This window comes from Corvus cornix, chromosome 4 (assembly GCF_000738735.6).
Source record: "Corvus cornix cornix isolate S_Up_H32 chromosome 4, ASM73873v5, whole genome shotgun sequence".
NCBI lineage: Eukaryota > Metazoa > Chordata > Aves > Passeriformes > Corvidae > Corvus > Corvus cornix.
In genome coordinates, this window is record NC_046334.1 from 8,735,003 (window position 1) to 9,023,360 (window position 288,358).

A 288,358-nucleotide genomic window follows, 5' to 3' on the forward strand; every position below is an offset into this window, starting at 1 on the left:
GTGCTGATGAAATCAGTTTTGTAGGTACCATTCTGCTTACAGAGGAAATAGATAGTAGGTGGAAGGCATTCAGTTTTGGGTTTCACATGTTGCCGTAGACATTTTGATCTACCAGGTACTCAAAATGACAACTTCTGGGAGGTTATTGTTCGAAGCTGTAGGAATGAGTATTTTATAGCATTTTAGAGCAAGCTACTCTTTTTCCAGTCAAAGGTCTGAAAATTTGGCTTTATTATGGGCATATGCAATTATTACCATTGTATTTACACAAAGCAGAGCAATTTGTGTATCAATATTTATTTTAAAAATGAAAATCAGAGAGAACGTCTTGATTTTTGATCCATGCATTTGACTTATGTGGATTAGTTGTTGCCTCAAGGAACACAGTTTAGAGTTAGCTGGGTGGCTAGATGAGGTTTCATCTGTTTCTTTTCTGTGCCTTATTATAGCAAAGCTGTGTCTGTGTGGAACTTAAGCACTGTAGATGATTTACCCTGTGCTGATTTTGTTTTATGGCCATATACCTCTTTCCCTTTTTTTGTTTTAGGAGATGATGCTTTGATAGGCAGCAAATGATTCTTCTAAGACCTTAAGATGCTGACATGGCATTGTTGGCAGCTGCTCAATGCTGCTTTCAATGCTATTTTAGAAAGTGTAGGTGGAGAGAGGCAAAGGGCAAACTGCCTGTTTCATGGTTAGGCAGGTACTGCTGATTAGGATATGATAAAATACCCCAGGTATTTTGATACAGCTCTACAAGGAATGAAGTTGGTTCTGAATTTATTTAGTAGTGGTTTCCCTGGCGACAATCTGTGTGAGCTGGGCAAATCCTCAAGAAGAAATGCTAATAAATAAATAAATAATTTCATAATTAATGGGGCTGACTGACATTGGCCTGGCTGCCACATGCACCCTTCCTCTGAAATGATGATTTACATTTCTCGCAGATGATGAGTATTTGTTTTGGGGGCTCTTCAAGCAACTGTAAATGATTTATGATGCTCTGGCTGTGATTATTTACTGAGAATCCTAATGCACTGAGTAGGGATTACGGAATGGTTGGTATTACACAGACAAAAACAAACTTTAAAATCAGGGATTGTTTTAGGATAAATACTACAAAGTTTGTTATTCATAGGTGCCTGGTAGCTGATGCTACTACACTAGCATTAGAATTATTGTGTTGTAATACAAATAGCAGAATGGTTTATAAACTAGTTCTCTTGTAGTCCACAGCTTGTGCTGATTTATACTGACAAATACCAAGAGATGGTGTGACTCTGATTCTTTTTCCATCTGTACTTTGTAAATCAGGGATCCACAGAGGAGAGCACAGATGTTAGTCCTTGCTAGTTTCCATTTTTTGCATTAAATAATTTAGGGACTAAACAAACAGAAGTATGTTTCAACCTGTAGCTTAGGCAGTCTGCCACTTTAGTTCCCTGGCCTTTAAGAGCTAGCATCCTCAACCTTTGTTTCCAGGGTTTAGATTGAAAGCATCTCCATGTTGAGGAAACCTGTGGCTTTACATGTGGTATAAACATACGGAAAATATTATAATGAGAGGTTTCTATTTCTTTTAGGTTGTCTTTTCCTGGGAATAACTATGCACACATTTACACATACAAAGGCTCAGCTCCATGTAGAGGATTTGCAGTGAGTGGTATTTTCAGTGATTAAGGCCCAACTTTAGTTACAATAGCCCGATCGCCCTAGGTATGTTAAGAAACAGCTGCAGGGGAAAAGACAGGACACCACAACCATTCAAATCTGACCTTAAACCCTAAGCATTTTAAATCACTATGAGGAAAGGCTATCTTTCTTGTGTCACTGACTATGAAGAGTAAAAAGGGGATACCAGCTTCATCAGTAACACTCCTGTGTGCCAATGTTCTACACGTGCAGATTGAAGGTGCTGAATCCATATCACAAATTAAAACACACTTAACAACTATTCTGTGTTTTGCTTGGATGACACGAATGAATGACCAGTGATATCCATTATATAAATTTAAACTATTGTGTTATGAAAGCAAGGAAGACTTGTTTTTTGATGATTTTGTTTGTACTGAAGAGTGTGCCTTAGGACACAATTACAGATTTCCATTCCACTCTGGTTTTATGAATTAAAGCAAAGCAGAAACAAAACAATCAGAAAATCTTGATAGAATGATAAAGCAAATGTGTGGAGTTGTAAATCACTGAGGACAGGATGAAAACTCTTTAAACTTGCTGTGCACAATCTGTTTACATTTAAGTGATTTTTTAACTCTCCATTTCTTTTCTATAATGCACATTTATCACAGTGTAGAAGAAAAAGCAATCAAGCTTTATTTTGTAGTGTTTGTTAGAAACGTATTAATTTATAGAGAAAGTAGAGATTCTATTCCATCTAGAATGGCTGCTTATTCATTAAATGTGTCGTTAGGCAGACACCTCAAACAAGTTTGTTCTTCAATTGGAAGTGAATCAATTTTTTTACATGATAGCAGGAAGAAAGGTTTCTATGATGGAGCACTTGTTGAGGCATTATAAATAATATTAACAGCATAGCAAGAAAATTGTTTAAAATGCACCTTTTGCAATACAGTCAATTTATAGGTCAGTAAATGAGTAATAAGACAGAATATATAATATTCTATATTTTTATATTATTTATATATATTATTTATATTATTTATTATTTATATTATTATTTATATATATTATTTATTTTATATTATTTTATTATATTATATATTATATATTTTTATATAAATATATAATATTATATATTATATATATATATTTTTCTGAACATAGCATATCCATTAACTATAATCAAGTCTGTGAATAACTATACACACAATAAGAAATCATATATGCAGTGTTTTTTTATTGTAGAGGTATAGCATCTAGCAATGTCTTTGGAGCTTGTTTTTCATGTTATAATGGTCATACACTTTTTTTTTTTTTAAGATGTTCTGATTTTAAACACCTTGAATTCTAATAATGTTGAAAAAAAATTTAAATCTTTTTCCTTGCATTTTATCTTGTGTCTCTGGTGATATACTGCCTCTCTGTCAATAGTTGTATTTATCTGATTAGCTTGTTGTTGCAGAGTTGTTCTGAAAATAAGCTCAAGAAATATTTTTTAAGATTAAAAAACCCACACATATTTTTCTAAATAGATATTATTCTTACAGATTATTCAAAAAATGATGGTCCTAATTTTCAGTGTTTGAAAAGTTTATTATGCAGGAATTTAACTACAGCTATGGGAAATCTGGTGGTTTTAAGCGGTAGGCTTGCTTTCAGATCCAGCAAGTATAAAATCTTAGTATTTACTGAGGCTTTATATTTGAACCATTTTAAAACAAAATGATGAGCTAGAAAGCATTCTTGTTTCTCTGCTTACTTTGTGCGAACCTGTGTAAAACCTTAGTACCTTCTTCCTTAAACAGAAAAATAATAAATCAGCCAAACAAAATTTACAGATGTGTCCAGGTTTGCTATAAAAGTTCACAATATATCTTTACTGGATCGTAAAAATCATGAACACAATAGAGACATCCTTTTTATGGCATGTGATAATTTCCCCTCTCCCTCCCAAACTATCATGTCATGTGCTGCCAGCAATAAATCTCATCCTTTACTGTAAGAGAAAACTATTTTATCACCTTTTCCCATTACATTTCCTCTGTTCCAATACTTCCAACCCCTTTTAGTCTTAGCTATTTCAAAATTAACATATCTATTTTATCTCAGACCTAGTGTTCTCTCCTTGCATCACCTTTGAAAATTTTTCTTTTTTCTTTTCAGCCTGGGAGAAGAACGCATATTGCTGAAAGATTGGCCATATGAGTTTGTCTAATAAAACATGTCATCTTTTTGAGGCAGTGTCATACCTCTAACAACCCTGTTAATAATAGCATTGCATTCCTACATAGTGCTTCAGTACTGCAAAAATTTCAATCAAATAATGTTTTGTTAAGTTCAGGGTTTCCTACTGGAAACAAATTTTCTGGTTGATAAATCAAAGATGGTTTGGAAACTCTTACATATACTGATATTAATTGGGAAAAGAAAAGGATATTTTTAAGAAGATGATCTAAACTAGGGTCCAGCCTCTGGATATTGTCCCCTGTAAACTGATTTGATACTATTTCCAATTCTCATCTTCTTTTGTGGCTGTTAAATTGCTTTAATCTAAAAATTTAATTCTATTTATCCAGGTAATTTATTTTATAATATAGACTTCATATTCACTTAGAAGAACATGTTATGCAAGTAGAAGGATAAGCTTTTTATTTAATTGTGAGGATGAGAAAGCATTTCTTGATACATTACCTCTGCTACACTAGGCTCTATGCAATGAAAATTTGGATCGTGTCTCATTTCAGATTAATTTCAAACTTACAGGCATGGTTAAGCTTATTCATATACTATGGCTAACAATATATAAGAGAATTGTAGGGTTCTACAAGTTCCTAGAAATCTCTGAGAAGGGTGTGATGGACATTGCCTGGGTAGGTAAGCACACAATGTTATTAGAATCTATTTCTACTTTCAAAAACTATTTGGCAATGTTCAACCTCAAATAATCTTTGAAAATAATTCCATAAATTTTCAAAGAGCTAAGGATAAAGATGATTACTTTGATGAAAGCTGGAGAGGGACTTTTACAAGGACATATAGTGATAGGACAAGGGGTAATGACTTTGAACCAAAAGAGGGCAGATTTGGATATCAGGAAGAAATATTCTTCCATGTGAGGGTGGTGAGACACTGTCACAGATTTCCCAGAGAAGGGAGGATGCCCCATCCCTGGAAGTGTTCAAGGCCAGGTTGGATGGAGCTTTGACCAGCCTGGTCTAGTGGAAGGTGTCCCTGCCCACAGAACTGGATGATCTTTAAGGCCTTTTCCCAGCCAAGCCATTCTATGATTTCATGCAACTGTGTGTTATAAGAAAAAAGGTGGTAGAAAATGACAAGTTATCAAGACAGGGAGGGGTTACTCTGGCACGGTATGAGAGCTGAGCTGCACATTGTGTGTAGAGAGGGTTACCAGCAAACATACAGATAAGGCTCTGCAGATTCTAGACACATTTTAGATTCTAAACACAAGATGTTGTTTTATTGTGAAGAGTCCCATTACTGAGTGATAGGACAATAAAATAGCAGATGAAATTCAAAATTGATAAATGCAAAGCAGTATTCTGGTGGAAAAGTAGTTTTAACTTTATAAACAGTGGTGAACTCTAAATTATCTATTCCTGTTGGAGAGAAAGTGGCAGTATGTTTGACAGCTCTGTGAAACCATCAGCTCAGAAGCAAACAGAATTTTAAGAACCTTATCTAGTTCTGAAGAAGAGCTAGAGAAACAAAGCCAATGGTTCCCCTATATATGCCCATAAAATAACACTGCTTGGATACTGGGCATCTCTCTGGAGCCTACATTTTGGAAAGTGAATTAAAAGTCTACAGAAAGAATTATAAGTGTTATCAAAGTGTAGCGTTGCTTTCCCGCAAGGAGAGCTTACTTAGACTCTTCATCATGGCAAAAAGAAAGTCAATCATGGAAGGGAAAGCTATATGTTTTCAAAACACGAGTGTTGAAGAAAGAGTGACAGTAAGGTGCTCACAATCCAAGTACAAAGCACATCAAATGGAACAACAGATTCAAAGCAAACAACTTGCTTATAAAGCAACTAATTAGCTTAAAGCAAATGAAGTACTTCTTCACACCAGAGTGGCATTAAATTACATATGTTTTGAATGCCAAAACTTTACATGGGTTCCAAAAAACCCTGAAAAATTCACAAAAGAAAGCATTACCACCATATGTGACATAAAAGAAATAAACATGGATTTTTGAAAGGTGGGCAGATTTTCTGAAATAAATATCACTAGTGTTTTTCTTTTTGTTTTACACCTTCTGTAGACATTGACTTTAGCCAGTCAGAGGTGGGACAGAGACAAGGCCACATGGACCTTTGTTCTAACACTGTTTTATTGTTTGCACCTCATGAAATGCAAATAAATATTTTTTGCCATTGAAAGCCTCTCTCAAAAAGTAGAGATAAATGGTAATCCTGGACATCAAGTATGAATAATGGGTAAGAAAATACATGAAGTTATTTGGCAATTTCCTGATAAATGCATCATATGAATCCCAATGTTTCTCAGTTTTTAAACTTTCTCAAAGTTTATTTTGTATATAAAATATCCTATATATGTATGAAGTATTCTATAGCATGTTTCTGAACATAAATATATTTTGCTATTATTGCTGTCTGAAGTAAAGCTTGTGTTGCAAAGGAATATATAATATACAGGTAATTAGAACAGGAAACACTGATCCTTGATACCTCTGATTTAGCATGTGCACTTTGTTCCATCTTTCCAGCACAATTGTTCATAATACGATTTCAGAAGGGACACAAAGCCGAGAGCCGTTATCTGCTGATAGATATGAGCAATGTTGCTTTCAGGATGGGAAATCAGCTAACTGGAAAACAGATCTGAAATATTTTCATTGACCATTAATTTACTCAGTATTGGCAGATGACTCATTTTTTTTCTTTTTCTATTTCATTTTCACAGACTTTTATAATTTTTTTTCTTAAAGATTACTGACTTCTGTCTTAATTCTCCATTATACTGTAGTTTCAGGAGTCAAAGAAGTCAATGACTGCAGGAGGTGTCCAGAGCTACTTAAAAGTTACTCAAAAAAAGCAAGATTAAATCTGCAGGGAGAAATAAAGATCATTTTTGCCATAAGATATTTTCTGAGCTTTCCCTGCTTCAGTACATAATTCATTTGGTTATCTTACGTGCTGAGATTTGTGAACTATGAATTTTTGAATCTTGCATGACAAAATAAGTTCTTATTCAATACTCAAATCTTGCTCAGACACGTTTCTTTGAACTGAGTGTCTGAATTAGGACTCAAACATCTTTTTTATTAGGTGAAAATGTCACTTCGATAGGAAGCACATTTGGTAGCAAATGTTAATAGGCATGAAGTAGGTCTTGGATATTGTAGTTACACTGCATTTCTTCATATCAAAAGGTTATGGAGTACACACAGATATACGCTTCCTGCCAAAACTCCTGGAGATAGTATTCTTCATTTGTCCTTTACTTTGATTGACATATGTTGGCAACTCTATAAATAAATAATTGAGGTTCTTTGCAAGGTTCATTTGCTGTTAAGACCAATCTATGCCTTGCCAGAGAGTTTGAGTGGAAGGCTGCTCTCCCTTTGAGTTACTCTGAGAGATTTAAATGAACTTTCTCTGCACTGCTGTCCTCAAGCATAGCACTTTTGATCTGCTTCTCAAAGAACAATAAAGGATGGGAAAGATGTCTCTTGTGCAAAACACTTAAACTATTCTTGACATATTATTTATATAGGCCAATCTTTCTAAATCAAAATATTGAAGCATTTAGTGGTGCACTTCAAAATTTTTATCAACTATTACCTTTGCTTAATGTTTTTAGCTTAAGAGCTAAAACCAGAGATTGCTGATGATGGAAAATTTGAGGTATTTATTCTTAAAGATGCGTGAATTGCTTACAAACCATGTTTTTGATTATGCTACTAAGGGTCAACCTTAGAAAGTTGTAAATATGATTTACACAGAAATGAGGAGTCATGTTAATTCACCCATTTAAAACTTGTTCAGCTAATAACAGTTTTCAGCAGGAAGATGAAACAGGAAAATTATAAACAATGAGGCCAATTGCCATCAGCTTCTTAACCCTTTCAGCTTAATACCTCATGGAAATGTGCTCTTGATTTTAGTGAATTTTGTTATCCAGGTTTTTTGGTAGAAATAATTAGTCAAGGAGATCAGTCTTTTTGGTTGGAAGAGCTAAAACCTGCCCCTTAATTTTCTATGATTAGTGGTTTGTGTGTCCCCTTTTGTGTGTCCCCTTTTGTCACTGGTTGTCTATCACATATTTTTACACTGTAGAAGCCTACATATCATTTAATAGAACTACAGAGCTAAGAGGAATGTATAAACACATAGGTGTATATACACACACATATTTTTTTACTTTTTATTTCATTATTTTATCTTTACTCTTTCAAGGACACAGTGAGCTTTATCACACAGACACAAGCTACACATATAAAATAATTCCCATTTTCTCTTAAAAATTTTGACAGAAGTCACACATTTTCCATTTGTTCTTAAAATAGTTATCATCAGTATATATATACACCCTCTCCATTACTGAAGCAAAAGCTGAAGTAAGTTTGGATTAGGATTTACTCTTTTAGGGTTATCAAGGATAGGTATTTGATTAAGTACTTAAATAAGCCCTTTATTTCCTGCCTTGTAGAACTTCTTCTCGGGTACAATTCTTAGTCTCTTTTTATATTGTAAAATTTGCACTTTAATTAAGATTTCTAAGAGAAATGCCACACTCTTGTGGATGAAAAAAGGGTTATTCATAGAAACAAATTCATTTCACAGCCCCTAAAGCTGAATAGCCCCTATATGTGTGTTCTGCCACTGTTTAAATATTACCCCTTTCTGACAAATTCCTTGATTGCAAGTGATTTAGAATGTGCCAAAGTTGTTAAAAGACATTTTCACTTGAGAATGGACATTCTAAGAATAATCACTTTTGCAGAAAGAAAACATGAGAAATGGAGACCATGAAAGAGTGAAAAATTATAGTAAATCTATCTGTCATTTCTTCATTTATGCCTTCACTTAGGTTCATTTTATGGTGCAAAAGGATTTGTTGTCACCTACTCTTGTCATTGTAACCTTAGCTGAGCAGACATCTGAACAGAGCAGAAAACAGGGTGATCCTTAGGCAGCCCCTCTTCAGCATCTCCCATGTAGGCGCTCCTGTTCCTGGATCATACTCATAACCAGAAGAGTGTTGTTTGGGTTGTGGTCTCCTCCAGCTTTTTGTTTTTCTGGGGACTCTGTTTATCTTCTGTATCTAGCAGTTATTTACTGTTATTTTTTGCCTGTTGCTGTTCCACTTCTTAGTAAACTGGGTTTTTTTCCACTTACATCTACTCATATTTGTTCCTTACTGGTCGAAAGAGATTGGTTGAATCTATAAGAGGTGACAACTCATTCCAGAGTGTTCTTCTTTGAATTGTCTCAAGCCAAGCCACTGCTCCTCTGTCAGTGCACATTGTTGTCCTGTAATTTCACGTGTTGAGTTTATCACTAAACTCTGAACCATCATTGTTAACATTCTCCATGAATAAAAGAGCAGCATTGATAAGTCTCTGTGCTCCTCTGAATTTTCACAGCAGCTTTCTTCAAACTGAAAACTCATCTGACTAGGCTGTGTGTTCCTGATAAGCATAGCAAAGTCTAACAGTGTGATATGTCATGAGCAATTATTCTGGAAATAAACAAATGATCAAACAAAACTCATTTAAGCAACTTTTCCCACCACCTCCCCTCCTTCACCTGAAAGCTTTCTACTGCAGGATCAATACTTTGAAAATGGTGAGTCAATAAGCACTTCAGCTTTCTCCCCAGAAGAAATAAGTACAAAATGATAAATCTGTATGTTTAGTGATGGTCTAAAGATTATTTTATTTTTGTATTAATACCAAGGTTAGTGTAAAAATGAGATTTTTGGTTGTTATTATTATTATTATTATTATTATTATTATTATTATTATTACTTCGGTGTAGTACTATGGAGGTGACTGCTCCTACTGACACATCTAAACATGGTGGAGAAAAGAACACCATGTGCTCACCAGGAAACGATAGTGAAACATATGATTCCTTTTCGTCCTTCATACACTCAGCCTGATGACTTGGGAAGTCTTTAATGAATATCACAAGAGACTCTGCCTTCGACTCAGAGCAGATACATTGTCTCATGGGGCTTCCGAGTGTCTACTTGGACACTGTAATTCTGTATTGCTCTCTGAGTTGGAATCTTGCATTCAACATTAAGAATTCCTTAAATTTTGACATAAATTACATGTTTATTAGTGACATTAACATGAAACCATATCATTTAGAACCTATTCTATCACTTTATTATCTGCTCAAAGCACAGAGTTACGTTTGATACTGTTGTTAGAGGTTTGTGCTATAAAGTATAAGAAAAGGATACAGAAGGAAGTGTGGGCTAAAGTGTGTGCTCTAGTAAATAAACAAACTGCCTGCTGAAATTTTGGAAACACTAGAACACTTAAAGTAATTGTTCTCCTTCCATTAGAAAAGATATCAATTTAGCTTTATATTGCATAAGATCTTCAATGTAAAGAAGAAAAGAACCCAAATCTACTTAACATTTTTGGTGGGGTTTTTTTTTCCCCATTATAGATGTGACTAAATATGAAAACAAAATGATTGATAAAAACCCAGTTATTTTAAAGTTTATAAAAAGCTCTGAACTAAAGCAGTCTACAGTTGCTTTGATCAATATTTTAAGGTGGGCTGTGATGAAATGAAAGTGAATGAATATTCAGTTTGATCTGTCCCTGCACATTTAAGTAATACTGTTACCAAACCCTATTCATTGTAAGAAGAAAGGAAAAAAAGCTGATTTATGTATTTCAGATTTCATCTACAGCAAAAAAGCTCCAATATTGAATATACATTAGATTAGATTTTTTTATACCAAATAATTTATTGCAGAAGGGTGTAAGTAAGTCAATAAATACACCATTTTTTCAGAGTCACTGATTTAAAGTAAGTGAAAGATGCCAGGGACACCTGTAAACATTATTCTATGTAAGTCACTCTAACGGAGCACAGTAAAATGGTTTCATACACATAATTCCTATGAAATTCAGAGCAGAAATTAATGGGAAAAGATTTTCTGACATGGTACGAAAGTTTTCTTTGTTCCACAATCCTGAGCAGAAGGAGAAACTCCCTTAAAAAGCCCAGAAAAGTTCTAATGCATTAGAAATGTTCATTTTCTCAGTTCAGTTTTTCTGATAATTTAATGCCTTTGGAAATCACACAGAAGTTTTGACTGATGATGTGGCATTAAACTGCATTTTAAGTGCCAAGAGAAGATGTGGCAACATCATTACCTTGAATTAAAGAGCAAGAAGAGCATTCTACTGGGAACATTATGGTACCTATAGGAAGGAAAAAATTCATGAGTGCTTTTCGTCAAATTAGCTTTTTACCTCAGTTCTAGAATAAATGATAAAATTGTCTACAGAATCTGTCTTAACTCAGTAGAAAGTTGCACCTCCTAAATCTCAATAACTGTCTGGGGTAATCTTCAAGAGCTTGGTGCTGTTAGAATTTGTACTAATGGTTATAATGTGAAATCCTCTAACCCAGAGCTTATTGCTACTTATCTAACATGTACTTGAAATGAGGTGACATAGTAATGAGTTGATATAAATTACCTTTATAACTTCCTAACTGCTTCTAGTCAGAGGCAAGCAATCTAAGGAAAGCTATTGTCTGCTTTTTTGAGATAATCTGGATGTGTTCCATTTGATTAAATAGGGCTGTTTGTTAAAATATTAGAGGAAAACATATCAGTGGTTTCTATTCTCTACCTCTCCTTACTTGCTCTGGTTACACGTAATTATTTACTTGGCTTTACCAAAACAATGACACTTATTTTTTGCTGATAACAACAAACCAGATTTTTGGATGGTGCATGAGCACTTGCTATTATAACACAGCCTAACTATTAGAATAATTTGCAGTTCTGTGTGCTAGCTAATGCCAACTGGAGTGACTTTGCTTATAGCACATCAAAATTCATAATTAAAGAGCATGCCTGCAGACACTTGATACTTCCTAACACAGCAAAGCACTGTCATAATCACAGCAATGCTATGTGCCTGGTGCCTTCCTCTTTTAAATCATTTGGAAAGAAGACTGGAATGGTGTAGAGAGCATTATCTGCAAGCAGATTCTGTACATGACAAGCCCTTTAGACTGTCATTTTTGCAGAAAGAATTTGACAGACAAGCAAGTTTTATGTTTGTAAGGAATCAATATGAAAGATAACTCAGTTTTGTGGACTTGCAAAATTTACTATTTGTGCTAGACTTGAGTGAATAATTTTCACGGGATTATTTATTTAGTGTATTCACTTTCTCTTCTAATAGATCAGACTGTAATTTCCCACTAAATTTTTATTATTTGATGTTTCTTTTCCTCTGAATGGGGTTGTTGGTTTTTTTCAACTTGTATGGGTTGATATTAAGGAGGCTTCTTCTGCTATTTGGTACTTTTCAGACTGTGCAAAGTAATGGATCAGAGAAAATATGGGAAGAGACCATTGAAGATGGGACTGATGGTGTTGCAAGAACTTCCAGTGAGAATTTTCTGAACATCAGGCAATAATTTCACATCTGTGAAGAATTACTCTTGTGTAGAATCATGACCATGCAATCTTTTTGCTGTTGTCATACAGGGCCATAGAGCATCCTGTGGATGAGCAATAACACCACTCTATGTAAAAATGTATCACTGAGAAGTAATTAGAATCTTAAATGCTTGAAAACATCTAAAAACTGATCAAGGAAAAAGTTTATTGTTAAGTTGGAAGAGGCAAAACACAACGTAAAAGAAGCTGCAGTTTGTAATGTGTTAGATCAGCGTTTAAATAATTAGTTCAGTCAGGTTTTATCCACACCCTATTTGGCTTTTCATTTGACTGTGAATGATATGGGCTCACTTTGGTGATTGTTCACTTCTGGTGGATTTCCCAGTTCCATGTGCTTTTGTCTGGCATTTAACCAAACTGAAGACAACTTCAGGATAAGCATGTACAGGATAGCAGGGTATTGGGCCCCTCTGCAGAGCACATGAGGTAACACAGAGGCTCATACAGCTGCAGCCTTCCTCCTGTCACTCTTTCTGGACACATTATCAAAATGTTAGGGTTAGGCTTAGGGTTAGGCTTAGGGTTAGGGTTAGTTTCGGAGTTGTGGGTCAACACATGCAAATTCCAAATCCTTCTTACCAAATAACATATTCCAGCCTTGAATTTATTGCTCAGTATTTCTGGGTATTCATTCAACACTGATGTCTTCAGTCATGTGGTTTAATAAATCTAACTCAACCTTGGGCAGTCTATTCTAATGCTTGATAACCCTTACAGTGAAGATATCTTTCCTCACATCCAATCTAAACTTCCCATGGGATAATTTGAGGCCACTCTTCCTGACCTATCACTTATTACCTGGGAGAAGAGGCTGACCCTCACCTGGTTACAACCTCCTTTCAGGGAGCTGTAGAGAGTGATAAGATTCCCCCTGAGCCTCATTTTCTCCAGGCTAAACACCCCCAGCTCCCTCAGCTGTTCCTCCAAGGACTTGTGCTCCAGACCCTTCTCCAGCTCCCTGTTTGGAAGGATGAATCCCACCCAGATGCAGCCACATGTAGACAAAGCCTTGGTCACATCTCTGTGACTTTAAATTGCTAAATAATCCAATAGAATCTAGAAAAACAAAGGAGTCACAGGTAAATTAAGTTATAGTGGAATGTAGCCTTCTCTGGGATTAGTGAAGGAGATGAGCTGCTGGTTTGGATGAGTTCCTTGTTCCCTGTGAGTGGTGCCAGTAGCCTTGATTTGTGAGAGTGTCAAGTGTCCAGGTGTCCTAGATCAGAGGTCTTGGAGCAGAGGCTGCCTTCCACACACTGTACCCATCCAGCTTTAGAAAGTGGCTTCTGAGTTTTAGCAACTGGTGAGAGCAGGACAAGCATGTATCAACACAGCTTTACAGCTGTGGCTAACTTACACTGACTTATGCCAGCTTTACATTTGCAGCTAATCTTAAGAACTAATAAGTGATACTGGGTTTACACTGACTCATTCCTTTGATGGTACAGATGATTGCAACTTAATAATAATAGCTTGAAATACCACGGCTAATTTTAGTTCAAAGACTTTCTTTTTTTTTTATTTTTTAAATGTGGTAGTTGATAGTCTTTTTCCTCTTCAAAGGAGGAGAAAATAAGCAACACTTTCTGTGAGAGTAAAATAATGAAACAAGAAAATGGCTTACAGGAAGAATTTTTAAGACACTTTTATCTGTACTGATACTGACTCTCGTAAATCTTTTGGCAAAACTGTCTTTCAGAAAACAAAGCAAAAAAACTTCAAACAAAAAAGAAATCTCAAAACATTTCTCACTCTTTATGCCTTTAATAGTTTGCAGGGAGATATAGAAGTATTTTCCTTGGTTCTTTTTTTGCTCTATGTGGCATATGTGCCTTTTAGCTCTTTAATTTTCTTCCACAGCATCTTTTTCCCTCTCTGCAATTTAATGACTCCCAACTTCCTTTGTCATTCCATCTGGTTCACTCCATGTCTGTGAAACATTATTCCTTTCAGACACATGGTAAGCAACAACACTATGCTTAATTTTTTAACCGTAGGTAGAATTTTACAGAATCAATTGTTCAACAGTTTTTTCAGTGGAAATTAGGGTGACTCTCCCTAAAAGAGGACAATAGCTAATGAATTAGAGAAATAGTGTAACTCAGCTATTGAAGCATTTTCCAAAGCTTGGTCTTTGTGTGTTGGTGTTAATAGCAAAACATTTAGGATCAGGTATGATCCTAATGAAGCAATTCTTATAGTTTATGTGTAAAAGACTCCCCAGATCTTATATTCCTGACTTAGGGAATATTCCTTGTTTATGACCTCCTGTGGCCATCATTCAGCTCAGAAATGAGAACTTAAAGCTTTTTTGCAGACATGCTACTATACCTGTTGAGACACCTTAGTGCTTGTTTACTATGTTTCATATTTCTGTTTGGTCCTCTAAAATAATTTAATAATTCCCTTCAAATGGTATTTAAGCTATTCATATCCTGGGACCTGGCTAGCTCCCAAAATTATGGTGTTAGGGAATGGGAAGGATGGTATCTTTTCTCAGAGTTGTCCAATAGTTCTTGCTTCAGTTACATAGTTGCATAAAAGAGCTTTTAATGGTTGTTTGCATCTGTTCTAAATGACAAGTGACTCTCAACACCCACCGCTGTCTGCAATTCATAACAATTTCCATACCTCTCCATAGCATTAAATATTTAGTCAGGGCTATAATAAACAAGTTATGCACACAAGTCAGTCACTCACACCTACACTGAGAAGTAAAGGGAACAAGTAGACTTTTGAGTAACTTGATGCTAAAGAGATAACTAGTAAAATTAGGAGTACAAAAGCAATCAAAAAGACCTGAAATACAGTCATAATGACACATAACAAGAGACTTCTTAATTTAAAATTAGGGGATTTTTTTTCACATTTTCATTACAAGTAAAAACAGCATTTCTTTTAGACCAGTATGTTTCTGCTTCAGACACCAGGCATTAGACAGTGCCAAATTACAGTTTCCAGACAGCATATTAATGATGGCTTGAAACCATTTGTTCATGTTCATCATATCATAAATACATTGTTTTTTATTCACTCCTGTTTTCTGGTGCTGAATCTGAAAAATATATTTCATTCCTTCCAGCCTGCAGACTTACAAAGTTTCAAAATGAGTATGACACTTGCAGAAACGCATTCAGAAGGGGTCTGTTTTTGTCAGCTTGTGCCTGAAATGAGTGTAGTGATAAGAATACAGAATCATGTCCATGGTTATAAAATGCATAGATTTTCAACTGGACTTTCAGCCCAAAGCTGGTTTGTTTCCATGGTGCAGGATGAGACTACTTGGATTTATCAGCCTGCCCTGCTTGTAAAAGTACTTCCTGTATTTAATCTTAGGTTTCCTTAGCACTGCTCCCTACCTAAAAATGATTGTCAGTGAAGAGCTGAGGATAATAGAGGTGGCCTCAAAGAAGGAAACGTTTATTTATAGTCAGTGTAGTCAATATGATATACCAGGTCTTTCTCGCAACCTGCAGTGGACACTACTCATTATTTCCATGACATTTCTCTCAACTAATCTGACAAATCACTTTCATTGATTATGCACCAAATGCACCTGAACGCTACCTCTTTTGTAGCATGTAACTTGTTTAACTCTTGCCTGTGTAATGCATAGCTACTGAGATGGCTGTCTAAGCACAGGTTGATCTTTGAGACTTAAAAAAAAATCCATATAACCTTAAAAGATATGGTGACCCAGGAGTCTTCCTTTAGTATATTTTTAAGTGATTTCAGAATTGGATAATACATACAGCAGCTGTGCAAGATGAGGGAATGAGGAGATTTCTAGTCTCTGGCTTTCACTGAGCAAATGCAGTCAGAAAGCATTTAAAGTTTCTGGATTTCATACCTACTTTACCTGGGACATAGATAACATTTCTGTAAAGAGGGCCCATGTGTGCTACTGTTCATCAGCACTGAATAGAAGATTCACCTGCCGAGTTCACTGTTCACCTTCAGTCTTATTTCTTCAATTATACAATTATTTTTCTTACTGATGCTGGTTACTGACAGAATGAAATGTCAGTATGTTATGTATTTACCAAACCTCCTCATGTAGTACTAAGTTAGTATATATATGTAGATAGATGTTTATTCCTAAAGTTTGGAGTTTTACATAACAAATGATGTTGCAATTATTTTTTATTGAAAATATTGATCACTACTTCCTTTTCAAGCATAGCTTGAGATTCTGACTTGAAAATGGGATCAACATCTCTGTTTCTTCTATTACTGAGTAACTGTAGCATTCATACTTGGCATAATTGTCTCTGCTGCTTATAGAAGACAATGTTTTCTGTTGCTTCCAAGAAAAAACATTAGCAGAAGATCAGTTGGGATTTTTTTTTCATTTCCCCATTCCTTTAACTACTGCCCACACATACTGCAAATCCCACTTAAGTCTTTATGGATCTGTTTTTGCAAGTAGGCCTTGGTGGTTTTTAAAATTTAAAGCAACGTGAGAAAGCAGGCAGTTATTCTGAAACTCTTTGATTCACCAGGTCAGCTTTAGTAAGTCTGCATCCAGGTGGGCAAACGTGGGTAAAACAACAGTGGTGTTAAGGCTTTGCAGGCAGCCATTCAGTTTAGTGATGATTGTAAGGAGTGTCTGGTGGCTGCAAGTGGGGGAAACCAAGGAGGAGGGAACAGAATTCACACCTGATCTCCTTCTAGACCTCTTGGGGCCAGCAGTCAGTATCAAGGAGTCCTCAAGGGCTGACTGGAATGTATAGCGAGGAACGGCTGAGGACTTTGGGTTTGTCTAGTTTGGATTAAAGGAGACTGAAGGGAGATCTCATTGCCCTCTGGAGCTTCCTGAGGAGGGGACATGGAGAGGGAAGTGCTGAGCTCTACTTCCTGTTATCCAGTGATAGGGCACATGGGAGCAGTTCCGAGCTGTGCCACAGGAGATTTACACCTTACATTTGGAAGCATTTCTTTATCAACAGGGTGGTCAGACACGGAAACAGTGTCCCTAGGGAGGTTATTGATGCCACAAGCCTATTGATGTTCAAGAGGGATTTGGGCAATGCCCTTAATAACATGCTTTAACTCTTGGTCAGCCCTGAATTGATCAGGCAGTTGGACTTGATCGTCCTCGTAGGTCCATTCCAACTGAAATGCTCTGTTCTATTCTTCTCTACTCTATTTTACTCTGTTCTAAAGTTGAAATGAGAGAAATTAATACAATAAGTTGTTTATTTAACAGGTTTGAAAGAAAGGTGCCTAAATAAGTACAAAAGTCCTGTCACCAAAACCTCATGAATTGAAACGGTGTTCCTCCTTGCTTGGAATGTATATTTAAGAGGAACTTTAAAGGCCACTATCAAGACAGTACCAATTTTAATTATTTTTAATATTCCATCGATAGATTTCTTTAGCTTCTTAATCTTTGAATAAATTTTTAAATTAACCTTTATCTTTAAAGTTTTTTTGGACTCTTTTCTAAGGGACTTAAAGAGAGACCCATTTTGACCTTATTTTACAGGAGCTAGAAGTCACCTCCTCAAAGGACTTGCTTTTTTGTCATTAAGTATTTAGAAGACAAAGAGATGATCTAAATCTCCCACACACTAATGTCACAGCTTTACTTACAGTCAGATTTCTACCATCAGTAGCATTAAAGGGTATTTGCAGATCCTTAGAGTTGTAGGTCTAATTAGCCAAGTTAAATGAAAATATAAATCTCTGTGGGATCATAGATTATTAGATTATCTCTTCAATATTGACAACTAGACTTACTCCTAGACAGATTTTTCCTTAAGCAACTCTCTTAACTCTTGTTATTCTGTAGCCTCTGGGTCTGAGAACAAAAGATGAGTTAGAGCCAATGAATCCTGATAATGAAAGAATACCAGGGGCTGTGAGTTTTCAATTAGATAAAAGATTTGTCTTAACTCAACTGCTTTAGGTTGTCCACATTCTAAGCAGGAAAAAGCGAGAAGAAAAAGCATGCATATGTTTTAACTCGGATGGAAAATTTTAGTCATTGCAAATGCCTGATGTTTTGCTAAAGAATAAAAGTAAGGACAGATAAAAATAAAAGAATAAAAGCAAGATGGAGAAGCACCGGAAAAAATGAGGTAAAACCAGAAGAAAGGTCAGTTTTCATGATCAAATAAAGCTTCTTGCTCAATAACAGGAAGAAGCAATTTCTGGGGTTTCTGTACCGTTGTATTTGTTGGATTTTTTTCCTTCTCTTTCTCACAGAAAGCAACAAACAAACAAACAAAAAAAACATTTTGAAAGGGCTAGTGTATCTTGAATGGAAGGTAGGAGACTCAAGATAATTTCCTTTATATAATTGGCAATATTTCATCCCTCTGTTGTGAAAATTATATGCCAGAGAAAGGAAGCTTAGAATTTAGGCACTCTCCTTTATGTGGCTTGATGGGCCTATAAACTTGTTCCATCTACTGTCAATTAGCATGTCCCTACACACTCAAAAATGTGTATGGCTGTTTTTTGGTTATCACATTGCTGTTGCTTATAATCAAGCTCTGGCTTCCATGAATTGCTTATAGAAATACTTTTTTGACATTAGAGTTTCTGCATCATCTTAATTCCTTTATATTGTCTTAAGCTTCTGAAAAAAACTCTGGCATGTGAGTTAAAACTTGTTTATATTTGTATTTTGTAAAAGCACCAGAAATACTTCAGGAACAGTTAGGGCTCCAAAAGCAAAAGTAATTGCGCTATTGGTGTATGATTAATATTTGTATTTATGTTAATAAAAATCAACAGGATAGAAAAAATTAGTCTTCATGAGAAAGAGCAGCACATTTGTCAACTTTAAAGATATTGAAGCAACTCTGAAGCCATTTAAATTTCATAGCTGCACATATGATGGTCTACTTTCAGAGTGTGCCTATATTTTTATTAACCTGGGTTCTTCTCTGACTCTTGTAGTAAGATTCCAGAAGGATTGCTTGTTATGGATTTATGCTTTTCTCAGGAGTGACATTATTTCTTGAATTTCTTTTGGGTATTGTAGAAAAAGGACCCATTCATCTTACATGAAAATATTTTGAACATTTATTTCCTTGTTTAGACCATTCAAAAGGAAGAAAATTAAATATTACAGTCTCCCTGTTATTATTTGTCAATCATTAATATCTTATTTCAGTTTTACAGGGATTCATGAGCAGGAAACAAAGATTAACCCAAAGATGAGTCTATTTCTGTTACCTAAGTTCCAAAATGAGATAGAAAAATCTTGTCTCCACCTATAAAATAGATACCCTTAAAATATGAATAGGCAGTTATAGGTGACTCAAACTTGATGTAAAGAATTAGTAATCTTTATTTAAACTTCTCTAGTGTTGAAATTAGTGTGATTTTTTCATTCATCTGTTTGCCATAATAAGTGAAATACCTCTTTTTAAATACACATAAATGCTTTGTCTTTATATATGCTAATCAGCTTTGCAATTGTCTGTGAACCTAAGAGAAATATGACTGTATTACAATTACCTTGAAAAGTTATAATTTCATATTAGAAATTTAAAACCAAATGCAGTTCCTTGTGTCCATGTAGTACTGAATTGAAAATAAAATATTTAGGGTAAAATAGTAGCAAATGTAATTCTCTAGTTCCCACAATACTCTGTGTATTCTGAGGGAGCTACACACAACTAGCACTATGCTCCTTTTCTTTGCTTGAATCCATTATCTTGTCCTATCCTGGATATTATATTTAGCATATATCAGGGTAGGGAGAAAACAGCAAGTATTGCACTTTGATGTGCTTTCTTCTGTGTGTTAAAAACGCTGTGAAGTTGAAAAAAAAAAAAGCAAGATTTAAGAAACACTGAAAGTGAGGTCTTTTTACTGTTTCACCAGAACTCTTTGCAAATTCTTTGTTGCCTGAGGGACATACTTAAAGGAGTGCTTTAAAAATAGGGCTAAAATGAATCAGACTTACTTTGTTTACTTTGACTTAATGGAGAGAATATTGTTTTTTCTGGGGGGAATTTACATTGAAAATTTGATTACTGCAATGCACAGTATTACTAATATAGACTATAGTTCAGGGGCCTCCTGCTACAATGACTGCTCATGTTTAAGGTAAGGTGTTAGGAATGTTGCTGTTGAAATCAGGAGCTGTTATAAGAGAACTTAAAAATATGTACATAAGATAGAACTTTGAAGAGCTCTGTTCAACTTCTGAACACTGTCATTTTTCTTAGTAGAAGTACCTTTAGACATGGAAAATTGAGCGAACCTCAGTATTGAATGAATAGGAAAAGAAGAGTATCTTCTAGGCACTGAAATATGATTTAGATCACAGATGTTCTAAAACAAATTCAAATTTCCATGGTATAGGGCACAGTGTGCCTCTGCTGGCAAGAAAGAGAACAAGATGTTTTTAAAGATAATCTTGTTTCGCCTCAAATATTTTAATGTTAGATTCTAAGACCTGATGGCCCATGAGAACATTTGAAGTTGTAAGGAAGACAAACTGATCTTAAACCAGATCTGCTCATGTCTGTTTTCTGTTTGTAAACAGATATTTCAGTGTGTGTACATTTAGCTTTTAATACCCTGGAATTAATTCATTGGCATCCTGTGCTTGAGACCAAATTTACTTTGATGTCTGAATAATGAAATCTGAGGCTCCATGTTTATTACATTGATCCATCTGGCTGACTTGAAAGTCTAGTGCTTCACAGGAGCTCTTAAGACATTATAAACTGGAATCAGTGGGAAAAGTAAATATTAGAAAAAAAAAAAAGATGAACAACATAAAATGAAATGAAATAAACTCAATGAGATATAAGAATGAGGGTGACAAGGAGTCAGTCACTCATTATGGGGACATTCAATGGGATAGCTTCTCTTACTGAGTCTGTCTAGGTTCCAGTATCACAATGTTCATGCTGACATTTGGGATTGAGGCATTACCTAAAGAGAACAGAATATTGCAGTGTCTAGAAAGGCTTACTATCAGCTGCCTTGCTGGTTTTAAGTGTATCTTGGCACACGAATTTACCCTAAAGGCCTCTAACTGGATGTATAAATCAGGTGGTGGCTTTGGCATAGGCTAAGTAATGTCTGTGCGTTGTTGCAGTACAGGATTCCTTGTCTCTTTCCATTATGAGCTACATTCACCGGGGAGAATTTATAGTCTGGGGAGACTGTAGTGTTAAAACAACCCACCTTCTGTAGTCCTGTTGCACTGTTTAGTGTCAGGGGTAGCAAATAAGAGGGTGTTTGCCCCCTTTTTTTCTTCTTTTTTGGTGTGAGGACATGAAGGTATTTCATTGGGGTTTGTTTTGACTTGGTTTTTTTTATTTTCCACAACACATGGTTTACATTGCTGTTTTAAGAGTGTCTTTCCTGAAGCTGGTGAATCCTTTCTTTCACTTTTATCCAGAGAGCTTTGCCCACAGAGCTGCTAGATATGGTCTTTATGCTGTTTTGCTGCTGCATGGCATTACATTTATCACTAAGAAGGCTGCATGAGGCCAGGTATCTAATTAACAATATTAGGAGGGCACAGGTTGAGGGAGAAAGGAAATACAGTTTCTGATGAGGTCAGGTTGGTAATTACATCTAAGTGTTCTTCAGTCAGCCTTGCACTAATCCATGGGAGCAAATCCCATATACCTATAGGAGAAAGGAAAGTAGAGTCTTGTAAGGGTACATATTCATGACGTTCACTAAAATAACACGTTTTTTCATACTGTCTAGAAGACTATGCCTGCCTACTAAACAAGCAGCAAAATGTGGGTCTTTTCATGTGGTATTATGGCTAGTACACTTTCTTTCTCTAAAATTCCAGTTCATGTTGTCAGCAGTGGGTTCAGACACCATTGTGTCATGCTGTGTTGTTCATTTCAGGCTTTTAAGGAAAAAAAAAGGGTAATGGTTTCCAGTAATTTGCATTTGTGGCTGGCTGCCTGTTTATGCTTTGGAAATTACTATTATATGCCTCGGTATAAATGAGAAATTATGTTCATAAGAGCCTTAGTGGAAAAACAACAAAAAAACCCTTCTAAAAGTTATGCTTACATTAAAAAAAAGCATTTCAAATATATGTACTGGTCATAAATAAATAAAAAAAGAAACCCCCACTAAACAATTTTTTGTTAGTTTTACAAAAAAATTTCACAGATTTTTACCTTTACAAAAATGGCATTTTAGCAATGCCATTGTGCACACCTTAAGTGTTTGTGAATTTTTCTTAATTCTCTTCCTTATCTTCATTTTGCTTGCCTTTTTATCATATCACCAAGTGCTCAAAATTTACAATGTTTTGTGTTTCTTTTTGTGTGCATGTGTGTGCCGTTTGTAGGGAGTAGGGGATGTGGCAAGACAGATAATGAAGGCAACACTGAGGTTAGCAAAAGTGACCTGACTTTCCCCTGTGAACAGTAACAGATTCCTACAATGCTTATGAAAAGTGTGTGTGTGAGGTGATGGTGGCAAAGGGGGATATTCAGGGGGCTTCATTTTAACCAGGAAAATGGTAGAGTGAAGAAGGCATCTATATTCAGAGCACTGGTTACAATTTTGAGCAACTGATAAGAGACTAACAAGGAGCTTGTGGAAATTGGAGTCAGAATAGAGTCAAGGTCATCATACCCACCCCTTATGAAACAGGCAGAGCTGGTCTGTAACTGCACATGTATGGCTGGACTTGCAGCATGAAAGCAAGCTAGCAATTATTTAGTATTCTGTGCCCTTGTGGCACTGGAAAACTTCCTGCTTTCTAGCAGTCAGTGGAGATGGAAGAGGGTTAAAGGAGTCTGAATGATTTATGTACTGCCTGAACAGATTTCCAGCAAACAAAAACGTTTCCGATGCCAGGTCTGTGCTTCAAAAAGAATCCTTAGTCTCAGTATTGGTATTTTTATCACTGCTGCCATGTTGACATGAAATGAAGTTGTATTCTGGCATCCTGTCTGGTTCTTTGTAGCTTGCGAGCTAAAGTCTGGTTAGACATGTCTTTTCTGTCTTAAAAGTATGGTCCTCCTCCTTTCACTCCTACTTCCAATTCCTTTATCTCAACTGCAGCTCTACAGCACTTGCATTTTGGCCCAGATTAGGCAGTGCCATATGTTCTTTTCTGTGGCTTATCTTACAAAGTTTGTAAACCTTTTTTTTTTTTTTTCCCTAGACTAAGAATGAGCTGTGTCTGTGTTTTGGAAGCACTGCAACATGCAGGTGGGAAGGATGTGTCCTCTTCCCTTCAGGTAAGACATTCAAGAAATGCTGTAGATCATTGCAGGGAGAAGCAGAGCAGACAAAAAACCAAGGGATAATGTCCCGCAGTATCTGGGAAGAAGAGAATGTGAAAGAATATGACTTACTGAAATAGGATGAGGAGCTCTAAAAATTGTCAGAGACCACCAAAGGATTTCAGTGTAGAAAGGTAGGCACAAGAACACAGCTGCAGTTTCATTTTCTCAAATGCAAAATGATTTATAGGCAAGAGAGGAGTAAAAGATCTGAATTTCTTCCCATTTAACCCAGTTGTGTTCACACAGATATTTTTACATTTATGGGACTGACTTTCTCCAGAATGAATTGCATGTGTAGATGGTCTTTGATCATTAGATGGGGCTGTGAACCACCTGCTCTAGTGGACGGTGTCCCTGTCATTGGCAGGGGGTTGCAACCACTTTACCATTCTATGACTATGATTTACACAGCCCTGTAGTCAGTCCTGGCAAAAATATGATTTGGAAAACGGTGCGAGTACCTGTGACAACCTCAAGTACATGAGCAGGCAGCTTATGTGGTTTTTGCTGTAGGGAACTCTATGTACAGGCCAGAAACCAAAGGCCATTCCACGTGGGAAGATTGTTTGTGTTCCATGTACTTTAAGTTGAAGCCTGCAGGAACTGGGAGTTTGCTACTTCCCCCTGTGTACTCCTGCTGCAGTACAGGCAAAGAAACTCTATAGCCAACTGGAGTGCAAAAAAACCTACCAAAACTATGGAGTAGCAATAAAATAGATGACGGGCATCAGTGCTGTCGTAGACTGATGGAGCAGCAAGAGGAATTTGTTGGACTAACCTGTCTTCTGTCAGGAGAACCTGTGAAGTACACAACTAACCCTTCAGACAATGAGAGAAAGCAAAAATATTTTTAAATTCCTGCAGCTCAGCCTGTGAGAGAATTCTCTCATAGTTCCAACCTGGAGAACCCTGAATGCATGAACAATCTTGGACACGGTTAGCTCTGCTTCCTACCTTACATGCTTTGTGTCCTCCACAACTGTATTTACATAGGAAAAAACAAACAGAAAAACCCAAACCTCACATTTTTCCATAAACAAAGGAAAGGCTATTATAATTAGGTCATTCTGTTGGGCAACCATATGACAGAAAAATTAGCTATTTAAGTGTCCTGTTTCCTTGTATTAATTTAAAAGATATCCTATGTATAAAATTGATAGTATTTTTGCATTATTTCTGTAAGTGAAAGAATTTTACAGACACTTATTCAAAATATATATTTTAGCTCTTTTTTATCAACTCATGTCTACTTTTCCAAGTTACAGAATATGTCTCTGAATCAAAACTGATCCAAGTATTGGCATAATCAGTGATACTGTTATAGCTTTCATGTATTAAAAATTGTTGAGCTGAAAACTTCCAGGTTTTTCACTTATATTTTTATGTTGTTCAGATTATGACAAGTCAAGAGGTAACTTAATACGGAAGGTGAGAGGTACTGATAAGGTAATAAGCTAAGCAAAATGACAAGGCTTTAACAATGGACAAGGAAAAATACTTGCTGTTTATTTGCAGTTTAATTGAGAAAAATATAGAGAAAAGGGAGAGGAAGAGTTTGCAGACACCAACGATGAATAAAAGTTGCTCTTTTCTAGGAGCAGAAGTGTAGAAAGCTAGACTAGGAAATAGGGAAGGTCGGGGTATTTCTTTTTAATGATTTCTCTTTGACAAGCTTTACTAGTCCAAGCTAGGACAATTTAAGAGGTTGTCACCTCCAGCTGTCCATCACATCCATTGAGTGGCACTTACAAGTCCCAAAACTGGCTGAAGAGCAGTGGGTCTGGTCCTAAAGTGCTGCAATTCAAAATTTAGCATATTAATGCAAACCACCATTGATTTTAGTCTGTGTTAATATATTGATCTATGAACTACCATGTCTAAGAGTTCTGATTCACGATGATCTTGGGATTTAGCAACCTTTAGGGGCAGAAGTCAATTCAGCCATCCTCGTTGAGAGCAAGGAGAGGCCATGAGACTAAAGAATGCCTCTAAGATGTAAAATACTCTGGCTGATCTGTGCAGCCAGAGTAACAACAATGATAGTCCCTGTGGGCATATAGAGGTGCTTTGCCTGGGCGTATGAGCGTGGTGTCACGTTTCAGTAGCTCACTCGCTTTGTTAGTCCTGAATACATTAATCCACTGAACACCTCCTTTTCCCTTTCCATCCTATCCAGTTGTGTTGAATTGTTTTCTGGATGTATTGGTGGCACCATCATGACTGTTGCAGTGGCTGGTTCATATTTTACTGTGAGCATACAATGTAGAAACTCTGTTTGGTTAATTAAACAATGTTCCTCGCATTACCAGTTGATAAATAGCTGGTTTCAGGCTCAGGCTGGCACAGCATTCCTGGGCATAAGCTACACTCTATAACAGGCAGTGTAAGGTCTCAAAATAATAACTTACCCACTTCGTTTCAGGCGTAGCTGCCCTGAACATGTTTCATACAGTATATACAGCTGGCATTTCTGTATTTACAGGCTTTGGGGGTTTGTGTGGGCTTGTGGGCTTTAATAAAACCCAGTGTTATGAAAGGTAATACATTAGAATAGTCACAAAGAAATTCAAAAGTTTACCTTTTAACCCTAATGATATAGTGCTGCCTCCACCATATAATAAATTCAAATGGTTGGAATATATATTTTTGTAAGGAATAATTTCAAGTAAAAAAGACACTTAGATATGTATTGTTGAAATCTCAGCAAAACATGTCACATTTTACTTGTCTGTTTGTTTTTGAAGACTAAAATTAAGTAGATAACTGTGAATTGGAAATAGTGATTGTTTACCTTCTGTACTACTGATACTGGAAAGTTTTTTTGTTATTTTGATACAAAGCTGCATCACGAGTGACATTGCAGTGGGGAGAGCAGTATCGCTTTGTAAATTTTTTAACACATAAAGATGGACTAAAAATACTATCAGTATATTACAATCTGTTTACAATATAAAGCTAAACACCTTTGTCACCCACCTGAACTATTTCAAAGAATATGAAGGGTTTTATTGCTGATAGATTCAGAAATATTTCATAAGTGAACATCAGAGCAGACAAACCCTCAGGTTGAAGTAGGTGAATAATTAGGTAAGAATGTTCTCATTACTCTCTGTAGGCCATGAGGCTCCGTCTTGAGGCTTGAACTCCCCTCTTGCATCATCATCATGAAGCACCCGCAACCTTCAATGGGAAACCATGAGAAAACCACATATAATCTAACAATGAACTTTGGCACATAGAAAGGGGGAAAATTGCTCAGAATTATAATTGCAACTTACAGGATGTACTGCTCTATTAATTGAAGATCATAAGTTTTATTTTTTTTATCCAAAGGGCAAAGGGAATTTTTCTTGGTTTTTTGTTTTTTCACCAGAAAACTCTTAATTTTGTAGAGAAGATATTCCTTGAAAGGCTTGCCTCTGATTTTCTGATCAGCTTTTGGTATATTATTGTTCTGTACGTTTTTTGTTCATCTTAGTAACCAAACTGCAGTGACAAAGAACAAGCTCCTTCACACCTTTGCTCTTATTGATTTTTCCACATGCACTTCTCTGTTGCTATCTATCACAGCAACTATGCCTTTGCAATAATAAAAAGAGAGAATTCTACTTAGAACATGGTAGATAGTTCCTAATGTGGAAAAACTGAAGAAACACTGGACTAATAGGATCATATTCAGTGAAAAAAGCACTCTCAGGTCACTGAGATTTCTTCTTGAGGATGTTCCTTGCATTGAAACATTCGCAGTTTTTCCCCTGCATGGTCTGGGACTTTTAATCAGAAGTAACACTACAGCTGCAATTAAATTTGAGCTATATGAGCCCATGCTTATTTCAGAATTCATACAGAGAAAATCTCTTCTCTTCCTTGATTATGAAAGGTGATCATGAAAAGCCCTGCAAGTCTCAGAACTCAGAGGGAAAAAATAAAAAGAAATTTAAAACATTAGCTTACAATTTTTGGTAATGCGATGTTAGGAAAGAGTGGGTTTTTCAAAGGGATTGTTTTACCTAATGAGAAGTTTCTCCTCCTGATTTTGAAATTAATATTCTGTACTTTTTTTTCTTTTTAATGTAAGAAAGAAAATATTAATAATCTCATAAGTAGGGCACCATCATTTGTTGCATAATACTTTACATTTATGTTTTCCAAATCAGTTACCTCAGAGAATGAGCATAAATATGTAGGCTTTGAACAGAATGGCCAAAATAGAGTAAAATTACCTTTCAATAATTCATTTGTATAATTACATCCTTAGGCTTCTTAAATTATGGCAGAGACTCATTCAGGAGCTGTTATTAGCTTAGAATAAAGAGAATTGCAGTTTTTTACTCCTCTGAGAAACTTTGATTTTTAGTCCAGAGGAAAGGGTAAAGAAATTTCTTGTGGAATTTGTAGGAGCAAGACAGAATTCACTAAATCTAAGAAACATGATCTGTGCTGGATATTTGCTTTTATAGGAATCCTTGACATTCTGGTAAGGAAGATGATTCCAGTGTACCAAAAATATATATATCTTCCATCTTCTGATGTAAAATTTGCTGTTGCTACTTCTGCTTTAATTCAGCTGAAGTACTTGTGCTAAATTAAAGTTTGTATACCATTTCTGAATATGAATACGTGTCTTTCTTCTGGGATGTAGAAATAGAAGACAGGGATTTCGAGAGAAAGTAGAGATTTCAGCAGATCTGCTCTGGAGCGTGCTGAAGCATAACTACAATGCTTTCTCCTGTCATCAGCCACTGTAAAGTAATTCAGTATAAAAGCTGTACACTTAGCTCCTGTTAGCATTTGCAGTGCAAATGTTCTCTTTTTGCTCTTATTCGTTACTTTGCTTTTTAATTTTTGTGTTGATCACTTAGTATAGTAATTCAATTTATGTAAGGAGAACTCAGAAGAACTAAGAAAGATTTTAAAAAGATAATGAAGGAATAGTGCACTTTAGCAGGTCAGGTATTTGGTTTGGATTTTTCCCTTAGGTAAACCCTTGTAATTCATGTTTTGGATGTTTATCTGTACCAAAACCTGGGCATTTTTTTGTTTACGTATAGATAATATGACAATGATAAAGTACATTACCCTGGCTCCAATGCAAAGTGCTTGTATGGTACTGAATGAGAGAGTCAGTGTGCCCTGTGACTAAACTTGGCTGGATGTCTCCAGAGAGCCATTTCTGGTCTGTGAAAGAGTTGAGCATTTATGCATCTATTCATACCCTTCTTTAGCAAAACACTTTTCTACCCCAACTATGAAGGGAATAGGCTATTTTGCTATTCTGTTTTCTTCCGAATTCATCTGGCAGAACAGTTTATTTTATTAACTATGAATTTATCAACCATGATTTTGTAACTTAAAAAGTAGGAAAAATGTAATGTTAAGTAACTTGTGATGAGAAGATTCAGGGCCTATCAAATCAAACATTATATAGTAAATTAACTTTCAAAAGGTAAAAGTTATTCAGATGGAAAGGGCAATGATGAATTGTTTTAAGTAAGAACATAACACCAGTATCTTCTAATAAAAAGTCCTGACCCATGAATGCTCAACAATCTGCTGATCTCAATTGAGTGGAAAGATTGCCAAATTTAAAATGCACTGGCCAGGTGATTGAATCTGATTTCCAGCACATACACATGGTGGAAATAACTCTATTAGCTTCCATATGCATCAAAACTTATGTGTTTTACAAGACTCTTCTTCAAGGATCTGGAGCAAAACTGTTACCATAACATGCTGTTAAGAAGCACATTAGCACAATTACAAAATGGCTGCTGCAAAAATATTGAAGTTCAATAGGGAGGAAAAGATACATTTATTTATGGTACAAAAAATGCCTACTACAGCATTTTGGCTGTAAAGGTGATGTTTAGTTGACTTGTTTTGCTAAAATGCAATAATTCTATTGCAATTTTTTTTTTTTTAAAGGAGGGGACTTATTATCATAGAATTGTTTAGGTTGGATAAGATCTGTAAGGTAATCAAGTCCAACCACTAACCCAACACTGCCAAGTCACCACTAAACAATGTCTCTGAGTGCCACACCTACGCTTTTTACCTTTAGGGGTGATGACTCAACCACTTCCCAGGGCAGCCTGTTCCAATACTTGACAACTCTTTTGGTGAGGAAATTTTTCTTTACATCCAATCTAAACTTCCCCTGTTGCAACTTGAGGTAGCTTCCTTTCATTCTCTAATTTGTTGCCTGGGAGAAGAGCCTTACTCCCACCAGGCTACATCCTCCTTTCAGGGAGTTGTAGAGAGTGATGAAGTCTTCCCTGATTCCTCTTTTTTCCAGGTTAAACAGACCCAGCTCCATCAGCCCCTCCTCATCAGACTTGTGCTCCAGACCCTTCACCAGCTCCGTTCCTCTTCTCTGCACATGTTCCTGCACCTCAATGTCCTTTTCTAGTGAGAAGCACAAAACTGGTGTGGCCTCCCCAGTGCTAAATACAGAAGGATGGTCACTACCCTGGTCCTGCTGGCCATACTCTTCCTGATATGGGCCCAGGATACCATTGGCCTTCTTGGCCACCTGGACATGTGCTGGCTCGTGTTCAGCCACTGTCAACCCGCAGTCCCAGATCCTTTTCCACTGGGCATTTTCAGCACTTCTTCCCCAAGATTGTAGTGCTACACAGACTGGCAAGTAGAGAAAACAATACAAAATCCAACTGACAGTTGATAAAATGAAAATATTTTTTTACATGTGAAAGTTAAATTTATATTTTTAGTTGCTTTGAGTGAAGTCTGATGAAATGAAATGAAGTGAAATGTAATGAAATGAGCCCAGACTCAGTGGGCTTTTTCCTAGCCTGAAGGTATTCTTAGCATTTATGTTGACATTTGGGATAGCTTTAGACTTTTGCAAGCCATGTAACAATAACCTGTAAAGATGCTGTACTAGCACATTTTCAGTTAACCGTGAAGTTATGCACCAAAGTGTTTATGAAGAGTGTTCTTCCAAAATCAAGGTCTGCTGAACATTTAGTTGTCCTTTTTTTTTTTAAACAAATAGTACCTGTCTGTGTTCATTTATACATGTGGGCAAAATGCAGTGTCATACACATCCTGTTTTGCCTCCTCAAAAGAACATTAAAGCTTATTTTACTTCTGCTTACTTAACAGTAACAGAACCAATATAGTATTACATAGAAACCAACTGTTGTTGAACTAGAACAGTGCCAATTGTCCATGGAGAAAGAAAGCTGCAGTCATATCTGGGTTATTTAATGTAAAATAGCATGTCTAGAAGAGTAGACTTGACACAACATGAAGAGTATTCTCCACATTTCTCTATTTTCAATACTCTCTGTATTCTACTGCATCTCACAGGGAAATCCACTAAAGAATTCCTCATTAAGTACAGAACACAAAATGGAAAATAAATGCTGAGTGCTGCTTAAACATCTATAAAGGATCAACAGCATACCAGCATGTAATATAATTGCTTTCCCTAGTGATCCAGAAAATCTATGAATATTTTAATTTCAAATATGAGGATATGCACATTATCTAAATGAAAACCTCCAATACAATATCTTAAATAGAATTAGAGTAGAAACAAAAATATTTTTCTGAAATCCTGAAAATTATGGCAGCAAGAGACCATAAATTTAGGTATTTCCATTAACATTGCGGCTTTTATAATGGTATCTCCTACCATTCATCTGATAGGATGTAATCTTCTTACTTTTGATGGAAGTAATAATGTCTGTAAGTTCACAGCAGCAAGTGGTTTGTTCTCATGATCCAAAGAGTAGCAGGACTACACACTGAACTTTTGACTCCCAGCTCCAAACTTCACATTTCCCGCAATGAGCTTTTTTGCATAAGTCTCTGTATGCTCATCTGGGTCAGAAAACCTATGGTGGTGAATTATAACTGTGTCCATTGCAATATACTTAGGTGCCCAAAGAATAAGGACTTCTGCCTTGAGCAGAAAAACAGGATTTAATCCTTAATGTAACAGTATTAAAAAGTACTGATGAGAGGGATTTGTTAATTTGATACCAGGTAAACAGTTACAGGAGGGAGGTTACCAATGCATTCAACCAGTGACGCCTCTGAGCCTCTGTGATCCTCAGCTGTTTCAAATCCCTTGAAGAGGAATTACCTGGTTAGATCCTGGGACACAATAAAATGCATTTCAGCTTTCAGCTTGACCTGTTAACCTACCACTTTGTTTTTTACAGCCTGAATCTTCTGACCTGCATGACCAATAGGACACGCTGCAAAACTAATTTGATATTTTTTATGTTTTTCAGCTTTGCAGGATTAGTGGGATTAAGTCTAAAGTTTGTTCTAGGTTTGAGAAGGGTTTTACAAAACCTATTCTGAATCTGAGTAAATGAATTGTCAAATATTTGTACCATTCAGCAAATTTAATGTTTTGATTGTATCTAATTCAAACAGCCACTGTATTTGATCATTCCTCAGAAGCTAATACGTTGTGTTTGTATTGGACACTGAATTAGGAGGTAGCAGTGTCTCTATAAAAGCCTGAATAAACCACGATACCTGAAACCACATTTTACCAAAAGCATAAAGATGACACCTTCAAAACCAGCTGACTAATCAAACCAAAAAATACAGTATGAGCATGTGTAAAGAAGAGCTGTGTGCTGCATTTTTTCCATATCCAAAATGAATAAGCAAATATTCATGTAGGTCCATGGGTTATCGGTTTAATACTTATCCTAAAATATGATCTGCACTGGAGATGTTTACAAGAATGGTGTAGCTAAGAGGAAAATAACTGAATTAAATAAAAGTTGGTTTATTTTTCCTCCCCCTGAAATAAGTGTTCTTCCAGAAAAAATTCAACAGGCACCTTGGAAAAAGTTGAAGGACACAGCTATAACTTTTTCATTTCCAATTATGCAACTTTTATTTTGGTAGAGCAAGTGTGTTTCACTGATAAGAATGTCTTCTAAAATATAATTGAATATTTTAACTTTTAGTATATGCATAAGTTGGTTTATTATTTCTTCTCAGCCATAATATATAACATTTTACATCAGTATTACCTTTTTTTCAGATGAGGTCTTTTATAATCAAACCTGTTTCACAGTTTAATCTTATCATATTACAGTCCAATACTCTTAACATTTTTATTGTTAATCAGAAGCTGGCAAGATTCCATATCATGTAGCTCTTCCTTGCTTCAAAAATACAATATCCTGTACCAAAAAATGAAAAAAACCCATCTCTCTGAGATTAACAATAATTGTAAGAGAAAAATGAGATCAGGTGAAAAGTAGTGCTCTGGTAATCTGACTCAAAGTTATCAAAGTTGATGATTTTGAGAAATATTATTTGTAGTTTGTTATTGGATAAGTAACAGTAGTTTGTTATTAATAAGTTGAGGTATTCAATTGGCCTGAAATTATATTAATTTTTCTGTCATATATGCGTTTTATTGCATTTGATGCTATGATTCATCATTGAAAGTGGTAATATTGAAAACTAAACTAACAAACACTTTTGAAAAAATATTCCTATTATGTGAACTTTCTTTTGATATTCTTCTTGCTTACATTCTCTGTTACTCTTTGTACAGTAGCATTTTACTGGGCTTAATATTTATAGACAAATTTGGAGGCAGAAATTATTAATTATTAATGGACTTCGGGGCTGACTTCTGTTAAATCAGTTCTTTCCCATATATTACTAATGTAGTTTTGATGGCTAAGAGCTTTTTTAATATATTTGAGCCTCTTTACTGCAGTTAAGTAGTTTTGTTAATACCTGAAAATAAGTACGAATTAGAATTATTAGCTTTTTTCTTAGTCTGTCCCAAGTTTCTTTTAAAAGGTCAAAATAAAATCAGTAGGGATGACAATACCTTTTTGGCCCTTAAATGGTTGTGACAACTGAAGTTACACCTGGGTTATGCAGTGCTGAAGTTTTTGGCTGAAAGATTAAAACTGTCAGATAAGAATTAAAGCTGTGTTGCAACTGAAAGGATGGCCCTGCCTAAGACACATAAAGAATCAGTATTATTGTACAAAATAAAAATTAGATCATTGCTTCAACCATTCTGAAATGGCTAACACTATATATCTCCTATGGGTAACACCTCCTCGATACGTGGGGTTTAAAACCAATAGTTAAAACCACACCAGTCTGCTATTATTTTCTACCTAAAGGCTATAAAAAGAAGTCTCTGATGCATCCTTGATAACATTCCTGTTTTAACGCCATCAGGTATACCAAAGATTAGTAGGTCATAATGATACTGTCTTAATTAACTGTTAGAGAGCTTATTACATGCTTTATGTTTGAGTTCAAATGCAGATACATTTACTATTATAATGCCATAGCTGTTACAGATTGTCCGCTTTATACGTAGGCTAAGCTCAAACATCAGTACTACCCTTCTGGTGCCTAAAATCATGAATGGTTTGGAATAGACTAAAATGTCATTTCTCACTTATCTATGACATTTTACAGACAAAAGTAGTCAAAATCTATAATTAAAATGTAAATTTTCTTTCTTGGAAAAGCAGTGTGTCACCTTCCTTGGTATGTTTCTGTACCATAAGATCCCATGTAAGATTTTGAAAGCTTCAAAGTGACAGAAAACATAGTTATTATTTGATTAAGAGGATGATTTGGGTAAAAAAAGGGTAACTTTTGACAAATATGTCTGCCCAGATCTTGTAAAAGTTTTATAGACTACTAAAGAAAAATATTCTGCTGCAAGAAACCTCACATCTGAAATATGATAGTCACAATCTGCATACCCATTGCATCTTTCCATATGAGAATATAGATTTGCATTTTTTACAAGTGTAAAATTTCAAGCTGTAAGTTAAAACAGAATTTAATATGTCATGCTACAACTGTGCCATCTAATTTCCTTTATTGTTTCCTTTGTCCACAGATGCAGTGTTTTTGAATCAGCCTGGCTTGTCATGTGTCAAAGTTTTGTACAGAAAATAAGAAAGAAAAATTGAGGGTAAACACACACACACTACATGAAAAACATCGCTTACCAATGGCAAAGAGATCAGACTTTTTTTCAGTTTCAATGGTGGTTTGAAGAGGCTCTCAATATCAATGATTCAGTCTGTAGGACTCTTCAAACTAGAGGTCTGCGGCAGCCTTAAGTTGGAAGAACTTTATTTCTAGCCAACCTTCTCAAATTAAAGTAGCTGTGACGATGCTTTTGCTGTTCATATATATAACATGCTTGGTATATTTCTTAGTTACCAGAGATTAATTACGAAAAATATCACCCAGAGATTATACTGGCCTAGAGGTAGTTGACTTCAGGCTTTGAAACCTGAATTTACCTGAAGCCTTCATTTCCTGTTCAGGTTTCAGAACCCTCGACACCCTTACTTAGTCTGACTAGTATTACTGCAACCCTAGGGTATATCACCGTGTTCCGCAGCCGTAGGGAGGAGGAGGAGAGAAGATCCAGCAGGCAGGAATTGTGCAGCAAGATTGATTCAATTAATTATTTTACAAACTCTTTTATAGACTTTTTTCTTCACAGTCTAATTGGACAAAGGATCAGCCACCCCTTGGGGGTGATTGGCTAAAATCCTAAAACATCCATTGTCAAAATATTTTTCTACTGTACTATAAACAAGACTTTTCAAGGCTGCAGGTGTTTGATTGTTTACAGAACTCTGCTACCTCTTCTGTGAGAGAGAAAAGTCTCTCAGGGGCTTAGAAAATAGCAAGAAAATCCTTGCTGGCAGCATTTTTGTATCTACAGACTAGGATGAAAACAGTGAGGTTTTTTCTCCTTTCTCATAACAGGCTGAGTTTTCCTGCATTTGTTTATATATGACTGTAATTAGTATATGTGAAAATATAATATAATATTAGTATTCATTAAAAAATGAGTGATAAAATATGTTAATAAAAATACGTATTTTGATATGGGAACTATTTATATATATTATATACCATTATAAGTGAATTGGTAAAATAAGATGTATTTATACCACTATAAAAATAATAGTGTGACATGTCAAACAAACACTTATTAGAATTAAGTGATGCTACTGAGTGATCTCATTATTTTCAAAAACCAATAGGATCAAATTTCTTTCATTTAGCAACTCAGAATCCAAAGGTTATATTTTGCTGATTAAATGTGGAGCTTGCTGGTATTTTATGAGTTACAAGAATGTACTAGTGGACCTCATTATTCACAAAATATCAATAAACCAAACATTTATGCAGTTCAGCAAACCATAAGGAAAACTGAAATGTGAATTTAAATGATATGAAAATAAAAGGATATCAAATGATATGTAAGTATCTGCACATAACCGAGAAGAATAATCTCAGCTTTATTCCTCTAAATATAAGATTACTTATTGTTATATTGAATTCCCATCGATTTATATATTACTCAAGTATATAAAGTTAACCATGCTCCAAGTTCAGCAGGGGTTCTTAACTCCTATTTACATTCCTAACGTCCTGCTGAAACCATGTGATTAGACATTTGCAGTATCACACTTTTTCACATGTTTTTCTATACACATCATTTATTTACCCTTCTGACTTCAGACGTAAAATTGGCTTACTATAAACTCCAGGTTTTCAGAAATGATGAGCCACAAGTCCTCTGCTGCAAGTTATAAAATACTGGTTCTTCTTATTTTTGTAAATCCTTTTTGTTACAACCACACAAACATGTAGAGGAAGAGGGCCCTTAAGAGAGAGATTTGTCTCAAAGGAACTGAAATAATTCTGTATCTTTTGTCTGACCAACCACTATGCAGTTTAAAACTTACTATATACAAACTTGCATAATAAATGCTGAAAAAGATTAACTTAAAAAAGAGTTACCATGAGAAGATTTACCCTCAAATAGTTAATTTCCTACTCCGTACTGCAATATGCTTTGGTAAAGAACACAGGTCGTTCACATATACTTCAAAAAATATTTGCACAGAACACTGGTGCCTATCAATTTCTTCTTCCCTCCTCTTGATTTGTGTGTTCAATACTGTAAAAGGGAAGAAGAACATAGATCTATGGAACCTGGTGAGATGCATTGCACAATCCTGAGGGAATCAGCAAATGTAGTTGCCAAGCCACTCTCTGTGATATTTGAAAAGTCATGGCAGTCCCAGGTGACTGGAAAAGGGGAAACATTGTACCCATACTTAAAAAGGGTGGAAAGGAGGACCCTGGGAGCTACTGACCTGTACTGGGAGAATGGTGAGGCACTTGCCCAGAGAAGTTGTGGTTGCCCCATCCATGAAAGTGTTTAAAGCCAGGTTGGATGGAGCTCTCAGCAAACTGTTCTGGTGGAAGGTGGGGAAGCTGGAACTAAATGGTCTTTAAGGTTCCTTCAAACCCAAACCTGTTGATTTCTCTATTTTCATTTTGCCTCTGATTCGAGAGTTCTTTTACTCAGAGTTCAGATTAAAACGCAGGAGACACAGGCTTCTTCTTCTAATTTGATGTTTATTATTTCTTATCTATGGCATAGCTGCACAGAGTGTGCCTCTAAGTTAACAAGGTGGAAAATGGTCCCCAAGTGCTCCCTTCCAAGGTCTTTTAAAGTCCAATCTATCCAATTATGGAATGCCAACTAATTTGTTTTTACTTATAATCCAATAACTAATTATTCATGTTCTGCACTGAGGGTTTTTTGAACCAGTATCAGGACACCCAAATTTGTGAAGAAGAAGGAGGAAAGAAGAAGAACTAATCCACACCCCAAATCCTCCATCTTGTTACTAAATCCCATAAACTTAATTTTTCTACATCTCCACATATTCTACCCAGTGACATAACAAATTTCTTTTTAATTACACAGCAAAAATCTCAGTGCTATCACATAAAAAGGGAAGCCTTTCCCAAGGCCTCGGGTCAAATGCAGTGTGCTTTTGAGATCACTGCCTGTCAGCACTGAAAGACTGGAATTCTCTGAACCCAGGGTTCCAACACAAACCCTTCTGTGATTCTATGATTCTATGTACTGCAAGGGTTCAGCCTGATTGCACAGTCTGGTGGGACTTCCGATCTTCCCGTCTCTCAGTGGTCCAGCCCCGTTTGCATTTCAGTGGGAAGCAATAATACTTTTATTTCCCACGATTGCTGGTTATGCCCTCTTCACCATCTCCATCCAAGTCCTATGCTCTTTAGTAATAACATTAATAAAGCTCTCCATATGTGACACTGTTGTTGGTATTACATGGCCAAAAACACAGTCTTCAAATGTATTTCTGTCTGGCGAGAAGTGGCTGCTGGCTTCAAAAAACAAAAGGTCCTTTAACTGAAAAAAAGGAGAGAAGTGGAAAACTACTTGGACAGATATTTCTTTTGCAACCTGTAAAATGGCCTTAATTAGATTTTGCTCTGGTTTTTTACCAATATTGCAAAACCTTATATATTTTATATTTTAGATATTTCTAAAATATTGATGTTTCCATCTAAGTATAGCAAGGCATTTTTTTATTACTATTTTGCAATTGTAGTATGACCTAGAATCACTAGAGCTTAGGAGAATAAGACCTGAGATCTCTAATATCCTTGAGACTATTATTTTTTTTTAATTTTCTTTATACTTATGCTGTGGATTGAGTCTCTTCTGTGTACTTAAGCTGTGTCTTCATCTATTCACACATAATTCAGTCCTATGACTCTGGTCAGATATTTCTATACAGTGATCCTTTAATGTATTTAGGATATGAATCATCATATTTAAGAAAACCCAGTAGAAGAAATCATTTAATAATAAAACAACAATAACCTCAGCAAAATAACATAAAATGACTTTGTAATGCTTCAGCAGCCCCATCTCTCCATTATCAATATAAGATAAAGGCATATTGGAGTAGTGAATTATTTTCTTTTTCAAATATATATGATGAAAAACTAACCGTGGAACCTGATTATAATTTAAAAAGAAAATAAATTAGATTGTAACACATTAATGTGTATTCCATTTTGCAGTTGGAGCAAGAGCAAGAAGGAGAAAACTGATTTTTATTTTTTGATACATCAAACATTCCTCTTAGATTTTTCATTGTATGCTTACTTGATAAATCCTTTCTACAGTTCTGCAGATAACTACAGATATGGAAAATAGAGAATATATGGAAAAAATAAATGTATTTATTTTTTTAGTTTACATTTAGATGAATGGGCACAAAGAAAATATAAAATCTGCAACCTCCATTTAAATAAGAAATATAAAGGCATACAGAAACTGCAGATTCCTAAAGATACCAGGATTAGCAGCAAGCACCCTCTATTGCTAGTAGAAGAAAGTGAAAGAAAATGTTGGTCCCGAAGTTGAGAATATTATCAGAAAGCAATGCCAAGGGAAGTTGATTATTTAGTTTTCAGTTCCCACTAAAAATGTACCAATTAGTGCAGTTAGCATAGATTATAGGGAGAAAAGTCTAAAGCTGTAATTAGAAACAAGTTACCTGAAATTTGAGTCAGGTGCTGGCAAACTCACTGAGCCTCATCAGTTTTACCCAGGGGTGCTCAGAGGTTTAGAGAATCTGAGTGGACACACAGTGTTATACAATCTTGATATAGTGCTTTAATAAGCAGATGGGACTGGAGACGTCCCAAGGTTCCTTCCAGCCCAAGGTGTCCTAGGTCCTGTCCAGCATCTATGATTTCACTGTGTTCCCCTTTGGAGAACTGGAATTATCCAAGTTAACTGAACAGAGCCTATAGAATAGTGGAAGAGAAAGAAATGACTCAAAGCATCTAAAAGATAAGATTGAGTAAATCAAGGATGCTAGGTCTAGTAAAAAGGGCACTCAACACCTGCTGCTTTTAACAATACGGAGATACCAAAATTTGCAACCAATTGACACTTTGTACAGAAAGACAATAGGAAAACTCATCCTCTTCTTCATATCCAGAAAGGTATTTCATGAAAAGAAATCCCCAAAACCAACAAGGCCAAAAACCCCAACAAAAACAACAACAAAACCCCTTTCTCATATAAATGATTATTCCATGTGTGTTCTAGAAGGAATTATGAAGGAATAATAATGTATGGAATAAAATACACAATGTCTTGTTTATCCACAAAACTCCTTTTCATTTCTTTTAGTGAGAGGCTGTATTTTATGTTAAAGGTCTCTTTGGGTTTTGAGGAGCAAGGCATCTAAGTTCTTGTTGAGGAAAGTGAAGTGGTTCAAATAGCAGCGCTTGATGGCCTTAAGGGCTCCTGAGCAGACAGCTCCACAGCCAGACTGTGAGGAAGAAAGCCAGTGATGGATTTAGAGAACACATGGAAAAGAACAGGGAAAGGAGCAACAAATGGAAAGCAGCATGTCTGGGTACACTTATCGTTACTTTCATTTCTTTCATCATCAGATGGTCACACAACCTTAAAGATGTTAAGACAAAGACATTTCTATATTCTTTTAAGCTAAAGACATTGAGGTGAAGGTATTTTTGTAATATATTAAACTAAGGAATATCTCATCCCAGGAAGTGTTCAAGGCCAGGTTGTTTGGGGCTTTGATCAAGCTGGTCTAGTGGAATGTGTCCCTGCCCACAGCAGTGGGGTTGGAATTGGGTGTTCTTTAAGGTCTCTTCCAACTCAGAATATTGTGATTCTATGGTAAAGGTCAGCAATCATTTCTAGCTGTTCTGTGGCCAGTGAAAGAGTGTCTGTAGCTCTTCCCATTTCAGTGCACTAAAAGGAGGAGGCTGATGGAGTCGCTCAGCTTCTACTCACAAGTTAAAACTGAAATACTGTGAGCCATCATTTGGATTAATTTGCCTTCATAACATAATCTTCTTGAACACAAGATATGTGAGTCTCTACATTTGCCTCTGAAGCCACGTAAAAATGATAATTCTCTGAGAAATGCTGTGTATTATCATTTTGGTGTGGAATTAGGCTTTTAACTGAGCCTGTAAAATTATGCTGCTGGGAAGAATTCTGAAGTGTTTCTGATTGAAAGCTAGAATTCAAAAGTGACAGGAACATAGCTGCAAATACGCTAGCATGACAAAATTAAAGTGATGTTTGACATCTTGAGTTTGCCAGTACTTAAGAGAATGACTAAGACAAGGGGGAGCTAACCAGCTGAAAAAATTGGGTGACAAGAAGAACAGGTGCTCCTTCCATGAAGAAACAAAATGTGCTCAGTAGGTTTTTTTCCTTTTTTTTTTTTTTTCCCATAGGTGTCTAGCATATGCTTAATAAGTCATAGAAAATAGTGTGAGGGGATTTTATATTCTCCCCATACAGTGATGGTCTGGACCCTGGCCAGCTCTCGGTGGAAGGCAAAGATTAAGTTAAATTTTTTCAAAACTCTTAGGATTTGACCAAAACCCCTTAATATGCTCAGCTGCTGTTAGAATTAATTGCTGGCAACCTTGAATCTCTTATGTACTGATTAGTCTTTTCTACTATACTGTCAGCTTTACTACAGCCTCCAAGTGGAGCATACTATTTCCTGTTGCTTTTCTCTTAATATGCTCTTGTGTTAAATAAAAGGCAGTGACTGCTGTTTGTATAAATCGCTGCCTCCACATTGGAAAAACAGTCCCTTAAAATGGGCAATGTTAGTCAATGTTACCCTGCAGAAGGTTTACTATTTAAAGAGGACAATTAGATTATATGCAAATTACCTCTTCAAAAAGTGGGATTCAGTGTCTGGCTCTTAAGAAATAAGAGAAATGAAGCTCTACTGACATAGGGCTGGTGCGGTAAAACGCACTCGTTTTGCCGACTTACAGCATCACATATGTAAGTGCTCATGAATAAGTGATGTCTCTGTGTGCAAGGCTTGTGTTCCACTTTAATCTTCAGTTAGAGTTCTCATCTTGTTCTGAGTCTCCACAGAGAGAGGCATTTAAATTCCAGAGGTTGGAAGGCCACCCTCAGGTTGCTTCTGTGCTGAAACCTGCATACTGAGGCTGGGTTTGTAGGTGTATGTATTCCCGTACATAAGCAATAATCAATCCCAATAAAAGGCAAATTTAGATATTTCTGAGAAGTGTTTTCTGAGGCTTTTTTGGTTCTGATCGAGTACAAGAAAAATGCTGCGCGATGAAATGGATTATACATACAAATGGCTTGAAAACATTTTACTTTTGTTTATAACTTACACAGATTATTTTTGCTTATATTTATATGCAATTGATTTTATTCTGTTGATTATGGCAAAAATGATGCATGATTGTATTCAGCTATATAAAGTGATTATTATTTGACAGGTTCTAGAGATCACTGCAGGATTATGTGTCAGTGTGTGTAAATTTAAATATTAAAATTTTTAAAATAGACTAGCCCTGCTCCTTGAGAGTTGTGGGTTCTGAATGCAATACAGTATATACAGTTATAACATTACAGTAATAAGTATTATATTGCTTGATACTGAACCTTCTCAAAGAAGAAAATCTGAGCAGCAGTCATCTGTTCTCAGATTCTCATTGTATTTTGAAGAGACAGTGAATAGACTATTATATGTGATACCAGAGGAACTCTACGCAGATCAAGAAGTAAAAATAACAGATAAATTCTCAAAGATTAAAAAGGATTTGGATAAAAATATAAAATTATTGGAGAAGATGGTGTAGATATCACAGAATCATAGGATGGCTTGGGTTGGAAGGGACCTTTAAGATCACCTTGTTCCAACTCCCTTGCTGTTAGTAGAGACCTTCCACCAGACCAGGTTGCTCAGAACCCCAGCCAGGCTGGCTTTGGGCACATCTATCATTGTCATTGGTATTTTTTTGGCAGTAAGTTTCAAATACTGTGTTTATAAATATGGAGAGGAAACTTCAGGAACTGGCCTCTCTTTCTACATAATTCCCCTATTCTTCTTTACACACATAAAGAACTTTTGTTTATTTTCTCTGTTTGCATTGAGATGGATAGTGTTGGATTTACTAAGGGGGAATGAAGATCATATAAAGGCCACATAAAAGAAATTACCTATAAACCTTGAAAAAGAAAATTAATTTTTTCCAAGATATTATCACCCAGAACAAAGATATGGAATTAAAGGATGGGAAATTTGGGTCGATGTCAGGAAGTCCTCAACAGCACGAGAAGACCCAGTGTCTAAATAATTGCTTTTGACAGGTGTGCTGCAAAGATCATATAGGCAAGAGATTCCAAACTGTTTGTCATTTTCTCTTGCAATTTTTGTACAAAAAAGAAGAAAAATACTAAGTGGAAAATTTATACGTGTTTTAAGATTATGCAGAAAGTTACCAGAGGCCCACATTTAAAGATTTCAGAGCTGTGAACAAGAAATGAAATGTTACAAGATTTATGAGGGGTTGGAGTTCAGTGAATGTGCGTTTTAAGAAATGACTTGCATTTTAATGAAGTGTATTACACTTGAGAGGCAATAGCTTGGTTATCCTTTCTGAACAATGACTTTGACTGTGTGCAGCTGTCAAAGAGAGCTCATTATACGAAAGAAGTTATAATTCAACTCTATAGATTGATATGATGGCCTCCAATATATGCTGTGCTTCTAGAGGCAATAGGACCAGCAGTGAGGGGCATCCAAAATGGTAATTACTTGTGGGAAATAGCTTCATGGTTTCAACTTGCAGTTCAAAGGGGTTTTTTTCAAGAACAGAACTTTTAATTCAGATCCTATCCTAAACCTCAAGGCTACCCTACAACTTCTCACATCAGCTAAAAAAAATTGAGTCTGTCCTATTGTACAGGTTGAGAGAAAGCATTTAACATGCTTGGGAGCAGCAGTTAGTAATTTCCATTATCTTTGTAAATACTGTGAGTTTGTTTCTTTACTTGTTTTTCCTGGCTTGTGAAATTTCTCACTACTTTGTTTTCCTGCTTGTTTCAGTGGTTAATGCTGATTTGCTAAACTTAGTCTTAAAATCAAGTTAAGACTTTTTCTTCTTTGTTTTTTTTTTTAATGAATTCCATAAAAAAATATTTTTGCCTCTGTTAATGCTGTTATCATCCAGGCAACTTAGCTTGCTTGAATTCTGATTGATTACCAACTATTTCAGTTTCCTGACTAGACATCTTCAGCTGGATGGGTATGAAAATATGAACATGGGTAAGAAGATCTTCCCATTGACACCTCTATTTCCAAAGAGCTGTTCTCCAAGCCTTAGGCGAGCACACAAATCTGTCACAGTGATATCCCCTGTAAAATAGCAGTGTAGCAAAACAGAATATGCAAGATTAAACAAAACACTACTTGAAATTCTAATATGTCTTCATAGTTCTGAGGTTTTGTTTATTCATTCAGACTTATTCTTTGTATAGCAAACTCCCGCTGGGGTTTTTTTACCTTCTACATCAAGGAATTAAAGGAAAATCCTACAACTACAGAACAAAACCAGGCTTAGTTCATATGTTAATGAGTCAGGATAATTGCAGCTTTCCCTGGGTAATCTTGGTGTCAATTATTCATGAATGGTTGACAGCAGACATGACATTTCCAACTGTCAGCTTTCAGTCATTTTGTTTACAGGTATGAAATCCTTAAGGATGAAACATTAGATAGGACTTAAAAAATTGGGAATTTTTTTTTTCAGGAAAGGTGGAAAAATAGGAAAAGAAAAGAAAAGGAGATACAGTGAATTTTCCTCACAAAGTGCAGAAAAAGAGCCTGTTCCTGCCAATAATGTTCACAGTATTGTTGGAATGAAGCTGTTGCTCAGGTATTAGGATCCTCAGGTATTAGCTCCAAAATCTGTGCTGAGCCCGAATAACAACACCATGTACCTTCATGGCACACAGAGGGTGCTACCCCATTTTAAGGGGGAAGAACCATGGTTTGCTTCCCATCAGTGCTTTGTTCCCAGCTAATAAAGTAGTTCGTATCACCTGTAGCACATCTGAGGAATACCACCAGGCTCCCTGCTTCAGCTTTGCCCTTTGCTTCATATCCCTTTATACTTTCAAAACAACAAAAATGATAAGGATATTCTTGACTTTTCCTTTTGTGAAACTTGGCCTCCCAGCTTTAAAAGCTGCATAGAAGTGAAATGCAAACTTTGCAACCTGCAATAGGTTCTCTCACTAAAAGTTAGATTTTACCCACTAAATTCCCATGTATCTTCAAGTATGTTTGAAACAGTTTTTTCACAGAATCATTGAATCATGGAGTACCAGGTTGGATGGAGCTCTCAAAGGTCATCTGCTCCCAACTTTCTTGTCAAAAGCAGAGTCTAGGCAAGATGGCCCAGCACCCTGTCCAGCAGAATCCTCTGCGTGCAGTATCCATGGCAGTGTCCACCCAGGCACAGGGTGTAGCCCTGCCTCTGTGAACCTTGTCGACTGAGAGGCTGTGCCTGAGACTGTTCTTATATCTGTGAAGAAGTTAGAATATTTCCAAATCTTAGCACCCTAATTGAAATCAATTGACAAGAGTACAATAGCAAAAGACATTTAAGTGCCTAAAGATGCATAGTTACTTAGTGAGGTTTTTCAAAAGATTCTATACACCTGATTCATATTATGAAAAAGTTTAAGGAGTCTCAGTCCATTAATAAGCTATTTTAGTTTTTCAGCCTTTGTACTAATTTTGAGATAATGACTGTTTAAGAAAATGCTCACCCAGGCTGAACATTTACATTTTTTTCTAACAGAGTTATTTCTCATTTGAATACACATATTTCTTAGCATAACATTACAGATATTTTAATTCCTTTTTTTTTTCTAAAAAAAGGGACTGGAAAGGCTTAATGGAAGAACTGGGTTTTAATAATTATTAGGGTTCCTTGAGTAATTAAAGTCATTGATTTTTAGAGTGCATCAAAATTCAATGTGTAGCACTGTTTTTCCGGAAATCCTCTCTCAACTAAAGTGCAGCACGTTAGACATGGACCCAATTCTCCATATTCCTGTAGCCCATCTCCCCATATTAACTATAATTTTGCAGTTTGCACTCATAATTCACTCAGCTACTGGGTCACAAAGTCTGGTAGCTTGTATTAACACTGGTCCCTCTGGACTCATGCTCCTTCTGCAATTTCAAGACATATTAATCCTCCATTTCATTATTTAATTGACAATTTTCAATCATTAGATTCAAAAGAGATACGTGGAATTTACCAAAAAGCAATGCTATTTTAATACTTTATTATTATCAACTTGTCTATGTTCATACAATCCAGTATGGTAGGAGTTTCATCAGTCCTTCAAAAATATGTCTTGACTTGGGTTTTTGGGGGTTTTTTTTGTTGGTTTTTTTTTTCAATTCAAAGATCCAGGCAGATTTGGGGATTTGTTTTATAGGGGAGTTTTCAGCATAATTACATGAAAACAAACTGGTTTATGGGGTTTTTTTACTAGACAATAAGTTGCAGATAGCAAAATTTTTTTTAAATTGTTTAAATTAAAATAATTCAGATGGCCTATACAATAAAATACTTTTAAAATATCTATTCCTAAGCCTCTGAACCTCAGACAGACTTCTTTCTTTTAACCACCTCTGGTTTTATGCAAAACCATTTGTTTATAGGAAATGTGCCTGGGTATCCGCATCCAACCTTAAAGTTGCTCTTGTGTTAATAGAACACACAGCATGAAAATTAAAACTGATCCAAGGTACATATGGGTTAAATTTATATCTCTCAGAACTCCATTACTGTTTTTACATGTGTATGGAGGTGTTTAGAGTCTCATATTTCATGATGATTTGCCTTTTGAAGACAGAAGAGGAAAGAGGAAGAGAAGGAGCCTCATGTGGGTCCATCAGATTTTTAAAACATATGTGTCTCAGGTGGCTGTTGCAGTGTACTGCAACTTAAACACCTTTGCCAGATACACTAAAACAGTGATTTTATGAAATCTCAATTAAAATGCAGAAGGAAACAGCATTCCATCTAAGAAAACTCAAAATATCTTCATGTTGATAAAACAAACTGCTTTCCTTGACTTCTGGTATTGATTGAGTGACTTCTAAACCACTTGATAGTCTAAAAGTATTTCAAATAAAGGGCAAACATGACCTCTTGCCATGATTATGTTCCCCAGACAGTTATTTCTGTTTGCATGCACAGACAAGCAGATACTGTACTGACTTTTAAAAATGTTTCATAGATGCTGAAAAAAAGGGTAAAGTTTCCTTTTCTAAATTAGACAGTAATATTAAAGGCATCCCAAAAGACACTAGAGCAACAACATTTTTACTTGCAAAATTTCATTTTTAAATACAAAGCAAAGGTAAGTAGTATGAAAAGTAGTCCAAGGAAAACTGTTTATTTCATTTCATAGTCTGAGCAAATGATCTGTGATGATGTCTCAGTTTTGAAAGACAGGTGTCTGCTAAGGAAGGCAGAAGCCCCCCCCTTGAAGTGGCAGATATAACCCCTTTTCCCTCCAAGTTATTATATTTTGAAATCAAGGGCCTTTAGGTGAAGATGTGGGAAATAGGAGTAACAGTTCTTTACTATATATATATATATATATATTTATATAACCAGTCAAACAAAACAACAACAACTATGGCAGTAACAGCAAACAATCACAAACCCAGTCCCAGCCTTCTCGGCTGTCGGGCCCTTTCCCCTCAGGTGCAGTTCCGCTCGCAGCCGGCAGGGGCGCTGGCGGCTCCCGGTGAGCAGGGCAGGTGCGATGGTTCCCCCGCGGCTGCAGGGGGCGCTCCGGAGCGAGCTCAGGAAACACGCGGCACCGGTGCCCTGGGATCCCGGGGAAGGATGGAACAAAGGCTTCACAAACCCCTGGGCAGCCGATCCCGGACTCTCAGGAACAGCAGGCTGGAACGGCAGGCTAGAACGGCAGGCTGGAGTGGCAGGGACGAACGCAAATCCCGGGTGGCAGGCGAGATGTATCCAGATGGGAGAACCCCACGGAGGCCCAGGCAGGCAGGGCGAGCAGGGCTACAGCGTAGCGAAAGCTCGAAGCAGCAGCGGGGCAGGGCAGCCACAGCCCGGTCTCCAGCAGGGCAGGGAAAGCGGCTTTTGGGGTCCCGGCGTTGCTTCCAGCAGAAAGAAAGAACGGCCAAAAAGAAAGAAGCAGCAGCTCCTTTCTCTGCAGCTTCTCTCTCCGGACGCTCAGAGCGAACTGACCCCACACCCAGGTGTAGACAAAGGAGTAGCCAGGCCCGCCCCACTCCCCTTTTTGTCTTTCTTAAGTACAGCTATTTGTCCCCTAGCAACATGCATATGGGAGAAAATTCCTTTAACAGGAAAAAACTAAGACTAAACTAAAACCCCAACAGATGATCTGTGATTAATCCTGCCATGTAAACACCTACCATCACCTTCTTCCAACTGGGAAAAAAAGTTGGCTTTCTTTCACAAGATCCCCCATTCTTTAAATCAGCTGCACAGTGAAATCACTAGTATCCAATAGCAAATGATGTAAACTTTTCAAGAACCACTCGTTTAAAAGGTTTTACAATTTCTATTTAACGATGTTGAAGTACTACTGCACAATACATAACTCCCTTTTGTTAGACTCCTGTACTGTCATGCATATGACGGGATATTTCTGATGACTGCCTATTCCTAAATTTTTACAGAATTGCAGTTCAAGGATAAGGTACCACCAAAAATTTCTAAAGCTGATTTCTGTTTCAGTCTCTACCTTTATTTTACAGAGTGTCCTATTAAGACACATTTCGACAAGAGCCTATGATCATTCCCTTGAATAAAACACTTCTGGTACACACTCGGTACTTCTCAAATTTGTTCACAGTTCAAACAAAGGTCTTTAAATAAATATATGGGGCATCTGAAAGTTTCTTTATTAACACATTTGTGGACACAATATTGCTGTTAGCAAAGAATTTTCCTGCTGCTTTCTAAGCCGTGAGATACTTTTCTCTCTCACGGAAGATAATAGCAGAAGTTCTGTAAACCATGAACACCTGCGACCTTGTAGAACTATGTTTATGGTACAGTAGAAAAATATTTTGACAATGGATGTTTAGGATTTCTAGCCAATCTACCCAGGGGGTGGCTGATCCTTTGTCCAATTAGACTATGAAGAAAAAAGTCTATAAAGAGTTTGTAAAATAAATAAATCAATCTTGCTGCACAATTCCTGCCTGCTGGATCTTCTCTCCTCTCCTCCCTACGGCTAAGGTAATATTTACTACAGTAATACACATTTTTCTCATGGTGTCCAAAAGAATGGTTGGGTTTTTATTTGTGACCAAGTAAATTATTGTACAGAAATTGAACACTATCAGGTTTTACAGTGTCCAGAAGAAGGGGTCAGTTTTATCTCCTAGGCTCTTAGATTAAAAGATAAAAATAAGTAAATCTAACATTATTTTAAAAAGAAAAAATTATTTTTGCAAATCAACATGCAAAATCCATGGAATTATGGATTTCCTGGTAGTTTTCCTGGATTTATTTACTATGCAATCTGAGCCGCATATTCTGACAAATTAGTTTTCCCCAGAAACTGGCAAAATAATCATTTCTTTCAACCACAGCTAGGGGAAGGTAGTGAGAATTGTTGTGGGCTTAACAAAGCAGGTTGCAGTCCAATACATATATATATATATATCGCAAATATACATATTAATATCGTATCATGTCATATACAATTAATATAACATAATACCATTAATAGAATATCATTAAGATATGGATTGTAAAAGAGAAAAAGCCATATTCCAGAATCTGGCACCCTTCAGCTCTGGGTACAAAAAGTCTGACTGCCAACAAGACCATGCAGGAAAGTGCTTCACTTTGGAAGAGGAGGCTGTAGGGACAGTCCCTATTTATCTTACACATAGGTCAGGTAAAACCCACCCTGAGGCTGTCAGTGCGCTTAGATTCATAATTCAGATTTTTATCTTTCATCTCTGTCAAAACTCCTATTTCAGTAAAACACTTTAGCATTCCGGTGTCTGTTGTTCCAATCCATTACTATTCTCCACTGTTTCTCCATGTTTTAATGCATACTTTTGTGACTTCTGTAGGAAATTCGGCTGTATTTATCTGGTAAGGCTTCTTTCTGAAGTGACGATGAAGTAAATGAGGAAGTGAACATGTTTGTTATTCCATATCAATCCCCTTCATGACCATATTCTCTCAAAAGGAAACGTCCCTTTGCCTTGGGTCTGCAAAGCACATCTAATCATGACCTTGGAATTTGAATAAATTCTCCCAGAATAGCATTTATGTTATAGTATGCAGCAATTTCGTATTTTATTGTATATTAATTATATGCTATGTTATGCTATTATAGATAAAATCTGTCAGAATCATAAAAATTTAGAAGTTAACAACAAGATAGCTATTAAAATACAAATTGGACTATAATTTCATTGGTTTAGTGCAAACATATTCTTACCTACTATTTCTTTTTGAAATTTCAGGGGTCTGTAAGATGTCAGACAAACAAGACCTAAAATTATATTTGTCCCCAGTATATAGTTATAAATAATAATGAACTCATTTACCAAAACTAACCAATTTCTTTTTATAATTCACAAAATATCAGATCCCTCTAATTAATATATGGCTCAAAGTTATTTAGTGAGTGTTGCATGCATGTACCTACCCTTGGGTAGCTTGGAAGTGGATGCCATCAGGCTTTGGCTGTTTGAAGTGACTGAGGTGCTTTGATTCCTTGCTTGAAAGTGGAAATGCTTTCTGCTAGTACCTGTTCCTAAAGGAATTTGATGTTCTCTGATTTTCTTTCACTGAATTCACCCATGTGTTTGTCTGAGGCAAAAGATGTGGAGAAACTTTGGCCATGGATCACCCTGTATTCCCAGTGCTTCGGAGAACAGAAATCCATGTAACTGTTGGCTTTACTGTCCCAGACCTAGATTTCCGATAGGATTGAGACTTTGGTTCATACAGTGTGCTGTCCAGAAGAACTATTAAAAAATGAAAAAGCAAAATGTCTTTACCGATTCTGTTAAATCAATGACAAAACTCCCATTCATTTCAGGAATAAATCACTAACCCTCAATGACCCCACTATAGCTGGAATTGTCTGCAAGTGTAAAGATTTTCTAACAGGCTACTTAAAGCCTACCACATCAGGTCCTAATGTGCCACTATACATTAAAACTCCATTTTAAAGCCCGTAATTATATGTTTATTCAGATTTCAGCAGTAGGTCAAGGAAATTTATCAGCATTGTATAAAGCCTCTGCATTATGTGCACTGTTAAATGTCAGAAAATTTAAGAAGCTCTTAGCTATTATCTCTATTTGTTGCTTTACATATACATGATAAGCATTTAAATAATATTTAAATATTATTACAAAAATCCCAAATAATTTTAAAAAAAAAGTAAAAAAAAAGTACAAAGGAAATAACATCTAATAAAACTAGGCCTAAGCAATCATTTGCATCTCAAATAGAAAGTAAATTTATGCATTGGTTTTAGTTGCAGTCTTTAAAAATTCCTTTTTCTCTCCATCTTTGTTCCATTACATGATACTACAGAGTTTCAACCCATCACCATTTTTTCCCTGCTTCTCAATGTGCCATTTTGCTTCCTACACTTTCTTTATTCTTTATTATTGACTTTCATACTCTCACATCTTCCTCCTTTTGCTTATCCTTCATGCAGTGTTGTTTTCTCTCTTTGCTTTAGCATGTAAGTATTTTATACCTGCAAAGTAGCTCTCCTGTGGTGAGTCTCAGCCATGGTAGAATGTTGTAAGCTCTTTCCAGTAGTTTTCAATGTTATGCTTGTTCTCTTTTGTGTGTAGGCTTTTTTGCAGCTCCCCTTCATGATCACTTAAGCCCACGCTATGTATTTTGCCAGGGAAATCAGTAAGGCCAAGGACAATTTCATATGTTAGTTGTCCTGTACTTTTGCTGTCAGGAGTTCACATTAAAGAACCATTTTGTTTTTAAGTGGTAGTTACTGAGTGGTGAGTGTAGAACAATGAAACAGTTGTTGTGAATTGCTTAGTTAATTATACTTTGAAATGAAATTCTAAGCTTTTTGCACTATAAACATTGTATTTCTTTGCCAGTGAAAAGCAGATAATTTTAGAGATAGTAGATCCACCTTTGGTGTCCTGGGCTGCAGCAGGATGATCATGGAAACTCTGACCGATGAATAACAGGGCTGTTTCTATTCCTTACATTGACTTTTTCATCCTTCTCTGCACCCAGAGCTGTGCTAGTGAAATTATGTGGGGAGGTGGATCATGGGCCTGGTTTGCATGTCTGCATGAGAAAAATAAATCAGTCTGAGCCTAAGATGAAGTAACTTGGCTGTTGGTTTTGGCAAATATTAGGGATGGACCAGTGACCTGAGGACAAGGGAGAGAAGGAGGCAGATACTCTTCTAAGCAGATACTCACCTTTATTTCAGTTTAAGATCACCATAAGACCTCAGTGTTAGGAATGACGGCATGTTACAGAGCCATAAAATTGCCGTATTGCAATGGCATAATTTATATTCACATATGAAATGTCTTAATTAACTTAATTAATGTCCTCAATATATCCATTAGTATTCAGAAAGTGATCAAACTGAGCAACCGAAGCAGAAATCCTGTTGTGCGGCTATGTACGCATCCTGTTGCTGCATAGCAGTGAAGGAATAAACCACCCTCACACAGCCAGTCACAGAAGCTCAGCTGTGGGACACCACTTCCTGAATCACCTGTCACTGGTTGTGGTTGACTTAGGAATTGCTCCTGTTTTATTTCACTGAGTGTTCAAATGGATTATTTGGTGTTTATACTGATGCATAAGCAAGCTGCTCCTTGGGCCTGGCTTCTTGAAGTTTGGACTATAAACAGTTCTTAATGACAAGCTGAGTAAAATGTATTGTTTAGAAGTTCCTCCAAAAAGTGAAAAGTATTATTTCACCATACCATGTAGTATTTTAAAAATATTTGTAAGGCTTTCACTTAAATTGAGTAAGTGCTTGTCCTTACATGGCATTTGGTTAAACACTTCCTTCAATACAAATCATCTGGAACAGATGCCGTATTTGACATTTGTGGTTACTATGTGACTTTTCACTCCATCAGTAAAATAGCTTATGTGCTCCAAAGTTTCCTGGCTCTGGAAATGGAATAATGGTATGTGCTGACTAGAACCATGCTCATGCATCACCAAAGCAAGCTTACTAGAAGACAAGTCCCTCTACTCTGACACCAGCTCTCGGGGGAGGTAAGCCAAATTAAGGCAGAATAATCTCCCAGATGAGCAGAGATCAGAAATGCTGAAGTGTCAGCAGTACTATCATTTAAATAGAAGTAATTGTTGATTCCTAATTGTTGTTCCATTGAGCATAATCTTGATTTATTCAACTGATATCTCATAATGGAAGAAATTTGAGTGGCTGGAGCACATCTAAAACAGCCCTTGGTATGCGCAATAGACCTGAAAGGTCTGTTCTATCATCGCTCACACTCCTCTGCCATTACTTGACAGGTGTTTTGATGAACAAGCACAATAGCTCATAAGACATTTGACCAGACTGAAACATCTGTCTTGTGTCTTGTGTGGATTGCAGTGCCCACAGAAAGCCTGAAGGGCCACTGTTCCACTCGAGGTTGTAACACTTGCTTTTCAGAGGTAGAAATGGCAGCAAACTTGAATGAGCTGGGAAATCACAGAAACTGTTCAGTTGACATCTTGTGAAATGATTTTAAAATTCCTCTTGGATCAGACACGAGTTATGCTAAACATATTTAGGGATTTCTACATTAGAGGGTTGCTAAAAAAATAGAATGTCTGTTAAGATGCTAATGATATAATGCTATTATCATATTTATTGAGTCTATGTGACAAATAGGCATAGTTCCAGAAAAGAGGATTGAGAATTAATGTGGGGTTTTTTTCCACCTAAAACCTCACCTTCTTTTCTAATAAATTTTAAATTAACCTGCAGTGAAATCATATTTTATACCAGCTACTCGCCTGTACAGTCTGAAAAGGAAGGGGGTCTGTATATATGAGACAATGAGGGATAATTCTGAACTGTGAACACAGCAAGATCAATTCTTTCAATTATGAGGACAAGCATATTATCCAAACTTGCAAATATTTACTATATCTGAGTATTTCTGTCTGGATTATTCTATTCTAATATGAAACTTGCAAGTAATAAAATATTTTGTTTTCTAACTTTGCATTCCTCCATCAGTAATGGATTAGTTTGTAACATAAAGTAAGTTAGCACTAGAATTTTTTTACAGTGACTGACACAAGAACAGCTAGAATCCAATGTTTGCTTCCTGCTATTGTCACATTGAGGCCTGTGTGCAGAGCCAAGGTTTCACACACAACTGGACATCAGTTTTAATTCTCCATTGCTGCTGTTACAAGGTGATCTAACAGCTGAAAACATCAATGCTTTAAAGGATTTCTTTGGTGATTAGAACTCTTTTCCCTAAACTTCATCACAGTGTAAAGGAAGCTTAACATCTAGAGGGAGCAAGACAACTCCACATCTTCAAAGGGTGGTTTTGCAAGCCTGCATACCAAACAGAAAACCTATCCCTGGAATGGATAACCTTGGAGGAACAAAGCTGTACCTGATTTACCTGTCAAGTAGGTCAAGACAGCAGCTAGGAAGATACGGTCCTTTCATTGTGCTGGAAATTGTTTTTTCAAATTAAGTCAAGCATGAGTCACAGTTTCATTCATATTAAAATAAATTGCTGCATTATTTAGCTCCAAAATATGAGATTCCATATGTGTGTGTGTGCATGTGTGTGTACATATTTTTTTAATATGTCTGTACCTTAACTCATGATGAAAATGAGAATGTTTTTACTCAAGAGATGCTGTGTAGACAAAGAGGCATGAACATTAACTTGTAGAGTTTCTTTTCCTCAGTGTTCCAGAGAAACATTTGTCTTTGAGGCTATAGCTGCATTGTAAGCTTTCTGAATATGTTGTTTGATACACATAAAAAGCTGTTGCTTTATCAGAATAAACAGACTGCTTATATAGTGGGCTGAAAGAACCTGAGTTACTGGCCCTCTGTAAATAATTCAAGGTATTGACCTCATTTTCTTGGGTTTTATTCTCAAGAAAAAATTTCATTTTTTTTCCTATCTCTTTCTAGTTCTTTTATTCTATATTTCCTTTGTTTTATTTTCTATTCAGTGCTACCTCTGCGTTCTGGCTGGAGTATGAGGACAGGAGAGGACCTGCTCTGAGGCTAGCAGTAAATTAATATTTTTATTAGGTAAACTGGTATGGACAAGACTAAGGAGAAATATCAAACTCACAAATACAGATTAAGGATCATGTATAGACAATTTTTTTTCTATATGTAGTTGTGTAGAACAGTAAATGCAAACATGTTTATAGAATCTGCACAAAGAAATATTTAAGCATAATTTCAAGGCAAAATTGCTGCTACTAAATTGGTTCTTAAACTGCGATGTGAGCTTTCGTGTAACATTTCAACATGTCAAAGGTGCTAAGATGTGAGCCACCCTTTATTCCCTGGCTCTCTAAGACCACCCAGTACAGCACTGGAAATAGCAAGCGGCCACACAGGCATTCTCTGTGCTGGTCAGTGGCAGGACTCAAGAAAACAGCATGAAGTTGTGTTAGGGGAGGTTTAGGTTGGATAGTAGGAAAAGGTTCTTCACCCAGAGGGTGGCTGAGCACTAGAATAGGCTCCCCAGGGAAGTGGAAGAAATGTTTGGACAACACCCTCAGGACAATGGTGTGGTTCTTGGGATGTCCTGTGTTGGGGCAGGAGTTGGACTTGATGATCCTTGTGTGTCCCTTACTACTCAGGAGATTCTATGATTCTGTAATCTGTGGGAATCACTGGTTGTGCTAAACTTGTAAGCCAAGTAAGTCCCTTACTGCTTTCCCAGCAATCACTCATGTGGCCCTGATTCCGGAGGGCTAAAGATAAATCCTGGGTTGTTTCACTCTCCATAGAGTAGAACTAACTAGGGGAAAAAAATGTTACAATCAAACAAACAAAAAAAAACCAAACTCAAAACTAGGGAAAAAAAAATAAACGCACAAAACAGACACAGTGCTGCTGGGGAAAAAGGGCCTTGTTTTTCAGTCTTGAGCAGGAATTTTTACCCTCCACTTGTGAGAAAAGACAGAATAGCTGTGAGGTCAGTGGTTGGGAGCAGCACTCCTCCTTTCCTTCCTGCCTCCCTCAGCCCAGCCCAGGACTGAAAGGGGTGAGCAGAGCACTCCCTAAAGAGCCCCTGTGTGGATGCCGAGAATCCTGCTCCCTCACCGTGGCAGGACGCCTCTGAACTGGTTTTTCACTGTGCCTGACAACTCTTTCCAGCAGAACAAGTGAACGCATGTTCTGTAGCATTTTTTTCTCCCTGAGGATATTCTTTCTTTTTTGTTAATATTCAGTATGTATTTGATCTTCTTGCCTTCACAAGGCAATCAAACATGGCTTGTCAGCACTTTATTAGCAAGAGAGAAAGAGGAAGGGCAAAAAGGGGTTATATGCATGAGGAAAATGTCAGGTTTAGATAAAAAATTATGAGGTCTGATGCTTCAACAGAGTTAAACTCACTGTTTTAAAATCAAAGCTTTCTGTAATCAAACCATGAAGCTGAACTGATAATCGTGCAGACCATTGTTTTGCTTGAACCAGAAGTAAATTGTCATTTCAACGCTTTTCTGAATGCTGCAAGAATTGAACCAAAACAGATTTTTGGTTGCAAGCTAAACACTACAAATAAAAATATACGGCTCCCTAGCAGGGACTTATTTAGTATGAGCCTTATTTGCACTTGATAGGAGCTTCAAAGCAGTCAAGTCACAGCCTATTCCCCTGTCTCCCCTCCTTCCCACTCAACTTGCAGGCACAAACAGCACAAACTCTCTCTCCAGCTACATGACATTGCCCTTCTTTACTCTGCGCTGGGCCAGCAGGGAGAGGTGGCAGAGTCTCTATCCTTGGAGGTGTTCAAAAGCCACTTGGTGATCATGTGTCAGTGGGGAGGGGAGTGGGCTAGGTGGTCTCCAGAGGTTGCTTCCAGACTGAATCAGTCTGGGATTCTCTCTCAAAGGGCTTATTGCTCCCAGAGATTCCTTAAAAGTTCTGCTTGTACAGGAATATTGGCCTGCATAGAGAACTCCACATGGGGAGTAAGGGAGAAAAAGTCAGAAATGCAGACTCTGCTTTCCAACTTCAGAATTGATAATGGCCTCTCACATATATTTCAATGTATGCAATAGAAAGAGCTTACCTGTCATTGCAACAGGAAGTTTGTTTGTAGAATGATTTAAAAGTCTGATGTTGATATACAATTCTAATAAAATCGGTGGAGATATACAGCTCTGACAGTAATGTGTAAAAAGTGGCTGACTGTCTCATTTTAAAATACTGATTTGTATTAGTTTTACTTCATTGGTTTCAAGGAGCTTTTCTAGATTTATATTGATGCAAGCAAGATTAGAAACAAACTCGACATCTGCAACTTTTATATTTATTACTAAGAAATCTCTGATTCTCAGACAGATCCACTACTGCTCCAAGCAACCCAGTCCCTTTCTTTTCCCAGTCCGGTAGAAGTAAATACACTTCTTTTGGTAAATGGCAGTGAATATATTTTTATCACTTTTAATGCTATTTAGCATTTAATAGAAATGTGACCCTCTTAGCCTTATACCTTGTCTTCTCCCTGCAGCATAAGTATGCCATTACCTGTAATTTCTGTAAGTCCAGATCCCAGTAGTCCACATACAAGGATGAGCAGAAATCTGGTGCTTGGCAGCTGGAAAGCATGCCAAGGTTCAGTGCTCCAAAGGCAAAATAACTTTTCTTACTTATTTTGAGTGGTATGAGTAACTTCTTCACTTCCACAAATGATATAGGAGTAAATCTAGAAGCATTAATCTTCCCAGTCTCTGCCTCTGCTTAATGTGCAGCCACAGCCCTTCTTCACCTCTGCACTGAGTTCCTTAGAGCTGCTCAAAAGCACAAGGGGGCTGCTCTTTCTATTAGGTTATACCAAGTGTTTCAACAAAAGAAGTGAAATCTTCTCTCTATGTTGCTAAGATTAATTTTATCTTTAAGGAAATTACCAAATAATTCCTAAATACAAGTATTTTCTGGCTATTTTCTTCCTTTTACACAAAGGAGTAGAAAAGCAAACTTTAATCATGTATATAATCCTCAGATCCTTGAATGTCTGTTCTATTTCTCTTCATGGCAAAAATCAGATTGAGAGTAGAAAAATAGCATTTTAGAACAAAATAAATCAGTTTAAAATAATGACTCATAAAATCCTGAAGCCTGTGCAATTTCTTTTTTTTTTTTGAAGAAATTGAAACAGATTGAAGTTATGTCAAAAAAAAATTTGTTTATTATATTAGCATATCTGCTCTGTCTTCCTGCCAAATCTGTTGTACAGGGAAATCATGGAGGGAAGGGAGAAAAGAAAGAAAGAAAGAAAAGGAGAACTAACAGAATTTTCAATATTATAATTTGGAAAATACTAACTAATGTGCGGCTGTGGGGATGTATTTTGGCATATGTGTTGAGCCAATTTTATGGGTTCAGCACAGTTTAAGCAGCTCAAGAGAATCGCTGTGACTGGAGGGGAAAACATTCCCCCTGTCTTTGTGTAAAGAGAAGCGATATTCCCCCTGTCTTTCTGTAAAGAGAAGTGATATACCCCTATCTACAGATAACTTACAAGTGACTGACTTATAAGAAATGCAAGTATATGAAACCCAACAGAGTAATATATTGTATTAAGACAATTGCATTTGGTTTTCAATGTAAATGAATAACAAAATATTCAAGATGACTAAACATTAAAATCAACAAATAAAACATGCATAATTGGTATGAGACAACGCTCAGATCAAAATTATAATCTAGTAAACATAGATAATTCACTGAATTATTTGATTATTTGGTTTGATTTGATATAATAAGAGCCCAGACTAGAGCCACAGATCCGAATTACTGATAACTAGCTTGAGTAGCTTCGGCTCGTGCATGGGCTGTCAATGTGTCTCTCAACTCATTTCACACTTGACCTCCTGGAGGGCAGCAGAGCTGTGCACAAACCTACGCTGTGCTTTCTGCTCCTGGACTTTGTTAAAAAGGAAAAACTGCACCAGAAAATCTATATTGAAGTAGTACCAAAACAGAAAAAACTCATGTCTGAAAGTCTTATAAAAACAGAAAGGAAGGAAATAAATTCAAGAATTGAAAGCTCTGCCTACATAAAGACTCACAGTGCCTCTTAAGAGTAACACTGATGCATTAATAGTCGGGGCAGAAGTTCAGTTTAACTATTGCTGCAGCTTAAGGTACACAATTACATTCTTCAGCATTGACATTTTCACCTTGATAAGCATAATAATGCCATGCAGATGCAGACTAAAACCCATAATTTCAGCACTCTGCTTCTACTCACATTGATTATAATAAGGCACAGCACTGAAGCATGCACAATCCTACATTTAATTGTCAGCATAGCCCTTCATTTAAACAAGAAGTTAGTTAACAGGATGCCTGCTCCAACGAGTGTGGGAGGCATTGCAAATAGCTGGGGCTAAACAGAGGAAGTTAAATGCACCAGCAAAAATGTGCAAAAAAGCCGGTGAGGGCCTAAATTCACCTCCAGTTTCTCTGTGGGTTTTGATGCAAATTAAAAATAAAATATGATATGTTTATATTTGCAAGAAATAACCTGGGTTTTTTGTTTTTTTTTTTCCTTCTTTCCTTTGTTTTTTAAACTCGGGAAAGTTTCCCTGCAGTTAACTCTATATCATTAGGAAGCAGCAAGCCATATGATGACACTGAAAGACAGATTTTTGTACGTATAGAAATACCCAAATATAATAAATATGTCTGAGTTGGAAAAGTGAATGTATAATATTAAAAGAAATCTTATGTAAATTAAGCAGGACAAGGGTACTATGCACTGTATTTTTTTTCCTAAGTCACTTCTGGAGGAAGAGAAAAGCAAAATATAGCAAATGGAAAATTATTTAAACTGGGACAATAGTCATACATATACATATATACATATACTTCATTTGTACATGTATGTATATGAATCTATTGATTGAAAAATATCTACCTGATAAAAAATGAATATCAACAATACAAAAATCTTATACCTGACAGAATTTCTTGTATTTTTAACTTGTACTCCATTGTTGCTTGATGCTTGAAGCAGCACAAGTTTGAAAAAAGCCCAAACAAACCACACCCAAAACTCAAAACAACCAGAATAGCCTTGTTCACATCCACCACATAATTCTCTTTTATGATGCCATAATGCCTTGGTAATATATTTTAATTCCTTCTGATCATATGAAAAGGAGAAAAGACTCTCAAAAATTAGTCATTTTGAAAGGGAAAGGGGTCTTTGCCCTGGCTCATTAAATGCTGTGTTGTGTTTTGTAGGCATAATTAACCATCAGGCACTACATGCACTTCGTGATATGACATATCCAAAGAGCTGCAGAAGTTCAGTGGCTCGTGGCTGTCTCACTCCGAACCAAGGAGTTACCTTGTGATCGCTGGTGGGAAAGCAGCATATGTCACATGCTGCACTGAGGAGCTGGTGGGAGGTCTGGCAAGACATTGGGCAGACTCCAGGGCTGCCTCACAGTCAGACCACGTCTGCTCTTCACTGAAGGTAATGGCAGCCACAAACTCAGCTCATGAGCATCTGGCACTAGACCTGCTGGTTTATTTTGTTAGAAATTTCATGCTGTTGCTGTACTGTTCTCTAAAGCAAAAAAAAGTTGCCTCTCTGGGGTACCCCGCTAGCCTGACAAGATGCCTCTGCACTGGTTTAGCAGCAAAGCTATAAATTACTGTGCTGGCTTATATATCATATAAGCCAATGCAAAACTATGATAATGTAATTAGCCCATGAGCTTGTAGTAAATACAGACTTCAAAGCAAGTACTGTAGCAGATTTATGCACATTTTCTGCCAATTTATTTCCAACTCTGCCTCAAACCTAACTGGGTATAATACTTCAAGGTTGAATCTCTGCCTTGGATTATGCTGGATGCAATTCATAAACTTGCAGTCAGTTCAGGTTTTGTTAAAATGACTTTTTTTATCCTTTTATATAAATTAAATGGGAACTCACTAACTTCAGTTAAATTTTGTAGACCAACAAACCAACAGGTAAATGTGGGAGGAAAGCCTTTGTAACAGATCATGGAGTTCATGAGTGGTGCTGAGAACCACTCTTCAGCTACAAGCCCTACTCCTGCTTTGGGAATGCTGTGTTGCAGGCCCCAAGGAAAGGAACAAACTTAGGGAGCTTTTATGGAAGTGCTACACTGTGTAGCACTAGATGTTGTCAACAGAAGACATTTGCCATAGAAACTGTGTTGCAAGGTGATGAGCTGGCTTTTGGTAGGCCAAAATGCTGAGGTGGTACAAAGAACAAAGCAGCTGGATAGTAAAATCTCCTCATAGAGAATAATATGATGTTGGTGGTAGGACTTGCAATTAATTTAAAAAGTGCACTATAAATTAAGTGCTTATAGTTTTGAAGTGATGTGTAGTGCAATTCAAATGTTGGGTGCTCTAAACTTCTTGAGCTTTGATTATCCACTGCATTCATTAAAAAGAAAAAAGAAAAAAGATAAAAAAGCAAAGGAAAACTATTTATTTCATGAGAGAAAATAGTTGAATGTGTTTTTATGAATCATTTAATATCTGTCAACAAATGATTACCAGATCTCAGAGGCAAAAATCATCTAATTGGCCCTTAGCATTTAGAAGCAGTTGAGTGATTGGGAGGATACTGCTACATAAATATTGTCACATAGTATCTTATCTTAATAACTAAATTATATAGCATTTATATGACAAATCATATTGAAGGCAACATGCATAAACATTTATTATTCAGAACATGAGGTGAGATGAGACAACAACTAATCCGTACCACAAACAGTGCTTTTTATACATTAATAGTGATAAACTGAAGCAGTCAGGCTAAATTGCCTCTATAAGCCAACTGGCAGCTCTGGAGTTGTCCTGATAGACCACAAGAGAGAGTTTCTTCAGTGATTTCGTTACACCTAAATTAATTTTACACCACATTTTGTATTCCTATAATGCTCAGAATTATGCAAAGACAGTGTTTGCTACTTCATGTGAGGTTACCTTTCAAAAGTAATAATAAAATTTATGTTGGAGGGGCAACACATATAAAGCTTTCTCCTAAAAATCTTGCTACAATTCCTTTGCAGGATGCTGTGAAATCAATAAAACACCATTATCATAATGCAGCAATTTTCTGTGCATTCTTCCTGTGGCTGATCGTCTCACTTTCCTGTTAAGATTGTATCCTCCTCCTCTGCTTCACTGCTGCTGTGACCACATTTTTCTGTGCTCTAATATGGGCAAGATGAAATGCTGTGCCTAAGTACAAATCTTCCTCTGTCATCTGTAATGGAGCCTAAATAATTTGTCTGCGTTATGTCATCATCCTGATTAACTCCAAGGTAACTTGAGTATATATAGAGGTCATCTAGCATTTGACTGGGATTGTCTCGGAGTTTTCTCACATCTGTCAGAGTGTTTTGTTCAAGGTACTAAGGCTGCCTTAAGCACTAAAATTCGTTTTACTTTTATATCAGTCTTTGTTTTGCTTCCTTTCTTGTCCTTCTACCTACAGATGCAGATACTCATCTATAAAAATACAAGCCCCATACAGAAAACTTATTTTCCTTCAATACTTGGGGAGGTGGGGCAGAGTCATCGTCCTTGACACTGGCATAATGCTGACATAAGTCAGATCAGGTCTAGGTGAAGGTTCCATGGTGTGAGGTTTCTCATGAGATCAGCTGATCATGAGAGTGTGCCATAAAAGCAACAGAAATACCATTACTTCTAAAATGAGAAGAATGGATATAGCAGCATGTTTCACTCCTGCACTGCTGAGCAGTTTGTGCAGATGTCAGTGCAGAAGTTCAACAGTTCTGGATTTTCTACTATCGGTAATAGTAGAAAATGCAGTAAAATGAGAAAGAAACATACTGCTGTTGCTGCTGCTGCTTTCAAAATAAATATGTTACTAAAAATGCATCATAAATGTAAAATCCCAAAATGTTATGTTCCTGAAAATAATTGATAACATTTCCTTCTCAAAACATTGTAAACCAAATCACAAACATCAAAACATTCTTTAATGAAGAAAACCAGGTCAGATGCAATGATGTTGCAATATGTAGGAAATTCAATGAGGTATCTTTATCCCTTTTTCACACAGTCAGTACTGCCTGAATCCAAAAGAAATGTCTTGAAATGAATGTTCGTCATTGCTTCCCAAACCCAACCGAACTCTTGATATGCAGTTCGCAACTTTCTAGAGCAGAAGGGATAAAATCAAAACTGAAGTGAGTCATGAATCTTAATTGAATTTTTTTAATAGCATAATTTTCAACAGTGATTATTTCATGCTTTCAAATTAATTTGAATATAGCCGAGCTTATGTTTCTACTTTAACCCTCTTTAAATTTTGAGTATATTTGTGATTTGAAAGATGTGGCATGGGGGGTTAGATTTTTTTTCCTTATTAACTTCTTAATTGTTTGATTTCTGCATCTATCAATAGATGTGTCAAAGTTACTATTATGCTAATTCAGAACACTGTTTTGTTTTTCTTTTTTTATCTTGGTTATTTTGACAATAAGGAAAATGTTAATCCATTGCCATTGGAGGAGGAGGGAAAATAAAAAAAGTTTCAAATTAATATGAAATATCCTTTCTACTGACTGAATTTTGAGTAATGTTTAACTGAGTCATAGTCATTGTATCTACTTTCAGATGAGAGCATGACATGGCGTATTGCTGAGAGAATTAACTCCTAATGCAACTGCCATAGAGAGTTGACAACTTTTTTCCGGTCTTTATGACAGCATCTTTAGTACTAGTATTATATACTTCTTTCTGAATATATACCATATACTTTCAGAAGAAAATTCAATTTACCTTCTTGAAACATTTTCATATCAGCAGGCAATACAGGGACAGAGAGCAATATTCATGTGATGGGTGTGGCTGTATTTCAACTGGTCTGTTTAACTTGCCATATGAGTATGAAATAATTTTTAAAAGTGCATATTTAAGGTAAGATTCAGCACATCATAAACTAGATAAGACGGCAGTGGGGGCTGGAATGAGATGATCTTTAAGGTCCCTTCCAACCCAAGCCATTCTATGATTCTGTGATATATTAATCTGCTCCCCCCAGGCCAGCAGCCACCTTCCCAGGAACCTACCATCTCTTGCCCTCAGCAAGCACCTGCCCCCGCCCTCCTCTTTCCCCTCCCCTCCCCTCCCCACCCCTTCCCGCCCCTCCCCTCCCTTCTTCTCCTCTTCCTCCCTGCCCCTTCTTTCCTTAGCATTTGTTTCTCATCATCTTTTCATCTGTGTCTTTTTTCTCCTAACTTGGATGATTTCATGTCCTTGTTTTAAACTGCAAGTATAATCAAATCAAAAACTTGCCTCTGTTCTTTCTCTCCAATGTACTTTCATTAAAACTACAGCACATGGAGCTGACTTCGGGACAGAATAAGAAAGAATCTGTAAAGTGTCCTTATTTCAATATTTGTTTTACCTTGAGAAATGCATTTTGTCTAATCTATTGCTCTATAACCATCTCAGGATTCAGAGTTTTCCCTTTTGTCTTCTAACTTCTCCAAACATTGCTGCTGTCTCAGTCTTAGCAGATCTCCATAGAAATGAAAGAGTGACTGCTCAGTTATTTCCCACATAACATCAATTTTAGATAGTCTAAACCTTGGTCTATTGTAATATACCTGAGCTCCTTCACCTGTTTTCCTGTTTAGTGCAGCTTAATTATTACACTCTTCAAAATCACACAATTAACACTATTTCATTTCATTTTTTAAATATTAAGAGTGCTTTCAACAGAATTAAGCTAAAATTAGATTGTAGTAACTCAATTTTCGCTCCTAGTCATTTGGGAGGTTCTTTTTTTTTTTTTTTTTTTGATAATTCATTAAGAATTAAATTATGCTTATTTGTTCAAAACATCCCTCTGGCCTTTAATATCTTGAAATATATTAATCGTACCCTCACCTCCAGAGATGAGTCCTTGTTTTATGTGAGTTTCTCCTACTATTCTCTAGACCCTGGAAGATAACGATCACTTTTTTTCTGCCCATTTTTCTCTCAGTTCCAGTCAAGGACACTGAATTTCAGTTTTGGAGAAGGGACTTTTGCTAAACTACTACCACAGTAACAGAATGTGCACAGCAGTAACTGACAAATCTTGGAATAATTTGGTTAAAACAGGAATTCAAGCTTTGGTTCAATGGTTTTCCTTTCAATGAACCCAGTACTCAGATATTTTAAACCTGTATGTCAAAGGCTTTTGGCCTTTGCTTCAGTTTATTAGCTATTTAGGAAATTTGCATAAAGGCATATGGTCAGACTTCAAAACAGGTTGAGGTCAAAACTGTTTGATACAAGTCATTGTTATTCAGTTGTTTGGTTTAGTGGGGGTTTTGGTTCTCTTTTTCTTTTTAACAAACTGCACAATTTATCAGATATTGCTCAGAGATTGAGAAAGATGTTCAAGAACAAAAAATACGTGCATGCAATCCTTTCTATTTTTGTAGATTTACTTTATTAAACACTTACCATCTTGTATAGTCAGAGCTCTGAAAATATCTTGTTTCTCACAATAGTTATTCTTGATTTTGTTTTCTTCTGTTTCAGTTTTATGCTCTTGACTTTTCACCCTGAGTGTCTTGCCTTGCCCTCTATCTTCTTGTTTGCTTTTTCTTTCAATCAGCTTCATTCTCCATGCCATTGTGGAAAGCACTTTTTTTCCTATACTGAGATTGGCTTTTTAGTCTCTCAACATAAGGTCTCATTTTAATTTGCACAGGGGTACTGCCACTCTTTTTGTACTCTCCAGTAGTGAAATGGTCATCATCCAGTTACAGAGATGCTCTAACACATGTGACCATCCTCACATACTCCCTGGGAGAACAAAATATTTCTTTATTTTCCTTTTGGAGAATGGAAAAGCCTTTCTAAACTGGCCTTGCTTGTGGAACAAAGGTACCAATGAGAGCTCTCTATGCTCAATTTCCTGTGGGATGCTTGGGGCAGAAATGCCACTTTAGAACCAGCCTGGCATCTTGCTTCTTCTGGAGTTTGCCAGGAAGCCCATCCATCCCAGCTGGCCTGTTCCATCTCCAAGTCAGCCAGGCCAGGCTAGTGTGACACATGCTGTTGCTAGCAGGTTTTCTCTTAAGAAACTGGTGGTATATCAGCTATGAATTTCTTACTCCAGTTCTGCTGGAAGATCAATGAATTACAGTAGAGGCAGACAAGAGTCAGTCATATCTTAGACTGTCCTGGCTGTTTCTTCTATAGTGTAATAAAACTTTGATGAGGATGAATTCCAGTTGTAAATTTACCATGGCCTATTCAAGACAAAGAAGAAAAACAGATCTTTTTAAAAATACATCTGCTCAAAAGGTAGGCATATTTTAGTTTGTTAAGAACTGAAACAGAGCTGGCACCTTCTTCTTACCTTCTTGTACTATTATGCCTATACTTGAAACAATCAACTGCCTGTTTACCTCTTACTCCTGACCTCCAAGGTAAACTACAAAAAGGCTGCTCAGATTAAAAAGTTCTACTGCATCATACACTTACATTTAAAACACAAGAAAATACTTAGATACACCCACTTTCTAATGCAGATTTTCAGACTTAAAGCAATTATTCAGCAAAGGAGAAGTATTACTATTACAGAGAGAAATTTTATAAAGAGTTTGAGTTAGCAAAGCTGATATAATGCTCAGCATGACATGTGATCAAAATTTGTTGTACAAGACATAATGCAGCAGCAAAAATAAACATAAGGCTGTATGCAATTGCTTTATTTTCATAAATATTGTCCAAAAATTTTTTCCAGGACCAACCAGCAATCTTCCACCATTACCCCCTACATCCTGCTGCTTTTCCCTACTGCCTTCCCTTCCCCCACATACCCCTGTCTCCCTTTTCTCCTGTATTAACTCCCTCAAGCAATTCTCCTTTTAGCTTTGTTGACAAGCACTCACCAGCTCTCTCTCAGAAGGAGAAGCTGCACAGGCATTTACTGCAGTGCTGGGAAGGAGACCTGCAGGTAGTTTAAGAGCACAGACCTGAGATATCAAGTCATAGTAGAGTTATAATTGAGGTGATACTGGCAGATTGCTATTTGGCTTCTGCAGAAGGTAGGGGTCAGTTTGCTGGTTGCAGATACACCAGCTTTAAAAAATCCCTAAGAAAATTAATTAATTGTGTCTGTAAGGTTGTTTCAGAATTTTAAACTCTAAGATTTAAAATTTCTCCTGTGGGCACAGATGGAAACAATGCTGTCACTGCATTGGCAGTGGCACTGGTTGCCGTTAGTAACAGATTGAGCCCAGTAATCAGACCGGACTACTAATGGCTGCAAGTACACTTTGCCTAACCAGTACTGGCAGGAGGCTTTCCTTACAGTGATAAATGTACAAGCTGTGACCTGCATTTCATTTCCAACCTTGGCAAGCTAAAAGAGTCTGTTAATGAATGAAGACATCTTTAAGCATGTGGTTGTATGCCAACAGCAGTTAGTTGGTAATCCTCCATATCCATCTTATTTCATTCCATTTACAATTCCACTTGTAATCAAGCAGTAAATAAACTACTGATGCTTGGCCAGCAATACCCACATGACCTTAGAAAATGTTTGAAATCTGAAAAAAAGCAAAATATGCTTGTCAACAATATTGCTTTCATTTTCACTTCAACATGCAGATAAACAGTGCATTTGAAAGTCATTCTGAAAATAAACTGCAGCAAGCTCAGTCAAAACTTTTTTTTATTATTAAACATGACATACAAAAAAAAGCCTTCTGGAAATGGCTATTAAGACTAACATTCAGCATGAGGTATTTCTGATACAGCATATAACAGAGTATATAAAACCCAATAATAAAATTTCAATAAACCCCAGAGATTTATTTATCTTGATATTGACACTAAAGAGGCTGAATTTACAGAAAGCAGGAAACCTGTAGGTGGTTGTATAATTCTCAATATTAAAGGTAAAACTGTTTCTCTTCTTTTGTGTTAAGGAGAAAGCTAAGCAGAGTAAATAAAGATATACTAAATTTCAGTACTCACCCCTGTTAGTCACCCTGTGTTTGATGTATTTTATCTTTTCCTTCAGCATGTACAGTCCCTAAGGGCAAAAATAAAAGTATTTTCCCATTCCTTCTTTAACCTTAAAGGAACTGAGATGCTGCTATTAATTTAAAGCTTGTCTGTTTTTTGACTAAAGGAAATAATTCAGCATGTATTACTGCTGCTTTTCATCTTACAACACAATTCGATTTCACGACCCTTCTTATAACTTCATTATTATTTCTCCCCATTTTATAATTCAATCATTTAAATAATGAACAGTCAAGAATTATTGTTTTTCTAGATCTTTACGATATTTTTTGAAACTTTCAAACTACTTTGAAACTACAAACCTATTGTGGTCAAATAACTGTCTTAAGAGATGCTGCAAAGTTCACCTCACATTTGCATTACAGTCCTTAGTTAAACGCAAACATTTGAAGCACCTAAAAATGTTACAGAAGAGCTTATGGAACATGAAGGGATCTCTTTCAACACACAGCTAATAACTAGAAATGAGAAAACTTCTCTACTTCTTCAAACTTCAGTGAAAGAGAAGACTTATGGCAAATCAACACAGTCCTCAAAAGCCAATACTGCAGGGAACATTCAGGCTTGCATATTTGTTTTTTGGAAGCAGATGTTAATCTTTTCGATAAAAACACAATCTATGCTAAGCATTTTAAAAACATTTTTACCACAACAGACCACTTAGAAGTCATCTAAGTCATGAACATTGTGCACAATGTACACAACAGATAGGAGGCTTATGTATATTCCTCAAGCTGTTTGAAGGAAATCACCAGAAGCATGGGCAATTGAGGTAAAAATAAAAATTAGGGATATAAAACCCAAACTATAGTTTATGCAAACTCCAAATGAACTATTTTTAGGTACAGTCAGCTCAGAAAAGAGCTGTTAGCTCACACATCTGTCTTTTTCTGATGAACTTCAGCAAATCTGAATAGATTTCTTACCTGCTAGGTGTTTGTTTCTCCTCTCTGCAGGCACATAGCCAGTATTAGTTTCTTCCCGATTCTTTTTCAGATAGAAAAAATCAGTAAAAAGTTTCATTTCCCTCACTTGACATCAAAATCTGTAAATTTTTCACAAAAGTACTTAAGTATTTTCTGTAGATGAATTGATGGATAAGTGACTACTTCATCTACCAGAGAGCTAATAGAATGAGGGTCTTCATAACTTATTCTGCCCTAGAAAAGATTTCTGATCAATCTTCACAATGGAAAGTTTTTCCATAATTGGAATTTTTGGCTTGATAAAGCAGTGGTTTTGAACCCAGCTGAAGAATAAGGTTCACTGCTGATGTGAGACACTCTCATAACAGTACCTCCAGCTACAGGCACTGACATTAATGTTGGTTTGTTCCGGATTGATGGGTGTTTTTTTGTAAAATATACAAAACAGAAAAGAAATTTGGGATTGGGGTTTTTTTCATTATATCCAGATTCTTTCATGTTTAGGATATTTAGTAAATCCCTTGATTAATTACAGTGCTGAGAAAACACATTCCGCTGCATTCAATGACCCTTAATGTTTTGATCCAGATTCCTAGGGATACTGAAGAGATACTGATAGAGAGAGAGATGGAGAGAGAGAGAGGGGGGAGAGGGAGAACTCATTAGGAGGTAAAAAAATAACTAATTTGAACCAATAGGAATAAAAAGAACAATGACATTTTGGCAAACGTATCAGTTTAAGTGGGGTTCTATGGAAATGTGTATACCTCTCAGTTTTTTAGTGTACAATTCTGCCTGTGGCAGTATAAATACATTTTTGTTGTACAAAAGAGAAAGTTTGGAATTTGTTACTATATAGCTTCTGCAACTTACTGATAAAAAGCTGTCCATCAAAAGGGTTGGTGACGCGGATATATCGTCTCACTGGTGAGCTATTAACAACACAGACTGATTACATGAAGAGTGTAGAAAGATAGCTTATCTTTGAGCTGTAGAATTTTATGTGACTGAACAAGAGAGGGGAATTCAAAAAAGACCTTTTCTAGGCTTGAAATGGATCACTCACCCCAGGGATTTTTTTGTGGACTTGCAGTGTTGACCTTAGTTGAATCAGTTCATCGCTCTGAACCTTTGCTCAAACAAAAGGAATAGAATAATAAGATCTATTAAATATAAATTTTAAGGACTTTATTTTTAAGATTTAAAATTTAGGACGTGGCCTTTATTTTGGCAGTGCCTTCGGGTATTTGTGACCGTCTGGATAGAAAGTATATTATGAAGTCAACATTCCTCAACATACGCATTTCCTCTTAAGATGAACTTTTTCCCATCAGTAGCAGCCTAGAATGTTGCTCTTAACATGTACAGTGAGCCAAGAAACCTCAACTAATCTATCAGTTAAGAATGAGCTTTTCACATTGAATTATTCCATTGATTTCCCTTTCTGAAAATTTACTAGCTCCTTTAATATATGCTGTATGTGCACACTCCAAAATCAAATTTGGCAGGTTTCATCAAGAAACTATAAGTGAAAGAGGCAAAGTGAAATCAACTTCATGTCCTCCATTCTTCTTTCTCACCCATGTATACCTTTCTAGTAGAAATATTCTATAGGTGTCCTTTGAAATGCAAAAAGCTTTGACAAAAGAAAAGCTTTGAATCATGGCTTAAATTTAGATTGGAAAGTAAGAAAATCCACAAATTGTAAAGGGTATTTATTCACTAGGAAAAACGGCTTTAGTGGGAGTGAAGGAATTCTCAGTTATCTTAAAGAAATCATTCAGCGTCAATTTACAAAAATGTTTATTCACATCATTAATAACTGCTGTAATCTGGAGCTGCTAGAATGCTTTCTCAGATAAGTCTTTCTTTCAGAGATCTGATTGTAAACGGGATGCCGAAATGTATTTGCTGACTGAATGATAAAAGTATGTTTAGTAGCAACATAGTCACAATGTGAGAATTAACCTCAAACTGAAATAATTTTTCATTTATTTTTATTTATTTAGCAAAATGCTTGCCATTATCTGTATTTTATCTTTCACTTGGTACATGAACACAAAAAGAAGAATCCAGCTGAGTGTTTAAATATTTAAGAAAGCAAAGTGATAGAATACCCAAGCTATCTATAAAGGTCTGGTGATTTTCAGAAGCAAAAAATAATATCTAGGTTAGAACACAGTGCGAAATTATTGAGAAACACATTGTGATTTCTATTTTCCATTAATCTCAGCTGGGCAAGCATTTTAGACCTTTTTTCTAATTAACCTTTTTTTTTATCTTAGCTGCTAAACACATTCAAATAAAGATCATTCACCCCCAAAAAAAGAATAAAGAAAATAATAAACTAGTGTTGACGTTAAACCTACTACCAAGTCTAATCTTTAATTCCTCACAGTGTTTATGTCCAGTGAAGCAGACTTTGCTAGCAGAATTCAATCATTTCCTGTACTTCTCTTCCAGCATATCTATCAGGATAGGATACTGCTATCCTGGCTTGTAATGTGTTCCCTTTGCTTTACCCACGGAGCATGGTATCTGTAGGTTTTGGCTCCAGTAAGGGTTCACACATGCTTAAAACTTAGACAAAACCATGACTTTCTGTTGTGTAGCCACCAAACCAAGTGTGCATCCTTGCTTTAGCTTGGAGGTTTCATACACGTTGCAGGAGAACAACTTAATTTCTAACAGTGGGATTACAGCAGGATTCACAAAAATTCAGTGCACATGCTTAAGGAGTGAAAAAATGTTCTTCAAATATGGATCATGTCAGAGGCAGACCCCTCTCCCTAGCTAGGATTCACAGGAGCAGAAGCAAGGTGACTTAACTTACCTGGACTATTTTTACTCACACACAGGCTGACCCATTTATAACTAGACAGCTTTCTAGTTAATTTAATTCCAAGCCTATGCCCCGAGCTTGAGTGTAAGAGACCTGGGTTCACTCTCTTCTCTGCTTGAGAAGATCTGAATTCTTACCTTCCAGGAGAATATCCCATAAGATATTAATGAGGGAGGAAAATATTTTCCCCCTCCTGTTTCAGCCTGAAAGCTGCTCCACTTTGCAATAACTAATTAAATATTCAGTGCACCAAAAAACCTCTAAAGCTGAGAGCAATTCCTTAGCCAAGGGCTATGGGCACCTCCCTTAAGATGCAGAGTCACAAATCCAGTTCTTGCTCCACTGAAAACCTTGACATGGTAATCAAGGAAACAAGAACTCCAATATTTGCTCGAGAGAGAGTGAACTACTCTACACAAACCAAAGGAAATAGGACACATCTTCTTTCCTTTGGCACTAGAGTATTTCTTTTAGAGATACACGTGAAATATTTTGTTGAGTCTTTTCACACAAAACTAGAAGTTGACAGTGGGACTCCAGCATGTCAATAGACTTACCACAGAGTAGTGCCACCATGGGCTTCCTGTCAATGTACTCTGAGCTGGAATAGCATGTGGGAACAGCATATTTACCCACCCATCTAGGAGAATAGGCTTGCTGAGTAAAAATGGTTATATAATTTAGAAAATTAATTATTTTGCTATTTAAATAAATTACTGAGAAGGTTGGAGGTTACAAATCTTAAGGGTTATTGTTTGCTTAAAGCAAAGTAACATTAAAATGCTTAATTGTTTTATTCTATAGTATTAATAACTCAGTGGTAATAATTAACATAGAAATATGCCTTTCCTTAAAATCCTGAAAGAATTTATTTGTTAATTGCTTAACTATAGTAATGATTAATAATAAATAAAGGAAATCATATTTCTTTCCTAGGGTTATCATATGTGTCCTTTTAGCAATTTATAATGGACCTCTGGGTTACTTACTAATTAGTGTGTTGGGACACTCTTGTTAAACATGTACTAAGTAAAACCAATATGGCAATATGTACTTTATATGACATGTACCATGAGGAACATTCCCACCAGCAGAACACAGAGAACAGGCTGTTCTGCCAGTGGTACCTCAAAATCTAATTGACTGGCAAAACCACAGAATTTTAAAGCATTGTAGCCATTTGTACCCTGAAGCTATTTTTCCTTGCTCCTGTGGTTACTATTATATTTTTAAACTGCAACAGCTTAACAAATGATGGATGACCAGCGAAGCTGTACAGCACTACACATATAGTACAGGGCATTTATTGCTGTAAGTTAAAGTCTGTGGTCAAATCTTAGAAGATAGGAGTATTTTTTTGACACCCAAAAGAAGTCATAAGAGCAAACCAGAATTCCCTGGGTCATAATGGATGTCCTAATAAAGACATACATTTTTGCTGGCATGTTTTGGTACAAAGAAACTGTCAGCATTGACCATGCCTAACCTGCTTTTGTATTACAGACCTGTTCTGTGGAGACCTTTACAATGTTAAGATAGAAATATTACAATGTTAGAGTCTGATATTAGGATGAATATGCCACTACTCTTCATATTGGAATAGCTAAAAATGATGCCCAAATTGATTGACATGTGTGTCAATTTGACTGCAGCCCCCCACAGCAAAATGAAGGAGCCATAAATGAGGAAGAGGAGACAGAGAAGAAGAGAAAGAACAGAGGGGAAGAAAAGAGAACCCTTTACTTAGGAGTTAGTTTTTATATAAAATGATGAAAAATGCAAAAGAGCCTGGGGCAAGAAGAAATCAAACATAAGTTCAAAGACAAGAGGTTGGTCTTATTTATGATTTTTGGGATTTATCTATCTAACAGAAAATACATCAGTGGTTATGTGGCTGGAGTTTAAGTGACTGACTACGTGACAGCTGTATGTTTTGGGGAGTTTGGACAAAAATGGTAAAAGCTTATCTAGGAGAAGAAGGGAAAGATGAACTACTTCATCAGCTACTCTACAACTGCAGCAGAAGAAGTGGCGTCAAAGTGTTCTCATTCTCAGATTTGGTAGATTATTCAGTTTTGCCAAGTGGTTTTATAAGTGTGTTTTGCTGTTATCCCTGATTTTTTTCTTTTATAAAAGTTGCTTTTGAGTGGGAAAGTTCTTTTATTGAGTGCTCCACTGGAACATGTTTCCCTGGCCTGGGGAAAAGAGAGCATTTTGAATTTTTGTATTCCTCTCTACAGAATTAAAGAAAAGCCATCATAGAAAGAACCTTACAATTTCAATTTTCAGAGCTTGTCATCTTCAATATTAGTTTCTGTAAATAAGGGTATATTAAATTCATGGCCTTAGATCTGTGTAAGTATGATGCTTAATTGTAAGTTCTACTTTTTTTCTTTCTAATAGAAATCAATTTTAATTTTCATCCCAAAATTACTTTTGTCACACATTTGATTAACTGATTTATTGTTCACTGTTAATGCTGTAATGTGACACATCTCATTGTTTAATGTGGCTTGGTCATTTATGACTTCTGTGTGAAGGTGCTGAGCATACTCCCAATTTAAAAAACACATTTGACCATGAAAACAAAACCTCTTTTAATAGGAGAAAACTACCTATGTAGTTAACACTTTGAAGTCTCTTCAAAGCCAGCAAACAACAATAATATTTCCTTGTTTTAATGGAATCCATACCTAAAACATGAATCTTAAACTGAAATAAACATTCAGGAATTTCAGGAGCCCAACTCTACTAATTTTTTTTTTTTTTTTTTTGTTATCTTCACATGTTACCATGTTTCATTCTTTGTTTCTTCAGAAATCTGTTACCTGGAAGTAGCAATGTTGAAGCCAACACTGGAGTAGTACAAGATGGAGATATAAATCTTGTGGAGATTTGAGGAAGACAGAGGACTTTTATTTTATAAAATAGCTTTCAGAATTTTCTTTAAATTATATATATATATATTCTTAAATGAACAGGCTTTAAATATGAAAGGACTTTTTCAGCCCCCTCACCCCTCATCTTTCTCACAGGGGTGACTAATGTGTTACGAGTGAATTAGTTTACTTGATAAGAAAAATCACCCTTAAAAGAGAAAGAATAAGTTGTTCCTAAATAAGAACTGTAGCTAATTAAATATACATAATTTCTTTCTTTCATTTTCTTTGGCAAAGCTTCGCAAGACTTAATATTACTTTAATCAATAAATTTTAAATGAAGCAATAAAAATTGAAATTAGTTTTGAAAAATGGAAATTAAGCAAACACTTGCAAAGAATTCTGTTCTTTTGTCAGAATGCCAAAGCAGAAATATGAGTCAACTTTATGAAATTTATTAGAGAATTAGTACAGTTACATGAAAGGGAAAATATGAAAATTTTCTGGTTTAATTATATGCTAAATTTGGTGCTATTACAGTAGTTTTTCTTGATTAAAACATTAAATGGGAACACTACATAGAAATATCTGGCATATTGACAGTTGGAATTGTTGAATGAGCCAGCTATTGAGGCCACTAAAGAGCACTCTCGTCTTAATACTGAGCACTTTGTTCTTTCTAATGGAAATGCATGTGAAACATCTATGGGTAAAACAGTACCATCAAAGGTAATTTCATCATTCACTGAATCATGCAACAATCATATATAGCACAGATTCGTTTAGGATGTTCATGTAACAACGCAAGGATATGTGAGGAAAACCTTTAATTTTGTGGGGATTTTTCCTTCAACTATTTTTTAATCTATTGATAGCAATAGGGTTGGGTTTTTTCATTAATTTTAGCAATATTTTTCTTTGCTCTTAGCATCATAGATGTTCATAACTGGATAAAACTAGCAATATTACAATGCAAAGTTGTAGTTGAAATGCACATACTTTGCTTATTTAGTTATAAAACTTAGTAGCCTGAATGTTTTTTACAAATCCAAATGTTGTGAAAAATGCATGTCCTGGTTAGGCTTTTATGCAAGCAATATTTTTACTCAGGTTCTCAGCAATAACTTATCTTTTGTCTAAATCCATGACAATTTTGACTGTTAAGCAGAAGTCTGCAAACCTTTCAGCAATTACCCTCCATAGCCTAAGTGCACCTAAGAAACCTTTGGATGTGTTTTCTGAGGGTATTAATTTTAGGAGCAGCTCCTACCTGAGCATTGTTCCATGCCTGACACCAAAACACTGCAGCTGGAAGTGGTGTTTTCCTTATTAAACAGGTCACTCTGCAGGCAAGCCAACAAGGAACCTGAGCCCTATTTCAGGTGTTTAAAGATCTAAAAAAATGTGATGGAACAAAACCACAAAAATATTTTGAGTTCTGTGAGGCAAAGGCTGGTTAAAGAGTTGCTCACCTTGCTTCTACTATCCCAACACAGTGAATTATGAAGGGGAATATTCACATGTGCCATTGGAACAAGTTGGACTGGTAACAAACTGGAGCGCATGAGATGAGATGATAAAAGACCTCACCTTACTTTGATGGAAGTGCTACAGCTTATTACAAAGACTGAATATTTTTCCCTTCCTATTTCCCCCCCTTCAAATGCAAAACTAAACCAGCCTTTATATTCTGCATGATACAGATGCTATGGAGATCTGTAAAAAAATCATAGAATCATGGAATGGTTTGGGTTAGAAGGAACCTTAAAAATCCTCTAGTTCCAACCCCCTGCAATAGGCAGGGACACCTTCCACCAGACCAGGCTGCTCAAAGCCCCATCCAATCTGGCCTTGAACACTTCCAGGGATGGGGCATCCACAACTTCCCTGGGCAACCTGTGCCAGTGCCTCACCATCCTCACAGAGAACAGTTTCATTCTAATCTCTAATCCAAATCTGCCTCCTGTTGAGCTGACTGAGCCAGTGATTGTGATGGTTGAGGGGCCAAGGAGCTTCGAAATAGCAGAGGCCTGCTGGTGGTCCCATTCTGAGGTTTAAGAACACCCTTTAATCTCATGGTGAGAAAGGAGAAGCCTCTCCCATCAGGCTTGGTGGTGCTATGCAGACTTGGTCTGTCTCATTGGCTTGTTACCCTGCATACCCCCAGACCCTCCCCATTGTCTCCCTCTCCCTAGTCCTGCCTGTGTCTCTGATGCTTGCCCCGCTCTGGTACATAAACCCTGGACACTGCGTGGTCTGCTCTCTTTTGCCTCTGGTCTCCTTTGGAGCAGGATGCAATAAACCTCGTCCATGGAAATGCCATACGGGAGAGCCCTCCTGACTCTAGTAACGCTGAGCTATCCAGCTTGAGTGTGTGTGCGTGTGAGTCCGCGCCTTACAGCCATGCGGGTGAAAGGAGTAAGCTTGCTGGAGTGCTGTACTGCACCCACCGGAACGATCCCATAGCCCGGGACCTTTCAGGGAAATGCAGCTAACCCTTCATGATCCCACGCATGCTGCATTAGCCTCCTGTCATTCTCTCTTTGCCTGTCATTACGTGCCCTTGTAAAAAATTTGTCTCCATCTTTAATGCACTAATTCATGGACAATTTCCGTGTTATTACTTGTAAGCTCATTAAGGAATGGGTAGACAAGGGTACCGACTTCAGATTAAATCCAGAAACCCAAAACCTAGCAGAGATTCAGCTAAGCAGAACTTCACACCTATTCTTCATAGATTTAAACAACACATAAAATAACATTTGCCAAACATTCCTGGATTCAGCTCCTCCAATGAATACTGAAGGATGAGCAGTAAATCTAACTCATATTCAGATGCTACTTGTGAGACAAAACTGAAAACTGTAAAGGAAAGAAAAATGTTCAGGACAGTCAAGAGACTCCTTGCTGGGGCATAAACCACAATGATTTTTCAGATTTAAATTTCACACACCTACTTTGAGGGCCAAACCTAAAACAAAGGCCTTCTCTCCATCTGAGAGATGTCCTCTCTGTGACTCCCTGCTGAGTTACAAGGAAATTTATCAGACTTATCAAGTATACTTGGAGGGTGTATGCATACTGTGTTCTCTCTCACTATCATTTCCTTCTTTCGCGGTTCATTAATTCTGCATATAGAAACCCAAACTGATTTTTGTCTATTACTATGACATCTAATAATCTCTTCTCTTGCACTTCTGAAGTCTGTATCATTATCACTTTTCCCCACATTGTCCTTGTTTCAGATAATTTTCAAAGCAGCAGTTTTTATCTTTTCTTCCCAAATACACTCCAGTCCTCTCTTTTTATCTGTATGGGTATTTTCAACATTCCCCAGCTAGTTATCAACACCAAAATAGTAATATGCTGCTCCTGCTCTTCCACGAATGTTAAGGACAACTGGACTAAGAGGTGATTCCTGCACCTCTCTGCTGGCTACAGTACTTTTTGATCGAAACCTTCTACCTGTTATTGCCTAGTGGCAGAGTTCTGAATCAAGATAATTTTTTGAATTATATTTTCAGTTCATAAATGCTGCACCAAGTGGCTTATTAAAGATCATTTCTATTGCATGCAGCTCATATAGTTTGCAAACTAATGTTTAATTCTGTTTTAAAAGATATGTCCTCACCACACACACCTGCAAGGCATATTTATCCCACCTGCACCCCGACCCAGATGGAGTTTTGCTATTCTGGGATCAGTGAGCTGGCACAGGTTACTGATGCTAAAATGTGGAGCAGCAGTGAAGTAGAACAAAACCGATGCAAAAAAAAGAACAAACAAACCCCCGCCAAAATAAACACCCCAAAAACCAAAAAACAACTAAAAAACCCAAAACAACAAAAAAAATCAGAAAAAAAGAAAACCCCCAACTGTTCAGATACTTTAGGCCTACTCCAGTGCTTTGACCCAAATAACCTGATCTGCAAATAGCAAATAACTTCTGTGTTCTAAATCAAAGGGGAAAAATAAGCTATTTGGGTCAGAGTATGCAGAAAAAAGGGCCTACCCAAATGACTAGTCTCCCTCAGACACTGGTGTGTGCTTATCTTGTGGATCTTTTTAATTTGCAGTTTTCCCATGGCTCCAGACAGATGTGTCAAATAGATCCGAACATTAAAAACATTACCTAAAGCCACAGTGATTTTTAATGTCTCCTATTAATATATTTATTTTAAATACAACATTCTGTAAAACCAGCATGGTCTTCCTAAAGGGTCTAAAGCATGTAGAGGATGGACTAAAAACAAGCCCCTCAGCTTTACCTTGCAATTTCCACCCCATAGCTCACTTTGGTGTTCGCTTAGTATAATGACATTGTCTCTTTCCAAAGTGATCAGAAACATCTTGACTTCTCTCCAAATCCATCTTCTGTTCACTCTGATGCATTACTCAACACTCCCAAAGGATTTTTTGAGGCTGTGCACAAGGGATGGGATTCAGAACAAAGAGCTTACAAGCAGATTGCTTTGGTAGAATACAATCGTTTATAAATTTCCTATTCATTAAGTTCTACATTCCCAAGAAACATTAATACTAAATTTACACTCAATTCCAAGGACTCAGCTGGATCTCTATCATAATTTATAATGACACAGTGAGGAACTACCCCATTATTATAAAGAATGAATTAAAGGTGCAAAACTTCCTCAGAAACAACCAAATTTGAAAGCACTCTCCAATTATGTTCCTTAAAGAATCCATTTGTAATTTTGGCCAACTTGGGAGCCATTTGCAGGAGAAAAATAATAGGTCTGGTTATATCCAGTGACGGAAATCATCTTTGAAAAGTTCCTCTTTTATACCAATTCCACTTTGTACACTTCATTTGGGACTATCATGAAGGTCATATAATTTCATCATATGCAAATGTAATAGACCAAAAACCCCATATTTAAAACATTTGTTTGAATCTTATTTGCTTGACTATTATAATTCAGGGTGTTCACAGAGATAAATGACAGCAAGAAGGATCCTATTATTCTGCTCAGGAGGAGAGACTGGGAGAGATATGAGTCATTTGGAAGAATGAAGAGACCTTGAAAATTTATCTGTAAGTAAGCAGCTTTTTCGGGGAGAGGAAATACTGAGAGAGACAAATAGGGAATTCACTGAGGGTGGGAAATACAAGTGATGGTTTCAAGGAAGTCACTTCACAAGGATTATAATTTTCCCAGTGAACTGGCTTGGGATAAACATAGCCATCCAAGTCCTATCAACTAAATCCACTTGGAGGGCTCCTGCACCCCATCACACACCTGCCAAAAATCAGATTTTTCTAACCTGTGCTTGAACAGGTCACAGTGATCCCCCTGAACCAGATGCGATTTTTTACAAGACTAAAGAAGTCAGTCTAGATACCAGTGTAAGATATGTCTGCAAAAGTTGTTATAAAAAGCCATTTTGAATGGGCTGGTACCCTGTGATGTGAAGTCTTCACACATCCCTACCAAGGACCCAAGCTTCACAGTGAGCAGGAGCAGGACCTCAGTCCCCTTTCCCCAGATCCATCTCCTGAAGGATAAAAAATGCCTTTGAGTCCCTTTATATATCCATTGGATGTGTGGAGAAATGCAGGACTGGCAGTGCTTCCTGGGGTGCCTTTTTCCAGTACCCACAGCATATAATACTGTGTCAGTGACATTTTCTGCCGATGGTGTCCTTCCCCTGAATCCAGTTGCTTGATCTAGAAGGAAAAGCAGCATGTCACACATTTTAAATAAGAGAATTCTACATATTAACTCAGTGTCTTCTTAAACATAAAAGACTAAGACTACTTACCTTAAGCAACCTGGAGCAAAATAGAAAATAACATCATGAGAAACATCATTACTGATTGCATTAATTGGATGAGAAAATTATGTTGCTTGCATACATATATCTGAATAGTTATTTTAATCATCTTAATATTATTAACTGTTTGGAATACAATATGTGAGACAAATGTAGGAAATCTTGATATCTTTTGAATTTTCATAACTATCTCTTAGCATTATATTCTGCATTTCCCCCCCCCAAGCTATTGTCTGAATTCACTGACAATTGATCCAAAGGTGCCAGAGGTATTTCAATCACTGAAATAATTCAAAGCCAGATGACACTCAGTGAACACTTAGAAACTCTTGTCCCCCCATTATGCTTTAAAATGTCTGGATAAATGTCCCTGAATAAAGATTTTAATAATGCATATGCAATAGCACAAACCGATTTCAGAAGACAAGCATATAGAACAGCAAGATCTAATACCTGTGGACCTACAGTATAATTTCCATTAATTACTAAGCAAAATCAGGACTAATCAGAATTAATTTTAAATTCCTGGTATGAAGAAAAAAAAATCACTAATTAGTAATCTAAGTTATCTTTTATCACTAGAAATGCAATTTTCTATACTCATACTCTGCAGTATACAATATGTAAATAATTTAGGACAATCTCATCTGGGTTTTAGTCTGCATCTATAACACTGTATTTTCTCAGCAATGTGAATATTAAAATATTTTTTCACATGGCTATACATGCAGAAATGCATCCGGCAATGACTTCTGAAGTTACAATTGTACAGCGTTTCACAGATACAAAACTGCGTTCAGATACCGACAAGTTACTGAAAGACTTACTTTGGGAGATAAAGAATTTTATAGAAAAATTATCCTTTAATCCATGTTTAATTTTAAATGCCAGATGAAGTTCTAGTGAAAAGCTGAAATGCAGTTATGGCCTTTGATGGGACTTAAGCATGTTTTTAAATGTTTTCCTAATTGGAACTTTAAGCTCATGATTTAAATCAAGTCCATAATTAATGCAGTCCCTTATAGTTATTTAATTGGCTGAGTTTCAGTGGTCTATGGAAATACTCAGCCGTCTATTCCTCCTGTGACATTTGGTGCCCTTGATCAATTTACCATTTGTGACCCTGTTCCTTCAGACTGTGAAATGAACGGCATAGGAAGTATAAATTTGTCCACAGTATCACCATCACTATTCAGCAGATTGCTATTCAGCTCCCAGCTTCATTGTACTAAGCAAACACAATAAAACACAGCTTCTTTCACAAAGTAGCAAGATAGAGGAAAGAAAGGAAGCATTATCATCTCTGTTTTTACAAAATAATTTCAGTGGAATTTGTGAAAATCTATTACATGCTCCTCTTTCTTGGGACATACCCAATATACCTTTAAAGTCTGCTGTGAGAAGAAAACCGTGATTTTCGTTTTCCAAAAAGCAAGTGAGTTGCACTTGGAAAGTCTTCAGGTGCTTTTGAAAGATCTGTCCCTAAGGAGCTTGACCATTCAAGGCATGCACGGCTCTGTTAGGAACTAAATCCAAGTATCCTAAGTTTTGCTTCATTGCTTTTCTGACAAGACCTTCCCCTCCCAGTTCTTTTCCTCACAGCTAAATGTACATAAATTTGCACTATAAAAGGAGTGTGAAGTACAGAAAACTGCAGTAATTCTCAGGAATACAATTCAGTGTCTACACATTAGCAACCAGCAAAAGAAAATTACTTCTAAAATTTCAGATTGCATTTCAGATAAAACAAAGGACAAAAAAAAGCCAACAACAAAAAAATTGAACTGTTCAGAAGCAATAATTTTGCAATTAAAAGAGTTGTTTGTTTATTCACCCTCCCCTCATTGACAAATGCTTTTGCCCAAACCTGCCACTGAAGTTTAGCCCCATGCAGAGAACAAATAGAATTTTCAGCCTGAATGGTGAAGGTTTCCAAGACTAAACAGCAACTAAGGAAAGCTGTTGTGCAACATAAACAGTAGCAGGTCATGACCAGAGCACTGCTACTGTATTAAAGATGTATTTAAATGCATTGACATGGCGAAGGTGGAAAAATGCAGGAAAAAACCCTTCTAAGTTTTATGGGCAACAGATCTCTGACTTACTATTTAAGTATTGTTTATATTGAAATGGAGAGGTTTCCTTGCTCTTCTCCAAACTTCCAGGGTGTTGGTAGGGAGGGGGCTATGAACCAATACACATCTGGAGTGAATCATAACTAAAAAACCAAATTAAATAATAAAGGATGTATCTTCTTTAGAACTATAATTCTAATATCTGCCTTAAAATAAAACAGTAGAGCAACTAGATGGGAAAAAAAAAAAAAAAAAAAGGGGATTAATTCTTTTCCCCTGTTTTGTTAATGAATGTAGTGAAAACAGCAGTGGTTCACAGGCTTTTTGGTTTAGGTTCATACTGCCTTTAGCCTTTAATTATAAGTAGGCACCATAATTTATGCCACATACTTGTTTCTGTGTGTTAGTATGTAAGCAGTACATTATATTAATTGCTTGCAAGAGTAGCCAAGTGCAGAAAATTCCATTTTCCTGCCTTTTCTTTGTGCACAGGAATGATATAGGTCAGGGACACAGGCTACCCAAGTCTGGCAGACAAGTCACTGCACTCTCTCATGGTGGAGAGCAGAAGGTGGTTTTTAGAGAGACGACTGTCTCTGCAGAATTAGTAAGTCTCGCCCTGCAAATATATGCAAAAACCTGCAAGCACACTTGTGGTTTTGTATTATTAACATATATTTACAAGCAAATAAATATTTTGCTCATTTTCCTATGTATATACATGAAAACCTGTGTGTGTGTGTGTGTGTGTGTGTAAAATATATATATATATATATATATATATAAACTATATATAGGAAAAGACTTAAAAGTCAAAGTAATTCTCAATGTCTTTTTACTAGAATTAAATACCCAGCAAATAATTTAGGAACATTCCCTTATTACATCACCCCTAAAAATCAAAATAAACTTTTCCTTATTACAATGTGTGACCTAAGACGTGTATTAATTTTTTAATTTTGAAAATAATGGATGCTCTCAAGACTTTTTCCAGACTCACATTGTTTCATACTATTGAGTATTTTACCCAAATAAAAACCACTGATATTGCAATATTTAGTTTCCATACAGAACAACTTTTCTCAGAGTAGGACTTTTTAGGGTTTTTTGGGATGCAGATAGTAATATTCCTTCATCCAATGTTCACTGAAATTAATGAACAATATATAGAATGAGAAATTACAGAATTTAAATGAAAGCCATTCATTAACTCTGCAAAGCTTTAAATTTGGGGAAAGATAAATGATTACCAAAACAGAATAAAAATTAAACATGCTTGTACTGTATTTGTTCGCATAATAATTGCTATATTTGCCACAATTAATTAGAGTTGAGCTAAAGCAAACCCTAAATCTGTTCCCTCTGTTGGTGGAGTTGAGAAAAAATATGGCAGACAGAGAATTTTGCCTTTGATGATTTTATAAACAAATTTTCGTGACAAGTTATCTAAGTTTCACCTTTGGATGGCAAAAGAAATTTTCTTTTCTTCTTAAAATGTGATGGATTCTATTACATTTTTTAAAATGAATTTGAAATTACATTAGCAGATTATTGGATTAAAAATAATTTTATAGCAGTACTGTTGGATAAAAAATATACCTAGGACTTTGTCAAAGTATTCCAGCTTGAATTTTTATAAAAAGGAATTACCTGTCAGTGAATAGATTGTTCTTTTAAATACATAATTTCCATTAACTGGGAAAAAAATGACATCACATGAAATCACTTACACAGATCAAACTTGGAATATTTTGAAGCTCTGGTATTCTGCCATGATGCTTTATGGGTGCTGCAAAGCTGGTACCTCATTTTTCTGATCTGTCACCTTGGCTGGACTCCCAGTTTGTTGGCATAAGCCCTCATGCATAAGGATGCCTATTCTCCATCAAACAGGTGAGTTTCCATGATATAATGTCCTGCAATCAGCAGTTGGATTTGTAATCATCTAAGATCCAAACATAATTTTCTGTATAAATTTAAGATGTTTTTTGCCAGATATTTCCCCACATAGATGTCTTTCTTAAAGTCCACAGTGGTTGTCCTTGCCAGAGTTATCCCCTGATCTTTTCTGTCCATACACTCTTGCCCTTTCTATCACTTGCATTCATGAACCATAATGACCGGGAAAGATAACCCCTGTCTCTGAGGCATCTGGACAATTTGCAGGAATATCTTTGCTGGAATTTGGAAATGTGAATGAATTGAAACCCAAGCTACTTGATTGCAATAGTTCTGAGTCCAAATTTAATATGCAGACTACACGTGAAAATCTGTTACTAAGAAATTTTCTATTAATTTTATGGAACAGGTGAAAATGTACCAAACAATGGTAGTACAGATAGTCACTATTTCCTTCAAGCTATTATATCTGTTTCTGGAAGCCATTCATCCTGGTATTTCTAAAGTGTCTTTGAGATGTACTACTGTTCCCAGATATGAAGGACCTGAACCACCCCTCTCAGTAATTTTGGAGTAAATCAGAAATAAAAGTAATAAAATAAATGTGAGTAGACCAAAGTGTGATAAAGAATTAAGCCCGACATTTTACACAGAGATAGATACATTGGCATGTATCAAACATAAATAAAGCTTAAAATATTTAGAAGCTACTTTGAGAAACATTTGCATTGATATTTAATCACCTAACAGTAAATTATATATAAATCCTCTATGTATTTATTACCTACATTGCCTTACATGTTTGCAAGCATATCTCGTTGCTGTGATTTGTGCTGCTTGTCTCCTAATCTGAAGGCACTCTTTTAGAATTTGTGGAGGTAATGCATAGCTGTCTGAGATGCATGTTTTATTCCACAGTATTTTTTAAGTGTACAGTAACTGGAGGCCAACTCACATAATTAAAAATTTGCAGATTAACCATCATTGTGCAAATGGCAAGACTGCATTTTTGTGTTAGCATTGTCACTGATTGCTAAAGCTACTGCACACTGTGTCTGTATTGAGAGGTGGGGCTACACCAACCTCCTTCTGCTGACAAGTCCATCCTGGTGTTTATGTCACAAGTGTCCCAATGTGTGAATAAATACAAGAATTTTTAAATAAAGGAACCGTTCCAACCCTCCTAACCTGAGACCATATCAGAGTGGAAGGCAGATGAGAAGGAAGCACCTGTCTCTAAGGGCATGCCAATATGAAGGGAAGATGAAAATTAATTCCCAGCCTTGAAATGACCTGAGCTGGTGAGTCTAAATGGTTTATAAAAAAAAGGAACTTGCCAGCTATTAGGAAAAAAAGTGTAGTGACACAGCCAGTTTTAATGTAGAGGCACATTTCATACAAGTATTCCTGCTCCTTTTTACTGGCATTGGCTTTAGCTCACCAACCTGGCAGATGCACACCAGTGCCAAACCCTGTCCTTTCATCATTTCCAGATTCTCAGGGTGGGACACTTAATAAATGCTATCACAGTATAATTAAGCAGGGTAGTTATCTTGGAAGTGTGATATGCTTGAAAAATATTCCTTCCAACATCTGGTTTCCAAAGGGGAGCTGAAGGCAGATTTGGCTCCAGAAGTGTCACACCTCAAAGGAAGAGTCTCTGCTCTGAAGCCCAGGTTTTGCAAGGAGCTCTTCCATCCCACACAACCTCACTGATCTAGTTGTAGTTAATCTAATGCCTGGACCAAAAGCGACAGAGCTGGAAGAGCGTGGCTCAGGGCCCAAGCTGGCTAGTGCAAAGCTTCTGTGCCATGCTGCACAGGGAAGAGCAAACATGCCCTCAGGCTCTGTGACTAGGTCTGGCTCGTTTGGCATGAGGAGATCCATGTGCTGAACCTGACCCCTGGTTGCTGCCCCATTGTCAGGGCACTGTGTTCAGCTGGCCACTGTTTCAGTCAGCTCAGTGAGTGCACATCGTGCTCTTGTCTTCAGGCACATGTAAACAGCATTGCAGCTAGTTTCTTCAAGTTCTGTTGTCATGTGAAGATTAAACATCTGAGCAAATAATCACAAAGCCAAAAGTGGCCATTTTCTCAATAACACATCTGTTAGGATGAAATCCTGATCCTTTGAGCTTTGTGTGTGCTGTGATTGCCTAGGGAACTGGCATGCTAATTTTTGCTCAGAGGTTATGATATTGAAAGTCTGGGTTTTGTTTAACAGTCAGGCTTAACTCTTGGGCTAACATTTTTCCTGGAGTTTCCAACATGATCACATAATTATGTTTTGTAAATGAAGGACACAGTTATGTCCTAAAAAAAGAAGATGTGTGTTAGTTTGTCAATCAAGTAAAACAATTAATTTAAAACAACTCACAACAGCTCCAAGGGTAGGAATGATTATTTACTTGTTAAAAGGCAGCTATGCTCAGTTAGGGGAAAATAGATAAGGGCTGGATCAAATTTTAATTATTTTGTTTGATTTTTTCCTTGCCACAATGAGAGAAAAAAAATCGTTCAAAGAGCAACATTCAAAAATCGAGCTTCTTGAAATGAAGCAGAACAGAAGGGCTGTTGATTTTTACTTCATCTTATCCAGCAGTTCAGAATTATATTTGTAGCCCCTCAGGGGATGTCTAGGTAGATTTCTTCAATCCTTCTGAATAACTACAGGGCAACACAATAGAAAATAATACTGTACCAATTGCCATATCAATGACTACTCTGATATTTAGAAACAGTGGTCTGAATTCCACCCTATGGTACGTACCAAAGACAATATAGTACCATCAACATTCCTGCTCCCTCTTTCATAGGATTCTGATATCCCTCTTTTTAGTTTTCCCTACTTTCATAAATAATGAAAGTGTAACTACAGTCAACATCCCATTTCTCCATGCAAATAAGCACTGAGATCCTCTGATGATACTGCTTGCTCCATATCGCTTCTTTGGTCAGTCCTCTGCCATCAAAAAAATATAAATTAATCTCACTACTCTGATGCGTCTGTCTTCTTTGGGACATAAGTTACCATGTTCTCATCCCTAGGAATAACAAAGAACCACATATTCCTTGTTTGGTTTTTTTTTAATTTATTTTTAATAACCTTTTTCATAACCTTATTTTGACTAGGGTTTCTATTTCTATTAACAGTGGGTTGACAAAAAGAAGTGTTTGCTGCCTTTTTAGTTTCTGCAAAGCTGCACAGGGACCCAGTTGTTGACCAGTGTCCCATAGGCAAGAGAAGAATGACAACTTTATCCATTCAAGCTAATCACCAAAAATTTTCAAAGGACTTTATCATTTCTGCTGCTAATTAAACCCGTCTTTCTTTCTGTATGTCCAGAGACACATTTTTGGAGCCTGCCTGCTGCAGATGCACATAATCTGAAAAAGCTGGAAGATCCTAGTTGCCTTTCTGCAGCCTTTTTTTCAGAGCCTCTATCCAAAACCATCCCCACCTAGAGAGGCTGAAGCCACATCTTCAATACCTAAACCTGCAGATATTCATTGGCACAACACAAATTAGGTTTTTATACCTGATATTAACCTATTCTTTTGTGAACAAAGTCAAACACAATTGCTAAGGAAGTATCTTAGAGGGAAAATAATTTTATGTTAAAGAAAATAATTTTTTGATGTGCTGGTAAAATTAAATCACTTCACTGTAGAAAAAAAATGCTATTTATTATTTAATTATTATGGTCAATAATAATTTTATAAATAATTTTATAATAAAATAATAATTATTAAGTTCCACACCATATTTCACAATTCAGGAAAAAAATCAGCAGTTCATTTAATATTGTTTATGTTTGATAAAAGAATATTAAGGATGATTTCAAGCTTGTGAGAGATCTTTGAACGATATAAAACTACAGATTTCTCTAGCCCAAAGATTTAGGAAATCTTAATTTGGACTACTTGATATTGCCTAGATTACCTGCTGGTTTTCGGGGTTTTTTTAAGGAATATATATTTTTAGCAATTGAATAAACCCCATATTTATTCGTTGCTATGTCTAGTAAACAAGGAAATTACAGGCTATGTCACACCATTCCAAAACTGTTCTGTCACATTAGGTGTCCCAATGCTATCAATAGTCAATTTTTTACAAAAAGGTCAGACTTTAGAGAAATTTACTCGTGATGAATTTGTCTGCCTTATAATGGATTTCATTAATCCAGTAATTACTAGACGTAACACAAAAAAATGTCCCATTTGAAGGAGAGGGTGGATATATTAAAAACACCTCAAATCAGTCCTCACTGTAGCACTCTTTTCTTCACCTTTTGTAAAGCCTGTTCCAGATCATAACACAATTCTTGTTACACAGTTGATCAGTTTTAGTATTATGAGAAAAACCCACTTCCATGTCATACAGAAGTGACTATTCAAATACATATCACAGGAAAGAACAAAATTACTGTATATTTTCTGCCACCAAGGAAACAATGTACACTTGATTGGGACCAAGCTTTTGGTCTTTCTGGGCCTCAGTCCTCAAGTGGTTGTGAGCAACTCAGGAATGAGACATACAGAGTGCAAAAATCCTGCACCCACTAAGCTGCTCCATATTTCAGGATGTCTATTTCCAGACAAGTAGAACAGATGGGAAACACTTGATAGAAAACTTTATTTCAGAGGAATACAATTAGGCTAGGTAGAAAGCTAAGTTTCACAAGTGTCCAGGTATGTAAAGCTTACATGTTATCAAAGGATATTTTAGAGATAGTATTTAGAAAATGAAATAAAATTATTATGAAATACTGCACTTTGTGTAAGCATCTTTGAATAAATGTGCTGTACATAATAAAAGGGGAAAGTTTGTATCTGGGTATTGACTAAACAACTGGTAATGGCTCATGACTATTTGCAACTTTTAATACATACTGCAGGCAATTTTCTTTAACTCAGAAATGCAAATGCTTCATCTTGTTCATACTGGCTGGCTGAAAAAAGGTTTCACAAGAGGTAAAATAAGTATCTCCATTAAAACTATCCTAATGCAAGTGAATTTGACATTGAAAAGGGAGATTTCAGTATAGTATGTGGAATTATTTTCCCCCATGCTTTACAGTTATGATGCTGCTTTTCATAAAGAAACAACTACTAAGATTTGCCCAGCTGAAGAGTTCCTCTTTCCTCCTTTTTCATATGTTAAGGTGAATGTCTATATCTAGATCCACATCTTAAACTCACACAATTTTATGCCTGCCTTCATATCAGCAATGTTAATTTCAGTTTTCCTTGCTGAAGATGAAAGATGAGGTTTTGAGATACCTGGCAGCTTTTCAGCCCTATGACAGATGATGCCTTTGCTTCCTTCTTTGGCTTGAAAGAAAGGGCAGTACAACATGTACCTTGCAAAAGCTTGCTTAATACCCTTCTGCCTAGAAAACAAACTTACTGGCATTAAATTCCCTATGTCCTTTTCATACCAGCTTGTTTTACAGAGATTTAGAGGGTGATTAGTATCATTACCAGACCTTATTTGTTTCAGGGCTTTACTCATTACTGGCCAGGGGTCAATCGAATCATGCATATTAAAGCCAGGTCAAAGTGAGCTGTGCACAGAAGGAGAAACACCACAGAGAAGCTTCAGCTAACTACTGGCATTGAGTATTAACGTCAGAGGTTAATGTATGCATGATCGTATTAGTTCCACGCAGGAACTTCAATATCAAAGCCAGGGGATGGACCAGGTGATAAGACTGAAGAATGGTGAGACTTTAAAAATAATTCTTATGTCTTGACTCACCAGAGTTAATGACAATGAGAGCACAAACTCCCTATGCCTTTACACTTTACAGCCTTTTTAGAAAGAAAGGAGTAATTTCCACTAAAACAATAGCATGCAAATATAAATAATAGAAGAATAAAAACATTGATGATCATTACCCCTTGATCATTACCCCATCATAGCCTGCCTTGAAAAGCCACAGTTCCAAGGTGAGATCAGGGCACCAAAGTGCTCATGATGTTCTGTGCTTGTTTTATAAGTGCAGAGGTAAAAGCCTAGATAAAGTAAAAGTGAGACTGCCAGCATTAAAATGGGATGCAAGATGGGACACGGGGAAATGAAGGTCAACAGGATTGTCTACTAAGAAGACATGAACTTGCATTACTTAATGATACCCTTGTAATCTGTCAGAAGTAGAAAGCTTAAGGAGTTAGTGAGCAGAGAGAGTCAAGTGGAAATTAAACCAGAGTTCTAGCAATATTTAAAAGAGAAATTAAGATAATATTCAGAATTAAGCCATCTCAAAAACTGAGATCCACAGGCAAGTGAGTATATTTGATAAGGTACATCCAGGACACATTAATTTATTTTCTTATTTTCAAAGAAGCACCTTATTTTAAAAGAGATTTTATTAACCCACTGAATAGAGTATTCCTGGTTTTTCTTTCTCTTTTCTCTTTATGCATTTCAAGGCTACTTAAATGTTTTGGACTAAAATTGAATGTTTAGACCTGGTTTAAATGTGAATACAGTAGTTTTAATGACCTTTTTTAAACATTAAACAGTAATGATGGCAGAGTATCAGAGTCTACAAACAGACATTTGGCTAAAGCTTTTATCAAGATGTTCATGTAGGAGCACAAGAAAATACATTGATATAAATATTTTTGTTTATATTAATATAAAATTATATCAATATACGTATAGATTTAAGAATGTTACATTTCTACCTATAAGTATAGTTTTAGGATTTGGGATTTTTTTATCTCTTTGAAATCAAGCCACTCCAGTAAACGTGAGAGATCTCTTTAGAAATTGAAATATGCCTATAAGTACAGGAAAATTGATATAACACATAATCTCTATGGTTAGTTACAAATGTATTTACCTTGTAGGGGTTTGTTTGTTTGTTTGTTTTATTTGTTTGATTTAGTGAGAAAATTCATCTCTCATCTTCTTCCCAGCTTGGGTCTTTCACGTGTTACTTTTTTCAAGGCTGGTCAATATAAATCCCTGATTTAGAGAGCCATTCTCAGTAATTTATTTAGATTGCATAAGAAGCCATTGGCGTCAGAGAAACAGCAAGAGCTGCTCATCTGTTTCTGAGCTGAAATATCACCTGCCAATAAAGCTCTAGTTTCAGATAAACCCTACCAGCAGATACTAATTCAGATATATCCTACCAACTTAATTCGGACTTTTTAAGTGAAGGCCATTTAATTGTAAAAACAGCATCAGAAAAAGTTCACAGAGGCTGTGGTGTTGGCAAATACTGTCAGTCTGATAATTCTGATATTTTCATAAATCTTTCCCATCACAAACTATTCTAGCATAGTCTGTGTTTTCTGCTGTAATCTGTGTGTCAGAATCCCTTTTGCAGCTCATGAATGGAGATTAACACTGATTCCGGGCCAAGTCATTACACTTAATCCTCATAACCTTATGTGCATTTAGTCTTACCATGTCCTTTCAAATGTGGCAAGTTCTCAAGCAACAGCATGAAAATATTTCCGTTCCTGCTGGCCGTTTCATGATATTAACCCCTCCATAGGCACAGGTATCTATACCACAACAAAAAATTCGCATGAAAATTTGAATTTTTAAGTCTGGATTATTTTAAATTAAGTTGATAAAACATCAACCCATGCCTCAGTGCTCTTAGGCTATTTTACAGCAGCAGCAAGGAAATCAGCATCCCTATGAAAATATTTTTGCATGGTCACAGAGTGTAGAAACTGGACTTTAGCATAAACAAGGGATAGAGCTGTCATTTCTTTGCAAGTCAACAAAGATCAGACTATTCTTTCAAATTTGAACTGGAGAACACTTGACAAGTGCAATCAGCTCCAACTTTTGTGCTTTGACACGCTGAAAGGATCAGAGCAAAGAGGGGGGAACCTGCTTAATGGGTTGGAAGGGATGATGGATAAGAAAAGCTTAGATTAAATATGTACAGCTTGACTAACCAACAATTAAGTGGGGGGAGAAGGGAGAAGATATATCTGTCAAAGCAATGAGAAGGTAAACACCAAGGGGCAAGAGTAATTATTTAAAAATACAAATGGGATATATCTAGAAATAATGAGATCAAATTGAGAAAAGGACAATATAATCTGAATTTGAAGGATGACTTACTGTAAGTGAGAAAGGGTATTTCCACTTTTTTTCTCTTGAGAGCGTTCTACAGTGTGCTAGATCTTCCTCAAAACAATTAAAATGAAATGGGTAAAACACAGGAGACTATATTCTGTGTTACAGTTCTGTATTGGCAGGGCTTTGCTTTCTGTCCTAAGAGATCTTTTCTAATTGCAATGACTTTTTCTCCCCAAAAAATTAATAAACAAAAAATCAAAATAAAATGAGAAGTTATTAAATAATAGTTGCTTGGGAATAGGGAGAAAGGTACAAAAAACATTGAGAAAAAAATGAATAAGCTTTGTATTAATTAAATAAATAATGAAAAGCCGTATGAAAAATTTTCAAGGCTTTTTAGGCACTTCCAGTGTACTACAAATCTCATGTTCGTATTCATTCAATTATGTGACCTTGCACAGTCCCTTGCAGATCCAGATTTTTATTAAATCAGGTATAGAAGCATATTTGAGAAATATTTTAAAATTTAAAATAGAGACCTAAATATGTATTGCTTTTAAGTTGAAGAGTATGGATTAAAGGAGGAAGGCAGATTGCAAAACAGTTGCAGACTTACATTGGAAGAAATTAATTCAATTATTATGTTAAAACATACTAGGTCTACAAGCAAGAAAGGAGGAAAGAGAATTTCTAAATTCTTTTTCATGTGGAATTAACCGTGACATGAAAGGAAATTCAAAACTTATATAACAAAAATAGAAAGAGGCTGCCTAGTTTGTCCACACAAAGGAATGCATTCTGATAGGTTGAGTGACATTATCTAGTGTTTTGAATAGAAATTATCAATTAATTAAAATTCAGTATTTTTATTACAATTTCTGCTTGTAGAGGGTTTTCTTTCATTGTCATTTTCATTTTTCACCCTCAAATAAGGACATTTCTGACTGAATTTTCCTGCTTGCACAGATGAAATAATCACAAGTAAAAAAGCAAAATCAATGGGATGTAACACTTCAATGCAACTGAAGATCTGTATGTAAAGTGAAATACTAGCAATTGAGACTACATCATTTATATTTTAGAAAACTAGTTATTAATAAAATAGCTAGAAGACTAGCTATTAATTAAATTCTTAATTTCATTCGATAAATTGGGATTAAATATATAGAAAATAAGTAACTGGCTTATGTAGATCACCATTCTTTCAATATAGTCACTCTACATTCTTTCTGTGTCCTTATGCCACATATCTGAATCAGAAAACTGCATTTAACTTAGTAGTATTCACTTTTTTAAATCTATCTAAACTGATCGATCTATCTAAATCAGAAAGTTGCTGTCTTCAAAGATGGTCACAGGTTGTCCTTCCTGTCCTCTATGCACATGTGTTAAAAAGATTTTTATCTCTTTTGTTTACCAAATTATTTATTGCTTTAATGAACTGACATACCTGTCTATGAAATCAAAGAGATAATATAAGAAGTAAGTGTATAAATAAATTAACAAGACTGAGTTACTTCAGAAACTTGTCATGATAAGTGAACATACATAAGAATAGCCTCTTCAGAGCAATGCAAGTTTATGTAATGATCTAGAAGAGTGAAACTTGTCTAAAAATCAGTCATTTCTTTGAAATACTTGCATTTTAAAAGCACAAGCTAGTACAGTGAAACATAATGCACAGAAGTGCAACCACACTCCTTTTAATCAGGAAATGACTTTGTTCTGTACAATAACACTGTGGCAGTAAAATCTTAAAATGCTGTTCTGCTTAGAAAATGACTATAAAAATGTCAGAAAGGATTTCCATGCACGTAGCCCTTCACTGATATGAAGTGCTTAGTTTACAGATACAAAACCAGAGCCTGTATCAATTCCCACTGAAATCCAAGGAATTCAATGAAAACAGCTATACCAGCTAGGTTTCTGAAAAATGTCACTCACATCATACATCAGTAGTGTGAGTTTTAAAAAACAAAATCTGACTGCAAAAATCCAATTGTCATTATTTGCATCTATGTGTTGTTAGAGGCAGCAGATTTAAATAGGTTATCTCTTCACTATTCCTCCAAAAGAAACACGTAAGTCCATCAAACACATAAGTCAAACCAAAAAGGTGCTCTGGGGCACTGGTTTTTATTGGCAGGAGAACCAGCAAGAGATGATCAAGCAGTTAAGTAAGGTAGCGGGCTCTTCCTGTCCCTTTTTCTGCAAAGAGGAATGGGAGAGGTAAGAGAAAATGCTTGAATGATATTAAAGCACAAAGAGCAAAACTATATAAGTAACTGTTTAAATTAATTTATGCCAAACACCACCTCAGGCTAGATACTAATGAAAATATGACTTCCCTTTTGTTCAAGGCACTCAAAGCTGTTGACCACCAGCTGAATTACTGCCATTTCTGCTATCAAGGCCTCTTCTTCACAACTGGAAGCTGACAGGAAAGCTCTAATTTTCCACTCAGTAGTGCTTGTTCAGGGGGCTGCGTGCTGAAGGAAGGGCTTCTGGGAGCCCCAGCTGTCTGATAACTACCCCTTTGCAGTGACGTTATCATGGCCTCATCATCTTTCCCATATGTTGCTCTTTGCATACCTCTCTCAGCACTTTTCACATAGCTTTTCAGATGAATTTGGTCTAAACAGTTGTAGGGAAGTAGTTGGCTGTTTCTTTCTATTCCTAGAACCATAGAATCGTAGTCATAGAGTCATAGAATCGATAAGGCTGGAAGAGATGTCCAAGGTCATTGAGTCCAAGCTTTGACTGAACATTACTATGTCAACTAAACCATAACAAGAAGTGCCACATCCAGTTGTTTCTTGAAGACTTGCAGGGATAACTTCACCACTTCCCTGGGCAGCCCATTCCAATGCCTAAACACCATTTCAGTGAAGAAATTCTTCCTGATGCCCAACGTGAACCTCCCCTGATGGACCTTGAGCTAGTTTCCTCTTCTCCTGTCACTTGCTATCTGGGAGAAGAGACTGACTCCCCACCAGGAGTGATAAGGTCTCCCCTGAGCCTCCTTTTCTCAAGGATAAACACCCCCAGATCCCTCAGCTTTTCTTCATAGGACTTACTCTAGACCCCTCACCAGTTGCCCTAAATGTCCCTAATTCCCTAATTCCCTAATAGGAATTTAAAACATCATATAATATAACATATATTTAGTTCCAAAAGCCTGCAATATCTCAAGCTTTACATTTTTCAGTACTTGTACCGAGTTAAAAGTACTTTGAAAAGTGGCAGGCACCTTCTCCATTTTGTATGGGTGCCGAAGTCCCACCTAGTCCTGTTATGTCCCAAGAAATTATAATTATTAAATAATTATTTCTAGGTAGTTATGCTGCCTAGGTTGATCTTTACAGTTACTGATTTCTTAGTAGGGTATGATCAAACCAATTTTATCAGTTTGTAATCACATATCAAGTTTTCTTTTCATTTGTCTTAGTTTTGTCTTGCTTCTGTGATTAAATTTTTAGTTATCCTTGTGCCATAACATCCTTTACTCCCATGATAGTAATGTTATCCTTAATTGTGGTATCAATTAAATTAATATCAATGCAAATGAGAGTATAAAACCTGAAAGACATCTCTTGATTACATAACCTTGATGTATCTCTTGTCCACAATGAAAATGAAATTTGAATATTTATTATTGCTATTGTTATCATTGTTATTATTATCATTGTTATCACTATTCTTCTCAGGCAGAGTTTATCACTGTAAAGATCATTCCTTCCCTAATTTTGTACAATTTCTTGAAAGAAAGACCTCTTAAAAAAACTGAAAGAAGATTGCCACTGGAGGAGGAGATTGGGAAAAATCATTATAAACCTAACAAATTCATAGGGATTGACAGAAAATCCCCAGAGAAATGTTTAGCTCACAAAGCACATGTCTCTTCAAAGCCTAGAGATTTCAGAGGGACAGAGAAACCTCATACAGTCTCAAGAAAATTTAAGGACTTACTTTCAGAGGTGAAATGCCTATGCACCCACTTTTTAATTCAAAAGTCATTTCTATGTCAGCATCTGGTGCAGCTCAGCAATGATTTCTTTAAATAGAATTTGATTTTGTCCTGGGTTGCAGTGTATTCTATTACCATCTTCATGAGCTGTTGAAATCAGGTGGGGCAGTGTTTCCCTGCCTGCCCTGCCCACACCCCCCCCCCCCGCCGGTCTATCTTTCTGTTAATGGCCCATCAATGCCATGCAGCATGACTCAGAGATAACTCCCTCTGGACCATCTTCTGTTAATGAGCCTAATCAACGCCTGGCCTCACGACTCATCATCCCATTGTGAGATGCTCCACCCAGAGGGAGGAACCAAGCATTCCATCCTGGAGGATCAACTCAGACAACAGGACTCATTTTAAGAACAGCCTCATCAACACCTGGACCAGAGAACACAGTATCCAATGGATATATCATATCCCTTATCACGCAGAAGCTGCTGGGAAAGTTGAAGGCTGCAATGGACTACTCAAAACCACCCTAAAGACACTTGGTGGGGGGACCTTCAAAAATTGGGAAGTGAACTTAGCAAAGGCCACCTGGATGGTCAATACCCAAGGGTCTATCAATTGAGCTGGTCCCACTGAGTCTGAACCCTTGCACACAGTGGATGGAGATAGAGTCCCTGTGGTACACCTGAGAGGTATTTTAGGAAAGACTGTTTGGATTAATCCCACCTCAGGCAAAGGCAAACCCATCTGTGGGATTGTCTTTGCTCAAGGACCTGGTTACACTTGGTGGGTAATGCAGAAAGATGGGAAACCCGTTGTGTACCACAAGGAGACCTAATCTTAGGTGAGAACTGTGTGTGCAGTTTCATTGTATATATGTGTGTGTGTGTGTAGAGTTTAAGGAAGGTATTGATTTGTGATGATGTAGATGGTAATAGAATAAGGGGTGGATAATGTCCTGGGTTGCAGTGTATTCTATTACCATCCTCATGAGCTGTTGAAATCAGGTGGGGCAGTGTTTCCTTGCCTCTTCCCCCCAGACTATCTTTCTGTTAATGGCCCATCAATGCCCTGCTGCATGACTCAGAGATAACTCCCTCTGGACTATCTTCTGTTAATGAGCCTAATCAACACCTGGCCTCATGACTCATCATTCCATTGTGAGATGCTCCACCCAGAGGGAGGAACCAAGCATTCCATCCTGGATATAATCTGAGTTTCTGAACACCAGAGACAACCTTTCCACTGGATTTCCAGAGGACAGGAGCTACATAGCCACCACTGGACCTTCTGAGGAAAAGAGCAGACCCTTTCTACAGGATCACTGCTTCAGGATGACTGCAGCCACCATTCTACCAGACTGCTACCACCACCCTGATTAACAGGGTGTCAGGTTGTATCCTGACTCTGTCAGTTTAACCCAGTGGTTTTTGCCTTTATTTTTTTTTTCCTTTTATTTCCCTATTAAATTGTTATTCTGACTTGGTGCCTCCCACTAGTTTGTTTTCAAACTAGTACATATTTTAACTTGAGAAAGTATCCCATCTACTAAAATGTTTTCTTTTGGAGAGATTAGAATTTAGAATTAGAAAACAACATCTTTTACAATATATCTTAGACTAGTGAGCATCCTGTGAAAATTATATTTAGAATGAGCAAGAAGAACTTTTAATATTTAACAAAATTTCCCTACCCTAAAGCTCTATGCCATAATGTTTTGTGGTGAGAATTCTAGCCTGCTATTTCACTCATTTATGTATTTATGCACATCTAAAGTAGATCTTTGATGAAAGAGGGTCCTGCCTTTTATAATTATCCAAATTTTTTCTTTAACTGCTATTAGAGGGGTCTTAGCCTTAAACTGAAATAAGTTCTAAATTAAAATAATTAAAGAAAAAACTGTCTCTTAAAAAATACTATATTAATTTAAAGGAGTCTATGTCTATAAATAAAATCAGTGTATTAATAAATTAATATGGCAACTAACCTTTTCAAATTATCAGGGAAATATAATAAAATAGTCCATAAATCTTCTTGCATACAAAGCACTTTTGGGGTTTTTTCCACTCTCCCTCCCACTCTTTTCCTTTAAATACTTCAGGGAACACCTGATAAAACAAAGCAAGAAAGTGGGTTTTTTAAATGGAGAAAATTTACTCACTTGATCTAAAATTTGGAGGGGTAGTAGATGGAAAGAAAATGGCCAGCACTCCAGCTGCTCTCAAATTACTGTATCTTTTGAATGGCCCTTCTTTACTGTTGTTTATAGAATGTAAACTGCATGGAAATATATACATTTAATAATACATGTGTCTTGGTTTGAAAGACAGGTGTCTGCTAAGGAAGGCAGGAGCCTTCCTTGGAATGGCAGATGCGACCCCCCTTCCCTCCAAGTTATTATAATTTTGAAATCAAGGGGCTTTTAGGCAAAGATATGGGAAATAGGAATAACAGTTCTTTATTATTACATATCTATATGCGTATAACAAGGCAAACAAACAACAATAACTATGGCAGTGACAGCAAACAATCACAAACCCAGTCCCAGCCTTCTCGGCTGTCAGGCCCTTTCCCCTCGGGTGCAGTTCCGCTCGCAGCCGGCAGGGGCGCTGGCGGCTCCCGGTGAGCAGGGCAGGTGCAATGGTTCCCCCACGGCTGCAGGGGGCGCTCCAGAGCGAGCTCGGGGAGCACGCGGCACTGGTGCCCTGGGATACCGGGGAGAGATGGAACAAAGGCTTCACAAACCACTGGGCAGCCAATCCCTGTGTCCGGCCAGACTCTCAGGAACGGCAGGCTGGAACGGCACAGATGAGCACAAATCCCGGGTGGCAGACCAGATGTATCCAAATGGAGAATCCCCCGGAGGTCTGGGCAGGCAGGGCGACCAGGGCTGTAACGTTGTGAAGGCTCGAAGCAACAGCGGGGCCAGGGTGGCCACTGCGTGGCTCCCAGTGGGGCAAGGAAGGCAGGCTTGGGATCCCAGGGTTTCTCTGGCAGAAGGAAAAGCAGCCGATGAAACAGCTTCCCTCTCAGTCCAAAGGCCAGGGACTGACTGTCTGCCACCCAGGTGAAACAAAAGAGTAGCCAGATGCACGCCTCCCCAAATGGCTAGGTCTTTTGTTCTTCTTAACTACCCAGCCATTTGTCCCCCTGGCAACACGTATGGGGAAAATTCCTTTAACAGAAAAAAGAACCAGGAGATCTCCTAAAACCCCAACAACATGTCAACTTAAACTATGAATAGAAGATCATCAAATTTCAAAACAGTTCAAATGAAACCTAACTTCACATCCATCAGACACACAGGACAAAAAAACTTTGTTTTAAGAATAAGAAGGGTTATTAATCAAAATAGTCCATTACAAACTAATTTTCTATGAGGGTTAGATGCATATTTAAAATTTACAGAATCAGGTCACATAGAAGAGTGCAGTAACAGGACACATCTAAAAGTATCACAAAGCTAGGGAAAAATGATCTAAGAAGCTTGTTTGGTTAGAATTTAGATCAAATTTTATTTATCAATAAATAAAATTATTCTTTATATAGAATATGCAATGTATATTTCATTCTTATTTCTCATTTTCTCATTTTTTTTAATAGAGGGAAAATAAAGGTAAAAGCCAGGGATTAGGCAGCAATGATTGAAAGAAATTGTGAGCTTTAGGGAAAAAGAAATGAGAATCAAGAGCCAGTACAACACTTCAACACATTTATAAAATGTGATGTAGCTTTGATATAGTCAGGAAAGATAAGAACAAAAGGATTGTACTGAACAAGATAAAATCAGATTCTAGTGACATGCTTGTCCTGTATGTCCAAGCCTGGCTGTAAAACTTAAACTTCATTCTAACCGAGTGAGAACTAAAAGAGAAAGGTCAATTCTGAACAAAACTACGTAAAAGAATATCAGTGACAGGAAAAAATAATGAGATCTTAACTAACAAGTGCTACTTTCAGAGGAATTACACATGTGAAAGTTAGGTGTGATTCAGATGATACAACTTCAACACATAGAACTACATCACTGATGCCTTAAGTTTTAACTTTTATATTTTTCAAATCCTGTACTGCTTAGTGTGTAACTCTAAAGTTTCTTGTGGCCTGTTAACTCCTGCTCTCTCTCAAGCTGGTTAGACATAACAAAACTCTCTAGGTTTGCACATCAAGGACACCAGGCCCCTAAATGTGTAAACTAAAAAGACTCTGAAGGGGGGCAAACTTGGAGTAATTATATCATGAACTGAGGTTATAATTGGAGAATTAACCCTGATATGCCAATGAACCAAACTTATAACAGCGTGATGAACTTGTGACCTGAGGTCCATCTTGGGTGTAGCCTTTTAACTCCCCAAGGTGTACCTTGACGGGCCTTCAAATAAACACCTACCTTTATTCCCTTATTCTTGTCTAGTCTCTGGTTTTAGGTGGCCATCTCAGACATCATCGTGAACTTCAGCTCTTAAAGAACACAGTACCCCAGAGCTATAAAAACTGGAAATTTGGAGTCTCAGTTTTCAGCCAATCTAAAATTCACGAATTTCATTGCACTTGCTCATGCCTTAGAGATAAGTATGGACACAATTTTAGAAGACCAGGTACAATTTGAAAATGGCTGGTCCAAGCAATCAAACCTATAAGCAGTCAGATTATCTTTCATTATTTCTGTCTCCTTCATGCAGTATAACATCAAAGAGTGAAAAGAAATATTAGCGTGGTTCAAATATTAAATCTGAGATTTCAATGAACCTCTGCAGAAAAGGCTGAAGTTTTGTGATGGACTTAATTCTCTTATATTTTCTATGGCAGAACAAGAGAAAAGGATGTCTTTTTTCTAGAAAGTGTTGTATTCACCTCTCACAACTGTTTTCATGTAATATATTCACCAGGGGATAACATTTACTCGGCAAATATATTTATATCACACTAAACACTTGTCACAGTCTTAGAATTAGATATTTTACATATCTCTATAAACTTAATGTTCTAGTTATATAAGAAGCTTAAATATGCCAGAAATAAATATTGATTTCTGGAGCTCAGCCACCATAAGGGTGATGGCTGTAAAAGACTCTCACAGAGGAATAAATAATATTTACTTTTCCCTACACAGACCCTTATTCTAAATTATTGAACAAGTGGCATGTTTGAATTAAGCACATAAAAATGTGCATCTTTCTGTTTCAGTCTTTACTATAAGCACTAAAATTTTCTCTAGTAGCCCAGATTATACTCCAAGCAATACGACATGAAGATTTGTAGAATATAAAAATGGCTAAACTTTGATTTGCAGAGAAACGGAGCTTAAATTATCCAGCTAGATAAACAAACATTTGAAGACTCTTTACATAATTGAAAATTTGAAGACTCTTTACATAATCGAAAAACTTAATAAAACACAAACCAAGACTTTTAAAAGGAAATCCTATCACTCGTTCCATAGCAGGTTTCATGATAGTTATTTTAATAAAGATTAATTTCCCTAAGGTTATATATGACCAATGGAAGATCGTACTATAAATAAATTCCTTGTTTCGCACAACCACAACTCTTCTTGAAGCATCTTTTTAAGAGGGACAGCCAGCAAGGTTTTCCCGACCTGACAGGACATTTCTCATGGTTTTCACTTTGAACATGAGGGCCAGCCATAGACACTACACACAATGGCATTGGTACCTGGGCAGGGGAAATCTCCACTTTAACTTTTGGCTCTGATGTCTCTGGTTTCCCTTGCTGCTTTACAGTGTTTTCAGTGCAAAAAACTTTTCCTTTGTCATATGGATACATGCTGCTCAAGAGGCAGAAAAAAAAAGTGAGTGATCTTACCCTTGACTGAGCAAGCCTTGGAAGAACATGTGGATCCAATATGGACTTTCTTCATTGGGACAAAAAGAAGGACTTGGTTTTCACTGACCAACTTCATTCTGCACAAATTTTTGATTCACTGCTTACTGTATTTCTCTTTGCGGTGTAAAAGGCACTTCTTCCAGAGCCTAAAGCCATAAAAATTTGGCATTCTCTGTATGTTCTTCCCCACCTCCTCACCAAAAAACCCCAAAACAAGCTGACAAAAGGATACAGCCTCAAACTCAGTGCTATGGATTCAGTGCTGTAAATACGTGCTTCCCTGGAAGGCAGTGGCAAATGAAGGGGCTGCTGCATCCACAGGGCGGCTGGCTTCTACTTCCCCCTGGCTTCTTCTGGGTTTCTGCTGGTAAAGTCCAGGCATGTGTTTAAAAGAGATTTTTTGACATTTTTACATCTTACTCTGGCACCATGAGTGCAAGCACAGTTCATAAATCAGACAATGTGACCTATTCAACTTGCATACTCCCAAGAGCCAACCCTAACAGGAAATATGAAACTTGCAGTGCGCTGGCTATAGACAACAAGCTGAGCAAGGCAGGCAGCTAACAGTGACCCTACAAAAGTGGGAATAGGCAACATATTTTCATTTTGGCATCTTTAACAACATTTGCATGTCTCTTAAATTACAGTTAAACACTGTGTGTTCCAGGTTCTTTAGAAATGAAATAAAAAGGATTTCCTTGTTCGTATTTAAAGGTAATTGATTTTCAAGCTTCCTGCCATTACCCATGCTAGAGTCAGACTTGCAGTGCATAGTATGCAAAGTGGGTCCCTAAACTAGTCTGAAGTTCAGAAAGCAGCAGCATACTCTGCCCCAGCTCTGCTTTTCTGGAAGTTCAAAGGAAATCTCGTGATTGGCAGTAATTTCCAGCACTGCTGGACTGCATCAGAATGATAATTGGAGATATTAGTTCTTGAAATAAATACTTTCTACCAATAAAGCTCTCATAAAAGATTTGAATTCATGACTTTCCTAATGAGCATGTGGCCATAAGAGGCTGTATAATGATAAAGAGCCTTATTGATCAAAGAATTTTCATATTTTACTGTGCACTTGTAACTACATGTCAGTGATATGACCTAATCTATCTTCCTTATCAAATTTAAAGAGGATAATCTTATACAAAAAACCAAAATCTAAACTTAGCAAATCTCATAAATATGTGCCATAAGTTAAAAACAGTCTGAAGCATCATAGAAATCTGTTGACTGTAGCTAGTTATGCTCCTTTAAAAACATGCTTATATTTTGGAAAACAGGAAGGATTAAGCATGCATCATCACGCATCTTGACTGAGAAAAGGAATGAAAGGAGAAACTAGTAGAAAGAAGATTTTAGGAAAGTTTTTCCCAACTTTTATAGCCTCTTAGAATCAGGGCTTTTCATCATTGTTTCATACGTTTGGTTTTAGTCATGTTCCATGACTAAATCTCCCTGTAGTTAATAGTAATGTCTAAATTTTTGATCAAGACACATGTTTTTAATTTTTAGTTGAGAAATGGAAATTAGAAATGTCCTCTTTTTATTTCTGTTAAATTTTATAATAGTTCATCACCCTTTTACCCTAAAATTAAGATGCTGTCACAGTCCTCTTAGATTCAGATGTAACAGTGACAATGTCTAAGCAAAGGCAATGAGAGGAGTAGGATATTAATGAAAAAACGGTAGAAAATGGCAAAACTATAGAGTTGCTTTTTGATATTTAGAGGATTTCCCCATGTATTGTATTTATATATCTTGTTTCAAAATGTATTTAAAAGCATGTGTGAAGGAGATTCACCTGCATAAATACATATAACTATTCAGTATTTCATAACCTTTTATTTCTTTCTTCAATAACCCCAAAATTGATCCTATTTTGCAGCTTATTCAAGTATGAAAGACAATTATTCTATGTTATGTTTTAATTAGCAATCCAGATTTCAGCAAAACAGCAAGTAACCATCATAATATTTTCATTTCTAATGCATACCTAAAGGAAATTTTTTTAGTCTAGAGACTAGAAAATGTTTTGTTCAAGGAAAACTTTATTTCCAATCATAGGAATTATGATGGAATTTTTACATGTGCTTCTCAAGCAAGTACTTAGATGTACTTGGTTCTCAAAAAAATATCAAAAAATTTCAGTGTAACCATAAGGATAGAAACTTGCTTCATTTAAGCTTATCCATTCTGAGATATTCATAAGAATGTACTGAAAATACATTTTCTTTCGAGTTTGGGATGAATGATTATCTAAAAACATGAAAACATGGAAAAAGGATGAATATTTTTTTCTTTTTAAATGATTATCTCAATTTTTTATTTTTTGTTACTCTTCCAACTATACAGCTCCCTAGGTTAGGAAACACACTGTGTTCACCTTTTCTCTAGTTCTTGAAAAACATTCTTTTGAATTGACTGCAGTGCCCAATTCTCTCTTCAAAGAAATCATGTATTTAACCTTATTACTAATGTAGACATTTCAGCCACTGCTTATTATCAAAGTAAATACGTTATTCTGCTACTAACAGTCATCCTTATGCTGAGTAAAATACTAACTCTCATAAGTAGTTCTTTCCTTGGTATTCTTCATCTTAAGTTCTGTATACTATGGCTGAATGTCCATGTCTTGGAGGTGAAAATGAACACGGAGGTATATTGTTGGGGTGGCTCAGCCTGCTCTTGGGCTGAAACCATCAAATGTCAGTCACCAGAAGAGATCACTGCGGTCTAGGTTACCTCCCCCTGGGTGGCTCCCAATCCTAAATTACCTCCCCCTGTTCCAGAAAGTTCTCCCTTTTGTAGTTATTAATTGGTTCCCTGTTATGACTCCTGCTTCTCTGTTTTCCCCATTTGTTCTGAAAAATTGTATCCTCCCCTCTGCTTGTACCCCATTGGTTGTTTTCCCTTTCCCTGCCTTGCTCCACCCCCCCATAAAGGGGACTAGCCCATGTCTCCTCGGCGCTTTTTGCTGGTCCCTGGTCCCTCCTGCAAATAAACCTGTTGGAACTCACACCAGAAGCCCCTCCCGCCTTCTTTGCCTCCGGGCTAACGCCAGTCTGGTCATCGGCTGCCCGACGTGCTTCCTCTGAGGAGGAGCCAGCGCACGCACCCATCTCACGCTGATTCCACTGAGCCGTCCAGCGAGGACGCTGTGGAGGCCAACGCTGCATCCCCTCTGCCCGAGGGCACGCCGGGGCTTGTGCTGACAAGCCCCCGGTTGTGTTAGTATATTACCAAATAGGAAACGAAAAAAAACTCCACTTTTCTTCATAATATGAAAAAACTTTAACCTTTGCTTGACAAGGTGGAATAGACCTTAGGAATGGATAGCAATGCAATGTCATTTCACATACTTTTATATCTGTGTTGTACTTTAGGGGAGAAGAAGTGGCATATATTTTTAAAATTTTAATTTGTTTTCAGTTTTCCTCTGTATTAAATCAGCTTTTCTTCCTACATCACCAAAAAGAGGAAAGAATCAAATCGGAGAGACTGGATATAGATTAGCATAGTGATGGAGATAATGCAGTTTGCATGTATGACAGCAAGTACAAAGATCCTCAGGATAATAGCAAACTGGGGCACTCTGCCTTACGGACTACTGGAAAACAGCTTCAAAGAGAAATAAAGCTTAAAACAGTCTTATCTATCACACTTATCAACAGTTCCCTTCCTACATAGTTTCTTAGTTCTTGGATTCATTCTGAAAGCCAGGAGATATTCACCCAAATTAATCAATGAGCCAGGTAACAGAAACATAAGGTGATTAGCTTAAGCTGGACGATTAAGCTTTTGAATGTCTGGATTTTGGGAGCTGAATCACTCTCTTTGAAACTGTTTCCAGCAGTGTAACTCCAAGTCCTCATTAAGCCTTGCTTAATACTAAGCTACATGATTTTAATATTTATTTCTCATGTCCACTCCCCTCAGCCTCCCCATCCAGTGTTTGGGGATGTAGTGGAGAGGGGCAAAGCTAAGAAAGTAAGTTTGTGCTCTAGAAAGTGAGTGTGGGATCTGCACCCCTGTGAGACAACTACTTGCTGTTAAATATGGTTTGGAGGGAAAGTTCTCACCAGCAGCAGGCCCTGGTTCCTCTTGCAAGCAGGCAGGGCTCAATTTCTCTATTGATATCCGTTCCCAAGCACCCAGCAAATGGAAGATCTTTTACTACAGACTATTAAACTTCCAAAAAAGACTATGCAGCCCTTCAACTCTTTTATATGTAGTCAATATTTTGAATATTTAAAACAGCTATCAAGAAGTTGCAAGATACTAATCATCCAGAATATTATGTTTGTGCAAGTTTGTGGTCCTGATTCAAGTATGTTTTTCCTGTGATTTTCTTTCAGTTTATTAAATATGTTAACTCTTATAAAAGAAGAATTAGGAGTTTGCTTTCAGGATTTTTTTCTGAATCTACTTATTAGTTTGGTTGAGTTTGTTGTTTGGGGTTTATTTTTAATCTTTTCAAATGATCACTGCTATTTTCCAAATAAAAATCACAGCCTCAAGTGCTTATAGCAGAAACATGGCAGAGTGAAAAGCTGAGAGTTTTCAGGCAATATAAAAAAAACCCCACAAAAATTATTTTCACATGTACAAGACACTTATATGCTGTTTTAGGTGCTCCATTAAAAGAGCAAGCTAAAATCAGTCAGCTCAAGTGTTCTCAGATAAAAACCTTTCAAGCTGTGATGTCACATGCATCGTGTCCTTTGTCTTGACAATGCTCCTGAGTGATAATGCTGGCCTCAAAGCTCATTTTTTGCACTTGATGTTACCTTTTTTTCCCCACGTGCATTATCTAATAGCTATAGAGACGTTAACTTCCTCAGCCATTTCTTTTTCCTAGGTCCCATTCTTTCATGAAGACCTGCAGCTCTTTACAGCTGGCACATGGCATCACCTGATTGATAGACCATTCCACAAAATTTCAGGGAATCCTTCACCAAATAATTTAACTAAAGTAAACAGCCTTGGTATCATAGAAAAGATTCTTGCATGAATAAACACTGACCTATAAGATGGAAAAGTAAGTAGACGTAAATATTTAACTTTTGCAGTGAAGGGAAATTTCCCTTTTACTTCCTTTGTACAAAGAGTTTAAAGCAGGATGAAGCACTGAACAATTACTCTAGATGCTGGATCTATGGCTGAGATAATAAAAGAGAAAACCAGTAAAATTCATTGTCTGTGTGCTGCAGTTCTTGTACAGTCTCTTCACTTTTCATCAGCTTTTTTAAAACAGCTGTTCAATATATAAGGTGTTAATTGTCAAAGCAGAGAGTAAAGGAAACCTGCCACCCAAGGATACAGAAGAGGCTGTTTCTCTTGAAATTCATCAGTAAATATTAAAAGTCCTTTTTAACAATTCTACTTAGAAAACATCAGGTTAACAGAATGATTGAGGAAGTTAGAAATAATTATAAAAATAATTTTGTACTAAAGTTTATGTGCTGATTTTATAATTTCTCAGCTAAATTATTCCACAGTTCCAACTAGGACTGCTGCTTGAGAAAATAATGACAAGGTTGGAAAGTGCCAACTGACTATAATTTTTGCTATGTTAATATCTGGATCCCATAGAAGTTAAATTTGCAAGATCATTTAATAAAATATCAGAAATGTGGTATAAATTTGATATCGTAAAAATGACAGGCATCCTTAAGTAGGTTTGGGGTTTTTTTTAATGCTGATATAACATATTTAGAGAAAACCTTTAATATTTTATGGTAACAGAGTTTAACCTTGCTATACTTGCCACAGTGGTGAGCAAACATTTAAAATTAATTTTATATCAAAATACATCTCTGTAGCCATTTTAAATTCATATATAAGTAAATTGATTTCAGCGGGAGTTATGTACTTAATCACCTTTGAGAAAGTGGGCCTCAGTCCCTAATCAAGTCTCCTTAAATATGCTAACTGAATTGTTTTGAAAGTGCTGACATTCTGGAGCTCTGCATTATCACTGGGTGTTTCTGGGTATTCTAGGTAATAACACATATCTAATCTTGTTTAAGAAAACACAATTTGGTAATTGGCAAAGCGTTTTCTGTAATTACTACCGACTTTCGTCTTGTAAGTATTATATAGCTTTGGATGTTTATCTGGGATGTAAACAATAAATAGTACTGCATAATTTTTTTAATATCCTTCTAGACAAATCTATCTATAGATGTCTGTATTATCTGTCTCAGACTGGTGTAATATTTCCTTCCTGCTGAGTTCAGCTAGTTATTTCTTTTTTTTTTTTCATTTTAGATTGTGCTTTTCTGACATCAGAATTGCATACAATAAGGCTTCATTCTTCAAGGCTACAGGACTCTAACAACCTTGGGCTCATCATGTTCAGGAAGGTGGATCTTTCCAGAGAGATTACACTAAGTGTTAAATCATGATTTTAAAAAAATTGGTATTTTAAATAACTGCATATTTTCTTCTGAATGGTTCTTCAGAGTTTTCATTCTGTAGAAAGCCTTTGTGTTTTAGTGAAAGATCTTGAACTACAGGAGATTCTTTAGAGCAGATTCCTGATTCATACTAAGTTCTGCATAATGTTAGCATGAATTCAAGTAGGGAATTAGATATTCGATTATGTATAGTCTGATAAAAATCATCTTTCTACCATTTAAACTTCAACATTAGGGATTAACATCCCAATGGAAATTGTGTCTTTAAACAAAGAGTTAAACAGTATACTGGAGTAAAGGAAAATAGGCAAGTGTGTTCAAAAGGAGGGAGAAGAATTGGTGGGGCAGAATTTAGAAGGGACTAAATTGATAATTTTCATATGAGAGACTAACAGACTTTGAGCTTTTTTCAAGTATAGGATTTTTTTATTTTATCCAAAACTATTGAGTTAAAAATTGAGATAAACTTGGAAAAGTGAGGGAAACCTGAATGTAGATACTGAGGAGAAGCAAATAATAAGATTTCTGTAAGAAGATGATAGGGCTCTAGACCTTCAGATACATGGAAAACTGTGCAACATGATATATGAGATGGAAAGATAAGGAAGAGATGTCATGCTAGGCTAGGCATGAGAGGGAAGTAGGAAGGAAATGTTTATTAGAAAACACAGAAAAAATAGTTTGGTAGTAAAGAGAACAGTCATTTAAGAGAAAAGTGGAGGATGGTGGGATAAGTGGATTAAGATGGTTAAAACCAGCAACAAAAACAACAAGACAATTATACATGAGAGAAGAAAGAAAATCCCTGGGAAAAAAAAAAGTGAAAAACAGAGGCACAGACCACAGATGAGGATGAGTGGAACAGAAGATAAAAATAAATAACATGCCAGTTAGCAGGGTGTTTCTCACTGTAAATTATGCATAAACTTTAAGCTAAAATGAATTTTACATGCTGCATGGAATGTGTTGATACGCACGGAGTCTTATCTGAAGACCACTCAAATCAATGGTAGAAACCTCCTGTGGTTATTTATAGGCTAAAATCACACTTGTAACTTTGTAGATCCAAAACAAGAGCTAAAATTTGACCTATGAAAAACACATATATTTTGGGAGGACTTTGATCATGCCTCTGCTTAAGCAAGCTCCTTGCAAAAGCTCTGAGTGCTGCTGAACTGAGGTGCTGCAGGGGGGTCTGTGGATACACGATTGCCAAACTCAGCCCCTTGCTTCCCAAGGTCAACAGATTTAATTGTAATACTGTTCAAGGCTTTTGTGACTGACACTTTTGTGGGTATCACAAAACATCTTGCAGATTTCAGGCAAATAATATTCTGTTGAATGAAAGCCTGAGTATATTCTCTATCACAATTGTAGCAATTCAGTATCAATCTGGCAGCACCATCATGCTTAAAATTCTGTGCCCACTGCCATCATCAGTCTGGTTTTTTTGAGTGGTTTATAATTCAGCTATTTTAAATCATACTAGCATGAATCTCAACTTACAAGTTCTTATTCTGGATGTATTTTGTTCTCACAATATTGCATTTAAATTGTTTCATTCTCTTTTTAGGTTAGCAACTGAAAGAAATAAATGTTTCAGGAAATACTGTTGCTGGCTTTTTACTACATAGTGCTTATTTAAAAAAGGAGAATTCACTCATATTACATCGCCAGCTCAGACAATCAGGAGAAACTAATTCAATACCACTTGTGAAATTTGTCAATGTATTCTTTTACAAGTACGCTATCATTGCAACAATAGCTTCACTGCATGGCAGGTTCCCTGCTTTGGTCAAGAAGAAGAGAAACCTTTATATTCAGCCAAATAAGATTTTAAGGCAGTTCTTTGCTTAAATACATCTGCCTGTTTTGGGTGGGGTATTTTAGGTTTGAATTTCCAATTTCTGACATGTACACAGGAGTTCTAAGCTTCTTATTCTCCAAATGTGCCTTTTCCCACTACCAGTTTCCAGTCACTGTTACACAAGTAGCCACATATATTTAACTAGCTACCATATTGAGTGAACAAATACTCATATTTGTCCTTCTGGCAAACATCATCTTTACAAAATAATGTAAACAATCTAAGGGGTTGTATTTTAGAATCTAGATGACCTTTGCTGTGATCCTTCACTCGAACGAAAGCAATAGTTAAGTAACACTCAAAGATACTTAATGCCATGCCAGGCAATTCATGACCTGTGTGTCACCTCTTCCTTAGGAAGCAGTTTTTACCTTAACTGTTGTTCTGATCCTTTCCTATTTTTATATAAGCCACATAAGTGTTACCCACGACTAGGGAATTTCTAGTTTTCTGTTGTTCGCTTTCAAAAGAAGTTTCTTTGAATATTCCCCTTCATAAACACATACCTGCTCTTTGATTTTTCCCTTAGTTCACATAGACTCATTTCACATGGAAATTTGAAGAACCTTCATTCAAAATTCAGTGAGATTCTATGGAACGGGCTTCCCAGCTTTTATCAGTTTTCCATAAGCCACAAGGTCAACTTAAGCAGATAAATAAAAGCATAGTTTTGATACAGTTTTTATTTCATACTACATGCTATCCTAGAAAACAATTTTTTAAAATTTATATATTTATATAGCGACGCACATGTATAAATTTATATATATATATGTATACAGGGATATAATACCTCTCCATATGATCCGAAATACACCAGGAAATTCCTATCCAATACTGAACAGAGGGAAAGGCAGGTTAGTTTATTCCTTGGGCAGTAAGACATTGCTCTTACAGTCAGAAGCAGAGCCTTCTACTGATATTTACAAACTGTTTTCAATTTTCAAAGCACTTAACTATAGCTTAAACCATATACACCATAACAATTTGGGCCTCCATGAGAGAATTCATTAAAGACCCATCGCCATTTTACAAATGGGTAGGCAGAGAGGTTCAGCCAGTTATCTCAAGATAAAAGCATTATTATTGAAATCAGACTTAAAAGATCACTCCTGGTTAACTGGTCCAAGGAAATGCAGCAATTAGAGCTCAGTTCTATCAAGAACCAGCCCAGAAAGTATTACAGGACAGCAGGTCCCACATACCCTAACTTAAACCCATGCAACTTTAATGAGACTGTACAAATCAAGGTAAAATTAGATCAGAGAGTTGCATCTAGATGAAAAGAGTTTATAATGAGGTGGGGGCCAGCCTCTTCTTCCAGGCAACCAATGACAGCACAAGAGGAAACAGACTCAAGTTGTTCCAGGGAGGTTTAGACTGGATATTAGGGAACAATTCTTCACTGAAAGGGTGATCAGGCACTGGAGTAGGCTGCCCAGGGAAGTGGTGAAATCACCATCCCTGGAAGTGTTCAAATGATGTGTGGATGTGGCACTTGGGGACATGGCTTAGTGGTGAACATGGCAGCATTAGGTTAACAGTTGGACTCAATGATCTTAGAAGTCTTTTTGAACCCAAACTGTTCTGTGATTCTATGAATAGGAATAAGTAATGACAAAAAGGAGGTATAATTCTAGACATTTTACGGGTAAGAGAAATAGATAATCTATACTACAGAACATTAAGGCTTAAAGCACTTGAGAGATAGAAAAGGCTAATTTAAGGTTGATTTTATTGTCTCACTGTATGCTCTTTTTTTTACAAATCAGGTTTGCATCAATCAAGTAAGTGCAGTTCTAAATTTATTATGAATCCTGTTTCAATCACTGTAGAGGATAACATCACAGAACAAGAAATTTTTTTTACGAAAAGATACTCAATGCCTACTTATTTTTCTCCTTCTTGTGAAATTTGAATTACTGATGGACTTACTTTCTGAAATGTCATAGCATACTTGGATTATCTCATACATAAAATATTTCTGGCCAAATATAAAGAAAAACAACAAATAAAAAAACAAGAAGAGCAAAATTGCACAGAATTTGTTAATAGGTGGTGCTATGATTTCTTATGTGTGATGCACGGGAAGTGCTAGTACGCATGCCAAAAAAAGCTGTCAACTGAGAAATCTTGGTTGCTGATGATAAAATAAGTGGTGTGTAACACAGAGGCAAAGACCTTTTCCCTGGCTTTCCTTGCATACAAAAATTACTTTGAGAAAATTAGGTAAGTCTAATAAGAACATTAGCAATAAAACTGGTGGGTACCAAATAGTTTCACAGTGTGACAAGAACTCTGAAAAGGTCAGTTTCCTACTATTTGATGTAACAAAACTCTGTGATTTAAAAAAAAAAAGAAAAAAAAAGTAAAGCACTTTAGGAAACTCAAGATATTTTTCTCAAGATGATTTTTTCTAAGGAGTAATTTTTCCTACTACTGATCAATAGTACTGGGAAAAGAGGAGATTCATCTACTGATGCCTATTTTCTTCCTCTCTAATACAAATGTGACCCTTAACTTGTCAAGGGTTTAGTCACTTTTGTCTTCTCCTACACAGTATTACTGAAACAGGATGAACAACAAATCATTTTAGCAGCTACAAAAGAATTAGCTAGGAAAAAATATTAGTCTTTAGAAAATGTTTTTGGATAAGTACATTTCATTAGAGGATAAGATCTCAAAGAAATTAAGGGCATTACTTAGGCATTCCTGTTTCATAAACAATATAACTGCAACAATAAAAAGGACCAAACGCAATTTTTAATAGCATCTGCCATATTCTCATCCAGAACAAACCCCTGCTTCTGTACATTCCACTTATATAAATTTCTAAGGTAAGGACTTGTCTATTTTCAGAATCTTAGAAAATCACAGTATGAACTACTTATCTGCAAATAAGCTGTGGTTCCAAAAGGAGTCTGAATAGATTAGGTCTCAGTAGGGCTTCATTCTAACATAACTTCACACACTTTGTCAATAGAAAGGATTTGTGGTTTTCTTCTTGGAGTTTCCAGAACAGAACAACAAGCTATGAATGCTTGGGGGCACAATTAAAAGTGTATTTCATGAAAGTCAACCTTATTTTAAAAGGAAAACAGATTATAAGTTTGCAAATGCAACTCTGGGACCCATATTTACTTGTGGGTATAAATTACCCATGCTATGGTACTCCATTTTATATGCCTACATATAAATGACAATATTGAAAATACCAGTATTTTCAGGTATTATGTGTCTAAATGTGTTCAGAGTGGATGTAGAGAAAGGACCCAATAAATGGGTGTAGAGAAAGGACTCTATAAACTGGCAGTCAAGAAAAAAAAGAGAAAAATCTTTCTCACCTACTTTGCAGAATGAGTACTAATTATTAACCTCCAAAGTATATAATAAATGTACTGAAGATTTTAATTTCATTGTTGTCATCACCAATAGGTCATGTTAAGTACAGCTTTAGGCTTTTCTCCTTTAATGTACTGCATGTTGAAAATTGAGCCCAAGAATGCATTAAACTTCCAAATTAGTATATATATTTATTGATTATTTTCTTTCAGCTGGGGTCATTAACAATCAGTCATACAGGGAGTAGTTTTAAGCCTTTTTTCTTCCCTAGCACTGCACTACACACAGGAACACTGAATAAGCCTTCTGCTACATTTCAAGTTCTGTAACACAAAAGTTTATTTTGAAATAAAGGGACAGACACATCCATCTCTGAAGAAGTGAAATCTGCTCTGATGCAGGTAACAATTTTGATTCAAGAAATCCAGAAGCTGTAAACTAAAACTAGCAAGTTAGGGTTGAATACAAGTTGTAGAAAGATTTGTCAGATGCTACAGCCAAGTAAAGATTAGAGCCAAAAAAAAAAAAGGCTAAAAATATTCTTTCATATTCCTACATGATTCAAAACATTCTGCTTCTTGCCTTCCAGTCCTTCTTGTGCCCCTGTCAAGCCTCATCAGTAACTCCACACTGGGGCCTGGGAAAAGATTCTCCTCTTGAAAAATCCCATTAGCTCCCACATCTAGAGCTCATGCCAAAGGTCAGCAAGGGAGGCCTAGACAGGCCACAGGAACTCACTACACATATTCCAGGGCAAAAATTGGAAAAGATGGGACTCGGATATATGAAACGTGCATCTAACTTCTTCCACTGCTTGTACTATTCAGCAGCTTCTTCTCACTCCCCTCTACCCTAATGATCAGCCCTTCTCCTTTCTAGCAATCCAAACTACTTTTCCCTTGCTCCTTCCCTCCTAATCCTCCTTTAGACCTTCCAAATGTCTCCACAGGTAAACACATCGATTGCTTTTCTTGTTAAAACTCACTGTCTTCTGGGTTCTACCCTGAGCTTAGGTTGTTTCCCTGTACTGAAAACCTCATCCTCAGAGGAACACTTGTTATCCCTTTTCCCCTTCCAGAATTCCTCTCAGTTTTTGGATGCAATTTGATACTGGCTGGTGGGGAGATACAGAGGATGAGGTTTAACAGCTGTTGCACATCCCTTGGAGTCAGCTGCGCCATGTGAAAACCAGCAGGCTACAAACCTCCTTGGCTACCCTGTCTGCCCATATGTTTTTAGGCTGCGTTCATGCCTGCTGAGAGTACTTATCCTTTTTTCAGAAAGCTGCTGTCAATGCTGATTCTCCCTGAAGGTAGTAGGTGTCAGGTGGGAATCTGGGAAGCCTCTGTACATGAGACCATCTGGGGCAGGCTCAATTTTTGGCAATGCTAAATCAGCTGCTGCTTCCAGTCTCCTGCTGGTTCCCAGCATGCAGGCCTCGGTGTCCTCCCCTACTCTCAAGGTGTGGCTACATGTTCCTACTTTCAGTCATTATGGAAAAATATATAAGTAAATAAATAAATCTGGAACAGGGGATTTTGTTACTTGGCTTATCAGGAACTTCCAGCTCATTTAATCAAAATACTAAAATCAAAATCTACCTACCTTTCCCATGGAAGCTCCAAATTTCAGTGCAATTGAAGTAGAGGATGACTTTGTAAAATATTGAAGTAAAAACATTTAAATATATTATTATACATATTACAATGTAAATCATAATAGGTAAGGCTAGAATAGTTTTACCCTGACTTCATACAAAGATGGAAAACCATATGGCTGAAAGGCAGCCATAACAGCATGCCCAGTTTGAACAGAATATTCTCTAATTTTTTACCTTTGGGGGGCAGAGCATGTAAACTCATATATCCTAACTAGATTGTAAAAAAAAGCTGAACTAAAATGAGATGAAATGTTCATCTTCCCATCAGAAAATATGATTGTGAACCTAAGTGCTGCTGTACTGCTATATTAATGATAATGAGATTCACACAATTTCTTTTCACTCTTACAGCTTTTCATTTCCATGTGATACTATAGCCCACTCAGGCCTATCAGTGGCAGAGGTTGGATCAGTTTACGTACAAGTAGCAGCCTCATTTAGAGGAATAAAAGTTGCTTATGTCGGTTTGCTTTTACGGAGGAATATAGGATAAATAATTAACCCAGTGCCCCCTTTCCTGCTTGTTTAACATTTGTGCAATTACCCAAAGCTCTGATGGTTCCAGAGCCATGACAGTCACGGCAAGAAGAAGGGTTACGCTGAACACCCACTAAAAGCTGCGGATGTTGGTGTTAATGCAGCAAGACAACACAGGCAGCACCCTCTGCTTGTTTCCCTCTCACCCACACCTACTTCATTTATTCTTTCAAGTTTGTAAAACTAAATCTTTTTATGACCTGTGGGTGGTACTTTCATGAATGTGGCATCTGTTAAATGGAGACAAAAAGACAAAAAGATTCAAAAGAAAGGAGAAACCCCATGTGTCTCACTTGTGTTTTTAGTATTTTTTAACTCATCTATATTTGGAAGAAAGCATTTTAGTGTCTTTTAAATTTTTAGAACCAATTCTTTTCTTCAGGTTGCAAAATCCATATGTGCTATTTGCATGTTACTATCACCTCTTGACCAGGACCTGAATGTCTGTGCATCAGAGCTTTGCACAATTGAGGCATATCCTGAGACTGTCAGATGATGAGCTACACATATAAAGGTATTACACAAATTCTGAAGCAGCTTCTTTTAGTGTTTCTGGATTGTTAAATTGAGCCATCTGGGGTCTCTTTAGTCAAGTTTAATTCCAATGGTTCAGATTACTGGTCAAAATACTTCTCAACATTGGCATAAACTGTACTACTATGCTTCCAAGCAAAAAGCTCAGACAAAACAATGTCTGCAACTTACTGAAAAAATCTGTGTGTTCTCATATTTCCAGATAAATTGGAAAGTAATTATTTTTTTCTCTGAGAAGATATTAAAGTTCTGAAACCATCAGGTTACTACTGATCTGAGCTCTAAGCACAGAAAAGAAATGTAGCCTAGATTGAGGAAGGAAAGGAATTAAATGCTCTTCACCGTTACTTGATTTTGTTTAGCTCACACTTTCTCCTGATTGAGAGAAACTGTTTCTTCCCCTTCCTTTTTTTCTACATATTTACAGCTAGATTCTGGTTCTGTGTGTGCTGGTGTCACTGTCATGGATGTAATGCAACACATGCAATTTTAGCATTAAAACTCCATAGCTGGACACCCCACTTGCTTAAATAACCTTGTTTCTTGGAGGAAGGAAATTACCTGTTTTTTCTAAATTATTCCAAGACAAAGAAATTGCTGTGTTGGTTGGCATCACTATCAGTTTGGACTAAATAATTTTTTTATTTCCATAAATTAGAGGACTGGAGGTACTCAGTGTACTCATCTAATTCATCTTTTTGCATAACACAAGTCATATGATTTTTCTGATTTGGCTCCATTTAAATCAGACTGCCTCATTTAGAAATAGCATCTAAACCTGATTTTAAAATTACCAGTGATGACCAATCAACCAAATCATTTAGTTGGCTTTCCAGTTAAATGACCTCATTTTAATTTTATTCTGCTTTTAGGAACATCTAATATCTTATTTCAATGCACCTATGAACTGCTTCCAGCCTCCACTCATATTTCTGTCTGCTGGATTAAAGAACACATTATCAAAGTTTCCTCTCCCATGTAATGAGTACCGACATACTCTGATCAAATTACTCTTTAAATTTCCTATTTACAAATAAACCACATAAAATGATCGATTTTATCCCTTTTTAAAAAAAAAGTGTTTCAATCCTTGAAATAGCTTTTATATTTTTTCCTTGATCTCTTCCTATTTTATTAAAAAACCTCAAAAACTCTTCATGACAGCGCTGAACAGACTCTTAAAAGAATGATGGGAAAATTCAGGTGGGGAGGGACCTCTGGAAGTCTCTACTCCAACTGGCTGCTCACAGTAGCATCAGCTTGGCCACCAGCCTGTGCTGCTCACGGCTTTATCTGGTCAACCTTGAAAATCCCATGGACGTCTTTGACTCAGGAATCAGAGCCTCAACCTTAAACACTTCCAGGGCAACCTGGGCCAGTTTTACCACTCTCATTATAAAAAATTTAGTCTTTACACACAGTCTAAATCTATGCTCTGTTAGTTTAAAAATACTACTTCTTGTCCTATTTCCACAGGCTCTAATAAAAATCTGTCCCCATGTCCCTGTCTTTCCTATAATCCCCCTTCAAATATTTAGAGGCCACACAGAGGTCTTCCCAGAGACTTCTCTTCTAGAGGCTGAATGTCAAATCTCTGTCTTTTCTCATAGTAAAGATGTTTCATGCCTCTAATCATTTTTGTGGATCTACTTTTAAACCACTCCAACAGGTCCATGTCCTTCCTATGCTGGGACCCCAGAGCTGGATGTAGCTCTTCAGGTGGGTTCTCACCAGAGCAGAGCAGATGGGCAGAATCCCCTCCCTCCCCTGCTGTCCACAGAGCTCTGGATGCAGCACAGGACATGTTTGGCTTTCTGGGCTGTGAGTGCCCATGGCCAGGACATATCCAGCCTCTCCTCCACCAGTACCCCCAAGTCCTTCTGGGCAGGGCTGCTCTCCATCTGTTCATCCCCCAGCCTGGATTGATACTGGGGGTTTACCCTGACCCAGATGCAACACCAGCACTTGGTCTTGTTAAATAATCCTCATGAGATTCACATGGACACACTTCTCAAGCTTGCCCAGGTCCTACTACATGGGATCCCATCCCTCTGGCATGTCAACCACATCACCCTGATGTTATCCTATTGACTACCTCCTTGAACAGACAGAATTTTGCTTTCATAAAATTCATGGTCCTGATTGTTGCCTTTCCCATATTCCTCAGGACTGTGAATTCCACTAGCTCATGATCAGTGCAGCCCAAGCTGCCTGGAAGCTTGATGTTCCCAATTAGTTCAGTTGTGTTGGTGACCAACAGGCCCAGTATCCCATCTGCTCTGGCAGGGCTGTCTATTACCCTAAGGGTCTGTCTGGCATAACAACTTTTTATTCCTTGTTGGGGAGGTCATGAAATGGGGCATAGGCCTTCCTGATCTTGGGAACACATCTGGTGTAGATGGATCATCCTCCACACCATCAATTAACTTACCTTTGACATACAGAGCCTCACACCTGTTGTACAGAAGGACCTGGATAGGCAAGGTGGGCAGGGTTCACCTGGCACCCTGAACATGCATTTGCCTCCATTCACTCCCTTTCTTTAAATTATTGCATTCTGCCTGGCAGGGGGAGAATACAGGATGCAATGCTCTTGATGTTGGTTATTACCGCAGGCCTGGTTCCTACGGTATATCACCGTGTCCCGCAGCCATAGGGAGGAGGAGGAGGAGAAGATCCAGCAGGCAGGAATTGTGCAGCAAGATTGATTTAGTTAATTATTTTACAAACTCTTTTATAGACTTTTTTCTTCATAGTCTAATTGGACAAAGGACCAGCCACCCCTTGGGGGTGATTGGCTAAAATCCTAAAACATCCATTATCAAAATATTTTCTACTATACCATAAACAATACTTTCCAAGGTTGCAGGTGGCTTGGTTGTTTACATTCCCTGCTACCTCTTCTGTGAGAGAAAAAAGTCTCTCACTGACTTAGAAAATAACAAGATCCTCACTAACAGCATTTTTGTACCTACAGTTGGTTTCCTTCCTGGTGGGTGTTCCTGTTTCTGCCTGTGTTGGTTTTGGCTGGTGTAGAATTAATTTTCTTCATAGTAGATAGGATGGGGCTGTGGTTTTGATTTGTGTTGGAAACAGGACTGTGAATACAGGGATATTTTAGTTGGTGTTGAGCAGTGCTTGCACAGTTAAGACCTTTTCTGCTCCTCAAACCACCTCACCAGTGAGTGGTTGAGTAGGAACAAAGCCAGGACAGTGGAGCCCAGCTGACCCAAGGGATTTTCCAAACTGAGCAGGTAAAGCTGATGGAAGAAGGAAGCAGGGGGATATTACTGCAGGCCTGGTTCCTACGGTATATCACCATGTCCCACAGCCATAGGGAGGAGGAGGAGAGAAGATCCAGCAGGCAGGAATTGTGCAGCAAGATTGATTTAGTTAATTATTTTACAAACTCTTTATAGACTTTTTTCTTCATAGTCTAATTGGACAAAGGATCAGCCACCCCTTGGGGGTGATTGGCTAAAATCCTAAAACATCCATTGTCAAAATATTTTTCCACTATACCATAAACAAGACTTTTCAAGGTTGCAGGTGGCTTGGGTGTTTACATAACTCTGCTACCTCTTCTGTGAGAGAGAAAAGTCTCTCACGGACTTAGAAAATAGCAAGAAAATCCTTGCTAGCAGCATTTTTGTACCTACAATTCCCCCTTTTTGTTTTATAAGATAACAACTCTACTATTAGTCCTAAATAGAAATCTACATCAGTTATTAATTCTAAATATGTCCTTAAGGCTTTAACTATCTGACTCCATGACAAGAAATTTAAAGTTCAGTCTCTGCTTGTAGAAGGACCATCTGCCTGATGGTTGACATCCTGGTCATTATCAGAAGAGTCATTAGGCTGATGATCTACATTCTGGTTGCCATTTGGATGGTTGGCGTTCTGGTCATCATTTGGAGGTTGCCTGTTCTGCCTCTGGTGCCGTAGGTCAGGGTGAACACATTTTGAAGGTAGCCACCGTACCCCAGTATCTCTGGAAATGCAAGCATACCCACGACCCCAAACGATAAGCTCATGAGGGCCTTCCCACTGGTTAGTGAGTCAATTCCGCACCCAGACTTTTGCCCGGGGCAGTTGCCTCTCGCCTGCAGACTGCAATGAGAGAAAATGATTCAGAATAACAGGATTATTTGAATTTTGTGGTACTGTAAGGTGATTAATTGTATACAAAGCTTTTGCTAGTCGGCTCTCAGTAACCAAATTCAAAGGTTCCTGTGAGAATCATTGAAGAGCCATAATAACAGCTCTTAATTCAACTAACTGAGCAGAGTCTGACTCGGATTGGTGTGTTAGTCAACCACCACAAAGGCAGTGTGAGATACTGTGCGCCCTTACGCACAGTGACCCCTGCTAAAAATTTGTCCCAATCTGCACACCCCAAGCTGCCAACACATCCCGTCCCCAAAGGTTAAGGGAAGTGGTGGTAACATAAGGCCTAATTGTAGCTGTGTGCCCCTCTGGGTCCCTCACCATCACAGGCCGTTCACTTCAATAGCTCTGTGTGGTTCCTCCTACTCCTGCGATGGCCGATCCCACCGGGGCTAAAGGCCATGAGGGAGGCCATGCAGAGAAGGAGATGATAGTTACATCAGCACCCGTATCAATCAAACCTCGAAGCTGAGTCCGGGGCGGATGGGCATTCAGCAGGATCAGAGTATATGTCATCTGTGGCCTTTGGTCAGAGATGTCTGCAGTCCAGAAGGCCTGTGGAAGTCCCGTAGATCCATTGCCGTTATCTTCGTGAGTTTGTTGTTCTATCCTGGGGCACTAATTTAGCAAGGCAGGTCTTTTCAGGAATAGTGACAGGGGGCTTTTGCGTGGAGACCATAGCGCAAATCTGACCTTTAAAGTCAGCATCAATAACTCCTGAGTGCACTAAGATTCCTTGATGGGCAACGTCAGGTTTTCCCACCAGCATCGCACTGGATCCCTGGGCTAAGGGTCCATATGCATCCAAGGGAACCTTATAAATACCGCTAGAGTCTAAGACGATTGCGGCTGCGGTGTGGACGTCAAAACCGTCTGATCCGTGGGTGCTGTCTGATCCCTGGGTGCCGTCTGTAGGGTGGCTGGGTAGGCCTGTGCCTGTACCTGTGCCACCCTCTGGGGGAGCGACTGCATCGGAGAGCAATTCCCCCTCCTTGCACCCCAGCGGAAGTTTCCCGACAACGGCCGACCATCGGCATGAGTCAGGGATCTACAATAGTCCGAGCAATGCCCTGGCCTGCCACACCTCTTGCACTGGGGGATCAGTGTGTTCTCTTTTTGGCTCAGCTTAGGCCGCTTCCGTTTCTTCACCTGTTTTGGTTGCTTTGGTTCATGACCAGAAGATGCGTGAACAGGCTGCAGGAACGCAGCCAAAGCAGACCTTCTCTGGTTCCCAGATCCCACCTTAGCGCAGGCTTCGACCATGTCTGTTACCTCAGGATCCCCTGGTAAGGCATCTATGATTTTTCTGCACTCTTCATTTGCGTTATCTCTCACTAACTGCCTTAACAACAACTGTCTTAACCCGTCATCCTCAACCTGCTTCTCGAGAGAAGCAGTGACTTTCTCTACAAAGGAGAGGAATGACTCTGATTTCCCTTGAACTATTTCAGTATATCGCTTTCTGGGTGCTGACAACTCTATGGTTTTCAACAGGGCAGCCATGCCGACCTGTTGAGCTTGCTGCAGGACGCTAGAGGACAAGTTACCGTGTAGACTGGGATCAGAGAAGGGACCAGTCCCCATCAAAGCATCCATTCCTGCTGTTTGTCTAGGATCAGCAGCAGGGAGCTGCATATTCGCTAATGCAGCCTTGCCAGCCAGCTTTCTCCAGGTTTTCTCAAAAACTGTAAATTGTACAGGTTGAAATAGAATTTGACCTAAGTGTCTGATATCAAATGGAGAAAGCAAAGAACCTAGCCCATATTGTGCCACCTTGGATTGGAGGTCCTGGGCAACTTTCCAAGCAATTACCTCATGCTTGTCATGCTCCCCTGAATCTGGGAGAGCCTTATACACTGGGAAAGCTTGGATCTCCCCTTTTGGGGAAGCACTACCATCCTGAACTTCGGGCACAGCCTGCGGATGGAGTGTAACAGCTCCCCGGTTACCCCCAGAATCCTCAGATCTATTTGGCATTCCAAGGGTCTCTAATAACCTCCAGTCACCCTCCTCCAATGCTCACATCTTAACTGACTCTAAGAAGCGACTGTAGTGGGTCGGACGCACTGTTACCGTGCAGTCCTGAAAGGTCCAGGGGCGAGACCAGTGCAGCCTTTTTCTTCACTACGCGGCTACAGCCGCCTGATGACCTGGGGCCAGAACCTCCTCTGCCTCACTTCCTGACAAGGAATCATCAGGCAAAGGCAACTCTGAGGTGCTGGGAGTGAACAGAAATGGACGGAGAGGGGCACTTTGGCTAAGTTCGCTAGAGCCAGAACAGACAGTACAAACTGCAGTTGGCTGTGCTGCAGTTTGGACAGCAGCCTCTTTACGGGATGCTGTCTCGGCTGGTCCCGACTGAGCCGGTACTGAAGCTGCTGCCGCCGTCTCTGGGGCTGCAGCCGCGCTCGGCGCTGCGCTTGTCTCTTGCACTGCAGCCGCGTTTGGCGCGGTCGCCGCTTCCGCTGCTGTTTCTCGCTCCCCGGCCGCGCTCGGCACCACTGCCCCCATGGCTGTTTCGTGCTCCCCGGCCGTGCCCGGCGCCGCTGTCTCTGGCCGTGTCTCCGCAGCCGCCGCTGCTTCTGGGTTTTCCCACGGCAGCACTGCTTGCGGGTTCACCACTGGCCGCGCCATTTCCTGGCTCAGAGCCGCGTCTCCCGCGGGCGGCGCGGGCTCGGCGTGCCCCATACGGCAGGGGGCCTTGGGCATCCACTGCTCTAGCAAGCTGAGCAGGTCCTCCATCCTTCAGGATAGGTTCGGTAACTCTGTCAACAAAGGCAGATGCTGTATTAAAAGGTCGATGGCTCGGTTCTGCAACTGTGCAGAACAGTCCAGCACCAAGGAGGGCAGCGGAGCACACCCAGGCAGTCCCGGGGCAGGCACGCCCGGCGCTACGCCTGCTAAGAAGTTAGATCCAGGTGCATATGCAACCAAGCTAGGAGCCGCTCTGGGCATCCAAGTTGCTAAGCCACTGATTTGCAGCCCTGGATAAGCCGTGGCCGCCGCCGAGCTGAACGGCAAGGCAGGCTGTGCGCCATCTCGCTGCCCTGACCCCCCTGCCTCTGGTAGCGTGGGGTCCCTGGGGGCTGCGGAGTCCTGCGATTTTGCAGGGTAAGCCAGCACAGGCTCTGCCTGTGGAGCCGGGGGGGTTTTTCCAAATCCACCATCATTTGCCCCGGCAGCCCAGTCAGCGGGGCCCCCCTCGGACGTTCCTCCGTCACTCATCACTGAAATAGGCGATCCAGCCCTGCTATCACAGTCAAGGTCTGTCAGCAGGATAAATAACGAACACCAGGTTTTGTATAATTCTAACGCTGCTGGGTCCCCTGTCGGGAGCTCATGTCGGACAGTGCATCCGAGCTCTTGCCATAAGGAAAAGTCCAGGGCAGTATCTCTGTCCATGGAAATCCCTTTTAAAGTAGCCCAGTCCAATAATTCCCGAACTGAGTTTTCAGGAATGGAGGTGTGCAATGTGCTAAACACACCTTTCCAGACCAGTACCACAGCATCGGTTTGTGAGCTGCTGTTCACCATTTCTCAGTCCTGTCGGACCTCCCGGTGCCGGGGGGAAGGGGAACAGCGTACCTCTAGAGAAATTCGGCTTGGCTCGCAGCAGCAGGACATGTCAGAGAGTGCAGATCACATTGGGGTCACCAAATATTACCGCAGGCCTGGTTCCTACGGTATATCACCATGTCCCGCAGCCATAGGGAGGAGGAGGAGAGAAGATCCAGCAGGCAGGAATTGTGCAGCAAGATTGATTTAGTTAATTATTTTACAAACTCTTTATAGACTTTTTTCTTCATAGTCTAATTGGACAAAGGATCAGCCACCCCTTGGGGGTGATTGGCTAAAATCCTAAAACATCCATTGTCAAAATATTTTTCCACTATACCATAAACAAGACTTTTCAAGGTTGCAGGTGGCTTGGATATTTACATAACTCTGCTACCTCTTCTGTGAGAGAGAAAAGTCTCTCAGGGACTTAGAAAATAGCAAGAAAATCCTTGCTAGCAGCATTTTTGTATCTACAGGGGGACATTTGGAGTGTTTGTTTTCCCAGGTCATTGTTACATGTGTTGGAGCACTGCTTTCCTGAGAATGGTTGAATACCTGCCAGTCCATGGGAAGTAGTGAACTAACTCCTTGTTTTGCTTTTCTTGCATGTGCAGCTTCTGCTTTACCGTCTTTACTTCAACCCAAGAGTTTTCTCACTTTTACTTTCCTGATTCTCTGGCCACGCCACTACAGCAGAGGAAGTGGGGCAGAATGCCGCACCACCCTCACAGGGAAGAATTTCTTCCTAACATGTAATTTAACCTGCCCTCTTTCAGTTTAAACCCATTCCCCTTTGTCCCATCACTACATGTCCATGTAAAAAGTCCTTCTCCAGATCTCTTGTAACCCCTTTAGGTACTGCAAGGTGCTATAAGGTCTCCCATGAGACCAGCCTCGAGGCTGCAGTGCACATCAGTAGCATATGGCATTTATCACTTTGGATTGTTTGGGACATGGAGTAATTAGAAAGCAAAACATCTTCCATAGTGTAGAAAATAATTTACCAATTACTGAAGTGGTTGAAAAGTTGAAATGTGCTGTGTACCTTTGAGTGCAGTGCCTTTGAAAACTCATCCAGAGTAAGATAAACTGAACTATCTGAATAATAAATCTCAAAGGCATCTTGATATTAAGTCAATATTTATTATATTGAATTTTTCCCTCTTCTGAAAATCTGTGTAGTGGCAGTAAAAATCAGTCCATTCTGTAGAGAAGGTCATCTCTGGTAACATCTCTCTCCAGAGAACCAAAATAGACCCCTAAAGGAAACAAACCTAAACCACATCTTTTGTAGGATGCTACATTAAAAGTATTTTAGAGCTGAGGAACTTCAGAAAACTGATTGCATGCTGCACATGGATGTACAAACATTCGAGAAGTGGCCCTGATAAGAAAGGCTCAAGTCCCTGATGGGAATGTTTACTCAATTCATGATAACAGAACTGTTAGTACCACACACAAAATATGTACAGGCCTAGAGGAACATGCATGTGCACTGTAGAAACACACTGGCTCACTCCTTTCAACTCTTGCTTGACTGTAGCTCAAAGAAGATTATTTAGTTACTCCATGACCTTCTCAGTATTGCCTTTGCTCTTCTGAATGCAACATCCCATTTTTTTATTTCTGAGATAAATTTGCTCACCTGTGTCACTCTGCAGGGCCAATTTGTGATAGCTTCGTGAAAAGCAAAATTTGACACAAATTGTCCTATGAGCATAGAGTTTTTCAAGATTAAAGCCCGGTTTTGCCACATTACAGTTAGTCTGACTGACTTGCAACTTTTCATTAGTGAGAGGTGAGAATTTTAGAATCCTAGAAAGTGCTTTAATCTCTATTTACTATTGATCTTTTCTAATGCATCAGGCAAAAAAAAAAAAGTATAAGCTAAAGAATTTACAAGGACTTTGTATTATGAAAATAAAGTTTTACTATAAGATATGATAATTCATACTGTACCCATAATTAAATAGTAAGACAAAATACATTCCTGCAGGAAGTTAAGATTTTAAGCACTGAAATGACTGCATTTACTCAAAGGTATTCAGAAGTGGTGAATGGAAATTAATCCATCCTTTATAATAGAGCAGAAATGAAAGCATTCAAAGGAAAACTAATTTTAAAAATTTTAATGCTGATTTATATTTTAATTATATAATGCTTATTTACAATTATAATTAGCCATGTGCTTCTAAGAAGAGTGGCAGTGTAAAGGAAGTGGGTTATAAATATTCTCATATGAAAGCTAGAAACTAGGCATTTAAAAAGAAATTCCTCTGTGATTGTGAAGTGACTTCTTAAAAATGCAGCATTAATTTACTACCATACATATATCCCCATAAGACAGTCATTGTAAAACTGCATTTTTAGGGAAACATTAGCTTTTGGTTTACACTGTTTTTAATTTTGAAAAAATTGTATGCATTTCCAGGAGCTTTTTATGTTGCCCTATATTGTCACGAATTGTTGCTGTTACATAAGCACCAGATTTAACAAATTTTCTTCCCACTTTATTTCCTGCTTCTCTCCTTCCCACAGAGTTTGGCAGTGTCTCTTTCAGTCTAGGTTTTGGTTCTTTTTTCCCTTTAACTCCCCTTTTTAAGGAGGGGACATAGGGTGAAGATGTCTTTTTATTTTCAAGAAAAGATTCTTTATAAATACTGCTGTGACAAATTCATTTCACAGCACAGAAGCAATCAGCATGATGCCAATGTCTGGCTGGGAACTGAAGGGTCAAACCAGCGCTCTTCCAAAAGATCAATGGGACACACTTCTGAAGGGCAAGACTCTTAACTGGCTCTATACACCGCTAAAAGAAAATAAAAAATCAAATGGTAGGTTCTAAGAAGAAATAAATGTATGTTTGTTCCTGCCTTTCTGGTCCACTCTTTAAATACATCTTATGAAAAAAATACATGCAAGGGACAACAAAGAAAATAGAAGCAGCAGAGATCTGTGTTCTTCTGATAAGCTGTACTCTGATTCACTGCAAACTTTAACAGCGTAGGTAATTAACCTTATGAACAAAAAAGAATAATATACCAGGAGACAAGGTAAATACCCTCCCACTTGATTGTTTCAAACAAGACTAGATCTCTTTCAGGATTTTTTTTTTTTTTTTTTCAATTATCAGTCCAGCAGAAGGTATGAGACAAACTGGGGAATTGGAAGCTAGTAATGTCTAAGGGAGAAAGGAACACTCTTGGTCTGAAAATCTAAATTCTCCAGTCAGGAGATGTATATATATATATATTTTTCACAACTAATATTTAATTAAAAAAAAAAAAACTTAAAAGAGAAATTTGAAAAATGAAATAGACCTCTCTGGATTTAGGCATTGACCAGATACTGTTGCTGAAACACTCTCAGATATCACTCTTACTCCTCTGATTGTTGGCATACAGTAATATATTGACTGGATTGTACTGGACCAGCTTCCAATTTATTTCTGCAGTATGTTTCCCAGGTATTTCCTGCTGATTCTAAAATTAGCTATTATTTAAATCTCCCCTATATGTTACCAGAAGAAAACTTTGATGTCTTAAATGCCTGACAATTTTAACATCTACTGTTTACTTGCATGCATCTCACATTAAGGAAGGGAAAAAAATTTACTTCAGAAGCCATTCAAGGTCTTTCTGTTTCACGGTCTTTTTAGCCTAAAGAAATTGTGAGTTTTAAAGGAAAGTACAGCCACAAGTCTACTTATTGAATGAGGTTGGTTTGCTTTGTTGCACTTTTTTTTTTTTTTTTGCCAGTCCAGGTTAGTCAGATTTTATCTCACGAAGACTTGCTGACAGAAAAGATTATATGTTGTTTCATCATCAGTATCAGGGACATACTATGTTCTGTGATTAAAAATTTTTCACAAAAAAATTCCAGAAAGATGTTTCAGTATTACATACTACATTTTTAAAGATCTATAACTGTGCCAGAGAAAAAACCTAAACCTATAACATTTTGGTTTGAGATCTGTCTTTCCCTGCAACTAGGAAAACACATTTCTAACTTCCTTTCCCTTGTAGATTGCACACATTTGAAACTAAAGTACATAAAAGCCTGAAAACTCGCTGGTATATTTTAATCATCCCACAAAGCAAATTTATGAAGGAGAACACTGATGAATGTGAAATGCTTTAGTTACAAAAAAAATGGCCTAGCAAGAAAAGAATATAGAACATCAGAAGACCATTGATAAAAGAGATTAATAACTTCAAATAGTGAGTGTTTATCCAAATTCATACTTTAAAAGCCCTCAAACTTTTACATAAATAATTTTCTCTTTAGCTTTTATTATTATTCCCCTTTGTCCTTCTAGTCAGCCCTGGAAATGTCACAAAAGACTTTACAATACCTCACTTAAATAAAAGGTTTATTTCTCTTCCCTCCTTTCTCAAAGTAGGAATTTTTCTGGAAAGAATTTGGATCCTAAAACCACTCTCTACTTATCAACAGTCTTTTCAACACAAGCATGTACATGTTCAAAGAAGCTAAAGCTAGCTTTAAGTACAGCTCGAATATTTCTCTTAAACAGGATGTGTCATATTTGGATGGTTCTATAACAGACCTTTCTTTCTATGAGGTCTTAAGATATGTCTCATATTGCCCAACACAAACCTTAATTTGGATTGTGAGAAGAAACAAAGAGTATTTTTTCTTCCTAAATTCTCACAGCACGAAAGTTCTTCTCCTCTTGGGTGTCACATATCATCACCAGCATCAGCTAGAATCTTAGACACATAAATCAAAAAGCTGCCAATTCTTCCAAAACCATTTTTATGTAGTGACAATACAATTTTCATGCCTGACAACATAATGAAACACTTCTGTATGGAAGCTGTTAGAAATGTTATTTACTTGACTCAAATGACCAGCTGCAGAAGTTTTAAGGAGCTTGTCAGGGATCTCCACTATCTTCTAGTCTAGAAGAGGATGGGGGTAAATAGTATTTCTTCTGTAAATAAGTACTATCCAGGCATGGTTTATTAGAAGCTCAAAGTCACTTAATTAACATGTGTACTAAAATAGTGCCCATCAAATATAAACCAGATTAAAGTGTGACCACTGCTGTAGAAACGTTTAGAAAGAGTTCCTCCTGTGAAGAGTTCTTCCTGTGTATAAAGTGAAAAGGAAACCTTGAACCCAGTTACAGCAGACCAGCCAGCTTAGAGAACCTTCTGGAAGTCTCTTTGAAAGAAAAGCCACAGTGCTGCATGAAGGGCACCACTCGAAGCAGGTGGGCAGCAATCAGCCAGCAAAATATTTTCTTAAATGAAGTGTCTGATGTGCATAGGGGACCTCACTGTCATCATCAGTGGGGCATTGGCCTGAGTTTTCCTAACAGATAGCCATCAGGGAAGGGTTCATTCTTGATCCAGAATAAACACTTCCCACCTTCAGCGGCCATGGGAGAGGGAAAGGAGCAAACTGAAATTTCTCTTCCTCATCCTGTTTCTGTAGGGTGAACAAAATGGTTCTCAGACAGATAAAAAAATCACTTAGGTTGGAAAAGACCTCCAAGATCATGGAGTCCAACCTTTGACCAAACACCACCATGTCAACTCAGTGCCACATAGTGCACGAACTGTCACATCCAGCTGTTTCTTGAACCCTTACAGAGATGGGGTGACTCCGCCATCTCCCTAGGCAGACCATTCCAATGGTTAAGCACTATTTCAGTGAAGAAATTCTTCCTGATGTCCAACCTGAACCTCCCCTGGCACAGCTATTCTCTTGTCCTGTCCCAGGCTTGCTGCCTGGGAAAAAGGCCTACCTCTACCTTATGTCCCTCAAGAGGTGGCATGTCTGTTTTCAATGGAGTGTTCCCAAATGCAAAATATTAGGAGTACACAGAAGCAAGTCCATCTGTTTTAAAGATGCAAAAATTTCAACCAGAAAAAAATCTTTAAAAGGATCTCCTACATATATCAGTGACAATAATAATAAAGACCTGTCTCAGATCAAGTATTTTGATCACCAGAGCAGAGGTTATTAATATGAAAACAAATGTAAACAGGTTTGCTACAGCTGCCTCAGGCAGGAATGGTAACAGGAAACAAAATTTACATCTGCTGTATAACTAATGCAATAGTGATTTAAAAGATAAAATGGGGGGGGGGGGGCGGGGAACTGAAACAGAGTGATTTATTACCTAGTCAACTAAATTTAAATTTGCATTAATGTCAAATGCTTTTATGACTGTTCATGGGTACTGAAAACTGTATTGAATGTCCCTAGACACCAAGAACTAGAGTTAATTCATATATAAACTATTCAGATATTCTTACTGGAACTGGCAAAAATTAGTGAGCTAAAAAAAAAAGCTCTTTGTGAGGTGATTCAGAAACAACACAGATTAATCAGCAGCATGAAAGCTGTCTCAAGGAAGAAAGAAGCAAAGAAACAGAAAGAATCTAAAGAAGAAGGAAATAAGTAACCTGATGAAAAGTAGAATATTTAGACAGAAATTCAGGAGCTATTGTACTTAAATTTTTTCCTGATTTTTAGCACTAATAGAGGAATACAATATGCAAAATAAATTTTCTAAATAGCAGAATAAAATACTCTGATTGGTATTGTTTATTTAGATTATAATGAGCTCATATCCAACTATGCCAGACTGATACTCCTCAGACCCACCAGAACGAAAATTACAAGTCTTCTTTGCCAATTCAAGCTGACAAACTGCAAGAGCAGCTGCAACTCTGATTACCTGATGTAATAGCTGGCTTGCCTACACAGGTCAACAACTACTTTGTGTCTCAATATTTTATCCCCAAGACCCTTATCCAGGCAAATTTCATGGAATTAGATTTCCCACCCTTCATTCAGCTGTGACAGAGCTTCTGGTGCCAGTCAGGTTTGGGGGCTTAATGGTGACACTGGAATTACAGAATAACACAGTGGTAATAAAAAGCAATAGAATAAACCTCAGAAATTAGAACTTGTCTTCAATGAGTTGTTTGGTTTTACTTTGAAGCAAACAAACACTAACCACCACCCTAATTCCTCCCAAACAAACACAGCATATCCAAAAAAAACCCTAATTACCTTTAAATTAATTCTGAAAAAAAGTTTCCCACGTACCCACCTATACATCTAGAGGTCTAGGTTGTGTAACCAACTCATAGCTCAGGTTTCCTTAAGCATTCATGTGGTATTAATAATAATTGTTTTGATATAGACTGGAGTAATTAGCTCTGTTTTTATGTAATAAAATGGTCCTCACCAAGGTTTGCATATAGAACTCTGCTTCTTCACAACTTTATTAGAATTAACAGGGAGAAAACATTGTTTCTATGAATATATTAACTTAACATGCACAAATAGACCAATTCCAGAATCACAGAATCAACTAGGTTGGAAAAGACCTTTGAGGTCATCAGGTTCAACTTGTGACCTAACACCACCTTGTCAACTAGACCATGGCACTAAATGCCACATCCAGTCTTTCCTTGAACACCTCCAGGGACAGGGACTCCACCACCTCTCTGGGCAGCCCAATCAAATGCCCAGTCACCCTTTCTGTAAAAAACTTCCTCATGTCCAGTCTAAACCTCCCCTGGTGCAGTTTAAGTCTGTGTCCTCTTGTCCTGTGGTTGCCTGGGAGAAGAGACTGACCCCCATCTGGCTACATCTTCCTTTCAGGGATTTGTAGAGTGATAAGGTCAGCCCTGGGCCTCCTTTTCTCCAGGCTAAACACCCCGAGCTCCCTCAGCCATTCCTTACAGGACTTGTGTTCTAGACCCCTCACCAGCCTTGTTGCCCTCCTCTGGACATTCTCCAGCACCCCAACATCCTTCCTAAACTGGGGGGCCCAGAACTGGACACAGTACCCAAGGTGCAGCCTCACCAGTGCCACAGGGGAAGAATGACTTCCCTGGTCCTGCTGGCCACACTATTCCTGATCCAGGCCAGGATGCCATTGGACTTCTTGGCCACCTGGGCACACTGCTGGCTCATGTTCGATCGGCTGTCGACCGGTACCCCCATGTCCCTTTCTGCCTGGCTGCTGTCCAGCCACTCTGTCCCCAGCCTGTAGCACTGCAGGGGGTTGTTCTGGCCAAAGTGCAGGACCCAGCTCTTGGACTTATTAAACCTCATGTTGTTGGACTCAGCCCATCTATCCAGCCTGTCCAGGTCCCTTTGCAGAGCCCTCCTACCCTCCAACAGATCCACACTCCCAGCGTGGTGTCATTTGCAAATTTACTGATGGTGGGCTCAATCCCCTCATCCAGATCATCAGTGAAGATATTAAACAGGACTGGCCCCACCACTGATCTCTGGGGGACACCACCAGTGACTGGCTGCCAACTGGATGCAGCACTGTTCACCACCACACTCTGGGGCTGGCTGTCCAGCCAGTTCTTAACCAGTGAAAGGTGACCACCACCTGTCCAAGGCGTGGGCTGCCAGCTTTCCCAGGAGTATGCTGTGGGAGACTGTGTCAAAGGGTTTGCCGAAGTCCAGGTAGACAACATCCACAGCCTTCCCCGCATCCACCAGGCAGGTCACCTGGTCATAAAAGGAGATCAGGTTGGTCAGGCACGACCTGCCCCTCCTAAACCCATGCTGGCTGGGTCTGATCCTCTGGCCATCCTGTAAGTGCCATGTGATGGCACTCAAGACGATCTGTTCCATAATCCTGGGCACCAAGGTCAGGCTGACAGGCCTGTAGTTTCCCGGATCCTCCTTCCGGCCCTTCTTCTGGATGGGTGTAACATTGGCCAGCTTCCAGTCATCTGGGGCATCCCCAGTGAGCAAGGACTGATGGTAAATGATGGAGAGCAGCTTTGCAAGCTCATCTGCCAGCTCCCTCATCACCCTAGGATGGATCTCATCTGGCCCCATAGATTTGTGAGCATCTAAGTGACTCAGCAGATCTCTGACTGCTTCCTCCTGGATAACAGTGGGGGCTATTCTGCTCCCTGATACCATCTACCAGCCCAGGAGGACAGTTGTCCTGAGAACAACCTGTCTTTCTGTTGAAAATTGAGGCAAAGAAGGTGCTAAGTACCGCTGCCTTTTCCTCATCTTTGGTAACTATACTCCCCCCTGCATCCAATAAAGAATGGAGGTTTCCTTGCCCTTCCTTTTGATAGTAATGTATTTATAAAAACATTTTTTATTACCCATTACAGAAGTAGCCAGATTAAGTTCTAATTGAGCTTTCGCCTCTTTAATTTTCTTTACGCATGACCTAACTACATCCTTAAAGACTTCCTGAGTTGCCTGCCCCTTTTTCCAAAGGTGATACACCCTCTTTTTTCCCTGAGACACCCTTTTTTCCCCCTGAATTTCTCCTGGATCTTATGGGCTACTAAAGAAATGTCTTTAAAGTCATTCTTAAAACTTTCACCCAGTATAAATAAGCCCCTCAGACAGATGACACCACCACACAGTCACTAAAAGGCTTTAGCTGATGTTCATGACACTCAGACTTCAATCTGCACAATGATACCTAAACCAATGCTGATAAAGTTGCTCACAGACCATGTTGACACACTTGGCACTTGGCATTCCAAGACTGACTGACACCTGATAATTGCTAATCACCAAGTGCACTTATCCCATCTTGGGGAAGCTCTGATGTTGCTCCTTTCTCAACCTTTTGCACGTGGCTGAATGCCACTGATGTTTTATGTGGCATTACAGGAGGAAAACCAGACAGTGGTCAGACCAGCAGCTCTGCAAATCCTGAGATTCTGCATCCCACTTTGTTAGTGACAGTCTTCATTTTGATGAAAAGCAGCTTGGTAAAATTGCTATCAGCTGAGAAAAAGATATGAATAGAAATAATGAAACTCCTAGGATAATTTGTCTCCTTTGTGAGCTCCCAGGGTCTTCAAAAGGCCACACCAGACAATTTCTGCATCTGAAGCTAACCAATCTTCATAAATAAAGAAAGGATACATGTGGAAATACCAAACCTTGACAGAAAAAAAATTGTGAGAATGTCAGAATTAGGCTTCCATTAACAGAATTATCTCCTCTTCAAGGGCCCTAATACAAGTCCATGTTCAGTCCTGAAAGAAACCAAAGACTTACATCATGCACTTACTTGACAATTCGTAGACATTTCCAAACAGTTTTCATGCAGAAACATAAGCTGTGCTAATCAATGGGCATATGGACATGTCAATGGATATTGGTCTATCTTTTTAAGCCCTATCAGAGAATTCATACATTAAATGTATTAGAAATTTTTTTTTTCAAAATGTTATTTAAAATCAAGAGCTTGTTTTTCTACCAACAAAGCAGAAATTATTCTGGTAAAATATTCAGAAACAGAGTTACCTTCAAAGCTTGAATGTATTTATTGAACATCATGAATTCCCACCTATTTAAAATGATTATCAGACTGATATATTTTGGATTTTGGTGTGGGCTTTTTGGTTTGCTTTTTTAACCCAGGAAAGCTTTATCTTAATTCTAACTCCACATTCTCTTCCCAATGAAAATGTATAATTAGTACAATTTTACAATTATTTTGAAAATAGCTGAAGAACCTTGTTCAGGAAGAATATTACGAGCCCTGCTGGAAGGCTGCGAAGATATAACTCCTGCAGAGCTGAGCGCAGGAGAAGCAACATAGCTTGTGGAATATCAGCCATCCTGCAGAAAGCACCTACTGAAAGAAAAGGATTTAAATGAAGTGGGCTAGCAACAGTATTTCAAGAATGGCAACCACTTGGGGAATGCGGGGTGATGGCCAAGACAATGCAATTAGCCTAAATTAAGTGGTAGTTTATAATGATTTGACTCAGTACGCATGTTCACGCTAAAGCTGTGGAAAGAAATTAATTGCACAGTCTGCTATTCCATGCTAAACTGCATCTTATCTTTCTCAATGTTTTACACTGTTTCTCTAAAGAAACGGACTTTCCTAAAATCATACTAATAACTTACAGGTTATGTGTTCTGCTGTATTAAGCATAATCAGCGCTAAATAAAAGTATGTTTCTATGTATCTTTGGAAGCTCTGTTGTCTGCTGGCAATGAACTAAGTCACTGAGGCACAGCCAGCCCAGAAAGACAGATACATAGTAGTGATTTCCACTTGCATGATGCACGAGTTTTGGTTCCAATACACTTTTCACCGGAGTGTAGCAATCCTGAAGTCACTCAAGACTGGAGCTGCAGCCAAACGTAACCCAGTTAGGCTTTCGTGGCAGTGTTGTAACCATGTACTCGTGTTAGCAGGGACTTTTAATGAAACTATGGACTATACTGTTATTTAAAACAAACCAAAAAAATGCCCAAACAAAACCCAAACCAAAATCATACCCTGCTGTTAATTACTTAAGGACCTGAAGCATTTAGTAAGCAATAGCAAAGTACTGAAGTGGTCTAAATACTTTGAAGATATAAGGGGTGGTATTTACATTCACAAAAAGAGCTATCAGATTAAAAGGATATGCTTAGTTGTATCTGCATTTGAAAACATGGACTGGCTTTAACTGCCAGAATTAATAGACTCATAATTAGAACACAATTCTGATGTCAAATATTAAAAATCTTCCCCTTTTCTCAAGAAGTTACAGAAAAAAATGACAGTTGTTTCTCATGTCCTAGAAGTAAAAAGTTATTTCATTTGAATCAATAAGCAATAAATTTTATGCATAAAAATGTTAACATCACTTTTTAATGCTCACAGCTTTCTGAGAGTTAGCTGCTACACCTCAAAGAAATCAAAAATGTTTTCATTCTTTTGCTATAGACTGCACCTTCAAATGTGAAAAAATTTAGAAATGTGTGGCTATGCCAATAAAAACACTTTTCACTCCCCTTTTTCTATTGCCTAAATTCTGCAAACACACTGGGAGGGTTGCTTGTTTATTGTAGGTTTAGTTGGCTTTGTTTGTTTTGGGTCTCTTTTTTCCAATTAGACTTGTTTTTCAGGTGCTTTTTTAATTCCTTTTTTTTTTTTTTTAAGTACCACCTTTTCCCTTTAGAGGTGAAACTGGTTATTGATAGCAGAGGTATATAAACTCCTTTGGCAACACACATAAGGGATAGAGACCCAGTAATTAAGGGAATAGGGATAACCTATGGGAACATGGAAAAGACATCATCTGCCACTACTTGTGAGTTCCGACCTCTCTCTAACAAAGACCGTGGACCCGGTGGGGAGTCTGTGAGTGTCAGTATCTAAAGCAGCAGATAAGGTAAACACAAAAGAAATCAATGTCAGCATTTGCTGGGCAACCCTGAGTTTTGTGAACACACACAACAGGTTTGCTGCTTTTTTTCCAAACACACCAACCTGACCTTGTAATACCTTGTTGAACAAAATGTGCCCAAGGGGCAGCAGGTTCAGTGGGGCTCTGACTGGGCCACATCTGCAACACAAGTTTGCTCACACACCTCCATGTACTGCCCAGAGGTAAAAGAAGCTGCAGAGAGAGTTAGGGAGCTATTTAAGTACCCTGCTTACGTAAGGAGCTCCTGAGATCTCAGAAACTTGACATTCTTAAATCTTGCCTTGTTCAAGGAACATTGTGTTCTTCCTCTCACTCATCAGCTTGTGCACGGCTTTGTGGGTTTATAGTGCAGTGGTCGAGCTCCACTTAGGTTTGAGTCTCTAATTTATGCTGCTGTCTTGTCATGAAAGGAGGGAAACGTTCTCCCGCAGATAGGTGGTCACGGACAAATGGAAGACAACTCAGAAATCATTGCGCTACATTACTGAAAAACAAAAAGATAGCAGCATTACTAAAGTATGTATTAAAAAGCACTCACCCCTGTTTCATACTCATGGGCATATAGAAAAGTTCCTTTGGTTGTGGCTAAAGTTTTCCAGATTAAAAGCAACACAAATTCAGACTAATTTTTTACTTCTGTGTTCTAAATCAAATAATTTTATTGATGCAAATTTTATTATTCTGAGAAAATGTTCTTAGTGAAGCCAATCTGAAGCATTCCCCCACTACCCAAACAGTCTTTTACATACACTAAGTTTTCCACTCACTGTAGGGATACACAAGTGTGATACTTTTTATTTGTCTTTATTTTGTGTTCTTATTAATAAAGTCTTCCTGATCTGCTCTGTACTGCATGGACTGGACAGCTTTTCCTCTAGGGACTGATCAGCCATGTAAATGAGCGTCCCATTGCAGCACACCAGCCATATAATACCACGGCATGTTGCAAAGCTTGTCCCTGTCAAGTTGGCATCTATTTGATGCACCTCATAAACAGAAAAAATGAATCTTTCAAAGAAGCTGTTTGGTTTTTTTTTTTTTTCTCATGCTTATTAACAGTGGTATCTGATTTACTTGACAAGGTTTTGGTGCAGGGGGGAAAACTATAAGGGTGACCTCTGAAAGAAGGGACCAGGAGACCACCCCTGCTGAGCAGAGCCAGTGCCAGCCAGCTCCAAAACAGATCCACCACTGACAAAAGCTGACAGGTTTTCTCCCCCTTCCTTCCTCCCTCCCTTATGAGCAAGGTCTCTCTTTCTCCTGCATGCACCTACATAATTTGCTCATAGAAGTTCTGGGCAAGAGATGATAAATGCACAGCCCACACCAGCTATCAAAGTTGCATGTCTATCTAGCCACAGTATCTAGATGCATCTTCCTCTCAGTCTGATAAACGCCTCACGTCTGGCTGCTTTACAGGCATGCTTCACACACATGACACAGGCTGCAAAAACGCTCCTGATCCAGCTGCCTAATGGGATTATTTCAAAAGTTTTACCAAACTTTAATCAAGGAATAACAAAATCATATTATTAGAGAACAGTTCTTCCCTTCCTCTAGCTCCATCTCGCTGTTTTCATCAGTCCAACTGAGCTCTGTGAGACACCTACTAAACTGCCAAAGCTTATTTCTCCCTTTCCATCCTTACCTGAGGATAAAAAATATTAAACAAAACCAAAAGAACCCTCCTCCAATTTCTGTGGGTTTTTAAAATCAGCAATTATAATAAAAACATTTTTGTAAAGAAGAAAAAGAAAAGATCCTCTCTATTGCTTTCTATTTCTCTGCTATAATTTGTTTTGTGAAATGTTGCATTTTCCACCAGTTCACTGAGAAAATTAAGTTATCACTGTTGGAAAACAAGGACATAAGGAACTTACTGAGGTGTGATAAACTAGTTTTTCAGTATCAGTGAAATTCAAGGACATCCATACATATCAGAGGAAGAGGAAAGCTTTCTGTCCATAATATTTTCTGAATATTAGCTGATAAAATGAAAAAAAGCTATTTAATAGTTTCTAGACTGCTATTAATTATATTTCCATAACACTGTACTGTTACAGAAATATATTTGAATTTTGTTAACTGTACTACAGCAGGAAAAGATATTTCGTAAAATTATTTCCAGCTCTTTCAGTTTTCCTCATTACCTGTTCTTCATGCACGTATCAAAGATGAGTATTCCACAAGGAAATGAGAGGTGGGAAGGAGGGAGATACTACAGAATAAAAAGAGCTAAATTATAATTAAATGCAAAAGATTATCTAAGCCAAGAAGGTATCATCCTGAAACAGAAATCCCAGTAAGACCATGATAGAGCAAAACAACAGGATGAAAATTCACACGTCTTTAAAGGCCCTAAAGAAAATTTTAAAATCTAAAATAATTTCTAGACATCCTTGTCTATCAGTCCAGTGGATGCAAAGGCACCAAGCACAAATTCAGGGATTGTGGGAGAGTTCTTGCTTTGGGGAATTCAGTAACAAACCATGTCTTGTTATATAGAGCACCTTTGAGAAATTGTGGATGAAAAGCCATTTGACTCATTATTTACTAAACAGAATGCTAGTGAGAAATAAACACCTATTCTTTTTCTTCTCATGGGTGTTTCCAGAGATAAGGGGTCCAAAAAGAGGGTGATGGAAAAAACTAATAAAGCATATCTTTAGGACAAGATAAAACTTACATATGAGTTCTTGAGCTGCTGAAGAATGGCGTTAATTTTTCACAAAACAATTTTCTTCATAATTTGCTCTACTGATTACAGCAATGCACTTTATAGAGTAAGGTATTTACAATAGGAAGAAGGTAACTGATGTCCTCCTTGCGGCCTGTGAGCCCATTTGACCTGACTGTTTCAATGCTTTAATAAGTAAATGCATATAAATTATCCTTGCTACTATTTATGCTGCTGCTTTTAACCAATAATTTTTTTATCCTCCTTTCTGCAAAACAGTTCAGGAGAGACTTACAGGAACAAAACCACATCAGGATTAGTGATCAATGTAATTATACAATATTGGATTCTACCACTCAATTTACATACTCGTCTGTAAAAATGAAAGACTCATTATAATTCCCTTCATCTTGAACTACAGCTATAAGAACATACAATCACTTCCTAAAGGAAATCAGAATTATAACTAGATCAAATATAAAAAGAAAATGCACTAGTGGAACATTTTTGTGCAAAAGATGCTGATGCAGTAGAATAAAAGAGTTCAAAAGGACACATCAATTCTCTTGACATTTTAAAAGCAAAACCAAGAAAAATAACTGGCCTACCTGCCTGCCCACAGAGGCTTTTGTTGCCCAAGTTTGTGCTGGCCAATTGCCCCTAAAGGTCTCCCCATTATTACAAGAAAACAAACTTGCTGGAAATTGAACTGACCTCAGAAGGAGCCCCCCCCCCCCCCCCCAGACCTTCAGCTGGTAACTGGACAGTCCGCAGTTCCACTCAATCAAATACACAAAAGTCTTTCAAAATCAGTATTAACCTGAAGAGTTAAAAGAAATGCCTCATTTTGGGATAATTGTTTTTTAAATACAAATTATCTGCTGGTAGATTTTAAGATACTAACATGCAAAATGAGATCAAGATATCTCTCTACTCATTTCAGGTCAAAGCTGATTTTTCTAACCTGGGGAAATTCTCGCACTTCCTGGCCCATAAGAATATATTAATGCCTGAATTATTGCTTAGAAATGAAATACTAGTATCACTGGTCTTTCCTCTATCTGTTAGATTTGATGTAAGCAGAACATGTCTACAAAACAGGTAAAAAGGGTAACATACCTAAAGAAAACCACATTTAAAAATCGGGTATCTTAAAAAAAAAAATCAGATACTTACCTGGTTAGAACTTTAAGGTCTTATCACCTCTAAACCTGCCCAAGAAAAGGATCAACAGCCATATAGGTACTATAAATAACTTAGAGCCTAAATACAGATCTACAGAGTGACCGCAAAGCCCATATGCTTATTGTGGATACCACCTGTGGTGGTCCGAGTGACTACAACCCCAGTTCGTTACAAGGAAAAGTAAGTTCATTAAGGAAATGAGTTTATAGATCCATCACCCACTATTCAAAGTGATTAATTCTCATTATACATATAGACTCAATCAGTAAATAATTACATATAACTGTCTAAACAGCAATTTGATTATTTTTTTAATTGTAAAGCTACTGTAAAACATACATGTTTGTGCATGAGTGGTACAAAGAGTAAATATGCCAAGCAGTCACCAAAAGAATTAGATTTGCCCCTTCATGATGCTGAGTTGTTTACTTCCCAGATAAGTGATATGGCACCTCATCTAACATAGAAATATCTTCATGAGACTACTTGTGATAGTGAAAAGGCTGTCTTGAAAAAGAGGAAAGGAAAGTGGGTGTAAATGCCTGAACTTCCTTGGATTCATGAGCCTTCAAAGAGAAGACTAACTAGGAAAGTTAACACATCCTACCATAAAAGCAAGATGGAAATATGTGGGAAGCTCTAATGCTCTAATCTGAGTGCTCACGCTTGGGGGTGCCTTTGAAAGCAATAATTGAGAGAAGCTTTTAAAAGAGATTTTTTTAGTGAGCATCTCAGAAAGAGCTGGTTTTAAACAGGATTTGAAACAAGACACACTGCCGTGATGGCAATATTACTAACATCGAAACAGCAAAAATATTTCCAGAATCCCTGCCTAACTCTGTTTGGCCATCTCTTAAGGTAAACAATGATAAAAATAAATAAAAATAACCCCCCAAAACCTATGAAAACTGTATGTCACATCTAACCATTTCATTTCTGTTCTCTAATTTACTAAAACAAAAAAAAATTCAAGGCAAAAGAAAAGAAATGCAATCATAGTCCCTTCTTCTTTTCCACCTCCAAAAGTCTTACCAGCACAAACTAAAATCTTTCTCTTTTGCTTTAGAGCACCTGGTTCCCACTTGCTAGCTAAAAGTAATTAGCCTTTAATTATCACAAGTTACATTTTCACCTACAAATCACTGCAGAGTCAGGCTTGCCCCATTAGCATATTCATCTCCCACCTGCAGGCAGGAGGAAACACTTCTGCACTTCAGATGAGGGATTAACCTTTAATTTTCCCAGGCCTTTGCTGTATTCTCAGCTGAACACACAAAACAAAATTTGTGGATGTGTGTACAGATTTCGAGGTCAAATGATCTTTTATACTCGAAATGGATGTTAAGGGTTTCTTATACTTTTCTACAAGGTTAACCATGGGAAAAACCTTAAAATGTTTTCACAGTAATACACATTGACGTAGAAAAAAAATCAATGCACAGACAAACTATCCAATCATTTCATTTTTCTCTCTCTAGTTTAATAGTGCTAAGGGAATAGAGATTTTTAGACATTGTTGATATATCAATGAAAATATGAAGCATGAAGTCCTCATGAAGCCTCTAAAAGTTTCTGCAATACAGGTAATGATCTCCAAGGCAGGAAGTCTGTTTCCCACTGCCAGACACACCTGCTTCAGCTGACCTTCCAGCAACTTATTTTCAGTTTTTTCTGGGTTTATTACAAAATTTATTCTCTAGCTGATTTTTTGCTTTCACTACTATTTTTTAAATAAATATAACATTATTCTTTGCATGAATACAGATTGGATGATGTAAGTGTTTACAGGGTAAGGCTTTAGCTGTGCAAACAAACACATCTTTATGCAGGTGGCATGTTCCAATGACTTCAAAAGGACTAACAATGTGTACAAACACATCACTAAGGTGGATATTTTTAGGAAGAAGGCAAAGAACTACAAGTTGTTTTAGACCAAGACATTATGGCTGTGTTGGTTTTACTCAGCCTGGTTTTTGGTAGTGGGGGGGGCACAGAGGTGCTTCCTGTGAGAAGGTGCCAGAAGCTTCCACCACGTCTGGCAGATGCAATCCCTGATGGCTCATAAGATGGACATGCAACTGGCCAAGGCTAGGCCAATTAGAGATGATGGTAATGCCTCTGTGATAATATATTTAAGAAGAAAATCAAAACAAAGTGGGGCACACAGTTTTAATTCCAGCCAGAGAAGAGGAGGAGGTGAGAACATGTGAGGGAAACAACATGGCAACACCAAGGTCAGTGGAGAAGGAGGGGGAGAAGGTGCTCCAGGTGCCTGTGGTGCAGACCATGGTGCAGCAGCTGTGCCCCTGCAAACCATGGGGATCCATGGGGGATGCAGAGATCCACCCGCAGCCCGTGGGGGAGGTGCCCACACCAGAGCAGGTGGATGCCTGGAGGAGGCTGTGATCCAGTGGGAGACCCGGTGGAGAGAGAGGGCCCTGCTTCCAGGCTGGAGCAGCCTGTCCTTGGAGCACTGCACCCCATGGAAAGACAGAGCCACGGCGCAGCAGTTTTGGGAGGACTGCGTGCTCATGGGGGGAATTCACGCTGCAGCAGTTTTGGGAGGATTGCTGCTTATGAGAGTGGACCCATGCTGGGAAAGTTCACAGAGAACTGTGTCCTGTGGGAAGCACCCCATGGTCTCACAGGGGAAGGACTCCTCTCCCTGAGCAGCGGAAGAGAATCTCAGGTGATGAACTGACCAAATCCCCACACCCTCTTTCCCTGTGCTGTTGGTGGGAAGGAGAGAAGGGTTAGGGGAAGAAAAGGTGTTTTTAAGGGCCTATTTTACTTCTCATCCTCCTCCTCTGACTTTGTTAGTAATAAATTCACTTTGTACCTCTAAGCCAAGCCTGTTTCGCTCTTGGAGTGTTTTCTCACTCATGGAGTCCTTATCTCAACTCATGAACCCTTCATTAATTTTCTTTCTCTCCTCTGCCCAGATGTGGCAGGGGAGGGTGAGCAAGCAGCTTTTGTGGGTGCCTGGCATTTGGCCAGTGTCAAACCACAACAATGGCCAATGCCTGGAATCTGTGCACAGCTGAAATATAAATAACATGCACGACACTAATATTTAGTATGGAAAGTCCTAGCTTAGGAATTTACTTTCTTTTACAGTTAAAAAATAAACTGAATACCCTTTACATCAAAGGACCATAGATCCAAACAATCTATTGTAGAAACTAAAAAAAAAAAAAAAGGAAAAAATCCTCCATTCCTGAGCCTAAGAACCTTTCTGCAGACACAAACCCCAACAAATAAAGTGTCCTCCCAAATACAAGAGGTATACTGAATTGATATGGTTGACCTCATAAAACAACAACCTTGTACCAAAGTAATGATTTTTCTTTTTGAGTATTTTTTTCTTGTGCATTACCATGCATCTTTATGTCACTGCATCTTTATGATTCTGATCCAAGTCTGTGGGGGTATACTTACAGTTTTTACCGGCTAGGCTAGTAGTTTAATGCCTTAGAAAGCCTCGAGCAGCCTAGAGAGGTAGCACAGGCAATCTGGCATTTCAGTAGCTCTAAAAGCATCAAAATGGTAGCTGCAAATCTAATACCACCAGCAGAAGCAAAGAGGAAGAATTATAGCTCTTAGCTTGCTTAATTTCCTGCAATTAGAAGCTTTCAAAAGAAACAGAAGCACACAGATATTTGCAGACAGAGTTGCAAAGCCAAAAGAGGGCAGGCCCCGCCTTGGTCCTCTCTTTTATTCGGAGAAGGGGAAAGTGGAGGACTGGGGTTGGACCCGGGGTGACCGGCCAGTCAGACACTGCTAAAGAGTTTGAGTTACATTTGGTTTTGCCCGCGCTTTGGAACAAAGGTGTTCAGATTGGGGAGGGGGAGGGGAAGCTCGGAGCAGGCAGCAACAATTCCCTATTTTTTTTCCTTTAAAGCTGGGTTGTAATTCTTAGTAACTTAAAGTGCATAGAACAGTAACAAAACAACAGTGCAAAACATAATTGGAATCTATCGTCCCTACAACTTGACAGTACCTAGGATGTCTTTAAACTAGTTCCCCAGTCAAAACTCAGGGGTTTAGTCAGGACATCTATGGTATGGGGTATCAGGATTACAAAATACAGTGCAAAATGTGAGTGCAAAACAGTGCAACTTAACTTAGGGGGTTAACAGCAAAACTTGCAGTAGGAGGTTTACATGAGGGTGCAAAATCAGGATCTTTTTTACAATGTCTCCTCCAGGAGGCAGTTTTAACCTCCTTAACTTTTGAGGAAGTGACATAAGGTTTTACCCATTTCCCTGGGATCCACCTCAGTCCTTGAGGGGTAGATACACCGGCATACCCATGTACCCAAGTTACAAGTTTGTATGGTCCTTGGATTTTTTGAGTCTCTGGGTCCTGGATCAGGACTTCGGATTTTCCTTCAGTTTCTGTCTCCCAGTGTTCAGATCCTCAAAGGTGCCATTCAGGAAGTTTATGGTAAACAGTGCTTTGCTGAGTCTGAGGGCAGGTGAGTTGAATTTAGTGGTCCCTGACTGTTGCAGCAGCATTCGCTTGGGGGTTTGATGGGCACGTTCAACAATGCCTTGTCCAGTTGGGAAGTGAGGAATACCTGTAACATGTCGAAATCCCCACTGCTGAATAAATTTTTTAAACTCCTGAGAGGTGTAGGCAGGTCCATTATCAGTTTTTATCTCTTCAGGTATACCGAGCACAGCAAAAGCTTGGACAAGATGTTTTTCAACGTCTTTAGCTTTTTCACCTGCATGTGCAGAGGCATATATGGCACCAGAGAAGGTATCAATAGAAACATGAACGTATTTTAATCTCCCAAATTCAGGGAAATATGTGACGTCCATCTGCCACCCTTCACTGCTATTGATGCCTCTGGGATTGACCCCCATGCCTAGTGATGGAAGCTGTAGCTTCTGGTAGTTGGGACATGTTGCCACTATTGCTTTTGCCTGTGTCTGCGACAAGATGGAACATGAGGATAAGAGCAGGAATATTTTGATGGTACATGGCATGGCTCAATTTTGCTTGTTCAAAAACTTGGGGGAGCTTTGGTAAGTCGGCTGATAGAACTATGTCTGCTGGCATAGCCAGAGCATCATCTCTACGATTACCCTCTGCAAATAAATCCTGGCAGGTTTGTATGTGACCTCACATGCATGACAAAATAGGGATGCTCTCTGTGGGAAACCAGATAAATTAGCTTTGAGAGCAAATCATAAAATTTTTGTTTGAGATTTCTTTTAGGAAAGCATGCTCAGCTCTAACAGTTACTCCAGCTACATATGCTGAGTCTGTGACCAAATTAAAGGGTTCTTTGAACCTCTCAAATGCTCTAACAACAGCTGCTAGTTCAGCTACTTGTGGTGATCCCTGGATTACCTTGATGTCAGATTCCCACTTTTGCATCTTTGGGTTTTTCCATGTAATCACAGACTATTTACTTTTTTCTGAAGCATCGGTAAAAATGGTGATTGCATCAAGGGCCTTTCTACTTTGAATCTCTCGAGGGATGAAAGAGAATGCCAGATTAAACAATGTATGTTTTGGGTAATGACTGGAGATTTGGCCTGAGTAACTATCTAATGCAAATTGTAAATTTATATTATTTTGAAGTAGGTGATCTAATGTGTCAGTTGTTACAGGTAAGTAGATGCATGCAAAGTCACATCCTGCCAGGGTGTGGAGCCTTGCTCTACTCTTCATGATAATTTTTGCCATTAGTTCTTGTGGCTGTGTGGTGGTTTTAGGAGGTTGGAGTGGAAGGAATACCCATTCAATTATGATGAGGGGTTCCTTCTGCTCTTTGTCCCACTGAAATATGAGGCCATGAAAGCGTGGTACCTTCCCTAGAATGACAAGCTTAAAGGGTAGGGAGGGCTGGTACCTGTGTGCTTGTCTGGTGGAAATGAGCTCTTGTACCTTTTTGAGAGATTGCCTTGCGTCTTCTGTCAGGGATCTAGGGGATGCTGGACCGCCTTCCCCTTTTAACAGGTTTGCAATAGGAGCTACATCCTCTGTGGTGAGTCCTAACCAGGACTTTACATAATTCAGTGTCCCACAGATCTGTTGCACTTCCTCTAATGTTTTTGGGTTATTATTAATCGTGATGGGTTTGGAGTGATAGAGGTTTCTGTGATTTTAAGTCCAAGGTATTTCCAAGGGCTTGTTCTCTGCATTTTTTCTGGTTGTAATTCAAAGCCCTTGGCCTCTAGGCCTCAGTCACCATGTTAAGTGTCTGCTCAAGATAGTGATTATTGGGAGTACATACCAGCACATCATCCATGTAATGTAGGATGATGGCTATCTCTGCTTTGGCACGGATGGGAGATAGAATTTTAGCAATATACTCTTGGCAGAGAGTTGGAGAATTTTTCATACCTCGGGGAAGCACAAGCCAATGATAATGTTTCATGGGAGTTTCATGATTAATAGAGGGTACAGAAAATGCAAATCAAGGGGCATCTTCAGGATGGAGTGGAATATGAAAGAAGCAATCTTTAATATCAAGAACAGCTAAATGCCAATGTTGTGGGAGCATTGAAGGTGACGGCATACCTGGTTGAAGGGGTCCCATGTCTTCAATAACCTTATTGATTTCTCTAAGATCTTGGAGGAGCCTATATTTGTTCTTTTCCGGTTTTTGTATTACAAACACGGGTGTGTTCCATGGGCTGTTAGTTGGAACTATATTTCCTTTAGCCAATTGTTCAGCTACTAATGTTTTGAGTGCCTCTAAGTTTTCTTCTTTTAGCGACCACTGGTTAACCCACACAGGTTCATCCGTTTTCCAAGTTAGCTTTTGTGGTTGGCACTCTGCTCCAGCAGCCGCAAGGGAAAATTTTGATGTCTAGGGGTGATATCAATTTTTGTTCCCCACTGAGACATGGCATCCCTTCCCCACAGGGTGAATTTGGTGTCTAGGACATATGGACGAAGTGTCGCTATTTGTCCTTCAGGACCTTCAATTTGAATGGTGTATTTGGATTGCTTCACAATTTGGGTACCTCCAATCCCTTGTATGATGTCCTGAGACTGCAATTCCCATTGCGCAGGCCACTTATCAAATGGAATGACAGACACATCAGCACCTGTGTCTATCATTCCTATTATACTGATTTTATGTGATCTGCGACGGAGCTTACATTCTACTACAGGTTTATTGTTTCCCAAAACCTCAGTCCAACAGATGGCTGGGATATGACCATCTGTGAGCAGGTATTTGGGCAGTGGAATGGCCTGTGCAATGACTTGACCCTTTGGCATAAAGTATGGTGGATATATACATTGTACAATTAGGTTAGAACACCCATTCTGATCCACTTTCATGAGTGTGGGTGTAACCTCTATCCCAGCAGGTGTTTCCCGAGTGTCGCCAATAACAAAAAGGTATGTAAAGTCTGGCATGTGGTCCACAGTCTGGAATGAGATGGGTATTAAAGTCTGTTTGTTGTTGTTGAAATGGTGTGTTTCATCACAGGTTACCTTAAACCTGAGTCCAGAAGTCCAAGCTGCTTTGTCTGCAGCCCTATTTATGTCTGAACATGGAGCTGTTAGGACGCGTTGGGTCGCTAGTTTCCCTGCTGTTGACCTGGGGAAACAGTCTTTGGAGAGTTTTTATCAGCAGTTATAATCGCTCTGCAATTGTGAGCTACATGTCCCTTTTTCTGACAATGATAGCATATAAAGTTACCTTGAGATTGAGTTTCCCCTGTGCCCATAGCATTCTCCACAACCTCCCCAACCATCCCCACTTTTTTCAAAAAGGGAATAGCTGTGTTCAGCTGCACCTTCTTTGTACAGACGTCGAGGATGGATTCAACAGTCAGAGCTGGTGCAAAGGGAGAGTGAGGATGACTTGTTTGCAAGCAACATTCGTATTCACTTGGAGCAGTTCGAGTAGGAGCGCTTGTGGGAGGTCAGGATTAGGGACCTGGGAAAAGATAGCTTCGTGCAAACGGTTATAAAAGTGAATAATATTTTCATTTGGCAATTGTTTAATGTTGGTATAATGAGATGTAGGAGTCTGAGATGGTAGTAATGTTAAGGCCTTTTCAGCAGCATGTGTGATTTCAGTAAGAACTGGACGAGGGATAAGCATTGCTTGTTTTTGAGGATTTGCCATATTATTGTCACCAGATAAAAGGTCTAATGTGATATAATTGTCAAAGTCCAGGTAATTATCTGGAGTTTGCCACAAAATTTGCAATAAATCAGATAAAATTACTTTCCAATGTTGTTTCCACAACATAAAATCACCAGGTGTGACAAGAGTTTGCATTATTGTAATTAAATCATGAGGTACAAGTAAGTGAGTTGCAAAAGTAGCACTTAAAAGGCTCTTAAAATAATTACTATGCATCCCAAACTCCTTAATTGCCTTGCACAAATCCTTAATATTAGAATAAGGAAAAGGTGTCCAGCCAGGGTTAGCTCCTGTACGAGACAGCATAGTAGAAGCAGTTGGAGTTACTTCCTGGTAGCAATGGGTTCCTGGATGTAGAGGGGTAGTCACATGATTGTGGGAACCTGGGGTGGGACAATGGGAAGCAGAGGCGGGGAGTGTAGAGGCAGGGGTGGGGAGTGGAGGCAGGGATGCGGCGGGAGGAGGGGAGGGGTTGGGGGAGGGGTTGTGGGAGGCAGGGGCGGTGTAGATACAAAAATGCTGCTAGCAAGGATTTCCTTGCTATTTTCTAAGTCCGTGAGAGACTTTTCTCTCTCACAGAAGAGGTAGCAGAGTTATGTAAACATCCAAGCCACCTGCAACCTTGAAAAGTCTTGTTTATGGTATAATAGAAAAATATTTTGACAATGGATGTTTTAGGATTTTAGCCAATCACCCCCAAGGGGTGGCTGATCCTTTGTCCAATTAGACTATGAAGAAAAAAGTCTATAAAAGAGTTTGTAAAATAATTAACTAAATCAATCTTGCTGCACAATTCCTGCCTGCTGGATCTTCTCTCCTCCTCCTCCCTATGGCTGCGGGACACGGTGATATACCCTAGGGCCCGGGCCAGCAGTAATAGGGCGGTACTTGAGTCATGGGCAGGAACAGAGGGAGGGGTGAAACATGACACTGTGGGGGTGGGGTTAGGGGTGGGGTCAGGTTCTGATGCGGGAGTGGGCAGGGATGGGGACAAGAAGGGATTTGTGGGGTGGGGGAGAAAGGGATTGTGGGAGGTGTAGTTTGGAGATGAAGAAATATTGCATCCGCCATTATTGGAGACAAACAAACTCAGAGAAAAGTAGTTGGGGGGAGCAGGTTTTTCCCGGGCTGCAAGCACATGGCAATGGCTGTCCCTGGGAACAAAGAGATCAGGGGAGAAGGGGTTTTTGCGCGCGCTTGAAACATGAGGGCTAGAAACTGGGGACAAAGGAGTGTAGAAAAGGTTTTGGAAAGGTCCTTGTACTGGTTCCAGATTCCAATCCAAGGCAGGGTGCTGAGGAAACATGGGTGAGCCAGGAGGATGATGGCTCTCCTGAGCTGAAAAGCAGTTTGCTCTATCTGTGTTTTCCAGCGTAGGGGAAGAAGGGTCAGGGACACAGGGGTTGGAAGAGGGTGTAAGGGGATTGAAAGAGGATTTTTGCAGTGGCTTTTCATGTACTGCTTTTTTCTCCAGCAAAGTATAACTTAGTAACAGGAGAAGAAAAAATTTTGAAACTGTTTCGTCTCCTGAACCTTTAAGAGAGGAGAGTTTTCTCCCCACCTTATCCCAAAATTCAGAAGATCTCATGTCCTCGGAGGTCAGATTAGGAAAGTACTGAAAAAGCCATTGTACAAAAGATCGAACTAGATTTTTAGGGTATTTATGCCCAGTACAAGAAAGGTAGCTTTGAACTTGGTAGTATATTTTTCTATGGTGTGCAGAAACCTCAGATCCCATTACGAATGCAGCACCACAAACCTCAGCCCCAAATCGCAAAAAGGACGAAAAAAAAAAAAAAAAGAGAAAGTTTGCACCGGCACCAGCTTAAGACAGGAGCCCCTAAAACAGCAGGGAAATACCAGAATTCTGGATTTATCACAGGAAAGCAGGTCCGGAGAAAAAAAATAAGCGAAATGGGTCTTCCACTTACCAGCCACTCCCTCGCCATGTGGTGTGGGGGAGGGTACAGGCTGAGGCTCTGGGCTCGATGTTACACAAAAAGTAGCAACTTGCTACACAGAGCTGGCACAGCAGGAGGTGCAGAGCTAACTCCAGCAGACACACAGCTGCCGGGACACCCTGAAAGTCTCTCTGTACTGGGGTTCAGAGATAGCACACTGGGCGCCAAATGTGGGGGTATACTTACAGTTTTTACCGGCTAGGCTAGTAGTTTAATGCCTTAGAAAGCCTTGAGCAGCCTAGAGAGGTAGCACAGGCAATCTGGCATTTCAGTAGCTCTAAAAGTGTCAAAATGGTAGCTGCAAATCTAATACCACCAGCAGAAGCAAAGAGGAAGAATTATAGCTCTTAGCTTGCTTAATTTCCTGCAATTAGAAGCTTTCAAAAGAAACAGAAGCACACAGATATTTGCAGACAGAGTTGCAAAGCCAAAAGAGGGCAGGCCCCGCCTTGGTCCTCTCTTTTATTCGGAGAAGGGGAAAGTGGAGGACTGGGGTTGGACCCAGGGTGACCGGCCAGTCAGACACTGCTAAAGAGTTTGAGTTACATTTGGTTTTGCCCGCGCTTTGGAACAAAGGTGTTCAGATTGGGGAGGGGGAGGGGAAGCTTGGAGCAGGCAGCAACACAAGTCTGTTGACAAATTATGCATAAATATGCAAAATAGGCATAGCATTGTTTATAAAATGTGTTTATTAGATTTGCTGTAATGAGTTCATCACAACTAGGTCACTGTATCATTTTATTATCATCATCATATTCTATTTGTGAAAAATGTATTTTAAAACAATATGGAGACAAAATAATATAAATTACAATTGTGTAGTAGTATAAAAATCCAGCTTAAAAAAATAGTGATTCTGTGTTCTCTTTGATCTGCAAATAGATTTTTCTCTTTACCACATATAAAATACAATTTACCAGACAAAAACAAAGCCTTTAGTGGTGAACAGGTGTTTGTGATAACAGCTACAATTTCTCATACATAAAGTATTTCTAAATCTTTTCTAAAACAATATTATATTCTGTGTTTTGCCTCTTCATCGATGCAAAAAGCTTGACTACATTTCTCTTCTGCACTAAAGCCTTGAGACAACAGGATAAACAACAGCTCAGATATTAATGCACCTCTTCATCCTGTTAGATTTTTTTTTTTTGCCAGTTTACTTCAGATACATGAAATTGGATTTCTGGGGGCTTAGACAGGTATTTAACCCACAAGGCTTTGATTCCTTCTGAATTAAATTTCTTTTTTGGTTTCCACAAATGATTCCATCCTAACTTGAAAAACTCTCATTCCAGAGTTTAATCAAAACTAATTGAAAAAAATGTTTTCCTCTGGGAACTTAACAAGACCGTATTTTCTACTGAAGATAATTTAATCAAATATTTCTGAACTGTATTCATCTTTCCTTTCTGTCCTTCTGCATACTGATAGACCAGACCTTTCTGCCAAGATGCAGTGATTCTGTAAGTAGTATGGAATACGTGTAATATTAAAATAGCTTAGAAAGGCAAAATGTCTACTTACATTGGAATGCTGGACTCTTTCTTTTCATGGTTAATAAGCTTAAATTGAGTTTTTGAGAAGATCATACTGTAAAACAAGAAATATTTTTGGGTTGAAACACCTCTAGACCAATGACCATGTTTTTTCCCATATGGAGATGTGGAAATGATACAAGGGAAATACTGTATTAGCAAAGCACTGATGTTATGCCAGGAGTTACTTGTCTATTTTGTCAATATCTAGAATCAGAAACTACCAGTTTTAGATTGGTAGTTACTGCTAGTATTTACTGGTAATATTGTTATTCTTCTTAAGCCTATCTCAAGCCATATCAAAGTTATGAAGGTATGTATCTAAATATTGAAGATAATTTTAAAGGTAATAAAGCTATAATCCTAACCCAAATTATATTGAATTTCTAGACAACAAAGTATATATATATATATATATACAGCCAGCCAATTCTTCTGATTAATATGATTCTGTCTGACTTGTTTCCCCTCCTCTACATGGTCCACTCACAATTTTAACATTGCTCTTTAGGATTTACAGACTTATAGGCACTAGATAGTGCTGCCATCAGGAAACAGCCAAAATACTATATATTTTAGGTACATTGCCATGACATAGAAAGAGGGTTATGTCTGAAAATATGCATTTCCAATATATATCAGTCACTTCTACATCAATTTGCCATAAACAGTTGCAGCTAGCAGACTATCTTTTCATTTGTAGGAGAGCCGTCATATTTGCCATGAAGTTTCTTCAAAAAGAAATATAACACAGTTCCTCTTCTTACTTGGATGTCACAGTAAATACAAGATATTCAAAGCACATTTTCTATACTGAGACAGAGCATAATTATAATTCAACACATTTGGCTAGAAATCAAAATAGCTACCCAATCCCAAAAGCAAAGACACCAAAAAAAATTCACTTTCACTTAAATAATTGCAAAATTTTCAGCACAGAAGACAATACATCAATTTCTTGACACTTCCTTCAAATTGGCTTTTAACATGCAAACTGAAAGAAGGTAATTTGTCTTTTCCCTTCCCTAGCCATCCCTTTCTAGTTTACTAATACTAAAGTTTCATTAAAATATTGTGCATTAAATCAATCCTCCCTCCCTAGCAAAGAATCCACAACCATTTTAAGGCAATTGTAGATGTTTCAAGCAGAGATAAGACGTATCAAGTTTCTGCTTTCACAGTTACTTTAATCTGATTTTCTTTAAAGTATATAAAGTTTAATTAAAACAAGCTTAATTTACATGTATTTTAAGTATGCACTTATCACCTTACGTTGACAGTCCAATAAAAACACTGGCATGTGAATTTCATCAATAATCAACCTTAGTAATCCTTGGCTGTACCAAGTCATCAGCAAATCTCCACATGTATAACACATGAATGTTATGATAACTTTAAAACTTTTCAATCTGCATTATGAGACTCCTAAATTCAGCAAATAATCAATAATGCATGTGATTCATTTAGGTAGCTTTTTCCCCCCCTGAAAAGGAAGATTAAATGAAGCCCTTAAACAATAAGTAAAAAGGGCTTCATCACTGTGCTGTCCAATATCAACAGAGTGATTCTGTGTTACCTCTTTGGGGCACAGAAAAATGAATTTCTTCTCACTGCCCAGTCATGAGAAAAAATGACTGATGTTCATATGGATGACATATTTTCCTATCTGGAACATCTGGTATGAGCATCTGAGGTCTACCAGTGCTCAGGAAAAGCCATTATTGATGTACTCGTTTTCCAGCAAAGCCTATTCTGGTTAACTACTCCAAGCACTCAACACATGAATCTTGGATTCTCTCTAGAGCTTCATCTGCTAAATATGCAGAGACAATTATTTTTCTTTTATGTTCTTCTATGATTCAGTGGAAATACTATATAAAGAATAACTGATAAAATACTTTGTAGTATGTAAAAGATGCCAAATATTACTAAATCCATCAAACAATCCAGACCATGTTCAGGAATCTCTGTGAAGAAAATATGGGTCCATGGCCTTTTGATTCTTCCTTCAGTCACAACATTCACATGTAAATGAAAGTTCTTTTCCAGGGTAAGCCAAATATAACAGACAGTGGTCAAATATTTTCTCATTATTTAAGAAATTAAGAATATTTATTATTTAAGGAAATGCTACAAAAAGAAGAGGCCTTTTATTCTGATGTACTAATGCTGCATCGAGACACATAATTGCATTCTCAGCTCAGTGAACCCAGCCCAACAGTAATTAAACAAAGCTGCTAGTTATTAAATCAAGGATTCTGATTTATTGAATTTTTTGTTGTTGTTGTTGTTGTTAATGGTAGTGCCTTACCTTGTGAATATTTTATATGTTATACATGCTACTGTTTCAGGATTAACCAGTAATAAGAATGGTGTAGATGATTAAACATACCCTGCATTAAATTTTAAAGTGCTATTTCCATTTACTTTGGGGAACTAATAACGAGAATACATTGTGGATTTCATCTGAGCGTAAATAGGATCATTAAATTTGGAAAACTAGACTTGGTATAACTGAATAAAAAATTGTTTTATTGTCATTTTAAAGGACGAAGTAAGAAAGAAATTTAATGAAAAAGATAACTAGCTGAATGTCTTCTCCCTTAAAACCACAGCTTCACCTTTTACCTTCTCAGTCTTTTTCTCTTTGGAAGATAGGGGTGATAACGGCATTATGAGGCTGTGACTAGAAAGGTCAGACAACACAAAGGATTTCCAGAAAACTATTATTTTTTAATATTATTACATTGGAATAATTCACTGGGATTTTTTCTCACAGAATCATACAGAATCAATTAGGTTGGAAAAGACTCATAGACACACAAGTCTTCTCTTGGTAACTGTGAATAGCTCATGCTTTTTTCTGCTTTTTTCCTATGTCAGAACTGCAGAGGACTCCAGCATACCTTACATCTTCTGTCCAAAGTGAAAATCTCCTATGTCATTCATAATAACAGCTGCCTTAAAGTCAAGGCTCCACAGAACTCTCTAAGTTTCACTGCCCATGCCATTGGAGAGTTGGGTTTTTTTCTGTTTTTCTTTTTAAATTACATTGTAGGATTTTGGGTTTTTTTTTTAATGTCTAACTTTCCACCTGAAAGTTCTTCCCTGATTCATGGTTGATACCAGGATGGCACTACTCCCCTGCTCTGAACTGATATCATCTACTTCTAAGAGTACTCCGTACTCCTCTCCTGCCCCTCTTTCCACCATTTTCTTTATACCAAATAACTCTGAATTAATTGATTTATGTAAATCATATTAACTGGAGCTCTGATTGGTTTTGTTCTCCTTTGGACTTCTTCCAATTAGGTGGCATTATGTGTCTGTTTTAAGGTCTGAAAGGATGATGGATCTGACATCCTTTAAATTCTTGCCCATGTACTGGCATAAATAGCTCATATCTTATTCAAACATTTTTTGCAGAATTACATGCACTTTTGAATAAAAATGAGAAGTGAGGTTATATTTCCCTCAATTTTTTTATGAACTTAACATTCAGAAAATACCATTTAATTTTTTCATCTCTCTGTTAGGAACCCTTAGGTCCCATACAAACCTACTTCCCTGTTTGCAGGCAGTTTTTCCACTTAATCCCCAAACTCCATTTCTGATAAGTAGGTCACATTCCTTCCTATAAGGTGCAAAGAGAGTCCTATGACTGCTCCTGCATTTCCCTCTTCCTTTGTTTTTTTGTATCATCTTCCAGCCACAGCCTTTGTTGTGTTTGTATCTGGCATAATGAAGAGCTTCTTTAGAACCTTAGACCATCTTTGCCTTTTCAATACCATATCCATACATTACCATAAAGTCACTTCCCGGCTTCCTTCAAAAAATGTGCCATCAGTCTACTGAATTCATTGGTGAGAGGTTGGACCTTTTCCTTTTTTTTATTTTCCTCTTTATAAAATTTTCCACTTATATTCCAATGCAGAAGAAAAGTAAACACGGAAATACCCTAGAAATGAGAATTTCTTATTTTCCCGATTGTTACTATGGAATGAGAGAAACTCAGGAAGGGGAAAAAAAGAAGCTAACAGTCCGGTGTAATAATTTCTTCCCAGAACTCGTGACTGGCATTGCAGTTACCTATTTATCAACCAAAGAGATTAAATCTTAGCTTGGACTTCTACAGACTAAATAAAAGGGCGGGGATATTTATTTAAGTTTTGTGTAGGCAACCACCACAAATAATATAAACCAGCAAATGTCTTTTTTTTCCTGTAGAAACCATAAATCTCATAAACTGAATTCTTGCCTATAAAACTTACAACGACTTATTATTTTTTAACAAAAGTGAACAAGGTCTCCACACTTGGTGACATATATGAAATTTTCCTTTGCAATTTGCAATAATATGACCATTCAAGGTAGAACTGGAAAAATAGTGCACTGTGTGTTCTTAAAAAATGGGATTGAATGATGACTGATGAAGTGAATAATCTTAAACTGATTTCTTTAATAAAACAGAAGGAAGTCATTACATAAAAATTAGTTCTATAATTATGCAAATAATCAGATTTATGTTTCTCCACCGTATGTGAAAATAGTCTATTTGCCAATAAATTCAGTTATATTTATTATTATGTTTCCTAACTAGGTGGGACTAAAAATAAATCTTTAGGACATCCATAGATTTTAAAAATTGATGGAAGACTGTATTATGTTTACACAATACTACTGATTTAACTATGTAGAATTGAATACTAAATAAAAATAGATGGTACAGAAGTTTAGTACTTTTGCATAGTACAAGCAGCAATAAAAAATGCATAATAATAAAGTTTGCAAAGAGTAAGTGCATGCCAAACATTACATTTTCTCTACAGTTATGGACTTATTCCCTAAAGTAAATTTTAAATAAACCGTTCCAACTATTGTAGCTGTGTTGAAAGTAATAGAAAAGGAATGACAGAACTAAACCTATTGGTCATTTCCTGAAGTGTAGGCAGTGTTTCACTGTGGGTCATTGGGTTGTTCTGACTCCTGACAAGAGGTTTCCCTTTGCTTTTGTATTAGGTGTTAGCAATTTCAGAGATCGGTGGGTCACTAAAACTTGATATAGTAGACTTGAATACTCATAGCAGAAACTGAAAAGATGCACACACGTGCTACCACAGGTCCTGATCAGAACCACAGCATCAAAATCATGCCCCAGTGTCACACTTCAACTGACTGAAATATAAATAAATGGTGAACAAAATCACCACAGAATATTAATAGAGTAGTATATTAGATATATACAAAACTTTATCAGTCCTATAGATGAGAACTAGTCATGTAGCTCAGTGTAAGGTATGAAGACTATTGTATAGAAGTTTCTGCAATAAAGTTTTTAATAAGTGCTACATGCAATTCATGAGAATTTCTCAGTACTCACCGTGAAAAAAAACCCCCATGAAAATACTATTATTATTACTGTGTCAAACAAGAGCAATTTCAAAAGAACAATTTTTAGGAAAGGAAAGTTATTTTTGAGGGGAACCCTCCCCTGCGAAGGGATCAGGCAGGAAATAAGAAAGGAGTGTAATGTTGGGGGCCTCTAGAGAAATACTCTTGACCTCACAGAGAAAACATCTCTATTTTTGCCCACAAAAGGAGAGAAAAAGTAGACTAAAGTCAGCAAAAGTTCATGTGTAAACCAGGAAGTTAAGAAGAGGGAGAAGCCAAGTATACTTGTATCCTTCTCCTCAGCTGTGCGTGAGGACCAAAGCCCTTGGGGAAAAATGTGCTTCTGAATTGAATGATCCTGTCAAAATAAAACCTATTCAGACAATATGAAGATTACTTATAGTCTCCATTAAAACTCAGTTTTGTCTCCTAATTCTATTCTCAGAAATGTAAATTCAGGTTGCTTGAACTTTACTTAACTGTCCATAAGGCTAAATAGGAAAGCATGCACGACAAGTGAATCTGTTTGAGGCTTCATCTTACATGGTATTTCCCCACCTTTCCTTCTTGTTTTAGAAATAAATATTTAGCTTCATAACAGAGCCTGAGCCAAATAGTGCTGATGTCTTCGACAACAGCATGAGGGAAAATAACTACTGTTCTCTTGTTTTCTCTGTACTCATATACAAAATTACAGCACAAGACATCATCAAATTGCTATCCCTCATGGGTCTCTTTAATCTGGATTGTTTTTCTTATTTTCTGTGTGGATTATGTTATTTTCCTGATAACTATAAATCAACAGGAATTTTCCCTTTTTGCACTACCTTTAACTAATTAAATCTATTTATGAAATTAGTTTGAGTTGGCAGAGAAATTATGAGCAAATGTCAGATTTACAGCCTCAGCTTCTGCAAACCAGAAAGAGATTAATTCTAAAGGATGTATATATTGCTCAATAATAATAAAAATAAATTATAATTGGCCATTTGGGGAGAAAAATGGATCAGAAGGGTGGAAAATAATTTGAATAGTTTTCAAAAAATACACTTTAAAAAATTCACTGAGCATGAATGTGTATTATTAGATGTTGAGTCACCCAGCTTTTCATGTCCATACAGTCAAAACAGAATCAGCACTTTGCACACAAGAAAAATCTAATGTTGACACATTAGTTTTCACACTGATACCAGAAAAAAAAAAAAGGGTGGGGGAGGTGGGAACATAAATATTCAGAAGCTTTTTCCTGGAAGGGTTTGGGTAAAGGAAAATGTAATCACATCTTATCACTTCCAGTAATATTTTCCCAAACATGACACACAAAGTTTTAAGAAAAATAACTGTCTACATAAGCAGCAGTTACAAAAGTTGTAAAAACTGAAAATAATAAAAGAACCAGCCTGGACCTATTTTCTACTTAGCTTTTTTTATTGTATCATAAGTACAAAGCTAAGTATATGCTTATCTTTCTGCAGAGAACATAATGTTTTTGGCACAAGATTTTACTCATGTAGAAATGGCAAAAAAAAATTTAGCTGTCAGAATCTTAGAAGACCAGCTTCTTTCAGAAATAAAAAGCTTTGTGGTTTTGGGTGGGATTTTTTTGGGCATTCTACAGTAATAAGAGTTCACGGACAAATGGTATTTATTTTTGGACTCATGAATATAAAAATGAAAAAGATTTTATGCTCTAAAAATCAATAACTGTTTTTATTTCTAAAAGACACAAACTTATTAAGATTCCTGACAGAAATTACAATGCTAGATTTATATAATTTGTTGAATACAGAAATGGGGGTTGGAAATGAAAACTTGTGCTCTGATCAACAGCAGCTCAGGTCAGCCTTGGCTTTGACCATCCAAGTAACTGAAAACTGCAAGGATGGAGATACCACAGTTCTTCTGGGTAGTCACTTCCTGTGCTGCCTTATCCCCTGAGCAAACAGAACAGAACAGGATTCTTGTAACATGGTATAGAAGTTCCTGTGCTTGGACTGCAACCATTGCATCATTATCAAGTAAAAATTTGATGTTAATGACAAAGAAACACATAAAAAAGACCAATAGTATTGAATGAAGAGGCATGAGAGTTTTTGAAAATTTCCTGTGGAGGGAAAAAATGTATGTGGTGTTAGACAACTTCTATGTCAAAAGCAGAGTTATTGTGTTCACTAACACTGTAATCAAGTGGATAAGAATTGAAAACTGCTTTCCAGAAACCATCAGAAAAGAAAATATTCGTGTAATTGTTTATGGACTTAAAAGAACTTAAAACTGATAGAAAATTGTTTGCTACTGTAAGAGTCCAACCATCAATAAAATGAGAGACACCTCATTATTATAATATATGTCAGACTTAAGCAAACCCATGCTACATAAAGTTCTCAATTTAGAAGATGAAAAATGAAATAAGGAGAGAAAAAGCAAGCAGAAAGTCTATTGATAGACTAATGGCAACCACTGTTTTGCTATTTTTCTTGCACTATTGGAGGACAAATACTACAATTCCATTCTAGATTTTTCTGAATCTATGTTAATATTCAATGCCCCATCTTCATAAACATATATCCATAAAAAAGAACTTCCAAATGGTATGATTGTTTCCATTTACTGTGCTTTGGAGAACATTTTTCTTATTTTGCTGTCGCCACTCCCATGACAATGCATCTACCAACACACTAATTTTGAAGGAAACTCTATTGCTGACATTAGCATCTAGCCCATATTCGATAGAGCTATTGCAATCTACTGTCACAGTTTATGGTGAATATTTGTATATCTTTGTGTTGTTTTTTGTTTGATTGGTTTTCTGTGTTTTGCTGGGGTTTGAGGGGTTTTTTGCTGTTGGATTTTCTTTATATTAAGACACGTTGTAGTGGACAATACTTTTGATGTTACCTCAAAGTTCAAAAACCTTAAAGAAAAGCTGAATCTATGGATTTCTTACTGACTTGATAACAACCACCGAAACTTTTTTAGACTGAAATCATGTAGGGCAAAAAAGTCTGCACAATCATTCAGTGGGTAAATTGCAAAAGGTTATTTCTCCTCCTCTGAAAAACTGGAGGTGCCTAAGAGTTTTTCTGATGTCCATTTTATTTTGGAACACTGGTAGAGGTAATTGTAAATTACTAATTATAGCAGGGGATAATGTTCCTCAAAGCATCTATTGTTTAGCTTTACAGTTTCTTTGTTGAGTACAAAGTGAAGTGGCACTAGATCCTTGGAGCTGATGGATTTGAAAAATGCAAATACTGCTGCAGCAGTTGCTTTAACTGCAGATACATGGAGCAGGAAAGACCAGAAGCCAAACTTTATGTTCGATGGCGGTTCAGAGAAGTTATAAAAGATTTATTATAGTTTTGTTTTGTATGCGCAGTGTATGACTGAATGACAAAGCTTTGGAATGTGCCCTAAATTTGACATTTAAAGGGTCCAGTAAAGATACAACTCAATGGGCCATGTTCAGCTCTGACCTAAAGCTTTCCTAGCAAAAAGGTATTATTAAGGAGAATTCACTAATCTATGAGCTGCACAAAACAGATTGCAGTTCTTCAGCACTTAGGAAAAATACTTATAAACGTTGCAAGAAAAGTGTAGGTTGATCAGAATTTATTCAGAATACATAACGGATAAAAAAATTAACAGGTTATAAGCAATGGTGAATCCATTCACCTTAGCCTGCTGATATTTCTAACTTTTTACCAATATCTGTACAAAGCACTTGACTGAAAAGCTTTTACAGTGGTTATGTTATTTTAAAATATATTCACCTTCAAATCGCATGAACTGCAACAAACCACACAGAAATTCTATTGTATTACAAGCAATGAAAAGATTAAAATTAAATGCTTTGGAATACAAAACACAATTTAAGACTTTAGGAAAATACTCTCTGTGTTGGTTTTGCATGGACTGGTTTTTGGTAGCTGGGGGGCGGGGGGGTCCATGGAGATGGCTTCTGTGAGAAGCTGCCAGAAGCTTCCACCATGTCTGGCAGAGCCAATGGCTGATGGCTCATAAGATGGACATGCTGCTGGCCAAGCCAGGGCCAATGAGAGAAGTTGGTAATGCCTCTCTGATAATATATTTAAGAAGAAAATCAAAACAAAGTGCACACAGTTTTTTTCCAGCCAGAGAAGAGGAGGAGGTGAGAACATGTGAGGAAAAAAACATGGAGACACCAAGGTCAGTGAAGAAGGAGGGGGAGAAGGTGCTCCAGGTCCCGGAGCCGAGGTTCCTCGCAGGCCGTGGTGCAGCCCATGGTGCAGCAGCTGTGTCCCTGCAAACCATGGGGATCCACGGGGGATGCAGAGATCCACCCGCAGCCCATGGGGGAGGTGCCCACGCCGGAACGGGTGGATGCCTGGAGGAGGCTGTGATCCAGTGGGAGAGCCAGTGGAGAGAGAGGGCCCTGCTTCCAGGCTGGAGCAGCCTGTCCTTGGAGCACTGCACCCCGTGGAAAGAGAGAGCCACGGCGCAGCAGTTTTGGGAGGACTCCTGCTCATGAGATTGGAACCATGTTGGAGAAGTTTTGGGAGAACTGCTGCTTGTGAGATATGGAGCCACGCTGGAGAAGTTCACAGAGAACTGTCCCGTGGGAGGGATCCCACGGTCTCACAGGGGAAGGACTCCTCTCCCTGAGCAGCAGAAGAAAATCTCGGTGATGAGCTAATCAAACCTCCACACCCTCTCTGCCTGTGCTGTCATGGGAAGGAGGGAGGGGGTTGGGGGAAGAAAGGGTGTTTTTAAGGGCTTATTTTACTTGTCATTCTCCTTCTCTGACTCTGTTAGTAATAAATAAGCTGAGCCTGTTTTGTCCTTGGAGTGTTTTCTCCTGGTCCTTATTTCAACTCATGAACCCTTCATTAATTTTTTTCTCTCCTCTGCCCAGCTGAGGCAGGAGGCTGAGGGAGCAGCTTTTGTGGGTGCCTGGCATTTGGCCAGCGTCAAACCATGACACTCTCACTGAAATTATGATGACTAGTGCAAAACTAATCACCATCCTTGCAAATACAATATTTCTCAATAAAGACTTTCTAAAACTGTCAGCCATCTAGGTTTACACATGGAGCATTTGTTTGAGAGGCAATTCTTAGAAAAGACTGGAATCACAGGTGGAAATTCTGGAATTTACCAGTGAGTACTGCAAAGCCTAAGTGATAGGTGCTTTTTCATCAGCTGAAATATGAAAAATTGACCACTCTTGTATATGATAGTATTATGTCACCTTCCTATTAGGTGGAAGAGGTAATTTGCCTTCCTGGAGCTGAAAAACTGTGAGATTGTGCCCACACTAGAAAGTCCATTGATGTTTTGGTTTAACTTAGTATACTAAATTATTCAAATAAATTCAAGATTTGGCTTAATACAACCAAAAATTACATGTCAGTGACATAAACAAGCAACTGCCCAAAACTAACCATATATTCTTATTCTAGGTATGAATTCTTAGGAGCCAACACATGAATCCGTGCTGTCTGTCTATCAAATATCCTCATCTAGTACACTAAAACTGTCATACCTATTTGTTATTATGTGCTGTTTATCAATCATGGTCTCATTAAAAATACTCTTAAAAGTCCAAAGTATTGCTGGCAGTTTTAAGAAGAAACAATTTCCAAAGAATCAAGCAAGAAGGCTTGTTTATGGATATAAAATATATTTGGAACTATAGGTGGGAGTATTTTTAATGTAGTTTCAAGATGGAATGAAAAAGAACCAGCGAGCCCATTTCCTTTCAATTTACATTCAAAGCCTAGAGAAATATTTCATCCATGTTCAGAGAAACAAACGCCATCTTCTAATCTCTCACAAGTGGTCAACACCTTTGCAGAACTGATTGGTGAAGTTGGAAGGCATCTGCTTATCTTCCCATGTCTCACCATCAGCAGCAGCTTCACAACATCTGTTTTGCTCTTTTCCCTTTGATTTCTTCTCATACCTTTGCCTATTTTAAATCCCCAGGGGAGTGGTGCTTTAAGTCTTACCGTCTGCTACTTAGCCATTAAAAATGAATACAAGTAAATATTAAAGCCTGTGTGTGTTTATTCACCGATTTTAAAAAGAGATTTTAAAAAGAGATACTAAGTAAATTGAATGAATAAAACTATCACTAAGCTTTATTTTAATGCTATTAAGTCTCATGTAAAATATTTTAAAGATATGTATTTAGAATCTATGCAGTTCCAAGTTAAAATTAAACACAGGATTAAGGTCCGTACCCGTAAAGAATCATACAAATCTCTAAATCCTGTTACTTATAAATAAATATCCAAATGTTTAATGCTTAATTACCTCAACTTTTGTCACTATATTTTAGTCTGACTCCAGGTCTCATTCTGTCTTTTCTATTTGAAAGATAAGAAAGCTGCCCCCAGAAGTCTGAGAAAGGTAGTTATAGGCTGTCAAGTCTCTTCATTTTCTCTCAGAAAAAAAATGAAATAGATTGATCTTTTTAGTACAAAATATATTTTATAGACTGAATGATTCATGCAGCTCTTTTTATCTGAAAATCTCTGTTGTTCATGACGTATTGCCACCAGTAGTTACAATACTCTAATAATTATATATCAAAGCTGTGCTCGGGTATATTTTTATTTCCTACCACCATTTATCCATTATTTTTGCTGTTAAATTCTTTCTGCATTGAAAATGTGTCCTTTATTGGATACCTTTGCTTAATTATAAACTCTTTTAATCATGAGCATCTGTCATAATTAAAATTTCTCACCTCATAAGCTCTAGTCTGAAAATTATTTTTCCACATTTTCTGACAGTGATTTGTACTATAATTTCCTGTCTTTTATTTTACTGTTTTTCTTGTTTCCTCTCTTAATTGGTATGTTGCCCTCTTTTAACTAACAGCAATGGATCTGTTTGGGGAGATCATATAAAGACCTGTTTAACAGTCCATCATTATCGATCAGTTATTGGTATTATTCATAAAGGGTGTCTATATTTTCTCACACAGTTTTGTACATAAGTATTCTCGGTATTTTATTTATAGACACCAAATTTCCTAGCAGATAATATTTTATGCAAAATAATATATCATATTATTTAGGAAAAATCCAAATGTATATTTTCACCCTAGTCTCAAAAAAGTTATTTACTACATGTTGATGAGCTCACAGTGAAGAGAGCTGAATCTAAATTTGTACTTTGTCAATTTTGGAATCTTTATTGCTTATAGATTATTTTGTGACTTAGAGATCACTGTGAGCAATTCAGTAGATTAGTAAACCATCTTCTCATGTGGAAACAATTTCTTTACTATATTTAGTATATGCATAGGATAAATTTTAATTTTTGTATATTAGCTTTATGTAATTGTTACATGATTAAAATGCATGTCATTAAGATCTTACAATTATAATACAACACTTTCTTGTCTATTTATGTTTTTTTGAAACAGATATATGTCATGTGAAAAAATTTAACAGCCAGTACCAATAATTTTTCAATTTACAATGAGATTTAAATAAAGTACTCACAAAAAGTCATGCATATCACTTCAGAGTACCTCATTAATTTTGCCAATATTACTTCAAAATTTAATGGGCATAAAGACATTGAAAAATCTTTTTATTGACAAATTGCTGACAAAATTTTTTCAGCTTGTTTCTGAGGTAGTGGTAATAGTCATTCAAATGATGGTTCATCCTCTATAACCCTGAGATTTTCATTGTACTGGTATGGTTGACATTGTTGCTCTTATATGTACCTCCTTACAATGCTTGTATTATCAGTTTAAGTTGTTTCTGGCTTGCATTACATTTGGCCCTGTATAGTCCAACAAAGCTAAACCCCGTGTTTGTATGTAATATTTAAACTATTTCAAGACAATTTCATATAAGAGTATAATATCAGAGTGCAAATTAATATTCCCTGCGGAAAAAAAAGTGATTACCATCAAACATAAATAGTGAAGTCCTTTATTTGAAAACTAAGGTTTGTCCCTACATAAAACTAATTGTCTTCCTCTCCATCCATGCCTCCATCTTCACCAATTTTAACACTGCACTGAGTTATCAGCCAGTAGATATTAAGACTATTTTGTTGTGTTTAGCTTTTATGTGTTGGCAGTCTGTTTTTTACAGCTTTTTAAACAGATGGTTTTATATCAGTAAAGCTTAACAAGACACAGCAAACAAAAATAAAACTCTCACTACCAATATTGCTTTTCATTGCCCGGTTGCTGCCAACTAAGATATATTGAACCTATCTCTCATTAAAAAGCCAACAAAAAGATGCAGTTTCACAGTTCCTGAGTGTATTACCAATTTACAAGACTAAAAATTCTGGGAGTGAGTTTGTGAATTGTGTAGTTATAGATTTCAGTCATGAACATTTACTGTAAGAATTAATGGAAAAGTGACTATTGGCAAGATCTGCTGCCAGATTTGACTTCTGCTATTTTGTGAACACCAATGGGAATCTCAGCTCATGAGATCTAACAGACCCTGACTTTTTTTTTTCAGGCTATTACAGCAGATTTCAGAGCACACATCATATGTGCATTCTGTGATATGGTTGGTACCAGTAATGACAGATAATTCCCTCTCTATTTATAATTCCAGAAGACATGGTTTTATATAGGTTCTCAGCACTACCAAACAATTGCAAATATGTTTTTATTTTGTTGGTTAATCCCCTAAAGAAGTCATTTTATGTAATGCCTAAAATGCAATCATACATCCAAAAACATGAATTGCACTTCTCAGATTAATCTAATACATCGCACAATCCTCTTATACTGAAACATAATCAATTCACAATAGTAGATACTTTGTCTAAATCTGAAGGTCCAGATGATAATAGTTGAGAAACTGTTTTGAAAACCTACCTGGTTTTTTTATGCCATTCCACTCAGATAACGAAAGAATGATTTAGGACAAAAAAAAAAATTGAAACACATTAGTTCAAGATTTTAGTAAAAATCCTTAAGCACCAATGGAGAAAAGAAACTTATTTACCCAAGATTGTTTAGTATCAAATAGCATTGAGATAAAGAAGTAGATCCTTCACTTCTCTGATTTCATAAAATTGTAAATAATGTTAGAAAGGATGTTCTGTCAGACTATAAGTGTCCTGAAATACATATTGTTTAACAACGTGTTGATACATAGATGTGAGATAGCATGATGAACATATATATCATAGGAGAGCTCATACTTACAATTAATCTGCAGAAGTCCTTTTACCTGATTAACTGATAAAGAATCTTCCTCTAAGTTTAACATTAAAACTTTCAAAATTATTCCTTGTAACTCTTTGAAGATCACCTTGAAAGTCTTGGGGACTTAGTGAAATATTTCCCAAGTTCTAAACATAGCTGCCAGTCAACAGTCATGTACTTGCATTTGACACAGATATAACTAAAAAAAGTCCTCCTAAGTCTCGACGGAGTTACTCTAGATTTACACTAGCATTCCTGAGATACACAGAAGTTTGCATCTTTTCCTAAGTCTTAAAAAACATCAAAGACTTAATTTGCAGCCTCTAATTTTGGAATTGCTCAGGGAAATCAGATGATCTAGTCACAATATTGCAAAGAGGGAAAACACAGGAATTCAGGGCCCCATTACCAGACATACAGGAAAGATATTCCCGTACACTTTGTGCGCTGTGGCAATACTTGTCTGAGCAGTGCCAGGGACCTTGAGAAGTAGGCCAGTTTCTGTGCCCACGGAGAGTTAGTGGAGCTTTAACTAGCACAGCATTTCATTCAAGAAGTCAGCTTCAAAACTCCGTTTAAAATTATCAGGGGCACATTATCTGGGAACACAAGAAGAAGCAATTATTGGTTTAATTAGCCTGTATTCACCACGTCGTGCTCCTTCTCTTTGTTGGATTGCCAGGCAATTTTGTAAAATCATTAAGCAAGGGAACTATAATTCCATGATGACCTAATCTGCAGCTCCATCCTATCACACTGGAATATTTTAAAGTTATTTATGACTGTCCTCAATAAACGCAAAATCCATTGGGCAAGAAACACTGTGGTTCCTCAAAATTCCAAATGGCTTCCCTTACTAAATGGTTTTTGTTGCGTTTGGTTTTCTGTGCTTGAAAGAGAAGGTTTGCTGTGAAAATAATTGAACGTTACTATGGAAATGCACAGTACACACAAAATTGTATTTTTCTGTCCCAGGGGAAAAAAATCACACAAACATTTCGTTTTCATCATAACCTTTGATAAAATGGGCATGAAGAAAGATTCAAAACAGTGTAAAACAAACTCAAAACATAATATATAGATCTTTTTCCTGAGAAGGGAATTGAGTAAATAACGTTATTTTTCTATCTGATCTCTCAGATTTTGACAGTGGGAGAGATTTAGGAATGCAATTCATGGCATTTTATAATTTTTTATGTCTTGCTTTCACCATCATCATCTTACGAGGTTTATGTTCTTTCACTGCACCTTTGACACAGGAGACTAAAAGAAAGGTCAGATTTATAAACAATGTATCTCCATACCTCTTAAACAGTAATTTAGTATAGTATCATTGTCTCCAGAAATTACAAAGCTTCATCATACAGCATCAGGGAGATTGTGTATGAAACACTTGGAATAAATCAAAAGTTGAAAATATCAGTTGATAACCATATATGAAGTTACCATTTGCCTAATTAAATTGTTTCACTAGGCTAAAATAAATCTGTGCAAAAAGCTGTAATTTCTACATATGCTTTGCTAAATAGAAAACTGATTAGGACAAAAGAAATGGAATTTTTCATTCTAAAAGAACTTTTCTAAGCCTTATATACTTTATTAGTGAGATACATTAAAAATTCTATGCCAATTTAAGAGTTATGTAAAATATAATACAGAAAGGCAGCCAATTTTTAATTAAGGAACGTAAAGTTAAAGCAGATAATTTTACTTTGTGTAAATCAAACAAATACGATTTTTACATCATTAAAGTAAAAGAACAACTTGACCAGAGCATTTTACTTTACTACTGCTCTCAGCATGTTGACCTGGAGCAAGTACACAGAACAATTAACTGTATCATCTAATCCTGATACAACAGTGTCAGAGTTTTAAACAGTTTCCGAACATCCAAAGGCACAAGCTGCTGAAAAACAGAAAGGAAAAGGGTGTGGGTTTGTCTGAAACTTCTAACTATTCCTAAATATGGAATTATTTAAACTTTAAAAAAGATCTGGTTTGAGTTACTTAAATCCATTGTAGCTAAAAGATAATGTCTTCATAAATGTGCTTAATGAATTGAGTACAACCTACTCTCTATTAAATTTTACCTATAGCACTTCAGGACATGAAAATACATTGTAATGTTTACACTATACACTGGAACACTGAAAATGTGTTCTTTAATACACAGTTCTTAGTCTTATATTGCTTCATTTTAGACTGGGAAATTAAATGAACATTTAGTTTAGACTCTCATAATGGTTTACATTTTAAAGTGATATGTGGCACTATATAATGTAATCAAGGAAAACTGCAGTCCATGAAATTCCCAATAAAACAACAATAAAAGTTGCAAATCACAGACCTCACCATTGCAAGAACAAAAGAGAAATAAGGCACTAAAGCAGTCAAATGCCACTTAAGAATCCTGGTCAAAGAATTTTAATATGCTCATCTCTGACACTTAGAGATGAAGGAAATGAAAACTATAAAGATAACTACGTATGGTTGTACAGTTTTCATATGCAGAATTGTAAGGCTGTTTAAATACACCTGAAAGAAGCTAATTCATGCTTTCAAAAGCTGTACCATAATGAAATGCAAGAGGAAATCATAAACAAGAGGAACTCCTGAGAGAGAAGTGGGGAAATGACTGAATTGGATAAGTAAAGGCACAAACGTGGAAAAGATAACTGCCAGCATTGCATAAAATACAGGTAAGGCTCTGGAAGAAAGACTGCAAACAAGGACTTTCCAGTAATACTGAAACATTCTTTTTCAGACCTTTCAGATACCTGGCTCCCAGGTTCATTTTCCTAGCTCTTTCTTCTCAATAGCTATATCTATCTATACTACATTTGATAATCGTGTTCAGTTCAGCCATAAGTTTACCAATGCAAGTGGCTTATTTGCTTTTTGATCAGTTCAGATGCTCCTGCACTGCAGTTTGGCAGACTTGGACTTGACGTGTACAATTATTTCACTCTCCTTTTACCTTGCTGTGCCAAACCCCATCATGTGTATCTCAGATGACTTTCTGAACTCTGCACTAACATCTCTTTTTTATCTTTTCAAAGCAACTGTGGCAAAGAGTAGCCTAAATCAGCTGACCTGCATTTCTATTTGATGAGAGTTGGGTGATCTTTTATCCCACTTGTCATGGGATTGTGTGCTCTTCACAGTTGCAAGGACATTTGCATTTTTCCCAGACAATAGAGAGCACTGCTTATTCTAATTTGACTTCTTTACCTTTCATTGCCTACATTATTTCCAGAGGAAAGAATAACATCCCTGGGTAAGACCTTACTGGCTCATACCTTCATGTCAATGGGGTTGGCTTTTTCCTCATGAATGGCTTTCAGTGATGCCCTATCCATGTACCACTTCAAGGATTCATTTTGGTGCTAATGGGTTAGCAATTATCTTTTGAAGCTCGGCCATTCTTGATGCCCATCACTTACAGGAAACCAGTTTGCTGGAAGCATGTACACCAAGGAAGCTGTGGAAGAGGTGAATTCTCAATGTTGTGTTTAAGGCTGTGTTTGACTATGACCTCAAGAAATCAATGAAAGCTGATGTCACAGTCATGCATACACTAGCCTCTAATTTTCTATAATTTAAATAGCATAAAGATAATTCTTAACATTAAAATCAGTAACCTGATTTTTAAAAAGAAATATTTGCCATGGTGTAAGAGGACTGAATTAATGATTTAAATTGACTGCTTGCACAGATGACTTTTAGATAAAGCCTACTAAGAAGCATATTATTTCCATGCATGGCAATTTACATGTGAAATTTCCATTAGTGATAATGGCAGTGGCACATATAATTCTTCAGTTCCCTTTAACATTAATTGCAGTCATCTATGGTAAGTACTTGGATTTTCAATGACATTATGCCCATGGATCTACAAAGTCAGAAGGCATCACAGCCTGGAGAGGATAAACATTAAACACTGTCATTACTGGTGGCAGGTAATAAGTAAAATCTGTATCTGCACAATTGTTGAAATACAGCATCACATAAATTTGAAAAAATACTAACGAAATATGCTTGCCTAATTTACCAGGCTCTTAAAAGAAAACTAGCTGACAGAATTCTGAATTAAGCTGATTATAATTTTAAGCATGCTCTGCTAATACTTTGAAAGTTACTAATTTACCATTTATTTGAATAGGTCTGTAGAATCCCCTTTAGACTTTTCTAAGTCTTCAAGAAGTAGTGTTGGATATCTTGTAGTATGGATTTTGTGTGAACTTTCAGGGCAGCTGTTGAAAACTGTAAGTGAACCAACAGAGCAACTCCTGGGATTTTTAATAGAGTTCAAATAGGCTTCATGTTACATGCCAAGAGATTGAGCAGAAACAACCTCAAGTAAATTTTAATTGAGCAAATGCATTTAAAGTGAATTTCAGATATTTCTGTTAATGAATTTATCAAAACTTGGAGTTCTCAAATTATCTCTTGTGAAAAATCACTCAGAGATATTTAAAAGAAAATAAATCCAAATTGCACTTGATATCTTTACTTAAATATTATATGAAATCTGATTTTTATTTATCATTAATTTGACATTATATTAATTTTGAATCAGATAAGGAAGCACTACCTGATTATGATATGAACAGTAACAAGAAGTTATCTGTTTGCATTCAGTGTCCGGCAGCCTCATCTGTCTCATCTTGCTCAAGTTTCCAGGAATGAACAGTGGAGGCAGAGTGCTTTTACAGTGCAAATAAGAATTAAACACAAATTAATTATTTGCAAAAACACAGAAACAAAAAAAATCTATTTCAGAATCTTGTGTAAACTCACACTATAATGAACTGACTTGTTGCTTGAGGTGTTTGCTGAGGCGTTTCTTAGAACTTGAAGGAATTTATAGCACTGTAGCCATGACAGAAGCTACTCAACTGAAATGCAAAACAAGACTTTTTTCAATCTTCATAATAAAATCCTCAAACTAAAAGATTGAGGATGACTGGAATTATTTTGGATGATGTATGACAATAAAAATGTCAGCTGTACTTTGAACTAATTGAAATTAGGCCTTACATACACTTGTAATTAATTTTCAATACTTCGATTCTGAAATGCACTGTTAGCAAAATGTTACCAAGATGAATTTCTTCTCATGTGAGGCTAAAGGTTTAACAGTTAGTCAATCATCCCAAATATCTAGAATTATTACCTGATGGTGCCTATTTCTCCCTGTTGACTCTAGGAGAATCTTAAGCAAGTATCTCAGAATTTGACAGCAATTTTTGAATGCCAATCACCAGACAAGAGAACTGCCACCCTTCCTCTAGACCTAACAACCATCAGCAGAATTATTATTTTATAAATAGTTATGCTAGCTCTCCTGGGGCATATAAAGTCTTACCAGAGAAAGCCAGTTTGGGTTCTTCAGTTGTCTTTTTTAACTACATCTAAATTTAACTTCTGCCAGCAGTTCCACATTGGTCAGAGATAACTTGTCAGACCCCTGACAGAGCCATGCTGGCAAGTTTTACAGCAAACCTATCTTTAGATTAGCCCTTAATGCTGAGTTAAATTGCATCAGCAGTCATGGCTCCCTTGAGACTGATTCACAAAATCAGGATTACCTAAGGTACTCATGGCTAAAGGTACAGCTTCCGCATCTTTCACCTTCCACTCTACAGAAATACCTGGAGGAGAAGGGGGAAAATTTAAACTTTCATTGTAAGTGAGAGTCCTCAGCAACCCTTTTTCAGCTATGAAAGATGGGAATAGTGCACTGTGAACTAGGACAGTGTTAAAGCAGCGATTACAACCTGTGAGGTAGCACAGTAAGACTCAGACAGGTAATGAATCCATACCTGCATCTGACTGTCCCACCCCATTCTGAGGGGTGGTGGGCACATACACACAAATATGGGCCAAGATGCTCTTAAACTGCAGCTTTAGTGAAGTGAAATTTTATCAGTTTTGGTGACAAACGTACAATGAAACATTTTCTTTCAGCAGTCCAGTTAGTCTGGATGAAGAGAAGGGAGTTTCTGGACCCTTTTAACCATTAATTTCCAGGAAGTATATTTTGTTTTCCTTCCTGTCTCCTGCCACAGCTACCTTTTTGTTTTAAAGCACTAGTAAGTATTAAATCTCTTCACTACAAGTCAGACAATATCTAAATTATTTTACACATTTTTTTTTCATTGCAAACATTTAAGCATTTTACTACTATTTTAGAATTGCAAAGTAAAAGAGAAAGTAGTACTCATCTGTCACTCTTCTGTTTAGAATGCATCTATTAGTTGTGAAGTAGAATTAATTATCTGCTAGCTATCTGGTTTTATATCTTGGCATCAAATGTAGATGGAGATAAATTTGTGCACTTGACAGACTAAAACCACTTCAGTATCCTATCAACTGACTGGAGGAGTAGGTAGGGATCCTTCACACTTTAAAAGGTAGAATTGCATTTCCTACTTTCATAAGTTACATCAGATAGACATGTAGTGCAATTCACAGCAAGTGACAGACAGGACTGGATTTTTTCAGAGGAGAAAAAGATCAAACCTGTAACTGATTAAATCTTCCTCCTAATGGACAAAAAGAATTGTAAGCATGAAGGTGATTTTCTTCTTTTTTTTTCCTTCTACACAGTAAGAGATGGTAACATAAAATATTCTTGACAAAAGGAAATATGGAATTCTGGTTTTGAGTCACTGCAATGATTTTACCCATTTCCCTTAGGATTTTTTAAAATTTAATTGAAAAAAGTAGCGATTTATATAATTCTCCACCTTCACATCTGATTGAATATTTTTACAACAGTGAGAATATGTAAATTTCTTCTTTATGGAAATATTACAACTACCTAAATCTGTTTAGGTGTTTAAACACAATCATGCAATTAAGAAAAGAATTCCAGAAATTGCGCTAATATATAGGATGGAATCCACAAGATGATCCAATTTCTGCTCCAAATATTGTATTTTTGCCTTACTGTCTCATTAGGTCTCAGATGATCTTTTTATCTTTCCTTATTCTATAACTTAATGGTTAAATTCTTAATGAAATTATCCCTGATTTTTATAGCTGGCTCTTTTGTTAAATATCTGATCAAGGATTTTGTATATCATTAACGGATCATAAACTCTGAAAGACTTTTCTTGGAAACATAAATATTTCTTTACAAGTGCTATGTCTTAAACAGGGCTTTTTGGATTATTTGCTTTGTTTTCACCTTTTTCTTTGATATCACCTGAAAAATAGATGCCAATATTAGAGTTGTGAAATCTGAAGTGTGTTTTGTTTGGCTTCCTACACACTGAAGAGGTCAAACATTCATTTAGGGCTTACCTTATAAACCATAGGAAGATACAGACATGTCATACTATTCCAGAATTCAGTTAGCAGAATTAAGGATGCCCAGCAAGCAACATGGCTAGATCTTGGCCTGGATCTTCTGTGTGTTACTGTGTTTATTGTCTCTACTATAATTTCTTAGGATTGAAACAGAAATGCTGCAAATGTGTTTTCCAAGAAGGTTACTGTACTGCTGTCAAGTGTCTCTAATAGATTGTTTTTATCTAGCCAATAATTTTGGAACATGCAATCAAAAGTACAGTGCTGTGGCACTGTGAAGGCCATTTGGAATTCAAGATGCTTCACAAATGGCAACATTTATAAAGAGCGATTGCATCCAGTGATATTCACAACAAATGAGCTTGCTCAGTATTCTTCACATTATGATTTAAAGTCGCCTTCTAGCCTCTGAGGATATATATGAAATACAATTTATTCAAAATTTAGAAATATTGCAGATGAATTACAGACTCCCATAAAAACATTAACTACAACTACATATATTGCAGATATATCACATACTGGATTAAATAAATTGAGAATTTACTGCAGCTTACACAGAAAAAAAATGCACAGTCTATTAAATAAGCCATATTCCAAATCAGATACATAACCTATCTAATCAGATATTTAATATATTGAATCAAAATCACTGCACCTGCTACATCAAATACATCACAGATTGAATGAAACGTACCGTCCAAAGAGCATATCGATATTAAACTAAATCATGTTGAACAGCTACGTAATTTACTAAATTAAATAAATTGAGCCAATAGAGTAGTCACTGAACCTAGTATACAGATCATAAACAAACACAAAGCTTAGAACTTTTGAAAGAGCTTGCCACGCATTCCCAGTTAGGTCTCTTTATCTTTACTTGTATCTGATCTTTAAATGTACAAAGTCTTCCAGAGCCTTGGAAAATCAAACTTAGTCATTGAATAAACACCTGGCAATTCAGGTATTACACTTGAACAAGAACTGCTACCATTCCTAGATATCCAATGCCTTAAAAAATTATGTAATTAATAGTTAATCAGAGATTCATGAAATTCCAACTAAAATATTCCCTGAGAAAGTCTAAAGAAATTATCCTGTTTTGGCTGGTTTTCCCCACACCTGTTCTTATAAGAAAGTCATAATGGAAAGCAGCAAGATGAGAAAAAAAACCTTGTCTTAGAGACATTTTTAAATAAATAAGTGACATGCTTAAGGTCAGATGGCAAGTTTAGTGTGACAGAGACCAGAATTCTTTCTTTAAATAATTTGCCAAAGGCCAAGCATTTTCAGGAAAGCATTTACCTAAGGCTAAGTAGTAAAGCATTAGACTTCCTGCATTCGGTTTAATCAGAGTTCTGCCAATTAGACTAGTTTAGTCCAGTAAGTTCATAATATTTTATCTTAATTAATACAGCATATAATTTTATAGTAAGCATTGTTGAAGACAAATATAAATGAGTATAGACATTTTGAGATACATTCAATATTCTTCAATTATAAAATAAAAATAGATATTGATTTGCTTTTTTTTTTTTTTTTTTTGAAAGGCTTGTTTCATGAAAGAGACAGTTGTGATTCCAAATGTTATGTCAGTACTTCTGCTACAAAATCAAGAAGGCACCATTGCCAAGGTCTAATATATAATTGTATCCATTTTGGAGAAAAGCTGAGCTTTTACATAGGGTAAATTTGTGGGTTTAAAATAATTAATTCTTTTAAAAACTCTATACAGGTACATAAAGCCAAATGAACTAATTAAAATTTATGATGACTGCACAAAAATATTTTAATTGGTAGTTTGCGTTTCATTTGATCTAAGATTCTTTAAAGCCTGATGTAAGCATCATGTTGACACTCAAACTCACACAGAAGCTCCTACCTTTTATGAATAAAGTTGAAACTCTGATCTCATGGGAGGTCCATCTGTTCAGTAACTAGGTTGGAGTCGATGATCTCAAAGGTCTTTTCCAACCCAGTTGATTCTGTGATGAACACATTTAGCTGGGATGTCTGGATATCTGTTTCTTCTGAGCTGCAAACCTACAAAGTTATTCTTTTCACAATAAGTATTTAACCTCTGTTTTCTTGAAATGGAAGAATTTCAGCTAAGAGATAGAGGAAAGATTAGAACTTCTATAATTTTATCTCACATTCCCTCCCAGTACCTCTAAGTGTTAATATTCATGGGAAAACATAAAATCCTCTCCAACTTCTCTCAGCCCCTGAGAAGGAAACAATGCTGTTGCTCATTAAACATTTTCAGTGCTTACCTAAAAAAGCAAGGTGGTGTTCTCTGAAAGCATTAACAAATCCTGGGGTGTCGATACATGGACAGATAGCAACTCTGCAGAAACCTTTTATTTTTAATTCTCTTTGCCCCCTGAACAGGGGGACCAGCTGGAGTCTTTCACCCACTAAAGCATCATCTATAACTCAAACTGGCAATCAATATCAAGAGCAGATGTTTGATGAAAACTTCTCTTTCTTTCTCAGCTTCAGTCCCCTTAACCCACACTGAGAAGCTAAAGAAAGAAAGAGGAACACTATTGATGTCAAGGGCAAAGTGAGGGATGAAAAAACCATGTCAGAATTAGAAAAGGTAAACTTCTTTTTACAGAGCTTGTCAGTACAGTGGCTTGAACTCAACAATCCTGTAATTCTCTAAATTAGACTCCTTTAATGTAAGGCTCAGAGTTGCTGTGTTTTGAAGAAAGAACATTTGCATCCTTTAGAGACATTGAACACTGCTTTAGAAAGCCATCTAGTGAAAGGTCAACGGTGCGAGCACTGGCTTGCCTATAACCTTTCATTTCTAATGAAATGCTCTACAGACTCCTGAGGGGAAAACAGCTTGTAGAGCTCCTATAAATTTTATTTCAAAAATCAAGTTCCCATACAACACATTTAGAGAAGCTTTTTAACTCTGCTCCCCACCACCTTTCAGGAAAATTAGTAACCTTTAGCTCTCATCTTGTCTGTGCCTTAATAGCCAAGGAGGGATATATTTAATTTTAGTCCCGTTTTTCAAAATTGTATTTCTGAACAATTGGTTTGCTGTAGGTTGCTGTGTGGTATAAAGTCTTTCAGGATAGAAAGATTGTCATGTTTGCAATTTTCCTAGAAATATACTGGCTATTTTTACATATAGCAGGACAAAAAGTGAGGCTGATATCAAAATGCAGTGTACAAAGCAGAACTCTGCATGTAACCCTGCTGATTTTATGGGTGTTTCTTGTAGCTCAGAGGCCCCATTCATGAGGATCTCACTGAAGATGTGATGTCATCAATAATTACAGCTGAAATTGAGTGAAACACTTAATTGTGTTGCCTTATTAATAGTTTGGATTCAAAGGGGTGGTATCAGTTGCTTTTCCCAGACTCATTAGATGAAAGCGAGTAACATGGAACAACAGGGCAAACATTCCAACACTGATCAGGCACAGCACACAGGAAGTAGTTTTGCATAAGGATCAGACTCTGCAAGTGAAATAGGACTTAAAGGGGACAAAAGTTTGTCAAGAAGTCAAATTATGTTAGTTCGCAAAGCATTAAATGTCCAAGAGCTTAATTTAGCAGAGGAGCTGCTCTGATAAATCTGTTCCCTCTTCACGCCAGATTACCAAGAAAAGGATAAAAAAAATCCATTAAAGAGAGGAATAACAGGATATTTTTGATAAGGAGTCTCTAACTTCAACATATGATTATGCATCATGAAAAGAGGTTTGCAATGTAACCATAATGGAAAGTTCACACTCAAGTTACAAGGAATTACACATACTAAAACCTGAATTTCTTTTATGAAACTTGTATACTGCAACCACATGAACCGTATGATAAATCAAATGCATGAAAATACCCCTCTTACTGATGAAGGGTGTCAAACTTCTCAAAAGTTCTAAAAATATGTAGAAACTCTATAATGCATATCCTTAATATTAGATGTCATTTCCAATAATACTTATGAACAAAAACTCCAGGATCCACTGAGAGTTATAAAAGGAAGAATTCTGGATATTAACTGTCATACCAATATTTTAAGACATATGGCATGCCTGATTTATTTTATTTTCAGCTGAACTGAAAAATACTTGTTTAAAGTCAGAAAAAAACCCCACTGAATTCCTTAAGGATACGTTAAGACCATAACTTACATAATTCCAATCATATCTTCCTCTTACACATATATCTATATATACTTAGGCATATATAGATGTGTGGGTGCTACTTAAGGCGATTCTTGGGAAGGCTAAATCTTTTCTTTGTTAGGTATAAACCAAAAGCAGAATTTGTATCAGAAAATTGTGGCTGGCTTTCAAGTTTCACAGAAACTTCATTCAAATCAAATTTTTTCAGACATCTCACTATGGTTGGATTTCATGCTGGCATCATCCACCCTGGCAGGGCCAGAGGACCAAATCCGTGGGCTGGGGGGTCCTAGGACACAGCATTTCACACAGTGAGTAAGAGAACTAGGGCTGTAGTCTGATACCAGACAGTTTCAGACTTAAATAAAGAGTTATTTCCTCCTTTTCCTGTGAATCAGCCCTGGCTGGAGCCACTCGCTTAGAGCCAGGAGCTGCAACATTCCCACTAAACACAGCACAGTGAGCTGCTCTCCAAATCACCCATTTTAGAATTCTTTGTGGTGTGCTATTTTCATGCTTCCAGGGATTATTAGATAGAGTCTATTTACTTAGCTCACAAAAATAGGAGTACAGAATGCAACAAAGAAAAAATAGCCTTGAAAAAATAACTTGATTCTTTGACTCCTTAGAAATAATTGGAGTAATCTTTAATTTCGCCCAGGCTGAAGAGATAGTATACTACATAGCCAAGTGCACTGTTACAGTGGTCTGGAAGAAATGCAGACTTATATTTTACGTTTAGTTTTTTTACTTTCTTTAACTACTTGTATAAGACACTTGAGATTGCACATTAGGGCATCAATACCTTTTGCTGAAGAGTTGTTTGGTAGCTACATTTTCTACTTTTAGGTTGGTGACATGGATCACAGGAAACAGTCCTAAACCATATCCAAATTCAATAAAAAATTATAAATATTACTCAAAAATAGACATACATTTTAACAAGCAGCTAATCAAAACTAGTTATAAGGCATTTTGCAGATCCTTTGGGAAAGCTGAAGCATGGTTCATTAAAACAGGATGGGAAAAACATGTCTGTATTCAAATCTATTTGATGCCAAGAGTTTAATCTGAGAGGAGAGCTCCTCCTTACTCTATGAAAATGTCATAAAAATAAAGGAGTATTAAAAAAATTTGGTCTAGAGATAAAAATTTATCTATTGAAATAAATGAATCCATCTTTCAATAAATAACCACCCCATTATCTGCTTTTACTCTTTGAAACAGCTTCATCATCTGCTTTATAGAATTAGTAAAAAAAATAAAAAGGAAAAAAGAAAAAAAATTATTATAAGGTAAATAATAAGTTTTGGGAATAAAAATTTATTTGTAGGCAAATAATGTGCAGGCACACAGAAATAATTTTATTCCAGGAAAACAAAATTTTCACATTTTGCTCCTGAACCCCTAGAAGGCCAGGTAAAATAATGGTCAATATTTCAACCCCACTGAGATATCTTTTGAAAAAAAAAAAAGAAACAAAATTGATTCTTATCATGAAAAGCAGAACAAAGCATGATTGAAATCCATTTTATATAGACTATCAGAGATTTTACATAGAATATCAAACTATCTCTACACAGAGATGGCTTTAAGCAATTAGGCTCAAGTTCTAATCAACTATTCTGAATTTTCTTCGTATCTCATCACCTTGCTATATCTCTTTTCCTTTCTTCCTCTGCTACAAACTGTTGATAATCTTACCAGTGGTCTTTAAAAATGGAAGGAATTCATGCAAAATGGTTTGAATAAGTTCTTAGAGAAATGATACAGACTAAGAAATGGTGCTTGTGAGCAGGTGAGTCATTACCTGTGAGAAATGAAATGCCAGCAGCTGTTTGGGGAACTTTTGCAAAAACAAAGCCCCAAGATCTGGAGCTCTTCCAGGTCAGGATACAGAACCTGGCTACTTTTCTGTTTATTTCCCACAGAGTACTAAGATTAAGGCTCATTCCTTGCAGATTTAGTGTAAATACTTATCAGCAGTCTTTGCTGAAGTTCTGCAGGTGCTTTGGGGGGATTTTCTGGTTTTTGGACTTAGAGAATAACATGTAAATACATTCTTGTTTCCTTGAACATCCTGTTTATACTGATAGCGCTAAACAAGGTTTTATACATCTTTCTCATTTTCTGATAAATTACATTTATTCTGATAAACTGGAAACTCCCAAGCCTTCTTAGTACTGCATTTTTTTTCTTTTTTTTTTAAATTTTCCCAACTACTGTGTCATTACATTGAAAGACCGGGGGAAGCACCTGGTTCATCATGCCTGAAAAAGCACAAGTACCATATGAGAATTGAAGCTCTATTAAAGCAAACAAGCAATTAAACAAAGGAGCTTAGTAAAGCACAAGAGAAACCCGCTGTAGGAATTCTGGGACACAAAAGGCATAGCTGAAAATAGTGAAGGAGAAAGTGAAATTCCTTTTTTACTGAACCTGCCATCATGTAGGCTCATGTGCAAAGAATCAAACAGCTAAATAAGAGCCAAAATTGCAAACCTTGTTTTGGCATTGACCCTGTGTTATACTGGGTAATCCCACTGTACCTCAGCTACAAAGCCTCGTTTATCCTCATGTTGAAAACATTTTGAAAAATATAATGAAAATTAAAATAAAATTGCTGTTATTATTAAACTTATTTCCTCTACTACGTGTTTCTAAAAGACAAAGGAATGAGAGGAATATTTTGTTTCCCTCCTGAAAACTCCAAGATGAGGTATGGAACTGAAAAGTAAAAATCATTCTCTTCTGATCCTTGGAGTAGGATCTGTACCAAAAAAACCCACAAAATAAACCAAAAAAAACCCAAAAAAACCAAAACAAAGCTTGACTGGGAAAAAAAAAGTGAGATGTATTTTTCTCTTCTGATATGAAAACCCCAACCTACCAACCAATCAATTTGGGATTTTTCTGGGTTAATTCCTACTATTGAGGAATTCTGTATTCTTTATTAACTGCTAGTTTTCGCCTATGTGCATGAAAAGGGCCCCATTATACTGTTTGTGTATTATTTTTTCATCATCCCAATTCTCACCTGCATCATTCTCCCATTTCACAGAGTCCTACAGAGAGAAATAACTACATGTTTAAATAGTAAAAACCCAACATCTAAACAAAAGCTGTGACACAGAAAAGTCATTGATATTCTTGGCATTTGATTTTTGTTCAGATGCATCTGCCTATTAAAAGAGTTGTTAGACAGCTCCCTGGTTTCAGAAATCTCTGTCTAAATCATCTCTGGCATTTTCCACTAAACTTTTCAGTAAGAGTTTGAAATACATCACCCTGTTATTTAATCCTGACTCTCCAAAGAATTTACTTATTAGCATTTGAAAGAATCTGTTACCTTTAAAGAAACCTTTACAGCCATAGTTCTGAAAATGCATAACACATCTTCCTCGGAACATTTAGTTCTGCCACAAAGATATCCTGTATTTCACTGAGGAAGGTAAAGCCCTTCCCTCAGTATTTCCAGACATTGGAAATAATAAGGATGGATAATGACAGTTGCCTTTCTTGCAGTGCTTACAGATTTTTCTTCAGTTTGAACAAATTCTTTTGGTCCCCTTTTCTAATTCCTCTGCATTGGAACTAGAAGGGATGGGAAGAACTTCTCTCTATACAGTCCTACTCATTATAAGGATGAATGAAGCTGAAATTGAAATCTGAGTTTCTCAAAATGTACCAGACATAAGAGAAATATATTTTTTAATATCTGGAAATGAGAAAATCATGGGCTGGAAATTAATTTTGTGTTAAATAAGAGTTGGACTGTCCTAATAAATAAGAGTCAAATAAAGCCAAGAATAGAACACATTGCATGTTTTTTCAAAAACAGAAAACCTGCTAGGCTGTATTAAAACTGTTATTAAGATTGTCAAAAGCTGTTTGGAACAACAAAATAAGGTGCCATGACAATTCCCATTCCAGTTTCTTCAGATGCCATAAGTAAATAAAAGCAGACAGTATTTAAATGCGTGGATTTAATTTTTTAAAACACTCATATTAGAAATCTTATGATCTCTATAAATATATATTTTTATTGATATCTTCCTTTTTGCCACAAACCCTAAAGTAATGGAAACCAAAGCTTTTCTTTTTCCATTGTAATGTAACTCCCTATTTTAAACATTGACACAATCACAGCTACTGTGTTTACTACCAACAAAACTGAAAATGGCTAAAGCATATCAGATGTTTCTATATTTATCCACAACTCAGAAACATATCTAGACTTTTATGTTTCAAAGCCACTCCAGAAGACTGGAGCTGAAAGAAATCAAAGGTTCCCAAGTGACCACAGTATAGCAGTACTTCCTCTTCTCATACAATAACACTAGAAAACAAAAATGCACAAGCAAACAAACAAGACTCTTTACAAACAATTTTCTTTCAGTATTAGCATTAATAAAAATATTTGCTCCCTAGACAATGCCTTTTCCTATTAATTGAGCCTTTGGGTGAAATTCTGACAATATTGGTGTCCAGAAAGTAGAAACTATTCCAGATTCTGGCTCCCAATGCAGACACCACAGCAGAATTTCAGCTTCCCACCAGGGAAAACTGCAGATGTACAGGTCCTTTTTATTTTTTTTCCTTATGATCTTACTTTTCAGATAAGAAAATCAGGCACAGAAGGAGAAATTTTGTAAAAACAGAAAATAATTAATCAAAAAAACATAAGTTCATAGTGGAGCTGAGAGAAAAATTTACCAGATTTTTACTTGCTTTAAAAAAGCAGTTTTCTAAAGGTAAAAATTAAATGTTAAATTGAAATACAAGAATTTTATTATTTTTTTCGCAATGTCATATAAAAATGGAAACTAATTTAATGTAAAGTTGTTTCTTTTTAAATATTTGTGGGCTTTTTAAGAGAAAAAACCCCAAGATTGTGTCTTTTTTCCATTTACAGGATCTTATTTGTTACTTATTTTTATAAGTTGTAAATAATTGACTATCTAATAAGGGATTTATGACCACTGAAAAGCAGTTACAAATGCACAAGCTGAACATCAGGTGACTAGTTCAGGTAGTGCTTACTGGCCACCAAAGAGGGAGAGCTTTCCTTCATGAGAAACGGAGCTGTTGCAAAATTGTCATAATCCCAACACCGGCAATGTTCTTGAGAAGGGTCTCTACAAATAGTAAGGAGAAATAAAGAGTAAAGAAGAAATTGTAAAAATTTGAACTGGGTAAAATGTAACTGGGACAATGGTGGGAGACCTTTGTTCTTGTGTGCAAACAACACCAAATATTTTCTATTCCCAATGTTCTCTGTAAAGCTGATGATCTACAGGGGGGGTTTTTATGTGCTTTCAGAAAATGTGATTAAAATTAACATTAGGTGAGAGACTAAATGCTGTCTTGAAATCAGGAGGGGGCAGGAGGAATTTCTGTGAGAAGAATGTACTGAAGATTTTTAGTTTAGTAAGTTTCAGCTTAAGTGATTATCTTGTTCTCTTTAGACTGTTCCACTTCCAGAAATGCAGTGAACTACTGCTACCATACACTTAATAAATTTCTGGTACAGTGCACAGACCCCCTGAAGAAAAATGTTCTTTCTTAGTTAATCCAAAGAGTTTGTAAAGAAATGGATTACTAGGGGAAGTCACAGTTTTCTGTGTATTGCTCAGAATTGGACATTTTAACTGGATGCCAACTGAACGCCAAAATATTTGAATAGAAATATTTTCTCCTGTGGCTTGCTTGGAATTATTATATATATATATATATATATATATATATATACATTAATTTCTAAACTTTTGAAGAGGAGTATTTGCCAAATCATTTAACAGAAATAGATTAATGTTGTCTAAAAGCAGTGCTGGCATATTTATGTGAACAACTGCCTATTACCTCTGTTTCTCTTTCCTACAGAGGGTCCTGGTTTTTTAAGTGATGAGCTTGTTTATACCCAGGATAAATAAGCAGTATAAATTTTGCATAATAGTAAGTTGCATTTGCAAGTGCACAGACCAGGTTGTTTCACTTATCCCTTGTTCCTTCAGTGGTAATGACAAAATGTTTCAGAGTAGCATCTTCTTATGTATATCCAAGAAGGTCTGTATGGGACAAAATTTGTTTCCAAGGGGAAGCAGGATATTTACATGGCACTAGATCACCAAATATTGGCTCTTTTAGTGCTTTGCTTTCTCTGTAGCCCAAAACAGTATGTGGTATTTATTGATTAACCAAGCAGAAAAGGGCACATATGCCACACAGAATGACTTTCCCCAGTAACAAAAAAAGTTCTCATTGATAATAAATATTGCTCAAACTCTTAAAAATCAAACAACAACAAAAAATAAAAAGAAGGCCACATATTTGCTTTTGTCACATAAATGTGTAGGAATTGAATCAGGGTCATAACCTCCGTTTATGAAGAAAAGGCTTCACTTGCAGAGGCTAATCCTGAATGGAAATGGTTTAATTTGAGGGATGTAGCAGAGTGTTGGGTATTATTAGGATTGATTGTCCCTGTATGTATCAATAACCTTGATTTGAAAAAATGTGTTGAACTATAACGAAACCTAAAATGGAAGAAGACAATCAATATGAAAGGGAGAAAACAAAACATATATATAAATAAACATAAGACATTGAAGAAAGCAGAAGCATGGACAACTGTATCCCTTATATGAGCATTATATAACCTTATTAAATATTTTGTACACTCTTTTCTATGAACAATGTTAGGAGTTTGGTGTTTCTTGTGGCAGAGATGTCTTTTTATTTGTAGTAGAACATGGAAGACAAAAGCAAAATAAAACTTTCTAGACTGGCTTGTTGGATTCCAGTAATATTCCCTTATTTCACTGTAATGTGATATAAATGCCAGGAAGGACAATTACACTGTTATTGCAGTCCCTTCATTTCTTCTGCAAAGCCTGTTATTTATTTACCACCTCCTCATCAGGTTGTTTTCAGGCCCACGTCCCTAGTTAAATATAGCCCTTTCTGCTTTTGGTGACTGTTAGGACATTTCATAGCTATCAGTGAGGCATCTGTGACTCCTTCAGAGTTAAAAATGAACATTTCTGACAAAAGAAGAAAACAACAAGTGATACATATTCAAAGTACTAATGCTTTCTGCCAGATAGTATGGGTACACCTCCAATTGCCATCTAAAGGTTGCTGGAAAATGTTAAAGAGCATTTTGTCGATCAAGATTTTCTGGGCAAGAACATTCAATACAGAACACTGTGTGAAGAAAACTTCGCTGTCTTATTTTTTTAGTAGCACAAATCGTTTACAAAATTTAAGTTTTAATTACCTTTGAGATTTACAGTACTGATTTGGCAGATCTCTCCCTGTTTTCATCACAGCAGGAGAAGGTGAAACAGCCTAATAAAGACAGGTAAGTGTAATTGTTCATTACATGTTACAACTTCTATAGGGGATTTCACTTGCTGCTGAAGGGTTGAGACAAGCTTACACTACAAGAAAATCTTAAATTAATAAATTCTCTCATATCTTGAAGCAGCAGTATGAAATGTGAAGGCTCTCTAAGGTAGTGCTCCCCTAAGCCCCGACTTGCAGGGTTATCAGACAACTCTGCTGTGGCTACCAGCTTTGACATTGACAGAAGAACATCAAAAAAATTAAGTCTGAGACTGACAGAGAGAAGAAAGAATGTTACTGGTGTCAGCATGATGCTTCCTGACTACTGTTAAACAATAGGAGAAACTTGGCAGTTGCTGGGCAAGAGGTAGGATATTTTTTTCCCCAATATATTTGTTAATTAAAAAAAACCCAACAAAACAGTGGGATCAGATCAGATCTGTTTATGTAGAAATAGTATGAAAATTTCAAACTCTTTCCCTATAAAGGAAATAGGAATAAAATAGATGAATAAAGCAGTTATGTTTAGAGACATTAATAAATGCAACCTCAAAAAGCAATCCCTTCCTAAAAGGCATCAGTCATTTTTTTAAGGAAATAATTCATTTTCTTTTGGAAGAAATAGACAATTTGACTCTTAATTAACAGCATTAACTCAAAAGAAGTATTAAGAAAGAGAACAGAGAACAAGAACTGAAATGGAATCATTATGTCTATAGAAGAAGATTAGAAGCCAAAGTATTAGAAATTCTTAAGACAAATTTGCAGTGGGTGATGATCAGAGTATATTTGGGAGAAAAGGGGAGAACAGAGCAGGAGAGGGAAATGGAATATTTATAGAATGATAGAAAAATGAACTTAAATGGAACAAAATAATCAGCCCAGTCAATGATCTGCTAAATTTAACTTCAAATGGAATCCTTTTCCTTTATACTCATAGTCTTTTAAACTTTATTTATTGGTACCATAATGTATTTCAGGCCATCACCCTAAAAAGGAGGTGCAAAAAAAGAGAAAATCTAATAAGAACAAGCATGAAAGAAAGTGGTTGATATGTGTCTGGTGTGACTAAAAAGCTGTTAAATAAGGACTAAATAGAGGACATAAGAGTGATGCATGAGTTTGTCTGGCACAATCACAAGATTTTATATAGAAGTAGTTTCAGGATCCCACCCTGAGCAGATGTGTCATGGATACTGCATGAAGATTACGCCGTACTAGCCAGTGACCATTCCTAGGACACAGACTACTGCTAAAGACTGGAAAACACATACCACTGGAATTGTGAGAAACTCCCTGATGTAGAATTGGCTCCTGTCAACTAGAATTCTCCCAGAAAGTTCCTGGCCTTTTTTCATCGCCTGAGCAGTACAGGCTGTACACCCACTGTCAGTCTGCACAAAGTCATTTGGGTTTGGAAGCTCAGGAGCTCCATGCCACATTAGTTTCAATACTTGGGAGGGAATCCTGGACTTGTAAGCACTAATGTAGCCTGACTCCAGAATACACAACAACGGTGTTTAAGCTGTTCTATGTGTGTCTCCTTTTCCTCCATCAAGCTGTGACTCTAATACAACTTTGTATTAAGAGACAATAGTAAAAGGAACAGGTTTTTTCTGATGCACTAAATCTCTTTTATTTCCTCTTCTTTACACTGATCAATGTTAATTCTGAAATTTTCCTGATGTACTCTTTAAAGCATTAAAAAAAAAACAAACAAGGAAGACAAGAAAATATTTCTAAAACTGCTTTTTCATATAAATCGCACAATCTTAGTAATTCATTAAAACACAAAACTGGCTGTGCACAAGAAAGGAGAAAGCCGTTGAATTCTGAGCCAAGACGGCAACTGCAATGGCAATTTTAATGTATAGAAAAGGTCACCATAGTGATGACCATAATGTGTGATGCTACAGCGATCATTATCATGACATCCTACTTTTGCCTTGGGACATTATTGTAGAGTTCTCTCCCTTATATGCCAATAGGTATTGCTGCTGATTCATAGAGCTGAGAATAATTAGGCAGTATAAAAACAACAATAAGACATAATTGAGCTATCAGATCTATTTGATAATTCATAAAGGACCATCAATCTGTTGTCATGCAAGTCAAAATTTTATTGAGCCATATCTCTCATTTTTAGATCCTTGGAGCAGAAATAAAATTCTGAATGGCTTTTCCAAAAATAACCTTCAGATTTTCATCAAGGGTAAAGCTTCTTTTCATTCAGTGGGGAAACATGGGACACTTACTAGCAAATCCTATAGATTACAGAAGGTCCACTCACACCAGGGACTGGTGACCAGGTCCCAGTATTTCCATCTCTTACATCTCCCTACACTAAGGCCTCAAAGGATCAAGTAAAACTATCTTTTTAACACTGCAATATATGCTGTTAATGATTTGGTAACAATGGCACCAGGGAAACATTTGCCTAGTCTTATTTATATCTGCTTGCCTATCCCTTATCTACCTCTCTTTATCTTCCTTCCACCTCCTCCCCAGACAAGACAGTGTACTCACATTTGTGATGGTAGCTATTGCTTCTCTCTGAAGACCATGAAATATTGAAAACAGAAGAAAAAATTAAAACACACAAAGCAGATAAAGAAATCCTCAATCATGTCCAAAGGTAAAAATAACCAAATGTTGGTGGAAAGTCTTAAATTTGATTCTAGTAATCAATAGGCATTTCCACCAGTAACATAATGTGGGTCAAAAGGACATGTTAAGTTTTCCAGTGTAGTAGTTAAGAGGAGAAAATAGTGCTACAAATTATAGCTATTACTTCTGGAATGAAAATGAAAACTTATGAGACTGATTTCTCATTATAAAATGAAACATAAGAAACTGCTTTAGGAATATATCTTCCTCTTTTTGTCCACACATGTGTGAGTATGTATCTATGTGTATATATAAAATTTCTACAATTAAATCTCAAAGTTTCATATTTTTCTTAGAAAAAATAATTAGTTATGAAGTGAAATGTCTTCTGTCCTCTTTCAAAGTGAAGTATATTTAAACTGAAAATATTGCCCTCATCCTTGTTCTAAAATTACAATTATCAGTCTGGATTTTGTTCTAAAAATGTGGGAGCACATATGATGGAGTTTATTCTTGGGAGAAAAAAAAATAGCCATTTTATTGAAACTAGAAAGAGACATTGAAACTAAAAAGTTCTATGAAATAGATTTGATTTGAAGAAAATGTAACTGCATATTTCTGAGATCCAAAGAGGAGCATCCACCACCATGATCCAGTCAAATTTTTATATGCAACCAACAATACCAGTACCTACAAGGACTATTGATTTTGTTCTAGCACAAGTTAGAACATACAGTTAGGAGCATATGCATGAATGTCCCTCTACCTTTTTTCCCCTTAATCTGATTCAGGAAGAGCAAATACTTAAATCTACATGTGACTGTTCAAATGACGTAGTCTGTTACAGACCAGCTGTTTTAAAGGAAGAACAAATCATGATCAGGTGTATGAAACGAAATACTTGCAATTTACAGCATTATGCCTAAAAGGATATTTCATTTGGTCAGAAAATTTCTGCCAGATCACCACCAAGATACCTGCAGTGTTTTCTAGAAGGTAAGATATTGAAAAGGTAAAATATCATCAGATATTACTCTATCTGATAAATATGGTCAGAAGCATACTTTTATTCCTCTTCAAGCAGCCCCCTTCAGCTGGAAACTAGCGCCCTATAATTACATACCTTTCAAGTGAGACGTGGTAATAGGTTGTGTGCACTCTGCTTGTCTATCATAATGCATTTTTGACTGCTACTAGAGAAGAAGCCAGAATTCATGAAAATGAAGACACACATTCAGAAAAAATGCACGGATTTCTGTCATGCATTCTTTAGATTAAGAAAGTTTTTCTCTTGCGTTATTTATATTTTCCCTCATGTTTCTACTTCCTTTATCCACATATGAATTGCATGCATGAAGTACTAAAAGAAGGGTGGAAGAAGGGGCAGAAAGTGATTAAACATTTGAAGAAAAAAAATTACATTATCTAAATACAGACACAAAATAACCTGAAATAATCGTAACAAATATTTACAGTTTAGATGCAAATGGCTAATGTATCTATTTTCTTACTCATATATATGAAAAGTTTAAACCAATTCTTAGTACTTAAAAAGTACTAAGCTTTTAAGACCATCTCTCTATTATAATTTAAATATTACAGCACATGCTGAAATCTCTGGACTGGGGACATTTTTCATAAATATGTACACACACAGAGTTTTCTAGCACTGAAGTAGAATGTTCCCAGACTTGCAGCAGAGCCTCTGCTTGGTCTGCCTATGGGCAGCAGCAAGAACACAATAACTTCTCACCCTTACTTTCATGGTTACCATTTTCATTTCCATTTTCACAGAATTTTGTTGCTTTAACACACTGTGTTAGCTACAGCTGTATTCATGAAAATATATGCTCTCTTTCTGGTAACTCCCCCAAATCACCTTATTTTAGTGAAAATGACACACAGACATGAAATGTCTAAACCTTTGTAATATTTGTGTAAGTCAGATCATACAACAAAGGATTCTTCATTTTCTGGTATTTGTCTCATTGGCACTAATATAAATAATGGTAAATAACCCAGAAAATATTGTTCAAAGATTGATCATTAACTGAAACAATAACATATTAGTGGCATTACACATTAGCCTCTTAGGAAAATAATTTCAACCACTACCAAAAAATTCTTTACAAAATACCAGGAATCAGTATTCTCTACAATATCTGCATTTTCACCACTTAAGACATCTTTCATTAGAGCTCAGCTCTAATTATTTTATTTCTTGCTCAACACTTGAGTAGTTAAACATCTTTTAACAAGTCAGCTTTGTACAAAAGCTTTGTACATAGCATTATATTTTCTAAAGATTTTCTTTCTTTGTTGTAAAGTTAAGCCCTCAATTAAAAAAATACTTAAGATGTATGGTTGTTATTATTATTTTGATAACCTGATACCACAACGTGCCCAAGATTATACTTGCAAGTAAGATGTAAACTTCTGCTTTCTTTCATTTTAACATTCTGCCATTCTTATAGCTCTATTTCTAATAAAATTACCATGAGTGCTTAGGCAACAACATTAATAAATAGTAAAAGTAAAGAAGGGTTGCTTGTTGTATATTATTGCTTTCTCTAGTCCCAGCACTTTGGACTATTTTACTGAGTCTAGCAATAATTTTTTTATAGCTATGATTATATCTTCAGCAAAACAAAATTTATGTACTTTTTATTTGGTCTATAAAAATGCATAGAAGGAATGGATAAAATTACCTCATCTGGTTTAGTGCTAAGGCCAGGAATTTAAGAATCATATGAGCCATCCTAACTGCATATACTGAGAACAGGCAGAGAAAAATCTATTTATTTGATGAACATGAATGGACAGTTTGTCTATAATTGTGTAAGATAGGTGAGAAAAGGAAGATTGCAGTTTCCAAACATTCCTTTAAAACAATGTCCTATTTCACTGGAAAAAGAATGGAGAAGAAATTTCTAATAAATAGAAGTATTAAATTATCTTGGAATTATAAGTTGATTTTTTTCTGAATATTTGCAGATTTCATATAGCATGTGAAACATACACACTTTAACACAATTTTCAGCATAAGTACAATAGAACTGTGTTGTGCCTATATCCACTTGCTCACAGAAATTTCAAAGATGTGAGATACTCCATGACTGTATACCCAACAGGCTTTCAGGTGTCTAATGTTTATATGTAAATCAAGTTGAGGAGAGACAATGATGTTTTATGACATTTATTCCTTTTCATTCCAATTTTGTTCCAGGGAAAAAAATCAAAGATATTTATTGTCTTTAATTAGTGCTGATAGAAACATTTCTATTGCAGCACATTTCTAAAAGTCCATCCTGAAATGGGTGGATACTCAGTCCTGCGATAAGACATGCTCGTGTCAGAGTAACATTTTGTTAACAATCACATATTTCAGGTTTTACAGGGAATTCAGTAAAACAGGTAATGACACTCCTTCCATCCAAGTCACTACTCTGCCTGAAATTCCAAAAGGTCATTGTGACTATGACTTGCATGGCTATCCTTGACGCAGCATTTCTCTGTGTTCACAGTGAAACTCACTGACCCTCCCCAAGGAATGTAAACCAGCTTTACAATTGTGTCAGACTTGTAGAAAGGCACCTCAGATGACTTCATGGACAAGTGCTGCTTGTCTTACCAGAAACCTTGGAGTCTCACAACATACATTTTGTGATTCACAATCTGTACATGTTAACATGTGATAGTAAAAATGAGGAGAGGAGGAAGGGCAAAGGAAGCTGCAGGTGAAGATCAGAAAATTGGTGAGTTGCACAGTGAATTAAGACCTTCTAAAGATGTAAGTAATCTGAGCGATAACAAAGATCACTCGTGCTCCCTTTGTCAGTAAGTAATCTGGGAGATAACAAAGATCACTCGTGCTCCCTTTGTCAGTATCTTCCTTTCCTAGGAGTGAGTCTCACCAATCTGCAGCCCTTACATAATTGCAGTATGCAACAGAGATGCTTATGCACATTTTAAGTGACAGACCATGGGCATGAGATGAGCAGAAGATATTATATGCCTGGATTTTGCTTACATTTGGGAAGAAATTCTGTCCATGAAGGAAAAAGCAGCTGTTTGTCATCAGGGTGAGCTTATGTGTGGTGGTCCGGAGAGGGGAAGAACTTTGTTACTGATGGCTTATTTATGTTCATTTATTTTTAAATGGCAGCTGTCTGAAGCTGTTCAGTGTTTGGAGCGTGAAATTAAGTCTCAGGAGAGATGGATTAGATGATAGAATGCCAGGGAGTCAATCAAAAGTTCACATTATAAGTGGTTTACCCTATAAGATCTGAGAACTTATCACAGAGCTTCCCAGTATGTCATTTGCTAGTTGCAATTGTTTTTAAAATCCTGCATCATAATATATACATAGATACATATATATAAAAAGAGAGAGATATAAAGATTAATACATATAGATTATATATAGATATGTTTCTTTTCATACTACTGGCATGCATGCAGTATGAATACTCTGTTATATTTCATGTAAAGACAGTATTGTTTTCTTTTTTCCTAATGAAAATATTAAATAAAGACAAAAATACCATATAAACCGCTCAAATGACAAATATCATCTTACACCAAGTGCATTTGTCACGAATTCTTGCCTGATATGAAATCCTTTTTCCAGACAGTAAGTCTACTGTAGTACCCTCCACTTTTTCTATTATATTATCATGAAACAAAATCTTAAATGATACTAGTCTTTGAGACATTTTTTGGAAGGAACAGGGAAAGAGAGACATTCTAATTAAATGTACTCATTGTCGATGGCAACTCAACATTTTCACTTCCATAACTCCACTAAAAAAGTTCAGATGAAACATGATTCTTAATAATCAGAGACACAAGAGCACTATAGAGCTCTGGTTTAATATTATTCTTTGACTTGACACTGTTGGGGAATACTTTTTCCCCTGAAATATATTTAATAAAGTAATAGCAATCAAACTGCTATAGTAAACTAATATATATAATGAAACTCTATTAGCACCCAGAGACTCCTAAGAGGGCAAGGAGGAAATACATTAATTTAGAAACAATTCTTTCATTAATTCATTGCATTCCTCTTTCATAATGTTCACATGCAGTCACGGTACAGCACACGTGAAAGCAACAGGTGAGAAAGCAGGGAGATCATTTAAGATATTATTTTATCAGTAGAGGGAGGAATTGTTAATCTTTAGGAAATGCCACTTCTGATTTACCCAATTCCCTCCCTTTTTGTATTTGAACCCTTATAAGCCCACAGATGCTTTCTTTAGTGGGGAGGGTGGGGACGGGCTCTCACTGGCAAGCACTGCAAGGGAGATGATCTGCCAGCAGTTTAGCAGACTAGTTCTGGATTTTAATGGGAAATGCAGTGGTGGGATCCTCCTGTCAGCAGGGGCAATAGTCTGGAAGTCTACAAGGAGATATCATCAGTTATTGCAGATTCACCCCAGTGACTCCATCCTCACATAAAGAAGGGGAACAAGTCTGCTGGCCCTGCACAAAAAATACCCCCAAGTATGAGGAAATGATGAGGTTAAAATTTGTGCATTTTAGCATATTATTAGTTTTTAGTAATTAAAGAATATATTTGAACAGGATTACTTTCTGACTCTTACAAGGAAGCATCTTTATTAGACTCAACAGGGCCACCAACTCATATATGGTGCTTAAAATGGGATTTTTATCTCATTTGATATCAACACAGCTACAATCCATGAAGGAACCAGGATCCTTCAGCAAATGGGTACACAGGAGAGAGCCCTGAAGTGACCTCTTTTGGCCAAGTGCTGATCTATATACTCTACCTGACCCCTGAAAAACATCTCATTTTTTTCATGGTTTTCAGGGCATGCTGAGGGCCTGCTGCTCCTGCTGGAGCTGGCTGAGGAGGGAGTTTGCTCCCATTAATAATTAAACATATCTTTGTCAGCAGTGCAGATCATTCTTATTTGCAGGGAGAAGGGAGGAAGAGATCTCCAACCCCCCAGCTTAGTCTGATGCAAAGTTTGATCCCTGACTTTGTGTGTTTCATTAGCAGACTGGGAGATCGTGATTCACATAGCTCTAGTCCTGAAAAGTTCTGCATTTACTATTTGATGCATTGATCCTCTCTCTTAATAGCTAGCCCTTAAGCCATAATAACTTACAGATATATGCATTTATTCTACAATACTCTGAAAGGCCTTTTTAAATATTCATTCTATTCTGCTAAATAAGCAGCCCTCCTTTCCAGGAGGCCTCTGATTAACGCTCCTTTCATCCATCACCACTATACACTGCCTTTGGGAAAGCCTGATCCACTTGCCACTCCAAAAAATGTAACTTGAACCAGAACTTATTTTCCCTACTGCTGCTACTGCCAAGTTTCAGGACTTTAGGCAAACCACTTGACCTTGCTGCATTTCACTTTCCTCTCCATTAAAATGAGGATGGTGCCTGGCTTCATAAAGCATGTCAGTTCTACAGATTAAAATGAAATGCAATGCATGAGCTTAGTACAATGATTCTATACACCATGGAAATTCATCCTTTAAGACGATGCCAATGACAAAGCTGTCAAGCCAAAACTGCTCCTGGCAGCCAAAATCTTATATCAGCACTGTGGCCCCATGCCATCAGCAGGGCCATAAGTAGGGGAAGGGATACATTTATTCAGCTCACTTGACAGGATGATCGGTAGCTGGACTACCAGGCTTTTTTTTCTTTTTTCAAATGAACACAGAATATAACCCAGTCTTAATTTATACAGGTAACACAAGGAAACACAGGAGGTGTAAGGAGAACTCCCTATTAAAAAGCAAGTTGGCAACACAACACACTGTTCAGATATAGTTCTAATAATAGTTCTAATCTAATGCTGGTTTAAAATGGTGACCTGCCTATTTGGCTAGCTATTCTGAATACTTATATTCAGAATATATAATGGGATAATTATTTCTAAGTGGAATAAGTTTAATTGTATGGTAAATTAATGAATAAAAGGCTTCTTACTGTTGTTTAATAAGTATGAAGAAAATAGACTTAAGTTTTCATATACTGTAGTCAAATTGCATAAGCAATAAGTGCACATTAGATGTTGTATTTATTACATCAAATCTGTGAACACTGTTAATACATTAACATTTAAAAAGGTAGCCCATGGCAAGTCAATTTCACAGCAATTAAAACTGAAAAACTGGTAATTGACATTTGATAAGTGTGTTAATTGATATCAAGCTTGCAATAGCTAACATGTTAAATGTCAATTAAATCCATGTGTTTTTACAATTAGAATTTATTAATAAAGAATCTAATTACAAAATGTTGGTTATGTCAGTTTCTGTTAATTATGCAACAACTACATTTATAGTAGAAAAGTTTCTTCAGTCATCGACAGCACTTTAAAAATTTCCCTAATTTTTAACATTTTGCATTGCATACGTTGTCATTTTTTTCTGTTTTAGATGTAATGGGGTGGGGGGGATAGCTTAAAAGTGTAGAACCACTGGTCCAATCTTTTCTATAGTTTTGTAAGAATACCTTATGAAAATAGTCTATATTAAATTGGATAAGTATTCAGTAAAGCCAGGAAATTAATTTTTGTTTTTTTCAGTAAAAGACTGAAGGCATCAGCCAGAACCATGAGCCACAGTGCAGAAAGCAGTCAACTAAGAGAAATTAATGCAGGGAGAGATCATCAGGCACCACAGACAGGGAAAGATCCAGAGAAAATGGAAAGAAGGAGGTTAAAAAAAGGTGTTTAATGTCTTCAAGGCACATAGAGGGAATTAAGAGAATTACAGGAAGCAGAAAGAAGCTAGGGAAAGTGAAAGGTGGAAGAAAAATAAAGAAACCAGGTTTCTATGCTATTTCTTTTTCATGTAAATACTTTGAATTTGTGTAAAGGTAAGAAAGCTCAAATCAAAGCAAAGAAGCAATATTCTTTTACTGATACTCTCAAATGCAAATATTAGTGACATTTATATTGGGCCATATTAACAGCTCAAATTCTGTAAAAATAATTTTCCTTTAATTTTCACCATTTTTATTTTTTTAGCTTCAAATCTTTGGCTGTTGGTTTGGAATTTGAATAGACACTCCTTTGTGCATTTTAAGATGACCAACAATAAAGTTCCCCTTACCTAACAAAATTGAAATTGGTCTTGTTTGTTTTTTCAGAACACTTGTTTCAATTGTTACTTCTGCTATTGCAAATTCTACAGCTTACTTTGCCTTTAATTTGACACTAACAGGGAAAAATTGATTTTATTTCCACTTATTTCCCAGCTTGTCACATGTTCATCTCCATTTGGGACGACATGTAATGCTGTCTCCCTTCACTGTGAGAATGAAAATTAGGTTTACACTAAAGCAAGATTTTGTCAGGAAAGAATGTTTCAGCCTGACAATATCTGTAATTGAATTCTTAGAGAGAGAGGAATGCTGAGCTGAACGTATTTAAAAATTAACTTCCTTTGAAGTCTGGAGTGCAACACCTTTTGGTACCTTTAAATTAAAATTGATATAGCAAAGCAGAGTGGCAGGGTTTGGTGGGGGTTTTTTTTATTTATTTTTAAGGAGATTGTTATCCCTTTGTCAACCAAATTTAAAATTCAGGAAAAAAAGGTGTACTTCAAAATTCTTACAGAACTGCAGTGCCATTCATGAGAGAAAGGCAATAAGACAGGCTTTTGAGAAAAAAAAATAAAAGAAGAAAAAATTCAGAGGAAGTGGTAAAAAGCTGTTCTATAAGTGTACATAAGTAAGAGTTTGCAGTATTTGTTTAAATACCTGTTAAGTAAAACCCCATGTCTTTGGTACACAGTTTTTCTATAGCTGTGCATCTCATGTACTCTTAGCCAAAAATTTAGCAGTGGCCGTTCCCCAACATCATGACAGAATCACCAGTTTCTTAGTGGATAACCATGGCTCTGTTTGATTTAGTTCTGCTGCCTCTAAGGTTTAGAGGTTCTCTCGAGCTTGGCTGCAGGTGGCTGTGTGGCTTTGCTCACACCATATTTCCCAGCATGACCACAACAGACAGACAAGAACCTCTGCATGTCTTGGCTCTGAGAGAGGTCTGGACAAACCATCACAGACTTGAAATTTTATGTACCATATATATATATACATATATATATTTACAGAAGAGATTACTACTTTAGAAATCGTTCCTTAAGGATGGCTAGACCTCATGAATATTGGTACCATCATACAATCTCATACCCCTTCTGCTTCTTTCATTCTTAATTCCTGCATAGCATACAACTTGCGGAAGCTGTGAACTCTTGACTAGGAAGGGGATGAACAGAAGAATATTAGGATGTATAGCATACCCCATGGTGTAGGCTGGACTGCCATAATGGTCCAATGTGCTGAAAGATTAGAACCTGTTTTAAAAGCATTAAAAAAAAAAAAAAAAAATCACGCTTCTCAAAAGGCAAACACTGTGAAACTTGGGGTCAGAGTTCATTAGAAAAACAAATTTAAAATGCTCTTAAAACTCTCTCTGAAAAAGATTCCTTGTTGCCCAGAGGTCATAACATTTGGCTGAGAAAGTTTTTTATTTAATTCCGGTATTATTCTCCCGGCCTATACAGATAATGCACAGCACTGTCTTGCTCTCATGTTTCTTAATGGGATCCAGTGTCATAAAGAAAGAGCCACTGAAACAGAAAAAAAAGTGGACCTATAGCCTTGAGCTTTCTGATCTGTATGAGTAATGCAAAACCCATTTACCAGCTCTGCTGCATCTCAAAGTGGGCTCTTGCTCGAGTTTAGAACCCGATCTCTTTGCAAGTGTCTCTTTCAACAGCTCCTCCTTCATACTCATATCAACCTTGTCAAGTCTTCCAATAGTTAGTGAGCACCAACATGACAGAAATTAGCATTTTCCTAATTATATGTTCATGGAATATCTCTGATCAGAACTAGACAGTTCCATCTGAAGATTAACTCCTCAGCTTTGATTCCTGTGCAACTTTGTGGTGCTTCAATATCCAGTTTTTTTGGGCCAGTCTTGCATCAGTAAGGCTGGAGGAAACCTTCAAAGCTCCTCTGTAACATCCTTTATACGGCATTTCAAGTATCCTCATAAATTCTGCTTCTGATAATACACTTGAGATACTAAGCTTCTCCACAGATCTAAAATTCCATCTTATATACTACAAGGGAAGACACAATAAATCAGAAAATGTTACAGCTCTTAGCTGTGGAATTCCAGTGAAAATGCTTTCAGACCTACAATATTCAAGTAGTTATTTCAATTCAGGAATAATTTCATGTCACTTAAAATACATGGCCTTTAAAAGTTCATTTTTAGTTCTGCTCATATATCAATATTATGGGTGATACCAACACAAATATTGATTTGTCAATCAGTACTTGAGAATCTCTGTCAATAAAAAGATATTTTTAGCATAGACTTTAAGATTATGTTCAGGCTTATTTATTTCTTAACCTGGATACCTCTCTGCCCATGTATATGTCACCTAAATCTCAAAGACTTTCTGAATAGCAGCTAAAGGAAACAGCCTTTCATCTTTCTGTGCATAGATGCAAGTATTTTCAAAGATCTTGTCACCCATTTTCAGTTATTGCATTCCTTTCAATTGCTTCGGTACCAGAACCCAAATGGCTGATGTTAAACCTGACATCCTAATCTCCTCTGGCTGCAAGACTTAGGTTTTTGCATCCTTTCCTTTCCTTTACCTTTACGGAAGGTAAATCACCTTTCTTGCTTCCAAGATCTTTCAGCAACATTTCTCAGTTCTGTTGAGGGTCAAGAATGAAAACAAAATAGATTTTAAAATATTTTCTATTACATAAATGAAGAGGTAGACAACAGGAATTATAAGATCCATTAATGTATTATCAATTTTAGACAGAATTAATTTCCTTCAAAATTTTATTATTTTTATCACTAGATCTATTCTCTTTAGTGAGAGAAAAGTAGAAATAGTTTTTAAATTGGTTTTTTTTCTGTCTCTAAGGTCTTTAGAATAATTTCCATCAGTTTAATAAAGTTGTTCAAAATATCTGCAACATTATTAGGCGCAGCATTTAAAGAATTCAAATGAATCTTCAAAGTGCTCAGCTTATGAGATTTGCAAAATTAACTTTGTAATTACTGTATGCAACAAAATACAGAGCTGATAGGTATTTTCCAATGAATGGAGTTCATTTCTAGCATTAAACATTATGTATCCTGTCTCAGATAATTTTGGCTTTCCTGAGGATGGGTTCTGTAATAGAGACAGATTTCCCAGCCATTACCTCTTCAGAAAAATATCAGAAACTACTCGATAGACTGCATATTGTCAACCTGCTCATTTCAATATCTACCTGGTTTTGAGAAGTGAATTTTGAAGGACAGATCCTATTTACACAAATGCAAGTGTTGTTTTACTTAGAAGCCCTTCTTGAAGGCTGCCAGGGTCATCTTCTCATCCCTTCAGTTTTGACTGAAAGGAAAAAAAAAATGAAAGAATCTTTGAAAACATAGCTTTCTGATTTATAATTAGGGAACTTGGTTTTGTAACACACCAGGGATGATGTGTAATGGCTTTTTGATGTAGAATCCCCCTCTTCTTTTATCTCAACACAAAGTAATTTTATGTAGAGATTGAGGGCTGGAAGTGTTTGGCTTTTTCTTTACACATATGACATTCTGACTGTTTGTAAATCAAGAAAGTAAAATTTAATTCCTTATTAGCTGCTGATGAGAGCAAGGATATTATTTTTTTATTCACATTGATTTCTACTCTTTTTTTTTTTTCCTCTTCTTTCTCCTGTCTCCTTCAGACAACCTTTAAAACATAGTGCTGTCATATGTCACAATCAAAATATGAAACTCTCCTACATATCTGAGAGTCCGGTTCTTTCACTGAGTAGTAAGTTACTCAGTTTCTGAATCTAAATAACACAAGTAATGAAGTCAATAGTAAGACAGAAGTAAATTTTAGAGTATCACACTTTCTGTTAATATTTACTAGGTAGATATCTTTTTTACTCATCATTCACACCTGCCAAATACAGGATGCTATATTGCCCTGCATCCACAAGTACACTCACAAAATCATGTCATCTCCTATTTAAACTTTCATTTTTACCCATAATGTGCTGGAAGCAGAAAGATTTGCATGGGTGGATAAAAGCATAAATTTAAGGAAGAACTTTTAAAACGCACATGCATCATTTAATATCCAGACGCTTTATTAGTAATGTTGAAGATGGTGACATGAGAAACCAGAGTCAGACTGCATTTTGGGGCAATACGTGGTCACATGTAGGAGAGGCCAACATCTGGTTTTGTACCTTAAGTGAATTATGTCAAGGAATTAAGGTGACAGGATGGTAACTGAAACCATACAAAGCTATACAAAACATGGTCAATATGTAGATCTTCATCCTCAGTTAAACAATTTACTGGAATAAAAGCAGGAGAAATCAATATTATTAGGAGTCTTATTTTTCGTGTTTCATTCTCACACTTTTGAAAGATGTTAGAGGTTTGGGGAAAGGAGAATTTAACACAGACCATAAGATCCTGGAAATCCTTTGATTGCAATTATCTGGTTTGCTCCATTCACAGCCTTTGCATGGTTCAACATGCACCTTTAGCAGCTCACCATATAAGTGAATCTGCTTAGTAAGCTTCAGACAGAAAGGACACAAAGGACCTCTAGATCTAAATGTTCACACCAGCGTATCTTAACTTTGACACCCCAGTCAGGCTTTAGCTAGCAGGCACAAAAACTGAGATTCTCATGACTAATTTGCCAGCATCTTCATAGAATCACAGAATGGTGTGCATTGTAAGGGACCTTAAAGCACACGGTTCCATCCCACTGCCATGGGCAGGGGCACATTCTGCTAGACCAGGCTGCTCAAAGTCCCATCCAGCCTGGCCTTGAACACTTCCAGGGATGGAGCATCCACAACTTCTCTGGACAAACCTGTTCCAGTGCCTCACCATCCTCACAGAAAAGAATTTTTTCCTAATATTTAATCTAAATCTAGTCTCTTTCAGTCTTTCCCTCTTGCCCTGTCACTCCAGGCTCTTGCAAATAGTCCCTCTCCATCTTTCTTGTAGCTTCCCTCAGGGTTCTGGAAGGCCACAAGTAGGTCACCCCAAAGCCTTCTCTTTTCCAAGCTGAACAATTCTCTCAGCCTTTCCTCATAGCAGAGATGCTCTATCCCTTTAATCATCTCTGAGACCTCCTCTGGAATCACTCCAACAGCTCCATGTCCTTCCTATGCTGGGACCCCAGAGCTGGATGCAACACTGCAGGTGGGGTCTCACCAGAGCAGAGGGGCAGAATCCCCTCCCTCCCCTGCTGCCCACGGTGCTCAGAATGCAGCCCAGGACATGTTTGGCTTTCTGGGCTGTGAGTGCCCATGGCCAGGGCATGTCCAGACTCTCCTCCACCAGCACCCCCGAGTCCTTCTGGGCAGGGCTGCTCTCTGTCTGTTCATCCCCCAGCCTGGATGGACGTCAGGGGTCGCTGTGACCCAGGTGCAGCATCTTGCACTCGGGTCTTGCTAAACAAACTTCATGAGATTCACATGGGTCACCTCCCAAGCTTTTCTAGGTCCCTCTGGATGACATCTCATCCTTCAGATATGGAAGGAAACCTTTTAACCTTCATGCTCTGCAATGAAAATACATACTATATTCTGATTCCACTAAAAGTCTTTCTTGAAACATCCTTCTCCTTGATTCTAAGATATGTTCCTGAATCCATATTAAATAATTAACTGCATATACTTGCAGAAAACTTATTATAATTATTGCCATTTTTATTATGTTGTCCAAGTCAACTATTGGGTCAAAAAAAAAAAACAAACCCACAACAAATAAACAAACAAAAAAACCAAAACAAACCCAAGAAACAAATAAAAAATAAAAAACCCAAACAAACAAACAAAAAGAAAAACCAAACCAAAAAGTGCATTGAAATCGACTTGTTTAATTAAAGATTTGTTTATTTTTCTTTCATAGCAGTGGTATCTTGAGAAGGATTAGAAAGGGAGAAATTCAGTAATCAACTACGCCATACCTAGTAGGTATAATCTCTACTGCAGCTTGTTTTTCTTTTCTGCTTGCAAATTATCCCCCTCCCAGAAGGGAAATTAATTCTAATTTAACAGCACTAAAAGCCTCTTGATGTTCCTATCTGGACACCCTCCAGTGTTTGAGGGAATTATGTCATGTGTATGGCTGTTTTCCAGCTTCTTCCTGCTTTCTAAAACTATGATGTCCTAAAGAGAAAATCTATTTCTTGCAAGCTTTTGGAAACAGAGCAGATAATTAACTATTGCTTTCCTTTCATGTTAATTTTGGAATATTGCTACTCTGTATTTGAGTCCACATTTAAATTTGGGACATTTAAACAAAAGCAAATACACACAATCTTGTAAAAATATGATTAATTTTTGTGTGACATATAGGAAAATGAAGAAACAATGCTCTCAGTGCTTTATCCACTTAGAAAATAAAATATAATTTGGGCACTGCCTCAGTTATTCTCAAGTTATTTTCAATTCTTGCATTATGAAAAATGGAAAAACAGGATCTGTAAATAGCTCACTGTTATTTTCCAGTAGATTGAATTGGATTAAAAAAAAAAAAGAGAAAATCAATAAAAATTTTTACTCAGATTTCAACAGAAACCTTTCATGGTCTGTTCAAGGTCATCAAGCCTTTTCCATTTTCAACTTATAGGTCAAAATAAGCACCCTTTATTCAGTCAAGTACCTGTAAACTTGAGTGTACGTAAGTCTGCACCTGAATTTTAACCTTGGGAATACGTCTGCTGGTTTGATGGGTTTTAATCAACAAAAGAGTTGATGTGCTCTCTATTTTATTTTCTGTGGCCTGAAACTACAAAAATAAAATATTAATGTATGAAGTATTATATTTTCTCCATGAACTATCACACTTTTTTGACTTCAGTTTTTCTTGAAGAATTATCATACATATGTTCATATCGAGCATACCACTGTCAAAAGGTTTGGGATTTTGTTTTCTTTTCTTAATGTTGTTGTCGTTTAGAAGGGGTTTCTTAAGGATGTACAACAGAATTACCAGACCTAAAAAATATCACAGAATAACAGAACGGTTTGTGTCAAAAGAGACCTTAAAGATCATCTAGTTCAAAACCCTCTGTCATGGTCAGGGTCACCATCTACAAGACCAGGTTGCTCAAAGCCCCGTCCAACCTGGCCTTGAACACTTCCAGGGATGGAGCATCCACAACTTCTCTGGGCAAACCTGTTCCAGTGCCTCACCACCTTCACCAGTAAAGAATTTCTTCCTAGTATCTTATCTAAACCTTCCCTCTTTCAGTTCAAAGCCATTCCCCCTTGTCCTGTCTCTACATGACCTTGTGCAAATTCGTTCTCCCTCCTCATAACTTTCTTCAGGTACTGGAAGGCCACAATTAGGTCACCCCAAAGCCTTCTCTTTTCCAAGCTGAACAAACCCAATTGTCTCAGCCTTTCCTCATCCAAGAGGTGCTCCATCTCTCTGACCATTTTGAGAATCTGAAGACACAAATTTATAGTCTACCACAGAGGTCTGACAACCAAAGTCTTCATTAGAGGGAGGTGTGGGATTCAGTATGATCACTGGTATGAGAAAAAATAAATATCCTCCGTTTACTTCTACGAGGGATTAGAAATAGGTTATGAGAAGTATTTAATGACATGGATGCCTGTGAATTCAGTAATCCCAGAGCCCTTTCTGATTTCTGTATTTTTAAGGAGAAAATATGTTATGTTGTAAAGCCAAGCATTCTGCCTCCTAGTGCTGTTCCTCACTAGGTTTGAATTAAAAAAAAAAAAGAGTAAAAAGGAGCCTTCATTTGTTTTGCACTGGATTTGTTGAGGCCCAGGAAGATGCTGGGGTTAAGTAACTAATCACCTCGTATGTGCTATCCCACTTTGGAAAGTAAATTGTTGGGGTGGCTCAGCCCACTCATGAGCTGAAATCGTTAAATGCCACTCAAGCCAGGGCCATCCATTGGGTGGATTTCCCCGCCCAGGACAGTGGGTCGGAGGGTGGATCATGGGAAAGCTCGGAGGTCTAAGCCGCATCCCCCTGGGTGGTTCCCGGGCACAAGTTACCTCCCCCTGTTCTGGAAAGTTCTCTTTTGCTCGGTTGTTCATTGGTTCTCTGTTATGACTCCTGCCTCCCTGTCTCCCTTATTGGTTCTTGTTAAATTTTATCCTCCCCCTTGGCTGTACCCCTTTGGTTGCTTCCCTTTTCCCTGCCTTGTTCCACCCCCCTATAAAAGGGCATGCACAACCCTCCTCGGGGCCCTTCTGGTCCCTGGACCCTCCGGCAATCAACCTGTTGGAACCCACACCAGAGGCCCCTCTCTGTTCCTTTACCTCCGGGTGACACAAGCCCAGACATCGGCTGCCTGTTGTGCCTCCTCTGAGGAGGAAGCAGCACGCGCATCCAGCTTGCGCCCTGCCTTTCCACCGAAGGGGTTCCTTTAGGATGTCATGGAGGTGATGCTGAGTTTCCTCTGACCGAGGGCATGCCAGAGCTCGACCTATTGAGCCAGCTCGCATCAGTAAATGGCTATTTTTGAGGCATTCAGTTTTGAAGAAATGGCTTCTTTCTAAGGCAGTCTTTTCCAAAATCTGAATTAGAACCTGGTCTTCTGGTTTGGACACATTTCAGATCTAGCTGTATTAGTTGTAGCTATTTCACCATCTAGAGATGTCATAGTGATATAAAAGAAACCGGTGGGATTGGTTTTTAAATATTTTTCTCTGGTTTTTTTTTTTTTTCCCCAGAAACAAGAATGAAGAACCAGTCTGAGACACTGGTCACTGAGGCTGGTAAAAGCCTGTCAGAGCTTAAAAGGTAATGCTGTGAGATAATGAGACGGGGAAGTATCCATCTTTAGATGAAAGTTCTCTTCAGTCTAGATCTGGTACTTCCTAAAGTTAAAACCTACTTTAATGTCAATTCTCAGACTTTATAGTTTCCTTGAGAAAACCAGCAGGGACATGGAACTGTGGATGAAGTGAATTTTTTACTCTCTGCTACATTGACCCTACAGATGAGTAGAACTGTAGAGTACTTTCTCCCCATCATCCAGGAAACTGTCTCTCAACTGCTGCATTTTCTAACAGATTTTCTATACATAATCACATTGAATTCCAATTTATTTCCAAGTATTTTCTCTCTTTTTACCCTTACCCATCTCTTCTATTTTTTTTTCAAGTGCACTATTAAAGTGTTCATTAACATGTCTGGATAGGTAGTACCCCTTGAATTATTTCTACACTACATTTCAATCATAACAAAGTAAGGCAAGGAGGACCTCAAAATCCAGCTAAGTGCATCTCAAGAGCATAAAAAATAACCTGTCTCTGACTGCTGTCAGTGATACAAAGTACTTCTTTTTGTAAACTAAGGAACTGAAATATCCTCAAAAAACATTAATGCATGTTTGTGAGGCAAATGGGAACTTAGTAACTACAATTTAGCTTCTTTTTACAAGTGAGAGGAGTGTAATATTTGTTCTCTTATTTACTGCCTGTTTTTCATTTTGACAGAACCTTTCCACTTTCAACATTTTTTTTAAACCTACTTACAAAGCCATTTATATTTTCACACATTTAGTAGATTCTGTCAAAATTTCTATGTATCTAAAAACAAATGTAGTACATGTAACAGCTAAGCATTGCACTGTTCCATTTTAAAATGTGGAAGTCACTTAGGAACTTTCTTAGATAACTCCATTTTAAGACATTTAATAGTTTTCTGGGCACTAGTTTGAAAATACATTATTTTGAGGATTGCCTCCTTAGGGTATTTTTTTGTACATATACCACATATATGCAGCAGAGCCAATGGTAATGCAAGGCTGACTTTTTATTTTTTTTTAACATGGTAAAAAATAAGGAGAAAAAAATCAAAGTATTGCATTTAATGTAGTTATGCAGGATCACACGGTTTACAGTGATTAAAAAAAGGCAAAAAGCTAAAGCTTCACATCAAACACACAAACATAATGCATCAAATAATTGAAGGCCCTCTTACTCCAATCCTTGGTCTCAAACTTCCTTTTTACCCTGCGATCAGTCTCCTGTTGAGCAACTCACTCTCTTTTGCAGAAGCTCAATTTATCCTTGATTCAGTCAATGACTTCCAGCGGGATTGTGAATTGTTTCCCATGGTGATTCCTGTCCTCCCACTGCAATGACCAGATGACTTCAAATCACTTAGAAAAATTCCTCACAACTTACCAAATGCACTGCATCAAACACGATGCAGGGCTCTAAGAGACCAAACATGTTTCTACAGTCAGTGTGGGGAGCAAGTAGTACACATGGTAGCCTTTGGAACCTCAAAGCAAGTTTTTCATATTTTCTCTAAATCTTCTTCATCCTTCTAACACACATTATATCCCATCATTCCACAGTGTGTTCCAAGTTCTTCACAGAGTTTTTGCCTCCTGTGATACAAAAGAATGGCTCATCATCTTCTCCAGGGGGTAACCAATCATGAAAGATCTTCTGGATAAAGAACATAGTTTCTGGATGTTTTCTAAGACTGCACAAACTTCTGATGGAAGAAGTGCCAGAGATGGAGCTGCTTGGAAAGAGGGAGAGCAGATGGCAATTGAGCTCACAGTCCTCCTATGCCAGAGCAGCATCTATTTGTGGGTGAGAGTTTGCTGATGGAAAATCCATAGAGGGACAAACTTACCCTGCTGTGACTCTGAAAAATACTCAAAGAAATAGTGCAAAGTTCTGCAGCTGTAAAGCTTTCCTGTTCAGTAAATGGTAGTTAAGATGGCTGTTCTGATTACAGACACATTCATCTAGAGATTTATGAGCATAAGGATAATAAAACATTAAAACATAAATTTAAAACGACATATGAAAATCACAGGTGCAAAAACTAACACAGAAAAAAGGCACACATGCCAAGAATACAGTTCTAGCTTGATTGTGGTACCACTATTACAGTCTCTTGATCTTGAGTCCGTGTATATATATGCACAGACACGTTAAATGCCAGAAAATATTTTTTGGATAAAGCACAGTTGCAAGTGGTAGCAGGTGTAGCATGACGAAGATCAGGGCATGGCAACTTCAAACATCTGAGAGTGTGGTCCCTACTCTGGGAAAAGAGGCATAGAAATAAGACATTTAATGGACTGTCAGTAGAAAGTACTGACCTTACCAGGACAAAAATTAAAGGGTAACTTAATTTGCTCCCAAAAATTAGACCTTCCATAGTATTCTCAATTGTTCTCAAACACAGTGATGTTTAAACAGGAAGCATGTATGCTTTTCTTTCTAAAGAAAGCAAGAAAGGTTTTAAAAGCCTTGTGGTATTTTTGTATATTTCAAGTTACTAATGTTAAAAATCATCAAAAGTAAAAATATCATATTTACTCTTGGAAAAAAAACCAAAACACAACAGAATCAAAGAAGAATGTGAATAAAAAAAAATAACAGTAAGAAATTTATTTCAGTAGTATGAAGTCCTACTTTAAATTCCAGTAGAGAAATACAGACTTGTAATGAAACTAATGTAATTAAAAACCTCTTAATATACTAGAGGTGACCCACAGAGATAACTTTGTATCTGCAACCTCTGTGTATACCTGTGTGAATATGCTTCCCTCCTTTACACATGTGACTAGAGGAATTTCTCCTCTGGTTTTATTTCAAGACTTTCATCTTATTACAGAGCATGTTAACTGCATTTGCTTTTTGATCATATAGAAAGTTGAGCCTGTTGGTAGAAGAATTGTATTCTCAGTGATGCAAATCATTGTTTTTCAGATGGACAATTGAGAGGAGTCACTCTTTAAACTCACTGTTCAAAAAAAAAAAAAGAAAAAAGAAAATGCAGTGCTGGTGTTTAGAACTTTGCATTTATTTGTAACATCAGAAACCTACAATTCTGACTGCCAAAAAATGAGCTTCAGAGTTCAGAAGCCAACTCTAGGGCAATCTACAGGATAAGTCAGGCATAATTCCATATGGGGCACATGCCAAATCACACATATTGCATGCACACTAATTGATCATTACAGAAACCCCTAACTACCAGTGGAAAGAAGCAATGTGACAGACCTAGACACCATTGCAGCTTCAAAGAATTCTCTGGAGCAATGACAGTTTTACCAGATGCCTATCTGTACTCATATTTTACCACTTGGCACAAGAAAAAATGCTTTTTCTCATCAATTTTCAGGAGAAAAAAACCCCAACCCACCAAATAAAGCCAAAGTAAAAATTCCAATTCAGTGGAACAGTTTCAGTGAAAAATTTCTTCAACAAGTAGTATGATTTCAGCAAAATCTGCACATTAATTATTTTGTCCTAAGAACTCAATTTTCACCAGTATTAAAACTACTTTTACTTAAATTTTAAGGCCAAATACTTCTCGCTAGGTTTATTCAACTCCAAAGGTACATTTACTTTAATAGTCTCCTCCCATGTCATGTGGAATACATGCTAAATGACTCAGTTTACATTATATAATTTAATTGTACCCTTGAAAAATTTCTAAAACATTCTGGACATAAATAAAGTAGTCAGTATCTGTTAATGTCATATTAAGGGATACCAGCTGCAGCCTATCGTAAATGTGAGGACTCCAGAACAGAAATGTAGAACTTTTTACAAGATGATTTCTTGATACTTTCATATTGCAGCACTATTTGTATAGTAGTCCAAATTTTTATCAAGATATCTAGAAAAAAGAACCACGTCTCACAAGGCATATATTATTTGACCACTGTTACTGCTGTTTGGGACTTCAAAGATATTTAACCTTCAACCCCAGCAATGACACTTACCTTTCATGAGACATCTGTGTAACAGCTGATGTGTTAAATCACAGCTGTATCTGGAAAGTCACAGCCATAAACCATTTGAAAAAAGAGCTTCCCTATAAATTGCATATTTGAAATATGGCAAGGTTACTGTCCTGATGCCAACAAGGAATCTCAAAGTCTTTGTATGTTTGTATGTGAAAATAAGTATTTAAAACTTTAGAGAGAGATAGAAAGATGGTGCTTTTTCTTCCACTGTATACCTTCAAAGTAAACCTTTGCAGTCTAATAGTTCAAGGGTGTTATTTAAGCAATTTCTCTCATTTGAACAAAAAGGAGTGTTTTAAGTCAACCCCTGGTTTTGCTACAAGAATATGATGTTTCATTTTAACTTAATAAAAGGAACGGTTCTCTTGGGGTACAGAATTTATACACATGATGCCTAAGGTACCATTTAAAGACAGAATTTAGTGAGAAATGTTGCAGGGAATTATTAGTAAGTCTAAAAACAATATAAAGTATGGTACTATAACTACTATAGTGACATTACCAATTTGTTTAACAGGAACATCAACTTTTTTTTTTCCCCTTTTATCATTGTGTTATACCATACTTTCTATTATTCATTTATCTCATTTTCCACATAAAAAATTCTTGTAGTTCTTTTTAGTCTTCTTCCCAGTTCCAACATCCTGTCTTGATCACTGCTTGGGCTATTGACAGTAGCAGTATTTCATATGAAAATGAAGTGTTGTTGCCTCCTTATTCCCAGGCAGTTGCTTTTCCTTCACACTGATTTCAATTAATTTGGAAGAAAACAGGCTCGTATGTTATTGGGAAACTCAGGATTTCCTGTTCATTTCAAGCTGACTTGTGAATTCTACCTCTTAGGGGCTTTGTTAATTCTTTAGTTGTCACTGAACATCTCAATTTTTTTTCTTAATATCACACCCAGAGTGAAAGGAGGGAAAACCAGCAGCTGGGGAAACCAGAAATATAACAGGGAAAGAAAGTGATTAGAGTTTCACCATTCTGAACACTAGAACATCAATTTTATTCATCTACGTGATAGGAACAGAGCTGCCTTACAAAATGTTTACTATTTTTAAGGAATTTTTTGAGGCAGGGAAAGAGTGAAACCCACATATTTTTAATGTCTTTCATCAAATCTTTGAAATTTGAAGAATGCCTTGGACACACATTTAGATTTTCCAAAGTTTTACTGTCTTGCCAGTACAGCTACAGGCTAGCCTTGCCCAGATTACTTGCTTAGATCACATTTTCCCCATTAACTTCTGCAGTTTTACTGGTGTCATCTGAACTCTACTGCTATTAGAAAGTGGGAGAGTAAGGAATTCTGACAGTAACAACTCAGTGGGAGAGCGTCATCTGTCCCCTGCATGCACCTCTTGCTGTGCAGAGTAATTCTGGGAAACACGTTCTCCCAGTCCTTCCAGTGTTCTGTGGCTGCAAACACTGCTAACTTCTTCCCTATATGTTCACACAGTAGCTGTGGAGAACCTTCTTCCTCTTGCAAAATGTAATGTTTCAAAATCTTGCTAATTTCTTTCTTTTCATCCTCTTTAAAAGTCATCTTTACTCTGTCTTATCTCTGCTTTGCAATGAGAAATCAGTGGACAGGAGACAGCATCTTTATTTATCTTGAAGAGCAGCTCTATCATTGTCTCAGCCCCAAAGGCAGACTTCCAAGGCCACCCTACTGGAAGGGTGGCCTGTGTGTGGCATTTCCCTGTGGTTTCTTTCTGTACCCTTTCTGTTTGAGATATTCTCTATGAGAGATTCGGCAGTAACCAGATAAACACATAAACAAACAAGTCAGGTAAATAGAGGTGAGCATACAGTTTTTCCCCAGACACAGTGCTTCTTGGAACTGCTCACTTTCCCCGCTGATCTCTGTGCTTTCAATAACTTCAAGACTTTACCAAGCCCAAAGCTTTAATGAATCCTCAGAAAAGCAAGAAAACTCATTCCCTTTTTTTTAATTTTTACCCATTTCCTTCTGTTTCCCTTTCCATAGAACCCTGTGCAGAATGCTTGAGAAGAGAGGCTAAACCCAGCCTCACCACCACCTTTATTTTGACCTGATACTTGGAGGGAGCAGTGCCCTCGCTACACCCTGGTTGGGGCTAGCAGAGCTGACACAAGATTTTGAGTGCCCAGCCCCATTGTCTGCTCTCCATGCTGAGACCCACCACACAAATGCTGGCCCCAGTTCAGCCCCTACAACCATCCATCTGCCCTTTTTAATAAGTATCTTCTTTCCTGTGTGATATGAGGCACCATCCTTCAGTGTGACTTTATTCCGTAATGCTTTTCCGGAGATTCAGAGGACTAACCCACATTATCACATCACCGCAGCAGAGGCTGGTTTTCCTCCCATTGAAGTCAATAGGAAAATTCTTGTAGTAAAAAGAGAAACTGAATACAGATGAACATTAACCATATCCTTTCAACATTTTTCTCTGCCTAATGGAGTATATTAAAGCTTCTCTGCATAACTTTTGAATAGTACTACATGCAATTTCATTATTAAAGTTTCACTTAATTTAATACTGCTTTGAGGTTTCTGGTTAAAAATAAAATATGATTAATGCTTACAAAAGAGAATGTGAAATCGGAGTGTTAAGAATTCTGATAATGGCTACAGTTTCTGGGTAAATTGCTTTGGTAATTTTCATAGTTAAACATGTTAATGTTACCCTTACTTATTGCAGTTCCCCACCCTAACAGTCACTTGCTCTTCCTGATGATTCTTTCTAAAATTAATTAGTCAGTGTGGCATTTAGCTGCTAACTATAACATACAAAAACCAGTCACTTTCCCTGAAGGTCACTGGTGTCTGTATACAACTGAAAGAACATGAACACCCAGTCATAGGCATTTATCCTTCCTGCATCATGAACGAATTTCTGTTTAGAGCAAGGAGGATTACCAGAATTACCAAATCCCCCTCTGGCTCTCTGCTAAACCTGAGTTTTCAAGAGAAGATAGCTCATGCAGAATAGGAGGATGAGGGACAACTATGATGTGCTCCAGGTCCAGTCTGAACAAGTTATCAGGATGCCAAGTATTTAGCAACACTCTTAGAATATTGATTCCCAAAAATGGTTCTAAAATTCTAATTGTGCTTTTGATAAAAATCCATAAAATTGGATAAAAAATAGTGCTTTTTGGTAAAAATCTGGCACTGCTTTGGACTAAATGGATAGGAGCAGAACAAAACCTAGGACTGTGTTTCAAAAAACCAAGTTCCATTAATTCTTGATCTTGACCCATGCAGGTTCATATCCTGGCTTCCCAGTCAATCAGTGAAAGCCTATTAGGATAATCAAGGATTCATTAGAGAAAGAAATTGGATCAAATGGAGTAAAGAAAGCCAGATGCCTTCCTATGTCCTTCATGCCCTACCTTTTCATTCTATGGATTTAGCTGGAACTTTTCTCACACAAGATGGACACGCTATCAAAGTCTATCTACCTATTATCATGTGGTAAAATATAACATAGCAATTAAGCACAGAAGACAAATTATGATAAAAATGGAAAAAAAACCCCTGTTAATCCAACAGAAGTGCCTTGACTGCATCCCAAGCTGCCCAGTCCCTTCTTTATTAATTATTATTAATTATTATTAATTATTGTTGATTATTGTTGATTATTATTTTTATTATAGGAGATCCATAATACCCTAGCTTGTGGTAATATTTGTGTAGGACTTGAATATAATGAGGTGATTTGGAATTCACAAAGAGGGGTCACCCTGCAATTTGGGATGCAGATAATCACGTTTTCCAGTGGGTTTTGTTAATTCACGTTTGGCCAAGACATTAAAAGCAATTATGACATTAAGCTCTTACAGGTTTAAAGAGGATCTTTTTAGATAAATAGATGTGCATGATAATAGATGCTTTTTAAAAATTGAAATTTATTTCACAGATGATCTCCAGCAAAACTACTGAATCCCAGTTACTGGTGAAATTTGAATCTGCCTGCTAATCTAAACTTCACAGAGAAATTTTAACTAAGCCTTATTAAAGAGAGAGAACCTAATAAATGTGGTCCTTTTCCTAAGAATTATGCGATACTAGCCCCTGATGCAGAAAATACTCACCTTTGGGCATAATAAGTAGTTCTATTGAAATCAATAGAAATTCTCATAAAAGTAAAATATTAACTTAATGTGTTTAGAATCTGTGAATAAGTTGGACCATATTTTTTATTTGAAACCTATCTTGAAAATTAACAAGCAATAATGATCTAGAGAAGGAGATAAATTACAAAAGAATGGAGTCAGCAAATAACTGGTATTTCTTGCTGTGGCTGCAGGTTAACCATTCAGATCTAAAGCAGTTAGTGCCCTTTATGAACAGTGAAATCCAGAGTATAATATCTTAGTCATAGCTAGTGGAGGCAGGGATGGTCTTATTGTGCTTTGCTAAATCCATGTGCCCTTCACTTATAGTCCCATATAACTTGACATAAAGAATTCTCTTTTTACAGTCATGAATAAAAATTTAAATATTATTATTGATTAAAGAAGTATCAATAAGATCCTCAAATAATAGTGATGATATACGCAAAGCAAAACCTATAGATAAACAAAGAGAACATGCATATGACTGAAGATTTGTTTCCCAGCCTACATCCACTCCACTTGCAAAGGCTTGTCATTCTTTTTGTAAATGTGGGGACAAAAAACGCAGCATCTATACTGTATCTATTCCCTTCCCACTCAACATATGTTTTGCTTTTATTTCAGTTATATTTTATTTACTCAGTTATATCTTTCTACTAAATTAAGTATTTTTCCTAAGAAGAAAATTTCTTTCTCTAAAATAAAGAGGAAATGATAGAACATTGAAGACTAGAGGAGAGCTTCTACTGCTAATCAGTAAATGTTTTGTTTTGAGGCAAATGGTTAATGAATAGAACTTGCTCTCATTTGAAATAATAGGGAAATAAATATTTTGCTTCTTGAATAAGTATCAAACAATATAATAAAACTTTTTATGGAGAAACCAAACTTGCTTACAATTTGCATCTCTAGCATTTGAGTCTTACCAGTGCATGACTGAAATCTAAAAAAAAAAAAAAAAGGAAAAAATTATGTGATAGAGACAATTAAAAAATCTTACAAATTCCCAACAGCATGGAGGCGTTTGTTAAATAAGTTAACATAAATCATGGAGTCATTGATGCAGCCAGCTACAAGCAGAGTTTCCAGAAAGAAGATAAATTGTGAGCAGAGAGGGGTGTGAAAGCAACTACATACCAGCACCCTTAAAGCTAAAAGCTATGCTGCAAAGTATTGCAGGATGCAGTAGTACATGCTGCCTGCCCAGGCACCGCTGAGAGTGGGAAGGAAAGCCCAGAGCCATTATGAATCCTCACTGCTTTAAGAAATCACAGCCTCAGCAGGGAACAGACAGTTCTACAGCTCTCTCTGTTAAGCATAATTTCTTTAATAATTGTTTCTACAAGGAAAAATTTTCTATCCAAGTCAGGGGAAAAAAAGGTACATTCAGTAATTTAACCTTGCTCTGGATATTTCTAATGGCCTGTAATCAAAATTCTCACTTCAGTGAAAAGATAAGGATACAAACGCAAATGAAGATGTTAAGATTAAGTGAATACCAGTACCATATAAAGTTGCTGACAGAGACAGGCTCAATACACAAAGAAAAAGCAGGGAAATAAACCCAAAGATACTTTAATAAATTTGCCTTCAGGCAAGCTTGCTCTCTCACAGGCTGCTTCAATTTGCATCTCAGATGCAAAGGCATCTGACTTTGCTAAGAGGTCTTCCTGTCCAGATCTTGAGACCTGCATTGCATCAGAAAAGAAATTTCGGAGTTTTTCAATTCTGTGTAAATAGGGTGCAGGGGGACGAATAAGTATGTACTCATTACGCTACTAACCCGATAACCCTATTTGGAAAAAACTAAATTCAACTAAAGCCAACAGTCTGGTTTATATTTCAGACTGGAAGTCTCTCAAAACTCTGACCTAAGTATGTGGATTTTATGAGTAGTAAAAGGGACATAATGATGAGAAACTTTGCCTCTTGTAATCTGTGTCATTTCAGCACAGGATATCTTTATAATGAAGGTCCTAACAATTTTTGCAAACATTGTGGGGGGCATTAAATAAGAGTCTAAAATACGAACTTCATGGACTAGTTAAGTATTAATGATATATTTTTGTTCTCTTTCTGTGCCAGAATTCAAACCTGGGGTGTAGACAGAAATTCATAAAAGCCTTTAGAGCAAACCCCAGTTTGTTGCCTACTGTACAGAATCCATGGGAAACATTCCGATCAGCTACAGAAGCATCTACTAGTGATAAAGCAGACCATGATGAAGCAATCTGAGCACTTACACAAGAAGGACGAAGAGTAAATAGGGATTTACTGTGTGGGGTGTATTTCATTGAAACCTGAATGAAGGGAAATTTAGTCCTGCAGACCAGTCCTAGTCTGACACACAAAAAGGGTACTGGACCCAAATCTTACAAAAATTTTATATTTACAAACATTACAAACATTTCCAAATAAAACTCAGATTTAGCAATCTCACAGCAGAAGTTACTAGCATACATAGCTATTTCACCAGTCATCTTTAGTAACCAGTTTCATTAGTCTTCTTATCTTACTGCATAAGATTCTTCCCATTACCAGAGACAGAATACAACTCTGTCAGCGACTGATGTACTCCAGCAGAATGTGGATGAGTATCCATCACTTCAGTTTGACTTTTTCCTCTTATGACTGCAAAAACCTCATCCACGCCCAGAAACATCTGTTCATTCTCTAATGAGGAAGGAGGCAACACTCTAATTTTCTAAGTGCTCTCCTGTCAAAAAGTTGATCTGTTCTCCAACCCATCCACTTGCAGTAACTCAAACTACTAACCCTTGTCTTCCAGTTTGGATCTCCATTAGCTTCTGGATTACCCTGTTTTCAAAGCTTTCCTCCTGTACTTCTCTGAAATCCAATATGATATTTAGAGATGAGAAAGTTGAAAAAGCAAGGATTCTCCTCAGAGATAAGCTCTTCTCTTACTCTTGGGTTGCTACCAGGAAATCTGAATGCCTCTTGATACCAGACCTACCTTCTCCCTTTTCTTTCTTTTTAATATTATTGTCTCTCTTTTAATTATTGTGGCACCAGGAGACCCCAAATGCAATCAGTGACTCATTCTGCCTGTCTCTGTGAAGACATATGGTATGAGACAGCCCTTGCCCTGAAGAGCTTACAGTTTAAATAGGCAAGACAATAATGAGACACATTAGCATTGTTATCACCATCTCCCAGGTGGGAAATTGAGTTACAAAGACAGAAAGCAACACGCTCAAAATCACATGTCTACACCATACAGTGAAACATGGTTCAGTCCTTTTGGAGTTAGCAAACATTAAACTGATAAATTGACAAAGTAGAAAGAAAGACACACTGATGTGCCAGTTTGTGTGCAGAAGCCCTACAGACCAGACATGCACCACTTTGGCCCAGACAACAAGCCCTGAGAGCAGGCCTTGCATTAGTGTGACCAATGCAGCTGTCCACACCACACTATTTTCCATTTGGTCTGGGTGGCCTGGGATGCACTGAACAGGTGCCCATGAAAAGCAGGTAATGCAAAAATATAAATTTTTCAAGACTCAGTCAAGTAGATTTCTTTAAAAGCCACTTACTCTTCCTTACGGTGTTGCTTGTCCCCAAGGAGGGAAGTGGACCTTTCTAACAGACTTGCCTTCTCAGCAATCCACTTGATCTGGACTCCAAAGCATGGGCACAAAATCCCTATGCTCATAATAGTAAAGATCTGAAAGTGAAGCCAAATATTTATTGTGCCTCAGTTTGCTAATATTTGTAACCTGTTTAAAACTAAGAAAACTGCATGCAATTTTATGTCCTCTGAGGAAAAATGTGTTTCTTAAATGACCCTATTTATTATACCAAAAGTGAGAGATTTCTCTTCTCTTTTTGAAGTGATATTATACTTAATAAGTGACATCCCTCTCACTTACATTTGCACTTATTTATTGAATGAATAACATTCAGTGTTATTCATCTGTTGAGGGGCTACTGCATACTGAGATATGATGTGTTGGTCTCTTATCCTTTTTTTTTTATCATCTGAGTAACAGCATATTAAACTTTATTTCTTTTATCAGGAGACTAATGATCTCGAGCTTTGTAAAATTTGCATATGTCTTCCAAAATCTACTGAGGAAAAATAAAATTCCATAGTGCTTTCTTCTGCATGACTTCTTTTTGCTGATAACCTCAGGATATCTTGAGATTTTTGCAATAATTTGGAGAAGTCCTACATTATAATTTTGAAGCACAAGGTCATTTTCATAAAATGACTAAGTGATATGAAATACATTCCCCTCCTTCTCTCCCGCCAAAAAAACCCAACAAAATAAAAAAAACCCTCAACCCAGAAATCAGCATGTTGTCACAATTGCAATTATATAGCATCACTTTTGCTATACCCTTTTTCTTTTTTTTTTTCTTTTTGCTACGTATGATATAACACCCTTTTCTTATTTAAAAAAAATACTTGAATATCGTGTAGAACATGCAGATTGTTGTTTGTATTATCAAAAAATTCGTTTGGATGTGCTACAGTAGTACTTGACATTTGTTATATATCTTGCGTCTCTTTCAATGTTTCAATAAGGAAATACTGCATACCAAGCTGATTCAGATAACTCAGATAACTTCTACTCTAATTATTTACTTCCCAAACACACATGCAAGGCTTTCACATATTAATAAGCTGTTACATTAAAAAAAAAAAAAAAAAATCAGCAAATCTTCAAAAAGAAAGTAAAATAAGCTATATCTCTTTGAATGGTTTGTTTGCCAGGAGTGAAACTGAAAACCAAGGCAGTTGAAAAGATCTTCTGGATAGAAGTGTGTCCTTGTCACACCATAGCCCTTTCAGAAATTCAGCCAAACCCATTGTAAAACTCATTCCTTTTTTTACCGCTTTCTTGTCTTACTACTCTTGGTAGCACCTCCTGATTGTATAAGATGAATGCTAATTTGATTTTTTTCCACAGTTAAAATCATGCTACCTGTAATTCCTCTATAATTTCAGTCATTTGTTTCCACAATTCAAAAGAGTACAACTGTGTACCACAAAGTCTATTTTATGTATCAGGAAGTTACTTAAAGTAGTAACTATATGTTAGCTCGTTAATGAATCTCAATATGTAGTCTGTGGGAGGGATCAAGAATGATATCCCATTTTCTAGATGGGAAGATAAAGGGGAAAAAAATAATTTAATTTCTAATCTCAGCATACAGAAGTCAACCTAAAAGATTCCCACTTTATGTTCTAAGCTTGACTGTATTTACTGATGTAGATCATGTGCAAAGAACAGCTGCCATCTCCAGAGTTCACTTGCCACGTACACTCCATGATCTATTCAAAGGTTACCCAGGAATGTATGAGAGGACAGAGGTGCTCTGAATCAACTAGAATTAGCTTTAAAACACATGGTGTTCACAATAATCAGTTATATTAAAGCCTTCCCTCAAGTAAGTTTCCCCATGCCCTTTTATATAGACTCGCACATTCATCAGGTATTCACATCATCTCTAGAATAATTTGCATAACTATCTAATATTTAAGGAGGTATATGATGGCCTCTAGTGGTGCATGAAAATGATGAACTGCTGCTCTGTTTCCGCAGAGTTTTAAGTGTAGCATGATAGAAAAACAAACACACTTTCAAATTGGATCTTCCGAGTTAGGAACAGCAGAATACAGTACACAGCAAATGTAAATGGTTCATCACTTTTTGCTTGGTAAGAAAGAAAAAATTCCTGAAGCCAACATGATTACATGAGAATAAATTTAAAAATATTCAAAATCTTTACTCTTTAACATTTTTTTCTCTCTCCAAGTCTTTTGATCACTGTACACTGTTAGGCTTTGGCCTGTTGGTACTGCAAGTCACTAATTCTTTGGGAATACTGTGGATGCTGAATGAGAAAATACATCTGATTTTCCATAGAGAAGGTGCTTACACAGTAGATATTTTTTAGCCTGAATTAATCTTCATGTTAAAAAATATTTTTATTATTGCATTTGTGAAATACATTTTTAAAAAGGCAATACTTGATAAATCAACTCCTAACAATAAAAACACCAAAATAAACTTTTATCATACTAATTTGACCCTATTCTTACACATGGCATCTCATAACCCAGAGAACTGTAAGAAGGCTCACACGCAGGTGTTGGGATTTACTACTATACTACAAAGAATAGACATGTAGAAAACTAAATACTAATACATTCTTTAGCAGGTTAAATATTAAACAGGTACCTTTCTGTGTACCTTCTCTTAAATCTATTTGATATTTTTGCTTAAATCACTTTGATATTTTTATCTCTACATTGCCTCTTGATTTTGTCTTCACAAATGTTTAGTAAAACTATCAACAATTATAGGTTGAAGTTTTAGGCTGTAATTCCATCCTGCAGTTCTATGTATCTTTGGAAAGAATGCTATGAGTATTCATAAATACTAATTTCTTTTTAAGCAGTAACTCACAATTTCCTGGAAAGTTTTCATGTCATGTTTTTAAAAGTTTTCTAACTGAAAATACACTCATAAACATTTCTATTTAACAGAATTTGAAAGGCAAAACACTGATCTCTGTCAGTGGCCTTCACAGCTCTGCTTCAAGAAAATTTCCAGAAACTAAGTCCTAAGATAGATAATTGCTGTAGCTCATTCCTAAGGAAAATTCATAGATCAAAGGATACAGTAAGGCCATTCAAGGGAGCTTCTGAATACATCTTTCCCTTTGTTATACAACATTTTGAAACAGCATCCTTTATCCTAGGCTATCTGCAGACTTAATCCACATGTCTGTGGACAGAAAGTTAGGGCAGAGAAGGATATTACGATGATTCTTTTTTTTTTCCTAATTCTGAAAGCCATTTCACAACTACTGTCAGAGAGACGAAAGCCTGCAATGTCATAGACGCTTTTCCTTAATTTCTGCAGTTCTGCAAGGGAAGTTGTTCAGGTGCAATCTGACAGCAAGCAAGACTTTTTTCACATCAGAACAGTAAACTGTAGCCAAGGAAATGTCTAATCAAATAGTAGGTCATTGATTACTGTCCTTAGTTTCTTCTAAGTGCAAAGAGTAAAAGTTGAATGATTATCTTTAATTCTAAAAAGTTTTCAAGTGTATGAAGTTTTTCAGCTATATCTTTTTTCCAGGTAGTTCCTCACATTTCTCAGGGTCTCATGAATTTTCAGCACCTTACTACCTCTTAGCTACACAAGCTACTTCTGCTACACAGTCCTCCCCTAAGCACTGTATCCCAAGTCTCAGGGTTCATGAACCATGTTTTCCCTGAGCCAAAGTGAGTCTACTAGATGAAAACCAAGAAATGATCCTTTCACAGAGGAATTTCCTCTCTCACACTCTTTCCTCATCTGCATCACAGTCCCTGCACTCAGCATCACTACCCTCCTGCTTCTCCCCCTGGGATCTCTATGCCCAACACAGTGTGAAATATTAACTAGATAATGATTTTTATTTCTCTTTCTGGAGATCAGAGAAGCTACTAAGAAAACCACTGCTATGAAGCAGAATGCAGGGAGCTGTCAGCTGAGGAGCAGCCACCAGCCGCTGTCTGTGCAGCGGTGATGTTAATGTACAATGCTATATCTTAATAGTCATCTCAATTGGCTATTAAAATGCAGCACTGTGCATTAAAATCACTACCCCACTGCTGCAGGAACACTTACCAAAGATGCAGTCTCTGAAAATTACCTTTTGGCTCAATGGAATGCTGTCATGACAAATGAGCTGTCTCAGCTCCTCTAATTTTCTGCTAAAGAAATAAAACTCTTACTTTTTAATCTAAATATACATGGTTATGCTGAATGGCACATCCAGCCAAGACAACACATAGATATCACAGGTGAACTGCATGCTGTGTCTCAGAATTCAATAGCAGAAGTACTCTGAGCCTCCTCAAGAAAACTGTGCTAACTTCCAGAGCAGTTATTATTCTCAATTTCTTTAAAGAATGCCTCTTAAATAATCTGTTTTCAGGTACTGGAGATGGGAGAACAGGAAAATGTAGGTGGTAGGAGCTTGTTTCTGGCAACTCACAGGTTATAAGCAAGAGAATTCTGAAAAGGTGGGATAAGAGAGATGATGAAGGCTACAGGATGAATGTGGGGGTTAGAGACATGAATGGACTACACTCAAAAAGAGGAAGTGGCGAGGCTGGTATGCTGCATAATACAGGGGGAGGATGAAGCTTAAAAAAATTTGTGTCCTTTGAGCCAAAAAGATGGTTTGTGGGATAACTTTGTCTCAACTTCTGAGTGCATAGATTCAGGTGAGAATAAGGAAAACCACAGAGGCAAACATAAAAGAAAGAATGATGTAGTGAGCTCATGGTGCCCTCCCTGAGTCATAGTAGAAGATGATGAAAAGTCAAGACAAAAAGATCTCTCGAATACAGGAAATATATGCTTCAATTGCATAAGCTTCAAAATGTAGGGTCTCTGTGCTTCAAATATCTATCATGCTGAATTGATATGATCTGAAAGGTAAAAATACACCTGTTTTATAGGCTTGGGCATCTTATCGCCTCTTTTGCTACACATAACTACTACACATGTTGTGCTGCACAGTCCCTACCAGATATGTCTGATCTGGTTTCAAAGGTAGAACTAGTCAGGGATATTTTTATGAAGTCAAGTTTCTTCAAAGAAAATCTGATCCCTAAACATTATGTTTTAAGTATGCTGGGCATCATCAGCTTTGTTTAATCCTTTACCTGGATTCCTGATGTACCTGCCCAAGGGCCAGAGACAACTGCACCTTTTGGTTTAAGTCAGACATTATTAAGTCTCCCTCAAAGCCAGGGACTCCTGAAGCTGCAGAGCAATAGCCCCAGGGAGTCTGCTAGCAGGGCTGTCCTGCATCTCAAATCCTTGACAGAAACAGGCAGCTAGCCCAATGGAGTTGACAATGTTGGCAGTTTCATTACTGGTATCATCTGGGATGCTGACAAGAACATCAGTTTCAACTAAAATCTAAAGGAACAGAAAGTTCTTACTTGTCAGAGAATTCAGATGTGTGATTTCTCAGATTTAGTCTGAAACCAGTACTCCTTGGCCCTCAAAATCCACACATGTGCAAACTAGAAACAATTATTTTGACAGCTCTACTGCAAAATTGATCCTTGTTTTCCTTTTTAAGTCTTCCTATAAGAAGATAAAACTGATCAGGCTGTAAAAAAAAAAAAAAAAAAAGCCCAAAAAACCCCACCCAAACAAAACCACATTCTGAGCTACTTGAACAGATAGGATGATGGTTTATAAAATCTACTGCTAGAATTTGCAAATATCTCCCATTATAGTTAGATGAAATTTGGAAAATGTTGTATGATTAGCTCTTGAATTGAAAAGCAAAAATACTGCTCTGCAGCAAAGATCACTTCCCTCTTATTAGTCTGACATCCTACATCACTCTAGAAACACACTAACATATCATGCTGCAGTGACATTTGAGCCTACACAAGAGTGTGGGAGCAAGCTAAGAGTAAGCAGTTCACTGTGCTCAAATGCAAGAAAAAGATTTAGTCACTAAAAAAATTCCTTCAATCCTTTGGGATTTTGAACTTTTGAATGGTAGAGGTCAGATGGGACATCTGGATGTCATCTGGTCCAAATCCCCTGCTCAAGGAGGGCCACCTAGTGCTGGTTGTCAACAAACTCACTGGGCAGTACTTCTTGCTCTAATACTTGGTTATTCTTTTCAACCTCACTTGAAAAAAAGGCATTTGTTTCTGAATTTAAGTTGGGAGGAAAAAATTAAAATACTGCTCTGAATAGTTTAACAGAAGCTGGGCTGGATTCCACACTACCCAGCACCAAAGCCTGCATGACTTCAGGAAAAGGTGACAGTTGCCATGTGTAACAGTGCCCAGCTGTCAAATGAAAGACCAAATGAGCATCTTTTAAAAGCCCCTAAAATAAAACTAAAATAAATCTCACCTAAAAAACAGTCTCTGCAAAAAGAACACTGTGCTGCATCATGTCCTCCCCTCCACCTTTTTCTTTCCCCGCTCCAATTGTGTTTTAAATAATCTAAGCCAGTGCTTTATGCAACACCAATAGTAAGCACCAGGATGATACTGCACTGGTGACCTTGGATTTTCCAGCCCATTACTCCTGACTGGTCTCTGCAAGAGTGCTACATTGCCACCTGCCACATCACACCTCCTCCAATGTCGCCAGGAAGTCAGCTCTGCTCGCACTTCCCCCAGTCCCACCCGCACTCTGTCACGGAGCTTTCTCTGCTGATCTGTGAACAGAGAGTGATCCGGGGCTCTCAGTGTGCTCAGGATCCTCCCTCGCTCCCTCCTTCCCATGCCTGTGTTTGTCACTTATCTGGTAGGAGGTGCAGAAGAAGAGAAGGGAATATAAGTGGAAATATTTCCATTTTCAGCCTGGTTAAAGGAGTGTTTCAAAGCAACAGATGCTGTGAGATTTATAAAGTGTTCAAAAGACAGCATATATTACAATTTTCACAATTTAATTTTTTTTGGAAAGAAACATAGATACTTTCAAGGTATGAAGATGCATACACAGTCTGAATGATTATGTCCAGAAAAAAAGGGTCAAATCAAGGTCTTTGCCATTTGTAGCAATTTTTACATGCAAGCCATATTTGAAGTAATTAGCATAGTTGTTTGCCTTTTTATTTCTACAAAAGCAGATGACAGACTACCCAGAGACCCTAAAGAAAATTGCCTCAGGGGAAGACAAAAGCTGTCAACATCAAGCCTCAAAGATCTCTTTGAGGAAGAAAACAAATTCCCAGCAAGAGAATTGATATGCCTGCTGATGAGCTGTTCAAATATGAAACACAGACACTCAGAGGGAGACTGCTGCAAACACATCCACGGAAGCAACAGAACATTTGGCAAAAAATTTGGCACTAGAAAAAAATGAATACTGAAAGCAAGCATAAGGATTTGATGGAACTAAGAAATGCTGGCATGTCATACAGAAAAGAAGAGCTGAAGGAAAAGCAAATATGCCTAGCAAGCTAAATAGAAAAACATGCATTTTTCTCACAGGCCTGGCTACTACCAGCAGTAGCGATGCTACTGGATTCAAGTGTTAAGGGAGCATTTTATGTCACACAGAAAAATGTGGTAGAGGTGTTGATATTACTGGTTTTTATGAACAAATTCAACAGCAAAACCAAGAAAGGTTTAACAGCCTGCCCCAGAGAGCAGAGAATTTTCTGTTCAAAGAGCTTTTTCAATTCCTACAATGGATTTCCCACAAAAACATTTCCCATAGGCATTTTTAATTTTTTTTTTCTAAATGATCCCATTATTTATTCGATGGTGAAAAATTGTGTTGGTTTTTCACAGCCTGGTTTTGGTAGTGGGGGGGGGCACAGAGGTGGCTTCTGTCAGAAGCTGCCAGAAGCTTCCACCATGTCTGGCAGATGCAATCCCTGATGGCTCTGAAGATGGACACGCTGCTGGCCAAGGCTGGGCCAATGAGAGAGGTTGGTAATGCCTCTGTGATAACATATTTAAGAAGAAAATCAAAACAAAGTGGGGCATACAGTTTTAATTCCAGCCAGAGAAGAGGAGGAGGTGAGAACATGTGAGGGAAACAACACGGAGACACCAAGGTCAGTGAAGAAGGAGGGGGAGGAGATGCTCCAGACACTGGAGCTGAGATTTCCCTGCAGGCCGTGGTGCAGACCATGGTGCAGCAGCTGTGCCCCTGCAAACCATGGGGATCCACGGGGGATGCAGAGATCCACCCGCAGCCCATGGGGGAGGTGCCCGTGCCGGAGCGGGTGGATGCCTGGAGGAGCCTGTGATCCAGTGGGAGAGCCGGTGGAGAGAGAGGGTCCTGCTTCCAGGCTGGAGCAGCCTGTCCTTGGAGCACTGCACCCTGTGGAAAGAGAGAGCCACGGCGCAGCAGTTTTGGGAGGACTGTGTGCCCATGGTGGGAGGGACTCAAGCTGCAGCAGTTTTGGGAGGATTGCTGCTCATGAAAGTGGACCCACGTTGGAGAAGTTCACAGAGAACTGTGTCCCGTGGGCGGGACCCCACAGTCTCAGAGGGGAAGGACTCCTCTCCCTGAGCAGCGGAAGAGAATCTCGGGTGATGAACTGACCAAACCTCCACACCCTCTCTGCCTGTGCTGTTGGTGGGAAGGAGGGAGGGGTTTGGGGAAGAAAAGATGTTTTTAAGGGCTTATTTTACTTCTCATTCTCCTCCTCTTATTTTGTTAGTAATAAACTCACTTTCTGCCTCTAAGCCAAGCCTGTTTTGCCCTTGGAGTGTTCTCTCCCGGTCCTTATCTCAACTCATGAACCCTTCATCATATTTTTTTCTCCTCTGCCCAGCTGTGGCAGGTGACGGTGGCTTTCATGGGTGGACCAATTCAGGGGTTTTTTCCCCTTTTGGCTAATCTTGTCTGAAGATGACATTTCATGAAAGCAGCATTATCTGAGGTATTTAAAAGTAACACTATGAACTATGCATTCTCTTAAGATCATAATTTGAAGCTGTCACCACCTACTGGTATCTTTGGTAGAGTCCCTCAGTATTCCTGTGAACAAATATTTAGGGAGACATTGTCATCATATATACTCCATATCCTAGTGAAGACAGATAAACTGGTTATCCTTCAGAGGTGTGTCCCCGAGGAGCTTATCATCTAAGAAAGGAGAAAGTTTCAATTCCTGTTTTGGATTCTTCAGTTCCCTCTACATGGTCCATTGAAAAATGAGGAATCAGCAGAATCCACAAGTAGAAACTTCCATTGGAGTGTAGGCATCCTGCATTTACTTGAAAAATAAAAATATCCATCCCCTACACCTCCCAACATCAGAGAAACCACATAAAAAAATCCAAATAAACAAAAAACCCCCAACAAACCCTCAACATGCATAAGCAATTAATGAAAGCAACAAGGTGCAAAAATACTTAATTTATGTAATTTGATCCCTTTTAGTTGTTTTATAGTAATTCTGGCAGAGCTAAGATAATAATTTCACTACAGACAACAAGGCAGTCATAAAACAGGGCAGGTAAAGTTATGACAATAATGAAATTATCTAAGTAAAGCTTATTATCTTCATTAATTTTCACTCACTTTCTACCACAGTGGGAAGATATTAACTTGCTAATATCTTCTATCCTATTCAAAAAGAAATGCATCCCTTGAGCAAATAAGCTAAATTAATAATTTCTTTGTATTAGGGATTATTAATAATAATAATTATCAATTAGATGTGCGCACAAAGTTTCTGGTTGAAGTCTTTAGATGCAAAATGTGGTTGATTGCTGTTTAAGAGAATATCCCTTTCTGTTACTTTAGAACAAGTGCTAAAGTAAGCACCTTGAAAAAGCCAGATTTTTTTTTAGAAAATGCACCAGTGGGAAAAAAAAAAAAAGCTTGAATTGTTTTACTAAACCTGTCTATTTCTATAATCTTTTAGATATTCTCAACAACTTTTTTTTTCAGTAAAGTATGTAGTACACATAGAATTATCACTACCAGTGTGTTCTGTTAAACAAACTGAATAATGAGTCTGCTGTACCTAAAGGTACAAGAAATGATTCAAGGTTTTGCTAAGAAAATTTGTCAAACTGTTGTGACTGGGACTCAAAAAGCAGTTTCAAAAATTAAATAACCAGTAGTCATATTCCTTCTAAGGAAGCTTCAATACATTCATCTGAGAATAAAACGTGAGGAGATTGATTGAAGTTATTCTCTTCAGGTTTCAAAACCACTTTTCCAATAAATGGAAAACTTCAGGAGCTAATAGGCGCAAATCAAAGATCTAAGCCCATGCCCTTTCATGTGCAGTTAGATTAAAGTGTTGCATATGTGGGATTTTATTGTTCACAAAGGAAAATAATTTCCTTCTGTAAGATGTCTTGGGCCTGGTAAACCACTTGTTACATTTGTGTTTGAGAAAATCTACAGTTTCCTAAATACATGCAAAGATACAACCAAGCTTTTAGTTATGAAGGGTTTTGTTGTTTCTTTGTTGTTTTTCTTTTCACATGCTTTGAAATGAATTATTTTAAAGGAAGAACTGAAAAGATGCAGTGTCTTTGAAAAAAGTTCTCAGATTTTCATAAAAATATTTAGAATCCCAATTTTTTTCATTCTTGTTTCATTATTAACCACACCTCTCATTCATTATACTTTTAGTGACTTTCAAAAGAAATGTGTACCCGCTCGCATGAAGCATGTGAAGGAAAACCAGCCCAATTTTACTTAGGAGATAACTCAGCAAATTATAGTTTATCTATAAACTGTAAAACTTGTAATATTACTATAAAAGCTGCTAAAAACCCACAGTACTTTTTAAGTCCTGCTTTAGGATAGCACAAAAAGCTTACTATTTATATAAACACAAGAGAAAAGAAACACCAAAAAACACCATTAAGAACTCACTCTCTTTTCCATAACTTGTTTAGTAAAATACGTAATGTACTACTCAAAAGTCACTGTTGAAACACTTGTCCAGCACCAAAAGTGGACACCAAAACCTCTATATTTAGGAATCAATAGTAGTCAAGGATCATATGGTTCAAGTATTGTCACTATCTGCAAACCAAGGATACAATCACAGTCAGAAATTAAAATTACTTTAACTTTTATATTAAAGTGCCTGTGTTAACAAGAAATGTAACTATATGAAGGTGAAGTCTCTCATAAGATCTGTCTGCAGTAAATGATTACAAAAGTTTATCAAACTCTATATTTGATATACTAGAAAAAAGGTCACCAGAGAGTTCTCCTAGATTTAAATTTTTATTTCTATTGCAGATTCCACTAAAACATGAAAGACTTAGAATCAAGACAAATTTCAACTTCAGTAACTATAAGAACTCTTAAATCTATAATTCTGAAGACATACAAAATAATAAACAGAATCACATGAGCCATGAGAGTTATGACTTTGAGGCAAAGCACACATTCAATTAATTAATTAAGCATTAAAAATCTAAACCAGAATATTAGACATGTCCCTACACATTTTTAAAGTCATGGCAACAATGTTTTTATTGTTCAACAATTTAAAAACATCTGAATTTCAGCATCTTTAAAACCAAAAATAGACTACTGGAAGGATATTTTGCAACTGTCTGTAATGTACTAACATTTCCCATACCAATACTACAGATGAAGACTTAATTCTGTCTAGAATCTTATTCACTGGGATTGGCAGAGGAAAGACAGCAGGCAATGGAAATTACAGTAATGTATCAGAATTTTATTTAAATTTCACCCTAAGTTGCATGCATTGCAATTCGAAATCACACATACCAATGATTATATTATTCAAAAGCAAAAGCACATCAGAGTGATGACCTTGTTATTCTCATTGAGGGAAACAAAGCACACTGAATAGTGCTCCAAAGATATTCTTGATACCAAGACAACTGAATGCATCAAGCCCTTCTTAGAACTTCCAAAGCCATAAATTTTGCATGGCTACAGAGCCCATATGAATAAATCTACTTTCTCTCATAAGTTTTGCTACTTTTCACAGTAAGGGCTTGGCTGTCTTGATGCAAGCATCAGACATTGTGACTTAAAGAACAGACTACGAGAATGGAGTAAAAACACCTATCATTTTTGAAAATCTATTAACGTGTTCTTGTGTAAGATCAAGAGTTTAATTTATGTGTTCCAGGGGCTAGTATTTCCCAAACAGTAAGATAGGAGGCAACATAGAAGGCAAATATGGGATAGCTTAAAATAGAAAATAAGCTTAGTAACTAAGACTTGCCCAAGCACAAACCAGCTGCAGTTAATTGATTTCTTGAAGCAATTCTCTATTATGTTTCGAATATAATTGGCTGAAGGGCTTTTGGTAGTTGATCTAGAAGAACTCTTCAAATGACAACTTTCTTATACAAAGTTAAAAACAGGAACAAAAACAAACAACCCAACACCAAACCACTCAAAGAGTGCAAGTAGTAAACAAGCTAGCAAAATAGCTACATATCACCCCAAAAGCCCCAATCAAACAACATCTGCCAAGACATCCAAACAAACAAAACACACCTAAAAGGCTGATGCATACTCCTGGGGACACCAGGAATCACTGTGTCCCCAAGATTCCAACAGAATTTTCAGTAGACCTTCTGAATATCTACCCAGCAGAAGCCCTAGCACTCCTGTCTTTCTGGTGTACATTGCACAGGTCTCAATCTTAACAGACCCTGTTCATTCATTTATTTTCTGTATTTGATACAATGGACCTAGGTGGCCAGTTAGCTAAATGTGCCTTCTGAATACACAGCACTAAAGAACATCATAATTCCTGGATTCTGAAAAGATTTCTGAAAAGTGCAAGTTATATAACACTGGTGCATGCTAAAATAATTTCCATCAAACCATTAACCTTATATTATATAGATCTGCACTTTAAATCCTTGCATAAGAGCCTGATGGAAACAGTTGTGGATAGAGATGCAACTGAATGGAAGAGAACTCAAACAAGGAATGAGGCAGATGTCTGACAAATTACCCAATAAAGCTGACAGAGAAAGAAACTGAAAATAATTTAACCTCATGTATTTGAGTGTTATTTTAAAGTGAATACTGTCAAAAATACAAGGAAAGGTTTTTTGCCTGTTTGAACTATGAAAGCTCCATGAAAATCAAAGAGTCTAGGAGCTAGGGTTAAAAAAACCCAAAGAAACAAAAAGTCACAAACCCAAACTAAACTAAACAGTCTAACAAAATCTCACCAGAACATAAGGGGAACATCACATCCATTTAAAGTAAGAATTCAAAAGTTAAAGAAAATAAAGGATAATTCAAACAATTCTGTCCGTACAAGACCTCTATGATATACATGATCCAAACAGCCAGGAAAGAATTTGGGTCCTCTGTGGTACAATTCTGTTCCCATTCACTGTGATGCAACTTCTCTTTAAGTCACTGGAAGCAAAGCCTAAGAGCAGAGGACAAAAAACCTCCTTAGTTACATTACAGACTAACTCCTAACATTGATATTTAAGATATTCAAAATCAGGGAAACTGTTACTGAGGATGAGTCTTGGAATACAAGCTGGCACTTGAAATTTTCTAAAATTGCCACAAAATACAAATTTATAAGTCCCTAAAAGCTTCTTCACCAGCTGAAAGGATGAATGGGAAATTACATGGTGAAAGCTGATGTTGGGGAATTGCAGTAAACATAACTGACAACACATATGTAATATCATGATATAATACACATAAAGCTGTGTGAGGAAAGTGTGAGGAAAGAAAAAAAAAGAATTCTCCATTGCAAACTAATACAGAAGTTCTTTTATCAAAAGTTCAGTGGAAGTCAGGTGATGAATTTCAAAAGGGAATTTTGCTTGACTAAGGAGAATTTAAATAAGAAATGAATAGTGGGTCAACACCTTCTCTTCTTATTAGGTACTGCCAAAAAAAAGAGAAAATCCTGCCTTCCTTTGTGTGCACATCTTGCATTCTGAACACACACTGTGAACTCTGAACAGCATGAAGACCTGCCTGAAAATTATAAATTCTCTTAGTGCTGCTATTTTGAATTAATGTATTTTGTTAGCCTTAAATTACTGTAGTGGACAAACTAGCTGAGCTGTCTTTCTTTCAAAACTGTTGTTCCCAAGGGGAAAATGTTGCTTGTCAAAGCTAAAATCTCTTAATGTTTCCGTGAATGAGATGTAAAGAGTGTTTTTAAAGCATTCACAATGTTCTTATTATCCCGATATAGTGTTTACACTGGATAATGAGTTACCCTACAGTAACATAATACACACACTGATAAGAATGTATTCTCCACTTAGAAGAGAAAAAGAATATTCCTCACACTACATTTGCAAAGCAATTACGCTGTCCAAAGACCATTTATTCTCTTGTGAGCTTGTGAATTGTTCACACTCAACTGTTTACTTGACACCTTTTGATACCTGGAAAACAAAACATTGGAAGGGAATATTTGAAAAGTGGAATTCAAGAGGAGCTTAGCCGTGCTGTTGACTTTGGTGTGCACTGTGCCTCACTGCGAGACTGGCAGAACTGCTGGTGCACCCACACACATCTTTCAAAACCTGGAATTTGCCTTTTTAGGTACCATCTAGATCTGCACTGATTAAATGAATATATTTTTAAAATAAATATTGCATTCAGCTTCCTGGGTGCCCATCAATAAGAAGTTGCTAACACTCTGTGGGAGGAAAGATTAAAAAAAATAATAATAAAGTAACTAAAATGGAACTAGAACAGAATGTGGGTGTTTAGTATAACAAGTACACTTTGACAGGAATGTAAGCAGTTTGCAGAAAGTATTTAACTTGATTGGCAGAAATCTCTTAGAAGCAAATTAGTAATGCAAACTATTTAAAGGAAAATTAGAAATACGATTTAAGCGTATTGGATACACATTCAGGATTGAATTATGTAAAACCCATCATACAGCATGATCCAGCAGTCCTCAAATCTACTAATTTTATTTGGATCATTTATTTCCATCAGAATTTAATCAAAGAAGTAGTTAAAGAGCAGGTTTAATATGTCTGTATAAATCATATTATGAATTAATGGCCAAACAACAATGGTAAGTGTTCACTGGTCTGCGTGAAGTGAAGCTTAATTTTGGTGTTTGAGTTACAATCTTACCCTATACTGGAATATGAGCACTGGCCTGAGAACTTTCCAGCTTGGTATTTCAATAGCTTCTTTTTTTGATAATATGTCAAAATATGTTCATTATAATTATGAGAGCAACATGGGGTTACTGTCTGTACTTGAAAACCCGTTTCTTTTTTTATTGAATAAGATGTCTTTTTGCTTCTTCTTATTGGTACAGAGCAATAACCCAAAGAGATTTCCAACCTACTCTTAAAGGCTAACCATTTTTCCCTCTCAACAAATACTCTATGAGATATTCTCATTTCTCTTGGTAGGAAAAACACCTGCCTAATAGGCATGAAAATTATGAGAATATTCAACCAGTTCCTTATTTTTTTCTATTAAGACAAAAAAAAAAAATTTTTTCATATTGTTTTGAAGAATTACTAGTTCTGATACCATTATCTAATTTAAGGCTGGAAAAACATTCTTTTTGTTTGTTTTTAAATTGTTTTACTTGTGCTGTATTATTAACAAACAAAACAAAACCCCAGAATAACCCCAGGGAAACCCAGATCTACTCCATACCATTCAGAGAACTTTCAATGTGTAAGAAAACAAAGAAAGATCAAGTCTGAATTTATAAAAATACGTCTATTTCACAGAATATTGTTTTTCTGATGGATTAAGAAAAAAACCTAATAGATTCAAAGGTATTTCTGAAAGTTGTTCTTTACAGATGTTGCTACAGTAACATCAAAGAAATTCACCCAGCAGAAGGCGGGAAGAAAAGAGGAAAAGAAGAGAAGCCAGCAAAATCTCAATCTTTGTTCACTGAGCATCGGGTAAAAGATGACAAAACACTAACTCTCAAAATACAGATGGAAGACATCTCTAAGGAAGGATCCAGGTTAAGTAAGGACCAAAACATTTGCGGGAGTGACCATCAGGCAATTTGTCTCATACCCACAAAACCAGTAAATCTGAAGCAGTCTCTCAATAGATGTCCCATATGATTACTGCAGGTGAATACCAGAACTGAAACATGTTGACTAAGAAAAATTTTGTTTTCCTGCTTCACTGAACCCTAAGTGTTTGGAAGGCCAGATTAAAATAATGGGATATTGTAATTAATATTCTAAATCGGTAACTGTGGTTTATGTTTCTTGATTCCTGCGTGAGGTATGGGGAGAGATTAAGCTACAGAGGTGAAGCTATGTAGGAGTCTCAGATAAAAAGAGGAATCTATGGTGTCTAACCTTCCACGGCTCCTAAAACCCTTTGTAATTAATGTGTTAAAATTTCTCACACAGAAATATTTTTCAAGCACAACAGACATCTGAAATAATTGTAGAGGAATTCATGTAGTGTATTAATTACTCTGTTTTCTGTAATAATAAAAAATGAAGATATTAGAAAAAATATGCATTTTGCAAATGCACTAAAGAGACAATAACTCCATTTGAACTGATGCACTGAGGATTTGCAGAGGAACACCTACATAGCATTTGTAATTCCTGTGGTTCCCAAGCTGCCAAACACAAAGGCTGCTGCTGTACTTTAACTCAGCAGACTACTCTCTAAAACACATCCGTTATCAGCACTTCACTTCAAAGGCCTTCCTGTAATATACATTAACATGTTAATATGCTCAATTTTATTTTTGACTTCTGTCAGAATTCAAGCAATTTTTTGACCAAAGAAAATGTAGCAGAGAAGAAAAAACCCAAAAATTGTGATCTGGGATGAGATAAATGCACAACATTTACAAATCTTCAGTGTTTTCTGGCTTAGCATGTCTGGGGGCATTTAGCAATTTAATGCAATGTAAAAGCTAGGCTTTTTAGTTCTACCCATGAATACAACCATTAGAGGACAAACTGCATTATCCTGATGAAGCTTTAACTCATACTACTGTGTCTAGTTATTTTAACAGTTTTGTACATTCCTTTATACGTTTCTGTATTTGGCTCTAATTTATTTTTTAAGTTACCCTAAGGTAACTTAAGGTACCTTAACTTAAGGTAACCTTACCCTCATCCATATGAAGATGGATTTTCTAAAGCTGCTGACCACACACACTGTGACACCCCGGATAACTTTGTTAGTTTTACCTGGGACCTTAGCAGACAAGGAAATAATAAAAAGTGATGGTCAGCTTGACAAATATATGCCTGCTATTTTTTTTTTGTCAATTTATTATGAAAAACATAAGAGCTTATTTCTAACTTTCTTGAAAATGGATGCAGACTAACTTACCAGTCAATGAATAAGTAAAGGAAAGCTGAAGTGTTTTTACTGTGTGGGCAGACACTGCCTCAGCACCCCAATTTAAGCCCATTTTAGCGAACAGACACAACAGCACGTGCAGTGTAATGCAGTATATATGCACAGAATGCCAGTAAACACACTGCAGTTCAAAGATCTAATAAAAATAACACTATCTCCAGACCCTTTAAAAACTCCAGAATCAGAAGCTGACCGTATTTTTGTCACGTGAAATGTTTGAAGAGCCTGAAAATCAACAATTTAAAAAAAAAAAAAAAAGAGAAATTACCAAAAGTCTCACTAATAATCTCTCTTAGAATGTAATTCTAATGTAAAATTAAAGAATAATTCTTATTTTCAAAATAAGGCATGTCTTGGGGTTTTTTTAAACAGACTATTGCCAATAGTCAAAACTGAGTATCAATTCAATAGTAATCAATACAACGGAAGGAAGTATTGTCCCCTTCATATACTATCTCTAAGGCTAACTTGTCTGTATTTGGGGGTTTTCAACATCACTTTTAACCTGTACATAACTACACATCTGAGTGCTTCTATTCTCAATAATTGCAGAAGTTGAAATGAGAAAAATGGAGATTTTGCCATAAACATAATTGTTCCAGGCAATGACAATTTAATTTACACCAATAACTGTTATCTTCTCAATTGTAAATGTAATGACATTGACCCCTCTATCCTGTCCAGTGCTACAGCCCATGAGAAACAGGAAAAATGCAATTACTTGTGTATAATATTGATGGGAAGAGAGGATCAAGTGCAGCACAAAGATGAGATCAATAGTCTATATCCAGATATTCATTAAACAGATCCTCAGAACAAATAATTGGAAAAGTATATTCTAATTAATATATCGTATTCTTTCTCAACTGAAAAATACTTGAAGTAGCACTTAATGTCATGAGTTAGTTTTCAAAGGAATAAAAAAATAAGTTCAGGTATCAGGAAACTTCACCTTGAAAAATTTTGCTGTGTTTGAACATCAGGTTTCTACTTTCAAAAGATATTTTACAGCCCAAGTATAGCATCAGAATGTCCTGTTCTCACCTTGCATCCAATCCTTTGTTCTTTTCATGCCTATTTGTCCTGCAAAAACATTTCTTAGTTCCAGCTGGTGTTGAGAGGACTGTATAGGTCAAAGGACGTGAACCTTCTGAAGTTAAATAAAACCTTGAAATTAAATAACTGAATGCCTAAAGAATAGAGTATAGACAGAGAAAAAAAAAATCTCTCTATATATTTTGTATTTTCTGTATTCCTTTACTTCCCCAATAATACATAACTCACTGATTGTATTAATTGTCACTAATACAGTACCCGTAAATTTATTCACTACTGGGAACAATTTTAAAAACCTTTAGGTTTTTATAAATACTCGATTATCTTTTTTTTTTCATTTCTTATTGTAGTACAACGCCGGAAATTTTAGTTGAAGTAAGACAAGAATTAATTTTAAAGTTTACAATTAAAAAAACCCTTCTAATTCTGCAAACATTAACATACGTGTGCAGTGCTAAGGAGAGGGCAAACCCACAGACAGCAGAGAGCTGCTCACCCGAGGCCAAATGTTTCCCACAGCAAATCCCCTAAGTGGAAAAATGCAAGCCAGAAATTTTATATTGCAATTATTTATATGCGTGAACATCTAAAGGGAATAACTACTCACATATAGAGAATTACTTCAAGTGAGGGGAAAACTAACCTAATCACTATTATTTCCCACATTATTTCTAAAATATTTTTTATCAAACATAATACAATTCAATAAATAACATTTTTTAAAGTTTATAAATATTTGCTTAAATTTAAAGACAGAGTACAATATATATATATTTATTTAAATATTTTTATTAAAGTAGTTAACAGTACACAATAAATGCATGGATCATAATTTGATTTAGATTACTGTGGTGGAAAATAGTTTGAATCAATGAAATATATTAATGTGAAAGACTGCATTAATGCTAACAAAATATAGATATTGAAACGAACCCACTCATTTTTAAAAACAAGTCCTTTAATATATTTTAGGGCTTTCCAATTATCCTTTTCTGAAGTTTGCCTCTGAATATAACAGGATTCCTCAGTCATTTAAATTTGTGAAGAACTTAATGCCTAATAACAAAATGCCAAGACCAGTCCTGACAAAATTAAAAACCAATCAATATTTGTAACCAGGTAGTGGTTTTTCTCCTTCTTCCTTTATATAGAATTTTTGAGAATGAAGAACCAAACTCAAAACAGTCAATGAATAATAAATATAAAGGGCGATAAAAAAAAGCAACGCTCACTGAAGGAAAGACACATAAGTTACTGGTGTCATTGTTCAGATAAGCAGCACAACCTCTCAGTAACCTAAAATCTAGAAATGAGGAGGGGGAGAAAATAGGGAAGCAAAAAAAAAAAAAAAAAAAGAGAGAAAAAAAAGAAACGCCCTGAGGGTATGGAATTCAAATATAAGCCTGAACAAAATGAGTGAAAAGCCCAAATGGAATGTTGTGAGGAAAAAATTCGTAGGACAGCCAGAAAGCAAGGACTGTATCCTGGGAGCAAAGAAGTGCAATGATGCATGCAAATAAAAACTAATTGCTTGAAGACCTAGAAAGGACAATATGAATAAACATATAGAAAAGAATATCTGAAAATCTGGCACAAGCCTAGAATAAAGCCTTGGCCTTTTCAGCAAAATGAATGTTTTCCATTAGGTTCCTGTAGAAGATAGTCCTCCAATTTTAAGCCATATAGTGGATTTTCCTGTCAGAGATTTGGACTGAAAATTGTTGTAACCTGTAACCTCAGAAAAGAGACAAAGTATACAAAATAGAGGCTGTCCAGCAGAAATATTCTGTCCTGGTGAAATCCAGCAAAAAATAAAGAAAGCCTGAAGAATGTCTTAGGCTAAGAAGTAATAGTGAGAAGAGGGAAAAAGAAGCGTCAAGTTATTTATGCCAGAAATATTTTGCTTCGGTTTTTGGTCCATTCTGTTCCTCTAAACCTCCAATGTTACAAAATTACAGGCACTGTAAGTAAAGCAGGTCTAGCTGGTGATGAATGAGCAGCAAAAAAAGGGAGCATAATTTCTGTAGGGTGCAGAGATGGGAAATTCAAAGTCTCAGAAACCTTGGGTCAATTCTTCATAATAACTTTGGAAGCACTGATAGTAAACCAGTTTTTAAATTCATCAGTGATGGTTGCTTAAAATAATCTAACATTCAGAGCAAGAGGTTTGCCTTTCTGTGAGAAGCTTGGCCTTGAATTGGGGAGAAAGAAACAAAAAAAATCAGTATATACTCATATAAAATGTGATTGCCATAGAATATACTTACATTCTGGATTCACATCAACATTGTCTCCAATGAAATCAAGGCTGACATGTGGCAAGGTTTCTCTCTTTCTCTTAACATAGTTCAATCTTCTACCCCTAGAAAAGTCAACCTATGTATATTTGCAAATTTTGAACAGAAATATAAAAGGGAAATAAAATGAATTGAAAAGACAAAATTAATGAAAAACCCAGTGAAAACAACAAACAACCCCAAAAATCCCAAGTCAAAACAAGCCAATTGATTCTGGCCACAGCTTAGTGTTGTGGAAAACGTGGAAGACAAAGACCCTAATTAGCCAGCTCAACCATGCATTAATTAATGTTGAACATCCAAGAGGATGACAACTCACAGTGACTGTCCGAGTCAATGACTCATGGAGGATTATTCCCACAAAAGAAACACCTTCAGAAATGTGAGGTATATGTTGTCTTTTTGAGCTCGAAATTGTCTGTAAAATGAATTATGACTCACCAAAAAGACCCTTAGCAACTAAAAAGAATACTAATTTCTCCCTTACCGTATGGGGAATAGTGCTTAACCTAAAAAAAATCTTTTTGTACATCAAAGATTTTGTGACCGTATTTTCTCATTCTTTCTATAGAGATTCCTACCAAGCATAAGCGTCTTAGATCTCTTTGGTATCAGTAGATTTATCTATCAGTGTTTGTACAGCAACCTCCCATCCACTCCATCAGCCCCACCCTCTTATTTCAGACAAAATCCAGGAGAGGACAAACAAATACAGGAGAAATTCCAAAGCAACCAAATCTCTATTTACTATTTAATCACAGAGACAGAAGCATAGGAATTTCTTCAGGGACTGGGTTCAGGACTTTTCCCTGATGCAAAACAATATTTTTACTAGGTTAAAGCACTGTTTTTATGTACCTGAAGGATGATAAATTAGAAACCAGATGTACTGTGGAGTTTATAAATACAGTTTTACTGCCATGAAAGGGAGTAAATCATAAAGCTGTTGACTTGACCTCTGTGCATATAAGCATTTCTCCAAGGATCAAAACTCAAACTGGGAATAGTTTGGATGACAGCATAGTGACACTTACACTGAGTTATCTGTAAACACTTGTAAAAAACACAGACAGATTAAGTTTCTGCGTTGTGTTCCAGTTAATATTATCATTATTCTGAATTTGTAGTGAAGTCCAAATCATGCTTTAACTCTTAAAAAGTTTCACAGGGTACATCAAATTCAAAACTCCTGAACAATATCCAAAAAAAAAGGTTAATCCCACTTATTAAAGGTGCCTGAACACAGACACAATACTTGTAGAATTTTATTTTTTAAAATGACTGTACTGCTTTTAACTTCATACCATCAGCTCGTTACTTGCCTTTCAGCCACAGGAAATTTGTTTGACCTACAATGATGGGTTGATTTACTTCAGACAGTGTGTGGCTTATGAGGGGTACCAAAGTGTATTTTATATGAGGCAAACATGTTTTTCCTCAATCCCTCACCACTCCTCAAGCTCATCATCTAATGATCACCACACATACACATAAAATTCAGACCAGGTCAGTAAGGTGTTTGTTCTTCATTTTCCATTTTTGTCATTCAAAAAACATGATGCATGTAGTGGTACACATAGCATGAAAAATGAAAATAAAGAACTTGCAACAGAATATGGAATAAAATGGAAACAAGGCAGGTTGGGGAGAAACAAACCTGTGCCTGCATCTTGATGTATTTGAAATCATGGCAAGTTCAAAATATCAGTTACAGTAGGAAAGAAAACTCATTTTGGTAAAGGGCTTCTGGTAACACCTGTTTGAAAACACATTTTATTACATTTTTACAGAGCATAGAGAAACCCTCGAAATATTAAAAAACTATGTTCTTGCTTGACTCTGCTCACAGATAAGAGTTAGATTTTTAAATGTTTGAAGGAAAAATCACAACATTCAGTCAAGGTAGTAATGACTTAATTACTCTAGCACTATTTAATCAAGGGGTGCTGTACCTCTTCTGCATAATGAGTTCAAGTTTTCAAACAATACTGTTTTGTTTCTTTCTCAACCTGAAGCAAAACTGAGAGCAAATAGAAATTTTATACTTTGAAAAGCATGTTTAAGCTAGAGGAAAAGAAGTTTCTTCTGGCTTTTCCAACCAATTTCAGACATGTTAGCGATTGATACCAAGAAAACATACATCATGCTGTTTCTTGAGTCTAGAGGTGATATCAAAAAACAACAACAACAACAAAATCCCTGCATTGCCAAAAAATGTATTTTGGCTTTCTGATTTTATTTAGTTGTCAAGAAACTGTGATAACCTGGGAGCAGCCCTCTTAAAATATAACAATGCTTGACAGCAAATACTTGTCTTTCTTCAAGTTGTTTTCCTCTTGCTGACAGCTTCCCAATCTTCTCCAAAATTAGACTGAATTGGTTTTTTTCCTTACAGTTCCAGTTTTCTTTTGGCATGTGGTTAGCTGAAAGGTAGCATTGTCTATGGTCACCTGTCTTAATGAGCACCACAGGAAAAGCTGACACTACAGTCTACAGTAATACCCCAATGGTCCAGCAGATGGGGCATCTAATTGGCCAAAACCCACTGTTCTGACCTTAAGAGGACCTGAGAAGGTGGGAGCAATCATTCTGATGGTCACATAACATTTTGGGACCTCCATGGCTCCAGCATCAGTCCTGCTGTTCCACGTGGCTGGCCCATTGGGTCACAAGCACCAGCAGCTTTGTGCTACAATGCCAAATAGAAAACCTGAAAAGAAGGGCTCATCAGTCTGCAGGTCTCCACCATACTTTGCACAGGCTTAGGAAACAAGAGAGATATTTGCCTCCACCCAAAATACAGTATACCCAGAAGTGCCAGACTTCAGAGACACAAGCATCTGCCTGCAGTTGTGGCATTAGGCACATTTAGTGGTGAACCTGGCAGTGTTAGGTTAATGGTTGGACTCAATAATCTTAGTGGTGCTTTACAACCTAAATGAATCTATGATTCCGTGGTCTGCTAGGAAACTGTAACTAGAAAGACACTTTTCAGAATGACAACTGTACTTGGGTTAAAATGGACAAAAAACAACTAGTAAATAGATATATTAAAATTTATGCATAAGGGAAACTGCAAAAGTAAAACAGATAATGTGCTGGTGGTAAAGTAGCAATGTAGAAACATAAACGCAAAATGCAGCATGCAAGATAAGCAGCTTTATCAAATATTCAGTAACTGAAGGGTAAAATTGTAGAACCACACGCTTGAGCAAGCCTGAGAGCACCTTTGGTTTTGGTGGAAATGAAACCCTTCACTGCAGCCAGGGAATCTAGTTAGTAACATTTGCAGGACACCTTAAATTACTTCAGATCGCTGAAATAGCTATCAAGCTCATTGATAACCTTTGCTCATAATCAGCCTTTTAAAATGGCAGTAAAAATCCAAACCACAAGGTAAGTGTCCACAAAAGGGCACTTGATTCAAATTGTGACTGAGATTCTCTTGTAGTCTTAACAAGCATGAAATATGTGCCCTGCATTTTAGAAGGGAACATAAGAAAATATTCAATGTTCCAGAAATGAGAGGACAAAAGCACCCTCTTCTACACATTTTTTGTAAAATAAAAGGATAAAACTGTTTTCAATACAATTCTGTTTAATTATAAAAAAAAACCTATTACATTATATCAAAGATATTAATGTTAATTTATCCTAAGACAAAAGGAGGTAGTGTGACTGGATAAAGCTTCCTGGGGTATTTCAGTGGTTTTGTTTTTTTCAGTATGCTGGACAAGATAAGGAGTAACTCATAAAATGGAAAGCTTTGAAGTACCTTTTTCTGTTTTTTAAAAAGTATATTATTTTCTGTGAAAAAAAACCAAGCACATTAATAACAATTCAATCTTATTTTGTAAAGGGAGTCTCCATCATGCAGAATTTCAGCCACGATTCTTGGTTCTGCTTAGCCTTTTATTTTGAAGCTTCTGGTTTCTTATTAAAGAAGATGTAAATTGCTCTGAAAGTGTTCTCTGTGTATAGGAACAGGCAAATCTCCCAGGGAACAACCTACATCCCTCAGGATGTGACCAATCGTTTGGCTCTTGAAATTAAAAGATACTACAAAGCCTCAACTTTTTAGAAAATTACAAGCTCGACTTCAGAAATAAAAATCACCAAATAGTTGGGGTTTATTTCCCATGGAAGAAAACAAATTCTTTCCTGGTTTTTTTTTTTTTTCCTATATTTTCTCCATACCCCAAAGGATCTGTGGCATTTCTAGATGCATTGTATGCAGTGTCCTTAGGGTACTTCTATTTGTATTATTATAGGTGGCTTTGAGAGCACAAAGGGAAGCTGAGCAGTTCTATCCTGGGTGAGCTGCGAATGAGCCGCCCTGTAATACAAATGGAGGCACCCTGAGGGCACCACTGAATTTGTGTGTGTGTGCCTATGTATCCCTGTGTGTGCACACTTTAAAACACAACCAGGACAGAAGTCTTTCAGATGAACTGATCTCTAAAGGCTGAAGCCTTGAAAGAACTTTTTTCTTCCTTTTTTTTTTTTTTTTAACATGCCTTGGCTTGCTTTCAGCATTATAAATTTCTCTGATAACAAAACTACCTTTGTTTTTTTAATGTATTCAAGGCCTTATGGTTTGAAAAATTTTTGTACAGTGACTGATTGTCAAACTTGTCATAAAATGCAACCTTAAGAATAGTGATTACATTTAAATGAATTAGAAAATAGCTCTTGCATTAAAATTCAAAAGGGTCTCTAAAATACTTTTATTGAAAGCAAGCATTTATATTCTATATTAACTATTTATTTTCCTTTCAAGGCTAAGAACCAATGTTTACACTGGGATTGTTTGATAATACCAATTGTTTGATAATACCAATTTAGACTCAACTTTTCCCATCCAACCAATTTTCTGCCTTTATTATATATATTAGTTAAATAACATTTTTTCTGCCCAAACAAATAGAAGATAACAAAATATGAATGCCTATACTGAAATCAAAAGTTATAATTATTATTTTTAAAGGAAGACTTATTTACAACTTTCATTACCAGACTGTTTAAAAAATCCAACTGAAAAATTAAAGTGGATCTTATGTTCTTTGTATTATTGCAAAATAGCAGGGTTAAAAACAAACAAACAAGGTGAATTTTATCTTGCAAATGGCTGCACTAATCAGAGTCTGACTCGCACAAAAATTCAATACAAATGGAAAAAATGAAACCCTGCAGCATAGGCAGCTTTGGAATCCAGGAAGGGTTCATCCTGTCGTTGATCTAGTTCATGAAAATGGACTTCCATTTTATTTCAAGCATAAGTGGATGCTTTTAATCTGAAGATAAACAATAAATCTGATTTTTTCTTTGCTGTTATGACCCAGGCAGCTGTAGAGCTCTAGTGTTGTCTTACTGGGGAATTGTACACAGCCATGTCTCTACTCAATAATAATTTGCATGCCTTAGATATTTATGACCTTGTTTCCTTAAACAACCAAGGCAAGCTCATTTCCAAGTAGCCTGTTTCTCCTTACACAGAGAGGTCCCAGTAATGCATCCCCCGTGAACAGAAATACACACACACAGCACTTTGGGCCCTCAGGCTAAAAAAGGCCATGGAAGGTGGAGCTGTTATCCACAGTGGCTAATGGGGGCATGCTGATTATAAGGTACCTCAAAGTGTCTAACAGTCACTTAAGAATGAAGCAATTTCAGGACTATGCAAGCAACCTTCTTTCTAGGTTTATTTTAATCATACAGCACAAGTGCTAGTGAAAAAATCTGGGTAAAAGACTTTATGTCAAACATGGGAACAACCACCTTGAATGTGGATTCTTAGAAAATAACTGCCTGCTCCTATAAGAATGCTGGCGAGTTCCTAGGACACCAGAATAATGACAACAAAAGTAAAAATGCCATTCGTTGCTTTGTGGTTTTATATTAATGAATTAACAAAGAAAAGTTTGGTCAATAATCTCTGGTTTTAATGTTCATTCGTCCAAAATAGTACCATTTGCATTGTATACCATGCAGAGGTTAGAAACAAAACAGGCATTATTTTTCTTTACTTTTTCTGATTCTTTGTTAAGTGCCACGTTTTTCAATTTTCAAAGAGTTTGACACACTGATTATGCATCCATTCACAAGGACTGACTTCAGTGGTGTAGGATAATCACTGCGCAATGCAGCTTACAGTCAGCTTGGACAGACAGACCTCATTAGAAAGGCTTCCTAAAAGGTTATGAAAATTTATTCACAAACCCTAAGAGTTACAGGGATTTTTTGCTTCTTTGACTGATTTTTATGGTCAGCTGATAACGTAAACAAGTCTTTACTGCATCTTTCTTTTAAGACAAAAGATCAGCTACCTTTAATTCCAGAATAGTACGGAATAATAACAATTCGTTTTATCTGACAGAAAATACAGTCAAACCCAACATTCAGCATATTTTCAAGCCATTTTTTCCAAAACAGCCTGAAACTTTAATTATTTTTAATGGTTTTTTTTCTTTTTAAATATGTAGACAAAGGTTTTGCTCATCTGGGTTGAAATTCATTCTATGCAGAGTGTTCATTTATATCTCCCCTAAAATTTAAACTAAATTTCTCCCTCTCCCCTTAAGGAATGTAATTACTATCCTTCATTTCTTGTAGTTCCCATGATGTGCCTGTCTTCCAAATAGAGAATAATGCATTATCTGTGCCCCAAGGAATTTATATTAGAAGATAAACTATATTATTGTTTGTAAAATGAATTATTTTAAATATAAAGGGATGCTAGGATGCAATTACTGTGTTCAAGAGGACACGTTTAGTTCTGTTTAAACTGATGTTGAAAAACGCTGCATGCTTAATGGCACAATTCAGATAATAATATGTTATAACAGGAACTGTATTCATAAAGTCAAATGTAATTTACATACAGATAAAATACCTACTTTATCTACAGTCTATATGTTAAAATAGAAAGAGTCTATATGTTAAAATAGAAAGTATAGATTGATATTTGCTTCCAGTGTGACACAACTGTGGATAAAGATTTAAACCTTTCCTTGATACTCAGCAATCACATGTTAAAAATCTGTGGGGTTCTTTGTGCATCCTAAAACTCAAATGCGCCATAGATTTTTCAAAATGCCAATGCTGTCACACAAGATTTAAAGGGAAAACAAAAGGAAGATGAAAACAGAAACCAAAGACCCACACCCCTAAAAAACAAACAAACCAAAAACCCTAAAAACACAAAAAAGCGCCAACAACAACAGAAAACCAAAACCAAACCAACCAACCAACAAAAAACCCCTCAACAAAAGCACCAAAAAAAAGGAAAACCAAACCCCAAAAAACCAAAAAAACCGCATCCAAACTAAACCAAACAACAACAACAACAACAAAAACCCCAACAAAAATCCACAATAAAAAAATAATCCAAAACCCCAAATCTAACCAAACTCCTAAACAAACACTCAGGGTAATATTATGATGTTCTTAAAACCTCAACTGTTAAGTACACAACTGCAATAACTACATACAATTTCTGCATTATCACAGAGTAAAATAGTAGATAATGCAATATATTGGCATAAACCCATACATATCTGTGCAATGTTTTTAATAAGAAAAACATTGAGCTTGCTGTCCTCTTGCATAATATGCAAATTTTAGACATCTATTTAGTGCTTCTGCTTGCATTTATTTGATTAAGCAATGTATTCTTCTATTTTCCTCCAAACCCCCTTCCTCTCTTTTTGACATAGCGATTAGGAAATATGGATCTCCATGTCCTGATTAAAATATGGTTTTTAAATAGGAGGGCGGAAGATACAAGTAAAACATGAGGACAAAAGGATGCAAAATGCTAAAAGCTATCTAGGAGATGGCTGAAGACTTCTTCACTAGCAGGTGTTATGAAAGACCTGTTATATAAAGCAGATATTGTCTGCATCTGATTCAGCCAGAGGCAGTTGGATGGACTGGGTGATTGCTGGAAGCCATTCACAGCTACTCTTTGCCACAATTTACACTTCAGAATAGATTCTACCTTCTTAATTAAAGTAAAATATGGCTTGAAACAAATGAATATGGCAACAAAAGTATTACACATAAGACTAAGTCCCATTTAAAATACAGTCTTTTATAATAACAATATGCATATCTGGAGCAGTATGAAACCTCTGCTTTACAATTTTGTTTTGTTTTACTTAACTTGCCTTATGTGTCACAGCTAGAAATCCTTGATTACTCATGCAAAACCTAGATTTGAAATTCATCATTTTCAGGAAGCACTGATGCGCTGTTTTTCCTCATATACTAGAAAAACATTAAATGACTTGACCTGTACAGGTTTCATTTGAGTGGACCTACGACAGCTACAATTGCAGTACAGTTTCAAGCCTGAAAACACATCTGTATATTTTCAGATGTTTTAATCTAAGAAGCATCAGCATATTTTTTGTTCACTTGCTTTCAGATTCTGATTAACCATTTAACTCTTTCTTCCACAGCTAACTCATTTGAACCAGAATTAGCAGAATCTTCAGGAAAAAAAAATTTGCAGATTTATTCTACACCCCAACTGCTGAATTATTTTTTATTAGAATGAATGATGTTTTAAATTAAGGAACTATTTTCTATTATGCATAAAACAATATCTCATTTCGGGATAAATCTGTGTACATGACTTTTACATTACTTCATATTCCAATGTTACAGAAACTGGTTCTGATGCTGGTTGGATAGGAAACAAGATGACAGCATCAAGAACAGCTGCATCAAAGTTCTGCTCCTCCTATTATAGGAGTAAAAGACAGGTTTTGGCCCTTCATACATGGAGTGCCAAAAATTCAGTTTTGTCTACACTGGAAAGCCTTTAGTTGCCTCTGAGACAAGATAAAATATATAAAAATAGAAAAAAGAAGAAAAACAAAACATGTAAAAGACAGTAAATACTGAATTCTGAAGCAGAATGTCAAATTGTTTCCTCAGACTCGATGAAGCAAGATATTTGCCAAGCTCCGAGGCATGTGTTATGTGACACACAACTCCTTAGATCACAGCAAAAGCTTATTCAGGCTTCTATTTGACCTATTTGACCAGTGCAGGGTTTAAATGCAGCTGAAATAAAATTGCAGTCAGCCATTTAATCTATATTCCAATTTAATCCATTTTCCCAGTTTCAGAGTCAGTGGTGCTTATGATCTTATCAGAACTGTGAAGTCATACAAGCAGACTGCCCCCCATTTTTTAAGAAAAAGATCAGTTAACAATAAACAACAGTTTTTCCAAGTCTGAAGGTAAAGCATAAATGTAATCTATATATTCACGTACATAACTGTGTACATATGTACATGGAGAGTACTGGTTCTTCACATTCATTTTTCAATATAAAGATTAATATATATTCCCTTCAAAGGTTTAGCAAGATCTAAAGTCTTTTGATCAGAGATGAGTGCCATACTCCTCCACTTTATAAAAATAAATATTTTTATGGACAGTTACAGTAAGGTCACTTGACACACTTCAAACAAGTAACTCAGTTAAGAGAACAATTTAAACTTAGAGATCTTAGTTTTATTTCTGTGATTAATTAGTTATCTTTCAGAATTTGATAAGGAATCTTCTAATATTATTGGACAATAATTTCTTTCAGCTATTCTGGACAATCAAAGCTACCCAGTCTTCAGGAAGGGATTAACTCCCAGGACTCTCTGTAAGAATGACTTAGTTAAAAAGGCTTAGGAGAAGAAATGCTTTAATACAGGAAACGAGAACTCTTTGAACCCTAGAGGTTGACTGAAAGTCATCACTTTGTTGAAAATGAGTGATCAATAAAAACTCAAAAGAGGAATTATCTTTAAAGATGGTTAAGGCATTGCTGCTGCTAGAAAATAAGGAAAGTAACTTGAGTTTTATGAGCTTCAGGTTCCACACAAAGTATCCACAGAAGTGCTGAGGCATCGTGCACAGCAGCTGCTCTACACTGAGCCTACACAATTTCTTCAATCTTCTGTGGGCTACAAAGAATTAAATGCAAGATCTCTTAAAAATTATACACTTTCTTTCTGCCATTAGCTTGTCACCACTTCTTTATGGCAGATTTAGCTGCACAAATTCCCCTTAATTCCCACGAATGTTCATCAATACTTGTATCATCTGATGGGATTCATCTTAACTCAAAGATAACAGCATGGAAATCAGAGCCAGCATGGGCTTTTTGCTCCAGCACTGTTCTACAACATAGTGATAAGGCTTGAGTGTCAGGAAGTCAGAGAATTTATATCAAAACCAAAGAAAACCCTGGCTCTCTAAGAAATCGTCCAGAATACAGTAAATCATGTAGAATATAGGGAAAACCAATGGCAGCCAGTAGTAATTCATGGGGCTGAACCATCCGAGTTTTCTGCTCTAGCTAAAGTAAGTTTACAAAAACTGTCAGCTGGTAAAAGCATTGAATGAGGCAGAAACAAGAGGAGTGAGAGGGAGCACTACGGGATTAAATTAGGCTGATTCAAACAGGATAAAGTAAATGGCTAAAAAGCAGCTAGAAATAATGAGACTGGTATTGGAGCCAGCCTGACAGTGGAAAGTTACCAGGAAAAACCATGTTACTAAACTGTAATGACACTAATTTAATGGATTTATCCCAAGCACAGTGAGGGAAACAAATCGACAAACAGATAGAGATACAAATCAACTACCTTAACAACAACCACAACTTCAGTGTCAGCCATATGAAAATACAGAAAAACATCTTGTTATAAAGCCTTCAGTGAAAACCCTGCATATATGAGTTGGGAGAAATATTAGCTCAACGTGTATTTAATGTTATTACAAAAGTGTTATCCACTGCCTTCCTTGTACATCTGGATGGGGAAAAAACTCAACTCCAAATGAGTTGGGCAAATCAACCTCAGGCAAAATTATACCCAACTTCCTTGCTAGAAATAGATCCTGATTCTCTGAATCACACAGAGATATTTGCACAGCAAGAACAGTCTTGAACATTCAGACCTTTGAGAACAGTTTATAGTCATGTGGAGATCAGCTGCCACTGCTTGTCACCTGTATTTCTGAAAAATGTCATATATGCAGTCTGTCGATGTACTGTAAATTGTTTTCAAGGAATTAGTCTCCTGCAGGTTGAAGCAAATGATTCCAAACTCTTTTGTAGCAAGCTGACTTGACATTACAACAGTCAGTTTTTTGAACTATTTGCTTCCACAAAGGTATCCTTTTTGTGTGTCCAGGCACAGGAGAAGAAGCAGTGTCCATATCACACCTGCAGTGTCTCCTATCTCAAAAAAACCTGGAAACATGTTTGTAGATACACCAGGTTAGATTATTCCCAGTTTTATTTTCTAGGCATGATCCTTAAGGGACAGAAAAATCTTTTATCCCACTCTAAATCCAGATTTAATAAAGAGAATCTAGCGCACTCTTTTCCAGAGATCTTTATCCCTCTTTCCCAAGGTTTCTCCAAGAGTGGGGGTGCGTGCTGCTAACCCCAGGGGCTGGGCAAAGGAAGTGAATATATGTCATTGTACACAGAGAATAGTAACTTCTTTGGACTTACTTGTAGATCAGTAGATAGAAATTTTAGGTTTCATTAACATTTTGGAAGTATCCAATATTTCAGTTTACTTACTCTATGGCTGCTATGGATCCTGAATTTATATACTTCACCAATTGTCAGTTGACTACTAGCCATTAATAGATTCATAAAACACTTTGAATCCTGATTTTGGTTTAATTATTTGAAGCAAGTGTTTTTTCTCTTATACCACACTGCCTGTTCCAAGGTCCTGGCTCAACTAAAACTCTTTGTCCAGCTACTTTGGGCTGGTTTTTCAGGGTAGAAGTTACAGAAGTGTTTGGCTGACTTAATACAACACATGCAACTCAGTCAAATTTTGCATTTTATTACACAGCAGAATAATCATGCTATAGACACAATTTATTCATTCAAACCTGCAGACAACATCAAGTTCTCTTGACTGGACACCATTCTATCACATTTCAGATGTAGATACAACCTCAAAAATTACAACACTGACAGTTTAATCTTCATTCAATTTTTTTTTTCCCTGCCTGTAACCTTCAAACATTTTTAGTTTTCATTAAAAATATATTTACCAAACATATTTTCAAAGCTCTTCTTTTGGAAAAAGGCCTCTTCCTCCCATCATTTAACATTAAAATAAAAGGCTGTAGAATAAAAACTCATAATATATTTGGCGAAGTGAGACTTCTTTTACCTCTCATGCTTTAACTTAGAGAACTGAAAGTTACACGTATACATTTCTACTCATAGACCAAAACTCACTATTACAAAACTAGAAATACTTGACAGCAGAACATTATGGTTGCCAGAAATGTGACAAACCATAAAAGTTAGAAGCAGTTCTGAATGTTTCTTTACAGTCATGGATGGCATCTTGTCACCTTGTAACACAGGAGCTGCTGCTATTACAACAGCATTTCAACACAGACTTTTCCTAGGAAAGGATTTAAGCTTGTCCTTTTTCTCACTTTCATCCATCTTATGTTACTTCTTAGAACATTTCTTAAATTCTTAGAATGGTCATAACATAGTATAGGATTTTGTTTTTGTACTAGGGGCAGATAAAAAAAGGAGTAATTCCAAACAAACCTAAATTGAGACAAAATTATTGTTCTTACCAAAACTACTGAAAAGTAAGTCATGTGGGGACAAACAATATCAGGCATTTAATTTAGAGGAACTTGTTACTAGTGGTGGAAGACCTGAGCTAGAACTGCAGCATGATACACACACTGGGTAGGAAAGTCCCCTTGTGAAAAAAGTGAAATAACACTTCTTCCATCCCATTTCAGTTTTTTCAGTGTCTGGGCAATTAGGTAGAATATCTATTACAAAAATCCCACCACTTCTAACAGGTACACTAATTTAAACATGTGTTTCTTTGAGAGTTGTTATATATCTGAAAAAAGATTGAGCTTGCAGGCTCCTTCCTCCAAAACAGAGACTTCTCTAAGTTTGTCTTTTGAACTTGCCCAAAAATACTGTCACATCACCTTGCTAAAACTAAATTTTCATTCATCAAATAACTATCCATATGGTTTATCAATTTTTGTAATATTTGTATGTAATTTATTTAAAGTTGCTTACATTTATGACTATCAATCTCATAGGGCTGTCACAAATCAGTTCAGGAGATTCCTCCCTAATTTCCTTTAGGAGAATTAGGAAGGTTAATTTGGCACATGATCCACTCCATTGATAGAAAAGTGTGACCTTTTCTACCAAAACAGCTGCACCTGAAGAGGATTTCTGCTCAAAGCCTAAAAAAAATATTGAACCTCTCCTCACTGGGATATTTAGATTTTACAAATAAAGGCTCCCGTACTTTCACTAGGTATCTAATTGAACCACAGTAACATTTGGAACAACATGAAATACAATTAATCAGTTCTGATTTAATTTAAGGCTTTTAACTTAGAGCTTTTCTTAAAAAAAAAATCCAACCCATCAAAAAAAAATATAAAACAAATACATCACCAAAAAACCCCTTCTATTTTCCCACCACCAAAAATGTAGCTATATTTTACATAAAAAGATTGACCATAGGAAGAAGAACTAATTTTTTCTTTTTAAGGAAGGATAAAAGAGATAGAAGCACCTGGAAGTAGAAATTTTCTATACTCATCATTCTCCTGTATAGGAATAAGTATTTGCTCCAAGCAGCACTGTAAAGATTTATTGTTTGTTTCTCTTGGAAAGCTAACATTTCCAGAGAATTACACTCTGGATTGGACTAACAGAGAACAGGCTGTGAGAAAAAAATTATTAATTGAAAACGTTATTCCTAGATGGACTGAAAATGCACACACAACTTCTCTATCAGCTTATTTTTCTGCAGCAAAGAAAGATTAGGTTCAACTATTTAGTTACTTCTCCTAACACTGATCAAACAAAGTTTTTGGGGAAAGAAGAGACTTAAATATTTCTTACATATTCCAAACTGAACAATTTTTCTCACAGGACAAACAAGTTTAGAATGAAAACAAACAAAAAAACCAAAACAACCTTGAAAAAGAATTACAAAATCATTACAGTGCATAGAGCCCATTTCAGCAGCAGCTTGTGAAGTGACTCTTTATCTCCAATGAAATGATTTTTCCAGGGATATTTCTTTCCCATGTTGACTTGCCCTCCTTATACATCACCCAAGGTGTCGAGGGGGACCTCCACTACCAGTTTATTGACCCATGCCTGCTCACCCTTAACCCACTGCCTCTCCCTTCTAGTTCTAAGGCACCTTAATTCAGATGGAATTGCCTTAATTCAGATGGAATGATTTTGGATCTATGTTAATGTCAGAGACATAATAATTAGTAGGAAGAGAGGAGGAAAGTCCTCAGCTTTCTGCTTACTGCAAACCCATGAGCCACAAACTTCTAAATCAAGACCAGTTGTGTCTTGAAAACCACCAGTGACTCCACCACAACCCTGGTGAGGCTTAACAGGCATGACAGTCTTCATGCTCTTTACTTGCATTATGCAGGGGAATACAACAGCAATTGCAGCCATAATTAAATCCTTACTCAGAATATATTAAATATATAACTGTTGTCCAAAGAGGCACGTAGTAACAATAATGTTTCATCACACCAGGAATAAAGTCTTACATTAAGCAAAGCAAATTATACCAAGAATCCATTGTGCTTCTTATTCTAATTTGTCATTAGATGTAAACAAACAGCTCCTTTTGCTCTAGAGATAACTACACAGAGAGGTTATAATGTGTAATATTAAGGTTAATCAGATGAGCTGACTGCAAATAACCAGCAGTCATCCAGAAAATTAACATCTGTCTATTACTTCTAAAAGTAAAATTGAATCAAGTATTTTCTAACTCTGTGAACACAACAGATGATTCACTTTACCTGCTTTACCTCAGTCTTCTCTGCCATGAAAGCTAAGAAAAAGACAATTTACTCCCTCTGTGAAGAACCAGGATACCTGTACAGTTAAGGTTCCTCCTTGACTGCTATGTAGTTTCAGTGACTTTAATATATTTAGTTTCTTTTACAGAAGAGAAAAACATTAGTAAAGGTTTCTTGGGGAAAAAAAAATTTAAAAATTAATAGTAAAATCATTTGATGCCTGCAATGAAACATATGGTAAGAAAAAGTTGAGATATGAAATTTTGTTTAAATCTTTGGATCTACTTAGTGGCAGGGAGGTGCATGTCCTTCAGTCTACAACACACTATCACTTTGTGTTTGGGGGGGGGGTACTTCTATTAAAGTACTTTATGGCTTTAAAAAAAATAAATGAACCAACCAACCAAAAAAAAACCCCACAAAATTCGCACAAACACACAAAACAACCAACCAGGAATACTTCAAGAATCTTTGCCCTATTACCTTAACTTTCTTGCCTTCAGGAAAATGAAGATTTCTGTCATCCTTTCTAAATAGGTATTATCTCAATGGGACAATATGTGGGCCTTCTGCATGTAATTACTGAAGTTTATTGATATGGTTTGGGTATTCTTTCAAATAAGAAAAAACATTTATTTATATTTTCAGTGGAAAAAAGCCACATTAAACTATGTCCAGAAAAACTTTATTTCTCATGCCTTCTCTGAAATTTTTGGAAGTATAATAGTATGTTTTTCACTGTAAAATGAATTAACCAGAGATAATAAAGACCCTCTGGTTGCACTTCAATATTCTTTTCATTAGGCAAAAGGGAAAGAAAGGAAAATAGCAAGGCACCATTCAGCAAGACTGCAGCAGAATGTCTGCCAGAGAAATGAACTCCAGCAAGCAATTGTCTTCAAGATGGTGAGATCCCAGCTGTTCACCCATTTGGATCAAACTGATGAGCACATAGAAAATCATGCAACAAAGCTGCCAAACATTTCTCACGGCTCCAAGCAGAGCCAACAGAGCTGCTGAAACCATAAGGTGATGCTCAAAATGAGCTCGTTCTCAATGTGCTTCTCTCTCCTTGGTGTGTGTGTGAGAGAGCATATATTTCAGCACTGAGAGACTTTGAGACACACTGAAACAGAGATAAAGAAAAACTAATTAAGCTCTCTGTATGCTTGCAAGCATTGCTAGTCATTGTAAACAGCAAAATATCTTGCTCACCAGCCACATTTCAAAGAATCCCAGAGGGCTACCGCTATCGCCCAGGTAGAAGAAAAGAAGGGAGATTGGAAGTGTGACCAGCTGCATTCCCCATTTGCAAGAGGTGGGATGCAAGGAGTAAGGACATGAAGGGGAACATTGCATTAGATTTCACAGTAGAAGGACTGTTGGAACAAACTGTTAATAAGAACAGTTTTCTTAGTGCTGTAACCACAAGTGAAGCTAATAGACATAATTTTCTATAACCTTCATGTGATCTTCTCTAATTTTCTGCCCTTTAGTGTTACTTAAAACAGTTATTTAAACATCTTCTTGTAATTTCTGGATTTCTGATTGTATGCATTTCCCTCAACAGGAAAAAGCTATAATTTTACTTGACTGTAGGCACCATATTTTCATTATTTCCTAACCTTTGAACTCTTGCCTTTATGTAGATTTCAGAGGCCATCTGTGCAGCTGGTTAGAATGGTAATGAGTGGAGAAAATCACTTCCAGACCGTAGCTGAAACTCATTATTTAACTCAGACAAGGCCTTATGTCTTTTGTCCTTTCCTTATATATAGTGGTTCCTTTGCTTCAAATTCTTTGTGCTTCTACTTTTCAAACACTGGGAAAGTTTAAGAGAATGAGTTTTTTGGTTTTTGTTTTTTTTTTTTTTTTAAATTGCACTTGAATGATAGGTGTGTTCTGCTTATGTGCCAGAGAAAACTGACAATTATTTTACACTGCTTATAAAGGAGACAACACAGTCACTTAGACCTTTGTCACAGAAGGGCAGAGAATCCAGGCCATTACAAATAAAGTTTGGATGTTGCAAAACCGTACATGAAGCTGTATCTATCTTACAGCATTGCATGTAAAAGAGATACAGACACATGTAAAAGAGATAGACACATATATGTGGCTACATGTAGGTACCAAAACTGTCCTCATAGCCTAAAAAAAAATCCTGAGAAATCCCTGTGGAGTTATGCTCTGCAATAAAAGAGAAGATAGGGGTGTTGGGACAGCTAGCCAACTTTTGTTTGGAAATTGCTTCAGCAACAGTTTACATGTGTCTTTAAATAAAATGTTTTGATTTTATCTCTCTTTTCATTATTTTCTTTTTCAATTTATTATTATATTATTTTATTACAATTATTAAACTGTCCTTATCCCAATCCATAGGTTTTCTTAATGTTATCCTTTGTGTCCTATCCTATCCTATTCTCCTGCCAGGGATGATTGAACAAGTGACTGTGTGGGGCTTAGTTGCCAGCTGGGGTTAAACCACATCATCAGTGAAAAACAGCTACAACAATTTCTCAGTTAAAGAATGGATGAATGGACAGAAGCATTTGATACGTGTACATGAGACGACAACCTGCTCAAAGTGCAAAATGAGTAGATGTTAATGAGGGAAAGTAATGACAAATGAGACTATTTAAGGAAAAAAATGCTGCTCTGAAAAAGAGAAACATACATAGCCTTAAGGAAAAGACTTATTTCACTGAAGACTAGAGCACTAGTTTCTAAAAACTTCACTGAGAGGCTGTTGAGATGTAGCAGTGGGGAATGCTTGAAAACAGGTTAGAGCAAATCCTACTTCTGTTAGTGAAACTGCCACTACTGGCAGTGAGGTTGCGTGGCCACATTCTCAGCAACTGAAATAAACAGCCCTTCAGGTTTCAGATTTTTGATTTTTTTCAATTGTTTGTTTTAATCTAAACAGTGCCATCTCTTGATTCTACATTACAAAGAAACAGTAATAGGTATTGTCTCACTATATTTTTCAGCACCAATGCAAATTTTCCACGTATTGTGAAAATTAAAGGACAGGAAATTTTCTCTAATTTCACAGTAAACAACAAAGTTAAGCATTATTTTCCAATATGAGTATTGGTATGGAAGAACAATGTAGAAACAAAAGAGAAAAGAGGGAAATGTGCAATTAAGATGACACAATTCAAAGAATATATCGTAGACAAAACATGAAAAAGCTTACCATGAAAACTTTCTAGCCTAACATACAGAATGAAATTATCACACCGGAAAAACTGGGTAATTGAAACATTTGATAGTTATGGCTGCTGCATTCATTCTGTCAATATTTATTCATTTCCCCTCTAGTCATCTAATTTCTTTTACACAAAATAAATATTTTTGAAGTTTCTGTTAAGGAGGTTTCTTATCATCTTCCAGTGTCATAATGTTTTTCCCTTTTGGTATCCTGTGTATCTTAGGCTGCAATACAATTCATTCTTTTCTATAATTGAATGCCTCACCATCAGGTTTAATTCACCTGAAAGGAAACTGTCTTTGCACTAAGATCATAATCCTATTTTTCTACAATGCATTTCAGCTGCTGTTTTATTTGCATAGAAAGGAAATCTCTTCTATAACCAAGGAGCTTTCCTCCCTCTCCTTCCTATATAGCAGCTGCTATACAGTAATTTATATGCACGTCCTGGTTGCAAATATTTTGCAAAGCAACATCCTGCAGTTACATGACAAATGCTGTCACCACAATATTATGGAGAATAATTTTAACATCAGGGCTGAACCTCTTTTTCTCATTGTTCTGTGGAGAAGGTAATTTCAAAATCATGTATTTATTCTGTTTCCTATGCCCCACTAAAAGAACAGATTATTTAATTCAGTAATATTTCTACTCATCTGATTGTTTTATGTACATATTATTTAGAAAGATAAATTATATGATCCCAGACAATTTTGCTATTTAGCTTGCATTCTTTTTTCTTTCCCTTCCAATTTTTAGTACCAACAGCATAATAAACTCAGCTGTCCTCAAAGCACAAAAATATTAAAGAACAAGAAGTGAACTTCATTTTATGTCCATAAACCAGCAAATATATAAGGGAAAAGTGGCAATTTTCCTTGAAGCAGACTCAAGTGAAATTTCCTTGCAGAGTGGGTTGACCTTGTATTTCAATTTTTCATCACTACTGCACAATTTTGAGAAAAGTAACTCCTAAGACTCCATAAAAGTGCTCTACAGAGGATTCTGAGAATCACGAACCCAGATTATTGGCAAATAACAAATCCATACAATATGAGTATTCTATTTCCTTAGAACTCTCTGCTGTCTCTTCATTCTTTTAATTTGTGTTTTTACCCCTAAACCTCTTCTTTTTATATCTATAGTGCAGCATATTCTTACTTTCAATTCTAGCGATACATTTCCAAATAGATCTGAGTAAAAACATGCCAGAAATTTTCACAGACATAAAGCTTTTTATATATGGCAGAACTACAATCAAGAACTTACAGTTTTCTAATTCCTTCTGCTTTTTAATGTAGAGCAAATCTGAAGACCTAACCATCACATTGTAGGTAGGACAACAGCATAAGGAGTGATAGACAAAGAAAAATAGAGTATGACCTTTTAAATAATAAAAAAGCATTTGGAATGTGGTGACACCGAATTGAAATAAGAAAGAAAATTAAGTAAAATAGCCTAATCAAAATCATGTCAACAGATTTGCGAACATCAGTGCAGATTTTCCAGCCCCCTAACTCCTACAAAGAAAAAATAAAATCCAAACTCTGGAAATGTTCAACTCTCATCATGCATCTCTCAGCCCTGGTCAAGCACACAATCAAACTGCAGTCCTATTGGTCATATAGTGAGAATTTCTCCTGGCCTCTAAAAAGTTTCCTCTCCTATGAAACTTTCATAATGGTAAGAGGAAGACAGAATGAAATGGGATCTTGTTTCCCTCTCTCTGTGCCCCAACCCTCTCCCCAAAAAAAACCAACCAAACCAAACCAAAAAACATTAAACAGTCACACAGTCAGGGAATACACCTTTCTGAATCCCATAATGTAAAGATAAAGTGATGGAATAATTTTAGCAAGCGAAGGAGGCAGTTTTGCTTCTACTGGATGCAATTCAAGAAAGGTCAATTTTCACATCTCTCTAGAAGTGCTGACATATAAATAACCAATCCTGAAACTCTAACCTTCTTATATTTGTCTTTGGATTTGTGTTTGTTTCATTTAAAAGTCCAAAAAGGGACTATTATCTTCTTAGGTTTCACAAATTTGAAAGAAAAAAATGCACAAAATAATCTTCAGTATAAAGCCAGTAAAATATCAATTATGGCTTTATCCTGCTACTCTTGCAACTACTACTTCTCAAGGTCTATAGTTCTGATGACATCTAGGCTGTAGTAGCTGCTTAGTGAGTGTAGTGAGATAGACTGGAATATGAGCAAATGACTTGGAACCAGTTGTTTGGAACACAAAGTTATGAAATGACATTTTTCTTTCTAATTTTAGTTCTCCCGCTTCCATTATATTTATTTTCTACCATTTTCTCATTGAGACAAGATCACAACATCAATCTGTTTCAAAATCTTTTGGTCAGCAATTGAACCCAAGTCTAATTTAAAACCAAGACTATACAGACCTAAACTACACTGATCAACTCAAAGTTAAAAGCAGTATTTCCTCATCTTCAAACTTATTTTCCTAATGTTATTTCTTAATCAAAAGGTTACTTACAATAACAACAGAAACTGCAAACACCAAAAAAGATGGTAGTTAAGAATGCAGGAAATAGCTTGCTTTTATTTTAAATAAAAATCACAACAACAAACCATCTCCTGAAAATAAAAATGTGGAAGATGAAAGGGTAAGAGCAGATAATCATAGAACAAAAGGCACAGCTAACATTAGGGACAATATTCACTTACACAAAATATATTTCACAGCAAACAAAATAGCTAAAAGTATCTACACTGGTGTCCCACCTCCCTTAATCTTATTCCAAAATGGTTTTGGAAAAAAAAAAAGGGCATCTTTAAGAAGAGAATTCTTGAACTCTCTGTTGAGGTCAGGTTTTCTCCTTTGGTAAGAAATGTTGTATTCTGAACTGTCACTCTGGGTGAGAATAGATAAAACAGAGTACTCAGAGCAGTCTAAGTAGTTCAGTGTGACACTAGTTAAAGTATCCATTACCATCTTGTTTTGCATTTTGATAGATTAAAACTAAAAAAATATTAGAAACTAGATATCTTCATGGGAATAAAATTTGGTAATAACAGGAGTCCAGAATATATTTTTATATATATTAACTTTATTTCCTCCTCTTGACTGGTACTGATAAAAAATAACAGAGACTCATAGCTCTTGTTGGAAGACACGTAATTTTCAGAGACATTTAGAAATACATGGCTTCATGCTTTTAAAAAATGTGTTAGACCTTTCAAGAAGTAATTTTACTACAAAATATCAGTCTCTGACTCTTTGTAGGACACTATGGCCATTAATAATGCTTTGTTATTGCAGATGATATGATTTACACTCTACCCTAATGGCTTAGAATCTTTTTTTTTTTTTTTTTTCTCTCAGTATGAACAAATTAGCTCTGTTTTCATGGCACAATTAGTTGCAAGTCCTTCATTTTCATTCTGTGGAAAACTGAAGGACAAATCAGTGATAACAGAATCACAGGGTAGCACTTGGGTAGTCAGCTAAGATTGTTGTCTAGGAGCAATTTATCATGTAAATGGTGTCCTCTTTGTTTTATGGAAATCTGAAAACAGCTTTCTGCATGATTGAAGCCTTTGTCAATGAAAACCCCTTCAAAAATGTGACAAATGTTTCTTATCTCTGGGAGATGCTCAAAGGACTTAAGTGATAAAAACTATATATACACTTACTATTTTTATCCAGGTCATACACATCTATAGCATTCTGAGGATTTAGCAGACCTGCCAAAAATGTAAGATTTCCTCTTTATTGACTCAATTCTATTTTAGGGGGAAATCAATTCCATTTCTGAAGAGTCAAAAAAGATTGTTTGTTTTACCCATGCTATGTATAAATATTAATTACCATAACCATAAATAAACAAATCATAGTATGAAGTGGTTTCTCAGAGAAACATGAAGCATATTACAGATTATATCCAAGCCTTTTTGGAACGCGAAGTGTATGCTTATTAACTGTCACATGCCTCTCTCTGTCAAAAGCCCCTTCAGGGTCTCATTATCTCACAGATCTCCTTCTTCCCACTCTGCCAATCCACAGATATTTTCCACTGCAAGTCATGGCTACATTTCAGCTCTCACAGGTGAATTAATATATATATTCCACTGCGAACAAATGACACAATTATGGGAATTTACATCTCTTGTAACACAGACTTATGGGGTTTTTTTAAATGAAATTTAAAAAGTCTATTTCACAAAGTCTCCTCAAACACATTTAGATGATTGCTCATTTAAAGAAATGTTATTAAACCATCTGGGATAAAAAACAAGCTACCCATAAAATGACTATGAGTGCAACATGAAAAACAGTTTCCAAGAACAGTGGCGTCCAACACAAACCTAAACTCAGCAAATGATGCTCTGGATTTAAGAGGAATTTCCCACCTTCTGCAATACAGAAGATGCAAAGAACTGATTTTTATCACAAGTCATAGTATTCTAAAACATGAGTGAATTCTACCAGCAAATGAAATATGGCTTTAAGTCTCCCATTCACGCTGTCTCTGTTTGAAGAATCAAAGATTCATAAAAAGACCTATTTCTTATTTTTGTGTGTATTTACTCAACCTATGCAAAAGTATTGTCCAACTGATGAAGGAGAAAAAATCTCAAAATAAGTGTGAATTCATCCTATTTTTACTCTTCTGATTTTTTTCTACCTCTTTTATTTTCTAAGAAGATTCTGGTATAGAAAGAGGGTTTTTTGTTTTGCTTTAGAATGTATACTGTGTGCACATACACAGATATCAATACCTTCTGCCTTGGGGAGAGAAGGGGACAACAATCGTGTACTACTTCTATTTTAACAGACGAAACTTTATATTCTTCGTGGCATAATGGGCAAAGAATTCTGGTTGCTTATATCTGTTCCTGTCATTGTTTACTTCCTAAATCTGTTTCCTTGAAACAATATCATTTTCCTTCAAAACCTTTTTTTGGGGGGATGGAGGGGTGCAGTAGCAATAGTCATGGAGGGTTTTTTTGAACAAAAAAACCCCACAAAAATTGTTAGAACAAGCAAGGAAATTATCTATTATTTCTTTTTATCTGAGATCTGAGAAACAGGAGCCAAGAATGATGGAGAGGGGCTTTTCATAGGGACATGTAGTTACAGGACAAGGAGGAAAGGATTGAAAGAGAATAGGTTTAGATTAGATATTAGGGATAAATTCTTTCCTTTGAGGGTGGTGAGGCACCAGAACAGGTTGCCAAGAGAAGCTGTAGCTGCCCCATCCCTGGAAGTGTTCAAGGCCATGTTGGATGGGGCTTTGTGCATGATATGAGCCAAAACCGCAAGTGAAACCAAACACAGAGAAAAGTTATTCCTGATTGGATATATGCTTTCCTTTGCTTCTAATTCTGTTACCACACCTATGAGGAAGCGCAATCCAGGTAGCAGATTTCAATAATGTGAAATCACTTAAATTAATTTCAAATCTCCCCATCTTTAACACTTAATCATTTTCCTTCAAATAATTTTCTAACCTTAAACCATTTTTATTTGGCTCTGGAACTCACAACTTCTGCATAGATTCATCTTGGCTACCATTTTTGCACATTATCTCAGTGTTAGGCTTCATTTTTAAAATTCATTTTTTCCTTAGCTTCCAATATATTCTAGTTTGATAAAACGTAATGGGCTCAAAGGCAGACAGATTAAAATGCACATTTTTGACATAAGCAATCTTCTTTAATAGAAGGCACTTTTATTATCAACTTTGCATTCACTTTCTGTGCAAGACACGAAAGTAATTTTAATTTCCATGGGTATGGAATTTAATGGTACTCTCTAAAGCTTTACCAAATCTTCATCAGCCTGATAAATTTGGTCAAAAGTTCATAGCAATGAAGTCCCAGCAGAGTGAGAAAATTTTCCTGGATTACATACAAATCAAAAAGAGTATTTTTTGTATTTTCTTTAACTTTTCAGCACAGATTTGATTTCTACCCTCGGGTCAGTATAACCAAAGAAACTGGGTGATGGGTTATGAGTTATCAGGGACAGGGTTTCTGGCTCAAATTGAAAATAATAGTGGAAAAAGGCTGCTCAGGTAATTGAGTGTTTATGCCTGAAGCTGTATTCTGTTCAGCCTTCATCAAACTGATAGTAGCTCCAGATAAACCCTCTTAGTAAACCATTTTCATAATTTGAACACATCTGTGTTAAGAAGAGACTGGTAACACACTGGAATATTTTTCATTAACCTGAAAGCTCTTTTTCTGGTAAAATGTTGAGGTATAAGAGAAAAGAAAACACATCAGAGCAATTCAGTTATAAAATATTTCTGAATAATGCCAAAGGACAGACTTATGTCATTAAATAGCTGTCAGGAAAATCTTCCCACAATTTGTTCCTAATTTCAAAGAAAATCAGAGTTAATTAAATCTTTAAGGACCAAACACAACTGGGTTTGCTCAAAAATGTAAACTATACTTTTTTGAGTTGTTATTATTCTTCCATCTAAATTTATCCCAAACATTACTTATCTGATGGAAGCTCCAGGGGAAACTGAAGATATATAGATAGAAATACATGTAGCTGAAATGTTTTTGTATCAAACACTACAACAACACTGCTGGTTTGAAATACTCTGTTGTTCTTTACATGAGCAGAAAAACTCACAGACACTGCCTGAAGCAAGTTTTAAGTGAACATTAAATACTTCCACACTTTTAAGCAGTAAAAACAAAGCTTGGAAAGCCATTTATTTAAAGAAAAAGACAAATGGAGGCTACAGCCTCCTGTTTCCAAATTTAGAGTAAACTACTACAAATAAAAGCATCTCAGGGACCTCTAGCCTGTTTTAAATGTTATTTTCTTTTTCCAAAAAAAACCCAAACCACCCCCCAAACCCTAACATATCCCACTACTATTAAGAGGAAAAATAACATTGAAAAAACCCATGTCTTTTCCCCCAATAATTTTTGTTGCAAGTGGGATGGTTGAGGCAGGAAAATAAAACTTATGAAGTAAAAAGAAAATACCATTACACTATTTCATAATACCACAAAGGTCCACTTGACAAATTTGGGTTGAAACCATAAAAAAGAATGAATTCCAATCATTACACCTGGAAGCCGATAACTTTGCATAGCATGTATACTAGGAGAAAAAGAAACAAAAAACAATTCCTACTCTTAAAGTTTCCTGTATTTTAAGTGCACTAGAAACCTTTTAATACTTCATTTCAAAAGCAAGGGATCATAAAGTGATGTTTCTTTGAGCACAAAAGAAGATATAATCAGCTTGGTTACTAAATTTTTAAAATCAGAATAAAACAATGTTACAATCTAGTCTAACCTCCATTACACTGTTACTGATTAGATTTCAGCCCACAATTCCTTCATCATATACATGAATTCTGTTTTCTTTACTATGAAGCACCTCTATCTTCAGTGCATAGACCCCAGAAAATACTTACTAATTGCAGGCTTAAAATCTGATCCTTGGGTTACTTTCAAAGTACAAAGTCGTAGGAATGTTGGGGGTGACTGGTTTTCCACAGCATAAAATTGCCATTTTTAGTCATGAACAGAAGTATGTTGTGGTAGATATTCAACCGTCAGTAAATATAAAGTTTATTGTTCAGTGATTCATTTTTGGTTTTGAATCTTACAAAAAGTTTGAATTTCACTGTCAAAACCAAAATTCCATCTGCAGGATATTTCCTTCTCTCTTGATGGGAAAGATGTCTGCAAAACATTTAAACGGCATAGCATAAACATTAAGGACATAAAATTGGGGGCTAAAGAAAAGAGAAGTATCATGAGTAGATAGTGAATAGATTATCAGTATCCTATTTATATACAAAATCATATTTTTATATAATATTTATTATTTTTTCTCATATTCCTAAAAGGTGCCAAGATCTGGACCCTAAGGTGGTTGAAATCTTATAAACAGGTTGAAAGGACAACAACCATAGAGCCCATTGAAACTATAGAAAAGACTCAAAATAAAGTGAAGGTTAGAAATTGGTGCAGATCATGTTAGAGAATAGTGAAAAGGTGCCAAAATTGGGCTCCAGATATTCTAAGTCACAGTCCAGTACCCTACACATCAAACATGCTGAAATTTAAAACAATTTATCTTTGTTAATATCAAAGAATTTTTTCTGCTGCTTAAAACACACAGAAATATGCAGAACTGAACACCATTAAACTGCTGTGAACCCATTAGAATTAAAATATCAGACTTTAGTCTTAGTTCTATGACAATTAATGCTTTGCAGCTTTAGAATTTCATCACAGTGTATTAATCAAGCCATAAAAATACAAATTATCTCTTTAGTATAGAAAAACGCTTTCTAAAATTATTTTAATAGAAATAAATTTCCTGTCTATGGCATTTTAATTACATATCTTAAATTACATTAATCTGTCTTATTCAGCCTTCATGCTTGTGTTTATTTCCATTTAATTCTTAAAAAAAGGCCCTGCACACATAGAAATGGCAAAGAATAACAGTACTCTTCATAGAGGATGCATTGTCCTATCAGGACAATGCTTTATATTTATTGTGATGAATAGGACAACGTATTTATCATTATAAAGGTCACAGCTTTTGCCAAGCAATCTTTATCCCTCATCCTGATAGATTGGCCAGTGAAGACTATAACTTTAGACAGCATTGCACTTTCCAAATGATGCTCAATACTGAGACAATAAAGTGATATGTGAGCAGAGCACAGGCAGGTCTGAGAGGCAGCAGCAGGGTAAAAGGTAGCCAATGAAAAATCCAAACAGGCTGTGGAGACAGCAGAAGATAATGAGAAAAGGTGAGAGTATTGGAAGAGGTGCAAAAGGTGACATGACAGCCAACACTAGCACAACATTTCCACACACTGCAGATGCTGGCGACTGCAGAATTAGGAGCTACAGATGAGGGAATTACTTCCTATGAGGACACTAATCACAATCAGCATGGAGAAGATTTTTTGGAGAAAAAGATATTTATCCAGATCCTGAGGAAAATATTCAGAAAAGAGCTGCAATGGCAGCTCTGTCATGGACTTACCCTTACCTGTATATTTTCATTCAAACATCATGAATAATAAGTGTTACTAAGGTATTTCAAATGGTAACACTTTGAAACATCATCAAAATACCCATAAAATATGAGGCATTAAACTATTAGCCTCTTAAGTATATTGCAGACATACAGTGAAGTAGAGAAAGGATTAAGCTGAGCAAGCATTAATTTCCTGAAATAAAAAAGCACTTCAGTTAAACCTCCCCTTAGCTACATCGTAAGTGCATGTCTAAAAGACTTACCCGAAGACAGAAGATAATAACCAAAAGCAACTCCAAACATACCTTATAAAGTAAAAATACCCTTGTACAAAACTTGCCAGCCTACATTAGTTTAACAGTTCTCACACAGTTATCACATTTCAGTCAAGGAGCAGTATTTCATAGCTGAGGTGCAGCAGCTATCTAAAATGCTTCAATATTTTAAGAACTCAACTGCTATATTTTAAATGCTGTGATAATGAATGGTTTTGTTTCTCTCTTCAGTTTCACTGCCTCTTTCCTCTTGGGTTACTGAAGCCTCCGAATGCTACTTTTCACTAGCAGGTACCCTAACCACCTTAATGGTACAGGATAAGCCTGAAATACCACCATGCAGCATGTACAAGAGGAAAGGGATTTTTTTGAGATTAGCTAGGATAATGCCACAGAATCCACTACTGGGAGAAATCTACTCTTTCCAAACAAAATGCTCAAACGGTGTCCAGTTAGCTTTCCACAGCCTAATGGACAAAAGATGGAGCCTGATGGATCTCCTTAAAAAACCCAAAACCCCCAAAATCTAAAAAAAAGCCACACTGTAATAGAGGGAGTAGGAGCTACCTCATTTGTTAGAAAACATAAGCACAATACTGTCCTTCAAACAAGGCTGGTTTTTTGTTTATTTTTACAAACACTGAGTTTGGTCAGGTTATGTGTTCAAGCGAATTTCCGTCAGCCCTTCCTACGCCCAGGAGACACCCCCTTCAACATTCTGTTCAGCACTGCTCCTGGCAAGAGATTCAGCTCAGCTGGAGAGGCACCACTGACATACAAAATTGAAAAATATTTATTCACAGACACACCCCACATAAGTAGCACTCTCAGACACAGACAATTCCCTGGTTAAATAAAACTACTTTGTGGCTTTCTGAGCCTGCCACTGCATCAGTCATGCGTATCCATCAATCAAAGCAGGTCAAGGACCCAAGCACATTTGGGGGATCTGCCTTTCCACTTCACTTTGGCTGACAATTGATTTGCAAGGTACATTTTGCTTCTCCTGCGTATCAAGATTACAAGTTACATAGAATAAGGGGAATAGATTTATGATTTGGACACTACAAAGAAAAAGAAAAGCAAAATTGGTAAGATGAGCACAATTATGACTCTTCTCTCAGTTCCACTAGTATCCTGGGCGCATCAGGAAGCACGTGTCCAGCAGGTCAAGAGAGGTGATCCTGCCTCTCTACTAGGCCCTGGTGAGGCTGCACCTAGTGCCTTCTGTTCAGTTCAGGTATTCACAGTTCAAGAAAGATAAGGAGCTACAGGAGAGGGTCCAGATGACAAGGGGTCTGGAGCATCTCTCTTACGAGGAGAGACTGCAGGAGCTGAACCTGTTTAGTCTGGACAAAAGAAGACAGAGGGGATCTCTTTAATGCATATAAATATCTCCAAGGCAGGTGGCAAGAGAAAAGAGACTCTTTTCAGTGGTGCCCAGTGACAGGACTAGGAGCAATGGCCATGAACTAAAACACAAGAAGTTCCACCTCAGCATGAGTAAGAACTTTACACTGGGGGTATCAGGGCACTGGAACAGGCTGCCCAGGGAGGTCTCCCTCTCTCATTCAAACCCCACCTGGACACATTTCTGCTCAACCCAATCTAGCTGACCTTGCCTCTGCCATAGGGTTGGACTGGGTGATCTCCAGAGGTCCCTTACAACCCTAACAATTCAGTGATTTCTTCTACTTGCAAGGAAAGATTGTCCAGGATATTTAAGAGAAAAAAAAAATCATAAATTAATTAGAAATATCTAGTTTTATATGAAGTAATTACAACACTTTATTATCACTTTTGCAATGATAAAGAAGGAATTTTGTGTTAAAAGAAATCTTTTTAGACAAGTTAGTTCACCAGAGGTTTTGATTGTAGAGTTCAGTCATCTAGGACTTTCTCTGTGAAAAGTGCCCATTTACCTAACAAATTTAAAAAATTGGCTAAAGTCAGGTTCAGCCCAAACTCAAGATTAAATAGTTACCAAGCATCAGAAGATGGCCCTGTTTTCCACACTTAGCTAGAAACTCCCCCACTGTCTGTAGAGAAACACTTTCCATTTTTATACTTGTTTACTCTCACCTGTCAGAATGACTCAGACAGAGCCTTGCAGGTTCTAACACTTCAGATTAGTGTTTCTTCTGAAAACCTCAAGTCTTTCATACAAACAAACAAAAATGGAAAGGAACTGCTGAATTTATACCAAGGGTCTACCTTGCATCCAGTGCCACGATGAAAAAACCCTCCCTTTCTGCTGTAATTTATGTAGTCCTTTATGCTGCTATAGAATTGATGTAAAAGAAAACCCTTCTGATTTGATAGCATTTTACATGTCTTTCCACTTATTTTGTACCAGCTAAGTGACTGTGCAAGGTTCAGGGCAATGACAGGCAGGCCCGCTGGGCACTGATGAATTTGTATAATCTGAGAAAAAGGATTAAGCATTTGACCTTGCAGAGAAAGAAAGGGATGTTTTTCCTGTTTTATTTATACTTTCTTTTTTTTTAAATACTTTTTATTTAGGTGCAGTCTGGTCCACCTAGGAGTTCTTTTGCTTCTCAGAAATGAATGCAGAACAAATCTAGCCAGAATAAGATAGCAGTGCCTTACCAGACAAACTCAACCTCAAGCAAAAAAAGAAAAACCAAAATTGAACCGAATCAAACCCACTAACCAACCAACATCATTCTGATATCCTAAGAATTTAACAAGTTTCTTCTGGAGTGATGTAAGAGAACAAAAACTATTTTATTTATTCAGAAAAAACAAACAGCAATTTATGAAATTTCTCCTATATTTCATAAGGTTCCTTTGTTGAAAGATTTCATTTAATGTAGGATTTATTCTCATGCATGATGGACTACTTCAGATCAGATCTGCAAACACACTGTATTTATATAAACACAAAGTGTGCAAACAAAGCAAACGACAGTTTGTCCACAAGATAAATCAGTAAGGACTTCTCTGCTGGTTTTGGCTGTGGTAGAGTTGATTTCCTTCCCAGTGGCTGGACTGGGGCTGTGTTTTGGATTTGTGCTGAACACAGGGTTGATAATACAGAGATGTTTTTGTTATTGCTGAGCAGGGCTTACACAGAGCCAAGGCCTTTTCTGCTTTTCGGACCGGCCATGCTGGTGAGGAAGTTGGGGGTGCCTGGGAGGGTGGGAGGAGACACAGCCAGGACAGGTGACCCCAACTGACCAAAGGGATATTCCAGACCATATGATGTCATTATATATCAGTGTATACAGCAGGGGGAAGAAGGAGAAGTGGAGGAACATTTCTAGTGATGATATTTGCAGTCACTGTTACCTGTGATAGGGCCCTGCTCTCCTGGAGATGGCCGAACACCTGACTGCCGCGGGAAGCAGTAAATTAATTCCTCATTTTGCTTTTCTTGTCTGCATTGCTTTTGCTTTCCCTATTAAACTGTCTTTATCTCAACCCATGAGTTCTCTGGCTTTTACCCTACCCATTTTCTCCCTGAACCTGCTGGTGGGGGAGTGAGTGGTTGTGGGGGTGCTGGCTAGGGCTAAACCATGACAACTTCATTGAAAAGAAATACAGAATTTTACAAGGAAGCAATTATTTTTGTCTTTCCTTACAAAATTCACATCTGAAGTACACTCACTGAGAGATTCGTAAAATTGTATAAACAATATGACTCAAAATTTTTTGTAACATAGTTTTGACATGTTTTGCAATAGCAAAGAGTCACGCCGTACCTAAGAGTTAGTTAACCATCAATGGACATCTTCTACAGAAAATAGTAAGAGAGAATACAGTTCTCTCACATATACTAATATTTTTCCCCCTTTCTTACCTACTCTATCCCTGACCCCTTTCAAATCCTGATAAGAAGCAAATCAAGTGAATAAATAAATCCAGAAAAATGTTTCAAAATAAAAGGAAAGATCAAAAGTATAAACCAAGTAAAAAAGACATCCTCACAAAAAAAAAAACAAAACAAAGAAACAAAAAAAAACCCCAAAAAAACAACAAGAAAACAGAAAAGAAAAAGAAAGAAAGCCTTATAGAGCATGTGAATTGGTACCAGCAGCATTAAAATGCACTGCATGTTTCTAAGTAACCCCCAATTTGAAGAAAGCCACATGATTGCAGGAGGCACAAATTACAAACCACCTATAGGTACAAGAGCATGGAAGGCATTTTTAAGTTAATCCCTCAGTTATGGCTCTATTTAGTGAATATTAATTATATTAAAGTAACTTCATTTGATCAAACCACCTTTGATTGCTTGGTTCTGAGCTAATATAGTTTACAGCCATCCAGCAGATAACTGGAAAGGGGAAAGCAGCAAAATACCAAGTTTTTTGTTTGTAATACATTGCAAACACCATCTCAACTTACTTTGTTTTTCATTAACTTTGGTGTTGTAGCCAAGATATTAAAAGTGCTAAAACAGCACCTTTCTAAAATATTTTCCCCTCATCCTGATGTATAGAGTCAACTTAAAACCCACTGCAACATGTAAAAATCACTGGCATTTCAGGGTGATTAATGTCCACAGCTGTGGAAGGTAGGTTTATTATTTATAAGGTATGTTTTAATAATTTTAAAATGCATTACCTGGACTGACTGCTCAAAATTTTTTCATGGAACACACACTCAAAAAACCCCAAATAAACAAAAAAAAAAACCCAATGCAAAAAACCCAAACAACAACAACAACAGAAACCAACACCCTAATACCCTCCAAAAACCAAGAATCGTAAGAACTGTACAGATTTCCTAACAAGCACAAAGTATTCTTACAAATATCCATTTTCCTAAATGATTTAGCTTCATACACCCTCATCTTCTTTCTGAAAAACAATACACAGAGATACAAGAAAAAATAAAAGATGAATGTAAAGTGGTATATTCTCATCACAGACTGTCTGTGCAACAGAATTATGAGCAGGATAGTGGAAGACACAAAAAAGCAGCGAGATCTCTTCTCTCTACTTATTAAGTTTAGAAACTTAAATGGCACTGCCTTGAATCCTCATACTTTTCTCTATCTCTTTCAGAAGCCTGGAAAAGAAGGAAGCAACACTTACCTTCAGATAAAGCATCTGAGTCCTAGCAAAGGGAAAGGAATTCAGAGAGAAAACAAACCCAGACAACAGCATATAAACTTTCAAGAAAACAACACTGGCACCCCAGAGAAAACAACTATATACCTAACCATCAGCAAAAATTAACGCATTTCCTCTATTCCATTGGTTTCCATCTCACTTCTTTATCAAAGAACTGACGAATTATTATTTTAACACCATGGAGACAAAACATGACACAGACAACATACAGCAGCCACAAAGAAACAGATCCACCAGCAAGCTGAAATCTCACTCTCATCCCAAAACTGACTGCAAAAAAGAAATGAAACCAGCTGCTTCACCTTTTCACCACTTCATCTGTTCTTTATTCCCACTCAGTGTTCAGCTGCCCTTTTAAAGCCTTCTCTTACTATCTTCTGTGCACTTAAAGCTTTCCAGGCACTATGCTTTGAGGGGTTTTGAGCATCCCTCTTAGAAGTTGGTGTCTAGTCTCTAAGAAATACAAATGATGCCTGTGCTGATTTGCTATCGCCGAGGAATTAACTCTTAGAAAGTCTTTGTTCCAGTGTTAGGTAAGAGGGCCTCATTGAATGTAATACTTCAAAGTTAAACTCTCCAGTGTTAGTCACTAATTAACCAAATTAATGTTGGCCACTCTTGATAAACCACATTGATAGGTGCTCCTGTTACTGAGTTCACTATTAAACCGCGTATTTGCCACAGATGCAAGGAGCAACATGTTATGCTTCATGTTAATAAGGATTTCTGTGCTACATCTCTAAACTATTACTCAAAGTACTCACTTCCCTCCCTCTCTCATCTACTATATCTTCTGGGTATCTTTTTTCAGACTCAATAATTTGCGAGCTGCATGCACTTTATGAAACCAAAGGAGGACTTGCTGGATATGCTCCACACTTTCAAAAAAATTTAAAACTCTATTTGCCCTAAAACTACTAATTGTAGTAGTCAGTAACTCCTCTAAAAGTACCGTGACAAATGTATTACCTCAGCAGTACCCCTCACTTGATTCATTTTTAGCGTACAAGTATAAAAGTTCTGGTCAAAATATCAGCATAAATAAAAAAGTAAAGGTAACAACATTGGAATAATGCAATGACCACGTGCCTGTGAACATTTATAAATATCCACACTGCCGTGGGTAACCCAAGTAGTGCAGATACAATAGGAAATCAGCAGCACCCTTCCTTCCATCTCTACACCACCACAGAAAATCAATATAAACAACATCAGAGTAGTAGCTAGAAAGAACTTCTAGGGGTGAAGGTGTTTTACAGCATCAGTGAAGGAACCACTTTAGAACTGATATATTCAGATCAGGTAGTAAAATATTCTCTACTGCTAAATTTGTGGATGTTAATGGTGGCTAGACTTACAATTTATTTTCCAAACACAGAAAATTTACAGATACAGTCTGACAAATTTTCATATGACAAAATGATTTCTCAGTTCTGTGAGAGAAATGCAGGAATATCTTTAGTGGAAATTTTTTTCTGCATAGATGCATGAGGAACTACAGGGAGGGCACCTTACTTTGTGAGCAAATTTCTGGAGCCCACAGGAGGCTGTGCAGCAGTCCTGCCGCTACACATGTCAAAAATATAAGTGATGCCTTACACCAGTGTTACTACACTACTAATTATTTTCCTCTGGATCTTGACTGACTAGGGAATTTCTTCTTAAAAGAGATTGCCACAAGCAAGTATGTGGCAGGCATATTTTAAATATAAATTTCCAAAACCATTCACAGCTAATATCAAATTCCAGAGATTTTCAAACCTTCGGGTTGAATTGAGAGAGAAAATCCACACAAGCAGATAATCCAACAAGGGACTCAGGTGGATTTGTGACAAAAACACAGCTTAACAGCACAAGAACTTCTATATCCCTGAACTAACCTGACTGTGGACAGAGGACTGAAAAGTCAGATTTGGGGCTATTGCAGTCTCGGCTGATACCTCAGTAGTATTTCAGAATTTCATAGTTTTAATTAAGAAATAAATATGTGTGCATGACTGAACCCACAGTAGAATCCCTTCTAATTTACAACCAAAGATGAAGTAAATTAGATATTTATTGTAGGTGCTTTACCCAGCAGTACAGCAAGATTTCAATCATATCCTCTGCTGCCAGCAGCTTGGAAAAAAACAGAAAGGAATTAAAAAACAGCTTTCAAGACTGTCTTTTTTTGTTTCTTGGACAAGCACTGCACACACATCTAATTGTGTATGAATATAAGAGTATGTATTTTCAGGAAATATTCTATCATGCTTATTCTACCACTTTCATAAATATTTATCCAAATTCTAACTATGACAATGCTGAATTTAAAAAAAGAAAAATAACTTTCCCTTCTTACCTCTGAGAAAGTCCTGAAAATTTTGAATTGAGTTTAGAATAAATTAATTACTGGATCAGGGGTTTGAGAGCTTAGAGGAAAGGGGATGGCTTTGTGTTTTCTTGGTCATCTCACTTATGACTTCTGGTAAACCAGATGCATCTAGTTTATGCATTTCTCTTGAGTGCCAAATATTTTGCCATTATATTTAGAAGAGAGAGAGACATGCCAGCAATTTAGAAACAAAAAACTTTAGTTGTTTCCAAGTCCATGAGCCACTTGTTACCTGAATTATTAGTCTGGCTATGGAAATAAATGCCATTGAGTCAATGAAAACCAAAATCATACAATTTCAGGTAATAAAAACCCCACCTAAATCAGAAAAAAAAAAAAAAAAAAAAAAGAGAAAGAGAGAAAACTAATACTTGAATTATTTTACAGATCACATGTTGTTGGTTGTTGATCACCTTTAAATCAGGTAAATGGCTGTAATGCTACCTTATGTAGATGCATGCATTTAATATATTTTGGTTTTCACTATAAATTTACATTATGTTTTATTTTATCATTCAATTCTTTTTTTTACTGTTATGCTGTTCAGCCAGAACCCAGTTTGCATGTCTTACATCAGTCCCACTGTAGTCAGTGGACTAGAGAAACATTTCAAGTTTTGTCCAGTTAGAGCAATCAGAAATAAATCACCTTATCGAGCAGTATTGCATACCTTACTTCTAATTTTACCTATTTTACTGTTGAAACTTCAAATGCCTGCTATGAATACGAGAGTGCTTCTTAAAATACATGATCAAATACATGCTTGATGTGCCCTATCTGTTTATATCTGGGGGCACATGACATCCCTAAGCATTGAATAAATAAGTTAACCTAAACATTCTAGAACCTTTTTTTTTTTTTCAGGCCTTCCTGAGGAAGTGTTTGCTTGGCCTGGTTTTGGTCGCAGTAGGGCTACAGGGGTGGTTTCTATGAGAAGCTGCTGGAAGCTTCCTCCATGTGTGGCAGAGCCAGCCCCCGGCAGCTCCAAAGACAGATGTGCTGCTGAACAAGGCTGGGCCAATTAGAAATGGTGGTAACACCTCTGTGTTATCTGTCATAACAGATTTAAGATGAAGAAAAGTTATTGTGCAGTTGTAATTGCAGACACACAAGAGAGGAGTGAGAACATGCGAGAGGAACAACTCTGCAGACAGCAAGGGTAGAGAAGGAGGGCCAGGAGGTGCTCCAGGCACCGGAGCTGAGATTCCCCGGCAGCCTGTGATGCAGCCCATGGTGAGGCAGCTGTGCCCCCGCAGCACATGGGGATCCACGAGTGTCCTGTTCCGCTACAAAACGGGGAGTCGGGAAGGATTCTTCTTGATAGATTTCTCGGACGAAAATAAAGCGCAAGCGCGGCAATATCGTATCTGAGAACCGTTTATTGATAGAAAAGGGTAAGTGCTCCTACCAAAGGGGGATAGAAAAGAGAGTAGAGAGGGAAAACAGAGATAAACAGGAAGGAACAGAAGACAGGACAGCGCTACCACAAGGAATCCTGAGCGCTTTGTCGGCGCCAGCTCAGCAGACGGAGCGTGAGTGCTGCATAGCTCCCGTGGCGGTCTGGGCACAATTTCCAAACAGCAGCAGGCTGCGTGTCCCTTCCGTCGGCGGAGAACAGGCTGCTGTGGTTACAGGCGTGCTCCTGGAGCAGCTGCAGGTTCTCAGAGTCGGGGCGCGGCTGAGGACGGCGGCTGCGGGCTGCAACTGCGTGCAGGCGGCAGCAGCTGCGGAGGACGAGGTCTTCGCGGTGACGAGCTGGATCACAGAAACAGCAAAGCACAGAAAAGCAGGCACAGGGAGGAAAGCAGGACCACAGGGAAGAAAAGAAGCGAAGGGGGAGGCCAAGTTGACCTTATGGGCGAGCCCCCCCTCCCTCCAAATAACCCAAAAGCAAATGGCGCCTGTTGTGTTGGAGTTAATTGCTTTTATGTGCTAAGGATCCTCCCCCAGACCAATTTCGCGGGCATTCTTCTCGGGCATCTGGGCATTTGTCCCACCGGCCAGTGCAGGGGGTCGGTCACAGCCCGATCGTGGAAGCTTTCTCTGCCCTGATTGGCTGCCAGGCAAAGCCCCGCCGGGGACGGCGCTGCCGGCGCATGTACAGCTCTTACAGGAATAACATATGTTGAGGCATAAATAAAAGTCAGCTTCGTCCCTCATCAAGGGGATGCAGAGATCCACCTACAGCCCCTGGAGGTGCCCACACTGGAGCAGGTGGATGCCTGAAAGGAGGCAGTAACCCTGTGGGAAGCCCGTGGAGGGAGGGGCCCTGCTCCCGCGCTGGAGCAGCTTGGCCTTGAAGGACTGCACCCCGTGGAAGAGTGACCCACGCTGCAGCAGTCTGTGGACAACTGTTGCCTGTGGGATGGACTTGCATTGAAGAAGTTCATGGAGAGCTGTCTCCCTCTGGGGGGGAACCCCATGTTAAAGCAAGGGAAGGATTCCTCTCCCTGAGCAGCGGAAGAAGCCATGGATGATGAACTGACCATAACCCCCATTCCCTGTCTCCTTTCACCGCTGGGGTAGGAGGTAGAGGTGGGAAGGAGGGAACAGTGGAAGAAAGAAAAGCAGTGTTTAAAAGGTTTTATTTAACTTCTCATTACCCAGCTCTGATTTTGTTAGTAATAAGTTCAATTAATGTCTCTAATTTGAGCCTGTTTTACCTGTGACAGTAATCAGTGAGTGATCTCTCCCCGTCCTTGTCTCAACTCATGAATCCCTTGTTGTATCTTCTCTCATCTGTCCAGCTGCAGAGGGGAGTGAGAGAGTGGCTTTGGTGGGCGCCTGGAATCTAGCCAGGGTCAACCCACTCCGGAAGGCTTCCGGGAGGCATAAGAACACAGGAAAGATGTTCCAAGTGGTTTACAACTCCTTCTAATCTTCAGCACAATCTCACAGCTGAAAAACATTCCTAGAATTTACAGAGGAGATAAAATTTAATGTTATGAGTTCTAATGTGGTGGTAAACCAGGGTGGGAGGTAAAATATCAACTGGACTTTGTTAATCTCTTATTGGTACACAATTAAAATAATTCACTTGCTACTTCACGGCGGTGATGTGAACTATTTAAGAGCAAGAAAACCAAACAAAACATGGTGAACAAATGAACTATTAATTCACTATCAATGTTATCTTTTCCAGAGGGATGGAACTCATTATGCAAGCTCCAAGTTCTTTTATGTTTTCCTTTGAAATAAGTAAAAATAGATTTTTACAATAGTTTAGAAACCTAAATATAAGAGTACATCTTGGAAAATCTGTGTCTCAAATTTTCTTAAAAATCTGTGTCTGCCTTCAGAGGGGTCCTAGGAAAGTAGAGATTTTTTGTAATGTCCTGAACATTGTTTTATTGGTATTCAATCTGAAGCATAATGATACACATTTTCTTAATTGTGATTGAAAACAATAATCAAAGATTCTAAATCAAATATCTTCACTAATAATTACAAGGTAAGAATCTAGGCTACAAACTTGCAACAATCATGGAAGTAGCATTTGTTTTCCTGCAAACACGTTGTTCTAATCGTATCATTGTATTCACATTGTAGAGCTTTGTATGAGGGTGGAAGATAAAATCTTTGTAAGAATGTTTAATCTAACTCACTTTAGGAGAAGAATCACTTAAAAATGGAGATTTTTAGACAGCAAATAGCAAGGTCTGGTATAATAAAAGAAACAGTAAAGAATTCCACAAAATTTTCCTTCCTTCTTGGAAAAAAAAATGGCAGCATAATTTACACTTATACCTTCAAAATGCATGCTATATTGTAATTGTAAAAGATGACTTCACTTCCCAAAATCACAGTCACCATGCTCCCATCTCTGATGCAAATGTAAGCACTGTGATATAATGCAAATTAAGGAATCATATACTGAGATTATTTCCAGCTTTTTAAGATGATATCAATCTTTAAAACTCATTCAAAAGGCTCTATACAAATTTAAAATATATTGAAAAGGTTTCTGGTTACAACACAGTATCTCAACCTCTGCTACGATGGTGCTAAATAAAAATTTAAATTTCTGAAAAAGAATTATCTAAATAAGGTTTTAAAATATTCCTATATTCTCCCTCTCAGTAACTCTAAATCTGTGGAGAAGAATGATGGACAAACATGAAATCACCATTCTCCATCCCATTTGTTTCACTTTCTACATCTGAACTTTTCTTCACAAGTCTGCTGTTTGCTACACTGATTTATTGAGTCACAATTGACAATATTGTCCAGGTTACAGCTAATGTAACACAAAAAGCATGAGATAGCCAGAAGATAAAACGTGTGAGGAAGCAACTATCTGAGACCTCTTCTGGACAACTTGCCTAATAAGAGCAAACATTAAATCTAAGATAAAGTTTACACATGTGGTGTATTTTGCTTTCTCCCTATAGGAATGATTAAGCCTTGTCTATATAAAAAGATTTTGCTGAATAAGAACAACAGTGTTTCTAATTTTTATTAAAAAAATCTTCAAGTCATATATGGTTTTGGTACTATTTCATATAAGCCTGAGCAAAGTATCTATAAGATTGCATATATTTCCCCTCATAAAAACCGTAACAATATGAATCTGGAATTTTGTTCTAGAAATGAAGAATTAATATTCTCTAAAATTTTTGTCTCATGTTAAAGCAATTTTAGAAATATTTTAAATGACAAGCACAACGGAGCTGTCTGTACATATTTTTAGAGGTATATCCCTTCTTTACATTCTCAGGAAGGTCTCAGGAATTTAACTTTGTGTTTTGAGGGACCTGGGTAGCTGAACAGCTTTATGATTAGTGATTTTTTTTCCCTGGAAATAACTTCAGAGGAATATAATGTTCAAATCCTGACTTACCATTATGATATATTACCTATCTAGTTTTTCATATGTGGTGCCAAATGGCCAAAATAAAAAAAAAGCTAAAGCAAATGAATGAATTTTTTATACCTACCAGTAAGCACAGACAGAGATTTGGGAGCTTTGCAGCATTACTGATCTTGTAATTCTATTCTTTTATGTGCCTGTAGGAACTGCCTTTTTAATGCTAACTTAAATGTTAAAACAACTGACAAAATAACCCAAATTTAGTTATAAATTTCCTCCAAGTTTTTTGATGATGACAGAATCAGAATCTAGAGTACAGTAATCTAAAATAAAAGAAAACTGAATTAGCTAAATATTTTATTATGTTAGTTGAAAACTTGAGACAGTTATTTGAAAGCCCTGTTTTTCACTTCTGTTATTTCCAGTAATGTCTGGAAGAAACATAGAAAATAAAATTTAATTTTGTTTTATTTTGTCTTCTGTCTATACTTTAAATCCATAAAACCCCATACAGCCCCATAAATCTTGCCTTTGAGGTTTCGCTGCCTTTGGTGAGAAATCCAGATAAATTCACTAAAAGTTTCTATTTTCCACAGTTTTTTGAAAAGAGATTTAAGATCATTGGTCTGCTTTAAAGAGTGACAGAAGTGAAAGCGATTTAGGCAGGACACAAAACATGGCCACTGTATGTAGTCCATTCCCCCTTTATTCCTTGGAAGTCGCACTGAATTAGGGACCGAAAAGATACACATTTGCCTTCTCCTGCAACTACATCTCTATGCTTAACTCTGTTTCGAATCTACTGATAGTGTTTACTCTGCAACATGCTGTGGCCACAAATTGCAGAAGTTTATTGCCCACTGAGAAAAAAAAGTGGGTTTTTTTCTAATTTAGTCATGTCTCTTAGTAGTTTTAGTGGTTGCCCTCTAGTTTTAGTTCTGCGAAATTCAGCAAGTAACGGCTCTGCATTTACAATCATCCCAATTTTGTATGTCTTGATGGTATCCTCTCAGCTTTCTTTTTCTCAGCTAAAAGCTCCCCTGAGAACTTTACCTAAACTAGTCCAAAAAGGGTGTTGAACTATGACACTTCTGCATAAAAATACCTAAAAGTGCTAGAAATATGGATTTAAAAAAAAAAAAGTTGAGAAGATAGTTTTTCTAATACAGTGGCATGCATGCAGTGTCTGAAAGATTTTAAAATGAAACTTAGTTTAATTCAACATTTCCAAACTCAAATCTTCTAAAATTACAGAAAGAAAGGAAATGAGCAAAGATTGCTGAAAGGCGGTTCTGTTTGCTGTAATTTGATTGTACTTAATTCAAGGCTAGGCATGCCTTCTGGCTCATAGGACTGCAGAAAGTTCCCAGTCAGGTTTCCATTGCTGAAGCTGTAGCACTTTGCAATACTCCCCACAATCCCGGTTCCAGGATGAAGCATGTGTGTGCAGCTGTTTCATATTTCGTCATCCCTCCTGACGTTAAATTTTGGTTCTGCATTACATTTACCCTCTGAATTTTCTTTGGTTAGTTTTTTTCTATTTGATTTTCTCATCCTTTCCCCTTTCATTTCAGTTTTCTGCAGTGTCTCCTAAAAAATCCTTAAACTGAATTTTCTTTTTATATCAGAATGCATCTGGAATTGAACAGACTGAGTAGTTAAAAAATTAGTAATACACAAGAAGTTGATGACAATTCTGTGCACACATCTGTTGTAGGTCATTGAGTTTCATTTGGATCTCTAGCAGATAGGTGCATTCTCTTTGGAAAATATGAAACCACGGAGGACTAAAACCCATGACATCAGATAAGAAAAGAAGTCTCCAAGGCATTCAGCTGGTCTGCCACAGAATTTGTAACTGAAGAAAGGAATATGCTGTGCCTTGGTGGAATTGATCCCCATCCCTCCTCACTGTTTGGCTGGGACATGTTGCTCTCATTTTGGTTAGGACTCGTGTCTGCCACATGAGAGTTGTTAGGGTGCTTATGAGAAATTAATCAAGACTTAGGAGAGAATCCCAACAATGCACCATTGAAAGAAACAAAAAAAGCAATTGAACGAGCCTAAGGACAGAAAGGAAAATCAAGACAAAGGGGCAAGGAAGGATCAAGAGAAAATCTTCTTTATCCTCTCCTCCTGCCTGCTGCTATGATCCGGCTATTAGATGAGCAGCAGTAAAAAGGCTGAAATCAGTTCCCAGGGTTATTTTTTTAGCCAAGGACCAAAATACAGATTATACATTTCTGGCAGCTTTCAGCCTTCTTTTCTTCAATACAGATACAAAAAAAGCATATATTTTGTTCTAAGATTGAACTGAACATTTTTTGTTTAGATTCAGGGGTTTTTTTTTCATTTCCAATCCAAAACATAATTAATTGTAAATGCACAAAAAATCACCCATTAAAACTGTTCCTCTAGGCCTGAACTAGACTATCTGTTGCTGCATTTTAATTTTATTTTTTTTAAATTCATAATAAAAAATTGACTTTTTCCTCTAAAAATCTACTTGAGACATAAAACATAAGGAGGAATCCTGTGGTCCATGATATTCAGCAGCTTTAATTTGATCATTGTGACTACTCCAGTTTCATAATTTATGACTCTCTGATTTATACATTGTGCCTTAATTACAATGTCCACAACCACTCAACAAGAAGATCTATAAAGCCTAATAGTTTCATATTATCTCCTACATCTGAACAGACTCTTCTAACTCGGAACAGAATGTATACATGATATCATGAAAAAAGGGTAAATTGTCCTTATACTGTTCAATAAATGAAACTATTAGGAAAAACAACACTGAGTCTTCTCTGTTGCTTGCTATTTTATTTTTTCATTTATTCCTTTGTGGGTTTTTTTCCCTAGAACTAGATGTATCTTCTCTCACACTTATTAAATACTTGATGTTGGCCCTATTGCTTTTCCTTATTTTATTCTATTTGTCCGATGGTGGCTGCCCAGTGATCTTATTTTTACAGTTTATTTTTATGGCTTCTGTTTCGTCTCTGCAGACACCATTTTAAGCAAACATCCATTTGCTATTTTTATGGAGAGACAGTAAACTACAGCTTTAAGATTACTTTTCTCTGTATGGAGTGATAGTTTGGTCTTCATGCCAGTTAACTTCCTGGAACTGCCAAAACCCAAGACAGTTAATGCCAGCTATGATGGTATTTCTGATTCAGACACTATTTTTGGGGGAGTTGGAGTGAGTCCATTATAATAATTTAATAAAAAAAATGAACAGGTGGTGGAAAGTTTTAGCCATGCCAATTTGTGTTGGTCTTTAACCAAGAAGTTAATTGCCTTTTAATCCATTACTATTCTCTTAAGTTATCCTTTGGGAAAAGATTTTGTTGCTGCCTCAAGAGTGAAGAAGTACCAGCTAAGAAGGTGGAAGATATTTTCCCTATGTTGTAGGGAATAAACATTACCTAGGTATATTCTAGCAGTAAGAATATCAGCTATATGAAGTATAATATTTATTACAAAACAATTTTTTTTCTTCATTATGTGTTAGTATTGACACTTTATATTTGCCTACTCACATTTAATTATACTTTCTGGAACTTATATTTCATCACTTTTGGTTTTGGGGTAGATTCTACTGGAAGCTTATTATTTTGTCCTGAGAACACAAATGTGTTATATCTAGTTAGATGATGCAAACAGCTGACATTATTTAAAAGTAGCCATACCATAATATAAAGTAAGTAAGACATGGAATTTTTAAAGAAGGAGAATAAGAAATAAGGTTATTTTTTATAAGAGTAAATTATTGTTTTTTCTTTTTAAATCAAAATGTCATTTCTTTGTCAGTTTTAATGTTTGCATTTATTGTATCTGCAATAAAGCCTTCTTCATTTTTTCAGATATAAGTAGAATAAAAAAAGTAACATACATTTGACATTTTTAATAGGAGAGGATGAAATAAATAGAAATAAAAATGATAATTTGTGCAGTATAGCACAAGCTATTGCATCAATAGAATAACATGTCTTTATATATGGCCATCATTTTACTTTATTAAATCTACCCATGATCTAAAGCTCTATTGAATAGTTGTGTTGGTCATGCATATTTCAGATGTTTGAAAATGAAATCCAACTTCACTATGTCCCAACCAATCATCCCTACTGCTAATACAACTGCAAATTTTATTTGCTTGCATGTTACTTATACAGCACTTAAACAAGAAGAGAGGAGAAATGTAAGGACCAAGTGGAAGCCTTCTTAGTTAAACTAATAGGAAGAGAAGGTATATTTCTAAGAATAAAAAATATTGATCTATTGTAACAGGACAGGAAATGAATGTTATGATTTATCTTTTTAAAAAATAGACCAGTTCCAGACTGAAGAGGAGCGAGGGAGATGTCAAAGAAATAACATATTGTCATCTTGAACATACAGCACTACATATAATACTTTAAAAATTCCTGATGAGCTACAACACTCACCATACATAGGGAACACTTATAGCTGACTCAACATTAAGTTAATTAAGGTAATTTGTTCAGCTCTCTTCCTGCCATCAGTATGAAATCCTATGATGATAACAAAGCTACGACAATATTAAACAACTAATGTAGGATATTTTATAACTATTAATAATATCTTTAGTAACACCTGTAAGGGGAAGTATTTGCTAGAAGAGTAATGTAAGATTTGCTCCCTGGGGTATAAGATTAGTAATGAAAAATTCAATTGTAAATGATCTATTTCCCAATGTAACAATTTGTTAAATGCCTCTAGAACCCCCTCTCTTCATTCTTTTTTGTTTGTTTGTTTTCCATTTTGAGAGTGGACTTCTTTTTTGTTTCATCAACTTCTTCCTTTTTTTTTTTTTTTTTTTTAAGTTAATTTTACAGCACTGTACATTACTTCAAAACAAGAAGAAAAAGTGTGGGAAGGAAGTGTGTAAGTAGTGAGAATACTAACTTCAGAGTAGTTATTCCATAACACTCCTCTCATGGGTCTTCTTTAGAAAACATGCTCTGCTATCAACTGACTACCTAAAAGCTTAAAAAATCATGTGAGTAAAATCCATGTTCCCAGCAATTTCACCTATAAGTATCTACGAAGTATTTAGTCTATAATTTACATCTGAAGTATTAATCTTCTTCATCTGTTTTTTTCTGTCTCTTCTATCTCCTCCTTCTCCTTTTCTTTAACAAGCTCTTAAAAAGGTACAAAAGAGAAGAATGGTGAATTCAGTCTCCTTCCCTTCTGCTCCAGCCTTTTGTTTTGTGTGAACACATAATAGGAATTGCAGATTTTGAAAGGCTGATTCAATAGGGACAAGCAGACTTGGCTCTCTCTGCTCTTTGAAATGCTCTCCTGATTTCAGCACAATGGGACATCCTCAAACTGCAGAGATGCTCCTGTCTGATGAGATCTCACCACTCACCTGGGACATTCAGGTAACTCAGGCAATGGAAGGAGGCAGGCAATTGAATTCCTATCATATGGCATGTGCATCACAGGTGACATGTTTAATATCTATGGATTCTTAATTCTGACCTTCATATTTACATGTTCCACATTTCAGGCAATGGTCTATTGGTGTTAAGGTCTACAACCCTTCTCCATGACTTAATAAGACACTTTTCATTTTTCTTTCTTTAAACTACCACTTTAGAACTATTATTCAGATTTTATTCTTTCCTTTCTTTTCCTCACTTCCCTCTTGCTGTGGATATTAATATCTTGTGCTAAGAATCCTGGAGTTTGTAAATAAAATAACAGAGTAAAATTTAAGTTTAAATTATGTAAGGACCTGGATATATTCTTACCCATTGTCTCTAATGTCTATCTGAACAAATATATATAATTACTCTTACAAAGGTGAAATTTCCTGTACAACAACAAGAAGAGAGGGCTCCTCACTCTTGATCAGACTATTTAGCCAGATTTCAAAGTGAATTAAATTCCACATCCCATATAAACTCTGCCTTGCTACTGTACATCAAATATGAGGCATTTATTCCTCTTCTTCTACTTTCAGATTTTCAGCTTTCATAAATCATTGGAACCCTATTTTTTTTTTTAGCAGAACTCCTTTCAGAAAGGAAAAAATGTTGCTTAACACTAAAAGGATGATCTACATGTCCTTCCTGTTGAATATTTACTCAATTTCCATTAACTACAGTTTTTTCTATGCCACATGGAAGATAGTTAAAAATTTAGGTAAAGAATTCAGGTAAACATCTTTTCCATTAGTTTTTAAATCTTTTATTAATGTAGACTCATCAAGTCAAAAAAAAAAAAAAATATTACCACATCTTTCGTAAGTAGGATATTTGTACTCTGACAAGTGTTGAACAAGTTTCTACTACATAAGGAAGTAGTTTCATATAGTTAAATAGCCTCAAATACGTACAAAATCCAGTATAATAATTCCTCAACAAAAGAAGGACAAAAAATGTCATTGAAATATGTAGCACAGGGCAAGAAGTTTTGTTCTTGGACTTTGCTCTTCACGAGTAAAAAAGGTAAATGGAGTGATGGCCTTGTCGATTAGCAAAGTTATTGCCCTTTCTTAAACTTTCTTTTTCATATTTCAGACACATTAAGTCAAATTTTGCCCTCACATGCATCACTGAGCTCAACAGGAGATCTCCATATGCTTCCAGGATAAAAATTTGTCCTATACTACTTTGGAACCCTATTAAATATATTATTTCATTCATATTTTCTTCCCTTTCTTTAAAAGACATTTTTTTTATTTATTTTTGAATGCTCAGCTTTTTCTATCATTATAATTCATGATTTATTTGGGTCCCCTAAATTCATATTCTTATCAGTTTTATCAAAAGATCTACAACTAACAGATTTTATTTAGCATTGAGTGCAAATAGAAGTGCAATAACAAACTTCAATGTCTTCTAAATGACTATGTTTTTTGCCTTATTTTCTCCATAGAAAAATATTTTCATATGCAAAACATAACTTGCTTACAGTTCTTGAATGATCTCTTGCATTGCTATATTGAAAGGACAACTAAATCAAAGTATATAAATATGTCTTTTTGATCATATGAAACAAGCTGTTTCCAGAAGTAAAGGCTAAAAAATTCTTTTCTTTGAACTGAAGGTGACATTCAAAGACATTTTTCAGGAGGAAAGTGCAATAAATATCAAACTTACGTGTTTCTAAACAAGCAGTGATATCTATTCTCTCTGGAACAAATATGTAACAGAGTATATATTTAGAATACAAACAACATTTCTGTGTTTGTATGCCTTGACACATACAATTGATACAGGGAACTTTACTAAAGCAAATAAAATTCACTCTCAGCTGCTTATGACAAACATACCCCATACTAATTTGATACCATTTTCTGTTTGTAGGTTATGAAGTTTAACACTGAATAATTAAAAGCATGCTGAAACATTTACACAAAAATGTTCTCATTTGCTGCCTTTAACTTCTTTTTGAAAAAAGCTATTAAATACACACAGTGGTAACAGATTCTTTAATGCTTTTTAAAACCTTCGGTGTTCTTTATTATTTTGTTTAGTTGGATGTCTCATTTTAGTCGTGTGAGTAATTATAAATTGTAGTGGTTTTGCCAAAAGTGGGAGTTAAGACACACAGTGAGCACCTCTACTAAAGGTCAAGAGAGTCGCTGAGGGTTCACTTCATAACACCAAGATACTTCAGGCAGGCTGGATCACCTTATTTAACCTTGAACATTAACTCACCAAAAGCAGTTTAGCTGAAAAATATCCGTGCCATTCTCCAACTGTTCCATAGAGTCACTATGTGAATTTCTTGCTGAACTCTACGTTATATGTTCATCACAACAGCAAAATACACTAAATAACGGGGGGGGGGGGGGAGGGGGGAAAAAGTCTGATTCTATGTTTTTTATAAAAATCTATTTCACTCTTGCAATGAATTAGTGATCTATTATGCTATGTGGAACAGACAGAAGAATTTGGGTAAATAATTGCAGCAGAAGAAAAAAAACACAACACTTTTCAATTTCTATTATTTTCATAGTCTTCTAGCTTAAAAGCATAAAAAGGAAATTTCCAGGAGTTTCTTCCTTTTCAAATCTCCATTCATTTCCTGATGTTTTGATACAAAGACTACTCAGGAAAACATTACAAATATCTCTCAGGCAGATCGTTACATCTCTGCTTGGCCAAATGTAGGATACTGAGGATCTTCTTCCCTTCCAAAAAATGATGTAGGTAGTGAATAGCCTTTTACCAGCTCATTGAACATTTTGCAAGCATCAAATAATGCAATTTTCACTCCATAGCATAATGCAAAAAATACACTTGTCCAAAAGTTTGCCTGGATGTAAAAATATTTTTACTGAAAAACTGCTGGTGCCAACAGAAAAAATACTACTTTTATTTTCACATACTTAATGGTTGTGACTTTGCAGGTAACTCTAAGATATCACTGGTAAGGCTGAATTAAAATAATATGGTTAGGAAACAAAGCTATGTTTGGCTACAGGAACAGTTTTTTGAATATTTTACCAAGTGTTTCACAGGGACCAGAAAAGATAGTCAAATGCATTCAGCTGCAGGAGAAACTGTGATGTCTTTTATTTTATTAGGAAAGAAGTGATATATGCTGGAGAAATGGCACACAAACTGTCATCTGGCAGGGGTGTTTTGAAGAACTTTACTAATACTGAAGTCATGTTCAAGTCTGATGGTACTGGGAATAGCAGTCAGAGATCATGAGAGTCATGAGAATATTTTCTTTGCTGTGTCTATATAGACAATACACTTTTAGGTTGCCACAACCATGCAAGATGACTGTGATTTTCAACACTTAGTTTCAGAGTCAGATATTGGCAGAAAGCAAACTAAGGAACTAAGTTACCCTAGCCCACATTCAGGATTCCTCAGGAGTTAGTTCTCCTGTACTACTTGTCTTCCATGACTTGTTTCTATAAGCACCAGTCTGTGGGGAAGAAAAACTCACAATGTGCAATGCTTTTAATTATGGTAGCAAATATTAAGGCAAGACAATAAGTTTGGTAATAAAAAAATTAGAATATTTCTGCTTGGCAATAGAAAAATAGAGTATTCCCAAGAGTTTATGCAAGAGTTGATAAGTAGCACATATTTCAATTCTTTCGATGGTGGGATTCTTTTTTCTGCAAATATTATCAAATACTCTATTAGAAGTAATGCAAATACTGTATTAGACACATATAGTAACACTGCATTATGAGCTCTTAATCTTTCTCAATTAGAAATATGTTTACACAGGAGTTCATTGTTGACTTGGTTCTGATCCCATGGAAGTCAGTATAAATCTCCCCATTGTTAAGCCAACATAACCAATTTGAAAGCTCATCCTTAATTAATTATTATTATTATTATTATTATCATCACCATCATCAAGACTCAGTAACTGAATATTGACTTTGATGAGATAAGAATCTTCTTTGTAATAACCTACTACTTCTGGGATTGGGAAGAAGCTTCTCTTCCTTTCTTATTTCTTCCTCTTCCTTTCCTCGTTCCTCCCCTTCGATTTTCCCCTTTGCCTTTCCTTTTTCTTTTTTTTTTCCTTTTTTCTCAATGCTTAACTACTCCACTGTCAAAGTAGAACACTTGTCAATTGAATGATGTGAATGATCTAACATACTGAAAAACATGTCATTTTTCCCTTAGAGTTGAATGTCTTCCTGAAACAGGCAAATGGGGGAACATAACTTTTAAGATAGTGTTTTCACAGAAACATCACACTCTGCAGCAAGTATAAATGATAGATGATCACTTTACTGATTACTTTCGTAATAATGTTTTATTGAAAGTTGCTCATGTAAATTGTGGGACTGACACTGTGTCATTTTAAAATATTACTTTTGTATGTTTTATAAAAGTATAGACCATTTCATTGTTCTGATCAAAGAAAACATGAGCAGTCTGTGAGGCAAGAAGAAATGAATTTTGCAGTGCCTCATTCAGGAAGTATCAGATATTTTGCCTTTGTACACAGAGCAGAATGAAAACTAACAGCAATGATATAACAGCAAATTCAAAGGATGGTGGGCCTGTAACTATCAGACACTAAACCAGGCAACTGTAACTGAGTGTAAAACAAATTAATTTCTGCATTACAATAGAAAGGGATTACATTTGTATGAAAATGTGTATAACTACTAAGTAAAGTCGGTTGAGGAATCAAAATAACTGGGTGAGAATGATGGAACTATTTGAGAATAACTTTTTTTCATAAGATTTATTTTCCAAAGGGCAAGATGTGATCATTATGTTACTGGGCAAATATTAAACCAATAAAGTATTATTAGAAATTAATTATTGATGAATAAGGTTCTGTACAACAAACTCTTCTCAGGAGAAGTTTGAAGTGGAAGGCGACTGGCACTTAGATCGCATTAATTGTGTGCCTCCTATGAGCTGAGATTTACAATCCTGCTTTGTTCAGCAGATGTTTTAATTACAGCTTGGGGCTCTCTGATGCTTTTGTGCAGCCAGGGAGAAAAATCCTCTATGATGTCACAGAATCACAGGAGACAGGCTGGAACTGATCTGAAGACTGACACAGTCTATTGTCCACTGAAGCACAGTTAGATAGGTTCAGAGTAAATCTGACAGATGTTCGACAGATGTTTGTTTCAAAAAGACTTTATTAAAGACAAGACTTCATAACATCTCAAGGGAAGCTATTTCCTCCTGCCTAATTACCCCTTTTTGCAAAAAAAGGTTTTCCCTGACATATAATGTAAATCATCCTCCCTACAAATCAAACCTATTTTGTCATAACCTAAGTCTCTTGGAGCCAGAAGTAAACATTTTAGTATACTTGTCTACCCCTTCTTTCTCTTTTAAAGTATTCTAAATTCCCCGAGCAGCTCAAATTTTCTGAGCCTGCAGAGAGTTTTGATATGCACAAGACAGCTGTCTGCAACATCAGTAGTGCCCACTTTAGGTACAAGAGGGGAAGTATTTATTCTGGTAACAAATCTCACCAATGCCCAGGTGCAATCTAATGTGGACAGAGAGTTCAAGAATTCCAGAAGAAAAGTAAGAATACCTAAGAACAGGCAGTATGTTTATCTTCTTTGTCCTTCTCTTTCTTAAAACTGAGGTGCTCAAAAGAGAATCTTTCATCCAAATTGTTACAAAGATGGAAAAGATTGCAGTAATACTGCCAGTATATTAATCTATCCCTTCTGTCAAATACAACTGAGTTATGCATCTCATAATAAAATATTAGGCTAATTCCTTAAATACTCTATGCTGAATAAAGGAACTGACATTACTTTACTACTTTAATTCATTCAACCTGCCTTTCAGTGCTCCAGCTTCCTTTCTGTTTCTCTTGTTACCCATATTGGTCCATATTAAGCAGTAAAACTGCATCTCTTTTGCCTTCCTTTAATTTCTCATGTATCTATGTGAGCTCTCCTGGTTGTTTTTAAGTTATTTGCTCATTTTCCTTTGTATTGTTTCCTAGACTTCTGGTTATCCTCACATAATTATGCTAGCCTTAATTTTTGTCCTCAGACGTATTTCTTTTGTGTCTACTTTTGCATGACTCCTCAGGTTTCCTTTTCAGATTCTAAAAGAGACCTTAGTGCTTTCCTTGGTCTCTTAAGCCTTCTCCTTTAACCACCATTTCCTCTTCACTTTCCACACCAATTCCTCCAAAAGGCCACAGTTCTAACAAGTGAATATTGTGCTGATGGGTACTAGGAATAGAACACTTCTGTGCAGTAGTTTTAAGTGCTATCCCAGTTTAAATTCTCAAGACAGTGTTGAAAAGTTTTTAAGTGAATTGTTCCCATCCTGCTGTTCTTGCTTCATTTCCTGAAACTGTGAACTGCATCGTGCGAC

The 288,358-nt window shown here is 36.8% G+C and overlaps 1 long non-coding RNA gene across 1 annotated transcript in view; it reads right to left on the bottom strand.

The window, feature by feature from the left end:
- Positions 1 to 274,545: 274,545 nt before the first annotated feature.
- The window catches only part of LOC104696676, a 26,179-nt gene continuing 12,366 nt past the window's right edge, over positions 274,546 to 288,358 (bottom strand). The window contains exon 4 of the long non-coding RNA XR_753070.4: positions 274,546 to 274,616. This is a non-coding gene — a long non-coding RNA (uncharacterized LOC104696676). The remainder of the gene's footprint in view (positions 274,617 to 288,358) is intronic.